This window comes from Miniopterus natalensis, chromosome 9 (assembly GCF_054644295.1).
Source record: "Miniopterus natalensis isolate mMinNat1 chromosome 9, mMinNat1.hap1, whole genome shotgun sequence".
NCBI classification, from domain to species: Eukaryota; Metazoa; Chordata; class Mammalia; order Chiroptera; family Miniopteridae; genus Miniopterus; species Miniopterus natalensis.
This window is the reverse complement of record NC_142089.1, coordinates 26968900-27204416: the sequence shown is the minus strand read 5'-3', so window position 1 is coordinate 27204416 and position 235517 is coordinate 26968900. Positions and strand designations below refer to the sequence as shown.

The 235517-nt window shown below is 48.9% G+C and overlaps 10 protein-coding genes and 1 pseudogene across 17 annotated transcripts; 2 read left to right on the top strand and 9 right to left on the bottom strand.

Annotated features, from left to right (window-relative positions):
- Nucleotides 1-9216: 9216 nt before the first annotated feature.
- DMBX1 (diencephalon/mesencephalon homeobox 1) lies at nucleotides 9217-14137 on the bottom strand. 2 transcript variants are annotated; one of them, XM_016199335.2, is made up of 4 exons: nucleotides 13975-14137; nucleotides 11086-11264; nucleotides 10458-10806; nucleotides 9217-9653 (listed from the first exon to the last, which is right to left on the bottom strand). In XM_016199335.2, exons 1-4 carry the CDS (start codon nucleotides 14126-14128, stop codon nucleotides 9217-9219), a joined length of 1119 nt encoding a protein of 372 aa, XP_016054821.1. In that variant the 5' UTR covers nucleotides 14129-14137. The 2 variants fall into 2 exon arrangements, with proteins under 2 accessions (XP_016054821.1, XP_016054820.1); XM_016199334.2 differs by having other exon boundaries at nucleotides 11086-11281; nucleotides 13977-14128.
- A 55305-nt stretch (nucleotides 14138-69442) lies between these two features.
- LOC107526754 (ribonuclease MRP subunit p24 pseudogene) lies at nucleotides 69443-70914 on the bottom strand (annotated as a pseudogene).
- Nucleotides 70915-71074: 160 nt separating this feature from the next.
- Nucleotides 71075-88788, bottom strand: LOC107526753 (vitamin D3 hydroxylase-associated protein-like). The gene is made up of 15 exons (XM_087820853.1): nucleotides 88591-88788; nucleotides 81362-81475; nucleotides 80916-81065; nucleotides 80440-80573; nucleotides 79414-79620; nucleotides 77846-77886; nucleotides 77282-77406; nucleotides 76476-76601; nucleotides 75654-75751; nucleotides 75252-75351; nucleotides 74740-74783; nucleotides 73968-74007; nucleotides 73461-73569; nucleotides 71780-71925; nucleotides 71075-71203 (listed from the first exon to the last, which is right to left on the bottom strand). Exons 1-15 carry the CDS (start codon nucleotides 88786-88788, stop codon nucleotides 71075-71077), a joined length of 1761 nt encoding a protein of 586 aa, XP_087676979.1.
- Nucleotides 88789-98064: 9276 nt separating this feature from the next.
- FAAH (fatty acid amide hydrolase) lies at nucleotides 98065-117534 on the bottom strand. The gene is made up of 15 exons (XM_087820852.1): nucleotides 117337-117534; nucleotides 108081-108194; nucleotides 106030-106164; nucleotides 105682-105815; nucleotides 105395-105601; nucleotides 105119-105159; nucleotides 104770-104894; nucleotides 103105-103230; nucleotides 102537-102634; nucleotides 101255-101354; nucleotides 100921-100961; nucleotides 99994-100033; nucleotides 99377-99485; nucleotides 98699-98844; nucleotides 98065-98505 (listed from the first exon to the last, which is right to left on the bottom strand). The coding sequence occupies exons 1-15, from the start codon at nucleotides 117529-117531 to the stop codon at nucleotides 98377-98379; spliced, it is 1740 nt and encodes a 579-aa protein (XP_087676978.1). The 5' UTR covers nucleotides 117532-117534; the 3' UTR covers nucleotides 98065-98376.
- Nucleotides 117535-131906: 14372 nt separating this feature from the next.
- On the bottom strand, nucleotides 131907-153785 carry NSUN4 (NOP2/Sun RNA methyltransferase 4). 2 transcript variants are annotated; one of them, XM_016199290.2, is made up of 6 exons: nucleotides 153672-153785; nucleotides 149527-149870; nucleotides 143897-144051; nucleotides 141277-141437; nucleotides 134026-134150; nucleotides 131907-133435 (listed from the first exon to the last, which is right to left on the bottom strand). In XM_016199290.2, the coding sequence occupies exons 1-6, from the start codon at nucleotides 153762-153764 to the stop codon at nucleotides 133159-133161; spliced, it is 1155 nt and encodes a 384-aa protein (XP_016054776.1). In that variant the 5' UTR covers nucleotides 153765-153785; the 3' UTR covers nucleotides 131907-133158. The 2 variants fall into 2 exon arrangements, with proteins under 2 accessions (XP_016054776.1, XP_016054777.1); XM_016199291.2 differs by lacking the exon at nucleotides 153672-153785 and adding an exon at nucleotides 150384-150693.
- Nucleotides 150734-153226, bottom strand: LOC107526735 (sperm head and tail associated protein-like). The gene is given in 1 exon segment (XM_016199288.2): nucleotides 150734-153226. A coding segment is annotated over 1 exon segment (2493 nt).
- Nucleotides 153786-161476: 7691 nt separating the features above from the next.
- Nucleotides 161477-167649, bottom strand: UQCRH (ubiquinol-cytochrome c reductase hinge protein). Of its 2 annotated transcripts, XM_016199286.2 has the most exons (4): nucleotides 167514-167649; nucleotides 164567-164593; nucleotides 163670-163831; nucleotides 161477-161698 (listed from the first exon to the last, which is right to left on the bottom strand). In XM_016199286.2, exons 1-4 carry the CDS (start codon nucleotides 167565-167567, stop codon nucleotides 161666-161668), a joined length of 276 nt encoding a protein of 91 aa, XP_016054772.1. In that variant the 5' UTR covers nucleotides 167568-167649; the 3' UTR covers nucleotides 161477-161665. The 2 variants fall into 2 exon arrangements, with proteins under 2 accessions (XP_016054772.1, XP_016054773.1); XM_016199287.2 differs by lacking the exons at nucleotides 164567-164593; nucleotides 167514-167649 and adding an exon at nucleotides 163929-164545.
- Nucleotides 167650-168009: 360 nt separating this feature from the next.
- Nucleotides 168010-185738, top strand: LRRC41 (leucine rich repeat containing 41). Of its 4 annotated transcripts, none has more exons than XM_016199279.2 (10): nucleotides 168010-168209; nucleotides 171599-171685; nucleotides 172353-172423; nucleotides 178886-180029; nucleotides 182791-183051; nucleotides 183599-183763; nucleotides 183864-183962; nucleotides 184528-184650; nucleotides 184855-184930; nucleotides 185040-185738. In XM_016199279.2, the coding sequence occupies exons 1-10, from the start codon at nucleotides 168011-168013 to the stop codon at nucleotides 185257-185259; spliced, it is 2445 nt and encodes an 814-aa protein (XP_016054765.1). In that variant the 5' UTR covers nucleotide 168010; the 3' UTR covers nucleotides 185260-185738. The 4 variants fall into 4 exon arrangements, with proteins under 4 accessions (XP_016054765.1, XP_016054768.1, XP_016054769.1 ...); XM_016199283.2 differs by lacking the exon at nucleotides 168010-168209 and adding an exon at nucleotides 170235-170532; XM_016199280.2 differs by lacking the exon at nucleotides 168010-168209 and adding an exon at nucleotides 171133-171467.
- On the bottom strand, nucleotides 183011-203951 carry RAD54L (RAD54 like). Of its 2 annotated transcripts, XM_087820407.1 has the most exons (18): nucleotides 203346-203951; nucleotides 203163-203249; nucleotides 201026-201145; nucleotides 197531-197591; nucleotides 196458-196593; nucleotides 195982-196051; nucleotides 195580-195868; nucleotides 195226-195350; nucleotides 194764-194914; nucleotides 192379-192505; nucleotides 191213-191287; nucleotides 190968-191098; nucleotides 190364-190474; nucleotides 190086-190209; nucleotides 189643-189721; nucleotides 189124-189303; nucleotides 186160-186323; nucleotides 183011-186067 (listed from the first exon to the last, which is right to left on the bottom strand). In XM_087820407.1, exons 1-18 carry the CDS (start codon nucleotides 203346-203348, stop codon nucleotides 185857-185859), a joined length of 2244 nt encoding a protein of 747 aa, XP_087676533.1. In that variant the 5' UTR covers nucleotides 203349-203951; the 3' UTR covers nucleotides 183011-185856. The 2 variants fall into 2 exon arrangements, with proteins under 2 accessions (XP_087676533.1, XP_016054771.1); XM_016199285.2 differs by lacking the exon at nucleotides 183011-186067 and having other exon boundaries at nucleotides 186206-186319; nucleotides 203346-203946.
- A 6830-nt stretch (nucleotides 203952-210781) lies between these two features.
- Nucleotides 210782-221611, bottom strand: LURAP1 (leucine rich adaptor protein 1). Its single transcript, XM_016199278.2, has 2 exons — nucleotides 221414-221611; nucleotides 210782-215178 (listed from the first exon to the last, which is right to left on the bottom strand). Exons 1-2 carry the CDS (start codon nucleotides 221609-221611, stop codon nucleotides 214657-214659), a joined length of 720 nt encoding a protein of 239 aa, XP_016054764.1. The 3' UTR covers nucleotides 210782-214656.
- A 2421-nt stretch (nucleotides 221612-224032) lies between these two features.
- Nucleotides 224033-233719, top strand: POMGNT1 (protein O-linked mannose N-acetylglucosaminyltransferase 1 (beta 1,2-)). Its single transcript, XM_087820405.1, has 22 exons — nucleotides 224033-224083; nucleotides 224561-224730; nucleotides 225348-225462; nucleotides 225601-225719; nucleotides 226378-226443; nucleotides 226534-226647; nucleotides 227759-227876; nucleotides 228066-228164; nucleotides 228322-228449; nucleotides 228801-228871; nucleotides 229099-229174; nucleotides 229367-229450; nucleotides 229540-229581; nucleotides 229776-229834; nucleotides 230172-230244; nucleotides 230327-230455; nucleotides 230538-230663; nucleotides 231865-231929; nucleotides 232125-232169; nucleotides 232388-232523; nucleotides 232861-232970; nucleotides 233055-233719. Exons 2-22 carry the CDS (start codon nucleotides 224611-224613, stop codon nucleotides 233140-233142), a joined length of 1983 nt encoding a protein of 660 aa, XP_087676531.1. The 5' UTR covers nucleotides 224033-224083; nucleotides 224561-224610; the 3' UTR covers nucleotides 233143-233719.
- The last annotated feature ends 1798 nt before the right edge of the window (nucleotides 233720-235517 follow it).

The following is a 235517-nucleotide window of genomic DNA, read 5'->3' as shown; positions in this document are numbered from 1 at the left end:
CTCAAGACTGAGAGGAGGGAGCTAAAGCCTGAACCACGACAGAGCCATGTCCTCAGGAAGAGATGGGGCTGTGCCATGGTCTCTGCCTCAGACCTAGCCTCATATCTAAAGGATGCCCAGAATGAGACCCCAAAAAGGGAGAAGCCCTTCATGGCCAAAGGGTGCTCACTCATCCTTCTGTGCCATCCCTGGGGGCCCTTTCATCCCAATTCCTTGGGCCTTTGCTACACGAGTGACTCTAAACCACACCTGCACCCACAGCTGGATGCACCCAGCATGGGAAGAGGTCCTCGATAGAACAATTGAAGAAATTGGGGGGCAAATATCACACAGAATTGAAAACCCAGTAGGACACTCAGAAATCAAGGCTGTCTGAGGCAGGCAGATGGCCATATAGACTACCCTCCAACCCCTGCACAGGAATTAGAGGCCCAGAAAAAGCCAAGGCCATGCAGTAAGGCCAGACAGGATCCAGGTTCCCCAGGTCCTAGAAAGAGTTTGGCCCTCACGCTGCTCCTCCAATTCATTTCAACAAATGTGGTATTGGTTCAACAACTCTGAGCCAGGCTCTGGGCCATGCCAGGTCCTGCTCAGGGAGCTCCATCTGGGTGTGGATAAGAACCGCAGGTAGTAGCCAAGAAGGCTCAAGAGAGGGAGGGGGCCCTTGCCCTCCCGTAGAGTAATCAAAGAAGGCTTCCTGGAGAGGGTGTCAAGTGGATGGGTTCTGAAGAATAAATAGGCTTTTCCCAGAAAGAGGGATCAGCAAGAGCAAAGACAAATGGGAAAGGTCACAGTGAAGATCCAGTTTGGTTGGACACCTCAGAACAGTGTGAAAAAAAAGTTTCCCCTCCCTGTTGGCTGCCCAGCACATCTATGTGGAGGTGAGGGGAAGGGTGGGGTGACTTATGAAGCACCCAGGTTTCCAGGTCTGCCAGCCTGCTCAGGTGGGGATGGCAACAAAGAGCGGCTTTGTGAGCACACGCTCAAGCTTACATGCACCCGCACACGCCCCACACAAGTTCTTTCCAAGAATGGCTCTCCAGGCCTGGTTGCCAAGATAAAGGAGCCACGGAGCGGTCGGCCCCTAGAGGAAATATCGCTCCTGTGGCCTTTGTTGTTGAAAAGGCTTTTCGAAATCTCCAGACTCCTCTTGGAAAGGATCCCGGGCTGAGTGGTGGTTTCCCACAGCTGGAGATGTGGGTGATGAAGGCACAGCCTCCCTGGCCTGGGGGTGGGGACGGAGCCCCAGAGGCCCGGCTTGGAGCATTAGTGGTAGTGCCAGCAGTTTAATCTGTTTCCATCATGCCCGCAAGCCTGGGGGTAGGCAGAGATCTCCCCATTTTACAGATGATAAACAGAGGTTTACACAAGCCTAACAGCTTATTAAACAGCCCCACAGTGAGTTAATGCTGGAAATGAAACTGACTTGGTACCAGCCACAGACTTAGCTCAGCCCAGGCCCATTCTGAGCCCCAACACTGACCTCTAATTGAGCTGTGATTTGCTCTAGACTGAGCCCTGCCCCTGGCCCCAACTGATCCCTGATCCCAGCCACACACAAAGCTTTGGTTCTGGCCTCATTTTGAGCCCCTAACAGAGCTGTGACCTGCCCTAGACTGATCCCTGATCCTAGCCTCAGATCGCCTCTCCTGTTAGCTGTAAGCCCCATGAGGTCAGAAACCTGTGCTTCTCCTGCATCCTGCTACCTTACATTTATGTATGTGTGATTATTCTAATAATCTCTATCTATAGGGCCAGGGGCTGAGTCTATTGCTATTTACCAGCACTAATAATTGTAATTATTAGTGTAATTATAGCAATAATAACAAGCATTTATTGAGCAGTTACTAAATGCCAGGCTTTGTGCTTAGTGTAGTCGAGATGTTATCTCATTTAATTCTCACAGAAAGCCCTGAAGTACATGTTGTCATGAGCCCATTTTACAGATGGGGACACTGAGCTCCAAGGTCACACTAGGAGGAGGTATGTAAAAGTATACCATGCCCTTAGTAGTTCCCTCCACCCGTCACACTCAGCTGCCTAGCGAGGGATGGGTGTGGGTAGGGACAGAGAAGTCTGAGCTATAAGAGGAAGGGGAGGCATTTGGACAGGTAGGAGAAGCCGGGGGCTTTCTGGAGACTCAGTGTCTGAAGCAACAGAAGGGCCGGGTGAGTGGAGGGAGATTGTGATGAAGGAGGGAGACCAGCTACACAGTTTGTGGTGTCCAGTGCAAAATGAGGCTGCAGGACTCCTTGTTAAGAAATTAAGGAATTCAAGATGGAGATATGAGAAGATTATGGGGCTTGAGCCCAGGGTCCTATGTAGCTACACAGGTCACACACCCAGGAAGGTGGCCCCAAGAGGGAGAACAGTGTGTGAGGATGGATGTGTGGATCAAAGAACAGGGCTGTTATGGTGGCAGTTGGGACCGGGTCTGACTTGCATGTGGGTATTTGGGCAACATCTTCAGCAGGCACAGGGCAGCGATGGAGTGTTTGGGCACCAAGCTGGCAGTGTGGCTGGAGAGGCCTATATGTAGAGGGGACTTGGTGCCACCATCTAAGTGTTGGGGTGGGGGTGCTGTCTGGAGAGTAAGTTGGGAAAATGCACATCTTGGGGATGGGGCGAGAGCATGTGGGACATCCAGGTGACAGACCATGGGCTGTGTGTTTGAGGGCTTGAATGGCAGAGGAGTGTATACGAGTAGGAGACAGACACCCTGAGAATGTGTGGTCCAATGCAGAAGTCAGCATGTCCCATGAGCCTGAGAGGATATATGTGTGAGCACGTGTGGTGTGAAGGGGAAGGGTGTGTGTGTAGTGGGGAGTGTGTGGAAGTGTGCGGGAGAATGCAAGCATATCTCCACCCACCCTCCGGGTGCTGGTCTGCGCTGCCTTCCTTGTTGTGAGGAGCTCCCAGGTAAAGCTGTCCTCTAGCCTGCCCTGGCCCAGCCCCAGGCCTTCATGGGGTCAGGTCCCCTCTCAGAGACGTTCTTGCCAGCTGAAGGGTGGTCAGAGCCAGAAGGCTGCCTCCTAGGCTGCCGGGGTGATCCTGGGCCAGCGGTGTCAGGTTCCCCTTGCAGGGCCCGCCCTCTGCAGCCCTCTGAGGGCCTTTGTTGGAAGTTCAGACAAACTTGTCAGGGAGGCGGGCTGGAGGCTGCCTCCTAATCGGCTTTCCCAGAATCAAGAGCAGAATGAGAGATTGAGGGGGTGGGGGAGACTTCCAGCCCTGGGCAGCTCTGTGGGAAAGAGGGGGGAGGGGTGGGCCTGCCCCCCCCCCAGGGGTCCATCTTCCAGGACCTTCTCAGCAGGTGCCCCTTTCTCAGAGCACTGAAGGAACCAGACCCCTGGACTGAAAGAACACTGAGACCGAGGCCTAAGCACAGGAGGATTTGGGGGAAAGTTTCAGGGAGCCCCCTGCCCTTCTCACCTCACCCACCACCCGCCGCCTGAGCACATACAGTGTGCCTGACGCATAGCCCCTCAGCGCTCCACTTCCTCAAGGCCTTTCTCCTATCCCACCCGAGCCTCTAGGAAGCAGGCTGCACACTGCTCGTGATTCCCATTCAACAGAAGAGGAAACCGAGGACCAGAGCAGGGCAGTTATTTGCACATAGCAACTTGTCCCAAATCCATAATAGAATCTTCTTTGCTTCATAGTGTTTCCCCACGGTCCCATCCTCAGCATTTCCCAGTGAGGTCTCATGTAGACGTGGCTTCATTCGCCGTGTCTCTGCTGACAGCCAGCAAGGTGAGAGTGTGGATTCTGAGGTGAGTCAAGTTCATACCGTGGGTCACCCATTACTAGCTGCCTTCTCTTGGCTGGTGTTGAGCATGTTACTAAACTTCCCTGCCTTCCCTCAGCTGGTGTTGGGCATGTTATTAAACTTCTCTGTACCTCAGTTTTCTCATCTATAAAATGGGGATAATAATAGTACCAACCACACAGAGTTGTGTGAGGATTGAGCGACTCTATATTTGTAAAGTGCAAGGCACAGAGAAAGTGCTATGTAAGTATTTGTTAAATAAGTTAAAGCCTAAGCCAGCAGCACTGATCCAGTACATCCCATCTTCCCTTGAAGAAGTTGAAGGCTCCTCCAATGCGGCAGACAAGACCAGCCTGAGCTCAGGCTCATCCCCCACACTCGCCCCAGCCCAAGGGACCCCATCTACCTGCTGCCAAGCCAGAGACTCAGGTGCACCCTTGACCCCTCCCATGCCTGCAGCCACCTCAGTATTTCTACTTCTTAAATCTCTCATCAGTCTGACCCCTTCTCCCCATCCCTCTTTCTCCAGTCCACGTGGATGCCACCTTCCTCTCACCAGGACATAACAATGGCTCCTCTCTGGTCTCTTGGCCTCTTCATGAACCACCACCAAGCCGCAACTGTATGGGACAGGGTGGGGTTTACTAAAATCCACCCCGTTCCCACTGGAAATGGCTTCCAATGTGCTCCTCCCAAGCCCTTGGGCTTGAGTCCAAGCTCTCGGCTTCCCTTTCTATCCTTAGCCCCTGACACTACCCTCACCGTCCTCAAGCCCCACCCAGACAGGCCCCTGCTCCTCCAGGGTTCAGGGCTCACTCAGCCGACTGGGTGCTATAGCTCTGTAGGTGCCCTGCCTCTCCCAGGACGCCCTTCTCTCTTGCCCTTCTGGTAAGCACTGGAGCTGTGGGACTCAGCTCAAAAGTCTCCCCCCTAAGGACCTTACTGGCCTCCCAGTCTGAGCTAGGGACCCCTGCTCTATACTCCCATAGTTCTTTATTTTTTAACCCAAATTGCCCTATGTTTTAACTGTCTTGAGAGCAGGGACCATATTCTTCTTACTTGTTTCTTTGTACCCAGCACAGGGCCAGGCATACAGCAGGTGCTCAGTAAGTGCTGAGAATGTCTAAGATGTTGGAACTGCAGGGTTCCCTGGCTCCCTCTACACCAGGAAAGGTGTGTGCCATGGTGCTGAGGTGTGTAGGAGGCACACAGTGGCACAGATCCCTGAGGGAGCAGTGGGAGATTTGGGCAGACATTTGATCTGCCAAACCCTGCCAGGGAGGTGGGACAGCAAGGTAGAGGGGGTGCTCCCCCCTCTAATCCTCAACCCCACTGGAGAGAGAGGAATGCATCCCCTGGGGTCTGCCACTGCCCCTGGGAAGTCAAGCAGGCAGCTCCCTGCACTCTGTTCAGACTGCTGGGGTTCTACCAGGAAATCCCCAAGGGAGACAGTCACCCCCCGCCCCAAGCCCCGCCTCGAGCTGGCACAGAGGCCTGTGCACACACTCTGGAACCCGGGGGGAAGGGTGATGAGGCTGCCAGAAGAGATGGCCTCCCATCTTTTTCTTGAAATGCAGAAGGTTCTGAGATTTCACAAGAAGAATTTCTTAGTTTTACCCATTTTCTGCAGTTATTGCCTATGTGCAGTCTCATAGCCTCCCTCTCTCTCTCCCTCTCTCTCTCTCTCCGCCCCCCCTCTCTCTTGTGCATAAGCACATACATACACAAACGCAAGCAGACACTTACAAATTCCTGGCACAGGCTCTCACATGTACGTATAGCTGTGTAGGCCATAATCGCACACACACATACACACCCTCACCCCGACCTGGAGTGTCCTTCATAAACCACAAATCCGTGCTGACACTCACAGCAGAAACCCCTTCTCCACCCTCTGCTTGCTCATCCATGAGGACAAAGTGCTCCCTCCGGAGGCCGCCTGTCCCACCGGAGAACAGCTCTGCCTTTAGATCCGGTTGTGCCTTCCTGTCACGCTCCTTTGGCCCTGCCTTACTTGCTGTTTCCCACAGAACCCCCCACCCTCTCCATCCTACAGACCCACCTCCCAGGCTTCCCTGAAACCCCCAGGTGCCCCCGCCCCTGGCCACCCTGCCACATGTATTTGGGTGAGGTCCACGTGGCCCAGAGTCGATAGACCCCACCCCACCCTTTCCCTCTGCTCCCTGGACCACTCCCGAGTGACACGCCAGCCGCAGGTTGGTCAGGGCAGGGAGAGAGCTCCGAGGCCCACGCAGGAGTGGCCAATCCTGAGGCAGGCCTGCCTCCCTCCCCCACCGGGCAGGCAGTGAACAGACCCTGAGACACCAACTGCTCAGTCTACTGCAGGCATCTCTGGGAATGAATCTGGACCGAAGGCCATGCTGCCAGATTCTCTTTTATTAGCCAAGTAGGACAAAGAATAGGTCACAACGTCACAGGAAGTCAGACAGACTGACCGATACACGGGATAGAATCATGCTGCGCTACGCAGGGGGCGGGCAGGGGAGGGGGGATCTGAGTCTTGTTTTTTCAACTAACAGAATAAATAAATACGGTACACAGTGTTTTTGCCACAGGCTGGCACAACCTCTAAGCACAAATGGTCACAAAACAGCTGGTTTGGAAAGCAGTCTGTACAGCCTGCCGGCCGTGGAGTCAGGGTAGGGGCCCAGGCCCCTCTGGACCATGCTCTGGGGAAGTGAGGAAGCGGAGAAATGGAGACCTCAGGTAGAAGGGAGAGGTGAGGAATGCGGCTTTCCTGAAAAGGACAGTCAGGCCCGAGCATCAGGGTGACCCAGCCAATTCAGCTTCAGTCCCCAGGGGCGGTGGGCGACCCCAAGCCCACACCTTCTGATCCTGTAGGAGACCCTTTGTGTTCCCTCCTCTTGCTCTCTAGCTGCTTTCAGTAACTGAGGCTGGTCCCCTAAACTAAGTGGAGATCTGCCCAGGCTCAGGGACCACATACACTCCCCTGCCTTCCCTCCGCTGGTAGAATTGGGTCAGTTGGATGAGGAAGTGTTGACAGAGATCTGAGAGAAGCTAGGCTGGGTCCTAGGTGAGCCTGGATCCAGCTATGACAGAAAATTACTCTGGGATGAACTTGCCCCTTGGGAGATCAGGGGAGGCTACCTGGAGGAGGTGATGTTTAGAGCTACTGGATTCCAAGGCCTAGTGACAATCATCTGTATCCAGGGACAGGCAAAAAGCTTCAGTCCCCATTCCTGGTCCAGATGAGATTTTGTTCAGTTCAAAATCAGACCTCCTGGAGCTGATCCCAGAGAATGAACCAAAAATTCCTTCTGTCTCCTAAATCTCTGCCACCCTCCTGTCCCCCTGCCTCCTGCTCTGGCGCTCCTGTAGCTGTTGGATTTACCTTCCAAATACCAGATCCCAGGTCCTGCTTCATCTGATCGCCTGTTCAGAAACCCTCACCTGCTACGGAGGTGAGGGCTTTAGTCTGGGCCCAAGGCCCTGAGCCCCACCTCTCATGAGCCAGCCACGCCTTCCCTGTTGTCTACTTAGTCTCAGGCCATTGTTTTGTTCACACAGCTTTCCTGGCCCAGGCTACCATCCCCCTCCCTTTTTTATCCCCATTCAAAGACTTTTCCATCTGCCTCAGCCAGACCCCCAAGGACGATGGGCATCAACTGTTCCGCAGACCAACAGACCCCCTCCTCTCCCACTAGGAGAGGAAACAAGCCTGAGGAATTTCAGATGCAACTTTCCTAAGCAAGGGGTGAAGGGTTTAGCGATGAACCATAGAAGGTCGGAGATCATGACCGAGAATCTGTGCAAGCCAGCCAGCCCCTCCTCCTGCCCTAGCCCGAGGCCTTGTGAAGGCATGGAGGTGGGGTGACCACAGAAGCGGGCACTGGAACTCAAGAAAAGCAGGATCAAATCCAGATTGTCTCAACTTGAGGGACCCATATACTTATTGGGAAACTGAGGCCCAGTGACTGTGGCTGTGCCCATGAAGAGGCTTGCGCTGCAACATCCATTTCTCCACAGCAAGGCAACGGTAACTTTCTAATTCGCACATTGTGTTTTTGAGAGCTGTTTTGTGGTTGCTGTGTTTCACTAAAAACGTCTGAGCACAGACATGCAGACTATTAGAGGTGGACAGGACAGCACAGGCCATCTAAGCCAGGTAAGGACATGAGCCCAGAGAAGCTATGGGCTGGGCTCAGGGTCACACCACTTTGAAAGGGAGTTTGCTGAGCTGGATTCCCGGTCATAAACAGGAGCCCATCAAGGACTGGCTGAACGGAAGCCCTTACTTCAACGCTCTGCTCGGGGACAGACTACACGCTGTTGTGTGGTTTGCACTCATTGCCAGAGTTCAACCTTCCCTCCTGGCTCAGACGCACCTCTGCAGTGGACACTAACTGCTGAGCCACCCCTCCTTCCCCTTCCACCTCCTTCCGACCAGGGCAGTCTCACCAAAGAGAGGTCTGAGCAGGGGCAACAGGCCTCTGTGCCAGACTTACACCTGCCCCAGCCTGATTCCTGCCTCCACGTCCCTCTTCCTCAATCCTAGGACTGGAGCCTCAACGCTGAGAAAAAGAGAGGAAAGAGAACAGACTCTCCACCCCTTTTAGATGCCAGGCCCGGGGAAGGGTGGGTGTGGCTATATCACCTCCCGAAAGGGCCCATCACCTCCACTGGGGATGGAAGGAACAGCTGCCCAGAGAGGGTGCCTGTGGGGGAGGAGGCAGGCAGGCAGGGAAGAAGCGAAAGGAGAAGCAACGACACTAAAACTAAAAAGCCACAACCCCAAACAAAAAACTTGGGAATTGAGGACACTAACACAGCCAGCACCAAAGAAAGAAAGAGGGGGTGGGGATAAGAGCCACGGGACGAAGGGTCCAGAGTGGGGAAGACAGAGGCTGAAAGGAAAAGCCTTAGGAAACAGGGCAGAGGCAGTGAGAGGAGGTCGGGGAAGGGGAAGGCGAGAGACAGAGAGAAGGGAAAGCCGGAGTGAGAAACGGGACTGTAGCCACGTGGAGGCAAGGGTGGCCCAGGAGAAAAGACAGAGTGGGCAGGGGGCCTGGGGCAGGCAAGTGCCTGAAAATATAGTATTATATATTTGTATTTATATCTCACATTCCACACATCAACTTACTAGGGGGCGAAGGGATGGAAGGGAGGGGAGGGAGGAGGCAGCACTGAGATGGGGACCTAGCCAGAGAGTCTCTCACTCCCCCAGCAAAGTTGGGGCACCCCAGCCTCTCGCCTCCTCCCACTTAGCCTCCATGGGATCCAAGCAGGGCCATGCAGAGGGTGTGTAGGTGCGGGCTTCACCTGGGACTCTGGGGAAGGGGGCCAGGGAGCAGGATTCAGGCCCAGGACCCCTGGGCTCATTGAGTTAACTCCTTGAGAGCCATCTGAAGATACACATGGGGCTGGGAGGGGGGGCACCCAAGACCCCCGGCTGGGTGGGAGGCCAGCAGTCAGTTGGGCAGAGTATCGAGTCCCAGGGAGGCTGCGTGCTGCTTGGCCCGAAGCCGAAGGTTCTCGATGCTCGTGGTTTTACTGTTCAGGGCAGCTGAGGCAGGTGCCAGGCCTGCCGGGGGCGCGGGGAGCAGCGGCGACCCCCACACACCCTGATGGGCAGCCGCGGCCGCCGACAGGGACTGGTAGTATGACTGGCAGTGCAGCGAGCCCAGGGGGGCCATGTTAACGCCCAGGTAGGGCACGGCGGCGGCGGGGGCCGGGCCCCCTACTTCGAAGGATGAGTAGTGCACCAGGTTGTTGGTGGCCGCCATGTGCTGACGGAATTGCTCCTGCAGACGGAAGAGGCTCAGGGGGGATGAAGAGTAGGAGTGGGAAGGGCCCAGGAGGCTGCCCCCGGGAGCTGCAGGAGCCAGGGCCAGGCTGCCTGGGGAATCTGCAAGCAGAGAACCAGGGACTCAGGACAAGGGCATTGGTCTGCCCGGAGAGGCTCCCCAGCTTTCCCAGCCCCTTGGCGCTGATGACAAAACAGGCTTTGGCTGAAACCATAGTCGCCCACGTCAGCCGAGGCACCCCCTGAAGCATCCCTCAGAACCTGGCAGAGAGGAACCCAGGCTTCCTGCGAGAGCCCCAGGGACCCTGCCAAGGCTCCCATGTGTGACTTCTTGGGATAGACTTTTTCTTTTCAAGGGCTATCACCTCCCTTTCCGGTCTCCTGTCCATGGCTCCCATCCCGCTCTAGCTCTTAGCTCACAGCCCCATCCCTCCCTGCCTGGACTCAGGGTTTGGTCTGCGATATGCCTCCTGCTAGAGCTGTTACTTCAAAAACAGAAAAACGGCTCCGATTTTCTGCTGCATGTGGGAATCTCTGGTACTAATAGGACACTCACCCAATATGCCCCCAATCTATACTGGTTGCTAACGTACAGGAGTATGTCCAGAATGGTTGATAAATAGTTTTGCCCTGAGTTCCCCAAGTACCCCTCCTCTGCCACCCAGCCTCATCCCCCAGACCTCCAAGACCTTCCCAGGATTCAGCAGCTAAAGGGTGGCCACCTGGCATAGGCCTGCTATGGCCGAGATCTCTCAGCATGCTATGGTCATGCCCGAGGCCTTGTGTTAAAGGCTGACTCTACCCCTGCTCTGACCCACCTCACATACCCAGGCCCCTGTCTGGCTGGACCCAGTTGTTCTCCCTGGGCTGGGCCTCAGCCCACTCACAGCACCTGCCCAGCCTCACCTGCCTTGGGGCTGCCCCTCTTGCAGCCCAGCCCCTTGCTGTCGGCCCCAGGGCTCTTCTCAGTTTTGGGATCCTCGGCCCCTGCCCGGGGGTCCTCCTCCCGGTCTGGCTGGTCCTCAGGGGCTGACTCACTGGCCGACTGCTCAGACAGGCTCAGGTGCATATCAGCAGGGGGGTCACCGCTGGGCAGGCTGGGGGGTTGGTCGGTCTCCAGCTGGCTGTCTGGGGTTGGGGCCTCGGCCTTGCCTTCCCCGTGGGAGCCCTCAGCCTCCTTCTGCTTCTGGAGCTGTTCCTTCTGCAGGCTGCGCTGCTTCTTTCGGAACTTGGCCCTGCGGTTCTTGAACCACACCTAGGGACAGGGAGAGGAGCAGTAGGAGGGGGAAGGAAAGAAGCGGAGTTGGGGAGCTGGGTGCTCTAGGAGGAGACGTGCATAACATTGTCTCTGCCACTCTAGGAAATGCACACCTTCAATCCCTTCTAAAACTCCCTGCTGTCACTGTAAGGGTTCACGGAGACAGCAGTTACACTTCGGCACTGAGGGCTGAGCTGCTGGCTCCTAGATAATGGGGAGCCAGGCTGATGGGCTGGTGCTTGTCTGAAAGTTCTAGTTAGAGGAGCGGGGCCCTACCTGCACCCGGGCCTCAGGCAGGTTGGTGCACATGGCCAGCCTCTCACGCATCACCACATCCGGGTAGTGAGTCTTCTGGAAGGTCTTTTCCAGGGCCTCGAGCTGCTGAGCGGTGAACGCCGTGCGACTGCGACGCTGTTTGCGGTGCTGGGAGCCATAACGGGCCTCTAAGATGATGTCTTGAAATGTACAGCCGTTGGAGGGCAAGGAGAGGGGGCCCATTTAATTATGGGAAATAGGTTTTAAATCTTACCCTGCTCTGACCCACTGCGGACACCCAGGCTCCTGCCAGAGCTGAACCCTGGCCCTTTCCCCTTGGAAATCACCCATCCCCTCTCCATAGGGCTAGGTTTTCAAGACTGTACCACCGTCATTCACTACCAGGTCCACCGAGGTCTACCTCATCTCCATGAACAGCTGTCAGCAATGTGATTGGGTGGGGGTCTTTTTTATTTGGTTTGAGTGTTGTTGAGCATTGCCCTAAGATCCCTTAAGTCCCAGGATACTTTGGGTATAATAGTCTGAGTCTACATGATGCCAATAATCTGTAAGTCCATGTCACAAAGGGTCTAATATCCTATGACCCTTAGAGTCTGGATACCAACAGAACTCTGGCCCCTGAGCATGAGCTGGCAGGCTGTGAGCTGGGACTTTTCTGCAAGGTCTAACTGGGAGATGTCTGCTGGGTAAACAGCATTCCTTGGCACTTGACTCTCTCTCTCTGCTGGGTATGAACCTCTTCATCCCACGTGGCCTGTGAGTCTCTGAAGGTAGGACCTGAGGCTCCTGTTCTTATGTCTCATCAACAGAAAGCCTGACCTCGTACAGGGCCCTGAGAGCATCAGAAAGGCTTGGTGCATCCAGCCTTGACCCTTTTGGCTGTTTCCTCAAGGAGGAAAGGAAGGAGACCAGGTTCTAACCACTGCAGGCTTGGAGGGGAGACAGGGTTGGTGCACTGTTGATTTAAGAAAACCGCCCAGGGTAGATGTCTGCCTAGGGCTGGTGTCTAGTCTCCAACCCTTCTGCTTGACTAGTCGCTGGAGGAAGGACAGTAACCTCTCTCCCCAGCCTCCCATCACCTGCAAGTGGGTCCTGAACTGCCTGTGTCAGCCCTGCCCTCCAAGAACTGGAGAGTCACCCACAACACTCTCGATGAGGAAGGAGGCAGCTTGGTGTCCCGGAGGCCTCAGACTTTGGGCTGCTCCTTCTTCAGTTTAAACGGAAGCCCTGAACACCTCACAAACGCCTGGACTGAACCCTGAGCTCACACTAGTCAGCCTGGGGCAGTAAGCCAAACCCTGGTAGGGGAAACGACAACTCAGCATCCTGCTTCTGGCTCCAGGGACTATAAGGGGTAGGTGGTCACAGTCTGGGAGACCAGGCAAAACGTCCTGCTGGAAGGCCAGGCCTCCATACAAAGGCCCGTCTGGATCTCATGTCCCTCTTGCTCAAGAATTAGAGAATTGGGAGGAGTGCTGAATCCTCTAGTTCCTTGGCACCCCCTCCTCCAGTGGAGGTGAGCCTCCGGCCCTGACTCCTCCTTTCTGGGTCCTGGCAAGGTCTAAAAGAGTGGGAGTGACTGCCCTGCCTTACCTTCCAAGCCCAAACCCCTACCCAGGCAGGGTCCTCATATCCCATCCCATTTCTGTGCCTATGCTCATGCTAGTCCTGGCTCCTTGACCTTTTAAGGCCTGGCTCCTGCTCCATGACCTCCAGGAAGCCCTCCCTGACTACAACAGATGATCATATTGCTCTGAACAGCCCCACCATTTGATCCTGGGCCATGTTCCTCCTGCCGTACCCTCTCATGGGTGCCCCCAAATCCTCTGAGGATTGCCTAGCACAGGGCTGGGCCCTCATGTAGTCAACAGCTCCTTAGGGTTTAACCTAGGACAGGAAGGGGGGTTGACATCACCTCCCAGTAAATCACACTCTTCACCTATGCCATCAAATCCTTCCCATGCCCATTGAGAGGCTATCAGGACAGGCAACAATCAGTTTAACCAGGAGTTGGGGTTGCGGTTGGGGCTGGGGTTGGGGTTGGGGTTGGGGTTGGGGTTGGGAGGACTAGCCTGCAGCTCCTTCATGGGCACTTATCTTGGGACTTGGGTAATAATGACCTCTGAGCACCTACCAGTCTCTGCTGAATATTTTGCATAACTTATCTCAGATAATTTCCCAAGCATCCGATGGGTGATCACTGCCATTGCCCTCTGTTTACAAACGGGGAAACTGAGGCTCAGAAAAGACAGGTGAGTGGGCAGACCCTGCAATGACTGCAAATCTGACTTCAAAGCTCATATTTTTCGCTTATGTTCCAACCCTCCACCCCACCTCTGCCTAAATTTAACCTGTATAAGCCTGTTTCCCTGCCCATAAAAATGGAGATAATAACCTCTCCTTATCAGTGTGAAAAGGTTTGATGCAGAAAGAGAGAGAGAGAGCATACCTCACACAGTGCCTGGTACATGGGTATATGAAATATGAGAGCTCTCCTTATTTATATTACTTCCTGTACCTGAAATAGCCTCCCCTGGGCACTCCAGCTACTTCCTAGCTGTAAAATTCTGGGCTAGTCCCCCACCCTCCTACCTAAATCTTCATCTGTGAATAGGCTGATGAATCCCTCACCGGGCATTTGAGGGCACAGGGCTGCTCCAGCGCCCAGCATAGTGCTGGCAACAAGGGGTGCTCTGGGTAGCCACACCAGGATCTTGAATTGACATCCCCTCCTGTTGCTCAGTGACCTGGATCTTCTCGAACCTCCCATAGGAAACTTTCCCGGTGTTCCTTCCCTCCTATCTCTGCCTTCCAGAGCCTCCTCCCCCAGACCGCTCCTCCCACCAACCCTCCCGGTCCAGGCCCCAGGCCCATGCCCACAGCCCTTACCTGCCAGGCGCTCGGCCAGCGTGAGGGCGTGCACCGACGGCCGGTAGTCGGGGGCGTGCTGCGCCTGCTGGGCCGCCTGCTGGTGCAGGTTGTACATGGCGCTGAGCGAGTTCATGGCGTGCAGCGAGTAGCCATTCACCCCGTAGTGCTGCATCGCGGCATGTGCCTGCAGGCAGGAAAGAGGGAGAGGGGACTAAGGCAGGGTGTCACACACTGCTCTGGGGGAGACGCCCCCCCCAGCCCAGACCTTGGACGCCCGCCTCCCCCAAGAGCTTCTGCCTCCCCATTGGGAAGCAGCCCATCTCGCCCACAGTTGAGAGCAGGAGGTTATTTCTTCACCGGCAGCTCATTCATTGATTCCTTCAGCGGGGCTTGCTCAGGGCTTAACGCTCTGGGCTCTGGAATCAGGCTGCCCGGATGGAATCTCACTAAGTCACTTAACTTCTCTGACCCTCAGTTCCTCCATCTGAAAAATGGGGCTAACTATAGCATTTGTCTCGTGGGGTTGTTGCAAAGATTAAGAGAGCTCTTTACAATAGGGCCTGGCACACGGCATGTGCTCAGAGATGTGATTCGTTGTGATCTGTCAATTTGCTTGCTGTTTTATGCAGTCACCTCCCCATTTGCCCACCCAAGCCCTTACTCATTTGAACATTCATAGATTCATTTAACAAACATCCACTGAGGTCCACATGGGGCCAAGTTCAGAGCTGGACTGGGGACATTGAGGCATTTGCTCTGATGGGAAAGTGGATTAAAATCCTAACGTGGACCAGTCAGTGTGGTTCAGTGGTTGAGCATTGACCCATGAACCAGGATGTCACGGTTTGATACTTCGTCAGGGCACATGCCCCGGTTTCGGGCTCTATGTCCAGCAGGGAGCGTTCAGGAAGCAATCAATCGATGAGTCTCTCTCATCATTGATGTTTCTATCTCTCCCTCTCCCTTCCTCTCTGAAATCAATAAAAACATATATTTTTTTAAAACCCTAATGTGCTGCGTAACATAAGAACACTATTGTAATGACATTCCCTACCATTACCTCCCTCCATTCGCACCATATGCCCAGGAAGCAAGCAAACCAAGAACAATGAGCCCCGTTTACAGATGAGTCTACTGAGGCGTAAAGGAAGAGCAGTGACACATCAGAACCATACAGCCAATTCAGGGCCCGCCCCACTCCACAGTGCTTCAGCCTCATTCCTTAGTGGCCAGTTCATCTGAGAACACATCACTCCTACTGAGACCGTTCAGATCTGCCAGAGGCTGCCAAAGTCCCATCAGCCCAGGTCTCCTCTAGACCCTCACAGTCCTCGTCTGAGCACCCACCCTGTGTCAGCCTGAAATGTCATCTTTGGAATATGGTCCAAAGTCTGCAGACTCCCAAAGACACAAAGGTATTTCCTGTTCCCTGGGTGTGGTGGGGGAAGGGAAGGTTGAGGCAATGGAAGGTCCATTTGACAAGAGGAAGAATGGGCCAAGGTGTCCCAGCTCCCCACCCTCACTGAAATAGGCTATCCAGGACCAAACATCTGCAGCACACATGCGCAAACACACATAGGCAAGCACACACGCTTCATGCGCAAACACACATGCAGAGATATTCTTGGCAAGGCATTCACAGAGGCAGTCACTCACACACAAACTCAGCAATAGTCACAAATTCGATGTCATTATTGCCACTGCCACACACAGACGTTCTCACAGATGTCTATCCAAGCAGCAGATATGTCTACACCAAGCATTACACACACACATTCACATATTACACATGTTCATTCAACAAATATGTATTAAGCACCCATCTACTAAGTACCAAACAAAGCCCCTGCCTTTGTGGAATTTGCATTCCAAGGGAGGAGAGCTATGTAACAATAAATAAATATGTATAATAGTGTTAGACGGGAATAGTGCTCTGAAGAAAAATAAGGCAGAGTAGAGAAAAACAAAAAGAAAAGGCAGGCCTTGCCGGTGGCTTGGTGGGTTGGGGGGTCATCCGGTACACCAAAAAGGTTACAACTTCCACTCCCAGTCGGAACACACACCCAGGTTTCAGGTTTGGTCCCCAGTCAGGGTGCATGAGAGAAGCAGCTGACCAATGTTTTTCTCTCACATCGATGTTTCTCTCTCTCTCTCTGTCCTTCTCTCTCTAAAATCAATAAACATATCCTTAGGTGAGGATTAGAAAAAAGAAAAGATTATTTTAGAATATGTGGTCAGGAAAGGGCTCTCTGATGTTTGAAGTAAGCCATGAGCAGCTCTGGGGGAAAGGCTTTCCAGGTGGAAGGAACAGCAAGGACAAAGGCCCTGAGGCATGAACAGCTGGGTATGTGTGTGGCACAGCAAGAAAGCCAGGGGAGCTGGAGCAGAGACAGGGAGGGCGCTAGTGGAGGAGAGGGGCTGGAGGAGAGGAGGGGCCAGATCCCTGAGGGCTCATGGCCCATTGTAAGGAGTTTTAATTTTACCCTGCGTGTGATGGAAGCTCCTGGAGGGTCTTGAATAGGGAGTAACATGATCCGATTTGTTGTTAAAAGCTCGCTGTGGCTGCTGTATGGAGAAAGGACTGCAGAGGGTCAAGAAGAAGAGCAGAGACCAACGCCTGCAGAAGTCCAGGCCAGCAACCGGGGGAGGCAGCTGAAGGGCGGTGGGGGTGGAGGTGGTGAGAAGCGGTCAGATTCATGGCCTATTTTGCAGGCAGAATCGACATGATTGCTGTAGGTTAGTTATAGGAATGTGGGCAAGATGACAAAAAAGGATGACTCGGGCTTTTGGCCTGAGCAGCTGAGTGACGATGGGCCATTTCCTGAATCGGGACTCCTGAGGGAGAAGTGGGGCCGGGAGGGGAAGGAAATCAAGGTTTTGAGGAGACATGGTAGGTGTGAAATATAGATCCATCTTCCAAGTGAGAATATTGAATTTGCAGTTGGACATATGAGTGGGGAGTTGAGGGATAGATTTACAGATTTCTGAGTCAACACTCACATATAGCAGCTACCAAAACATTTACTTACAGAAGCTCACTCTGTGCACCATAAATATAATCCCAAAAGACAGAGATGTAAGAGAAAAGAATGACAAACATGGCAAAATAATGTGTTTAAACATTGTATAACAGACCTGGCCAGGTGGCTTAGTTGGTTGGAGCATCGTCTGATACACCTAAAGGTTGTGGGTTCGATTCCCAGTCAGGGCACATACCTAGGTTTCCGGTTCAATCCCCAGTGGGTGCGCGTGCGGGAGGCAGTCAATTAATGTTTCTCTCTCACATCAATGTTTATCTCCCTCTCTCTCTAAAATCAGCTTTTAAAAATTGCATAATAGAATGTACCATAAACAATAAACCTGGAAAAATATTTACCATATAAATGACATACCAAAATTGATTTTAAAATAATAGCAAAAATAAAAATAAAAGATACTACCTATATAAAGATCTCTTACATAGAAGCAAAAACATGATCACCTTAAATAAAAGATGCCTAAGTAAATAGACAATGTATTAAGCAAGAAACACAAAAGCACAGCCTTCCTTGTAACCAAAGAAATAAAAATAGAAATAATATAATATTTTTCATCAATCGGATTAGTAACTATGAAGGAAAATTCTTACCCAGGGTTATCTAGGGGAGTGGGAAATGGCCCTTCCCCTACCTTGCTGACAAAAGAGCTCTTTAGTTCCTGCATCAAAAGCCTTTAGAGAGAGAGAGCAACATTTGATTCAACAATTCCATTTCCAGAAATTTCTCCTTCAAGTATGCAGAGGGACGTGTGCAGGAATATTTATCACGGCTCTGCTTATGATGGCAAACAATTGGAAACCTCAGTGTCCACTGAGAGAGGGTTGGTTCAGTGGATGAGGGGACAGTCGTGCCAGCAGTGGAACGCGGTGCCACAGCTTAAGACAATGATCTGTATCTGCGTGGGCCGATGCTCACAACACATTGTTGAGTGGAAGAAATAGGTAACCGTATGCATGATGTGATCCCATTTTTGTAATGTATGTATGAAAATGCGTAGGGGGAAGAAGCCTGGAAGGTTATACCCTGAAATGCTAACAGAGGTTATCTCAGGGAGATAGCAGATGGGATTACAGGTGATTTTCACATTTATATCCTTTCTTTCCTTTTTGGAGGGTGGTGAAAGGGAGGGTCATCCTTGCGTTCCAATGGATGTGGGGATGGAGCCAGGCTCCAAAACAGGTGCGGAAGAGGGAACAGAGTTTAGAAGTAATTTTATCCATCCCTTCCCCACCCCTACTGGGCTGCAATGCCCCTCCCCCACCAAATTCTGGGGCTTTGTTGCTTTAAAACTCACTGCTGTTAATGTGGTGACATTTTAATTGACTTAATTATTGCTGATCCCACAGTTTTTGATGCATGACAAGTCTTTATTAACTGAAGCCAAAAGAGGCACCTCTCTGGGCCCCACAACTCCCCTTGCCCGGTGGCCCTAAGAAAGTCTCCAAGACCTTTCCAGTCTGTCCTCTGCCCCCCCTCCAGCCTGACGTCCACCCCTTTCCCAGCCCCCAGCAATACCAGATTACCTGCCACTCCCTCTTGTCACCCCCATGCCTTTGTTCCTGCTAGGCCCCTCACTTGAAACACCATTTCCCTCCCTCCCCCTTCACCAGACCAATTCCTCCCTCTCCATCAAGGCCTAGTTCAGCTGATACCTCCTGGAGCATGGTGCCTTCCCCAACTCAAAGGCATCTTTCCCCTTCCAGGCTCCAGATAACTACTCTCAGATCACAGAAATGATGGTGACAATAATAATAGCTACCATTTACTGAACACAAAGCACCTTCCACGGATTTTCTTAATTCTAGCACCTGAGTTAAGAGTAATGTGGGACACTTCTTTCTCCCTCACGAGACTGAACTCCTTGAGGGCAGAAAGTGTATCTGATGCATTTCTGGACTCCTCACCCCAGCCCAAATCACAGGGTCTGGTACAGAGATGGGATCAGGAGATATGGACTGGATGAATTAATTAAGAATAACAACTGTTTATTAAGATAGATCAGATATCTCCATCAATTCTCCCAATGCCCTAGGAGGTAGGGACTATTAATATCCCCATCTAACAGATGCAGAAATGGAAGGTGAGAAAGATTGTATAATTTTCTAAATTAGGCCACGCTGCTAGGAAGTGGTGGAACATGTTTCTACAGGTGAGGTTCTGCCCACCAGCTAGTGTTTCCTAACCCCAGTCACCCAGGCTCTTACCCCAACATATTTCATTTCCTGATGTCTAACATCTCTGATTTGATCCAAGGCAACAGGACAACAGCAAAGAAAAAGCACATTTCCCCTGGTGTGTATGCCCATGTGTGTGTGTGTGTGTGTGTGTGTGTGTGTGTGTGTGTGTGTGTGTGTGTGTGTGTGTGCCTGTGTGTGTGTTATGAGATGAGGCTATGTGTGTGTGTGAGTCCAGATCTTCCCACCTGAGCTCCTCTCTCTCTAGCCTCACACTCCTCTTCCTCACTCCAGGTGGACATCAGATTCCCAGGTCTCCTCTGAGGCCCCAGAGGGGTCCTTGTCTGTGGATGTTACTTATCACTTGAGCTGGATACATGTGGCACTACACAGTCGCCTGTCTGCAGCTCCTCTCACTGTTAATGTGTGGTCATGTCTGTGCACAGCCTGACTGCGACTGGCCACATAACCATGTGTGCATCTGTGTTTGTGTAGGTACCTGTGGTCATTTATATCTCTGTAGGTGTGTTTGTCTGTGGGCCTGTGTGGGGGGGTGACCACGGGAACGCACGCTAAATGGTAATGTCAGAAATCATGTGGCCCTGAAAAGGGTCTGAGAGAGAACAAGTGAGAAATACAAAGAGAAAGAAAAAACGCAAGGAGACGAAGTTGATGTGGTGAGATAAAAAGACCAACCAACACAGAGCAAACAGATTTACCTCGCCCACTTATTTGCTTCTGCAACACTAGCACAGAGCCTGGTACACAGCCAGTGCTTAGTAAATAATAAATGTTGAATGGATGTGAAAGAACCACAGGCTAAGAGGCGGTGTGGGAGGCAGAGCCACCACAGCCACGTACGGTCCTCGGGGAAGAATTAACACTCAGAGAGCCCTGGTCCCACACCTCCTCTGTCCCCAGGACTATAAGCCTGGGTTTGGGTGAAACCCTGCTTAGTGGGCCCTTTTCCAGCAATTGGGGCAGTCCAGACTGGCCCCTGGGGTCCTCGGCCAGGCCCAGCAGCCGGAGCCCCAGCCATACCCAGTTCTGAGTGCTGTGGGCTCTGCAGGGAGACCGAAAGTTGCCCAGGCTGGAGTCCTGCAGGGCCTGCGAGAGCCTCTAAACAGGACCCTGCACTCCTGGCCCCAGGCCGGGCCCTGCGTGGGCTCAGCCCACTGCACACTCCAAACAGAATCAATTATATATTTAAAAGGTGCCGCCCCGCAATTCCTGGCAAGCCAGGAGAGCCATCCATCATGGTGCGGCCGCGTTTCACAAGCTGTCGAATTGTGCTTACATTGGTTAAAAGAATCTTTATATTTCATTAAGCAAGCAGATCGGCGGATCTCCCGCCACAGGCGCCATATAGATGGCTTTAATTTTCCAAATCTGCAAATGCATCCGTTATGTCCCCACATCGCTGCTGGCTGCGGCCTAATGCCCAGCCAATCGAAGAATCAAGCAGAATTTTATTAGGGGGCATTTTTTATAAATTAACAGCAGCACTGCTAGGAAACCACACACAAGGCGTCTTTGATTAAAAGGAAAGTGGACCCTTCCTTTGGTCACGCAGGGCTCAGCCACCCCACAAGCCTATCCATCTCTCTCACCCCTTCCTCTCCTTTGCTGAACTTTTCATTCCCCTCGGTTCCTTCTCATTCCCACACACAGTGGGGAACAAGGCAGAACAACTCCGTTTAAAGGAAAGGAAAGGAAGCAGGAGGGGAAGGAACCAACGTTCTCCGAGCGACTTGCCACTTCTGTTCTAAGCACGGTCGCGTTATCTCATTAACAATGGCAGCTGCCTTTTACTGAACATCTACCACGAGCCAGGTGTCTTCTACTCACTCAACACAGCCCTACTAGATAGAATTATTGTCCCCATTATATGAATGTGAAAACTGAGACTCAGGGAGGTAAAGTCACCTGCCCCAGGTCCCACAGTGAGTCAGTGGTAGAGGCAGGACAGGAACCCCAGGTCGCTGAGAATCTACCTGGTATTTATTTCCAGAATGTGGCCAAGAGAGGCGGTTGCTATGGACTTCCTTCCCTGAGAAATGCTGCTGACTGTTCAGCTCTGGATGTTCCCCAGGAACCCTCTGGGGAAAGAGACCCCTGCAGCTGTTCCTCCTACCCAGCAGTTTAGGGAGCAAAAGGGCTTTTGCTCAGCAGGTAGAACAAGAATACATGAAGCCAGGAGCACCAGGCCAGAGCTCCCGCCCAACCCCAGACTGTTATGTGACATTCCCAAGGGTCCTACCATCTCTGACTTCTGCTATGACACTGACCCAGTGGCTGCCCCAGGAGGGAGAGAAAGCTCGGTTGTGAGATCGTGAGAGGGTGTTATCCAGGGCTGGCCAGGTTCCTGAGGGAAGCTCAGGAGGAGAAATTCCTTCGTGATGTGCATGTATGTGCGCACGTGTATGTATGTGGGGGGGAGGGTGTAGCTGAACAAGATGACTATAATTCTTCCAGCTCTGATCTATTGGTCCAAGGTTTTGAGAGAAACCTGTTCCTGGCACATGCCAGATATTCAACTATAGTAACCTCATTAATTTCTTACCCCAACTCTACGAAGGAGGCAATATTATTATCTCCACTTTACAGATGAGGAATTGAGGCTTAAGGAAAATCAGTCACCCTTTGCTGTTTGAGAATAAGAAAGGCTGAGTCCCAATCCCAATAAGTACCCCTATTCCCACATCGGTCTTTAGTCCTAAGTTTCCAAGAATCCGCAATGGGAGCATATGATGTAAGGGGGTACTCGGACCCTTGCCTTACCCCCACCAAGGATGCTGCAGGCACAAGGTCTGGGGATGGACTGGAGATGAGGCTCTCCCAGCTGCACCCTCTCAGATGCTGTTTATTTTCCAGGAGCTCCAAGAGCCCCCGATCCATTCTCAGCTCACTTCTGAACCCTCTAACCTCCCTAAAACTCCATCAGTATCAGGCTCTCGAAAGCACAGAAAGCCTTTTCCTCCCCTTGCCAGGGACCAGACTGCTCTCAGCCATGCCCCCACGCCCCCAGGAGGTGGGCAACGGCACCAACAATCCAGTGATTCAATATGGCCAGCAAGGCCACAGAATAAGCAAGGACACATTCTGGACACATATAAGAGCGAACGGTTAGCAATGTGGCATCATTTGCTTCTTGGCTGGGGAGTCTGAGGCACACCCACCTTCCTCAGATCCTTAACCCCTGGGTGGCAAACCTCTGTCCCACTGCCCCATCAGTGAACATTTAAACCTGTTTCCATCTCCCCCACTTAAAACAAATGAACCCATCTCCCAGACGAGTTAGCTTTGGTCTCTTCAAATCCAAATTTCTTGAAAGGCATTTCCAAATTAGTCATCTCCACTTCCTCCCCTCCTGCTCACTCCTAACCCACTACCTTACCACCCTCCCCCACCACCACCACTGACACACAGCTCTCCAGAGCTGTGTTATTGCCTCCTCCTCTGGGAACACTGTCCTCCCATCAGCATTACCTCGAGAACTCCCCATCCCTCACACTACATTTAGGCACCTTCTTCTCCGGGAAGCCTCCCCTGATACCCCAGGCTGTCAGGTGTCTTCTTTGAACTCCTATCACCAAATTGTACTGGCCCATTTGCCTGCCCTTTGCCTAAAATATAATAACTAGTTTTGCCAGCCATCCTGATAGAGACATGACAGGTAGCATCTCATTTATTCCTCACAACAACCTCATAATTCCCATTTGATTGATAACACAGCTGAGACCCAGAAAAGTCAAGTCACTTGCTACACAGCTAAGCGGCTTAGCCAAGGGAATCCAGGGAGTCTAACTCCAAAGTGTGAACTCGGTGCTCACCTCACCTCACCTTCTGCAGGGCAGAGTCTAGCCCCAGAGCCAGGACTTCATATTCAACACAGGAAACATTAGACATTCATTCCAGAAGTAAAGATAGAGCCACTGTTTTTGTCAGGCAATGGATTCTGGGATAGTGTAATGAGTTCCAGCTCCAGGGCTCAGATTCTAGGAGAAATGCAGATAGTGAGGTGCCCTGGATGAGGAGAGGCTGGCTCTGGGAGATGTGCGAATAGCAGCAGAGTCCAGAGCTGAGTGTGCCAGTCTCCTCCTCACCCTTCCTGCCTTGCCTACCCCAGCAGGCAGAGAAGAACCCATGTCCCACCAAAGCCAAGCCACCTCCTGGCCATAGCTGCAGCCCCGACCTTAACACAGACTGAGCCCCAACCCTGTCCCACACTGAGCCCTGGCCACTGCTCTCACCTAAGCCATGCCCTATCAATGTCCCAGTGGCATTTGATACAGGCACCATGACCCCCACATTGCTACCGTTAACTCCACACTGCCTGATCCACGTGGGGAGGGAATGAGCTGTGGTCGGGCCCAGAATCTCTAGCATTCCCCTTCCAGCTCAGCTGAGGGTCCCCAAAGTGGTCCTGGAGTTGGAGCCAAGGACCTCAGACAGGTGGGCTTCAGGGTAAGTGGGTCAGATCAGATGGGGTGCTAGACTCCGGGCCCCTAGAGCTCAATTTCTCAAAGCAGATTCTCACCTCCGGTCTTGGTTCAAGAATGAGGGAGGCGGAGGGGGGGCGCCTGCACCGAGAGCGCCAGGGTCTGGGGTGGGTCTCAAGCAGACCCCGCCCCCACGGCCCTCTAGAGGAGCCCAGGCGCTTAGTTCCCTACACAAACTGTTATCCATTAACATCCAATTATCCCTCGGTCCGAGCCATTAATTATAAATCAGCCGCTAATTGGGGTAATTAGCCCCCCGCAGGCTAATGGACTGAGACTGAGCGAGACCCCTCCGCCTACGTCCTCGGGTTTTCGAGGTCCTTAATTTGGGGGCTGGGAGGTGCAAAGAAATCAGGCGGCTGGAGTTAATTTTTTTTTCTTCAGACAGTGAAATGCGGCAGGGGGAGGGAGAAGATGAGAGAGGCCAGTTTTTGTTGTTTTTCTCGAATCCTGTCCAGCACCGGCTCTTGAAGGAGGCCTGACCATAGGCCCAGAGAGTAGAACTGTCTTGGTAATTAGTTCGCCAGAGACGAAGACGAAGGAGTCCGCCGGAGCCAGGGTGGATGGAGCAGGGGACAGGGCGAGCCACGGGCACGGTCCTGGCTTCACCCGTGTGCAGGAGGCAGCCGCGCTCCCCTGGTTCGCCCCGGCCAGGGACACCCGCAGAAACGAGCCGGGTCGCTCGAGGCTCATCCAGACCCGGGCAGGGCAGGGCCGGGAAACAGGGGCTGCGGAGCCGCTGCTCCAGGCCCAGATGCTGAAGGAGCTCGGGGAGGGGCGTGCGGTGCGGGTCAGATGCCCGCTCCAGCCGTGAGTGTGGATGGATGGATGGATGGATGGATGGATGGATGGATGGATGGATGGATGGGTGGATGGACGATAGATGATAGATAGATAGATAGATAGATAGATAGATAGATAGATAGATAGATAATAGAGATAGATGATAGATGATAGATTGATGATAGATGACAGATGATAGAGACAGACAGGCAGACAGATAGATGATAGATGATGATAGACAGATAGATGAAGATAGATAGATAGATAGATAGATAGATAGATAGATAGATAGATAGATGATAGATAGATAGATGATAGATAGATAGATGATAGATAGATAGATAGATAGATAGATAGATAGATAGATAGATAGATAGATAGATAGATGATAGATAGATAGATGATAGATAGATATAGATGATAGATAGATAGACGCAGGGTCCCCCGGCAACGGGGACTCAGACAAACCCTGGCGGATAGAGCTGTGGAGGCTGGAAGGGGCCGCGGCCCGGTGGGCTGCACTGACCTTGGGGCGCACTGAAGTAGCACCCGCAGCGGCCGCAGACTGGCCGCAAGGAGTGGCGACCCCGCCTGGGAAATGCACTCTGGCCTGGTGACTGCGGATCCAGGGGACTCTGTCCTTGGCCGGTAAGCCGGCTAAAGCTAGACGGACATTTGTGGCCAGAGCTGGGGTCCCGGGTCTGTGGAGCTGGGGCATCCGGCAGCCCTGGGGCCGGGCCAGATAGTTATGGACTAAACGGGAGAGATCGCCGGATGGAGGGAGGAACCAGCTCGGCGCCTTAACTTACCCAAGGGGAAACTGAGGCGAAGGAAGAGCACCGCGCTTACTTACCCAAGGTTAGAGATGAGAGGAGTTAGTACGGGACGGCGTCGGGCGGGACCCCGAGCGGCACTGGCAGCGCGCGAGTCCTCGCAGCGCCCTCCCCACCCCGCCGCCCGCCTGGTAATGGGCTTTCGCGGGCGGCGGCGGCGTCGCCCGGGGCCTTGATTAGATATTTATTGCTGTCATTTACATGGGCACCGCGGGGCGGCCGAGCGGGACAGTAGGGAGGGGCGGGGGAGGGGAGAGGAATGAGGAAGGGGGGTTGTTCCTGGAAGACCCGGGACCCGGCAGGGGGAGTGAGCTGCGAAGCCCGGAGAGAGCTGCGGGGAACGCGGAGCGCAGAGACCGGGGAGCTGCAGACTCTGGCGTTGGGGCTGTGCCCAGCCAGTGCGAGGGACGGGGGGCTGTTAGCCGCCCAGCATTGCCCTGTGTGGGGGGGGAGGGGGTGTCTCGTGTGACGCCTGTGTCTGTGCGTGTTTAACCTGTATCTATCAGGAGGGTTTGTGAGTGTGTGTCCAGCAGACCTGCCTGTGAGCTCTTATGTGTGGGAGACTTTTCACCTGGGTGTGCCTGAGTGAGCCTCCCCTAGTCCAGGTGATTAACCCAGAGTCCGGCTCTGTGTGGTGGCCAGCCCGTGTGTCTGTGTGTGTCCCAGTGTGTTCATCAATCTAGACTGCCTAAAAATGGGTGTGTGCTCAGGGTTAGCTCAAAGAGGAGGGCTGTGCCCCTCCAGGTCCTCCTCTTTGCCCCCAAACCTACCTGGGTTTCAGGTTCTCCACTTGCCAAACCCCATCTGCTGGCTGAGGGCTGTGGAGGATTCCCGGTTGCCGGCCTGACCTGGCCAGAGGACTGTCAGCCCCAGGGTCCTCTAGAAACTTTGTTTTCTGCTCAAGATCTACTAGGCAGCTGTGAATGGGAGTGTGAGAATAAAGTCCCCGGTGCAAGTTATGTTTACATGGGAGCAGAGAAATACCTCAATTTCTCCACCACATGGGATCCCACACATGGCGGGAGGTGGGTTCAGGTATCCCCCAGACACTCACCCATCACCCTTGGAGCTGACTCCAAAACCTGCCATCAGGCGGAGCCCATCCGGAGGCCAGAGTGCTGGCCTTGGTCGTGGCTTTCGCCGGGGGCGGGTTTCCTCTACACCTTTGCCCTTCTGTTCCGATTTCCAAGCGGGGACTCTGCAGCCGCAGCCAGGTTCCCGAGTCCTTGCAGGAGTTGGTGCCCCTTAAGGTCTGTGGGGCTGGGGGAAGGTGTTTGCCCCCTCCTGAGCAGGGATTCACTGGTTCTTGTCCAAAGACCGGTTCTACCCCGGCCACCGAGGAGAGGAATTTGAGCCAATTATCCGGATAATTTGCTCTCACTAGGCAGCAAATTCGATTTTTTTTCCTGACCGCCTACACACCCATTAGTCCAGCTGCTCCGCAGAGAGGGGAGGCAGGGACTACATTCACTAACCCTTAGGTCAGAGTGCCTTCCCCTTTGGGGGACGACTGGGAAAGAAGACAAATGAAACGCAAATTCCCCCAAAACTGAAAACAACTCTTCCTCCACCCTACCGAACACTCATAAGCGACAGGACTTCGTAGGAAGACGCCGGCCCGGCCAACCCGCCTGCAGCGCACAGGATCCTGAACTCGGAGGCGGGGAAGACACCAGCCACCGGCCGCAACCGGGAACCTGCAGTTTCCGCGGCCGCGGCGCGAACGACCTCCGCAGTGCGAGCAGCCTCTGTCCCCCAAGGCCCATGAGTCAGTAAAGCCCTCCTCTCTCCCCCCCGACGCCTTGAAACCGGAGCCACCCAGAAACCAGCACCCGCCCGGCTCGCTCACCCAGGGCCTCTGCAGACTTTTTAAAACGAAAAAGACCGTCCCGTGCCTCGGGGGGAACCGGCTCTGAGGCCCCGCCAGAGGCTCCGCGGTTCCCGGCGGGAGGGGGCGGGGGGAGCTCCAAACGAGGAAAGAGGGCGGTAGGGCCGCGGACCCCAGCCTCCTTCCGCCCCCAACCCCGACTCCCACGTCGGACAAATCACAACACCGAGGAGCCCGCCTCCCCCACCGTAACCCAGGAAAGTTCGGGACCCTGGTTCGTTGCGAATTTGGAGAAGTTCGGCGCAGGCCCCCTGCACGCACCACGGCGGAGGCCGCGGGCCCTGCGCAGAGTCTGGGAACTTGCGACGCGAGAGAAAGTTCAGCCGGCGGTGTCTGGGACACTGCCAGCTCCCGTCCAGGAGCGCGTCACGGCCACCCGGGGTGTGAGGCCCAGCGAAGAGAGACCCCGCAGTTCCTCTAGCCCTTTGACCGCAATACCCGGCGCACCGCGAGAGCGGCTCCGGGGCTGGCCCCCGCCTGCCGCTTCCCGCCGGAGCTCCCCCTACCCACGCCAGCCGAGGCCGCAGGACGCAAAACGAATTCCAGGGGACTAGGTTCCCTGGGCTCCCAACACCCACCTGGGGGACCCTTGTCCGAGGCCGCAATTCCGAGGACAGAGGCTGGCTGAGCGCTGAACCACCCCCAACTGCAGAATTCGTACGCAATCACAAACCGAGAGAAAAGGCGCGTTCGTCGGCGGCAGTTTGAGCGGGAGCCGTGCGTACCAGACCGGTGCCAGATCCCAGGCAATGCCCCGGGCATCGCGGAGTTCGCTGGGCGGTGTGGACGCGGAAGCTGGGGAGGCCTGGGCGGCCCCTGCGCTCCCGGGCGGGGACCTGGGCGGCGGGCCGCGCCCCCTCCCCAGCCCCGGCCCCGGGCTCCGCGACGCCCCGGGCCGCATCTGCTCCGCATTACCCCGGCCACCTCCTCCCTACCCCCTCCAAACCGAGAAGGATTTCTCTCCGCTCAATATCCAAACCTTTTTCGTATTTATTTTTTTTTCAGGGGCGAAGTAATATCTTCCAAATGAGGCAAAACCGTGACGGATCCGAAGCGTCCTCTGCGGGTGCCTGCGTCTCCGCGGGCCCAGCCTGCCGTCTCGGCCGCGGCGCGGCGTCTGCCCGCGGCTCGCTCTCCTGTCTCTCTGCCTCGGAATTTCGAATTCTGCGCTCTTCCTGGCTCGGGGTTGCTGGCTTCCTCGGACTCCGTTTCCTAACCAGGGGGTCGTTCCCTCCGCCTCTCCCTGTTGGTGTCTCCCTGACTCTGCCTCTCTAGGCTTCCCCTCCGCTTCCTCCGTCTTTGCGCAGCCCGTCTGTTTGTCTGTCTTCAAGACCCTGGCCCCAAGCAAACTTTACGGTCCTTCTAGCGCGGGCCCGCAGGGCTACAGGCGAGGAGGCGGTCCCTGAGCTCCGGGCCCGCGGCCTTTCCCGCCCCGCCGCCCTCGGGGTGGGGCCCCGCCCGCTCGCACCTGGTCTCCCCGGGCCGCGCCGCCGCCGCCGCTGCCATCTACGCGCGTCAAGGCCGGGGCTGGAGTTTTAAACGGCGTTTCCCCGGCGCCCGGCGCGGGCCCATGAGCTCCCTAATGGCCCTGGTGGCTGCCAATCACGCGCCGCTCCCGCCCCCGGCCCGCCCCGCCGATGCGGTGAAGCCGCTCTCGGCCTAGGCAGCCTGGGTCCGGCCGTCGGTGGCTCTGTGGGCCCGACCTACGTCTGTCACCTCCTCGGTCTCTCGTTCTCCCAGCCGGATCTCTGCCTCTCTCGGGTTTGCAGAAGCCGCAGGCCGATCCCAGGGGCGTGGAGGGGCCTTGAGAAACCTTCCCCTTTCAAGGCCTCATCCGTGACTGGGGGCTTAGGGCTTAAGCATTAGGGTCCCTACCGATGGCGTGGGGTGGGCGCCGGGACTGACTCCCACCCCACCATCCTCTAAGATAGGTCACGTGCCGCGTCCCTATCAGTCCCACACCACGCGCAGCCCTGCCACCCCCACACCACCAAACCACCCCATAACCCGGAATCAGGGCTCCCAGTCCACACACTCAGTCCACGCACGGGAGGGTGCTCCCAGCGGCTGGTCACCTGCCCGATGGCTGGAAGCCTCTGTGCGTGACACTCAGCTTCTCAGGCAGCACAGGCACCTGTCTCAAGGGGGACAGACACAGGGTGCCTGGCCCAAAAGGGGAAAATCCTGTGCCTGAGGCCCTCCGGTTCCTGCCAGGGCCCTACTCTCTCCAGGCAGGACCGGTCCACACGTTCGCAGGAAGACAACGTTCTGGAGCTGGCTGTGGGGCCATGCAGTGATGGAAGCCACCTCCTGAGAGGTGTCTGAGGTGTATGCCAGAGTGGCAGGTTAGTACCCACACTGAGAGAGGTGTAGAGTGGCAAGTGACTGTATTGAGGCTCGGTGTGCGTAGCTGTGCGGAGGTGACTAGAGAGGGGCTCAGCCAGGCGTGTTGCAGCGTGTATGGTACTGTGGTAGGTGTCCCTGTATGGCTTGAATTCTGTGTGGTCTGCCTTTGGCTACAGTGGCAGCAACTGTGAGTTACATGTGGAGTGTATCCTTGAGACCAGTGCTCCCATGACCACAAGCTCACGTGTACCTGTGCAGCCTCATGTGACCATAAGTCTTTTTTGTATGTATAACTAATCCTTGTGCAATTGTAAATTCAAGTGTGGTTGTGAATCCAGGTGGCTGGGTACTGGATGGACATAGGCACATGGCATTACACTTGGGGCCTGGGCAGCTGGATCCTGGTTCTGACATTCCCTCTGGTCTGTAAGTGAAGTTCCTGTGTCTAGCTCCTGGGAGCTAGGCTGTTTGCTTAGGAATGAAGGCATAGAGAGGTGTGAGGTATTGGCTAGCCCATGTTGCCAGTAGGTTTCAGAGTTCTGGCCTCGGTCAGGAATTTTGGCCTAGGCAAGCAGAAGGGACCATGGACAGAACTGAGAGTCAGTCCCCAGGCAGAATTAGGGGCTGAGCGCCTCAGGGCAGGTGGGGAGTGGTGGGCCTCAGAAGGGAGGGGAGAGGAGGGGGCCGTAAGAGGATTAGGCAGCTTAGACCCTTCTCTCCCACCAGGATCCCCAACCCCCACCCCAAAGCTCCAGAAAAGATTCCTTCTGCCAAAGCAAAACCGTTTAGGCTCCATTTAAAGGGACAAGAAAGATGGGGGGGCGGCCTTTAAATAACCTTTTAATTTCCCTTCAGAGATCTGGCCCTGTGAGGGAGGGGAGCAAAGAGAGGGAAGGGAAGGGAAGGGAAGGGAAGGGAAGGGAAGGGAAGGGAAGGGAAGGGAAGGGAAGGGAAGGGAAGGGAAGGGAAGGGAAGGGAAGGGAAGGGAAGGGAAGGGAAGGGAAGGGAAGGGAAGGGAAGGGAAGGGAAGGGGTCAGCAAAGGCTGTCTCTTTGGCTTAGAGAATCAGGACAGTGGCAGGGAGCTCCAAATGCTGAAGAATGGTGGAAAGGACACCACGCCCCCACCTGGTTGCCCTCCACACACAAACATGTACACAGATCATCCCAGAGAAAATTGTAACCCTCTACACACACACACACACACACAGTCACACACACAGACTCAAATACACATGCACATATGTTGGCTCACATTTAGAGACACACAAATGAAGGGGGGGTCACTGAAGTCCCTTCCATAGTAGCATAGATGTGGAGCCCCTCCCTACCCTTAGCCATCTCTGCTTGGTAGTGCCAGGAGGGTTTGCTGAGGGCACAAGTCGTCCCCCCCCAGTAGGAAACCAGATTCACTTGGAGCTCCCCTTCCAGCAGGTGGGAGCATCACCTTTCTTTGCCCAGGGTCCCAACTCCAACACTTCCCTCCCCAGTTCCTGTCAGTTCCAGGAGAGGGGCTGCTGGGTAAACTGGAGGGGTAGATCCCAACCCATCCTGGGCCTGACATGGGGCCAGGCCTTCCAGGCCCAGACTTGGGGGTGGGGGCAGGACTGTTGAGAATAGTGCAGGTTCTGCTGGTGAGCTAAAAGGTCACTGAGGGCTCCAGGCTGTGGGGCAGAGGACCCAAGTAGGCACCCTCTCTTTGAAGGAACTTGTCTGCCACACATTCTGACCACAGCTGAAGAAATCCTTGCTTGCTTCCTAACCCAGGTTCCTGCCAGTGCCAGCTGTCCCAGTACCAGAAATCTGGAGGTGGTGGCTGGGTGGCCAGTATGCCCCGTACCTCATGGTACATACTGGGCCTCCACAGACTAGAATTCCCAGACACCTGGAGCAGCCCCCACTACCAGCCACACCCACCCTGGCAGGGATGCACAGGCTTCCACACATGGGGACGCCCTCCACACAGAGGGCCACATTCCCATCCTGGTGCATTTCCACAGACATTGCAACACAGTGCCGGGCTCTGGATTGATTGTGGATACTTTTGGAGAGGGAGATGCAAAATCCCTGGCACTGGCTGGGATGGAAAGAGAGGAAAACAGAATAGGAGGGGTAAGGGGAAGGTGTCCTTTAGGGAATTTGGCATGCCACAAGGTGGGTGGGCTTTACTGATTTAGCAAAATGATTCTGATGGTGCCACCGTCTAGACAGGCGCTAAGAAGTGGAAATGATCCAGGGCCTCCCTCCCTAGCCTGCTCCTAGAGCTTCCCCAGCCATAGCCCTGGGGCTGAGGCTGACACCTTCAAAGGGCTTAAAAGGAGGGCGTCCCCAGACTGGCTGGGGACCCGCCCCCAATAGACTTTCCTGGGTTGCTGAGGCCTGGAGCGGAGGCAGCAGTGCATTTCGGGATGTGTTTGTTTGTGCGAATTCATTATTCTGTGAGTTACGTGTATATGAGTAGTTACATGTATATATTATATTTGTGTGTAATGTATGTACACATTTAAATATGCAATATGTGAATGTAGATCGGTGACTATGTAGATTGTGGGGGGGGGGATTGGGGAGACATTTCTAAATTGAACGGAGGTGGTGGGTAGGCAAGGGATGAGTAACTTGGGTACTTGGGGAAACCAGATGTTCTCCGGGCTTCAGGCAGGCATGGAAACTCCGAGACCACCGGCTCCCAGCCGGCTGTGCAGAAAGGCCTGGGAAGTGAGGGTCCGTGGTGCCCCTAGAGTCCCAGGGCAGGCCCCAGCCCTGCCATTTCTGGGCCCTGGACTCGTTTTAGGGTAGTAACACCAAACCCAGCCCTCCCATTACGCCTCCACCCCCCAACCCCCCCCCCCCCCACACACACACACACACACACACACACGCGCGGGGACGGGCCGTACCCGGTGGGACCGCTCCGGCGCCCTCTCGGGGCGGAGACGCCCTGGAGCTGCGGGAGCGCCCGGTGCGACCCGAGAGGCCGGCCCGGGAGGCTTGAGCCCCGCCCTGCGCGCTCCTCCCCGAGGCCCGCTCTCCCGAGTCCTGCTGGGGCGGGGGGCGCGGGTCCGACTCCCCGTGCCCGGCCTGCTGGCGCCCCCGCGGCTGGGCCCCCCCGGGCGCGGCTAGGTGGTGGGCGGCTTAGAACTAATTCGAGAGTTAATGGCCGGGGCCCGGCCCCCCGCGGCCCCCTTCACCCCCACCCCCGGGCAGGGCCGCGGGCCGCCCGCATCTGCGAGGGCCGCGGCGATTCATCATCTTGATCCATGGCGCGCGCTGACGGCGGCCCCGGCCGCGCTGACAAGACTAACAAAGCAATTTGCCACGAGCCATCTCCTGGACAGGTTATTAGCGCCGCCGCCGCTTAAGGAGCCCTCCCCCCGCCCCAGCCCCGCGCCGGGCGGCTACCTGCTCGGCCCCTCCCTCCCTCCGACGGGCTACTGCCCCTCGCCGTTCAGAGACACCCCGAGTATTGCTGGTGCTTCCGGACCACCCCAAATCACCCCGCACATACACCCCATCCCGTGCCCGGAGCGTTCCGTCCTCCCTTAGCTGGGGTCGCTACCTGTTCAGACCCCTCCCCCCAATGCAGCCCTGCACCCGCCACTCCCCAAGTCCCCCAAGTGCTCCCGGCCCCTTCCTCCATCTCAGCCTTTCCCCAGTGCCACTCGACTTACCCCCTCACGGTCACACTCCCAGCGGGTCCCCCAGTTTTACTGTGCAGATTCCTCACACACACACACACACCCCCTTGCTGTTAGGGACTGGAAAACCTTATTTCTTCCCAGCCTTGGAGGAAGGGGTTCTCCGACTGTGCCTTTGAGCAGACAGAGTTTCCTCTGACCACTTTGGCCCCTAGGTGACCTTACTGTGAAAGGGAGGGTGGTCCAAGGTCAGCTGGGTGGTTATAGAGGTGGGAGGACACTCTGGCTTCTCCAAGGGTGAAGTGACATGGTGAATTGGGTGGGCTTTCTCTGAGGGGAGGCTATGAATGCCAGGGGGAAAGGTCCGATCCCATCCAAAGGGGGGTGGAGAGAAATGCAGGGACTTGTTCAGGGCCACACAGCAGGTCAGGGCAGAGGAGGGACTGGAACCAGGTGTGACTTCCCAGACCTGGGCTTCTCTCTGGCTTCACCCCAAGCAGTGAGGGGGTGGAGGGTGGAGAGCTATATGTGCAAGTGTGTGTGTGTTTGGCCAGATCTCCCCCCCCCGCCCCGCCCCTCTCCACATATATATGATGAGGGAGAAGAGAGTGCCACACACTCAGACCCCCAAAAGCAAAGTAACTGGTCATTTCAGACAGAAATCTATTTTTGAGAGAATTCTCTGGGTAGTGTGGATGTGGTCTGGTTCTTTAGATACATGGCAGGTCTGTGTGTGAAGGGCCTAGCTGTGCCTGAGGTGAGCTCCTGAGCGTGTATCTGGGTGCATGCATGAAGTCAAGTGTTGCACGTGTGTGTACTTGCACAGATTGGGGGGGTCAAGTGTTTCTCTCATGTGGGGGTTACTCCGTGTATGTGTGCATCGGGGGCTGTGACCCGGGAGGGGCCAGCATGTGGCACATGTGTGAATGTGTCTGTGCGCATCTAGGGTAACTAGGATTCAGAACAGTAACAAGTTCCCACCCCCTTTTTCACTCTTCCCTTAGATCCAGCCTGAACATTCCCAAACTGTCAGCCTCCAAAGCTGGGTAGTAGGAGAGACACAGCTCTGCTCTGAGATCTTGGGGGATCTTCTTCTGGGGGACCTGGATATAGGAGGGGGCACTCTCTTTGCAGGGCAGGTCTTGAACCTTTACCTGGACCCAGGTTGCTGATAAGAGCCCAGGTGGGGGCAGGGGAATGGACCATGTGCCAGGAACCTGGCTTTTTGCTTGTCCTCCGGCCAAGCAGGCCCTGTCTTCACCCGCGGGGAGGCCCAGCTCTTTTGCTGCCTGTGCCACCACTGCGTCCCTGACGTGAAATATGGGGGGCGCAGGCCGCGCTGGGGAGATTTGTCATCTGTGCTCAGCGGGTGACTCTATCTGCAGACTATTAGAGTATAAAATATATTTTACAAGAGTTTTAGCTACAGGTGACTTGCTCTTTATTACTAGATGTGGGCAAAATCAATACTTCTGTAACTAAAAGATCATTTATTTTGCTTTTTGAAACATTTTTCAACAGGGGCACTGGCTAAGCTTGCAAAGCTATGATTAAGAGTTATGGCGGCGCCTGTTTCCCTTAACTCTTTAAGTACCACAGCCCAGGCCCTCCTAGCACTGCTACCTGCCTGTGGAAAGCCAGACACACATCCCAATCGCAGCAAACACTGACCAAAGTGCACAGGCCCCCGCTCTGATAAAACCGTCATGCCAGTACACAGATTCTCATACATGTATACATACACTGTCCCAGGTACACACTCCTTCCCACACAGAAACCCACAAATCAAATGTACATGGGCACAAGTGCACGCTACATGAAAGCCACCAGCACACACTTCTACACATACACACCTTGACACTGAGATGTGCACAGTCACATTGTGCTAAATTCTGACTCTGGTCAGTGACCAGCCAATGGTGGAGACCCTAAACGGGGTTGGCAGATGCTTCGAGGGTCTCATGAATGTAGCTATGGCCATTACTGGGCAAGGAATGGAGAGAACCAAGAAATGTCAGGGCCCAAAGATGGGATCTGTGGAACCTGGGCCCTACTCCAGTCAGTACCCAGCTCTCCTCAAGCCCTCATCCCCATGACAGCCCTGTCCCTTTTCTAACAACTAAAGCAGGGGATGATCTTGCTAGAAGCCAAACCACCACGTAGGAAAGCTGTGGAGTCATATAATTCTGTCAAGACTGCTCTGGCCTGGGTGAGTTCAGAATGATTAAGTGGCCACATAGCAGTCCCAGAACGGTATTACCTGAGCAGCTTGGAGGTGTCCTCTGACCATTATCTGATTCAGCAAATCAGCATTAGCCAGTTGTTGTTTATCTCAGGGTTGGGGAGAAACATGGAGGAAACTGGGACTTAACCCACCCATAGGTGAAGCTCTAATGGTGAGACTCCAGACAACGAGACTAGCCGAGTATATCAGTTATCAATTGCTGCTTAATAAATTACCCCTAAACTTAAGTGGCTTAAACCAAACTTTATTTTACCACAGTTTCTGAAGGTGAGGAATCCAGGAGCAGCTTAGTTGGTTCTGGCCTGGGGTCTGTCATGGGTTGCAGTTATATTGATTAAGACTACATTATCTATGATGGAGTCTGGAGGGTCCGCTCCCAACAAGGCTCATTGACATGGCTGACAGTTGGTGCTGGATGTCAGCTGGGGTGCCTCAGTTCTCCTCCATGTGGCCTCTTCAGCAGGATGCCTGGACTTCTTTATACAGTGGCTGGGATCCAAGAGAGAGAGGAAAGCCAGAGAGAGAGAAAGGTCAAAATCGAAGCTGTAGTCTTTTATAACCTAACCTCAAAAGTGATATCCCATCACTTCTGCTATGCTCTTGTCATTATAATCAAGTCACTAAGTCCAATCCACACTCAAAGAGACAATTAAGCTCCACCACTCAAAAGGAGAAGTGTCAAAGAATTTGTGGACATACTTTAAAAATATCACAACTAGGCAAAGGGACACTTTCATTCTACTCAGGGTCTGCAAAGTGACAAGAACCTCTTGATGACTCCAAACTCCAAGGGAACCATGGAGCATCTGGAAGTGGGGAGGGTATGGCCAGGTGATGCTGGGGACTCAGGCGACCCTTGCTGAGGACCACAGTGTAGCAGTATAACACGCACAGGAATTAAATTCATGGGCCCTGGAGCTAGACTGCCTGGGTTCAAGTGCAGACTATGCCAATGACTTGCTGTGTGACCTTGAGTAAGTCACTTAGCCTCTTTGCCTCAGTTCTCTTATTTGTTAAAAAGGGGAAACAACCCTCTAGGGTTGTTATAAGAATTAAATAAGTTGACATTTAGCATAGTGCCTGGCATGTAGTAAATGCCAAATAAGTATCAGCTAATAGATACTACCAGTTCCTCTCTCTCATTAGCAGCCCCCTCCTGTGGACACTTTCTCACAAGGGATTTATTGAGCACCTTTGATATTTCTCAAGCTAACACCACATACCCACCACCACCACCACCACCCCAGTTACGCTGGGCGCTGCCCTATCCCCAGCCCCACAGGCTGGGACCAAGCAGACAGGCTGGGCTCCATGAGCTCCATTTGACCCTGACAGCCCAGCGCTGCCTTTTGTGGCCACTCTGGGAATGTTGTGCAATATGTTGGCCACAAACATTTTATGAGCAAGAGGACAGAAAGAAATTTTTCGCTATCGACCCACAGTCAGGCTTGCTCCCTCCCCCTCCTCTTTGTAAGTCTCTTTGGTGGTGAAAGGGACAAGGTGGGGGACCAGGAGAAGATTGCCCTCTCAGCAGAGCCCGTGAGGAGCAGCCCAGTCTCAGGGCCTCTTCCCCCAACCTCCCCAGTGCCAGACCTGAAACAACTGCCCCTGGCAGAGGGGTAGGCAGACCTGGATCTAGGAGACCTGGATGCATAGGACATAAGGCTCTCAGCCCCTTGGGGCAGGCATCCCCAAAGCCACCTGGTCTAGAGTCCCAAGACGTTTCACCCAAACACCAAGTAAAGAGAAAACTACGGTTTTCACAGGATGTTGTTCATAAAGCTACATCTATTAAATTTGAAGTTCCATCCTTTCTATTCTGGGATTATGTCTTTTGAACCTTTTTGATGCTAACATATCCTTGTTTTATGAAATTATGTTGACATCAGTTGGTAGTTTTCCCCCAGTGCCCTTATATGGCAAAATTAGTAGCTAGCAACTTTATGCTGGAACCCACATTTTAAAAAATCTCATTCTCTTCTATGCAGGAAGCACAAAACCATCCCCACCTAATCAATAATACCTGCTGACCGCTGGCCTGGGCTCAGACACAGGGTGAATGGAGGGGGTAGAGGGGCTCACCACATTCTTGCCCCAGCTTTACCAACAACTTGGTGGGACCCAGGATAAGCCTTTTGTGTTCCCCAACCCTGGTTGGTCTCCCCATCTGCTCAATGAGCAGGCTGGACAGATGTTCTTTCTCAGACTATGATCTAGACCTGCTCTAGCCTCTACCCTAGGACCCCTCCCTCCCAGCTCTCCCTGCCCTACTCCCCCATTCATCCCCACCTTGAGATGACCTCAGGTGTGTGTTGATTTGTTGGGGTGGCAGGCTAGGCCTGGGAGTCACCTCTAACTGGCCTGAAATGCCCCCTCAGCAAGCTCCATTAGAGACACAGTCTGAGCTGGGGGCAGGGAGATGGGAGGAGTCTTCGGCTTTTGGCCAGGGGGACCTTCATGATGCACTAAGGAGGGAGAGGAGGATTTGTCTACTCTGAGTTCTTGGGACCCCTCCCTGCCCTGCCCCCAAGGCTTGGCTGGAGCACAAGGGGCCCCTTTGTGGGGCCTAATCTCAAAGCACTGAGGCTTTAGCGACCTTCAGGGATGAAAGCGCCAGGAGCTGGCGGCTGGGAGGTGGTGTGGGGGCAGCCCCACTAATCCCTGTTCTTTTGCCAAACAAAGCTGCCAGGAGGGGCAGGCTCCCAGGAGATGATCCAGAGAACCAATTCCTGGAGCCTAACCCACTCTGACAGCCCGAAAAGGAGAGGCTCACTGCCCTCCCAGTGGCCCCAGTTGAGCCAAAGGGGCTGAAGGAAGCCTGGCCTGAGACTTTGGGCACTTCCTCCTGGACACCCAGGGACACCTCTCCCTGCTTGTGAGGATGTATTTCACTACTTCCTTTCTCTCTATGTTCAGCTCCACTGGCCCCTAGTTCCTCAGCCCCAAACATTTCAGCCCTGATACCCTAGTACCCCAAAACCTTGGTTCTTAACCTGCACCCTTAAATTCCCCAATATCTGAAATTCTCAGACCCCCAATATCCCAATCCTCACTATTCCAGACCCAAATCCTTTAGCTCTCCATCTTCTGTCTCCTAATTTCTCACCCTCAGTCCCAATTCCCAGACTCCCAAATACTCAGCTTCCCAATCTCCACTTTCCAGATTCTCAGCCCCCAGTCCTAACTCTCCAGTCTCCCAGCCCTCCAGCTCTCACCCCCAGCCTCCAGCCTCCAGCCTCCAGCCTCCACAGAACACAAACAACCCCTGTCCTCCCAGTTTGACCTGATACTCCTACTGTTCCACAGGATACATCTGGCTATCGCTGCCCCATTCCATTCCATCTGACCACACTGCCCGGGAACCCTGTCCAGACCTATACTCATCTTGGTTACAGAGAAAACTGGGGAGGAAAATGATTCTGACTTAACCCTGAGTAAAACTGCACCTCCCACCAGATACTCCCTCCATCTGTGATCACCCTGGAATCCTGATGTTTCATCCCAGTCTTACAGGTGAGCTCAACTTCATAGCCACAGAAAGGGCAGGGGAACCTGCTGGGCTCAGTGGTCTGAGAAAAGCACCCGGGGGGAGGGGGGGGAGCAGGGCTGAGGAGACCCCAGATGCAGAAATCTCCACCAGACCCAGAGAGAACCAGATGCCAGGTGGAGTCATCCAGACCAGCAGAGGCCACTGAGGAGCCAGGATGGCTTTGGGGCCCACAGTGGAGGGGTTGGGCAAGGCAAGAGGGTTAGATTCCCAGGAGAGGGGTGGGGGCCAGGCTAGCCCAGAGCATTTTCCCACCATAGCCTCTGCTGTCTCCACTCCACTAATCTGATTACGATATTTACCAACCTCCCATGGCCTGCTTGGGGGAGAGGGGGATGTGACACTGAGGATCTCAGTTCCAGTTCCCAGCATAATGGGAGGCCCAGAAAGGTGTTTATAGGCCCTGAAATGACTGTCCCAGGTCTCAAGGCTATCTGAACGATTCCTCCCCAGCCTTCTTCAGGAAGTCTGTCCTGCCATCTTTTGTCTCCAGGTGCCTGGGTCCTCTCCAAGCCACTTCTGGGCCCCTCGTGCTGTCCCATCCCAGAGCCATAACTATGATATTATTCAAGTCTGGAGTAGTGCCCTCATTCCTAAGGATAAAATCTTTAAGGATGAGGTTTTAGGCACTGAGGACAAAGAGGGTGGTGGCACAGGCCCCATGGAACTACCCCACCTGATTGAGGTCAATGTCATGCACACTTGCTTTGACCTCACACCCAGGATCAGGCTCAAACCCTTCCCTGTGTGTGTATCCTGTGTGTGTGTGTGTGTGTGTGTGTGTGTGTGTGTGTGTGTGTGAGTGTGCATGCCTGTGTGTGTGTGTGTGTGTGTGTGGTGTGTTGGGGGGGGGGCGGTAGCACCTGTTCTTGAGTAAAGAACAAAACAAACCTCTCTCTCTCATATGCACACATGTACACACACTATTTATTAATGTGTTACAGGCACAATCACACTGTCACACAGGGAAGGCCCACCCCACTCAGACTCCTCCCTCTCCTCTGTACCACTGAGCACCAGACAGGTCTGTTGGGGGTGCCATGGGCTTGCTCCCTGGTGTAGGTGTGAGCGTCCAGTGGAGAAAGGACACTGCCTATAGGTGACAGGGGAGCACTCTTAGAGGGGCTGGAGGGAATACTCTTACTTCTCATCTCCCCCAATGGGGCCATTCTAAAAACAGAATACCAGTCTCCCTGAGGGTTGAGGACAGTGGAGGTGGCCCTCCCCAGAGGAATGATAGCACCTCTTTCACCTCCCGTTCCTTCAGAGGCCTACGGTCCCAAGTGCATACATTTCTTGCAAGTTTTTAAATACAGTTGTTCTGAGGAAAAGGTAAGAGTTTTTTTTTAAAAGCTAACAATACAGGGTCAAATTCAGACTGGGACAGAACTCACCCTCTCTTGAGGACCCTCTAGGTTCCCACCCATAGCCTACTCAACCTTCTGTTATTCCAGCTATGGGTCCGGAGAATAGAGAAAGGATCGGGCTCCCCCTGCTGTCTGACCTCCAGAACTGCGCCTCTACCCAGGGTGCCCTGGCCAGGATCCTTATGTACCCCTCAATCACACAGGGCCTCCTCTTCTCAACTCCCACCTCCAGGTGCCCTTGGTTGGGTCAAAGAACCATTCTGCCTTGGGTCCCAATTCCCCACTGGCAGCTGACTATAGAAGGGGATGGCCTGGTTGGGGCAGTTGTAGGCTTGATGGAATTTCATAGGCTGAATCTTGGCTTTTTAGCCTGCAAGGGGCTGAGCAGGAGGAGAGACTAACACAGAAAACTGGCTAAGAGAAAGGAAGACTGTAACTCAGAGGCTGGAGAGGAGGGGCCCGGGGAGAGGAATCTGATGGGGGGGGGGAGAGAAAGGGGACAGGTCAAAGGGGCACATGTAAGAGGACATAGTGAACAGTAAAGGTGAGGTGGACACAGAGGATGGGGAAAGGATAGATGTGCCCAGGGGAGGACAGGTCAACTGAGGAAGAGCAAAGAGGGCAGGGAAGGTGTAGAGTGAACAGAGGACACCAAGGGACTCGTGAGCAGGAGTCAGTGCCCCCTGCCGCCTGCCATCCACTGATGCACATCCAGACCTGAGTGTCCAGCCAGCCCTGTGACTGATGGCCAGGACCCCGCTGGGGCACTGAGGGCAGGCACTCAGCAGAGACAAACAGCTTGGACGTCTGTGTCCCTGGACTATGGGACATGGTGGAAGCAGCGGGCAGAACAGATTGAGTTCAGTGCTGTGGTCAGAGACCCAGACCCGGTGGGGGGCTGTGGTTGTCAGCCAAGCCTTGGGCTCCTCTCCTTTGGACTCCTCAAGTATCTGTCTGGCCCAGGGGTTCTCACTCAGGCAGGCCCAGCCTCTCTTTCCTGTTGTGAAGCCCAGAAGGGAATCTTGTCCTGCTGGGCTGGAGTCCAGAGTTCTCAGGCTCTTAGCCTGCCAGGTGCCATTCAGGGCAGGACAGAGCTCTGTGTCCCAACCCCTCCATGTGTGCCCCAGCACAGCCAGCCAGGCCTAAGGAAAGAGCAAGGGCACTTTCTACTCAGCCTCGCCTTCCTTCACTCTCTTGGTGCTATGTATGCATGGGTAGAGGAGGTGTTAATCAGGCCATACTTAGAGGTTATTCAGGGCCAAATTCATGATTTCTGTCTCCCAAAGCACTTCCCTGCCCAGTCCCCTGAGGGAGAAAAGCCAGCTTCATTATCTTTCTTTCTCAACAAGGGCCTTTTGGGGCAAGTGGGGAGGCAGGCTAGGGTGAGCAGTGTGTAACCCTCCATGGTCACCCAGCAGACAAGCCGCGCTAGGATCAGGGTGTCCTGCATTCATCCAGGGCTCTGCCCACTAACTCCCTTGCCTCTCCAGGGTCCTGTGGGGGTCCATCTACCTGTCCTCCCCCACCCCCTAGCCTCTTAGAACCTTTCCACAGAAATATTATACAAAAGCCAAAAGATCTGTGGCTGTGAGGAGTGAGGTCCTGGGTAAGCAGACTTGAGATGGCCCTTCTGTCTCCAAACCCTGTGAGGCTGTCTTGGTTGTGGGGCAAGAGCCCCTAAGGGGTCTCAGGGCCCTGGTACCAAGAGATGCCAATCAGGACTCCAAATGAGGACACACTAAGCAATGAGACAGGTAGCCTGGGAGGTATTGAGCTTCCTGGGCCTGAGAATGTTCAAGAAGAGGCTGGATGGGACATTCCTGGAGTGTCCTTCCAGACCTATAGTCCCAGGTTGCTCCCAGGCAAGAATGAGAAAACTCTCCCACTCTCAGGCTAACCCCTTGCTCCCCAGACCCACGGTCAAAAGGAAGTGTCTAAGTGGTCTCAGTTCCCCAACTTCCTTTCCTCCACCCCAGGTTTCCCAAGGGAGCCTGGTGTTTGGGTTTAAAGATGGCCCAGCCCCACACCCCCCCACACCCCCTACACCCCCACCCCCGCCCCAGCAGCCCCTCCTCCCAGGCCCCTTACCGGAGCCTAGCTGAGCCGGGACGGGGACGCCTAGGGGCTGGGGAGGGGGCTCATCAGCAGTTGCAACGTTGCTAATAGACCGGCCGCGGCCACATCCTATTACCGCGCAGCCCCTCCTTAGCCCCAGCCTGGCCGGCCCGCGCGTCTCCGCGGCCCCGGGGACCAGGCATCAGATTGGAGTCAAGATTCCAAGAGTGTCATTTGCCGCTGTTGATGGTGCTGATAATAGGGACAGGCTGGCGGGCGGGAAGCAGCGGCGCAGAGGCGGATTCTCTATTAAGGCTTCCCCCTCAGCGCTGGGCAGAGGCGGGCAGGCCGGAGAGTCCGCGGCCTTAGTGCAGGCCGGCTGTGTCAGAGAGCTGGGGGGCGGCAGTGACCGGGTCAGAGGATGCCACATCCCGGGCTGCGGGCTGGAGGACACATGAGAAGTCCCAGCTTGCCGCTTTGCAGAACTGTGCTGTGCCAAGAGCCTGCCTGTTCCCATCCCTCTTCACTGTCCGGGACCCAAAGTCCCCTGCTGCTGACCAGAAAGGGAGGCCTTTGCTCTCCTACCTGCTTTCAGAGCAGAACCCTACGGAGGCCAAAACCCTCACCCCCTACCCAGAGGAACCTGGCAGAGCCTCCCCTCGGTGGGCACAAGCCCTGCTGGAAGCTTGGCCCATGGAAGTTCTTAGAGCAAGACTTCACTGCCCCTGTACCCCCTCCAGGACCACCACCACCACTGCCACCTCTCAGCTCTGTTGTCCCCACCGTCACTGCTCAGGTCCCCTCCAGTACCGGCCTCCACAGCACACAGCACTCACTGTCCCCAGCTCCATCAGCATCACCACTCAGCACTGGTCAAGAGCATAGGCTCTGGAGCACCTCCAACTATTAGCAGTGTTACCTCCAATGGCATATTGCAACCCCTCTGTGCCTGAGTTTCATCACCTTTAAAGTAGGGATAACATTAGGTACCTCATAAGGTTAAAATGATTAAACAAGTGCTTAGAATAGTGCAGGGCATGCAGTTAGTACTCCATAAGTTGTATCCTTGTTATTATAATCCCTACTCTCACTATCAGCTTTATCACCACCAGCTCCAACCTCACCATAACCACCTCCCAGGCCTTCCTTAAGAGTAATAGCCACTATCGCCTACATAGGATTCACCATGTGCCAGGAACCACTCTAAGTGTTTGACATATATTAACTCACTTAATCCTTATGACAACTCTATGAGATAGGCACTATTATTAACCCTATTTTACAGATAAAGAAACCAAAGCACAGAAAAGTTAAATAACTTGCCTAAGGTCATACAGCTAACAAATGTCAGAACCAGAAGTCAAGCAGGGTCCAAATTCTTCTTTGCCTACAGCATTGCCACCTTTTGGCTATTGCTATCATTTCCGCCATCACCTCCACCATTATCAACACCCCAGCTCTCTCCCCACCTCTATTAGCATATCAGCACCACCACCACCTCCATGGCTCTCTCCATCTCCATCATCACCATCCTCATCACTCCAATCTCAACCACCATCAGATTCTCAGCACTGTTACTCTCAGCCCACCTAGAACAGATTCTTTTTTCTGCCCTCCCTAGGCCCTGTGCTCTGAGAGCTGTGAACATTCCCTATGATACAGGCCTGTTAATGTGGCCAGATCTGGAAAGGACAGACAGAGAAATTTAAATTGCTATAAAGCTATTCAGATGCCAGCTAGAATTTAAGGTCGGCTGGAGCCTGCAAGATGTGCTTTTCAGCTGACTTCTCAGTTCCCCCAGGAAGCCCAGTACAGTTTAAACACCCTTTTAGCATTCCAAGAGCTTCTGATGTGGAAAGACACCTTCTACCTCACAAATAGCTGAGGTGAGAACAGATTTGTCAACACAGACACAATCCCCCCATTTGGCTACTAAGAAGGCTGTCTTCTCAACCTACCGAAAGCCCTTGAGGGTGGGGACACAGCTCATTCCTCTTCTTGTCCAACTTTTTCTCTAGTGCACCACCCTCCAGTCCCCCAACACCGATGAATAAATGGACAGGTGAGCTGGGGGGAGGAGAGGGAGGTGGGGCTAGAAGGAGAGGAAGGATCTTGCTGTCCATGGTACTGAGACAGCCTCGCTCTTTATGGACACACAGGCCTCCTTTTGTTCTTTACAGGTAAGCATTCGTCTTCAGTTTTTTCAGTGCCCATCACAACTTGTCACTCTCACCACTGTTTGCAAAGCCCATTACCATTCGCAGAGCCTGTCCCTATTTACAAGACTCATTATTGTTTGCTGAGCCTATCATTGTTTGCAGAGTCTTAAATTATGTGCCAAGCTCATCAGAGTTTGCAGAGCCCATTACCATCTGCAGAGTGCATCCCATCACTAGTTTCTGAGCCTGTCACTGTTACAGATCCCAACATAATGTGCAGAGTATGTTACTACAGTACTTTCAGAGGCCAAAACTTCACAAAGACCATCTCTATTGCAGAGCGAAACCCTATGTTTAGATCTCATCATGGTTTACAGAGCCTGTCACCATTTGCAGATCCAGGATCAAGGCTGAGTACATTGAGGGTGTTCAAGCAGCTCCTATTATGCACCTTTTCCAAGCATAGGCATGGAGAAAGGCAGAAGGGAATGGAGCCAGAGAGAGAGAGAGAGAGAAGAAAGAAAGAAAAGAAAGGAGGAAGGGAGGGAAGGAAAGGAACAACAGAGAAATCTGTATTCATTCAATAAAACCCTTATGGGCCTAGGCCTGTGTTGGGTTTCATAAACAAATAAATGGGGAAATGCAATAGAAATGACTTCCAGGGCTTGGGTCAGGCTCTGTGTTAAGTGTTTTACAGTTACAGTCTCGTGTTAGCTTCGCCACAATCCAGAGAGAGAGGACTGATTCTATTCCCATTTTACAGATGGAGGAGGGAGGGTGCCCCCGGCTGGGAGAGATTTAAGAAAACTTACCAATTATCATAGAGCTTGTTAGAGGAGGTCCACAACTTGAACCTGGGTTCGTTTTGCTCCAAACCCATCTCTATTGCTTCTCATGGGATAAAAAATGCAGGAAAGGGGTGGTGGGAACATGAAGACAGATTGACTGCCTGCTTAAGTAGAGAGGAAACAATCCGCAGCCTCCGAAGGCCCTCCAGGTGCCGCTGGCCTGGCTCAGACTCGGCTCTGGAAGATAAAGCTCACCAGAGGGGGCACTGGGCACCCAGCACACCCAGTCTCAGCCTCAGGGCAGGCCAGCTTCCCCTCTGCATTCGGCCCTGTGCTACCGGGGCCCTCGAACCTGAGCATAAAGACTTCACACAGCCACATAGACGCTTGTCCAGAGTGAATGCCAAGCCTGGGGACAGACAGAGAGATGGACTGAGCAATACTAGGATCAGAGACAGAGAATCAGAGACAAAGAGAGACAAGCAAGAGCCAAAGATACAGTCACAGAGACAAATAGAGATACAGTCAGAGACATGGACTCACAGGCCTACAGAGAGACAGAGTCAGACATGGGGAGAGAGCAAGATAGAAACAGAGATACAGAGAGGCCAAGAGCAGGGAACAGGAGCCTGAAGGGTATGACCTGGAAGAGGGCTCACCGGCATCGGTCAGGGGGAGCACCTGTTCAGGCCCAGCTCAAAGGGTCCCCAGCACCTGGGGAGGTGGGGAGGCTCTTACTGAAGAAAGAAAAGCAGCCCTTCCCAGGATGCCCTGGGTGCCAGCTGTTAAAAGAGCCTGCTGGGCACGCCTCCTTTCCAGGGTAAGAATATGCACAGAGCCAGAGCCCAGGGGTCCCTTGGGGGTGACTCAAGAGATCATCACCTTGAGTTCATGTGGGTCCTGGGACTGGGACTTGGTAGAGCCTGAATACCTTCCCTCCGCGTGACGCTTCAGCCCTCTCCTCAATCATCGACTTCCCCTAGCCACCCTAAATGGGCAGGCAACTTTCCTAAAACAGCATGCTTGCTGTGCAAACCTGGCAGGGTCTCCAGCCCCACTTCCCTCCTGCCAGCCACCCCTGCACCCTCCCCCTATGGAAATCCTGATTCCCACCTCCATGTCTTGTCCCCGAGGCTAGAAAACTGGATGACTTTCTTGAAAAGATCCCTGCTGGTTTCCAGCTGTGTCGATAGTACAAAGTAAATAGGAGATGCTTGGGGGCTCAGCACACAGTAGGTGCCATCAATTATGGAGCTACTGTGGGCAGGGACCCCTTACTCTTTGTTGGTACCCCCACCCCCACCCCAAGGGCCAGTGCAGATTATGTTCAAACTAGAGAAGAGTGGGTTGGACTTTGTCTCTTCACCTGATCAGAGAAGAAGAGAAAGGGAAGCAAGGAGGCCCAGGCAGACCTGCAGCCTCGCTTCAGTCTGGACCCTGCTTGCCGCTGCCCCCAGCCTCAGATGGGCCATGGGCTTCTCTCTCCGGGAAGGTAATGGCTTCTGGCCTAAAACAACTGAGCCACTTCAGACTGGCCTCTCCTCTCCCCACCCACTCCTCATACACTGGTTCTTGGGGGCTGAAGGATTGAGTTCAGGCTCCCCTCCCCTCAGGGCAGGCTGCCCAGATTGACTCCCCAGCCCCTCTGTGCTCTCCTTGGTAATAAGCCTGAATGGGGGAGGGGGAAATTATAGGGGTTCCCAAGGGTCTCCCTTCTCCCCAGCCTCCCTCCTTTTGGGGATGGGCTGTCAAAATATCATTAGCTATTGGATTCTTTCTGTGGTCTGCCTTTTCTGGACTAATAATAATAGTAACAAAAATAGAAGTTCCCAAAGCTTGAGTGGCTACTATCTGCTAGCCACTCTGCTACATGCTTCATTTCCTTTGTATAGATCCTATGAGGAAGGTATTATTTTATCCCCATTTTAAAGATGAGGCCTGAGGCATACCAAAGCTAAGGATACACATCTATTGAGTGGGGCAGCAGGATTTGGAGGAGGGCAGGCTTCGAGGAAGAAGGGCCCAGCCCAGCTAAAGACCACTGAGATGCCTCTGAGCCCCCATGTGGAGGCCCCCTGGGTGTGTGTAGGGTTGTGCTTTTTCCCATTCTCATTCCCTCTAGCCCTGCAGGCCTCCCCCTGTACCCCCCTGAGGGGGTCTCCTGCCTAGGGGGCCCTTCCTCACAGCCTGGCTGCTGATTGTGACCAAGCCCTCCCTGCAGCCAGCTAATCACATCTGCCCCGCTGGTGGCCAGAGAATCCTCCCTGAGTGTGAAATCAGGCCTGACTGCTCTGCGGCGGCCAGGCACCTTCATGGGGACAGGTGAGCTGCCAGGCCAACTGGTATGTTCTGTCCAGTGGGTCAGAGGTACCCAGGATAATTTTTTCTTGAGGGTCTGACTCCTTCAGTTTCTTCTCCAAGGGATTCAGGACCAGAAAAGCTGGAGCAGGAAAGCCAATGAGGGAACCAGGCTCAGGCAGGGTCACAGCTTGGCCATGGTTACACAGGGAAGAGATCTCCCCCTACCATCCCCAGCGCCTGTACCAGAACACGCCTTCACCGTACCATAAAACCCCACTCCCCACATTGACCAAGGTCCAGGAGTCAGTCCAGTCCACCTCAAGGTGGATCCCAGATTCTGAAGATAACTCTCTCATACACACACTCTTCCCAGTGATAATAATGGTGGGTGTGGTGGACACACAGCCCACATGTACACACAGCACGGGGGCTGGGAGCAGCAGCCAGGGCCCTGCTTGCTAAAGACTCATTAACTCTGACCCCTCTTCCCCATTGATTGAGTCAGCCATGGGTCACTCTATCACTGCCCAAGGCATGGGGTGGGGTGCTCTCCATGCCCTAACAATTGCCCTCTGCCACCCTGGCAGCAGCTGTGGGGACTGAGGAGGTGATTCCATTTAGTGTCCACTGTCTGTCCATGCAAATGATTGGTCTCTCTCAAAGGCTTGGCCTGCATGTGTGTGTGTGTGTGTGTGTGTGTGTGTGCGTGTGTGTGTGAAGAGTGTGTGTCCATGGTCACTCTGTGTCCAGGATGAGTGCCTGTGAGTGGTCAGTGTGTGTCCACAGTCACTGGGTAGCTGTGATGTTTGTGTGAGGCTAGGGATATACATACCAATGACCACAAACAAGCACGGTCCAAAAGCAGACATGTTACCATGGACATACACAAATACCATGGATGTGCACTGAGCACGAAAGCATGTATGTTCCCTGGACACACACTGATCACACACACTGAGCAGTTTATAGAGGAAAAGAGGCTGAGAGGCTTTCCTGACACCCTGCCTTGGGCTGACTGGTAGCTGGGTTCTGTGCCCTTTCCCTGGTTAGGTAAGGGGAAGCTACCATTCTCTCTCCCCAACCTCCTCCCTGACTTCCACTCAGGGAAGCAGCTGGCCCAGAGGACCTGGTGAAGAAAGTCTTAGACCCCCAGCCCCAGCCAGAGTCACCATGGGGACTCAGCCTATTTCCTAGCCCAGTGCCATACCTTAGTTCCTCCCACCTGCCCTGAGAAGGTCCCTGATGCAGAAGCCCAAGTGTGGGCCCAGACTCCAGAGACCTGTGCCATCCTGGCAGGCTCACACTCAAAAACACATACATGCTTACAGGCACCACACACACTTGTCTTCAGGGTCGTTCCTGGGGAGGGCAGGGAGGCCTGCAAGAGAGCACCGGTCAGGGCTGTGCCCCCGGCCGTGTCTGCATGGGCCAGTGTGTGGCTCACATCTCGTGCTGTGTCTGGGGGTTTCTGCTGGGGTGGCAGGGGCACCACATCTGAACACATTGTGCGTCCGTGTGTCTGTGCATGCTCCTGATGCTCCTGTCGCCGTGAGCCCGTGTTTTGTGAGTGTGTGAGCAGCTGTGGGCTGGTTTACACGTGATGCTGCGCCTGCCTGCATGTGCGCGCGCCTCCCTATGTATCCCTAGTGTTTTGTGGCTTGGGAGGGAGATGAAGAGCCAGTGCGGGTGGTCTGTGGGCTCGCCTACCTGGCTTATTGTGGGCCGGGCGTGTAACACTGGTCCGGGGGGACCGTGTGCCTAGACAAGTGTGGCCGCGACGTCTCCGTGGGCCCGTGCCCTGCCCTAGGCTTCCCTCCTGGCCGGACAGACCGGCCTCCCTTCACCCAGCTGCGCGCCACGCGGGCCGCCCGGGGAGCCCCCGCCCCTCCCCCTCCGCCCGAGTAAACTTTTCCCAAATCCCCGAGCCGCTTAGGGCGAAGCGGCCCCCGCGCCCTAATCCGCGCCCCCGCGGATCTGCATAATCGGGTTAGCGGCCGCGCTCCCTCCCGCCGCCGCCGCCGCCGCGCGCGATTCTCTCGCTGTCACTTAGGGAGGCTCAGCGCGATTTGCGGCCTAATCCCCCGGGATCGCTCGGCCGCCGCTCCCCGAGGGGCCGCCAGATTGTTCCCTTCATAATTGATTGACTCTATTTGCCGGATTGGGACTTCAAAGCGCCGGCGGCGCTCGGGCGCCTGGGAAGGAGCGGGGCCCGCGGCGGGTCGGCGGGCGCCTTCCGTCCCGCAGCCCCGTCCGCGGCCCGGGAGGTTGGGCATGAAATTCGCCACTGACGGTGCTGGTGACGACCTGGAGGATGCTGACGGTGTTGATCATGTCATGACCGCCGCTGCCGGCGAGGTCTAGGCCGGGCAGGGCGCTCAGCGCTTCCTGAGTCCATGCCCGAAACCCCCTCACAACCTTAGGGCCTGCAGAGTATTAATGTCCCCATTAATGTCCCCCTGGATTTCTTCCCTCTCAGAGACACCTTCTATGGGCTCAGTGCTGTCTTGGGTTCTGGGGATCCAGCCGTGAGCCGCACTCACCCTGTCTGTGCCTCCACTTGGAACTTTGTTCTAGTGAAGGAGGCAGGTGGGCACACAAGAAACAAAGAAACACAAGAAGAGAAAATAAGGTGAAGTCATGTAGCAGTGACTAGGGGCTGGAGAGGTAAGTTCAACTGAGTGGTTCTTCTTAAGTGGGGGGGGGGGGGTAGCTGAATTTTGAATGCTGTGAAGGAACCTGCTCCTTGAAGAGCTGGGAGTCGGGCACAGGGGCAGAGGCAAAGGCAGTGGGGTCGGGGGAAGGCTTGTGGGCAAGGGCACACGGCTGACAAGTAGTAAAGCTGAGAGTGAAACGCAGGGCTGCCTGATTTCAGAGCCCAGAGGCACACTTCCTCTGCCACCTGCCAGCCTAGACTGAGCCCCAACCTCAACATGGGCCGAGCCGTTAACAAAAATGTCCAGACAGGCCCACGGGCACAGGCATCTGTCCAGCTCCACACAGCCCACTCCACTGCTGGCTCCTGGACTGGCCTGTCAGTGCTAGTCCCCGTGTGGTTCCATATCCCACTGATCAGGGGCTTCCTTACTGGGCAGCCCTGCACCCAGAGCCTTCCTGGGGCTAGGGCCTGCTGCCTCTCCCACTCCTGCGGAGGCAGGAGCAGGGACAGGGCAGGGGGAAAGCTGGCGGGGCCCCGCATCTCACCCAGCCATAGCCAAGCTCCCGGAATCCCTGGCCCCGACTCTGGAATCCCCAGAAACGCTTAATTAATTCTTGATTACTCACTGTCTCTGCAGCTGCCATTAACCACCTCCCCAGCCTGGGCCCAGTTAGGCCACATAATTAAATTAGCACAGGGAGAACACTTCCAGGCAGGAGCATGCTACTCCTGCTGGGCCTCTTAGAAGTTCTGGGGCTGAGGAGGAAAGGCTCAGAGACACCACGGGGAGCATCCAGGGTCACACAGTGGGGCTAGAACTGCAGCTCAAGGATAACTCCCTGAAACTTGTTCTGGCCCCCCTCCTTCCACTTCTCTTGAGACCTCTACTCTTCTCAGCACATATTTTAAATGTTAAATGTCTTTAAAGTGACAAGAGATTTGCTGCTGTCCTTAATTAAACTTACGCCGATTCAACTGAGCTCTTGAAAGGATGAATTTGGGACAGGGGAGGAGAGACCAGGATTTCCGTGAGGTAGGAAACAGGAGACCAGGGTTCTACAGCAGTGGAAGCATTTCCTACCTTCAGAATCAAAGGGGTGGGGCCGAGGGAGATGGGGCAACAGGGTGGTGGCAGGGAAGGAAGAAGGGGAGGCAATAGAGTACTGAGCCTCTGCCCATAGGAGTTCCCTTGGGGAAAGAGGGAGTTATTTTCCCTTCAGAAAAGAAACTAGAGAAAATAGCCTAAAAGACAGTCTGAGGTGGAAGTATATTCACCTTAAGCCAAAGCAGAAGGTGCTGGAGAATTCGGGTCTATACCGAGTGAGGAGGGCCCCACTGAAGTCTCCACATCCCATGAGCCCAGCCTCCCTCCCTGCATCCTTCCCCCGCTCAATCCTAGGAGATGCTGGCTGACAGCCCTCCCTCCCCACAAACCCAGTTCCTTGTCACTTCAGAAAATCAGAAATAAGCCTTAGTGATTAGAGGGAGAGGAGAGTGAGATGGGGCTTAGAGGCCCGGGCTCAGGGAGGTGTTAAGAGGCAAGTGGGACTCAGAGTATTAGGGGGGCAGAGCTAATAGCTTCTCTGGGTGCCCCTCCCCCCAAGGACTGTAGTACTCAGGGGAGGAGGGAGAAGGAGAGGGGGAAGGAGAGGGATGAGATGTGGGGAAGAGAGCAGAAGGATGGTGTGGAAGGGGGGAAGGAAGCCAGAATGAAAGGAGAGCTGAAGGAGAGAGAGAGAGAAGGGAGTCGAGGAAGAGGCGGAACTAAGACGTGGAAGTGGATGAGAAGGGAAGGGAGAAGGGAAGGGAGGGAAGAAAACTACAAATTAAATAGCACGGCGTCAGCTTCCCTCTTTGGTTGAAAAAAAATAATTTTAGAAGTTAATACCCAGTGTTGATGAGAGTAGGGGAAATGGGGACTTGGGAGCCCAAATTGGCACAACCTTGGAGGTTCTGGAGGTGACGGGCATTTTGACAAATATTATCAAAAATTTAACTATGCATTCCCAAATAATCCCACTTCTAGGCATCTGTCTACAGCAACACTTGCCTCTGTGCACAGCAGTGTAAGGAGAGGCGGTCGCCCCGATAACGCTTGTCATTGCCAAACATTGGGAACAACTCAGCGTCTGTCAAGAAAAGACTAAGTTCAGTGTGCCACAGCCACGCCCTGGAACGCTGGGCCTGGAGGGAGGAGATGGGGCTGCGCGCTGACAGGGAAAGATGCAGCTGATCCAGTGTTCAGTGAATAGAGTAGGTCATTGAGCAGTTTGAATAGTAGGGTCCCTATTTGAAATGTTTTTTCAAAAAACACTTAAAACTATGTGGGTGGGTGTAAATGTACAGAATAAAATGTTTGCAAGGAAGGAGAAGCCCTAGTTACTGGCAAGGGGAACTAAGCGGTGGCAGGGATTTAGTTTTTTGCTTTGTATTTTTCTGCATTATGAGAAACATCGATCGGGTGCCTCTTGCACGCCCCCTACTGGGGATCCAGCCCACAACCGGGGCATGGGCCCTGACAGAAATGGAACCAGCCATCTCCTGGTGCATGGGCCGATGCTCAACCAACTGAGCCACACCAGCTAGGCTGCGTTATGTTTTTATGATAAGTTTTTTTCAAACCATGTATTAGTTACATGCATTTAAGAATAATAATCTTTTAAGAGGGATGAGGAAGGAATGGAGAGCAGCAGGAGAGTAAGAAAGAAGGAAAGAAGGTGGTGTAGGGCAGGAGGGAGATCGGTGGGGAGCAGACTGGCTGGGACAGGAGGAGTGGTGCATGGTGTGGGGGCTCACCCATAGGAAGGAGGGGGCTACCACGCAGACAGTGCCCCAAAGTGCCCAAACACATTCCTTACCGTGTCCCCATCACAGAAAATGTGGCTGAGGCCTGAGTAATTGAAGGCTAATTGGGTTTTAGGCTTGTTAATGCTCCTGTGAATGTTTGCTCTGAGAAGAGCCAGTCGATCTGGATAAATGACTCCCTATGGGTCTCCAGGGGAGGGAAGAGACACCAGGAGGAAGAGCCTTATGGATGATGAACAGGACTGGAGTTTTTTAGCCCACTCCAAGGGGCGGGGGTAGTGTGCATGAAAAAGCTGAGGAGTCCTTGGACTTAGTGTGGGGGTGCGGGGTGAAAGGTAGAGGCTGGTTCAGGGAAGTTCTGGGGCCAAGCTCTAGAGTGGGCAGGGTTCTGGCAGGTATCAGGGAGATCAGGAGGGGGGGTCAGGACTGGGGACCCCAGCCTAAACCCTACAGGCTGCAGGTGGGGGGTCTGGTCTCCAAAAGGAGTGAGGAGATAAGTCTGGCTACCAGGGATAGGCAATGGGGGGGAGTGCATCAGGGCCTCTGTCCACACTCAGGAGCAGCTTATTTGGTTCACACAGGGATGGGGTCCCTTTCAGAACTATTTGCTGGGCTAGGCTGAAGTGGGTTCTATGGCCCAGGCCCTTCATACCCACTGGAGCAGCCCAGGTCTCAGCCCTCCCTCCCAAATTCCCCACCACTGAGTCCAGCTAGGAGCCATCCAGCAAGGAGGTGGCCTGCCCGCTGGGCTCGGGTCCCTGAGCTTGCCCATTCCCTAACCAGTGGGCCTTGTTAGCTTCTGACTGTCGAACGTCACGGAGGCTCCATGACTCTGGCGTAAATGCGTTGGCAGCAGGAGTGGTCAAACAGGAATGGTCTCTAGAGTCCTACCTGAAGAGACCAGATGATGCCCAAGAGGTGCCATGAAGGGGAGTCAGGCGCAGGCAGCTAAAGAAGCGAGAGGTCGGCCCTTGGAGAACATAAAAAGGTCTCGCTTTGCAGAGCTGCTGCTGGGGGAGCTCAGCGCGGCTGGAGCTGGAAATTCTGAGAGCCCAGGGCACGGCCCTTCCTCGGGCGCACCCCACCCTTCAGAATCCCCTCCCCTCTCCCGGGTCAGAAATGCAGGATGTGCTTTTAAAGGATCAGCTGCACATTTGGTTTTTTCTTCTCCTCCTCCTCAGGCCTGACTCGGGGACTCGGGCCCCTGTGACAAGGCAGGGAAACATTTAATGAGTTTGTATTCCCTGAGAGCACAGTGACTGACAGCCGCCCCGGGGGTCACCACTCTTCTTGTCCTAGAGAGGATGCAGCAGCTGCTGGGCTCTGTGTGCGTGTGAGTGCACGCCTGTGCCCCCCAAGTAAGCACAACTGGGGCTGCGCTGGAGCAGGCCTGGCCAGGAGTGCCCGTCCTGTGCACAGAAGCCACTGCAAGTGGTTGGGGAACGGGGGAGGGCTTGGGGGACCGCTGTCCTTTCTGGAGGTACCTCTAGCTACACACCTCATCCCTCCACCTGCCCTCCTCAAGTCACCCTCCATACACTCAGCTTGGGCCAGGTTGGCGGGAGGGAGGCCTGAGGCTGCCCACAGTGGGGTTTGAAGGAATCGGGGGGCTTGGTCGATGTGGAGGCCTGAGTCTGCATGGGTAATGAGGCCAGGGACTGGCTTGTCAATAGCATTTAAGTACTTTTCTCCCATTTTCAGGCCAAACTGAATTATTTATTCGCTTCTGGTCAATCGCTGGTAATGTCATTAGCATTTGTCTATCAAAGGGAACAGAGTGGAGGTGGTCCCCTTCAACTGACCCCCGCATCCCAAACCAACACTCAGAGGTCAAGCTGTCCAGTTGCCCACCCCTGCCCTCAAGTTACCCTCAGACCAGAATTTCTCAGAGGCCCTGCATCCAGAATGTCTGCTGTTCCCATGCGCCACAGCTTTAAGCTTAATGGATCTGAGCCAGGTAGTGGGGTCCTTTCTAATCTTCTCACACACCCCAGTCATTAACTTGGAAACCCAGTCCTCCCACATTTGGGCACCACACTGGCTGGCTGACCCCTTGGAGAGTGAGCCAAGCCTGGCAAGGGAAGGCCTGGATGGACGGAGCGGAGGCCCCGCAGAGCAGGCAGTCTTCTGCCTCTTCTCCTGGTCCGGAGCCCAGTCCGCTTCCTCAGACTCGGCTCCTGATGTGGGGCTTTTCTCCCTCAGACTGGGCTCCCAAAGCAGAGCTCTACTTCTCCTCTAAGACCAGGCCCCCAGGAAGTGACCGCCTCCCCCGCCACCCAGAATAAGCTCTCTGACCACAGTCCTTCTCTTTCTTCAGTCTGCCTCCTCTTTCCAACCAGGATCCCAGACTGGGTCCCTAGGGCAGGTCCTCTCTCCCCACCCAGTCCACAGGACTGCCTATGCCACTGAAGCCAGAGGAGCCTGAGGACTGATCCCCAGGGAAGGAACTGCAGGTCGTCGCCGGGCTGAGCTGGGCATCTAGGTCAGGAGCTCCCACATGCAGGCCCTTCACTGATCAACCTAATCTTCCATCCTCGACCTTGGGACTTAAAAGAGAAAGTAAAGGGTGAGAATTCTTGCAGAGACCAGGGAGGAGGTATGCAGGGGGTTTGTAGGGAGCGGTCTGAGGAGCAGGGCCCAGGAAGCAGTGGGGGAGCAGGATTGGGCACAACAGAGAGTTTGAAGGTGGTGCTGTGGCAACAGAGGCCTCAGCCAAGCCCACAGGAAGCTCTGCTGCTGGGATGGACGGCCTTTCAGACTTGTCCCAGACCGAATTAAGGGGGCCAGACCTTTGTCCTCCTACACTGACCAGTCATCCTGTGGACTGCCCTAGGGACAGGGCATAAACCTTGGAGAGGCAGCTGAGGACAGTTCCCCAGAGGGAGGAACATGACGGTGAGTCACCAACAGCCAACATGCCAGCAGCTGCGGGAACAAGTGCCTCGGCCCTCCAGGAGGATCTGGGCAGCACCACGGCATCTGCGATGGACGATCTGGACGGCGTGGATGGATGGGGCACTAGGAGTCTCGGTGGGCTGGCTCAGTTCATGGAGGTGTGGGTAGCTATAAAACTTGGGGGGAGTGTGCCTAGACAGAGCAGTTTGTATGGGAACAGCAGGACAAGAAGGCTGGGGTCACATGGAGGGCTGGGGCAGTGTGGGGAACAAGGCACAGATGGGTTGGGGGAACACCAGTGGAACAAAAGTTTGGAGGACAGAGGGAGTGGATGGGTCTTCTTAATGCTGTGGCTGCCTGGGCTGGAGCCTGGTGGGCTGGGGTCCGGTGGGCCGGGCAGGTCTGAGCAGCCTGAGTGGATGGGAAGAAGGCCCCCCTCCCAGCACTGCTGGCTCCTGAGTCGCTAAGCAGGATTAGCCTCCTCTTCCTCAGGAGGAGGGGCTCTGCTCCCGCATCAGCCACCAGCTCTGGCCCTAATCCCCCTCGATTTCTAATCCACCCACGACTTTCTTAGGCATTAACGTTGGGCTCTCAGCTCCCTAAGCGCCACCCTGAAGATGGGAGCGGGGCTCTGAAGGGAATTAGGCCAGCCTCGGAGGATGGCTCTGCAGACAACTGGAGGGAGTCCAAGAACAGCCCCCAGACTCTTCTTCCCTGCAGCCCCCAGTTCCCAGACAGGGTCCAGAGTCTCACAGAGGGCTCTTCCAGCTCACTGCTAGAGCCAGGCGAGGATGGGGGTGGGCAGAGAGGGGCTGAAGAAGAAGAGGATTTCCCAGGGTGGGTGTGGAGTCTCGAGGTGATGCCAGATAAGGCTACGAGGGTGATTCACAGCCTGGCAAAGGCAGAGAGACAGGAGAGTTCAGGACACTCTGCACCATGAGAGACTGGAAGGGTAAACTGAGACCAGATTGTATAGTGCCTTGAATGCCAGCTGAGGAATTTGGACTTGGGGGAAGTAAGGAGACATGATGGAAAGGTGGTGGGATTCAGAGCAATTTCATTGACGCCTGTGAAGGACTGGTGGGGGTGGGGCCAAGACGGGGTGAAAAGGTTCTTGCTATAATGCCAGCAACAGGCCAGGTGATGAGACCCAAGAGGATACCTGCCCAAGGTCACCCAGCACCTGCTCCCAGTGCACTGGGCAGCACAGCGTCCCATGTGGTGGCAGGGGCTCCACTGCACCTGTGAGGGGCTGAGCTGGGGGTGCCCTGGGGAAGCGAGGTGTAGTGACAGTGCATTGGCTATCGGCAGCTTCTTAAGTATCAGTTATTCCAACTATTAGAAACTGGTAGTGGCAGCCTGGCTGTAGCACAGAACAGCAGTGGCCAGGTGGACAGAACCTTCACCTGCCCCAGGACACAGCTAGTGACGGCATTGAAACCAGAGAAGCGGAGGGGCAGGGTAACCATTTACAATCCAGGAAGGCAAAGTAGTGCGGTGGTTACAAGTGGGACCTGAGGGATTGGGGTTCAAATCCAAGTTCTGCCTGCCTATTTCTAGCTGGGCAACCTCCTTGAGTCCCAAGTTTCTCATTTATAAATGAGTTAATAATGCCAACTCACAGGACCCCTACAGTGAGGGCCATGGAGGAGAGTATACATGCAGTGTCCCAGTGGAAACCCAGGGCGAGGGTTGGGGAACACAGCTATTGTTGCTGTCCAAGGCCACTGAGTGGGCTGTCAGGGGCAGAGCTTGGTTCCCAGCTCTGTGTGCTTCCAAAGCTCTCAGATGCACCTTCCCAGAGGTGGTAGTAGGCAGCTGGGGTCTCCAGACTCCTTGAGGGAGGTGGGCAGCAGGGCAGGTGAGGCAGGATATTGAGCAGGTGGTGGGATGTTGAAAGGCTGGGAGGTTCATCACTGCAGGTTCGTTAGGCCATCCCAACAGGCCTCTCTCATTGGGCCCTGCTAATGAGCTTCCACTGGATTATCCGCTCCCACCTCCGCTCAGTTTACTCTGTCAAATCGAGTTTGCATTTTAAATGGGAATTTGACAAGACGGGCAATTTGTCTGCTGACGAGGTTAATGGGTGTTAGCCCTGCGGACTGAGGAGGGAAAACCCATGCCCCAGAATAGCCTGGCCTCTGCCCAGATCAATGACACCGGCTGCTGCTCCTCCCTTCACTGTAGCTACTCTGGGTCTCCCAGTGTCCAGAGGCTGTCCCTGTGTCTGGTCCACCACCTCCAAGCAGTCTTCCCAAAGGCCATCATCTACTGCTCAAGCTGGGTGACATCCTCCTCTACCTGGATGGGCTCAGACAGGGCTCCTGAGGACTCGGCCATGTCACCCTTCTCAGACCAAGGTTCCCAGGGCAGGGCCAGGTTTTCCCTCCCAGTGCTCTGGGCAGCTCAAGAGCTGGACACTGTCTCCTCCCTCCTGTCCTCCCCACTTCCCTCTCACATATGGGACTTAAAATGAAGCCAGAAGGGCTGGTATTGCCACATCCTGAGCTTTAGTGCTGGGATATAGACTGATAGGCAAGAAAAGATTTCAAAGCCATCACCTCCAAGCTTGGGGCCCCACTAGACCAAGGCCTAATGTTGGGGCTCACAGGGGAGCTGAGGAACCCTTTTGAGGCTTCCTGTTGGGACCCAAGTTAGCCTCCCCTACATGGGGTCCTTCCTTGAACCACCCGCTCCAAGGCTGAGCAAGAAGCCAGGTTTCTGGGGCCCCAGCCCGAGTCCAGGAGCAGCACTAGGCCAGGATGGGCTTGGGCTGTGGGAAAGGATGCCTTGGCCTCCCCTCCTCCCAGGGGCCCAGCGCCCTTCCCCACCCCAGCTAATGTGCCACAATTACCTCCTAAGTGCCCAAACAAATGTGGCTGCTGGGGGAAGTGACACGGGCTCCAGGTGATGGATTCGTGCCATCGGGGAGCCGGGCGGAGCGGCCCCGAGCGGGGGGGCGGGGGGGCAACACTAATATTGTATCAGCGTCGGCGCGGGCGCCACGAGCCCGTGATGAATATGTGTCACTTTACACGGCGCACACTCGGGGGCCTGGCTGCGCAGGCATGGAAAATAGAGTGTCTGGGATTAATGATATTGAAAATGATAGAGAGCAGATTGGAAATGGCTTCGCCCGCCCGACCCGCGGAGATGGAAACGTACCTCACAGCTATCTGCCCAGCCCGGTCCCCCACCTGCCCCCCCACCCTACACTGCTGCAGAGGCCCATGCACGGTGAAGACCCAGACTTTCATTCCACAGGCAGCTCCTTGGGATGGCACATATAGGAGGTATACCTGTGAGCAGAGGCAAGGGGCATCAACAAAAATCTCAGTCCCTATCTGAACTTTGACCTTGGTTCCAGATGAGTCTGACCCCCGTCACCCAGTGAACCTTGACCTTGGCCACAGACCAAGCCTTGACTCCAGTTTCACCTGAGCCACAGATTGAGTCTCCTGAAGCCTGAGCCCCTCACAAGACCAGGAGGGTTGGAGTAGTGGAGCAAGGGAGATGTAGGGATGAGGCAGGAGAGTGTGGACCACTCAGCAGCATTATGCATCCCCTGTGGAGGGCAGCTCAGAGCCCAGGCTGTCACTCCATAGTGTGGACTCCTGGGTCAGTGAGCAAGTGAACAGGTGTCTTCTCCATTGATGTTTTTAGTGTTCAGTTATGTTGGTTTTTATGACTGTGTCTGCACACATAGGTACACATTTATAGGGGTGTGTATGCGTATATCCATCCAACCATAAACTTGTAGGGTTGTGTCCAGTGTGTGTAGGAATGTGGGTAACTGGGCTTGTCCTGTGTGCCTTGGTGTGTATACATCTCTGGGGAATTCTGTCTATGTGTGTGAGTGTGGCTTATTTTAGGCTGTTCTGTGCATGGGTATGAGTGTGCCTGTGGTGAGTGTGAATGTGTGTGTGTCTACCCATAGATAGAGGAACTTCGTATATGGGTTTTGGTTGAGTAAAATTCTTTTATGAGGACCGACCCTGGTCACAGGCTAAATTCCCAACATCAGAATAAGATGCCTCTCCCCACTGAAATGGAATCTGTCCCACTGGGATTTCAACAAATTTGCCAGACAGACAGCAACCTGGAACCATCAGACCACCCTCAACATCCATCCCCACACCAGTTCCAATCTAAACCAAGGTCAGCAGGGTGTGCCTACACCAACATCCATTCATCCATCCATTGAACAGATACTTTTTGAGGGCTCATGACATGGCAGATACTGTCTTTGATGAGCAGGAAAAACATGGCTCCTGACTTCATGGAAGGCACAGTCCATCAGAGAAGACAGACATTGAACAAGTAAACAGGTAATAAACCAATAACAACAGAGCGTAAAAGTGCCACAAAATAAATATTCGGAAGGCCATGATAGTTAGTGGGGTGACCAATCATTACATGGGGTAGTCAGGGTTGGCTCCTCCATATAGGTCAGCCATGTGGAAAGAGGAGAATTGTGAGTGCAAATGCCCTGGGCAGGTTGGAGGCCATGCCCGGAGAGGAGGGGTGGGGGAGAAGCTGGAGGGAGAGGTGGGGTCAGAACAGCGGGGCCTCCTAAACCAGGATAAAGTGTTCAGGTTTCTTTTCAAGTGGCGTGAGGAGCCACTGAAAGGTTGAACTAAGAGAGTTTCATGTTCATATCTATGTTTTTAGAAAGAAATTGAGAATACAGCCAGAAATCTTTAGGAGGTTCTGGTATTAGGCCCAGGCCCGCGGTCCATGTCCTCCCAGCACCACCAGCAGTACCCACACACACCACCATCAGCAGCAACAGCAGCAGGGGCTGGTGCTTCATTGAGTTCCTCCTGGCAGCATCTTAGGGACCTTTGGTTCCTTGTCCACACTGTCCCCAGTCCTGCCACTCTACCTCCACCTGGATCTTCCTTCTGCCTCACTTTCCAACCACAGGGTCTCCTGAAAATGCTTTTTCTCCAAGACCATTCTACTCTTCCCAGGGCCCTGCTACCATCTGAGGAACCAGTGCTGAGAAAGCCTAGAGTTCCCATGAAGACAGGAGTGGAAGCCCTGGCCAGTTTGGCTCATCCTGTGCACTGAAATGTTGCTGGTTTAATTCCTAGTCAGGGTACATACCCAGGTTGCAGGCTCAATCCCGGGTAGGGGACATGGAGGAAACAGGAGGCAGCAGGCAACTGATGTCTCACTCTCACATCTATGTTTCTCTCTCTCTCCCCCTCTTCCTCCCTCTCCCCCTAAAAATCAATAAAAACTATATATACTTTTTTTTATTTTTTTTTTTTAAAGATAGGAGTGGAGGAGGGAGCTTCAGACTGGTGGTGAGAAGGCCCTGCGTAGACGAGAGCTCTGTGCAGGAGCCAGAGGCACAGCTCCCAGGGCAGCCACTTTCAATCCTGAGAACTCTGAAATCACACCCCCACCCCCACCCCACAAGTGTCCCCGAGTGTCCTAGCACATTGTAAGCAGGGGGCTCATCTCCCTATCTGTATGCCTCCTAGGCTTAGCCTAAGGAGAGAGGAATACCAGGTGTCTGGTTCACCACTAGCACAGCACTGGCACATGGAGAGGCCTTCAGGAACATGAGTGGGGGAAGGACTTGCAGCAAGTCCCACAGAGAAGCAGGTGCTGGGTGACCCGACTCCACCCCCAGACTCAGCGCCACCCTGCCCTCCTGCCCTGATGCAGGCAGTCTCCCTAGTGGCAGCGACTTTTATATGTGGAGGAAGCAGGAAGAGAGGGCTGAGGGCTATCTGGGCTGCTTCTCTCCTGCTTTCTGCTTCAGTCTCTTGTCTTCTGCTCGCTGGCTTTTTCTCTCAATCTCTCTCAATCTCTCCCCATCTCTTTCTGCTCCTTTCTCTCCCTCCTTCCCTGCCTCTCTCTCCCTGAGTCATTTGCAAAGCGGAGATGGCCTAGCCCATCTGGGAGCGAGAGCAGGGCTGGTGACGGAGGCGCAGGTAATAGCCGAGTAGAGGAGAGAGACGTGGAAATTTATGACATTGAAAATGACTAAGAGAGAGAGTGTGTGTGTGAGTGTGGGAGGAGAGAGCAGGAGGGGGCAGAAAGGGAGAGGGAGGGAGCTCTTGCGCACTCTCTTATACACACACTCCCTGCTCTACCCCTCCCTCCAACCTTGCAAAGAGGAGAGGGCATGGGGGAGGGGCTGCCGGCACAGAGAGGGAAAGACAGACAGACAGTTGGTAGGACAGAGAGAGCAAAAGGAAGGAGAAGAGCAGGTGAGACCAGGAGAGGGAACAAGCTGTGAACCACTGTGGGAGAGATGAGCAGTGTCTGGCTGTGATGCCTGCTTGTCTCTGCCCTCGTGGCCACTTCAGAAGCTCTCTCTGAGGGGAGGGGTGTCCCTGTGGCATATGGCAGCATGGAGCCTGGTGTCTAAGCTGGAGATTTTCTAAGGGATGAGGCTCAGAAAGGGCCAGAACATGCTCCAGGCTGCACAGCAGGTCTCCTTCCTCCCAGCGTGGCTGTTTCCCCACAGGTGCTGTGGTATGGAGAGCCAGGAAGTATCTTATAACCAACAGCAACTCCCTCTGAACCATGGGAGGCAGGGGAATGGCCAGAATGACCTGCCAGATCTTCTTGAAGTCAGAGGAGAATCTGTTTCCTTGACATGTTAGCCCATAATCCCCCCTGCCCTAGCCTCCCCTAGAGACCACCCAGGATGGCATGGCATTGTTGGAAACAGGAGAAATTAAACATCCTTCAGAGAGCCGAGCACACCACCCCTGACCTAGGGCCAACCCAGACCCAGCTGACTACACTCCACCCCCTCCTCAGCCCCACTCTGCTACCTCTTGGCTCAAACACATCTGAGTCCCCTCCCAGTCACTGTATCAACCCAGGGTTCAGTTCTTTGCTGAGATTCCTTCCTTCTCTGGGCCTAAGTTTCCTCCTCCTTGAAATGAGGTGAGTAACATTCACCTGTGTGCATCCTCCTTGGGCCAGAGAAGCAATGCCAGGGCCCAGGGGAACTTCAGTCTGCCTAAGTCTGGAAATTGCTCTCCATGAGAGAGTGTGAGTCACCTCTACTCCAGAGGAGCTCTCACCATTCTGGCTGATGTTGTGGGTGAAGGGAGAGAAAATAAGGCTCCCAGGCATCCCACATACACACAGCCATCTCTCAAGGAAGCCGATATGTCAGGTACTCAAAGGGCAGAACACTCCAGGCCCAAGTGCAGGCAGAGGCTGAGGCCTAGAGAAAGGCGGGGCCTCCCCAGTCACACAACTGGCAAGATCTGAGTAAGGCCTTGATCTGAGAGCCCCTTAGCCCGCCAGATGTGGGCAGAACAGGTGCTTTGGGGCTCTTAGAGACTTTGTCCCCCACCCCCAGCAGCTTTGGGCCTGACTCTGAGCAGGTATCCAAGTTTCCCCAACTGTGGAAGTCATTCCCCACTCCACAGCCCTGCCCCCTTTTCCCTGCCAGCCTTCCACTGAGGCCCCATCCCCTCCCTGCTCTTCTCCCTCTTCCCCTGCTCTGTAGCCCTCTCCACAGGTAGGCTTTCCTGGATTAACCCCTTCTAGCCCAGGGCATCTGAAGAGGTGGCAGAGTACAGTGGTTGAAAGTATAAGCTTTAGGGCCAGAAAAACTCCAAATCACAGCTCTGCCCCTTGGCTGAGTGATGGGCTCTTCATTTAATGTCTCTGAGCCTTATCTCCTCACCTGGTCAATGGAACTATAAATGTCTGGCTCCAAGATTTGGGGAGGATCACATGAAATCATAGATGTAAAGTGACTGACACAGAGGAGGTGCCTAGCAAATGCCAACTGACATCTGGGCCCCTGTTACCAAATCTCACTGTGTCTTAGCTTTCTGCGGCACTTAGGGGGGTGAGGGTGAGAGCTGAGGGTGGGTAGAGGGAGAAGAGCAGTGGCAGCAGCTACAGGAGACACCTGCTCACTTAGAAGAGCTAAAGCCAGAGCTACAGTGGGAGAGACTCAGGTTAGCTCTGAGAGGGACTTGCTCATTGTGAGACCCAGAAGGAAAGGCCCGCCAGGTCCAGTCTGTTCCGAGGCCTCATTCTAGAGGCAGCTCCAAGGCAGCAGTGGCTGCTCTGTCTGGGGAGCAGTGGGGGAGGTGAAGAGTTCACTGGGCCCAGGGCTTCGGGCAGTGGGCCTCCCACCCAGCCCCACTGCCCTGGCCCAGCCCATCATGGCTGCATAAAAGGTGACGGATGGTTAATGGGGGAGATAACAGGATTCATAAGGGAAATTTATCGGTCACTCTGGTGGTATAAATATGTTTATAGAGGACCAAGGGGAAATGAAGAAGTCCCAATAAATCACTATGAAGCCACCAGCCACTAATAGGCAAGCGGCCCCGGGAACCCCAGCATTGGTGCTTGCAGACACCCCCTCTGGCTGCCCACTAATGGCAGGGCAGGGCTGCAGACTTGTCAGGCAGGCGGCCCAGACCACGCCATGGCGGGAACAAGACCCCAGGGGCCACCTCCACTGGATCTGAGCTGTCCTGCCCTGTTCAGCTACCCCTCCAGTAGATCTGGGCTCAGTCAGACTGGAAGGGCTGAGGGAACAGAGCAGGGGGGTCCGGGGCCAGGTCTGGGGGAGGCTCCATGGTGTAGGGCTCTGGAGTCAGACATGGCTTCAAAACTTGAAGCTGTCACTTCCCAATCCCTGACCCTCTTTGGGCTTCCTTGTCCCCAAAGTGACTTCACAACCTCAGAAAGCTGTTAGGAGGAAGAGGGTGATAATCCACTAATCACAGTGCTTAGCACCTTGTAAGCCTCAACAGATAGTAGCTACTCTTCTTACTTTAGGCATGGTCTTTCCCTCTTGAGGAAAGTGCCATGCAGATGTGAGAGTATCCATCTAAAAGTGGATAGCATTGTCCTCATTTTATAGATAAGTAACCTGAGGCTCGGGAATTAAGAAAGAGTCCTGCCTGAGGTCTCACAGCTAGAAGAGAAAGGCTCTATTTGATTCCCAAGCCCATATACTCTTCCATCTGCCCCAGTTTAGACCCAGTCCTTCGTCAGAGCTCCTGCAGTTCCCTGTCCCCAGCCTCTCCAGAAGAGGCCTAGGATTCCAGGGGCCCTGAAGCACTAAGGTCAAAGCCCTGGGGGCTCTGGCAGCAATTTGCTGGTGCTAGTGAGCTAGGCCTCAGCTCTCCACTGGCCCCCACCTTCCCTGCCCCTGCTCTTCCACTCATCTCCCCCACCCCTGCACAGCCAGAGCCTGACTCAGTTACCGACCTCACCCCAGCACTGAGGTTGCTTGAAGCCTTCCACACGATCTGCACAGAGTGCTTTACCCTCTGCCTTTCCCTCCAGACTCTGGACCTTGGTCATGGCCTCAGTCCAAGCAAAGGTCCCCTCTAGCCCAGCTCATTCCTTCATTCATACATTCAGCAAATGCTTATGCGCTGCCTCCGGATACTAATGTGGGTGGGCCAGGGCCTGCAGGTGTGATACTCACTGTCTGGTGAAGTCAGGCCTGGATCATGGAATAGAAGGGGGGAGGGGGGTGCTGAGGCTAAGGCAGGTGCAGGAGCTGGGGAGGCCCACAAAGAGTGAGCAGCAGCGGGCAGGACAAGCATTTCCAGAGACGGAAACAGCTTGGGTGAGAGCCTAGGGCCGGACAGGACTTCCTGAGCCCACTGGGGTTGGTTTCACCACTTCCCTCTCAATGCTGAGGAGCCACACAGACACCCCCACATCAGGCCCCATCCTTGCCGCCCTTGTTCCTAACGCCCCCTCCCTCTTCCCACGGTGGCGCCGTTCAGCTCACCTCACACTGGACGACGCCGCAGCCCGCTCCCCAGCGCCCTGCTAGGACAGGCCTCTGCAAACGGCGCTCCCCACGTTATCACTTCCTGAGCCCCACCCAGGTCTGTCCCCCAACTCGGGTGCCCCAGACGGCGGAGCAACCTCCGTCAGCCGGGAGGGTCAGGGTCCCCGCACCAACACGGGGGAGGGGAACGCGGCCTTGGAAGGCCGGGAGGCTCACCTCCCCCAGCGGCCCCGAGAAGAGGCACCCAAGCTGCCGTGGCCTCGCCTGAGTCTCGGCGCGTGGCTCTGATCTCTGCCTGTTCCCGCTCCCGTTCCTCTCCCCCCGTCTCCGCGGGCCCCTGGCTCTGTCTCCCCCAGTTTCTCTCTCTCCCGCGCTCTCCCTCCCGGTCTCGGGCTCCTCTCTCCCCGTCCTCTCCCTCCCGAGGCCGGGCGGGGGAATCGCTCCGTAAATAGGCGGATGGCCTGGGGCGCTCCCGGCGCAGACACTCGTTTTTAGAGCCGGTAATTGACTCCTTTCAGTTGATAATTCATGGCTTGCATATGCGCTTTAATGCGGGCGCCCGGGGAGGCGCGGCGGGCGGGGCGGCCCTCGCGCGGAGCCAGCGGCCCGGCGGCCCGGAGCGAGCCCGACTCCGGGCGGGTTCCGGTCGGGCCGTCTGTCCGTCCGTGCACGGGAGAGGAGGGGGCGCCACCGCTAGGGTCGGTCTGTCCCGCTCCCGGTGACCCGGCTCGGAGATGAAATGGGAGCGCGGTGGGTGGGGTGGAGAAGCCGGTAAGTCACCCGGGCCAGCCTCTAAGAGTGTGGGGGGCTAGGGGCGAGTTGAAGCGGACTGGTGGGCCCTCCGAAATGAAGGGGGGGGCAAGATACGCTGACACCCCTTCCCCCTGTAGTCAAAGGGGAAACCGAGGCCCAAAAAGGGGCTAGGTCTTACCCATATCCCCCAGAGCAGAAACAAGACCAGAATTCAGTGCCCCCTTCCCAAGGGTCCTAGTCTGGGGCCTCAGCTCCAGCCTTGGTAGAACTACCTGGCCCTGGAAATTTTCCTGTTTCAGAACTAAATTCCTACTCCATTGCTCTTAAACAGACTTTCCCAGGAGGAGCTGGCTCTTCCGAGTGAATGCTGGACACAGACACCCAGACCTGTGCCTGCCTCTCACCCCACAGCAACTCCCAGGCTGGGGAGGGGGGCCCAGTCCTTTCCCACTTGACCTTCACCTTCTGTGGATCTGTCTCATCCTGAGGTTGTGGTAGATGTCATTATTATTTCCATTTTACAGAAGAAACTGAGGTTTAGACAAGCTGGGAGACTTGCCACTGCTGCAGAGAAGGCAGAGTCTGGATGTATGCTCACCCAGATCAAGCCCTCCACAGTGGGAATACTGGGAGTGAGACTGAGAGAAGCAGGAGATATCATGTCCCCAGAGGTCACATGTGCACCCACACATGGGCCTCATAGAGGCCCCTACAGCAAGGGACTTTGAGGAAGCCAATGACCTACCTACAGTCACACAGACTAGGCTAATTTCAGCCAAAAATAGAATTCTGCCTCCAGCTCCTAACTAAAATATGCAAATGTTTTACCCAAAGTCAAAGCACCGGGCTTATTCCTGTGTTCCCCTATGTTTATTTCTTCAGCCTCTAGTGTTCCCATCTTCGCAATGGAGTTTGGACAAGAATCTGACTGAGAAAGTCCTGGTAACAGTGGATGTGATTAAAGCCGAGAGTGCGTAATGTCTGGGCTGTATGAAGCTCAATGCTGCCCCCTGGTGTCCAGACTGTTACAGCCAGCAAGCCTCAGGGAGAGGAGGCAGGAGTCACTTCAGGTAAAAAAACCACCACCGCCTCTCTGCCCCGCCCTCCCCCTACCCACCCACCTTCTCTGAAGGTTTTAGACCTCCCTCTAAAGGGGGAGGAAGAACACAGCAGGAGCCTACTGAGCGTGGGTCAACCGTGAGGCTCCTCCAGCAGAAGTCCCAGACTCGGGTAGGGCCTGGAGAGGGGTGGAGGTCATAGTGACATCAGCAATAGCCCTGTCTAGCCTGCACCTGGACACCCCAAATGGTTTCTTATATTTTAGGTAGAGTCAGGGCTGCCCTTCTGGTGTGACTCCTGGGATCTTCACCTTAGTTAAACTCAGGCCTTTTTCTGTATGAAATTCCATCATTTGTGTTCAGAGGAGGTACTTAAATGTAGGATGGATGGATGGATGGATGGATGGGTGAATTCCATCCCTTTGTCCTGGGATATTATCTCCAGAAGGTTTTTGCTATTAAGTGCAGGAAGGGATGAGTTCATTGGTTTTCCTAGTTGACTGGAAGTAGGGCTACTCAGAGGAATGGGATAGGGGAAGTTGTGTGTGTGTGTTTGGGTTTTAGTTTTTGTTTTACCCATATATATCTTTACTACTTACAAGGACCTTTCATATATTTTTTAATTGAATTTATTGGGGTGATACAGTTCACAAAGTTTTGTAGGTTTCAGGTATACAGTTCTATAGTACATCATCTGTACTTACATATATTTTTGATTCTCAGAACCACCCTGTGAGTTAGGCAGGTTTCAGTTGTTCATTCTAATGAGATATTTTCTCCATAAATACTGAAGAATGCCAAGAAACGTTTGCCTTTGGATGCTAGTTTTCATGTATTTAGAAAATAAAAGGTTTCTAAAAGCTGTATCTCTGACTAACTTTAGTTTCAGAAATTGCATTAAACACTTCTTATTTTCATAGTCCATCCTTTACAAAGAATATAAGAAACTTCTTGCCTGGCCGGGCGTGGCTCAGCGGTTGAGCATCCACCTAGGATCCAGGTGATAGGGGGGAGGGAGGATTCGATTTCCAGTCAGGGCACATGCCTGGGTTGCGGGCTCCATCCCCAGTTGGGGGCTTGCAGGAGGCAGCCAATCAGTGACTCTCTCACCATTGATGTTTTTTTGTTTGTTTGTTGTTGGTTTTTAAAATATATCTTTATTGATTTCAGAGAGAGGAAAGGAGGGGAAGAGGGAGAGATAGAAACATCAATGATGAGAGAGTCATTGATCGGCTGCAGGCCACAACCCGGGCATGTGCCCTGACTGGGAATCGAACCCCAATCGCCTGGATCCTAAGTCGATGCTCAACTGCTGAGCCACGCCCGGCTGGGCTCACCATTGATGTTTCTATCTCTCTCTCTGCCTCTCCTTTCCTCTCTCTGGAATCAATAAAGATTTAAAAAAAAAAAAAAAAAAAAAACTTCTTGAAAGAATTTATATGCATATATGCGCAACCCAAGGACAAGGACAATGGTGGGGAGAGGGACTGGGGAGGAGGATGGGACTGGGTGGAATGGGTCATTGGGGAGAAAAAGGGACATCTGTAATATTTTAAACAAAAATAAAATTTAAAAATTAAATATAAAAAAAAAGAAACTTTTTTTTTAAATCTTCACTTGAGGATATGTTTTTATTGATTTTAGAGAGAGAGGAGGAAAGAGAGAAGCATTGATGTGAGAGATAAACATCAATCTGTTGTCTCCCGTACATGCCCCAACCATGGATTGAACCTTCAACCTAGTATGTGCCCTGACCAGGAATCAAACCTGCTCAGTGGGTTGGATGATGCTTCAACCCACTGCGCTACGCTGGACATGGCAAGAAATATCTTAAGTCCACCTTTGAAGCCTTTTGGGGTTCACTCTAAGCAACATTTTTAATTGAGAGGAGTGTTCATTTTTTTCACATTTTTTTTGAGAAGCAAGTGGGTGTTGACTATCCAGATGTAGGTGTTATGAAAATCGATGCTCGGCTCTTGCCTTTGGAACCAGACATATCACGATTTAGGTTTGCAAAAATTTGCAAAACTTAGAGTCTTTCTCTCTGGTGTCTGCAGGCTAAGTTGACTTGTGGGAGTGGTAGGATTGCTTTTCAATGCTGATAGAAAAAAAGCTTCTGCTTTTACCATGATGTTTACCATGATGTTTTGTTGCATGTTTTACAAGTAATCAACAATACACTTTTGGAGCCTGTACTTTTCCACAATTTTTGCTTTTTAAAAACTGAGTGTATAATTTCTTTCTTCTCAATTGAGAAGTTTTTGTATTTTGGGTGTCAGTTTGGGCTTGGGTTTGAGGCACACCTGAGAATTATCCAGACCCAGCAACTGGAAAAAGAATGGACATGTTCCTTCAACAGTGCTTTTTGCATTGTGTGACAAACTATAGGCCCAGAGGAGATAGCAGGCCTGGCCCAGGCAGCTATCTTGTGGTTTCCATGTCACAGCCTCAAGGTAGCACTTCTGCCTTATCACCACTGCTGTCCCCACACCGGTAAGACCCAGTGACAAAAGGAGCAGGAAGGATAGGTTTTGGTGTATTGGGACGACGCTCTAACCAACCAAACTACCCGGCCAGGAGAAAGGCTACGTTTTGAAGCAGGAGGGTCTCAAAGGAGTTCAGATGAAAGGAAGGTCTTGAGGGAGTTGAAGGGATCAAAGAAGGCTTCCTGGAGGAATTGGCATTTGATAAAGGGCTTGAAGGACAGAAAGGACAGTGATGATGTTCATGTAAAAGGAATAGTATGAACAGAGGCAGAAGTACATTGTGCTGGCAAGAAGGCTCCAGTTTGAGGGAATGAGGGAAGCTGTGCTAAAGTAGAACCAAGGCAGAGGACACTGGAGGATCTCAGGAGATGCTGTGTCAGGCCAAGAAAATTAGCACTTTGTGGGCAAAGCACTAGACCATGAGCTGAAGTCTGGGTCCCAACCCAGGGTCTGCTCTGAGTAGGTTTCACTCCCTTGGTCTTACTCTCTGGAACTTTCTCTAGACAGCAGTGGGAGCTATGACAAGCTCTTGATCAGGGAAATACCTAGGAATCACAGCTCACAGAATAGTCAAGTCATCAAATCTAACTCCCTCAATTTGTAGGTGAAAAAACCAATCCAGAGAGGGCAAGTAATTTGCCCAACATTGGACAGCAAGCCAGTAGCAGAGCCAACACTTGATCCCAGGTCTCCAGCCTCTGGGTGGGGCTCGTTCCCCTCTGTTGCAACCTAGGATAGCATCTGGGGGACTGAGCTAGAGATTAGCTGGAGGCAGAAGGCCACCAGGAGGCTATGGGGCCACCTAGATCAGAAACCACAAGGCCGGCCAGTCAAAACTGTTTATTCAGCCCTTCACCCTGATCCCCATCATGAGTGGACCTGAGTCCATGGGTTAAGCACCCACAAGGACAGACTACAAGGAAAAGGAATATGGTGGGCTTCCAGGAGGAGGAGATAGAAGGTAGCTATGGCATTCATGAGAAGGCAGGGGCACTGGGAACAGACTTCGATGAGGCTGTAGGAAGGTCTCCAGGAGAAGAAATGGCCCATCACTCGGGCTCTCTCTGGTTCTTGGTCAAGGTCTCCACCTCCTTCATTAACCGAAGACACAGCTCCTCTTCCCATGGCAAACCGATGCACTGCACAGCCACTGGAAGTCCAACGGATCCTCTCACCGCCTGCCCAGAGAGAGTGTCTGAAAATCAGAGCCTGCTTCTTGCTCACAAGCCCCTTGCCCAGCCTTCCTCACCACCCGGAGGTGTGCATTAACCCAAATATCTCATCCCCGATCTATATTAAGGGAGAGATTTCCTGGGTCTCAGAGTTCCAGGCTTCCTCAGCTCTTGGTAAAACTGGAAGAACTGTTCTGACTTTGTCTATAATTCTCCAGGGTAAAACTTGCTCCTTGTGCAGAGAGCTGACTGCAACAATGAAATGGGAAACTGGGTATCCACCCAGCGCCCTTAGCAGAGGAAAGGACGCGCAGATCCCTGAACCAGGGGCCTTTGCCCTGTCCGCCCTCCTGCCTCTGGAATGGACTTCTCACAGTGTCAAGTAGACCCCTGTTTTTGTAAATTACTCTCCCATGGCAAGGACAGAGGCTGACTTGGGGTGACACCGTAGCAGAAGTGATAAAGGGAAACCCGGGAATGCCCAGGCCCCCCGCCCCCCGCCCCCACCCGTCCACAGAGATTGAGGCAAGAGTCAGTCCTGGTCTGTGCTCCTGGGGAGGAGGTAAGGAGAGGTAAACTGACCTCCTTGAAATTTTTGTCATTACTATCTCCATAGTATCCCTTGTAGAAGGCCAGCTCCTCCTCGTCCTGTGGTGTCACGGTGGTGACGGGCACCACGCCAACAGGGAAGTCCAGCACGTTGTACAGGGTGGTGTAAGAGGTGCTTTCTGTGGGAAGATCCAGGTTAGCCCAGGAAATCCAAGTCCCAAAGACCCAGGTGGGAAAATTGTGAGTAAGCACCCCTCGGGGTTCTTCTGGAACTGCATCCCTGTGGGCTCCCCACAGCCGGTGCAGTGCCAGGAGCCTCCTGACAACGCCCCCCCCCCGCCCCCCCCCCCCCCCCCCCCCCCCCCCCGCTCTTCCCGCAGGGTGGAGGGAAGGAGAAGGCATTGCCCAGGCCTTACTCAGCGCCAGGCTCTATGCTGGCCTCTCTACATTGCTGAGTCTCTGAATCCCCTCCACTCCCATGAGGCAGGGTTACTATTCCCTGTGTACAGACGAGGAAGCCCAGGTGCCAGACAGGTTAGGTGGCTTTTCCCAGGCTACACAGCTGGTGAGCAGCAGAGGATTCAGCCCATGCCCCCTAGTACACGAGGCTCCAAGATGTCTGGGGTGTGCAGTGCAGCCCCGAGCTGAAAAGGTGTCCCCATTGCAACAGCCACCTGTGTGCCTGGAGTGAGCATCACAAAAGTGGCAGGGAGGTCTACGGAGCCAGGTGTGGGATGTGCCTTTGGGCACCCACTGTGGGGGGACCCAGGGGAGAGGACTTCGGGCTTGAGGTGGGTGTTCATTCTGCATTGACATCACCTCTGAGACTTGCATCTGTTCTGGGCATGAGCCCCAGCAATGCCTCAGACACCAAGGCCTGTTTCAGGGGTGCTGGGCTAAAGACACCTCTAAAAATGGGGCAGTAGAAAGCATGCTAAGAGTGAATGAATATGCTCAGTGAAAGAAGCCAGACACAAAAGCCTCATATTTTATGATTCTATTTATATGAAATCCTAGAAAAGGCACAACTGCAGTGAGAGAAGGCAGGTTAGTGGTTGTGGGGGGTAAGATTAGGATAAGTTGCAAAGGGACGTGAGAGAAATTTGGTCGGTGATGGAAATATTCTATATTTTGATTATGGTGGTGGTTATACAACTATATACATTTGTTAAAATTCATCAAATTGCATTCTCTGTGAATTTTATTGCATGTAGGTTCTACAGGTGTTCCCCAACTTATGATGGTTTGACTTACAGTTTTTTTACTTTCTGAGTGCAGAAGAGATACACGTTCAGCAGAAACTGGCTAGATTAAGCTATGATGTTCATTAGGTTAAATGCATTTTCAACTTAGATATTTTCAACTTACAACTATCCGTTGGTACATAACCCCGTGTTAAGTTGAGGAGCATCTGTACTTCAATAAAGTTCATTTTAAAAGTGAATGGAAATTGAGAGTGTCTGCTAACAGGTACAATATTTCTTTTCAGGGTCATGGAAATGTTCTAGAATTAGATGGTGGTGGTGGTTGCATGACATTCTGAATATACTAAAACCATTACATTTTACACTTTAAAATGATAAATTTATGTTATCTGAATTTTATCTCGATTTAAGAAGAAAAAAAATTTTTAAGTGAATGAAAACAAAGGTCGAGGTTACTCAGAAGTCCTGGACTTCCTATCTCAACTCTGCCAGGACCAGTGCCCTCTTACCTGGGGCTTTTTCAGGATAGCCTATGTACAAGGCAGGGTCCACAGCTGGCACCAGCAGCACATCCAGGTCCAGGGACCTCCACATGGCTATGAACTCTTGCTGGTATTCCTACAGGGACAATAGGGGCACGAGGGATATGACCAGCATGTCACTGTTTGCAGGACAAGGTCAGGTGCTGCCAGACTGAGCTGGGTTAGGCACCAGAAAGAATTCCCAAACTCTGAGATGCAGACTGAGATGCCTGGGGATGGTTGTGGTCTTACCAGGGGCCAAGATAAAGGGGAGTCTCAGGCTGTAGTGATTTGGGGACAACATATCACCCCAGCCCCAGAGAGGTGGACTAGATTAACCTTGTAGTTCACTAAGCCTTCCCATCCAGGTCCAGCCAGGCCTCCCCTGCAGGCCAGGACAGAGCTCTGCTCTCTGTCTGGCCACTCCTGTCACCACTCAGGTTTCTGCTGCCCCTGCTCCAGCAGCCCCCTGAGGTCTCGCGAGGCACACATCACCTGCACTGCTGTGTACTGCTCCCACAGTTTCTTGGGGGTCCTGGGGAAATGAAAAAGACTCTGAAAAGTCCAAAGGTCAGCATGGGAAGACCCTCTTTTATACAAATGGGACGTGATACCCAGGAGGCAGGACCTGGCCTCAGTACAGGCTGCACATCTGCTTAGGGCCTGGGAATAACTCTATGTCTTGTCCTCTGGCCAAGACACCTTGCTTGTCCAATGTTCCCAAGAGTACATATCCTCTGGTCATTACTCCACCACCACCATCAGCCACAAGGACTCACAAGCTTCTCCCAAAACTACAGGTTTCTTCCTTCACCTGTGAGGCCCCAGGTCAGCCCTCAGGTTACTCCGCCCTAATTCCAACCAGCACCTCAACTCCAAGCCCCACCAGGCTAAGCCTAACAGCAAACCCAGGTCCAAATCAGAATCCTATTCCACCCCAGTTCCAACCTTAACCCCAACCCCAACTCAAACCAACTTCAACCCCAGCCCAAACCTAACCTCAACTCAGGCGCAACCTCTACCACAACCTAACCCAATTCTAGCCTGAACTCAGAGCTTAAATCAAACCCTAGCCTCAAACCAGCCCCAATCCCAAACCCACTCAAAAGTCTAAATTTAACCCAGTGCCAGTCATGACCCTAAAACCCTAATTAGATCCCAAAGTCTAAATAGCCCTAGCCTCCGGTGAACACCAACTCTAACCACATGCCCCTCACTCAGTTATCACCACCCTTGTGAGCTGAACCTGAAGAGACTAACCACTCACCCGACTCCACGAATCATTTCCATAAGCAGGCTAGCTCGGAAGTCCTAGAGACGAAGAGAGAGGGGGACACCCACTTCAGAAACACAGTGGGCCAACCTGCCCTGGGTGGGGGTCCAGCAAGAGCAACCCTGCTCATTACACTGACATAGAGCCCTCAAGTCCTCCACAAGCCACTACCAGCTCACCCAGCCCTGAGCTTCCTTTAGGTCCTCACCTCTCTCTAAATTTCTTCCCTTTCTGTGAAACCCCTTCTTCCCTCTAAGATGCCCTCCCCCTCTCAGAGCCTCTCTGAAGCCTTCTCCCCTCTCTGAGAACACTCCTCTGCCCTAGCTCCCATTCCCCTCTTTCAGTTCCTCTTCCTCTTGAACCAGCTCTAAGCCACCAGCATTCTCTGGATCTCAGGCTCCTCCCTGACCTTACCCCACTCCTTGAGTCAACCCCCCCTTCTGAGCTTCTTCCTCTCTAGATCTCACCCCCCTCTGAATCCCTCCCCATCCTGGGACCACACTCACTATGGGTCTCAGGATCCAGGCTAAGAAACTCTTCACGGGGCCCGGCAGGCGGAGACTGCTGACCAACCCCTTAATGCTGGGGTCTACAATGTCCCCCTTACTGAGGAACCAAGACACATATCTGGTCAGTTACAGCTTTTCAGTCATGGACTGACTTCCACACCCACCCAACTCCCCCTCCATAGATAAGTCACAGAGGGAGGTCAGACCCAAAGAAACACTTCTGTTCCCACCACCACCACCACTGCTGGAACATGTGCATCTTGAAGACGAGGTCTGAGTAGATGACTTGCTTCTGAAACTCACATAATTAGTCATTGGCATCCCACCAGCCCAGGTCCACAGGCCCCCTCCCCTACCCCATTTCCACCATGCCCCACGCTTGAGTCCCAAGGAACGTACAGCTTCTCGAGAAGGGTGGCCCCTCCATCGGCAAAGAGACTCCCTTTGTACAGTTGGTTTACGGCGTATTCTATCCGGGGGATGGAAAAGGAGATGATCTGTGGAGACAGAGGCTGAGTCAGGGCCTGAAGCTTCTCCCCCCCAACCCCGTTTTCTCTATGCATCCCTCAGGACCTAAGGAGAGGATACCACATCACTCCTCCTCTCCTTCAACCTCAGCTCCTCAGGAGGGCATCGGAGGCCTGTGGGTGGGTGCCATGCCCACTCCCTCACAGAGATGTGACGAGAATTCGAGCAGCCCCTATTTCCTGCCTGCTCCACTGTGATCCAGCCCCATACCAAGTGCTTTACGTATGTGAGCTCATTTAATCTTCACAGCTGTCCCATGTGGTAGAGAGGGGCCCGAGATCACATAGTATCTGTGTGGCCAACCACGAGTTCTCAAAGGGGGAGGCAGGGCCAGGACAAGCCTCTGGGGCATGAGAGGCAAGGGAGGGGGGCGGATTTTGAAGACAAGAGGCTCTTTATAGCCATTTGATGGAGGCAACAGAAACTGAGGCTGTAGGAATTTTAGGAGTGAGTCCCTGAATCCCTGAGTCCCTACCACTGAAGGGAGAAGGAACAAAATCTTAATGCCTTTCTCACAGGGTGGGGCCCCCTTGTCCCCACATCCATCCAATCCATCTTCTCCGCGAAGCTTAGGAGAAACACAATGATCTCAGCAGCCCAAACTCAGATATAATTCCTCTCTCTTGGAGAATGGTCCAGTGTGGCCTCCTCCCCAGACCCCACCCCCTCTTCCCCAGGGCTAAGGAAGCCTACCTCGTGTCCTGCATCCTGGAGCAGCCCGGATGTAAGCCTCATGGCCCTGGCCATGCTAGGAGTTGGTTGAGTGTAGCCATCTGATTCACAGTAGCCAATTCGAAGGGGCCGGGTACTGGAGTAGACCTGGGGGCAAGAGGGGCTGAGTGGGGCTCTGAGGGGAGAGCTGGCTGAGCACAAGGTGATCTTACTCTCTCCAGCAGTCTGACTTGTAGACTGAGGCCTTGGGCCACAGCTGGCCTTAACAAAGGAGATCCAAGGGGCTTCCCAAGAGCCCCTTGGAGCTTCCCTATATACTTTTCAAGCTCGAGGTCCTCTGGAGAAATGCCTGGAATAACAATAAATGGATGAGGAAGTGAATGATAGGGCGGATGGAGCAGGTAGGTAGACAGATTCATGAATGAGTTGAGCGGGTGGATGTATAGGCTGAATGGGTGGGTGGACGGAAAGTTGAATGGATAGAGGAGTGAGTGGATGAATGGATAGTTGGAATTGAATGGGTGGGCAAGTAAGTAAGTAGATGAATAGACACAAATATTTTTAAGCTAAAGAACTGTCGGGAGAGTACGATGATGGATAGATCAATAAAGGCAAAGAATGGATGACAGACAGCGGTCATAGGTTGATTGTACCAGGATGTGTGTAGGGAGTTGAACATGGCCGAGCATGTGGGCATCTTGCTTATTGCACCTTGGGCTAGGAAAGGAGGTCTTCAGTGGGGTTGGTCAGATGGCAGACAGGTCAATGAGGGATGATGGGAGGGGGGATGAAGGAGCCCTCCAGGTCTACTACCCCACCCAGCTCACCTCCTCCCTGAAGGGCATGGGAGGCACAGTGGGGTCCAGCCGGTGCATGTCTTCATTCATCAGGGCTCGCAGGCACAACGCCAGGCTGTCCACATCCCGGGCCAAGGGGCCAGCCACTGTGCTCACTGCACAGCAGAGGGGAGGGAGGCAGACACCTTTCATCCTTTCTGCTCTGGGAACCCCCACCGCCTGGCCTCAGAGGGTGGGGCCCAGAGCCATGATCAGGGCCAAAGGAAGAGTTCCTGGGCCATTCTGGGTCAGGGGTTGAGGACAGGTGGAGTTCATAAACCCACCAAACCAGCTCGGGTGCCTGGAGGGAGAATCTCATCTGGGACAGAACATCAGGAGACCAGTAGGAAAGATTAAAGCTAGACAACAGGAAGCACTTCTCAGCGGGACAAGAATCACTGGACTAGAGGAGGCCAGGTGGAAGCCATGAAGTCCCTTCTCTCAGATACCTTTGTCACCAGTGGGGCTGATCTGTCTGAGATAGGGGCTGAGTGAAATGTCCTTGGGAGGGAGGCTGGCAGGTTTGTCTTTGAACAGGCACAGACAGGAGTTTACCTGATTTCTTGCCCTTCACAGCAGAGGCAATTCCGTTGTAGCTGCAAAACCCCACCCACCCAGAGTCTAGCTCAGCACCTGAAGGGAAGGGCCTGGGTGCCAAGGAGGCTTGAGCACCCAGCCAATGCCCTCCCCCAGGGCTCAGCACACAGGAATGGAATAAGAGCTGCTTCAACACCCCCAGAACTCGTTATCACCCATAGCATAAAGGCTCTAAAGTATCAACTCCCATAGCTTCCTCTTCTAGCTCTTCCATGAACACATATTGCTCCAAGCAGCTAGCTGCTTACAGTTACAGCCCTCTAGACTCCATACCATCTCTCATGTCCATCCTTCAAATCCAAACTCAAATGCTACCTCCTCCAGGAAGCCCTCCCTTTCCCTGGCCTGTCTCTGAAAGTTCAAAGTCTTGGCTTTTAATAAATCTCTGGTGAAGAAAATGTTGGCTTGCCCAGCTGGGCGTGGCTCAGCAGTTGAGTGTCGACCTAGGATTCAGGTGATCGGGGTTCGATTCCTGGTCAGGGCATATGCCTGGGTTGCGGGTTTGATCCCCAGTTGGGGGTGTGCAGGAGGCAGCCGATCAATGACTCTCTCCTCATTGATGTTTCTGTCTCTCTCCCTCTCCTTTCCTCTCTCTGAAATCAATAAAGATATATTTTTTAAAAAAGAAAAAAAGAAAATATTGGCTCCATCCTGTGAGTTCCCACAAGCTTTCACCCTCTTTTAGAGCCCCAGTGACTTCCTGACTAAGCCATTGGATGTCTAACAGCTGCAGGGGCTGGGCCTGAGAGTGCTCTGTGTCCCCAGCACAGGTCACCACAAGGTAGATACTCAGAGCAGGGTTGGAAGATGAGTGGATGGATGGATAGATGCATGGATGAATACAGGATAGATGGAAAGATGATTGGAAATATGAACGGATACATGGGTGAATGAGTGAATAAAGGCAAATATGGACTGATGGATGGGTAGGTGAGTGGATGGATGGACAAGATGAATGGAAAGAAGAATGTATGTAAGTTTTTCAAGGGCTGGGACATTTGTCCCTTTTGTTCATTGATGTATCCCAAGTACCTAGCATACAGTTCTGGCACAGAGCAAACACTCAATATTTGTTAAATAACTTAAATGGTAGATGAATGATGAAATTAATGGATAGACTGGGATGATGCCTGCATGGGTGGATAAATGGATGAAGGAGGAATAAATGGATAAATGGGTGGATTGATGAATGAATAAAAGAAAGGGTAGATAAATGGATAAATGTACAGATGAATGAATTAGTGAACTAATGATAATGAGTTAATGAATGAGTGGAAGGTCTATTTCACTGCCACCTGTAACAAACATGGTGTGTTTAGCTGTGGCTGAGGCGGGAGGTATTTGAAGCTCCCCTACCTTCACTCACTTTCCCTAGTACTAAACTGAGTTCATGAGAGGTAATGTGTGGAGCAGGCCCCTCTGCTCTCCCAGACCCCTAGTTCCTCCAGGCTAGGCTGAGCTTTCCCCCACCACCACCCCACTACTACCCCGCCCCCCCCACACACACCAGTACCACCACTGAGTACCTGATGCGGTTTCCTGTGGTCCGGAGGCCATAGACACCACAAAAGCTGGATGGGAGGCGGATGCTGCCCCCTGTGTCAGTACCCATGCCCAGGATGGAACCCCGTTTGCTTAGCAGAGCTGCTTCACCTCCCGAGGACCCTCCAGGGGTCTTCTTTAAGTTCAAAGGGTTCAGAGTCTGTCCATAGATGGGGTTGCTGCAGTCAAAGCTAGGAGAAGCAGAAAAAAGGGGTTGGGGGGGGAAGGTTTAACTGGGGAAGATTGCTCCTTCCCCACATAGAGTCCGACCACCCTCAGGAGTCAGCCCAAAGGCTGCTTCAACCCATGGGCTCCTCCCAGAGACTGAGGCCTCCTGCTCCCCTTTTGGCTGAGGTGAGAAGCCACTGCTGCAGGAAAGACTCATAGCAGATACCAATCATACCTCCTAAATTAAGGAGCAAGGAGCCCACAGCTCTGCTGTCAGAACTGGGAACAGGGACCTCACAAAAATGTACATGTTAGCCCCAGCTAATGTGGCTCAGTTGGTTGAGTGTAGTCCCACTCACCAAGAGGTCGCTGGTTCAATTCCTGGTCAGGGCACATACCCAGGTTTCAGGTTTGATCCCTAATCAGGGTGTATACAGGAGGCAACTGACCTATGCTTCTCTCTCACATCGGTGTTTCTCTTTCTCTCTCTCAAACTGATTTTTTTAAATGGATATACTAAAGGTTGAATGGGGAGGAGAGAGGATAGGGGACAAGAAGAACAATTAAGGACAGATGACTGGAGAGAAACAGAGATGAAACTTTTCAGAACCTCCGAGCCCTTAGAGATCATGAAAGCCACACACGAAGAGGAAACTGAGGCTCAGAGGACACAAAGACTTGCCCAAGAACCTCAGTCCTTGAGATCTGCATGACTGGCTCCCACCTCACCCTCTGCTCTGAATCAAGACGTTAAGTTGCTGTTTCAGTCCTGGGCCCAGCCCCAGCCGGGCCCCAGCCCTGGCCCCTTCCCGGCCCCAATCCAACCTGCCCACTTCAGAGACCTGAGCAGTGTCTGGGGGATGTTGGTCTTAGCAAAGGGAATAGCTCCCTGGGCCTTCAGCACTTTCACAGCAACCCCATCCTTGGCCGCTGGCTTCTCCAGGAACTGCACCAAGCCACACGTAGAGTCATGACCCTGCAGGAAAGTGACATTAACTCCAGTCCTTGGGGTCAGGGTAGAATCACCCAGTGAACAGACTCATCCCCACTCAACCCCCACTCACATTCACTCCCACATCCCCTGAGACACAAGTGCTGCACCTTAGGGGGATTCACAGGTGGCAGAAGAACATGGTTAAGAGTTTGGGTTTGGGTTTGAACCCAACTGCTGGGTTCAGTCCCAGTTGGCCACTTTCTAGCTGTGCATCCTGGATTGAGTAACTTGCCCCATGTCACATATTCAGATGCTCACAGGCTCAGTGGCACATGTGCACCCACACATATACGTACACCTGTGCAAGTACACCCCAGGGCTCACCTTGCAGTCATAAACGTCCTTGAGACTCATGGGGACCCCATACAGAAGGCCCCTCTCACTCTTCTTGAGCTTCTTCAATGCCTTCAGTTGCTCCTCACATTCCCCCAGGAAATCTGTCAGGCAGTTCACATCCTGGTGCACCTTCAGCGCCTGAGCAATGCCAAGGGAAATCAGATAAGGGCTCAAGGTGAGGCCAGGGATAGGACATTCAGTCACCCAGCACCTCCCTCCAGCCTGACTCAGCAGAATGGAAGTGACAGATGACTATACCATGAGAACCTTCCCAAGCTACCTGCAGCACCAAAGTTACATCTGCCCCCCAACTCCTCTAAGTAGAACAATAACAGGTGGCATCCCCCACTCCAGCCCAGAGGCAGGTTTGAGTCCCGCCCCCTGCCCCCTGCCCCCTGCCCCCTGCCTCCTGCCCCCTGCCCCCTGCCCCTCACCTCTTCTAAGTAGCTACAGAGAACACTCTCCAGACTCAGCTCGTCTGCCTGCAACTTCTGGGCCAGCTGCACCAGGGGCAGCTCCAGGATGGGCTTGGGGTCCAGGCCTGGTTCCTGTGGAGATGGGATAGGGAGGACAGATATCAAAGGCTGATCCATTCAGGCCCACTCCCACACACTCAACATCACACACACATACACACCCCACTCCATTGTACACACTTTCATGTGTTCAGTATATAACTATCCCTGTGCTCACCCTTAGCATTAAAAACATTTCTTGGTCTGTCTCCAGGTTGGCATGAGAGCCCTACAGGGAACAAATATTCCCTTCTGTCTCTGCCTCCTCAATGCCCAGTCCAGGGCCTAGCACAGAAAAGAGCCTGTCCCTTAGTGTTGCTCTTCAGAAAGGGCACAATTAGAGTGGGAGTGACATTATATGCATATCTTGGAACTCAGGTTATGGAAATGAGGTTCAGCTCTGTGCAGTTTGCCTTCAGGGGAGAAATCTGGCATCCCACGTTTCCTGGAAGTTGCCTTCCAGTCCATACCCTGAGGCACCAAGAGAGCGTGCTATTTGCCCAAGGACACACAGCTAGTAAGTGGCAGAGCCTGGATCCACACCTTTGCTGAGCCATCCCCCTCAGAGGCAGTAGGACTTCAGTGACCACTCCTTTAGCCACACAAACTGCCAACAGGTGGTTTTGCCTCCTTATCTCCCACCTCTGACTCCCTGGCTTCCTTTCTGCCTAGAACCTTCTCTGTTTCTGTTTTCTCAACAACCTCCTCACTGGACCCCCTGTCTCTTCCCCTCCAGCTCAACCTCTTTACTACAACCTGGGTGATCCTTTTAAGATCTTATATAACCTGTATCTGACCATAGGTCCCAACTGCCCTCAGAGTACAGTTGCAACAACTCTCCTCAGTGTGGTTTATAAGGCTTTCATTATAAGCATATAACATGTGTTCATCTTCAGATACACCAATGCATGTCAAGCACTTTGCCTGCATCAATTCATTAAATCCTCACAAAAACCCTTGGATAGCTATTCTGATTATCAGTTCCATTTCACCAATGAAGGCAACTGACTCACAGAGAGGTTAACTCCCTTGAGCAAGGTAGCGGAGCCTGGACTTAACCCCAGGTCATCTATACCTTCACCATTACCCTCTACTGGCTCTTGGGGAGGGAAGTGTTTGTAACGAAGCACTTACTGGGTACCAAGCACTATACTAAGCCCTTTCCCTGCCTAAGTCTTGGTGGGTCCATCTCACCAGCCTCCTCCTTCTCTGCCCCCCTCCCACATACTGCTGCTCTAGCCACACTGCCCAATCCCTCTACTCCCTGTGCCATTTTACCATCTTGAAGTCTCGGCTCAGAATTCCCCAGCCTGGCAAATAAGGAGGAACTGAGTTGTCTGGCTTTAGAGTGGGGGCTGGAAGGGCAGCTTTCTCCCAGACAGAAGTGCTGCCAGAGGCCACTGTTTCTTTGCTGAGCCATACCCCCCCCCCCCACTTACATACACACACAGACACACACACACACACACAAAGCCACAGGCAGGCGCCACATCTGAATCTCCGTCACCCTGGCTAACACAAGTTGCTTGGCCTTCGTGATTCCCTGAGACTCTGTCCCACCCAACTTGTGGGCCCACCCAAGCCATGTTCAGTGGCTTTTCCATACAAAAGGTCTGTCTTTGCTTATGCTGTAAACTTTCCTAAAATCTCTCAAAGGTTCACAAACCCCAAACAAGCAGCATCTGGCCTTGGAGCGCCCCGTATCTACTGCTAAGTAGCCCCATGCCCAGTTCTAGCGGCAGGCAGCCTCGGTTCACAGCTTGGCCTCTCTTGGGCACCTCCAATACCAGCACAAGTAGCAGCCATCTGCATATTGTTCCAAAGCTCCCCCACCAGGTAGCCCCAAACAAGGCACAGAGGTGGCTTATCTTGACCTGCATCTTCTAGGAGGCCCCAGAACCTCCTACATAAAGCCACTCTACCAAGACTGGGAAACATATTGGCCAAAGTGAGGAGACAAAGAAACATGTCCCATATGAAAGAACAGAACAAAATTCCAGGGGGGAAAAAATCTAAACAAAATGGAGACAAGTAATCTACTAGATGCAGAGTTCAAAACACTGGTTGTAAGGATACTCAATGAACTTAGGGAAAGAGTAGATGAATTTAGTGAGAACTTCATTTTATTTAGAACCTTCTGTGTTTCCTGGACCTGTATGTCTATTTCCTTCACCAGGTTAAGAAATTTTTCTGTGATTATTTTTTTAAATAGGTTTTCAATTTCTTGCTCTCTCTCTTCTCCTTCCATTACCCTCATGATGTGAAAATTGGTATGCTTGAAGTTGTCCCAGAAGCTCCTTACACTATCCTCATATTTTTGGATTCTTTTTTCTTTTTGCTGTTCTGATTGGGTTTGGGGGTTTTTTGTGTGTGTTTTTTGCTTCCTTGTACTCCAAATCACTGATTTGATTCTTGGTTTCATCTACTTTACTGTTGATTCCCTATAAATTATCTTTCATTTCAGTTAGTGTATCCTTCATTTCTAACTTGTCCTCTTTCATGCTGTTGAGGCTCTCACTAAGTTCACTGAGCATCCTTATAGCCAATGTGTTGAACTTTTCATCTAGTAGATTGTTTGTCTCCATTTTGTTTAGTTTCTTTTCTGAAGTTTTGCTTTTTCCTTTCATTTGGGACATGTTTCTTTGTCTCCTCATTTTGGCAGCCTCCCTGTGATTGTTTCTATGTATTAGGTAGAGCTGCTACATCTCCCAGGCTTGATAAAGTAGCCTAATATAGTAGGTGTTCTGTGGCACAGCCTCTCTGATCAACCAAGCTGGGCACTCAAAGTGTGTCCCCCATGTGGGCAGTGTACACCCTCCTCTTATAGTTGAGCCTTCATTGTTGTTGGCATATCAATGGGCGGGATTTACCCCCCCAGGTCAATCAGCTGCAAAGACTGGCTGTGACCACTGACCAATGACCTCTAACCATAGTGGAGGATCAGCTGTGCAGGGGCCTACTCAACAGAGCAAGACTTACTTCATCAGTGCTCTGGTGCCTGCTGAGTCTTCCCCACCACTACTGGAAGAGCAGGGGGCTCTGAGGAGGTACTTGAGGGTCCAGCAGGTTCACTGGCACCCTGACCGCTTCCTACAGCAATTCCGGAGCCAGATTGAGACCTGGGAGCTGGGCCGCGTGATGGGAACTATGACAGCCCTTTCTCAGGCCCTGAATCGACATGCGGAGCCCCTCAAGTGACCTCAGGAAAACAAGAAAAAACTGCTGGGAACACAGCCTTAAGGGCAGGGAGGCTGGAAGGGCACCATCTGAGATGGGGATGACGAGGACAGGCTGGTGTTGCACAGCAGAGGATGTGGGGTGGAAGTGGAACTTGTAAGGGGCAGGGGTGGGGACGACAGGCCACCACCACTGCTCTCTTGACTCTACCACTTCCTAGTGAGACCTGGTTCCACATCTCACTCCCGGTGTCTCCTCTTCCTTTTCCCACTGCTGTGGTTTTCATCACCCATGGCATCTCCTTTCCTGCCCTGCCTGCCAAAACCCACAGGTCCTACACACCTGTGATGCCCACAGACACACTAAACATGCCCCGTGCTGGAGGCAAGACGCCCCCTGCTAGCCCACGCTCAAGGTTGGTCCTGAGAAGGCCCAGTTTGTCCTTCAGTCTCACTCCACTCCCTAATGAGGAGAAATGAATGTGAACAGATTTAAAAAATAATAATAAAAAATTTCAAAACCAGTTTCTCTCCGCTCCCCAGGTCTCCATTCAGAACCACATCTGCCTCCCCACTCACTCCCCTCCCCCAACACAGACAGGGCTTTCCCTTTGTTGAGTCACTGAATGGTCTGAGTTAGAAGCAGCTGGAGCTAGGGGACCATAAGGAGGTTGTGGGAAGTCAAGAGATAGAAGCAGAATGGATGGAGGAAGAGCCCTATGGGGGAGTGGAATTTTGGTTGCTAAAATTAGGAGCAGGGGAAGTAGGCAGAAAGAGCCAAAGTACGTAACCTGGGTTATTTGTTCTTGGGCAACCAAGGATCCACACCCAATGCCATCTCTCCCCTCCAGCTTCTCTGTCCTATCTCTCCTCCAGGCTCTGAGGAAAGAGTGAAGAGGTAAAATGGACTCAGTGTAGTCAAGCTGCTAAATTACTAAAGTCAAGAAAGTTGAGGCCTGGTAAAGAGATTCTATTCTTATTTTAACTAGCCTGGGAACTTAAACCTCTCAATTTTCCAGTCTTGCGTCAATGCCTGGACATATATCAGACCTCCAGATAACCCCCTGATTATCCCTGCAGGACTCACGTATACATTAACCTGACACCCATTATCCAGACCATTGGCTATAACCAGACCTCTTGGTGCGCATCTTCCAGACCACCTGGAATCTGTCATCCAGACCACTTGACCTCTGACTGATAACTGTCCTGGACCAATAATAGGGCTAAGAACGCAGGAGTGATAATTCTCAAGAATGCACTTTTTACTATAAGAACTCTTAACTTTACATTCTTCGGAAACACTTCTGGGTTTTTGCCCAGTTATGTTTCTAGTTTGCAAACCCTTAAATAAATCTTTATCATTTATTTCTGAAAAAGAAAGTCTCTGTTTAATGTGATTGTCAGTCACCTAATGACTCTTAGTTTATTGGGAGAGCTTTGAAAGAGAGGGACATCTTCAAAAGATGATAACCACACCAATAGATCCCCACAAGTTCTCTAAAAAATCAACAAATTATTTGGAAATTGTTAGAATCATTTGATGAAAGAATTGAACCTCAACTTATATCCCTTTTAAGCTGTTTTAATATATAGTTTAGTTTAGAACAGATCACCCCCTCCTGCCAAGTCCCACAGCCCCATAGACATCTGCCTTCTCCACACTCACCTGGTGCTGCCTTCCGATTGTGGTTTGAAAATCAAAGAAAACATATTCTAAAGTTTTTAGCATATTGACTTATCATTAATATTTCCAAAGTGGTGGTTAAATATGTTTAATACCGTGAAAACCCTCAACCCTCAGGGCAGCCAGTGTCCTCCTGAGGTGACCAGAACCTCCTGGTAAGCAGCCTTCAGCCATGAGCAGCTTGTCTGTTTACCCCAGTGGACCCTACAGATATTTTCTCTGTGTTATATAGAAACACTGCCTTATCTCAGGTTTTTCTCTGTCTGGTGTCACCTATCCTGTTCTTTCCTCCTTTTGAAAAACCCCTACACATCTTGCAAGGCTCAGCAATTGGAAGCCTTCCCCATATGACCTGCCCCAGACAGAGCAAATCACCCCTCCTGCCAAGTCCCACAGCTCCATGGGCATCTGGCTTTCGCCACATTCAGTTGAGTTGCCCCCATCAAGATTGGCACAGCTTTGTTTCCACTACACTCCACCCAGAGTGAGAACATCTTTAAGACAAATCTGAGTCAGATGTCAGATTCATCTTTATGATGAGTCTGTCCCCAGGCTTCAGCCAAAGGGAAGACCACAGGAGCTCTCTGGGAAATTTTGCTAAACGAACTGAATTGGATTTGTTTGAACCCTACGAGGGCTTGATGTATGTCTCAGCCTCCCAACTCCCTGGGACCTAAAGCTGGACACCTGAGGCCTTGAGAGTATGTGTCCCCAGGGGAGGAGTGACCCTAGTGGGAAGGTGCCCAGGGCAGACCTGTATAGCTTTGTTGGGGAGAGAATAGAGAGCCAACAGGCCTATAGCCTTGAGGGGAGGCTGGAGACAATGGGGACCTCACCCCAAACCCTTTCCACTCTCCCAGCCAATCAGACACACACAGCCCCACCAGGTACACAGCCCAATAGCTACATATTCCAAATGCCCGCATGTATACAATCCAGATGTCCAGATACATACAGAACCAGATGTCCTTACACATCAGACACATGACCACACACAAACACACTCAACCAAACATTCAGACCCATCATATCTAGACGTATACACTTTAACCAGTAATATGACACATACACATCCAGTCAGGCACACACCACAAACATGGAACCAAACCCAACCAGCACACAATAACACCAGCAGGAGGCACTCAGAGGCAGGCCCTGGTGTTGGCAGTAAAGGAATCTCAACCCACCACTGCAGCCACCACATGCTTACCAGGGTCCTCTCCATCACGCTGACTTGCCACTGCAACCCCATTAGCCCAGATTTCCTCCCCATCAGCCAAGGAGGGGCAGCTGTTCTCTGGGGGCAGATTGATTCATCCAACTAATTAGCCCCAATTAATATTAATACACATTCTCAGGAACTGCAGCAGCTTGGGCAGAGAAGCTGCCCATTGGGGCCATCAATCACCGTCTAGGGGACTGCAGAGGACACTCAGGAACTCCCAATCACTGGGACAGCACCTCAGGCACTCTCTCCAACCCCCAATTCCGAGGATCCAGAGGAAGACCAGCACCATCAACCAAAGTTGGGAACCCTAAGATACCGCAAGCCTACCCTTCCTTGAGCAGCCAGGGAGCCCAAGGCCCAGAAGGGGGCTGTCGTGTCCTCAGGCCATACAGCAAACCCAAAGCACCGGTGTGAACTTGTCTCCATGCCCCTCCTTCCCACCCTCCTGTCTGCCACTCTACACTGGCTTTGCTGACACGCCAATGACTCAGTCACTTCATCTGCAAATCCCAACCCAGCCATAATGGTTGTCTTAGTGCCTTGAAATATCCCTATCCAAGCTGTCAAATCCCTCTTTTAAGTCACATAGCTCCCTGGGAGTACCCAATTTACAGTGACCCTCTGTGCTTTGCACCTGTCAGGTGCTCAGCAAACATTTGGAGAACCCAGTGGGATGGGAGATGGGAGGGAGAATATGTAGGCCAGGGTTCCTGTCTCAGTGGAGTTTGGGGGTGGTCCAGAGAGGAAAGAGGCCTGGCCTCCTACCTCCAGTTCCTCCATCAGTTTATTTTATTTCAACAAATAGCCCAAGTGAATACACCATGTTACTGAGCCATGTGCCAGGCACTGGGAGAACAGAGAAAACACACTGCCCCTGACTAAAGGGGTCAAAGGACAGAAATGGGGAGGAACTGACAACAGAAAGATCTAGCATAGAGAGCTGGGATGGGGCTCCCTGTCTTTTGAAAGTGATGAGGCAATGGGAGGGATATGTCCTTAGGTAGGATCCACCTGTTGGGATTGAGGCTGGGGGCTTCATGGATTGATGTCCACTCACCTGCTGCCGGAGACGCTGTGCCAGGGCTGCCATCTGCTGCAGTGCCACCTCCCTACGCCTCTGTGCCCTGGGTATCTTGTTCCTTGCTGGAGCATGCTGCCGGTAAGACAGGGCGGCCGCCAACAGGGCAGCTCCCAGCAAGATCAGCAGCAGTAGCCCCAGCAGGGGGTAAGACAGCAAATCCATCTCAGGTATCATGGGGCCCACGTGGATGTATCAACTGCTTCCTCAAGATGACTTCCTATTTATTTGTCAGCTATGCTGCTGGAGCACCCTCCCACTTCTGGGGCTTCAAAGGGCAGGAGCCTGGCTCTGGGTGCGGCAGAAAACAAAGATCTCTCCCAGCTGGTTCTTACCTCCACCCAGGCTTCCTGAGGACAAAGACCCCTGTCCCTCAGGCCATTCGGTGCAAGAAGCTTTGGCAGAGTCAAGCCTGTAGGTGGACAGGTGCTGATTGCATCTCTTTCTTCTTCCTCCCTAATCTCACCCATCAGACCCCAGCACCTTGCTCTGACCGCTGCCAGTTCCTGGTAGGGTTGCTCCCAATGCTTTCTATCGTTTTCAGGATACTTGACTACCCTCTTAATACAGCTCACAGGCCAGGCGGACTGAACAAGCCATGAGTGCCCAGAGTTAGCAGCTTACTCTGGGAGGCATCTGGGGCCCAGGCAGAGAATAAAGGAAGGACATCTGAGGGATCAGGCAGAGTTCACAAGCCATCCACCCCAGGGGAGATGATGCAAGAAAGTGAGGACTGCAGAGCCCTCACCCCTGCCCCTGCCATCGCAGGTGAGCTTTCATTTCCAAGTCCCAAAGCAAGGCCATACTTCTGATACTGGGATTCCAGCCTCCCAGTCTATTGGTTCTCTCTTCCAGACTCATCCATTTTCTCCTTGGACCAGGAGCTTCCTATGCGCATGGAGGGCAGTGAAGAGGAGTCTGGGGCGGGGGGAGTGAAGGAGTGGAGGTGACTTGCTGGAGGAAGGGCAGGAAATGGGGAAGCTGTGAAGCAGTAGGGCAGGAGAGACTTGGTGTGTGAGCCTTCCCACTCTTTTTGTATGTTTCAGCTCAGTCCCATTCTTTTTGGGTGTCTCAGAGGGGAAGAGAGGAGCAAGCTGTCACAGCTAAGGCTGCCAGTCATGGTGACTGGGAGGACAGAGACTCCACTCTCAAGGCTGGTAAGTCAGAAGCAGTAGATTTGGAGGATGGAGATGGGTTTGTGGTTGGTAATGTTGAGGCTGAGTACCCGAGGGTCGTCAGGGCCAGTTGACCTGTTGGTCATGACTAAAGGGTAACCCCAAGATCATCCCTCTGACACTCTGACTTTGTCACCTCCAAGGGGTCTCTAGAACTAGCCCTCCTGTTAACACGCTCCCCATGTACTTACTCTTTTCTGACATTTCCCCCCCCCCCACTCCCACCTCCCTCACTGAACCCTGGCACTCCCCTGGTGACTCATCTCCCCTGGATCATCTTGATCTGCATCACACAGAAAGCGCCCCAGGCCATGTTACATCACCTTTTCTTGAGTTGTATCTTATCATTACCACATCACTTCATTTAATCTCTTTATTGCACTATTTGAAGCTTAAATCATCTTATGTTTACTTATTTCCTGCCTTTCTCTTTAGAAAATAAGTTGTCACTCTAGCTGGTTTGGCTCAGTGGTTAGAGCGTCAGCCCTTGGACTGAAGGGTCTAGGGTTCTATTCTGGCCAAGGGCAGGTACCTTGGTTGCAGGCTGGATCCCCAGCCCCCGTCGGGGCACATAAAGGAGGCAACCAATAGACGTGTCTCTCTCACATGGATGTTTCTCTCTCTTTCTCTCCCTTCCACTCTCTCTGAAAAGCAATGGAAAAAATGTCCTTGGGTGAGAATTTAAAAAAAGAAGAAAAAGAAAGTAAGTTGCCAAAAAGCAAGGGATTTGTCAGCCTTTTTCAAAGTGACTGACACATGGCAGGTGCTCAATGATATTTCTTTTTTTTTTTTACTATATCTTTATTGACTTCAGAGAGAAGAAAGGAGAGGGAGAGAGATAGAAACATCAATGATGAGAGAGTCATTGATCAGCTGCCTCCTGCACGTCCCCCACTGGGGATCGAGCCCGAAACCCAGGCATGGGCCCTGACCGGGAATCGAACCACTATCTCTTGGATCCTAGGTCGATGCTCAACCACTGAGCAACACCGGCCGGGCTCAATGATATTTCTTAAATGGAGGAGCAATACACAGGTTGATCCCTCCATTCCCACCTTTACCTCTATGTATCTCTACTGGCTCCTTACTAGGGGCATTTATCATGCTTAAGTCTCCCCCATCTTAAAAATATATATATATCTCAGCCCTGGCCAGGTGGCTCAGTTGGTTGGGGCATCATCTGGTACCCAAAAAAGGTTGCAGTTTCAATTCCCAGTCAGGGCACATACCTAGGTTGCGGGTTTGATCCCCAGTTGGGGCATGAACGGAACATATGCTCGGGTGAGGGTTAAAATACAAATCTCTCAGATCTACATCCTTCATGGCTATCCTTATATCTTTCCTCCCCCTCCCAGCCAAGCTTCTCAAATTAACTACACTTGCTGCCTTTATTTCCTTGCCTCTCACTCACTCCTCCACCCAACCCAATCTGCTTTATGTCCAAATCACCCCAAGGGCCTCCTTTGAGTTAAATCAGCAGCATTTGAAGCTTCACCTTCACCCTTCTTGAAATACATTTGTTCCTTGGCTCCTGTGACAATGCAGCTCTTGGCTTAAATGACACTTCCTTCAGAAGCATTCCCTGGCACCCTGGGCCAGATCAGGTCCAACAGGGTTTACTCTCTCAAAAGTTTTGTGTGATTATGCACTTGATGTCTGTTTTTCAGAAGAATGAAAGCTCCTTTCAGGCAGGGCCTGTTTCTGATTGCTTACCCTGAGGGCACTGTGTGAGGAATTCAATAGATTTATTGGAGGGATGGAAGGATGGAAGGGGTAGGGACTTGGGGGGAGGGCCTGGATCAGGACTTGCAGACCAGGGGAAAGCCATAGGTTGAACTGGGAGTTACTTGTCCTTATGGGCACTAATCCAGATCACATTAATAAACAGATACATATGAAAAGGACTGGGGGCAGGGACAGACTGGAAAATTCCTGTTGGGAACAAGAGAAGTAAGTAATCAGAATAGGCCAAAATGGGTTCACTAATAACAAGTCACCCATTCCACCATTCAATAAGCCTTTGCTGGGTACCCACTGGGTATCAGGCACTGTGCTGGGTGCTGGATATACAAGGGCAAACCTCACATGGCCCTGACTCCGGGCGTGACATCACCTGCCTAAGGTACCCAGGATCATCACTCCCAATCTTTATGTGGGAAACTTGGGATGACCCAGCCAAGGCTGGTTGGGAGGCTCAGGATTTAATTATATGGCTATCTCTTAAGGTTGCAGCAGGTCAGGCTGCCCTGGTGGGTGACCTGGAAACACCCAGGGCTCTTTTCTTGGCCCTAATCTGATCCACATATTTGTTGGTGACATGGATGAAGTTGGAGAGGTCCAGTGCTCAGATTTGTAGGTGGACAAGCTGGGAGGCAGAGCAGAAAGAGTGGGCAACAGTGCCAGAATCCCAAAAGCTCTCAACAGGCTGGAGCCTTGAGATGACCCTGAAATATGGTGTCTGACAGGGACAATGGCAGGTCACCTGGCTTTGTCCTGAACTCCAATATCACAACCCCAGGGAGAGGAAGGGAGGGTGGACAGGGACATGACAGACATCTCCTATAAGTAGACATCAGCAGAGGGGCACAGTGCATAAACGTAGCTTCTGTCTCTAGTGTCTGTCGTACCTGGCAGAGAACCTGGCACCCAGAGAATGTTTAGTGCGTGTTCTTCGGGTTGTGCAAATGAGGAAAGTTTGGAGTCAGGCATGTGGGTCTTCTCTGTTCAAGTCTTTGCTCTTGGGTACGTCAGCAACCCTCCCTCAACTTGTTTCCGTCTCTATAAAGTGAAAATAATGATGCTCATTGTTTCCAATGAGATAATGAATTATTCATTTCACAGCCTAATAGCTGTTGAATCCTACCATTAAGACACAGTCCCTGCTTTCAAACATGTACAAAAGCACAAATAAGCACTTTCATACCTTGGATAATAAAGTCTTGAAGTGGAGACATAGGAAGAGCACTCGAGGCAGAGAAAGCACAGTGAGCAAAGAGCTTAGAGGTGGGAGGTGTGCAGTGTCCCAAGCACCACCTGAGGGCCATGTGGCCAGGATATGGGCACGTAAGGACAGGAAACGAGAGTGTGCAGTACACAGGTCAAGCGTGGTCTTGTAGGTCATCACCAAGAGTCTGGACTGAGCACAAGTGATACTAAAGGTCTTAGGTGTGATCAGATTTACATATTTACAAAGATCACCCATTCCCTGAATATGGTAGCTTGTCTCTAAGAGGGCCACTATCAATTCCTTCAATGCCTTGTATATATATGCCATTCCCCCATTGAGAGGTAGAGTCCATTCCTTAGTCTCCTTGAAACTGGGCAGGTCTTAATCATTCATTGGCTTTATAGACTATGCTGGAAACGATGTTATGAACTTCTGAAGTTAGGTCACAAGAAGAGTTGCAGCTTCTGGAAAGGCCCCTTAGAATGCTCACTCTTTTTTTTTTTCTTTGATATGCATTTTTATTTCTTTTGAGAGAGAGAAGAAAGAAGAGGGAGAGAATCATCGATGTGAGAGCAAAACATCAAGCGGCTGCCTGCTGCACACCCCCTACTGGGGGTCAAGCCTGAAACCCAGGGCATGTGCCCTGACCAGTAATTGAACCAGCAACCTCTTGGTGCACTGTACAATGCCCAACCAACTGATCTACACAGGCCAGGGCAGAATGCTAACTCTTGGAGCCCTGAGCTGCCAAGCAAAAAGTTTATTGACTACATGGAGAGGGCCTGAGTCTGCATGGAGAGGGGGAAGGGCCCAGCTGAGCCTACCTACCAGCTGTGGCCACCAAAGCATCAGACATGTAAGTGAAATCAGTTTAGTTACTTCAGACTAGGTCATCTGTCAGCTGAATATCATTGAAGAATGATTCCAGTTAATACCACATAGAGCAGAAGAATCAACCATCCAAGTTCTGCCTGAATTCAAGACTTAAGGAATTGTGATTTTTTTCAAGCCACTAAGTTTTAGGCCATGTGTTGTTGTTTTTACACTGCAATAATCGGAGCACCGAATAATAATACGAGATTACAAGATAAACTATTAGAAATTTATTACCACTACGACTTAATTATCTTGTGAATCAGGCAACAGAAATGGAGAATATATGACACAGAAATAAACTGAGCATCATGTCCGATTTTTTTTACTTTAAAAAAAAAAAAGAGCCCTAGCCAGATTGGCGCAGTGGTTAGATCATCCACCTGCAGACTGAAGGGTCCCAGATTGGATTTCGGCCCAGGGCACATACCTCGGTTGCAGGCTCAGCCCGGGTTGGGACGTGTGTGGGAGGCAACCAATCGATGGGTCTTTCTCACATCTCTCTCTCTCTCTTCCCCCCTTCTACTCTCTCTGAAAAAGCAATGAAAAAAAAATCCTCAGGTGAGGATTTAAAAAATTTTTTTTAAAAGAAAGGTCACCCAACTGCCATATGAAGGACAATTGGAGACTAGCCTGAAGTCAGGCAAGACCAGGCAGGAAGCTGTGGCAGTGGACCCAGAGAGGGAGGAAAGGCTAACACAGGCAGTTGCCATGTGACTTTGAGGGTCTTGGCGCCGCTGGACTGGTGGCCCGACAGGGAAGAGGAAGTGGCTGGCTCATGCTGTCACTGCTCCGTGCCTCAGCATCATGGGAGACCAGGAAGAGCTCACTGCACAGGTTCTGACATCGATTGACCCAGTTTTCAATTCTAAAGTCCCCCACTTCCAGCTGTGGGACTTTTGGCAAGGTATGTCACTTTTCTATAAAATGGGACATGGCAAGGGTAGGGCCAAGAAGTCTGTCACAAGTGAGACAAAGAAGCCTACAATTTGGTTTAACAGGTAGATTAAATGACAACTATTAAGAGCCCAAAAGGTAAATGGGGCATAGTCAGTACTTGGTAAATGTCATTCAATACACCCTTCCCCCTTTTACCTGATCAAGAGTCACCTCATCACTCCATGCATTAAATAGTCTTCACCAGCACACCAGCCGCCTCGCTTCTTCCTGTCATTCAACAAATATCCTCCAGAATGTAAGCTCCAAGAGGACAAGAACCCAGTCTGTCCCATTCATCAATGTAGTCCCAGCACCCAGTACAGAGTCTGGTCGCCAGTACCGCTCACTTAAGGTTCACAGAATTGAGCACTTTATAAGCAACATTCCTCATGCCAAGAATACAGCGATAAGCAAAACGAAGCGCAGCTCTCAGGAAGCTTGTCTGAGTTGAGACCAAAAAAATAATATGTTCCAGATACTGATAATGCTAAAAAATACAAAGGGCAACGTATTAGAAAGTGTCAGGGAAGCTGTTTAACCAGTGGATGATCAGGGGAAGGGACACTGGAGCCAAGAGTTCCAACCACAGGGACAGCTAACACCAAGGCTGTGATGCACGGACCACCTTGAGATGATCAAGAAACCAAAAGGGCCTTGGCTGGTGTTGCTCAGTGGTTAGAGCATTGGCCCACACGCCTGGGTTGCAGGTTCAACCCCGCCCCAGGTCAGGTTGCTTGTGGAAGACAACCAGTCGATGTTTCTCTCTCACATCGATGTTTCTCTCTCTTCTCCCCCTCTCCCCTCCCTTTCACTCTCTCTAGAAATCAATGAGGTAAAAAGATCCTCTCCCCTTGGGTGAGGATTTTAAAAAGAAAAGAAACCAAAAGGTGCTTATGTGGCTGGAGCAGTGAATGAGAGAAGAGACACCCAAGGTGAGGTTGGCAAGGGCCACCTCACACAGGCCCTTGTAGGACATGAGGACACTGGATTTTATTCTTGATGGGATGGGAAGTCATTGGAAGGTCTTAAGGAGAGAAGTGACTCAATCTAATACACATTTTTAAGGGATCATTCTGGCTACTATATGGAAAATAGGTTGGGGGACAGGTGATGATGGAAGCAGGGAGCCAAATTAGGTTATTGCAGTATCCAGGAGGCAGGTTATTTGGATTAGAGTGCAGCAGTGACTTGCAGTGGTACTTGCGCAGTGACCACCTCCTCTGCTTTTTGGCAGCATTTGGCCCCTTGTCTGCCCTTTCCCCAGCCCTGATCACCTGGTTAACAGATGTGCTTGTGTCAACGTCTACCACCCCCACAAGCCCAGGAGCCCAAGGATGGAAACCAGACTTGGTTGAGTTCCAGCACCACTCAGCATAGGGTGGGTATGACCATGCTGGGGCTCTAAGGGTGAATCAATGAATCAGTGAAGGAATGAAGGAGAGGCATCCCCCGCTGCAGTCTTGAGTCTGCAGGCACAAGGATATTAGTAACCAAAAAGAGAAATGGGGCCCGGGCCAGTTTGGCTCAGTGGTTAGAGCGTCGGCCCGCGGAGCGAAGGGTCCCAGGTTCAGTTCCTGCCGAGGGCACGGACCTGCGTTGCAGGCTCGATCTACGGCCCTGGTCAGGTCAGGGCACGTGTGGGAGGCAGCCAGATGTCTCTCACATCAGCGTTTCTCTCTCTCTCTCCCCCTCCCACTCTCTCTGAAAAAGCAATGAAAAAAATATCATCGGGTGAGGATTAAAAAGAGAGAAATGGGTCAGGAGGAAACAGGGCAGGTGGCAGGTAGTTTTATGGCATACTATGAGGCAAAATGACACAGGAGTCATGAGGAATCAGGGCGAAGTGTAGCAACTACCAGGTTATCCCAATCTAGATGTCCATGTGGGCTGGGCCCTCTAGTCAGCCCCAAGGTGTGGGGCCTCATGTCTATCCTGAAACTGGTGCCACCAAGGCAGGAACACATTTGGCAGAGAATGCAGGTGCTACTGGTTGTAAAACCTGGAGGAGAAGCACCTTTGGAGAAGCAGAAGAATCAGGATGGAGGTGCAAGCCTTCCTTGACAAGGCAGCTGGCCCTGAAAAGAATTTGAAGTAGGCCAGGTAAGAACCTGGGGTCTACCCAACCAGAAGGCTCAGGCTCAGAAACACCTTCTAGCCCAGGCCGGCGTGGTTCAGGAGTTAGAGCGTTGAACAGCGCGCCGAAAGGTCTCAGGTTCGATTCCTGGTCAAGGGCACATACCTGGGTTGCAGGTTCGATCCCGTCCCAGTCAGGCATGTGCAGGAGGCAACCAACTGTGTCTCTCTCACATTGATCTCTCTCTCCTTACCTCCCTCCCTTCCGCTGTATCTCAAATCAATGGAAAAATATTTATCAGCAACAAAAGAAACCCGTCTTACAGCCAGCAGGGGAGTTAGGGCTGGGTCCGGGGAGGAATGAGGAGCTCTGCTAGTACAGTCAAGAAGTCTGTCACAAGCAAGCCAACCTTCTACCTGTCAGGCAACACAATGCAGTAAGAGGTGACCTGGCAGATGGAGCTAAGACAGCTCACTTGCCTCTCAACTGTCGATTCCCAAACTACCTCTCTCTCTGTCCCTGGCCCACTGCCCTATCTCAGGCCTCAGGCCCCCTTCCCCAGGTTAAGATAATGGAGCAACCTCTGTATCCCTCACTGCACTTGTGTGATCATTCAAGAGTTCCCCATTGCCCTTGAGACAAGATTCAAGCTCTTGAACTGAGCCCCCATGTCCACCTTGATCTGGCCCCACCTACATCTTCGCTCCTTCTCCTGTGCCCATTCAACATGCCTCCATCTACAAACTCACCCTGGTCTCTGGGCATACTGATGTTCCTCCTCCCTGGACGTCCCCATCCCCTACCTCTGCCTCTGGAAACCTTCTAGACTCCACAGGGGTCCTCCTTCAGGAAGCCTTCCTAGAACCATACAGTCCTTGGCTGGCCCTGTGAGCGCTACCAGATCGCTTTCTCTGGTGCTCACCTCCCCAGGCCTGTGGACTCCTCTCCCCAACAGTACCAGCTCAGGGTCAGCCCTCCAGACTCCCTGCTGCCCTGTACTGGCCACTGAGGGCAAAGATATACATATAATAGGGTCCCTGCCATCAAGGACAACCAGTGTGCTAACAGAAGCAGCCCCCCTACACACACACACACAGATGCCCAGCACATGGGACAGACTGAGGAAAACTGCCCACCCACTCCAAGGCTCAGAGGAAGGACGGAAAGCCTTCTGGAGACAGAGGGATCTGAGCTGGGCCTCAAAGTATCTAAAGGTAGAGGAGCAGAAAGGGCATCCTCAGCAGAAGGAAGGACCAAAGGAAGGAAGAAGGGAAAGGGCAATGTCTAGCAAAGCAGGACTTAGTGTAAGGCGGGACGGTAAAGTGCTGGGTCTGCCACACCCACTCTGAGAAGCCTGTGCCCATCCTGTATGTGATGGGAGCCAGGGGAGGTTTGGGAGCAGGAAACTGATATGACTGGAATCAGGCTCTAGAAGGTCAAGTCTCCAACCCCCAGTGCCCTAACAATGACGGCCAGAAAGTACACAGACTAGAAACCATTTGTTGACTATTAGTGGGGCTTTGCCCATGTCATACCCACTGGCTGCCACATGGGGAGGGGGTCAGGGCAGAGTTTGGGGACCAAACGAGGAGCAAGGTCCAGACTCAGGGGGTCTTGGCTTCTTGGAAGGGGCAAGGGGAGGAAGCCTCTGCTCCCAGGTGAACATTTCCTCGCAGGGTGGCAGCTGTGTCCTGACCAGGCTGGGCGCAGATTGAGTGAGTCCTCTGGAGCCAGCTGGGCAGCTGGGCAGACAACAGTCAAAACAGCCGCTTTTCGGGCGTCATCAGTTGCTCCACCTCCCGCATGAACCGCAGACACAACTCTTCCTGCCAGGGCAGAGCCACGCACTGCACGGCCACAGGCAGCCCCACACTCTTCTTCATGGCCTGCAGGGGACACAGGGATCAGGATGCGAGGTAGTGAGGCAGGACCCCACCCCAGGTCCAGGAAGTACCCCAGCTGGAGAGGAGGAGCAGGCAAGGACTATACAGTTTCCTCCGCAGCAGCTAGAGTGAGGGTATAGGTGAGTCCAGGGGAAGGAAGACCCGGAGTTGGCCAGGCCAGCCCCCATGACCTCACCTTCCACAGCACCTTGTCCCACATATCTCCAAAGTAGCCCCTGCAATGTTCCATCTGGGCCTCATCCTCAGGAGTCACTGTGGTGACAGGCACCACCCCCGCTGGGAAGTCCAGGCAGTTGTAGAGCAGAGTGTAGCTGACGGCCCCTAAGACACAGCACAGGTGGCTGGAGCAGGCCGAGTGACCTTCAGTGCCAGCTGTCCTGTCTGCACCTCAGGCTCCCTCCCTGTGAAGTGGCACCTGACCTCCACAAACAGGGACAGGTTCTCTCCCCAGGCTGAGACTTGAGTGAGTGGCAAAGCCCAGGAATCCAGATTGAGGGCAGGCTGGAGAGAGAGCCTGCTGGCATTTGCCCGGGGCCCTTGCCCATGTAGCTTCCTCAACCTGGAATATTGTTCCTATTTTCTTGACTTATCTAAATCCCACCTGGACTTCAAATACCACCTTCCAAAACCATACACTCTGTAACTCAAGATCTCCAACTTGAATAGTGTAGAGGACATGGAGCTCATTCCCTCCCAGGGAATACCACATAACTCCCATCTTTCCAGCCAGCCAGATTGTGAGTCCCCCAAGAGCCAAGTCCTCCCCCAGGGCTCCTCTTCTACTTCCCAGCAGCCCTGCTAGGCACAGGGCTGAACTGAGAAGAGAAGGGATGGGTGGGGAAGTGGGCCTCACCTGAGGCCTTGCCTGGGGCATTCAAGTCCATAGCAGGGCCCAGCATGGGGGTGAGCAGCACATCCAAGTCCAGTGCTCTCCACTGGGCAATCACAGAGTTGCGGTACACCTGGGGGGGTACCAGCACGGCAGGAGACGCACTCAGACCCAGTCCATCACATGAACTCTCCAGTGCAGGCACTGTGTGGCTGGCGTGGCTCTGGCCCCAGCCCCTGCTTGGGGATCTAAGCTGAGCCACAACGGGATAGAGGTCCTCAAGGCATGCAAGCACGGCTGCTTTCAGAGGGAATCAATGTCCCCACCTCCTACAAGAACTATAGACACCGTTCTTCCCGCCAGGGCAGGGCCACATAGTGCCAGGCCACAGGCAGCACCAGAGGGGCAAAGAGGTGTCCAGAATGGGAACCCCGGGCTGATCCAGCCCCCAAGGATATGCATTTGGGTAAATGAGGGCCAGACAGCAGGCCCCAAGCAGGCCAGTCCAGGGATGGGGAGAGGGAATAACAGGCCGCTCCAGGAAACCAGTGGAACACGTGCCCAAGAGACCAGCACTGGCAGGTGCCTGTCCACCCCCACTCCCTCCCCCACCCCACCCTAGTCCAGGGGCTTTGCCTCACCTCAATCTCGTGATGCAATTCCCAGAGCTTTCCAGTGGACCTGGCAGAGGAAGTGAAGTCACATGATGGCCATGATAGTCACAGCCAATGGGGATTAGGGGATTAGCAACACCAGAATCCTACTCTTTAACACCTCCGGGATCTCATTCCTGCAGGGAACCTTTTCAACATCATGCGAGCTCTGAGAGGGAAGTAGTGCAGGGTAGAAGTTCAAATCCCTACCGTCCTGTTGAGAAGATCAGGTCCCAAGAGGGACTTAGACTGGGTTACTTAGTGACTCCGCAGCAGAGCCAGACCAGCCCAGGCCTGATTCCTAGCTACCCTTAGGAGAGGACAGAGCTGTCAAAGGTCCTGAATGCCTGGTGGTGGAAGCAGGAGCACGTCCATATCAAGGTCTCAAAATGGAGCAGCTTATGCCCTGCTTTTCCCACTCGAGCCACTAAAGGGCAGGTAAGACCCAGTGCAGCTCAGTTCAGTTCAAATCTCTAAGAGCAGCATCTCTCACAGAGTTCCCAGTATCCCCCCACCCCCACCCCCCAGCAACTCCTTCTGGTCCTTTCCACCCATGCCTCAGCCAGGTCAATCTTCTTTCTACCACTCCCATCCTGTCATCGCCCTCAGGCCCTTGCTCTCCAGCCAGACCTGGATCTTGCTAAGACAACTTCAAGGTCCCATCTAAAGGCCACAGAGGGACTGTGCAACAGACTCTAACTCAAGGTCTCCAACTTGCATAGTGTTGGGGACAAGGAGTTCCCATCGTCAGTACTAGTCAAGCCAGAAATCTTGAGTAACAGAGTTGTCATCCTGTCTGGGCCACTTCAGCCTCTTTCTCAGAAGCTACTTCCCACCTCTTTTTCTGTCAGAAACCACTCACGCTCAGGTCTGGGGAAGAGAGAGTCAGGCATCTGGGCATGGAAATATTCTTACCGAGACCTCATGTTGCTGAGAAAGGCTGCCAGCCTTGGAAGCTGCAGAAGTACAGACACGGAGTCAGTGGCTCAGCTTTGGGCCAGGTGCTGACAATAATCTTCTTCAGGCCAAGCCACCATGCCTCTTCCCTCTGTCCCTCCCCCCAGGCCCCAGGTTGGCACCCCTTCAGCATGCAGGCTGACTAAAGATTATAGGGCATGGGAGGAAAGGAGTGTGAGTGGGGACTGGAAAGAAGAGGCCATGCCTGCCCAGGAGAGGCTAAAGAGAAGGGGGAAGAGCCCCAGAAGCTCCCTCTCACTCACCCTACCCCTTCCACTCCTTGTACCCTTACCAGAGGCTTCAGCAGGAAAGCCAACAGTCCTTTAAGCCAACTGGGCAGCTTCAGAATCAATATCAGGTCCCCCAAGCAGGGGTCCACGAAATCACCTTTGCTGGGAGACAAAGGTTCCAGTCCAGGCACTCCCACCCCAGACATCCCTCCTGGCTTACCCCCAATTCACTGGGTCCCCCATTTTCTACTCAGCAACCGTTGTCCATCTCCCTCCTCGACAGACTCTGGTAACTACTGGTCTCCAATCCCTTCATCTGCCTCCTTTCAAATGTGTAACTTGTTTCTGCTAATCCTTTAGTATGCCTGGGTGCTACCCCACCCCCACTGGAGCTCCGCATGGCTGGACTCCACGTCGCACTCCCTGGCAAACTCAGCTCAGAGGAATAGGACTGAGGGCAACATCTCACTGGCCAGGGCTTGATACTGAGCCCCCCAGCCCCCCATTGACGACACCAGCCTGGAGGCACAAATGGGACTGTCCAAAGTGGGCAACCCATGACATTTGTCTCTGAGGCTGTCCCTGGTTCTAGATATCAAGGAAAGGTCTCAGGCAGCTGACCCTGGGCCTCATTCCCAGAGCCAGAGTGAGGGGTAGCACCTTCCACTGAGCCTAAACCATCTTCGGCCACTGGGGCAAGTCTAGTGAGCCCAGGCACATCACTACAAGACACCTTCACAGGCCTGTTCTCTCCCTCTGTCAGTCTTTAAGATCTGAAAACACTCAAGTGGAACCAGCTTCTCTAAACATGAGCTCTGCAGAGTCCCTTAAAGTGTGTCTGGTCCAACCCACCGACTACAGAAGAGAAAACTGAGGTCCTGCTCGAAAGGGAAAGATGTGGTTCAAGTCAGAAAAGGCTGTCTGGGTGCCCCCTCCAAAGAGGAAAAAAAAGAAAAGCCTGGAGTCACAGCATGATGTCTAGACCCCTGCCCTCCTGCTTGATCCTGCCCTTGTCTCTCAATCTTTCCCAACAGACAGGTAGCTCTCTGCCTATCTGCTACCTCCCAGAACGCTCGGCTCAGGGCCAGGCCACAGATCCAGCCTCCCCTTGTGCTGGCACCTTTCCAAAGTCTCCCTGGGAAGGTATCTCCAGGCTCAGCCTGCAGTTGGAGATATAGCATGGCCCCTGCCCAGAATGCTTAGTCCTTCTTTGTGTTCAGCTGAGGCCTGTCTCCCATTTTCCCCCAGGTGCCCCTCCTTGGGGGTCAAAGCATCCCACTGCTCTCCCTGGGTCCACCCATGTCCTGATCCCACCTCAGACCCCCAAAGCCCATCATGACTCACAAGTTCTGTATGAAGCTGCTGCCACCATCACTAAACAGCCCACCTGTCGACAGTGTCTCCAGAGCATAGGGTATGTTGCTTGGCAGGAAGGGAACCAGCTGTAGGGATTGAAAGGTATAAGCCCCCCATCCCTAGAAACCCTTGGGTCCCACCACCCCCATGCTGCCCAAGTGGCCTTGAGGATGGACTGGACCAACTCTATCTCACTGGAGCCACTAAGGTAGCCTTACTGGCCCATGAAAACTCCCCTGAGCCACACATGAACTTGTCTGAAATAAGCAGACCAAAACCCACTGGCCCACCAGCTCAGGGCCCCAGGAACCTATGGGCAGCTGTGCACCACTGTGGTTGATGAGGCCCACCCAGTGCCAAGATCACACATCCCTAGCACAGGGCTGAGTTCACCATCAATCACTTATTCCAACATTCCTGATTAGCCCTCTCTATACTGGGTGCCAAAGGGACACAGTTCCACCCCCAACCACAGAACAATCAGGGTGCAAGGATGCCAGGAAGGCTTCCCTGATGGAAGGGTCAAGCCAGGACTTCTGGGCTCCTGTAGCCATACCGTGTGGCCAGCAGCCTCAAGTCTCTGCTTGGTCTCCAGAAGGGCTCGCTTCATGGCTGGGGTTGGCATGGTATAGTTATCTGTCTCATGATACCCCACACGCAGAGGCCGAGAGCTTGTATAGACCTGGAGACAGAGTCAGAGTCAGATCAGGAGAGGGTGGCCCGAGGCAGGGCTCCCATAGCTCAGAAGCCACTCAACCTGACACCGCTGCTAGGCTGCAGCCTGGATCCCCTGAAATGGATTGGCAGCACGGCCAGCCTCTTTCACAGAATAACTTCACAATGACTCTGCAGGTGGGGAGAGTAAGCATGAAGATTCCCCTTGGACATATGAGGAAATGAAGGCTTCAGATCTAGATAGGGAGATAGACCCAGAGTGGGGCTGAAAGTGCTCCAAGGCTACCCAAGGCAGAGTGACAATACTAGGTCTGGAACCCAGGTATCCTGTCTCATGAGCCAAGGCTCTACATTCACTGTTTCATGAATGCAAGCCCCAATTCCCATGATAAACTGTTCTAGACCTCAGGATGAGGACCTCATTTCCTCCTCTCCTCACTCTGGTGGGGATCATGAACTACTGGGTTCAGTTAAAACATCCTCTTCTGGGGAGCTCACCCCATCCAGCCCAGATTTCCCACCTGCCAAGAAACACCAAGGCCCACTCTCCTTTCCAAGGACCCTCAGCCTTTCCAAGGCAGCCTGGGAAAGGGTGAGGGAGAAATGGAGCTTACATCACACAGTTGACTGTCTATTTTAACATTACTTTACTATTCCACTGTCTGCATCCATCTCACTTGACTACTCCTGAATGCTTTGCACATAAAGTACAAATAACTTTATTTTTCATTCTTGAAAGACACATCAACTCTTCAATAGAAGCACCAAATGCGTTTATACCCCAAGACTCCTTAAATCCCTCACCTCAAAATCCTTACCTTGCTGTGTCCACCAAACCTAAACTATTATTACATCATGATCTTTACAAACCCCCAGGTTGAAATACCGGCCTTAAACTAGATTTCAAAATCTCAACTAATATCCCTGTTTTGCACTCCCCTCCACCTCCACCCCTCCCCTCCCTGGTACTACGCAGGTTCTGATGAGGAAGCATTCTCCCTTACCACAGAAATTGGTAAACTCAGCTTTGTCTGATCAACAGGTTATTTTGGTGGTATTTTGGGGAGCCAGCATCCAACACTGGTCAAAGATCCCAGCTTTCTCCGCCTTTAACTGTCCTTAACTCACTCAGCCTACATGCCAAGCATCACAGTGGAGGCTGGGGATACAGACACAAATACTGAAGAAAGGCTCCTATTTGTTGAGAGTCAAACACAGAAGAGGTACAGGAGTTCTCCCTCATGTTGTTCTCTGTGCTGGGAAGTGGCTTCTCAGTGACAGCAGCAGAGGCGCCCGCTAGAAGGCAGAAGGCGGAGCCTGCCCTCAGCAAGGTTCCCAGCAGCCAATTTGGAAGAGTGAGGTTTCTAAATGCAGGCAAGGGCTCCATCTGGTGGCTATCTGTGGAGCAGCACAGACCCTGGTCTCAGGCCCCTAGGGGCTGGTTTTCAGGAGAGAAGGCCTCCAAGACCTGCCCACACTGCCGGGGGGCTGCTCTCTGGGCTCAGGAGCACCAGTGACAACTGAACCCACCCCCATCCCCACTCACCTCCTCCTTGAAGGGCAGGGGGGGCACAGTGGGATCCAAGCGGAACATGTCCTCACACAGCAGTGCTCGCAGGCACAGCGCCAGGCTCTCCACGTCCCGGGCCAAGGGGCCGACTGAGAGCTGTACTGTCGGGTGGGGAGGGGAGGGAAGAGAGATCACTTGGCCCCAATGGGGTTGGGTCCAAGCAAGGACTGGGCAATGGCCCCGGAGTGGGGGCAGAGACAAGGGAGTAGGAACTCAGACCTAGAGTGGCCTGGGGGCCAAACTCTGCCCCCAGGCAGGGGCAGAGGTGGATCAGGCAGACACCCCCCCCATCCTTCCAGGGCACTAATGGAACCGCAAACTTTACCTGCCACCTGTCCATAGACACAGCCCTTCAGACCAATCTTGCTGGATAAGAAACACAAGATATTGGAAACAGGAAATAGCCAACCACTGCCCCACTCCGCACCCATACAGCAGCTCAGCATGCTTACCACTTGGAAACTAGAAACCAGGGCCAGTGGTGCCGCGACATTCCCTCCCAGAAAAATCCCAGTGAGGGAACCCAGAGAGGTGGGAAGCTAGGCCAAGGTCACACCACGAGGGAACTAGAAGCTTCCTCCACACACCTCCTACACCATACCTGAGGCGGTTTCCTGTGGGCTTGAGGCCGCAGATACCACAGAAGGAGGAGGGAAAGCGAATGCTGCCCCCAATGTCAGTGCCTAAGCCCAGGAGGGAGCCTCCAGCTCCAATGAGGGCCCCTTCACCCCCAGAGGAGCCACCTGGGCTCTTAGAAGATTTCCATGGGTTCGTGGTCTGGCCAAAGAGGGGGTTACTGCAGTCATAGCTGGAGGAAGCAGGTATGGGTCAGCTGTGTCACACAGGCATAGGTGACCCTACCTCTACCCCACAGCCCTGAGAGCCAACCTGAACATGGACTGGGGGACGTTGGTGTGCACGAAGGGCACAGCGCCCTGCAGCTTCAGCACCTGCACCACCACGCTGTCGCACTCTGCTGGCACCCCCTCATTCAGGTGCAAGCCCAGGGTCGAGTCCTGGCCCTACGAGGAAGAATGGGCACCGAGAGGGAGATGGCTGATGAGTCAGGGGCCCTTCAGCAGCACAGGGTCCACTCCCACCACCCTCTCACAGGCCAAGGCAAGGCACACCGTGGTGCCCCCTCAAGGCCTCTGGACCTCATCCTTCCTGAGGGCCCAGGGTAACCCAGGATACAGAGCTGGCTGGCAGGGATGGGGGGAACGTGAGCCCTGATACCTTGTAGCTGAAGCACTCCTTAAGGCTCACAGGGACGCCGTAGAGCAGGCCCTGCCTTGGGGCCTGGGACAGCTGAGTCTCACAGTCTTCAAGGTAGGTGGTCAGACAGTTGGTCCCTTTGTTCACTTCCCAGGCCTAGGGGAGGGAGAAATGGACACAAGGCAGAATGAGGCTGGCCTTAAAAAAAAATTGTGGCAAAATATACACAACATAAAACTGGCCTTTTGAAGTAAACTCAGGGACAAAAAATAAAATGAAGTATACTCAGGGAAAAATAGAAAATAAAGTATACTCAGGGAAAGGGTAGCCAGCACCATGGCCCAGAGCCAGGAGCACAGAGGATAATCTAGTTGCCCAACACCCACCCCACTGGGGACATCTGGCCCCAACCTCACCCTGGCTGTCTCTGGTCTTCAACCCCCCAAGTCGAAAAAAGAGTATAGTCCCAGGGGCAAGGAACAATCAGGATACTCAAAGGAGCAAGATGCTGGCATTGGAAGCCCCCCAGAGGGAATGAGTTGAGAAGAGAATGACCCTTGGCCATTGCCCTCCTCAAGCCACATCTCTTGCCCAGTGAGGCAGACAGGGCAGATCCCCATCTCAGACCACACTGGGAGTCAGCACAGAACAGGGACAGACCCAGGCTCCAGCCTCCCAGAGCCCAGCACACTCTCCTCTGCCCCAGGCCTGGCCCACACCCGCCCCAGCTAAACCTCCCCTGTCCCAGGAACTCTTGAATCTGAAAAATAAGTCACATGGAGGAGTGACTGACTCAGTAAATGGAGTGGGCACTTGACTGCAAGTGAGGACACACTCAGTGTGGCTGGCTGTCATTAGGCCTTGCTAAAGCCACACTCAACAGGGCCCTGCAGGAGGGAAAGGCCAGGGAAGAATGAAGTACAGTTTCAGTAAATGCTCTCATTCCTGTGAAACACCTGAGAAAATGGGTGTAGGTCCTGTTGTCACACTCAGGCTCATGAAATCTGTCTTCAGGCTACCTAAGGCAGGAAGGTAGGAGGCCAGTCTGTACCAGAATGCTTTCCTGTGATCTCTTTCAAGAAATCATACACAAGTCACACTCATAGAACACAAGCACATTTCAAACATTTCTTGAGCACTTACTATATAAAAGACATAGGGTCTGGCACTAAGGTGCAAAGACAGGTAAGGCAAGCTTTGTTGCAAAAAAGCTAAAAAAGCTCACATTTTACATGGGAAAGAGAAAGACAAGGCAGGCCCATTTATAATGAAATAAGAAATGCTCTATTAGAAAGTGAACACTGAAAAGGAAACCCTAACTCGGGCTGGGAGGGGAAGAGAGTCAGGGGAGGCTTCATGGAAGAGGGGACTCCTTCTCCAAGCCCGAAGGCTCAGCCAGGGGAGCCTGTTGCACCAAGCAGGGCAAGGAAGAGGGAGAAGAGCCTTCCAGGTAAAAGGTATACCACATAAGCTAGCAACCCGGAGCACGGCAGGCCCTGGGTGTCATGGAACCGCCAGCAGCTGAGCTACCACTGATGCCCCAAGCTCCAGAAGGTTTTGGCCAAAGAGAATGCTGGAGACAGAGATGAAACTGAAGAACTGGAGACCTGAAAGGGATCTGGCCAGGAGGCTGGTGCTTGATCCTGGAGGGAAATGAGGGTGGCTGAAGGAAGGTGGGAACAAGGGGATGGACTAGAGAGAGCCATAGAAAAGGAACAGACTGGACTTGGTGACCAATGGGATGGAGGCAGGAAGGAGAGGGAAGTCTGGGCTGAAAGCCAGGTTTCTAGCTAAGACAACATGCTCAGTGTTCCCATACACAGAGTCACACCCCCCCCCCACACACACACACACTCTCTCTCTCTCTCTCTCTCTCTCTCTCTCTCACACACACACACACACACACACACTCACTCCTCTGGCTCCTTCCCTCCCTGGCAGACCCTAGCACCGTGGTCCCACCATGGCCCTCAGCAGGATGAACTCCAGGCCAGGTTTTCCCCACAGCCTGTGCACAGCCGGCCTAGAGGAAGGAGCGGGAAAGATCACTGGCTGGCTTTGGCTGGCCTTACCTTTCCCACGTAGGTGAAGAGCGCAGCCTGGGGAGACAGCTCCCCGCTGTGTAACTTCTGCACCAGTTGAGGCAGGGTCAGGGCCAGCAGCGCCTTTGAGTCCAGGTCAGGGTTCTGGGGAGACACCTCAGATCAGTCCCCTACTCCCTGCAGGCCCTCTATACCTGTCCCAGGTACCCATGGCCCATGTCCTTAAGTCCCCACACCTACTAAGCAGATGATCACTGCCACATGCCAATCCATGACAGACAAGCCCACCCACAAATCTGACAATGTGACCCAGCCAGGGCAAGCCCCTGCCACCTCGAACAGTGCAGATTATCTCTTCAAGAAGCTTCCTGGCAGCCTGGCTGGGCGTGGCTTAGCAGTTGAGCATTGACCTAGGATCCAGGAGGTCAGGTTCGATTCCAGTCAGGGCACATGTCCCTGTTGCAAGCTCCATGCCCGTTGGGGGTCATGCAGGAGGCAGCTGATCAATAATTCTCTTATCATTGATGTTTCAACTCTCTCTCTCCCTCTCTCCCTTCCTCTCTCTAAAATCAATAAAGATATATATTTTTTAAAAAGAAGAAGAAGAACCTTCCTGGCAGGGACACCCAGGGAGAAGCTATAGCCAGGCTGATTTTTTTAAATAAATTAGAATTTATTAAAATAAAAAAACCTAGGCTCTGGGGAAGATGAAATGACAAAGTGTACACTGGAGGGAAATACTGCAAACCACATGTCCATCCAAGTGGTAGTATGCAAATATACAAAAAAAAAAACCTCAAAATGCAACTCTGAAAGCAAACAATCCAATTACAAAGTAGGCAAAAGACATGGCCAGGCATTTCATTGAAGAGGATATACAGATGGCAAATAAGCAGATGAAAAAATCAAAATCATCGTGAGATATTATGACACATACATCAGAACAACTTAAACTAAATGTAAGAACAGCCCCAAGTGCTGATGAGGGTGTGGAGAAATCAGTCACTCATGTATCAATGGTGCTGATAAAAATGGTAGGACCACTCTAGAAAACAGCATGGTAATTTCAAAAAACAAGCAAACAAACAACTATAACAAAAACATGCAATTATTACACATCCCAGCAACTCAACCCCAGAGTATCTATCCCAGAGAAATGAGAGCATGTGCCTTAAAGGTTGACTCAGCAGGTCTGGGGTACTCAGAACTTGAACATTACAAAGGAAGATCTGACTGGCCTGGCTCCAAGAGAAAACCTCTGAGACCTTGGAATGTCCTGCCCCAGGCTGCTTACTGTGTGTGTTCCAGGCATCACGCTGGTGTGCTCTATGTTTTTATTAAATCTACTACCATTCCGCTTGCACAGTGAAGAAACTGAGACTCAGAGAGGGGAAGTGCCTTGCTTAGGCCATACAGGCAAACTAGAGTCTCTGCCCACTCAGCACGGGCTGCCCACTGGCTGTCCACCTGCCCGACCACCCGACCAGCAGCAGGGGAGCGTGAGAACAAGACTGCTTCCTGGGTTGTTAGGCTGCAGCTGGAGGCCACATACAGAAGAGGATTTTTTTCATTCATTCCACAGATAAGGTGCCTACTCTGGATCAGGTGCCACACTAAGCATGGGGTTATAGCAGTGAACAAAGATGGCATACCCAACCCCTAGCCGGTTTTGCTCAGTGGTTAGAGTGTTGGTCCTTGGACTGGAGGGTCTGGGATTCGATTCCGGCCAAGGGCATATATCTCAGTTGCAGGCTCATCCCTGGCCCGGATGGGGCACATGCAGGAGGCAACCAATCAATGTGTCTCTCTCACATCGATGTTTCTCTCTCTCCCTTTCTCTCCCTTCCACTCTCTCTGAAAAGGGACGGAAAAAATATCCTCAGGTGAGGGTTAAAAAAAAAAGGCATATCCATGCTCTGGGGGTTTACACAAGGTACAGGTTGGGAGTGAGCAGATAATAAGTTAACAAGTAAGAATAGTGAGAAATAACTTAAAGAAAATAAAACTGAGTATGGGAAATGGGCAGCATATAGGTAAAGGGTGGTCAGAGCTCTCTGAAGGAGATATCTGATCAGACCCCTCACTGCCAGGCCTCAAAGGCTCCCCAGAGTCCTTGGGATCAGCCCCTACCTTTAAACAGTCAGTTGCTTCCTCCTCAAGGGTACTGACTAATTAGTAAACAGGAGCTACAGGAAATCTGAGTCACAGCCACCAATTCTCACCTCTATGGTCTCCTGTTCTTGTCAAAGTCTTCAGGGGCCTCCTTGTTGCCAAATCCAACAGAAACTTGACTCTTTTGCTCCCTGTCTCATTGACCACTTGTCAGTTTTCTTCAATTTTCTCCTGGGCCTAGAGATACCACCCTCTCTGATTTTCCTCCTGCCTTTCAGCTACTTCTGTCATCCACTTATTCAGTCAATCAACAAACATTTTCTGAGCATCCACTATGTGTCAAGGACTATGTTAGGGGCTATGAATTTAGAAGTAACCAAGACAGGCAAGTCCCGGCTTTCAGAGAGCTGACATTCAAGAAAATAAATGAATTATGTATTTGTGAGAAAGCAAATAGAGTGCTGTGATGGAAATGACAGAGAACTGACCCAGATGGCATGGGCAGGAGTCCCCTAGGAGGTGAAATTTCAGCTGTGATTTGAAGGATAAAAAGGAGCCAGACAGTAGGGGAAGACAGAGAATCTTTGAGATTCTGTCTGGGCACATCTTTTTCCCTCTCTGATGCTGGGAAAAGTCATTCCTTCTGCTGGCTTCCTCTCCAGGCTCTCCACCTACCCCATAGCCTGCTGATCCTCCACCCAGCCTGACCCAACTAAGCTCAAATCTGGTCACTGGGCTTCTCCCAGTGGTGCCCACCCCTCTGTGTCCTTCCCCCTGAGCTTGCTCCCCTGCTTTCCACCAGCTCCTTCTCACCCTCCCCTGTGTATATCCTCACTCAGGGAAGGGTGCTGCATTCATCCAGGTGTTCAAGTAAGAAAACAGGAGTCATCCTGTACTCCTCCCTCTCCCTCCCACCGGTATCCAATCATTCACCAAGCCCCCTAAATAGCTCTGAAAAATGGTCACCTCTCCATCTCCTCCACCAAGATCCTCGCTGGTGCTCATCCTTTCTTTCCCAGGTCACCAAGGGGCCACTAGCTGGCCGCCCTGCCCAAGCCTTGTCACTCCCATCCACCCTTGCTTCCTGCTAGCCCAGACAGTGCAAAGCCCAACCAGGGCTTGCCTCTCCCCTTAAAACCACTTTACACCACAAGCTCCAGAGCATGTTCCAGGAGGTGCTTCCAGGCGTGGCCCTGTCAGACTCCTCTGCAACCCCTCAATGCAAAACCACCCCCTCACACACACCACACCCCAAGAGCTGAGCACCCTCTACACACACCAATTACACAGCCTGTGTAACCCTTCCCTTAATTTGTTGAATGGATACAATACTTATTTGGGATTTTTTATTTTTTTTTAATATAATACAGCTCAGTTGGTTAGCGCGTCAATCTGATACGTCAAGGTTGTGGGTTCGATCCCGGGTCAAAGCAATATAAGAATCAACCAATGAATACATAAAAAAGAGGAACAACAAATCAATATTCCTCTCTCTCTCTCTCTCTAAAAATCAGTAAATTTAAAAAGAGAAGCTATCAGCAAGCTCCCCTCCATTCTCAGCACAAATTTTTAATTATTTCCTATGTTTTTAAATGTTAAAGACTTTTTTATATATATATATATATTTTTATTGATTTCAGAAAGAGGAAAGGAGAGGGAGAGAGAGAGATAGAAACATCAATGATGAGAGAGTCATTGATCAAGCCCACAACCTGGGCATGTGCCCTGACCGGGAATCAAACCCTGATCGCCTGGATCCCAGGTCCACGCTTAACCGCTGAGCCACGCCTGGCCAGGCAAATGTTAAAGACTTTAAAGGCATAGGAAAGAATTTTAAAGCCTTCAACTAATTATCAGGAAGCTGAGACATTTTCTCTTTACAAGAAACCAAAAGTAAGTCTACCCCTCAGGGAGACCAATCTGTGAAAAGGGGGGAAATTAACTTTTGTATGGAGAATGCAGGAAAGTGTACAGATAACTTCAAACTGAGCTTGTGGCCAGTCTGCATGCATACCTTTTCAAGGAAAGGATACTATAGCTACCATTGAATCTGCGGACCAAAAAAAGGGTTATGTGGAACATGTCCTCATAGGGCCGATCATAAATTCTTAACAGCACATGTCATGTGGGTAGTCATTCCCCAGGCCTATAACTTCTTTAGTGAAAGGTTTTAACCCAGCCCTGTCTATTGTTCTTATGCATCTAGGTTAACACACCTTTGAAATACCAGGAGTAATACTCCTGGAAGGGAGTATTAACCCTCAAGAAAGCACATAATCTTATTAACTGTCCTGCAATCCAATCCCTGCCTTGCTTTCTCTAAACTTCCTTACGCTCCCCCGGCCCCTGCCAAATTTCAAATGCACAAAAGAAGCTGCAAAACAGTTATTCTCTGGAGCAGCAATTTTCAATCGGTGTGCCTCAAGAATTTTTTAAACATGCGATATCTGACTATTTAGTCAGGGGCACTGACCTTTTTTCCCTGATTGTCAAATAAAACATTGACAACAGCCAACATAATAGTCGTCTGGTGTGAATGCCTGTCTTAAACCATAAATATGCAGGTCATATAATAGAGTTGCATCTTATTGGTCACATCACATAATAAGGTTGCATTTGACTGGTTAATTCTTGGTTTCAGAAATCCTTATATACAAGTATAGGCACCAGATTTGTTAAAAAGTCACTTAGGAGCAAAAAATGTAGGTAATCTTTTTTTTTCCTTTTTATAAGTCAATCAAAATTATACCTATTTTTTGTCAGATCGGCAAAAAATATATTTTTTGTTGTGCTGCAGAATTTTAGTAATTAGTTTATGTGTGCCATGAGATGAAAAAGGTTGAAAACTGCAGCACTGGAGCATTTGAGATCTTGCTCCCCAGCACATGCTTGCCTCAAGTAAACTCATAAAAATTCTCTACAGGTCTGGACATTTGTATGCCGACAAATCTTTGCCACTCCTCCATCTGTTTTCCTCCTTTTGAACCACCTATGGTCCTAATTTCAGGTATCCTGGATTGTCCTTCATGTCTTTATCTTCCCTCATGGTTTTTTAAAAATCACTTTTGTTCTATTTCAGGATATCTCTTCCATTTCATCATGTATACCACTGATACTGGTCTCAACAAAAACTATACTGTCCTTCAATTTGAAGCAGGTAGTGCCCTGGCCAGTGTGGCACAGTGGTTAGAGTGTCAGCCTGCACACCATGGGGGAGGCAACTGATTGACGTGTCTCTCTCATATTGATATTCCACCCTCTCTCTCCTTTCCCATTTCCCTCTCTCCCTCCCTCTCTTCCTTCCACTCTCCCTAAAAATCAATGGAAAAAATATCCTCAGGTGAGGATTAACAACAAAAAAGAAATAGGTAGGATAAAATGTTCCCAAAAATTGTTCCGAGTTAAGCCCTCCCAGAACTATGGCAGTTATCAACAGGCAGTTATGAAACAATAGTTCAGGAACTACCCTGACTTCTTTTAAGTTTGTTTTTCAGATCTAAAGCCAAGCCATCAATCACAAGGACCAACTCAATACTTGGTTGGGAAAGTGCCTTCCTGCATCCCATAAGTGCTGCACAATCCCAGAATGTTTCACTTCACTGACATATGCGCCAACACCAGTGTTCCAAAAAAGAAAAAACCTAACCTACTCCCTAATTGGTTAACCCCAACGACCTCCATGTTCCCAAGCCATAAACACCCCAAAGCCCCACATTTAGGGCACAGAATCTGGGAACCTATCAGTGTTCTTGCCCTCTGCAGAGACTCAATAAATCTGCCTTTGCTCTTATCAGCACCCCTGGTCTGAATTATTTTATATCAGGAGACAAGAACCCAAACTCAACAGTAACAAATTCATCTACTGACTCATTTTGTTTTAAAATCAGGTTCAAGCCTGGCCCATGTGGCTCAGTGGTTGAGCATCAACCTATGAACCAGGAGGTTATGGTTTGATTCCCGGTCAGGGCACATGCCTGAGTTTCAGGCTCGATTCCCAGTAGGGAGCGTACAGGAGGTGGCTCATGGATGATTTCTCTCTCATCATCGATGTTTCTCTCTCTTCCTTTCCCTTCCTCTCTCTGAAATCAATAAAAATATATTTTAAAAACTAAAATCAGATTCAGGGTGGGCTTTGGAGAAGGCCAGGAGATAGAACTACAGGTCAGATCCATTTGAAGGAAGTGACATTTGTAAGACCAGTGGGATTGTGACAAACGGGGTTGTAACAAATGTGGGGGAAAGGCATTTGAGGTAAAACTACAAATGCAAAGGCACAGAGAGGCATGAGTGGTTGTTCTGTGGTATTTCTCCCTGCCATAATATTCTATTAATAGTGCTTCCTCTTATAGAATGGAAACAATGGAATCAACTAGATGTTGATTCCACCAAAAAAGAATTTATTCAGGGGGAAAAAAAAGGACTGCAATTCAGTGTGTGCCGAAATGGCAAACCATATGCACACACTGAACCAAACAAAGATGGAGGAGAGACTTTATAAAGAGGAAGTGGAAGTTAAAGGTAGGGGTAGTTGCCACCATATAACTCTGTTATAAACATAAGGTTCGTCCTTGAAGGGCTATCCAATGACTTAAAGTGCCAGAACTCCTCCTATAGCCCCAGCTCCTCCCACAGACTCTCCCAATTATGTCCAGGTTAAAGTCTCTGTCATAATTTTATCACTCTCTTCCGTCTAAAAAGGTTCAAAACTCATTTGGGGGGGGGGGGGGGTGGGTAAAGAGTTGTTACAGGTTGTTAAGCCTCACATGATCAACAGAGAGTTACCAAAACAGGCCTTACTCTAGAGTTGCTCTAGATCTACAGAGAGATAACCATTTTGTGGTAATTCAGGAAATGCTTATGATCCCCCCACCCCCTTCTAGCACCACCTTGTAATAACGTGGCGTCTGGGCTCCCAACAAGCTCTGTCTGGAGTCTAACAGGCGGGAGTTGTACTACAAGCTGCTGTATTCTCCCAAGGCCTGCTCAGGGTCCTGCTTACCTCAGTGCCCCTTACTATTCAAGGCTTGGGAGGGAAAACCCCAGAAGAAAAGCTGCTGAGACAGCCTCAAAACCACTCCAGGGCCAAGCAGAGGGCGCCTTAGGGTCAGGGAGGCTCAGTCTGGGGCTGACTTCAGCTCACCTCCTACCTACCTGAAGGCCTACAAAGCTATTGTCATCAAGATCCCACGCCTTTGCTCATAGCTCAAAACAATGAGACTCCTGAGGTAGCTCTCCCTTTCTTCTCTTCTTTGCAAAACCAAAGGGTAATTTCCTGGCTTCCCCTCCAGGAAGAGCCAAGTTTTGGGGTTCTGAGGCCAAGCTCTCTTACCCCACGGAGGGTGTGTCAACAGCTCTTTGTAGTTCAGAGCCAAAACTTCTGCCCTGGAAAATTTCTTAGAATTAATGCATCTCCAGAGGGAAACTACATACTCATGCTTGGAGTTGAGATGAGGGAAGACCCACCCTTCTACCACCCTACACTCCTGCCAGCCAGTGGGTTCCTTGAGACTGGGAGTGGAGTTCTGTAGGCAGAAACTGTGGGCAGATTCCTGCAGCTGTCCCACACAACATTTGGAGCTAGCAGAACTCAGCTGGCTGCACAGGACTTGATGCCTCAGGAGCAGCTGAGTGGATCCCCGAGTGGGGCACCTAGGAGCTCAGGCAGAGGAGGATTAGATGATGAAGAACCTCTGCTCAAGTAGGGGAAGTAGCCAGTTTGGATTAAACATGAGGGCCTCCCAATCTGGGTGGAGGGAACCGTGAAAATTGATGGTAGGTTTTTCAGCCAGCTTGATGAATGGAGACTAGAGCCAGACACATTTTTATTTCAATAAATAAACAAACATGGCATGCTGGCCCAGGAATAGTATGGAGTAAATTCATCATCTAGCCAAAACCTCACCACAATCAAGGCCACACCCTGGGCCTGGCTGTCATCCAAGGCCCAGTCTCCTTTCCTAACATCTCTCCATTGCTCCTTTCTTTTTTTTCTTTTTTTAAATATATCTTTATTGATTTCAGAGAGAGGGAAGGAGAGGGAGAGAGAGATAGAAACATCAATGATGAGAGAGTCATTGATTGGCTGCAGCCCGCAACCCGGGCATGTGCCCTGACCAGGAATCCAACCCCGATCGCCTGGATCCCAGGTCCATGCTCAACCACTGAGCCACGCCCGGCCGGGCCATTGCTCCTTTCTACTGGAATTAGGCTGGATAGTCCCACTGGGCATCTAGGTTCTAATTCCAGCTTAACCCCACCTCAAAAATCACTTGCTGCATCTGAGCATCTGCTACATGGAATTTTCTGTGACTCCTTCCCAGTCTCCCACCTAGGCACACCCTCCTGCCTCCTGTTGTCCCCAATCACCTAGACCACCTTCCTGCCTGTCAAATGGAATCCTATCAAAACACAAACATTCATGGCAAGTATTTTCTCCCTCAGCATGAAGGACAACTACCACAGTTCAGCATTTTGATTTCAAACTGGGTCCCGTGTCTCAAATACTGGGAGGGAAAGCACCCTCTTCTAGGCCCCTCCTTCACCTCCATACACACACTGAGCTGATCTAGAGGGAGAACAGCTTGTTGACAGATCACCAGGGAAGGGCTGGAACTAAACCTGCTCATGGAAGGGGCTTGTCAGGAGCTGGCAACGACAACCTGGGCAGTAGGAGATGGGGAGACTTCCATTCCAGCCCAGCTCTGCCAATAACCCACTGTGCATTTGGGCAAGCCCCTCTCGGGCCGCCTTAGGCTCCCCACACCTAAATCGATGCGTTTGAACTCCGGATTCACCTGGCCATCCCTCAGCGATTCCAAAGTCCTAACCCTAGCGTCCCATTGGTTCTCATGCCTGCGTTTTAGTGTTCTAATCGCCAAGTGATCTTGAGATTCTCTGGTACGGAGCAAAGCTCCTCTTTTGACCCAGTGCAGCGATGGCCTTCAAAAACTACCCTTTCTCTTGTTTCCCTTCCTCCCCTTGGCCCCACCTGGCTCCGAAAGAGCACCGAATGCACTGGGGCAATAAGGGGGTCCGAGAGTTACAAACCTGCACTGCCCACGCACCTGCGCCGCCCGCCACCTGCCCTTCTGCGCGCGCCCGGGAAGCTGAAAGTGCAGCTGGGGGCACTCCCCCCCCCCCCCGGTGACCCCCGGATCCTGACCCCGACAGTCACCTGGCGCCGGAAGCGCTGCGCAGCCTTGTCCATGCTTTCCAGGGCCGCTTTCTGCTTCTGTCGCGCCCGGGCCGCCGCACCGCGAGCTGTCTGGCGACCCGACCAGCGCAGGGCCACGGCCGCCGCCACGAAGCAGCAGGCCAGGGCAGCGCCGCGGGCTCCGGAGAGCGCGGCCCACAGCTCGCCCAGCACCATAATCTCCCACCTCGCGGAGCTCCCGAGAGCCGCGGAAAATCAGCACGCGAGGGCTCCGCCGCAAAACCCGGCCTGGATCCGCCGGGGATCCGCGCACCCTGAGGGGGAGGCCCCGGCGGAGAGCTGCGCGGCCGCGGGCTCGTCGGGAGCGCGCCGTTGCCAGGCAGCGGCCCCGAGGCCGGCGGCGCGCAACTGTCAAGATCTGGTTTGGCTGCGGGGTAGCTCCCCGCGTCCTTGCGCACTGGGTCAGGCTCAGCTGGGGGAGCGGGAGGGGCACCCGCTTCCCGTGGGCGTCCTCAGAAGCACGGGCGTAGCGGTTCGGCCCGGCCCGGCCCTTGTCACAGCCCCGCGCACCCCAGAGCCGCAACTCCTTAGAGACGCGGAGCGGCCCGCGGAGCCCCTGCGGGAACAGAGGCAGACTGGGCTCGCGGACCTGAGATCGCCGCAGCAGTTTAGCGGCACCTGTCCTGGAGAAGCCTGCGGGAAACCGCCACCGCAGGACGCCCACCTACCCCCGGCGCGAGGCTTCCGGGGGGGGGGGGGGCAGCCCCGGGACCCGCACAGGAAGCTCCTCTGGGGCGCCCACCTGCTGCCCCCTCCTCTTTCTCCAACCTGGGGACCCCGTGTCTGTCGCCCCGGGCTCTTCTTCGTGGCCAAATCGCCCATTCCTGGTTTTTCTGCTCAACCCCCCCGCAGACTAATCTTCCCAGGTCCTCTTTTTCCAGTCCTGGGCGCTCCTGGCGTTCACGCCCAGCAAGCAGAGAGAAAGCTTGACCAGGAGGAGTCTGGGCATGGGGTGCCCTTCTTTAGGGAGGTGGGGGATCACACACACTTGCGCACAAACACACAGTTCTTCCCCATCTAGGCTCTCTCACAGGACTTTATGTGCTTTATCTCACTTGTCCTCCCAACAGACCTATGAGGAAGGCATTTTTATTATCAATTTATAGATAAGGTACCTGAGGACAAAAGAGGTTAAACGACTTCTGTGGGTCACACAGGTGGCTGGGTGAGGATTCCATCTCAGGTCTGATCCTAAACCATTGCTCTTACCCATGAAGCAGTACCACCATTACTGCCCCTAGAAGTGAGACCTGTAGGATGGGGTATAGTGCCTAGAGACTGGAAACACTATTTTCTGGAACACTGAAGAAGTTCCAGTTCTGTCTTTACCTCTCTGAATCTGTGCCTTTATCTTTAAAAGAGGAGTGGTTATAACGCCTACCTTGCAGGATTGTTAGGAGTCTGTAAGTTCCTTTACAAGTGGTGCCTGGCCCACAGTAAGCCCTCCATAAATGTTTAGTGACTGAATGAAAGGCCCACTGTGGACAGCCTTAAATGTTATTGGAAAAATCCGGACCTGAGGGCCTTTAGAGTCACCGTCAGGCTGTTGAGCAAATTCTGGAGGAGTCCAAGGCCTTGTGTTTCTAAGTCTTCAATCCTGTTGAGTTCTGCTGAGTTCCAACTCAGCACTGATGACCCTTTCTAAGTTTCAAATCCCTGGACCTCATTTTCCCTCAGAAAGCTGACGGGGGCAGTGTGACAGAAACTCTAATCTGAAGGTCTTGCAAGGTCACCTCACCCCGTCTCCCGATGGAATAAAGGGATTCTGACTCTTGATTCACTCATCACTTGAAGGTGACCTTGAGTAATTCAATTTTCCCTTTTGTAAATGACCCCTTCTCCCTTTCAAGATGGAGAAAATAAGATTATAGTTATGGGAAAACTGGCCATTCCTGAGGCTTAATCACCAACCTGTCATGAGCTGGGCCAAAATTTGTTAATTTAGGGACTCCATTAACAAAATATTCACTTCTGTTTGTTTCTTGTGATAATGGTTTCTGTAAGTAGTAGCTTCCTGGGAACATATTAAACAGGCTTTAATTTAAGAAAAGGATCTGGAGGATCTGGATGGGATCTTGAGGCCAAGGCAGCAAGTCCTGGGCTTGTAATGGAATGAAATGCTCACTCTCTCTGATTCTATCTTAATTTTGATCTGCATTTCTCCCAGGATCTTCAGATGAATAGCTCCTGCCATAGACAGGCTAATTATTAGAAAATATCTACTTGAGGCTTGAGCTTTTGGCAAAGATTTGCAGGAGCCTCAAGACAGGATTCAGATCAGCAGGGATCAGGACCAGGGAACAAATAGATTTAGACATTTCTCACTTTTCATTGGATCCATGTTGGCACCTTGATGTCACACACCTCTTGCCACACCCCCTTTTTTTTTTTTTCTTTTTTCATTTCAGGGAGAGGAAGGGGGAGAGAGATAGAAACATCAGTGATGAAAGAGAGTCATTGATCTGCTGCCTCCTGCACACCCCCTACTGGGGATGGAGCCCGAAACCTGGCCGTGTGCCCTGACTGGGAATCGAACCACCACCTCCTGGATCATAGGTCAATGCTCAACCTTTGAGCCACAATGATTGGGCTTTTTTTTGCCACACTCTTTTTTTTTTCCTGTTCTCAATATGTTTTTATTTTTTGTTGTTGTTTTATTTTTGTTTAAAATATTACAGATGTCCCTTTTTCTCCTCAATGACCCGTTCCACCCCATCCCACCCCCCTCCCCATTCCCTCTCCACACCATTGTCCGTGTCCTTGGATTGTACATATATGTGTGTGAATTCTTTTGTTAATCTCTCCCCCTCCACCCACCCGCCCTCCTCCGCCCCCTGAGATTCGTCAGTCTGATCCATGCTTCCATGTCATTGAATCTATTCTGTTCATCAGTTGATTAAGTTCTTTAGATTCTACATATCAGTGAGATCATATGGTCCTTGTCTTTCTCTGCCTGGCTTACTTCACCCGGCATAATAATCTCCAGGTCCATCCGTGCTGTCACAAAAGGTAAGAGTTCCTTCTTCTTTACAGCTGCATAGTATTCCATGGTGTTTATGTCCCATGGCTTTTTTATCCACTCATCTACTGATGGGCACTTGGGCTGTTTCCAGATCTTAGCTATTGTAAATTGCAGCACCCATTCTTAATATGGGTTTGCAGAAGCTTTAAGACCCCCCATCTTCTTGAGTTGGCACCTTCTCCATCAATAAACCTTTCCTTACTCCGAACTCTGTCTTGAATATTGGCCTGTTGAAACATCAGGCACACAAACCTTGAATGGGAAGCAGACTGAGTCTAATGTTCAGGTCACAGTGGGTGGTCTCTCCATTCCTCTTGTTACTGGAAAGGGGATCTGGCCCTGAGCGGGTCTACCTAGGCTCAGCCAGTAGTGTGTGGGTTCTTGACTTTGTGCAGGAAAATTTTCACAACAGGATTCCTGGCGAATTTTAGAGGACATTTATTAAAGCTTGGGACATGAAACAAGGAAGGGCTGGGGGAATGAGCCTAGGCTGGGCTGTTTTGGCTCACTAAGAAGTCAGAGGAAAGGGGGGCTTGGGGACAGGTTCAGGGGGTTTGCCCAGGATGAACTGCCACTTCTCATTGCTGCCCTGGTTGTAAGCCTCATGGGGTCCCTTACAGTTTAGAAGGTGCATGCTTGTGGGGAAGAAGGGGGGGGAGGTGTGGTTGTGCTCCTGGGAAGGAGAGCACACTCTGGGTCTTTTGTCATGAGGCTTTTATCTCTCTCTTGCACACAGGAATCCTAGGGGAGGTTTCAGGGGAGGGTTTCAACAGAATATTCATCAGTTTTCTGGGGCTGCTCCTTCAGGTCATGGTCTTCACTGATTGGTCAGTGTCAGGGCAGGGGGTCATTAGTCACTGCAGCTGGTCCTGGTGTCACCCACCTAGTTTTGCTGATTTTCTGGGTCTGGAGCTGAAATACAACTGAGGCCTAGATGTTATTTCTAGGGAGGTGACCTTCTGTATCTGCTGTAAATTACTGTCAGCTTGTTCAACTGTTTGTCTCAGTTTCCCTATTCCACTTGTCCTGGCTTACTGCCTGTCTCACTCAGAGGGGGTCCCAAGACAGTTCACCTCTGGCATTCTGTAGTTCTGTTCAGCAAATTATCTATTGACTCCTGCTGTGAGGTGGAAAAACTGAGATTTGTACCAGATCTCAAATCTGGCCTTATGGAGGTTAAGGTCTGGTTGGGAAGGAAAAAAACATGCAGAGACCGAGAAACAAAAGGCATGCTTTGCTGGAAATTGAGAGATCATGCTGCATGAAACCAAAGAGACTTGGATGCTGGGACGTTGTCCTGGACAGCCTTGGGGAAGCCAGATATCACAGTTCAAAGCTTGGCTCTGAAGCTGGAGTGTCTGGTAAACCATCTTTATTATATGACTGTGCCCCAATTTCCTTACCTGTAAAATGAGGACAATTATATATTAATAATATTACACCCAATTCTCTAGTTCTGTTGTAAGAATCAAATGACTTAACACATGTAACACAGCCAGAACAGGGCCTAGCATACAGTAAGCAATCCACGCATATTAATCATTTTATTATTTGAAAAACAGAAATCTATAGAGAGGCTTTCTGGCCTGAGAAGCCTATCTCAGGAGCCAGGCTGCCTGAGTTCAAATACTAACTTTGCCACTTAATTACTGTGTAACCTTGAATGAGTCACTTTAACCTCTTGTGCCTCAGTTTCTTCATCTGCAAAATGAGGGATAATAATAGTGTCTACCTCATAGAATTGTGAAGATTAAAAAGACCTTAGAATAGCACCTGGCCCATAATAAGGGCTCAGTAAACATTAGCATATTATTTTAAGCAGAGATGTGATACAATCCTGCTGGCGTTTTGGGAAGGCAATGGGGAGGAGGATTTGGGGAGAGGCAAGCCGGAGGCAGAGGCTAATGCAATGGTAGAGCAGGATGATGCAAGGATCCTGCGGGGATGAGTTTCCAGGACTCCGCCTGTGTTATTAGGAAAACATCTGTGACTCAGGATCACACCATACCATGAGCCTGATCAGCATATACCTGCATTCTGGTGGTGCATGTAACGGAGAGTTACTCTTACCTGAAGTCCCTCAAGCAGGTCTGTGGGTTCCTTGAGCAGGATAGGGTTCTCCCCCATGACTCTGAGTAAGTCAGCCTAATGTGCCCTCAGCTATCAAATGGAAAGACAGGAACTACCTTGCCAGGTTCCCATAGATGTGGCGGCAGGGCTGCAAGTAGTTACTGAGGACAGAGGCACACACACATCATAGTTAAAATTTAAAACAAAGAGAGAAAAAGGCAGCAAGAGAAAAAGCCATCTGTTACTTACAAGGAGCTCCCATAGGGCTGTCAGCTGATTTCTCATCAGAAACTCTATAGGCCAGAAGGGAATGGCATGAAGTATTCAAGGCAACAAAAAGCAAGGATCTGAAACCAAGAATACTCCATCCAGCAAAGCTATCATTCAAAATAGATGGTAAAATAAAGAGCTTCCAGGACAAAAAGAGGCTAAAGGAGTTTATCACTACCAAACCAGCATTGCAAGAAATGTTAAAGGGACTGCTGTAATAAGTAGTAGAAATAGAGAGAGAGAAACATAGGCATAAAGAATTAAAAAGGCAATAGATAAGTACCTATCAATAATAACCTTAAATGTAAATGGATTAAATGCTCCAATCATAAGGCATAGTGTAGCTGAATTGATAGGAAAACATGCTGTCTAGAAGAGACCCACCTCAGAACAAAAGACTCACACAGGCTGAAAAAATAACTTCTAGAGGACTTTAAGGGAGAGATTGACAGCAATACAGTCATAGTAGGGGACTTTAATACCCCACTAACTTTACTGGATAGGTCTTCCAGACAAAAAAGCAACAAGGAAATAGTGACTCTAAATGACACACTAGATCAGATGGGTTTAACTGACATTTACAGAACATTTCATCCCAAAGTGCAGAATATACATTCTCTCAAGTGCATGTGGGACATTCTCAAAGATAGACCACATGCTAGGACACAAAACAAGTCTCTACAAGTTCAAGAAAATTGAAATCATATCAAGCATCTTCTTTGACATTTACACCTTTGAATACTATGCAGCTGTGAAAAAAAAAAGAAGGATCCCTTGCCCTTTGAGAAGCATGGTGAGACCTGGAGAGTACTATGCTAAGTGAAATAAGCCAGTCAGAGAAAGACAAGTATCACATGACCTTACTCATGGAATCTAATGAAAAAAATAAACCAATGAACAAAATAGATCCAGAGACATATAAGCATGGAACAGTCTGATAAATCTCAGATGGAAAGCAGCGGTGGGGATATGGGTGGGGAGAGATTAACCTAAGAATTTATATACATATATGCATAACCCATGGACACAGACAATAGTGTGGTGAAGGCCTGGGGGGGGGGGTGCAGGGTGGAGGGGATCAGTGGAGGAAAAAAGGGACATCTGTAATACTTGCAACAATAAAGATAAAATTTAAAAACACACAATAAAGACAAATTTTAAAAAGAGAGTTGATTTCCCCACCCCTTGAATTGGGGCTGACCTTATGATTTCCTTTTACCAATTAAAAGTTCCTAGTTATTAGCTTGGATACACACCAATCACACCTCACTTTATTTTTTTTAAGGAAAGAGCATCTGTTAATGTTTTATTTTTCACTTCTGAAAATATATACGATATATATTTCATGTACAGAGTCCCACAGCGTGAATCAGAGAAAGCTAACAAAAAGGCACAAACAGGGGGCAGATTTTTTTCATACATTTTTCAGTTAAACCAACATTCAGGGACACCTCACTTTAAATATGCTTTCTTCAACCTCTTTTCCATGCCCTCTTTGGATATATACAAAATGCTAGCCTTTCTCTGTCCTAAATTTATTTGAAACTGTGGGTTAAGCTCACCATTCTGCACTTGAGTTTGCTCATCTGTAAAATGGGGATATTGTACTACCTCATTGTTTATCATAATTAAATGAGTTTATGTTAGTAAAGTGTTAGAACAGTACCTGACATATAGCATGGGCAATATAAGATAAAATAATAAAATAATGTGACTAAAAATGAGTCATAGTAATAGCAGTTTTATTAGGGAAACATTTTTATTTTGATCCTGAGAAGTACTTATTTTTCACTTGGATCTGGTGGCATTAGTATGAGTATGGAGTCAGCTTGTATACCATAAGCTCTTCTATCCAAAAAGGTGTGGGAGACATCTCATGGTGGCAAACCAGTTTTTGAAAACTGACATGCAGAAAAGCACATGCTTCCCTTCTTGAGAAGCACTGGTAGGTTATTATTGCACATTTGCCTCATATTTCACAGAGAGTACATTCTTGGTAAGTTGTGTGTAAATTAAATCCTATAATATATCTGTGTTATTTAAAGAACTCATCTGGGGAATCATTCTGCGAAGTGAAGATGGCTTTTGTAGAGCAAATCAGTATCCCTGAGAGATATTCAAGTTTTGACTAGAGATGAACTGAATTTTTTGTGTCTAAATCTACCTGTGCCCTGGGTAGATTTCCCATGGGGGACTCTGGTCCTCTCCAGTTATATTTGGTGTGACTAATGTTGTGCAAATTCTAACCTTATGCCTCAAGAGGCCTTGCAGCTTCTACTCTCACCTTGGAACTCTTCATTTATTATTCTCTAAGTTTACAGTTTGGCTGGTGGTTCTGCTGAGATAAGCTGGGCTTGGCTAGGCTCACTCAAGTACGTGCAAGCAGGTGAAAATAAGGCCTGATCTAAGATACAAGAGCTGTTTAGATGAAAAAGATATTTCAAGAAAGAAATTTCAGATTTTAATTTTTAAAGTTACTTAAGTGCTAAGCTTATCTCCTTATCTATAAAATGGAACTAAAAAGAGTACCAATCTCTCAGCGGTTTTGTGAGGATAAGAAACAATGCCTGTAAGACAATGCTTAACATGGGCCTGGCTCAGGAGTGTTCAATATACAACAGTGATTACTGTCACTGCTACTATTAATTAGGCATCAAGGGTAACTGCAGTTTCTGGCTTGGGCAGCAGGGTGGATGTTGGCGCTGTGTTTGGAGATGAGGAATGCAGAAGGGAAAAAGAGCAGGTTGGCAGGGGGAGAGAGGGCATTATTTGAGTTGGTCATGGGGGCTCTGCTTGCCCCCCCCCGTTGCCTTCCACTGAAGACCCTCAAATTCTGAGACCTTCTAATACAAAGGTTTGAGTTTTTAAAAATTTATTTATACTGTTGAAAGTATTACAGATATCACCCCTTCTTCCCCCACTGATTCCCTCCACCACCACCCGCCCCACCCCAGGCCTTCACCATACTATTGTCTGTGTCCATGGGTTATGCATATATGCATGTAAGTTCTTTGATTAACTTCTCCCCACTCACTCCCCCACCTCTGCCTTCCCACTGAGATTCATCAGTCTGTTCCATGTTTCTGTGTCTCTGGATTTCTTTTGTTCCTGTCTATTTTGTTTATTAGATTCCACATGAGTGAGGTCATGTAAAACTGAATCAGGAAGAATCGGAAAACCTGAATAGACTAATAACACCTGATGAAATTGAAGCAGTGATAAAAAAGAAAAAAACCTCCCAGTGAAGAAAAGTCCTGGTCAGGATGGCTTCACAGGGGAGCTCTCTAATTCTTTAAGTTGTAGGGTTAGGTAGTTTACTAAAAATTTTTCTTGCTTTTTGAGGTAGGCCTGCAGTGCTATGAACTTCCCACTTTGGACTGCTTTCCCTGTTCCATAGATTTTGGGTTGTTGTGTGTTCATTTGTTTCCAGGAAGTTTTTTGTTTCTTTCTTGATCTTATGGGCAACCCATTCATTGTTTAATAATATGTTACTTAGCCTCCATGTGTTTGAATGTTTTTGAGTGTTTTTATTGTAGTCGATTTCTAATTTCATGCTCTTGTGATCTGAGATGCTTGATATTATTTCAATCTTCTTGTAGAGTCTGGTTTTGTGTACTAACATGTGATCTATCTTTTGAGAATGACCCATGTGCACTTGAGAGGAATGTATATTCTGCACCTTTGGGGTGAAATGTTCTGTAAGTATCAATTAAATCTATCTGATCTAGTATGCCCTTTAGTCACTGTTTCTGTGTTGACTTTTTGTCTGGAAGATCTATCCAGTGAAGTCAGTGGGGTGTTAAAGTCCATGACTATGACTGTGTTGCTGCTGATGTCTCCCTTAAAGTCCTTAAGGTTATTATTGATAGGTCCTTATTTATTGCCATTTTAATTCTTTATGTCTATGTTTATCTCTTTATTTCTTACTATTATTACAGCAGTCCCTTTAACATTTCCTTCAATGCTGGTTTGGTGATGATAAACTCCATTAGCCTTTTTTGTCTGGGAAGCTCTTTATTTCACCATCTATTTTGAATGATAGCCTTGCTGGATAGAGTAGTCTTGGTTTCAGATCCTTGGTTTGCATTACCCTGAATACTTCATGCCATTCCCTTCTGGCCTGTGGAGTTTCTCATGAGAAATCAGCTGACAGCCTTATGGGAGCTCCTAAATAACAGATTGCTTTTCTCTAGCTGCCTTTAAGATTCTGTCTTGAATTTTTGGCATTTTAATTATTATGTGTCTGGGCGTGGGCCTCTTTGGATTCTTCTTGCTTGGGACTCTGTGCCTCCTGAACTTGTTACTTTTTTCTTTACCAGGTTAGGGAAATTTTCTGCCATTATTTCTTCAAATAGGCTCTCTAACCCTTGCTTACTTTTGACCTCCTCTGGCACTCCTATGGTGTGAATATTGTTATGTTTCATGTAGTCCCACAGCTCCCTTAGACTGTCTTCCTATTTTTTAATTTTTTCTTTTTGGATCTCTGATTCGTTTTTTTTCTACCCTGTCTTCTAATACACTGATCCAATGCTCAGCTTCCTCTAACCTGCTGTTTATTCTTTCCAATGTATTCATTATTTATGCTATGTCATTCTTCATTTCCTTCATAGTTTCCAAATCTTTTTTTATGTTGTTAAGCATCCTTATGATCAGTATTCTGAACTCTATATCTGATAGATTGCTTATCTCCATTTCATTTAGCTCTTTTTCTGGAGACTTCTCTTGTTCTTTCATTTGGGGCTTTTTTGTCTCCCCATTTTGGCTGCCTATTTGGGTTTGTTTCTATGTATTAGATAGGCTTGCTAAGACTCTAAGTCTTTTCGGACTGTCTTTGGTGCAGGCCAATGTCAGACACTGTTTGTGACTGGCCTTGAGTACCCTGTTTGGAGCTATCAACCCACAGCTTGAGGTCCCCTCTGTTGGGGCTGGATGTGTTTGGACAGACCAAGATGGACACCAGAGTCTGCTTTTCCAAGGCCAGGGTCCAGAAGCAGATCAGGCAGACTCAAAGCACTCTGAAGTCTGCCTCTGCCTGCAGGCTAACCTGATTCTCTTAATGAACCTCAGGCTGTAGAAACTCCTTGGGGTAGGGCCAGAGGTTTATCAGCAGGGTGGGGCAATTGCTTCCCCCTCAGGCAAAAGCTGCTTGGAAGGTAAGTCGGCCTCTGCAGTATGGGGGATTCAGCACAGAAATCCAGAGGGATGCCCTCTGAGTTCTGTCTCCAGAGCCCACAACGCTAGATTCTCCTCACATAGCTCCAGTCCACTCTGCCCTCCCTCTGCTGGAGCCCAAGGTGAGCGGCTGCACACGAAACTTTGTGCATTGGCTCTTTAAGAGAGTGCCTGCTTTTCCAGCTTTCGCTCCCTGGTAGAGAGAAACCCTGCTGCCTTTCACAGCCAGATGTTATGTGAGCACCTTTCTCAGTTCTGGTGCTCTTGGCTGGAAAGCCCAGCCTAGGGTTTAAGGCCCAGAGTGCTCAGTGGGAAACCCCCACAGCTGAGATATCCCTCCGGACCTTCAGCTGCTGCTTGTGGGAGCCCAGCCTGCCCTCTCGTGCCTCCGTACTTCCTACCAGTCTTTATGTGGTCTCCACTTTTCCTCCTTGGTTACGAGGATGCTCTCCAGTTTGTCTTCAGTTGCAGTTGATTATTCAGGATGGTTTTTCTATATTTTAGTTATAATTCCAGTTTGGTCCTGGAAGAGTGTCAGTGTAGCTTCCACTCAGTCCACCACCATCTTTAATCTCCTAACCCAAAGGTTTTTAACTTGGGGTTTACAGATGGGCTTTAGGGAGTGCCCAAACCCCTGAGGTTATGTGTAAAATGTGGTGTTTTCTGTGTGTATGTACTTCCCCAAGGACCAAAGCTTTTACCAGTCTGTCAAACATATTTGTGACTCCTCAAAAATGAAAACCACAGGTCTAAGCTATTTCTCTACTGTGACCCATGGCTGGTCTTTTGCTAAGGGTGGGACATTGTATGTCACAATGAAAGAGGAACTCACAAGCAGACTGAGGCAAATTTATTAAGCTTCCAGGTCTCTGGATATGGTCCCTCCCACATTTGACACTTACACTCTGCAGACTTGGTTCTCCACCACCTCCTCTTTTTGGATGTCAGGTGCACAAAACTGGATTAAGCTTAATCTTTGTTCGCATATTTTTTTTATCACCTTTATCATGCACAATACTTTTATACATAGGTTTTTTACTATTTTAGTTGTTTTGCTAATGTAATAAGCACCAAACATGAAAGCAGAACCCCAAGAATAACCTAATCTAACTGTTCTCTCCAGCCCGTCCTATCTCCCTTGCCTGAGGGAACCATTATCCTGAATCCCACGATGAGATCAATTTTTTTCGTTTTACAGTTTAACTGAATATATGTTCTTTAAAATGTTTTTCAGTCCTTGCTGGTGTGGCTCAGTTGGTTGGAGCATCATCCCGTGCATCAAAAGGTGGCAGGTTCAATTTCTGGTCCGGCTTCAATCCCTAGTCGGAGCATGTGCGGGAGGCAACAGATCACATCGATGTCTCTCTCTCTCTCCCTTCTTCTCTCTGAAAAACAGTTTTTTAATCTTAGTTGTATTTAACTTGATAATATCACTAGCCATCAGAGAAATATAAATTAAACCCACAGTGAGCCCTGGCCAGGTGGCAGGATTGGTTGGAGTGTCATCCTATACACCAGAAGGTAATGGGTTCTATCCTGGGGCAGAGTACTTGTGGGAGGCAACATCAATATTTCTCTTACATTGATGTTTCTCTCTCTCTCTCTTCCATTCCCTCTCTCAAAATCTATAAAAATATATCCTCAGTTGAGGATTTAATAAATAAATAAAACCACAATAGGACACCAAGATACACCCTCTAGAATAAAGTTTAAATATATCTTTATTGATTTCAGAGAGAGGAAGGGAGAGGGAGAGAGATAGAAACATCAATGATGAGGGAGTCATTGATCCGCTGCCTCCTGCATGCCCCCGACTTGGGATCAAGCCTGCAACCTGGGCATGTGCCCTGACTGGCAATCGAACCCCAATCACCTGGATTCTAGGTCGATGCTCAACCACTGAGCCACGCCTGGCTGGGCCAGAATAAAGTTTAAAACTTACAATGCCAAGTTTTAGGCAAAGATATGAAGTACTCTGTCTTTGGACTGAATCACCATAATCCGTGGTTGTTGGCTTTGGGAGAGCTCAAGTTAGAAGTTCCCAGCAGGGCTTTTATGCTACTCTGACCATGTAATCAAGCCAGACACATATAACCAGTTAGGCCAGTGCCCCTACCTTGGCTAAGAGTGAAGAACCAGATACTCAGATAAAGACAAGAGTTTTGCAATCCAGCTGTAAATCAACTCTATCTTCCACAATATTAAATTCCAGAATAGGTATAACCATGCAGGAACCTTATTTTCTTTAATCTGCCCTTTAATTTTTTTATTTTTCCTTTTATTGAAACTGGCCTCAACTAGTGCCCTGACTCACCCACCTTCCTTCTCCCTTGCTTAATCATTAAGCACTCAGAACAATGAGGTTCTGGCCAGCACCCAATAGTCTTAGAAACAAAGCCTCAGATCTATTGACCACAAAGAAAGCATTTCAGTCAAACAAGAACATGTAGGCCTCAGTTGTGTTTCAGCTCCAGAATGACATCACCAACCGCATCCTCGAAAAACCAGATGAAGCAACCCTGACATCAGGGCCAGATGCAATGATCAACGACCCCCTACCCTAGTGCTTACCAATCAGTAGAGACCACGAGCCTGACCATGATCCTAACTCCCTTAGTCACCATGATTAATGATTTCCCCCCTATATATAAATCCATCCCTTAGAAGCCATCAGGGAGCCAGGTCTTTTTTTCAATCCTCACCCAAGGATAATTTTTTTTCCATTGCTTTTCAGAGTGGAAGGGGGAGGGGGGGGAGGGAGGTGAGTGATTATCTGGGACCAGGGATGGGGGGAAGGTGATTCAGTGCAAAAGAGTGCAAGGTAACTTTTTAGGAGATGAAATTATTTTCCATATTTTTATAGTGATGGTGGTTACACTATTATATACAATAACCAAAAGTCATTAAGCAGTACATTTAAAATTAATAAATTATATTTTATGTAAATAACTAAAATAAGGGTGTGTTACTTTTTTTTTAAGGGCATCATGTTACATTTAATCTTTTGGGACTACACTTTTTAATATTTTATTGCTAAGATTCATCCATACTACCACACTATGTGTCACTGTAGTTCATTTGTTTCGACAGCTGTATAATATTTCATTGTGTGAATATTCTAGTTTATTTAATACTCTTGTTCATGGGCATTTGGGTTTGCCTCTGAGGCCAGGGCTGCTATGAACATTCCTGTACATGTCTCCCAGTCTACATTTATGAATTTCTCTTGGATTTATCCCAGGTACTGCAATAACTGGGTGGTAGAGTAGGTTAATATTCAATTACAGGAGACAAACTGTTTTTCAAAGTACTTCTCTGCTTTTCTTACCTGGGTCTCTCTGTCTCCAATTAGTCTGGGCCCACAGGGGCAAAAGAACCTCTCCTCTTGGATTATCACTGCTTAGCATTCAACTAGCACCAGCCTGCATACCCAGGAGGCCAAGGGCAGAAGTCCAAGCACCTACGTAAACAACAGGGAGGGAGCACATCCCACACAAGAAGCTAATTATGATTCTACTTCCTATATATCCATCTTCCTAGGTTCCCTAGGATTTTGAGTCTGGAAGGTGTCCCAGGGACATGAGTTACAATGCAAATCCCAAGAAAGGAAAAAACTTAATCTAAAATCTTTCTCAATAGCCCTAGCCAGCTTGGCTCAGTGGTTAGACCGTCGGCCAGTGGACCAAAGGGTCCCAGGTTCAATTCTGGCCAAGGGCAAGTACCTTGGTTGCAGGCTTGGTCCCAGTGGGGGCTCGAGCAGGAGGCAACCATTCAATGTGTCTCTCTCACATCTATCTTTCTTTATCTCCCTTCCACTCTCTCTGAAAAAATAAAATAAAGTAAAACCTTTCTCAGCTGACACCTCTAATACCTAAATAAAGATTAGCAGGAAAGGAATAAAGAAAAAAGGAAGTGACAGAAGAGGAAAAGAAAGGATAAAGTGTGAAGAACTAAGAATACCAGTGTTCTAAAATTATGTGCCCTTTTCTGCACAAGGTCCAGTTTTTCAGGAAGAAAAAATTTAATAAAAAAAGCAATATCTACAAGTGACCACAAGCAATTTTTAATATCCCTGTCATTAAGTTTTGCTTTATTTGTGCTAAAGTTACAAAAACAACATAACTAGCATGCAAATAGTAAAATGATGTAATGTTGCTCCCAAAACACACTGTGTGAGGTGAGGCCCTATGATGCTGGAGGAAGAACTCTGAGTGATTTGAGGTGTGCCAAACAACTGGCACCAGAGCTCAGCCACAGACCAGGAACAAGGAAAAACAAAACAAAAGAAAAAAAGAACAGAATATAATAATACATTAGGAAATTCCTAGGTGCTCAAAAAGCAAAGGAGGAGCACTGCCATTCCCAAGGATGAGCATCATTATCCCCCACAATCCCAACTGCTACATCTCCAGCAGCCCCCTGGCTACCTGCCATACATGAGTTCAAGGAATACTTGCTAGAGGATTAAACAAAAGAAGAGACACACACAGGAGTTACACAGCCCTGTGGGAGAGCAGCTTCCCCAGCCACAATTGGGCAGCAGTGCTGTTGGCAGGAGGAGGAATAGCTGGAATTATTCAGTTCAGGAGAGCTTTCTCATTGTAAATAAGGAGACTGTATTGGCTTAACATTTTCAGTTATTTGTTTCTTATATTAGATCATAGGCCATATGGAAAAACTAAGGTAGACTTGTTTGGGCCCACCGACTGCTCAAGACTGATCATGCAAAACCACTTCAAGTGTAAGAGGGGCTCTGTAACCAGAAGCCTTTAACCAGACTGAGGTCCTGGGCATTGGGCACCTAGGAGCTAGTGCTCAGTAGCAGCAGCTGGTACAAGTAGAACTAACAGTACTTGGAGTAACATAAGGCCCCCAACCACAGCCTTAGCTCTATGGAGCTTCAACAGTTTTATTGGCTAAATGCTTCTTTCCAAGTTTACAGTTTAAAGTATGGGCCTGCTCACTGGCTCCTCCTCCTAAGCCCCCAATGGGACAGGAACCTTTAGTACAGGCTTAGAGATGGGAAGTGAGGGGTGGGATATAATAAGTGAGCTAGAAACCTGATGCTCCACAATTGGACAGCAGGATAGAAAAACTCCTACTTCCTGTTGCTAAAAACTATCTATAGAAAGACTTGAACAGGATGGAGACAGGACCCAGAGTGCATCTTTGCCAATTGTCTCAGTTTCTGGTGCCTCCATGGGAGTACACCCTTTGTCTTCACACAGGGCTCCAGGAACAGGGTGATGCTATGTCAGTCTACACATTTTGCAAAAGTACATAGGCCCAAAATTGGCCATGAGATTCGGGATTACCAGCTCCCCAACCTGGCAGGATAGGAAAAAAGAGAATGTGTCCATGAAAAGCTTTCGGAAGTGAGTTAGGTCTTCCACCTGAACTTCGATGTTATATTGATTGGCCAGGAGCTCGATAGTGCCTTGAACCACATACTCATTCTGTAAGTGTGAGAGTGAGCAGGTGGAATAGACAACGTGGCCTCCTGGTTTGGTGGCAAGGAGTCCAGCCCTGAAATCAGAAAAAGACAAAACAGTAACTAGTGAGCTTCCCAGAATTAAGAGGGCAACAGGAGCTGGAAGCATGGATAGAAGTGTCTACTATGGGATAGATAGCTATGTTAGACAGCCTCTGCAGTCTCTCCCAAAATGAAAACTCATTCTCAAGGCAAACAGCAACCCAAACTTACACCATGGGCTCTCCTCTAGAAACATTCTTGCAATGATCCCCTGAGCTCTGGCTCTAGTTATGAACCAAACTCTGATGCTGGATGGATTGAGTCCTTACCCCAGCCCTACAGAATCTTGACCCCAGCAACTATTTTTCAAACTTGAGCTACTTATTGGTACTGGGACTAGCATGGAGGTAAGTGAACGTAAGTGAAGCTGTGCAGCCCACCCTGCTATGCATGTCCTACCACATAGAGTTTTTATGTTCTCGAGAAGGACCATCCCATGATGTTCGTATCCTCAAGGCAGGTCCTCAGTCAGAAGACCCTTCTATTGGTGATGGTCTTGGCAAAAGCTTCCAGTCCCCCAGGTGACCAGACACCCAGAGCACTCTGGCACAAAGTTTTGAGTTTTTGTAAATCTATCACTCACGCAAGAAGCTGCACCTGCAGCATAGGTAACATCTGCCGCTCCTTCTTTCTCGACCGCTGAAAAATGTTGTTCTCCTCCTCATGAAGGGAGTGGCGATCTGTGGTGCAGGGCACATCCACCAGCACCTGCCCAGAAGGATTAAAGGGTAAAGTATTAGAGCTCCTTAAGGCCAGGGCTGTTTTAGGCCCCTAATTTGGAGGTTTTGCAGAGAGCTCCCTCTGCCCATGCTTCCATTGCAGAGTACCTAACAAAGCTTCTCATTTGAAACTGGTAGACGACTGTGAAATAATGAGTGGGAAAACAGTATGTTTAGGTATACTCAATGGCTGGTGAAAAAAATAAAACCAACACACAAATAGCTATTATTAAATAACTGATATCAACCTACGAGAAATCTTTAGTGTTTCAGAGCTCTGTCCCTGATTTGGTCCGTAGCTATTTGAATAAAAACATCCAATTTACAGATCATATAATGCCCAGAAGGTAGCTAATAGACTCAATAACAGGATCAGGATTTAAAATACCTTATGTTACCCTGGTCAGGTAGCTCAGTTGGTTAGAGTGTCGTCCCAATATGCCAAGGTTGAGAGTTTGATCCCCAGTCAGGGCACACACAAGAATCAGCCAATGAATGCATAAATAAGTGGAAAAACAAATCCATATTTCTCTCTCCCTCTCTCCCCCTCCTACTCTCTCTCTAAAATCAATCACATTTTTAAAATACCTTTTTAAAAAAATTTATCTTTATTGTTGAAAGTATTACAGATGTTCCCTATTTTTCCCCATTGACTCCCTCCACCCGATACCCACCAAAAATAAAATATCTTATGCTAAAACAATGTCATGTCATATCCAATATGAAAAGTATTAAAGTGAGAAATGTAAAGTCATTCATTTACTAAGAGCCTACTCTGTGCTAGGCACTAAAAACAAAAACAACAAAAAAATCTTTTTTTAAAAAAATACCCCAGGATATTTTTTCCATTGCTTTTCAGAGACAGTCGAAAGGAGAGAGAGAGAGAGAAACATTGATGTGAGAGAGACACACTGATTGGTTGCCTCTGGCATGGGCCCCGACCAGGGCCAGGGATTAAGCCTGCAACTGAGGTAGTGCCCTTGGCTGGAATCAACCCAGATTCCTTCAGTCCACAGGCTGACACTCTAACCACTGAGCAAAACCAGCGAGGGCCAAAAAAACCTGTTTTTAATTGTCCTATATTTATATTTCAAAAAAGTAAAATCATCTGGGAAAAGATCTGTTCGTTTTTAGTTAAACAGAAACTCCAAGTAAATTAATAATGACCCATTGTTCAATATTCTGATGTATTCATAGGCTGTATGAATTGACATAGTACATACAGAGTAGAGAAATAATGATTACCTTGTATTCTGGTCAGGTCCCATATCTCAAGAACTGTGATGGGGCTGGCCTTCACAGGAAAAAGAAACATCAAATGGGGATGCCCAGAGAAGGGCCACTGGGATGTTTAGAAAACACATCACAGAAGTAAGTAATACTTCTGTTTCCAGCAATGCAGTGAACTAGATGTCCTGAGAACCCTTGTAATACAAAATACCTAAAGATTGGATAAAATAAATCTTAAAAATACTTTTAACACATAGTTCATAGAAAATTAGAGAAATTCTCAAAAGCCAAAGAAAAAGCAGGAGCACAACCCCGGTAAGGTGGCTTCGTTGGTTGGAGTGTCATCTCGTACACCAAAAAGGTTTCTGGTTTGATTTCTGGTTGGGGCGCACACCAAGGTTGCAGTTTTGATCCCGGGTCGGGGTGTGTATAGGAGGCAACCGATTGATGTTTTTCTTTCTCTCCCTTCCCCCCTCTCTAAAATCAATAAACATAGCCTCAGGTGAAGACTAAAAATAAAAGCAGGAGCACAAATCTAGGAAGGCATGCTGGAGCTGACGCCAATGGCTTCTATCTTTTACCAAATCCCCAGTAACCCACACACACACCCCCAAAAAAAGACAGAAAATAGGGCCCATCTGAGGTAGGAAATTGGAATGGAAATCCATAGCAAAGGCAAAATCATCAAAGGGCTACACTATCAAAGAATGAACTAGATAAAAAATCAGCCCATAATAGACAAGAGAACTCGTCTGTTTTGGCTTTAACTCTGAGCAAAAAGAAAAAAAGAATCTCTCTGAAAATTTGTAACCACTAAGGTAGAAGGTGCAAATTCATAATGCCTGCATGATCCAGACAACCACATATAAAGCAATTAATGGTCCTGGGTTGACAGATCCTCCAAACACCTGGAAAAAGCAAATGCAGGTCCCGTTCTGGAGGAATGCAAATCCTCTAATTAACTAGGGCTCTATAATTAACTAGGCAATGATCATAAACTGATAATAAACAAAATCAGGTTTTCTCAATCCTAGTAAAGGCAGAATAGCTTGTTGCAAAACCAAGCTGGAACAACTGGAAATACTTAACAAAATGTTTAAAATATCTACCTGAAGTCATTAAAGACCTACTAAGGAAGCAAGAATTTGAGGGACTATAGGTAGGAATGTAGGCTGGCACAATCATTTGGAAAACTGTTTGATAGTATTGACTGAAGTTGAACATATACATAGTCTATGACCCAACAATTCAACAGAAATGGGTACATAAGTGCACTAAAAAAAATTTACAAGACTGTTCATAGCAATGCTGTTTGTAATTGCCCAAAACTGGAAATAACCCAATTGTCTATTATGAATAGAATGGACAAATAAATTGGTTTGTTTTGTCTTAAGCTTTGTGTGTTTTTTTCTTTTTTAATCCTCTCCTGAGGATATTTTTCCCATTGCTTTTTAAATTATATATGCATACTATGGGACATAATCCAGCAACGACAATGAACAAGCCACTGCTACAGGCAACAACATGGATGAAACTCACAAACATAATGTTGAGAGAAAAAACTCAGACAAGAGTACTTACTATATGATTACATTATATAAAGTTAAAAAATCTATGCTTTTCGAAGCCAGAATTGTGATTACCTCCAGAAGGGTAGAAAGGGGCATAAGGGTTTCTAGAATGTTGGTAATATAGTTCTTGAAAGGGTAGTAGTAAAACTGTATAAGTGTATTTCATAAAAGAATTTTTTTTTTTAATTGATTTCAGAAGGGAGTGGGAGAGAGAGAAACATCAATGATGAGAGAGTCATTGATCGGCTGCCTCCTGCATGCCCCCTACTGTGGATCAAGCCCAAAACCCAAGGATGTGCCCTGACCAAACCAAGATGTTGTTCATGGATTGACGCTCAACCACTGAGGCATGCCAGCTGGGCATAAAAGATAATTCTTAAGCAGTTACATTTATGATTTGATCACTTCTGTGTTAAACTCCAATAGGCAAGTTATTAGAAAATTATGGCAAGTAACAAAAATAACCACAAAACTTAAAAAGAAGCAAGCCTCCTTGAACAGAGTTTTAGCAGAAACTACAACCAATATAATTAAACCCCCAAACAGTTTTGATATTGAAATGATCTAATGTAGAACTAGAATATAAACCTTCCTAAATAGCAAAAGAAATGAAAACAAAAAGAGTAAAGAAAAGGGATCACATAGTGAAAGAAACAGTGAATAAAATAAACACAGTAAAATAATTTAGCAGAGCCTGGCCAGTGTGGCTCAGTTGGTTGAGCATTGTTCCCTGCACCAAGAGGTCGCTGGTTCAATTCCTGGTCAGGGTACACGCCAGGGTTTGGAGCTCTATCCCCAGTACGGGGTGTTCAGGAGGCAGCTGATCAATGTATCTCATTGATGTTTCTATCTCTCTCTTCCTCTCAAATCAATAAAAACATATATTGAAAATAAATAAAGTAATTTGACAGAGCTGAGACAAATTTATTAGTGACATCAACTGTTTTAAAGTAATAAAATTCACATGTTCATTTACAAAGCAAAATACAATTCTATACAGTATAGAAGAGACACACCTAAAAGGAAGTGATTCAACAAGGCTAAATATAAAGGGATGGGCAAAGGTATAACTGCAATGCATATAAAAAGAAAACTGTGAATCTGCACACAACTATTTGTTCAACAAATAACAAAGACATCTTCAGATATTAAAACTGTTTTCAAATGTCCTGCACGAGCCCCAACTGGGGCTGGGGATGGAGCCTGCAACTGAGGTACATGCCCTTGGCCGGAACTGAATCGGAAACCCTTTAGTTCACAGGCTGATGCTCTAACCACTGAGTCAAACTGACTAGGGCTCATTATTTTTATTTTTACTTTTTATTTTTAAAATATGTTTTTATTGATTTTGAAAAGAGGAAGGGAGAGGGAGAGAGAAATAGAAACATCAATGATGAGAGTCATTGATTGGCTGCCTCCTCCATGTCCCCTACTGGGGACTGAGCCCACAACCTGGGCATGTGTCCTGACCGGGAATCGAACCGTGACCTCCTGGTTTATAGGTTGACACTCAACCACTGAGCCATGCCGGGTAGGCTCATCATTTTTATTATTTCCATTCATTGATCCTAGCTATGCCTTCTGGAACAATAAAGAATGAGCTGCCTTTCCCTTCTGGCCTGTACAGTTTCTGATGAGAAATCAACTGACAGGCTTATGGGAGCTCCTTGTAAGTAACAGATTGCTTTTCTCTAGCTGCCTTTAAGATTCTGTCTTGAATTTTTTGCATTTTAATTATGATGTGTCTGGGCGTGGGCCTCTTTAGGTTCTTCTTGCTTGGAACTTTCTGTGTGTACTGAACTTGTGTGACTTTTTCCTTCAGCAGGTTAGGGAAGTTTTCTGCCATTATTTCTTCAAACAGGTTCTCTAACCCTTGCTTACTTTCTACATCTTCTGGCAGTCCTATAATGTGAATATTGTTGTTTCATGTACCACAGCTCTCTCAAACTATTCTCCTGTTTTTAATTGTTTTTTCTTTTTGGTTCTCTGATTTTCTACCCTGTCTCTAATTCACTGATCTGATCCTCAGCTTCCCCTAATCTGTTGTTTATTCCTTCCAATGTTTGTTTGGGGGTTTTTATTTCTACTATGTCATTGTTAATTTCCTTCATAGTTTCCATTTCTTTTCTCATGCTGTTGAGCATCCTTATGATAAGTATTCTGAACGCTATATCTGATAGTTTGCTTATCTCCATTTCATTTAGCTCTTCTTCTAGAGGATTTTTTTGTTCTTTCATTTGGGGCTTTTTTGTCTCATCATTTTGGCTGCCTGTTTGGATTTGTTTCTATTAGGTAGATGTGCTAGGAATCCCAGTTTTTTGGATGGTCTCTGGTGCAGGCCAATGTCAGATGCTGTTTGTGACTGGTCTTTACTACCTTGTTTGAAGGGAGTCATAAGTCCACAGCTTGTGACTCCCTCTGCTGGGGCTGGGTGCGTTTGGAAAGGACTAAGATGGGCACCAAGGTCTGCTTTCCCAAGCCCTGGGTCCAGGAGCAAATCAGGCAAAGACACAAAGCACCCAGAGGTTGATTGTTATTCAGTCTCTTAATGAGCCTCAGGCTGTAGAAACTCCACAGGGTGGGGCAAGAGGTTTTCCAATGGATGGGACAATTGCTTCCCCCCTCAGGCAAAAGCTGCTTGGATTGTAAATGTCTGCCTGAGAAAATTTCCTCTGCCATATGGGGGAATGACTCAGCACAGGAATTCAGAGGGATGCCCTCTGAGCTCTATCCCCAGAGCCAGCACCCTTGGACTCTTCTCACACAGCTCTAGTCCACTCTGCCCTCCTTCCGCCAGTGGAGCTCAAGGTGAGTGGCTGCACGTGAAACTTTGTGCATTGGCCCTTTAAGAAGGTGCCTGCGTTCCCAGACATCTCTCCCTGGCAGACAGAAACCCTGCCTCTTTTCACAGTCAGATGTTATGTGGGCACGTTTCTCAGTTCTGGTGTTCTGGGCTAGAGTGCCCAACTTGGGGTTTAGACCCAGAGTTCTCAGTGGGAACACCCCACAGCTGAAATATCCCTCTGGAACTTCAGCTGCTGCCTGTGGGAGCCCAGCCAGCCCTCGTGCTTCCCCACTTCCTACCAGTCTCTAGGCAGTCTCCGTTTTACATCCTTGCTTATGAGGGTGCTCTCCAGATAGTCTTCAGTTGATTATTCAGGATGGTTTTTCTATATTTTAGTTGTAATTACAGCTTGGTCCTGGTAGAGTGTCAGTGTAGCTTCCACTCAATCTGCCGCCATCTTGGAGTCCCCCCATTCCTTTTTTTTAAATGTTTTTATTGATTTCAGAGAGAGGGAGGGAGAGGTAGAGAACTAGAAACATCAATGATGAAAGAGTCATTGATCAGCTGCCTCCTGCATGCCCCCCACTGAGAATTGAGCCCACAACCCGGCATGTGCCCGGACTGGGAATCAAACCATTATTTCCTGGTTCATGGGTTAATGCTCAACCACTGAACCACACCAGCCAGATGACCATTCCTTTTTTTTTTTTAAATACACACACATTTATATTTATATAAACACAAACAGTACGTTTTCAAGGATACAGAAGAAAATATAAACAATGGTCATCTGTAGGGAGAGGAGTAGATGGCTGTAAGACAGGAGTAAGAGGGAAATGTACTTTTCACTGGATACCCTTTTGTGCCTTCTGATTTTTGCACCATGTGCTGTATTAATACTCAAAAATAAAATGAGCTTATTCATACTTAAAAAACATTTTTTTTAAATCCTCACCTGAGGATGTGTTTTTATTGATTTCAGAGAGAGAGGAAGGGGGAGGGAGGGAGGGGGAGGGGGAGAGAGAGAGAGAGAGAAAACATCGATGTGAGAGAGAAACATCAATCTCATTGATCAGTTGCCTCTCGTATGCAACCTGACCGGGGATCAAACCTGCAACACAGGCATGTGTCCTGGCCAGGAATCAAAGCAGCAACTCTTTTGGTGTATGGGATGATGCTCCAACCGAATGTGCCACCCAGCCAGGGCTCATACTTATTTTAATGAGGGTTTCTGAGCAACCAAGTGAGTTGAGAAATAAAATAAGCCTAATAATTTTTTTTACACTCAGTCAGATTTAAACTCTTTTTTGCTGCTGTCTCTAATGAAGATAGTAGTAGCCAGTCATCTAAGCTGAACTGACAATTCTTCAGATGACTGTTTTCTCCAAATCCCCATGGAGAGCTGACCAGGTCCAGAAACAGCCCTACATGCCCAAACATGTAGGGCTCAATCCTACTGCCCAGAGCCTGTAGTCAGGATGAGGAGGTCAGATTTAGCTGGCTGATGTCCCAGGTCAGGAATCACTCACCCGGTCATAGGTGTCCCCCTCCAGTTCTCCCCACTTCCTGCCATCCCATGAGGTGACTCGAACTCGACTCTTATCCCTAATATCTTGTGGTACATAGCTGTGAAGGACCTTCTGAAGTCTGCCTGTTCGGGAAGTGGAGAGATCATTGGCAGCAAGATTGCCTGTGGGAATATAAATTTTAGGATTGTTTCTTTACTTCTGTAAAAAATGCCATTGGAATCTCAATAGGGATTGCACTGAATCTATAGATGGCTTTGGGTAGTACAGACATTTTATGCCTGTGGGAATTAAGAAACTTCAGAGGCCATGGCCCAACAAAACAGCCCACAAGCAACGGTGCTAAAGCCAACAATAAAACAGGTTGCAAAAAGAAAGAAGGCACCCAAGTCCCTGATGATTGTGGAGCCTCCATACCAGCCCTGGACTGTTTATATCCCTTCTCTCATGTAAGAGGGAAATGAACTTTTCTACTTTAATCCAGTTAGTTGAGTTTCCTATTGAATATGACGAAACTAAATCCTAATTGATTCACCATCTATCTTCCATTTTCCCTTTTGTAACAGACACAAGTTCAAGAAATATTTCACTTTGCTCTTGGTGCTACAATAAGAAAAAATATTACTGCAAGCTTGATGATCAACAGCAGTTGATACCTGGCCTCAGAGTCAAGGAGTGAAATAGAGGTGGGAAGTGTGGTCAGAACTAGAGAGTGAATGTATGGTAACAGAAGAAAACTAGACTTTGAGTGGTGAGCATACAATAGAGTATACAGATATAGAATTATAATGTACACCTAAAATTTATATGTTATTAACCAAGGTTATCTCAATAAATTTCATTTTTGACAAAAGAAATAAAAAGAACTAGAGAGTGCATACCTTATCTAGTGGGAGTGGTCACTACTATAAAACAATTTAGTGTTCCCACAAAGAAATATGGTCCCAGTTTTTGAGGACATCAAGGAAGTAAAAATTGGATTCTCTGTTCAAGGGAATTTGCAGTTGAATATGACATGAACTGAGAACAGAAAAGCTGGGTCCTGTTCTCACTCTACCTTCAACTTATGTAAAAGGTTTAAATGATTTAATCTTTCCATGGCTCAATTTCCCCTTCCATAAAAATATGAGGGCTGGACTAGGTAAACTCTAAGCTCCCTTCAGGCACTGCAATTCCTGTCTCTCTGGGATCAAGGAATCACTGGGATGAGGGTGAGTTGCTGGTAATTCAGCACACCTTAGAAGAGCAGCTCTTAAGTATGTCTCCTTGGCCCTTCTAGCTCCTCTTAGTTCAAGTTCCTCCTCTTCCAAGTAACCCTACTTATATCATCCCTCTTCTGCTGGATTCCCACATCATTCAGTAAGATCAGCACAGCTCAGCACCCAGGCTGGGCTCTCTTGCATTGTATGGTAACAGAAGATATTGTGCCATATCAATATCTTTTCTCCTTTCCCTCTGGACTTCCAGAAGACTGAGATCAAATGTGGTACCTCTCGGGTGGTAAAGGCCTGCAGCGGGGCAGGATCGGGTGGAGGGGGGCAATGGTGGGGAGGGAAAGGGGGAGACATCTGCAGCACTCTTAACAATAAAGAGTTAAATTTTTAAAAAGAAAGTAATTTAATTCAGGGGGGAAAAATGTGGTACCTCTCTAGAATTATCCATGGGGCCTGCCATGAGGCTGGAAGCTAACTCAAAGTTGTCTGATGAGAACTAGAAAAGAAGGGTCCAGGCCCAACCAAAAGGATAGGACATATTGCAAGAGAAGCCTGTCTGAGGGCCAGGATGAGTGTGAAAATCATCGCCCCCTTGTGGACATCTGTTAGGTCCTCACCGAGAAAACACTGCCTATTTTAAGGCAGGACGTAGGCCAGTGGATGGCTGAAGTGAACACTTAAAGTGCACAAGGCCCAGGATAGGTTATACTACTGAAATGATATGACTTGGGCCTGTCCCCAAGGAAGAGGGAGAAGATGCATACCCAGGAAAGCTCTAATGCAAGGCTAATAATGTGCTAACAGTTAGTTGCAAGGGTCATGCCCATGATTGGGCGCAAAAGAGAGAGAAGCATCACTTCTCAGCTGGCCAGTAGAGGTCATGAGGAAAAACTTCCAGAGGTGGCACAGGTGAGCTGAGGCTTAAAAGTTAAAAGGATGTAGAGAGGCCAGCTGGGATCGGGTAGAGTATTCTAGAGAGAAAACAACAGGAACAAAGGGAGGGGGGCTAATTTGGGCAACAGAGTGTAGCAGGATATGACCTGCATATAAAGCCTAGGGAAGAATAACATAAAATTATAAAGGGTAGCTGCAGCCAGATCTTATACTTTAGCTGGCAGACTAAGGAAATGGAACTTAATCTTGGAGACAAAGGAAACAGGAATGAACGTATCATGTGGTAGACTGACCAGGGCACTACTTTAATCTGCTTTCAGAGACATTGCTCTGCTCAGCAATCTTCCTTGGAAAACTGACAGAGAAATAGAGGAAATAATCACCAACAGAAAATATACCAGCCAGCACTATCTCCTTGCTGACCTTAGGACCAGAGAGCCCATCATATTTAGTGTGTCCTTGACTGGGTGAGGTAGGGAGTCCTCCCTGCCCAAGACACCAGCCCTCTTACTTACGGCAACAGCCAGTCTGAAGCAATGCTAGTGTCTTTCCCCCAGGGGCTGCACATAAGTCAAGCACCGTGTCACCAGGCTGCAGGCCAAGGGCCAGGACAGGCAGCAAAGAGGCAGCATCCATCAGGTAGTAGTCCATGACACCCAGGCTGCAAAGCCTAGAAGAGAGAAGAGCACAGTATTGTCAAATTCCAAGTCAGAAGACCCACTGGGAGTCAAAGTCACCAGGTCCAGGTCCTCAGGGGCTACTGAGCTCTATTCAACAAAAACTCATTTCTCAAGTCCACACTCATTTATTTACTCACTCACCCATTCATCTACACAGCAGCCAGAGTAATCCTTTTAAAATACATATCAATCTACTCTAATGTAGCCCCAATAGCCATCTTGCTATTCCTTAATTAAGTCATGCCTGCTCCTGTCTCTCGGGCTTTTTTTGTTGCTGTACCTTCTGCCTGCAACACTCTTGCCCCAAATATCCCTCATTTGTTTCCTCACTTCTTCAGGTCTCTCCTCACAATTTACTTCATCAAAAGGCACTGGCATTCCCTGACCTATCTAAAAATAGAAGCCACCTACTCCAATCACCTTCTATCTCTCTATCTTGCATTATTTTTCTTTTTTCTTTAAAGCACTTATTATTCATTTTATACATATAGGGGTGCGTGTGTGTGTGTGTTTCCCCTCTATCTCTCCCTATTAGAACGAGGACAGGAATTTTGCCTGCTTTGTTCATCATAATATCCCCAACACCTGAAATAGTTCCTGGCATATAGTAGAAACCCAGTTTTATTGGGTTACATACTGAGATACAAAGTACTTTGTGGGTTCAGAGAAGAGTGCCATCAGTTGTGCTTGTCAGAGACCTGAGTTAGGCCAGATGAAGGAATAGGCCTTCATCGGGTAAAAAAGAAAATAAAGAAAAAAGGACAAAAGGAGACTGGACTTGGGGTGGCAAACACACACTACTATATACAGATTATGTATTATAGAACTTCACACCTGTAACCTATATAATTTTATTAACCAGTGTCACCCCAATAAATTCAAATAAAAATAATCATAATATTAAAAAAAGAAAAGAAGCATTCCAAGCAGAAGAAAAAAGAAGCAAAGGAACAGAAGCGTGCAAACTCATAGCTTCTTTCAGAAGCAGTGGTAATCTGGTAATCTGGTGTGGTAGAAATACAAGGTACATGAGATTAAGGTTGGGAAGAAGATAGAGGCCAGGTTGGAAAAGGTCTTAAACCCTTTGCTAAGGAGTTTGGACTATAACCGGTAGGCAGATACTAAAAGTTTAAGGAAAATTACGTGATCTGATCATCTAGATCAGGAGTGGGGAACATCTGGCCTGCAGGCCAAAATCATTTGGTCTGGCCCTTCCAAGGCAACCGCAGGTGAGACTGGAAATTCAATAAATCTAGGAGCCTTTTTCATAGCTAATTTTTAAGTTGATAATTTTGTATGGCCCATGAATGACGTTATAATATCCAAATGGCCCTTGGCAGAAAAAAGGTTCCTCAACCCTGATCTAAATAGTTTTAGAAAGCTAGGTGGGCTAGAAAGAATAAATTAGAGATAGTAGTGAGAAGGCTGTTACAAGAGTCTAAATGACAGCCAACAAGGCATAAAGAGAGGCAGTAATGGTGTGGGGAGAGAGAGGGGGGCAACAGACAACAACCTAATGGTCACAGAAGGATGCCTTACTCCTAGGCCAGTGGTCATAAGGACAACTGGTGGTACAGCCATTCCCCATTCCCCTGCCTGAGACACAGCTCGGCATGGAAGGCCACTGGGGACAGACTCAAGGAGACAGAAACCTGGTCCTTGTTGCCCTGCCCTGACAGGAAGGCTCTGGGAGAAAGATATGACAAGACATAAGGCATACATAGCACCACTGAGAGTCAGCTACAAGAGCTACAATCCCCAGTCATGAAACTGTGACACCTCCCGCATTCAGAAATGGGCTCAGGCTATGATGGGATATATATATTTTTTTTAAATCCTCATCTGAGGATATTTTTTCCATTGCTTTTCAGAGAGAGTGGAAAAAAGAGGGGGGGGGGAGAAAGAGAGAGAGAGAGAAACATCGATGGGAGAGAGACACATTAATTGGTTGCCTCCTGCACGCACTCCGACTGGGACCAGGGACTGAGCCTGCAACCGAGGTATGTGCCCTTGGCTGGAATCAAACTCGGACCCTTCAGTCCATGAGTGGGTGCTCTAACCACTCAACCAAACCAGCTAGGGCTATGATCGGACATTTTCAAAGTCAAATCATGCTTGGCCTGTCTGTGAAACTGTGTGCCTCATGCATCACAAAGGAGAATGAGAAGAAAATGGAGATATCTGAGAAAAGCATAGAATTGCCATCACACCAGCACTGGCCCACAAAACCCATTCTCCTCAAGTTCCTTCCTTTGGAAGCATCACTCCTTAACCTTTTTTATGTTCACAGACAGTTCTAAGAACCTGCTAAAAGCTACAGTGGCTTTTCCAAAAAAAAGCACAACTTTTCAGACAATTTCAGGAGGTTCCTGGGCTCCCTGAATACATCCTTGAACTCCTGAGAGGTTAAGATCTCCTTGATTTACAGGGAGCCTATCAAGACAAGGAAAATAAATCCCAAGCATATAAGGGTTGCTTCCCTAACTACTCTCAAGGTGTCCTCCCTGAGTAGCAGCCAAGTGCCTCAGACAACTTAGGAAATTACATAGTTCTTATTCACTCCATGGTTCTGCCTAAAGTCAATGCTTCCAAATTGGTCTCCAAACCTGCTCCAATCTATCCCCCCATCTCCACAGTGATTAAAATAATCTTCCTGAAGTATAGCTTTGATGAGAATAATGTCAAAAGTAAGATACTGTATTTATGAGTGCTATATTGAAGGTATTATACTAGGTGTTTAACGTGCACCATTTCACTTAATCCTCACCACAACCCTATGAGGCAGGAGAACCCGAACTCCAGGGCCAGTCTGACCGGATCTCAGATCCAACCTGATGGCTCATTAGTTGTGTGACCTTCAGCAAAGTACTCAACTTCTCTGTGCCTCAGTATCCTCATCTGTAAAAACAGTCCTCACCAGATAAAATTATTGTAAGGGGTAAAGAAATTAATATAAGTCAAATACTTAGAACAGTAGCTGACACAGTGAGCTATAGCTATCCAATACCACATATCTAATAAGTGATGAAGGCAGGGTCCAATCTCACTTTTTTGACTCCAAAGCCCATGCTTATAACCACTGTGTATTACTGCCTTTCCCTTACTCAGAAGCCCTTTCCAGTAGTTCTCTAAAACAGATCTCGGTAATTTAGAGCAGTATGAACTAAAGGGCACATGGTATGAAGCTACCCAGTCCTGGCAATTCCAGCTATTTTTAAGCAACCCTGGCCCACCAGAAAAAAAAAATCCACTTTCCCCAACCTACAAGCTCCTGGCATTCAAGATTCCCACATATGGTCTCCATATACTTTTCCAGCCTCATCTATTACTACTCTTAAGCATAAAGCCTTCCTTCAAGCCAGTTACTAGGACTATTACAAAAGCCTCCTAATTTATATCCCCATTTCTAGCCTTGCCCCTCTCCAATCTGTTTTCCACAAAGCAGCCAAATGATTCTTTTAAAATACATTTTTATTGATTTTTAGAGAGGAAGGGAGAGAGAAACATCGATGAGAGAGAAACATCACTGATCAGCTGCCTCCTGCATGCCACCCCCTACTGGAAATTGAGCCTGCACTCCGGGCATGTGCCCTGACTGAGAATCGAACTATGACCTCTTGGTTCCTGAGTTGATGCTCAACCACTGAGCCACACAGGCTGGGCCAAAATGATATTTTAAAAATTCAAATCTGGTCATATCATTCCCCAACTTAAAACCTTTCGAGATTCCCTCTTACCCTTAGAGAAAAAGTCCAAAATCCCATATGGTCTATAATACCTTTATGATCTGGTTCCTGTCTGCTTCTGTGGCCTCATATTTAGCTTCTTATCCCCATCCTACCCCCATGCCACCAGCTTTAATTCCCACTCAGTTTTCAGATCTTAGCTTAAATTTCACATCCTCAGAAAAGACTAGGTTATATCTCCTAATTATAACATCTTGCACTTTTCCTTTGTAGTACTTATCAAAATCATAAATAGGTGTGTTTTTTTGGTTTTTTTAAAATATATTCTTATTGATTTCAGAGAGAGGAAGGGAGAGGGAGAGAGAGATAGAAACATCAATGATGAGAGAGTCGTCATTAATCGGCTGCCTCCTGCATGCCCCCGACTGGGGATCGAGCCCGCAACCCAGGCATGTGCCCTGATCAGGAATCAAACCTCGGTCTCCTGGATCACAAGTTGATGCTCAACCACTGAGCCACGCCGGCTGGGCAAAATGATAAATAGATTTGTTTTGTTTTATTTCTTAGAATAAATATTTATTGATTTCAGAGAGAGGAAGGAAGAGGGAGAGAGAGAGAAACATCAGCGATGAGAGTCATTAACCAGCTGCCTCCTGCATGCCCCCGACTAGGGATTGAGTCCCCCACACCTGGCCGGGCAATATAAGTAGTTTTTTAATAGCTGTTTTTCTCACTAGACTGTAAGCTTCATGAGGGTTTGTGCATCCATAACCTAGGCACTTAAGAATGCCTGGCATTTGGTATACAATAAAAGTTTGTTGAATCAATCCTTCAAAGATCAATTCCACATTCTATAACTAATACTGATCTCTCCTTTTCTCAATTTATAAAGCACTATTTAGCATTTGATTACAGAGTCTTTTTTCATTCAACTTCATATACAACTGAGCATTGGATCAGAAAACCAGAAGTTTTCCTTTCTTTTTCCTGGTCTTATACTAACTCTGTGCCCCTAGGCAAGCCCCATTTCCCAGGCAAGTCCTTCTTCTTTGGTACCATGAGGTTACTTGTTCTACTCACTCTGATGGGTGGTTATGAGGGAAAAATGATAGTGGTTGTAAATAACACACATTTTACTGGACAGGGTACAGTAAATGCTCAAGTCAGAGGTGGTTGTTTTCTGTAGGAGGCAGCAGATCAGAGTAGTTCAAAGTCTAGGTTCTGATGTCAGACCACCTGAATCTAAATACTTGCGGTACCACTTACTATCTAAGGGACCTAAAGCAAATACGGACCTTAACTTCTCTGCACCTCAGTTTCCTCAAATGTAGAGGAACATTATTACCTCTGAGGGCTGTTAACAGAACAAAAGGAGATAACATACATATAGCACTTAGAGAAATGACTAACAGATATAAGCACTCAGCAAGCATTAGCAATATTATGATACCTATTAAAGAAGGCAAGAGCTGGGCCCAGCGGATGTGGCTCAGTGATTGAGAGCACTGACCTATAATCCAGGAGATTATGGTTTGATTCCAGGTCAGGGCACGTGTCCGGGTTGAGGGCTCGATCCCCAGCAGGAGGCATGCAGGAGGCAGTAGCTCAATGACTCTCTCTCCTCACTGATGTTTCTATCTCTCTCTCTCCCTCTCCCTTCCTCTCTCTAAAATCAATAAAAACATATTTTTTTAAAAAAAGGAAGGCAAGAGCTGGGTCTCTTCCTGTTTATTTCCAGTAGACACTCAGGACAGCCCCAGCCATGGCTCCAGATCCTACCTGGCAGGGGGGAAACGGCTGACATCCCCTCTGGTGAAAGTGAAGCATCGAAGGTTTGGACTGCAGGCCCAGGAAGCTGGGGATGGAACTGCCATTTGACCACTCTCAGGCCCCAGTTCCCCATGGGAGTGGGCTTTATTCACAAAATCCCTGGCATGCAGCTGCTCCAGTTCAGCACTCACATGATCGCAGGCAGCAAAGTTATTAACCAGTGCACCATACTTCTGCTCTGAGAGAAGACTGACCCGGATGGATGGCCAAAGATCCCCAAACTGCACTCCATAGGTCATGTCAAAATACTGCAAAGCCAGTCGAGTAGCAGGAAATTTGGGTTCTGTGGCAGCCTGAAAGGGAAAGAACAGGCTTGTTTTCCAGTCTTGCCTCTATCCCCTACTGCCCAATCCCACCAATATCTCAGATCTCTAGAGCTAATGTGGATCCAATTAGTGCCCACTCCTGCCTTTGGACCCTGCCTCTGCCTGCCAGAGAAGTGTGGAAGAGAAAGGTAGTGAGGAGCTGGTCTATCTCAGTGGTGTGAGAGAAAGGAAGTTCTAGTTCTCATAATAGCATGTGGGGGCCACCAAGAAAGGGGGCACTCCTTGAGAGTGAGAAGAACTTAACAGAATGGGAGCTCAGAAGAGGACCCTTGAGGAAAATCTACAGAAGACTGGAAGTAACTGTGGAGGCCTTGGGGGAAGCTTCAGGCTTAAAAACAAAAGACCCTTCCTCTCTGAACAGTCCTTCCATTTTCTAAAGCACTTTCATGTCTCCTAGCTTATGTGAGCACCACAACAGACAGTTCAGTGGGATACAAAAATATCAACCTTCCACATTTGATGGAGATGAGGGTAACTTACCTAAGGTCAGACAGTGGCAAAATCCATAACGCAATCACAGGGTGGAGGATCATTTTGGGAGTGTTTCCAGACCCCAAGAAAGTAGGCAAAGGAGAGCTCACAGAAACGTGAGGTATAAACCAAATGGGAACTTCTAGGATGACTGCTATGGGGGTAGCAGAGAGGGACATCAGTCAGCTTGAAGAGCATAAAAGTAGATTAAAAGGAAAATGAAGAGCTCAGCTGAGGAGTCCATCAGTTGGTCCTGATTGCCACAGCTGGATGCTTATTATGGCTGGCAGTCCTGTTCCTGTTTGTGAATTTTGCTTTGGACTGGATTTCTGGTTTTGTCAGAACTCTTGCTCTGGCTCTCATTTCTCATTATGGTGGCGATTTTTGCTCCGGCTCTTGCTGTGATGGGTGCTTTTGCTCTTTCCCTGCCTTTTGCCATGGTGGGAACTCTTGTTTTTGCTCAAACTTTTGCTATGAGGGGCACTCTTGCTCAGGCCCTGGCCTTTTGTATACTGGGGACTCTCACTCTGACCCTAAAATATGTCATGTTGAAGATTCTCACTCTGATATTCATTTATGTTTTGATGGGAGCCATTGCACTGGCCCTTATTTCTGTTTTGATCAGGACTCCTGAACTGGCTCTGACTTCTGCTAGGATGGAAACCCTTGTTTCTACTCCAGCATCTGCTAGAATGGTTGGGACTCTCACACCGGCTCCGACTTCTGCTTTGGTGGATATTCTTGTTCTGGCTGTCACTATTCTGGCATTCACTAGCAGTAACAGTCGAACTACAGCTGGGATTACTGCTACAGCTGGAATTCATGGATGAAGGCAATGGACAGCTGTAGGGTATCTGGCGGGGTTCTTTGCGAGAGCCTTGAGAAGCCACAGAATAGATGTGGAGGCCACAGGGCACAGTATTAGGGTAGCCCCGGGGTTGGGGGGCAATGGGTAAACTTCGAGAGTCAAAAGGTGTTCTTAAAGGAATAAAAGAATAGATGTGGGTAGAACATGCAGGTTCTGCAGGCTGACGAGGGGGTTTAGATGGACCCCTGGGAGTGCCATAGGTGCTACAAGGGGGCACCATGGGTCGATTATGACACTGAAGGGGACCAGTGGAACCAGATAGTGGGCAGGGATCAGGGGTGGGAGGAACCACAGAATATATATGGGTACAGCATGGGGCTCCTTGGGGGAGTCCATGGGAATGGCTCTGAACATAAATATTGGGTAAGGTAGGATCACAAGGAAGACAGAGGGGAAGGGAAGTGGGGTTAACAGTTTTGAGGGCTCGAGGGGCCAGAGTAGGTAAGACAGTCCCTTTGGGAAGTTTTTTGGGGCTGGAATTTGAACAAGTTGTGATGGGTGTCACCATACAAGGACCAGAGAGACCAGAAGGGCAGGAGGGAGGTGGAGTAGGGGTGCTGACCTTAGGGGGCTTGGGTTGGTCAGGAGGAGTATCCTGGGCAGAGTTGACTGGGGAGCAATGTCTGTGGGAAGCACATGGCTGTTTTAACTCTGGGGACTTGGTGGACTTCACTTGGGGGCAAACTGGGATAAGGAGAGGGGGTTCATTACAGCTTCTATGGGGAGTTGACTGAGGTGGAGATATAAACTGGTTGCCCAGGGGTGAAGGTAAAGAGAAGGCAGAATTAGGACAGTGAGAGGACAGGGGAAGAGGTGGTTCCTGGGAAGAGGAAGAACAAGAAATTGGGGTGCCAGAAAAGAGGTAAGGGCTCCCACCAGTCTCCTGGGAGAAAACAGGCTCAAAGCAAGTCTTCCTGGGAGCCGGGGACTGGGGTGAGCAAGAAGAATCAATAATTCTAGGGGGTAAACAGATGACACGATAAGGGCTCCCAGGGGCAGATATGTGGGTCTCTGAGAAAGGATGGGAATAGTGACATAAGCCCTCCTGAGGTGAGCTAGGACAGCCAGGTGCATTTGCCTGAGAAGAAAATGGGGAGCCACAATAGCTGTTCCCAAGGGGTGGGTCAAGCTGTGATTTCGGTTCACAAGAGTCTGGAGGCTTAAGACAGCCAGTGGGTGGGGAAGATGCTGAAGGAAGGGGATCATTATAACTTTTCCCTGAGGACCAGGGAGGGTACAGAGGGGAGATCTGTGAGCCCTCCAAAACCCTGTGAGAAAGGGGTGGGGAAATTATAGGTTTATATTCCATGGGTCGGTGACCAAGGAGAGGTGATGTAATGGAGCCAGTTTCCAAAGGAACACGAATGCGGGGAAGGTAGGTCTCGGGGCTTATCAGGGCTGAAGGGTGTTGAACAGAGTAACAGAGGTAAGTGTTCTGGTCAATGTAAGGGCTTCTGGGACAGGGACAAGGTGTTCTCCTAAAGCTGCAATAAGGGCTCTGCGTAGGGAGAGGGGTTGACCCCTTAAGTCTGAACCGGGGCGAATCCGAGTGGATAGGCTCGCAGTATTGCCTTCCGAGGAGTGGAGAAGAGGGTTCAAAAGAACATCTCGCCAGGCTCAGGGGAGGTTGTGGGGGTGGGGAGGGAATCGGTTCGGGTAGGGAGTCGGGCCTGGCGGTTTTGGAAGAAGTTCCAGGACTACAGGTGAGGCCAGTGAAACGGTCTCTGGAGAACTGGGGACAACCCAGATGAGTCGAGTCGGTGCCCCTTTTGCCCGGGTTTGGGGAAGGGCCGGAGGTATGGGCAGGGTGACTGCTGTAACCTTTCCTGGGCGCCAGAGGCGGCTCGACAGCGAGGAAGGGGTTGAATCCTTTCCCGGAGGGCGGCGGAGGTCCAGAAAGAAAGGGGAGGTCGCTCTGGCCTTTTTCGCCTGGTGAGGGCGTCTGGGCTGGAAGTTCTACCGGGAAAGGAGTAGAAGAGGTCATGCGGGAGGGGGTTAGGGGAAGAGGTAGGGGAAGAAAGAGGGGGAGGGAGGGGGAAAGGGGGGAAGGAAAGTGGAATGGGTAGTGGGTGTCAAGGGGAAGACGACCAAGGGCTGGGAACAAGAGGCGGTGACGTGACTGGCAGAATGAGAACGCAGGTGATGACGTAACTTAGGCGGCGACAGAAGGCTGCAGACGTAACAAAACTTGTCAAGATTTGCGGCGAAATGAAAGAGCTGACAGAGGCGGCAACCAAACCGATGTGATAGGGAGGAGCTTAGTGACACCCCCTGAGGGGCGGGGAAAAGAAGCCAAAGGCTTCCAGAGGGGCGGGAGTAGCAAACCAAACTGAGCGAAGCGCGGAGTGGGAGGGCCGGAGAAGTTTCCCGAGGGGCGGCTGTCAGAGGCGGCTGTTACTGTTCCCTCCAGGCCTCCGGCTGGACCTTACCCATTTCTTCTTATGTCGTTGTCTCCGCAGGACCTTCGCGAAGTCCGCTCGCTTCAGCAGGTCCCGAACACCGCTCACTACCAGCGCAGCCATGTCGGCAGCGTGCGCCGCCGGGTCATTCCGACCGGAACAGCAACGCGAGACTCCTGGGTTCCCGGGGGCGGTGCGGAAAGGGGGAGGGGCTTACGGCTGGCTGTTCCCCGGGCTCCGTTTACCTTTACTTCTCAGGTGCAAACCCAGCCCCTCCAACGTTGAGGATGCTGGAGAAGAGCTACCATTCGCACGGAATGGGGGCTCCGCCTGGGTGCTTGGAACGCTGGGAGAGACTACGTAAAGGTCCCTACCCCACTGGAGGAATCAGGAGGATCGGGAGCTGGCAGATGAGTACCGAAAGTGTTAGCTAAGCAGAAAGGGGCACATACCTGGGTTTTCCTTTGCCTTCCGTTGCCTTGTCCTACTCGTTATGATTCACTGTTGAATCCAAGTAGTGGTAGTATAAACATCCTTGCCTAGTTCCCATTCTTAGGGAAAAATCAATCAATACTTCACATTATATTAGGTGTAGTGTTGTTTTTAAGAAGTTTCCTCCTATTTCTAGTTTGATGAGATTTTTTTAGCAGCAAAGCCTTTTTATGAGGTTTTTATTTTTTAAAAAAACATGTTTTTTATTGATTTCAGAGAGAGGAAGGGAAAGGGAGGGAGAGACACATCAATGATGAGAGTCATTGATCGGCCGCCTTCTGCACGCCCCCTACTGGGGACCAGCCTGAAATCCAGGGCATGTGCCCTGACCAAATGGAACCATGACGTCCTGGTTCATAGGGTGACCCTCAACCATTGAGCCATACCGACCTTGGCTGAGATTTTTTTTTTTAATCATGAATGGTTGTTGATTTTTTTCAAATGCTTTTTCTGCATCTATTGAGATGGTTGTATGGTTTTTCTTCTTTATTCTTTTAATATGATGAATTATACTGATTTTCAAACGATGAACCAACTTTGCATCCCTGAAAAAACACTAGTTTATGATGTATTATTATTTTAATACATTGTTGTATTCTTTCGTCTGTGTTCATGAGGGATATTGGGCTGCAATTTTCTCTTTTTGTAATGCCTTTGATTCTGATATCAGGGTAATGCAGGCCTCATAAAATTAGCTTGGGAAGTATCTGTTCATTTCTATTTTCTGAATTTTTATTCAATTGGTATTATTTCTTCCTTAAATTATTGATAGAGCCCTAGCTGGTTTTGCTCAGTGATTAGAGCATCAGACTGGGAACTGAAGGGTCCTGTGTTCAATTCTGGCCAAGGGCACGTACCTCGGTTGCAGGCTCAGCCCTGGTCAGGGTGTGCTGGAGGCAACCAACCCATGTGTCTCTCTCACATTGATGTTTCTCTCTCTCTCTCTCCCTTCTACTCTCTGAAAAGCAATGGGAAAAATATCCTCAGGTGAAGATTTAAAAAAATTGACAGAATTCAACAGTGAAGCCATCTGAGCCCTTAGAGTTGGTTGTGTCTTTTTTCTTGGGAATGCAGGGTGAGGAGAGGAAATGAAGGTTTTTTTCATAATGAATTAAATTTCTTTCCTTGGTACAGTGATTTTGCCACTCCTCTAGGGGATAGTTGGTAATATCTGGAGATACTTTGGGTTGTTGCAACTGGGTGGTATTTCTCTCAGTGGGTAGATACTGCTGAAAACCCTACAATACACAGGATAGAGAATTATCCCCCACACGCAAAGAATTATCCAGACCAAAATGTCAGTAGTGCTGAGGTTGAGAAACCCTGATTTAGGGCTATTTCAATTTTTTAAAAATCCTCACTCCAGGATATGTTTTTATTGATTTTTAGAGAGAGCACTGGGGGGTGGGGGGTGGGGAGAGAGAGAAACATCAATTGGTTGCCTCCCCTACACACCCCAACCAGAGAGTGAAATTGCAACCTAAGTATGTGCCCTGACTGGGAATTGAACCCACCACCTTTTGGTGTACAGGATGATGCTCCAACCAACTGAGCCACCTGGCCAGGGCAGGGCTATTTGAATTTTCTAATTCTTCTTGTACTAGTTTTGACAATTTGAGTCTTTAAAATAATTTGTTCTAACCCAGCCAGGCATGGCTCAGCGGTTGAGCATTGACCTAGGATCCAGGAGATAGCAGTTCAATTCCTGGGCAGGGCACATGGCCGGGTTGCGGGCCTGATCCCCATTTGGGGCGTGCAGGAGGCAGGTGATCAGCGACAACTCTCATCATTGATGTTTCTATCTTCTCTTTCCCTCTCCCTTCTCTCTAAAAATCAATAAAGACATATTTAAAAATAATAATAATTTGTTCTCCTCTAAACTGTCAAATTTCTTTGCATAAAGTTGTTCAGAATATTTTATTATTTAGTGTCTGTAGCATGGGGCATCAAACTACAGCCACAAGCCAAGTTCAGCCTGCAGCCTATTTTTTGAAAAACTTTTAACACAACCACACCTTTCATTTACTGTGGCTCCTTTATTGCTACAAAAACAGAGTTGAATTGTTGTTCTAGAGATATGGACAACCCCAAAAATATTTATTTTCTGAATCTTTACAGAAAAAGGTTGCTGCCCCTGATTTGTAGGATCTCTAGTAATGTCCCTGATAATGGTAATTTGTGTCTTCTCTCTTTTGTACTTTCTCAACCTAACTGGAGGTTTATCTATTTTATTGAACTTTTCAAAGAACCACCATTGGTTTTGTTGGTTCTTCCTTTCTCTTCTATTTCATAGATTTCTGCTCCTATCATAATTTCTTTCTACATAACTTGTTCTTTTTAAATAAGTTTTTAAAATACAATAGAATATCTATTATATTTACCTATGTATTTACCATTTCTGGGACTGCTCATTCCTTTGTGTAGATAAAAGTATTGTTTTTTTCTTCCTGAAGAACTTTAATATTTCCTCTAGTCCAGGTCTGCTGACAATGAATTCTCTCAACTTTCATTTGTTTAAAACACCTTTATTTTTGCTTTAAGGATCTTTTTACTAGATATAGAATTCTTGGGTCAAAATTTTCTTTCAGTTGAAAATGAGTTGTTTCTTATGAAAAGTGTGAAGTAATTCTTTGTGCCTCGGTATGTAATACGCCTTTTCTCTTTAAGATTTTCTATCACTGGTTTTCAGCAGTTTGAGGATAAGTGACTTGGTGTGATTTCCTTTGTTTATTCTGTTTGGAGTCTGTTGAGCTTTTGGGAACTGCAAGTTTAGAATTTTCATCAAATTTGGAAATTTTCAGCCATTAACTGCTTCAAATATTTTTTCTCCCTGCTCTGCTTCCCCACTTTCCTTCCCTTCTGGGCCATTTGATATTGTCCCACAGCTTGCTTTTTCCTTGTTCATTTAGTGTTTTTTTTTTACCCTCTTGTGCTTCAGTTTATATAGTTTCTGTTGCTATCTTCAGGAACATTTCAGTACACCGATTTTTTTCCTTCAGCATCTAATTCTTTGTTAATCTTATCCAATGAATTTATTTCAGACATTGTATTTTTATTATTTTTTTAAATCCTCACTCAAGAGGATATGTTATTAATTTTTAAAGGGGGAGGTAGGTAGAGAGACAGACAGACAGACAGACATTGGTTGTCTCTTGTACACCCTCTGACTAGGGATCAAATCCACAGCCTTTTTTCTGCCAAGGGCCATTTTGATATTTATAACATCATTCAAGGGCCATACAAAATTATCAACTTAAAAATTAGCCTGCTATATTTGGTCAAACATTTAATTGACTTACCCCTAATATGATGGCTGGAACTGCTTCTCTTTGGTGAGGTCTTGGCAGGGCCAGACCAAATAATTTACAGCCTGCAGGCCAGACATTCCCCACCCCTGGTGTACAGAATGATGCTCCAACCAATTGAGCCACCCAGCCAGGGCAGATATTGTTTTGGGTTTTTTTCCAGATATTGTATTTTTAAGCTCCAGAAATTCTATTTGATTCATTTTTATATTTTCCACTTCTTTCATTATATATATACATTTAAATACATCTCTATTTCAGAGAGGAGAGGGAGAGAGAGATGAAAACATCAATGATGAGAGTCATTGATCGGCTGCCTCCTGCATGCCCCTGACTGGGGATCCAGCCCGCAACCCTGGGCATGTGCCCTGACCAGGAATCAAACCACGATCTCCTGGATCCTAGGTCGAGGCTCAACTGCTGAGCCACGCCCGGCTGGGCTCTCATTATATTCTTGATTTCCATTAAATCCTTCAGCATATTTATAATGCAATTTCAAAGTCCTTGTCTACTATTTTATCATGTCTGTCATTCTGGGTCTATTTTTATTGACTGTTTTTCTCCTGTCACATTTACCTGCTTCTTTGCATTTCTAGCAATTTTTTAAAATGTTTTGATTTCAGCCCGGCGGGCGTGGCTCAGCAGTTGAGCATCGACCTGGGATCCAGGCGATCGCGGTTCGATTCCCATTCAGGGCACATGCCCAGGTTGCGGGCTCGATCAATGACTCTCTCATAATTGATGTTTCTGTCTGTCTCTCTCCCTCTCCTTTCCTCTCTCTGAAATCAATAAAGATATATTAAAAAAAAAAGTTTTGATTTGAGAGAGAGGGAAGAGAGAAACATCAATGATGAGAGTCATTGATCGGCTGCCTCCTGCACACCCTCTACTAGGGTTCAAGCCCACAACCCCGGCATGTGTCCTGACCAGGAATCAAACCTGGATCTCCTGGATCATAGGTCAGTGTTCAACCACTGAGCCACGCCAGCCAGGCATAGCATAGTACTGTGTAATTTACATTGTTGAATGCTGGATTTTGTCGTCTTCCTTTAAAATGTCTTTGTTCTGGCAGGCAGTTAGGTATTTTTGTGAATTGGCTTGATCCTTTCATGGTTCCTTTTTAAGATTTGTAAGTAGCCTCTCTCTAGGGCTAGTTGTAGCCCTATGCTTAGGTGTCCCCTTCTGGAGTTCAAGTTCAGTGTTCCAGGTGTTCAAAAAATTCAACAGGAACTCCCCACATTAGCTGGTCAAAACTCAAACATCTCCCAGGCCTCTGATACCCAGTAGTTCTTTGCCCAGCTACATGGAGTTTCACCCTACTCACTTGCAGCTTAGTACTCAGCAACAGACTCAAGCATCCACTTAGCAGAATTCTGGAGCTCTTTCTCTGCGTAATTCCCTCCTATGATAAAACTAGTAACATTTTACTAACCACTAAAATCTGAATAATGAATTTAGAAACGTTTACTATAAAATTTCAGCTTTGCTCTGTTCAAAAATTAAGATGTTTGAAAAACATCAGATTACATACAACAAATAGTGCCACCATTTGTGTATTTGTGGGATTATAAATCACTATGAAATGGGTTCCAAGTCAGAAATGGCTGGAAATGCTGGCCATCCCTCTAGCTAAGACAATAGGTTGAAAGAGCATCTAGGCTCAAGTGGCTCTTTGCCCCCCCCCCCTTTTTTTTTTAATCCTCACCGGAGGATATTTCCTCCATTGCTTTTCAGAGAAGGGAGAGAAACATCAATGTGAGAGAGACACGTTGATTGGTTGCCTCCTGTACACGTCCTGACTGCAGCCGGGGATCGAGCCTGCAACCAAGGTATGTGCCTGCCGTCGGCCAGAATCGAACCCAGGACCCCTTCAGTCCACAGGTCGACCCGCTAACCACTAGTTGCAAACTAGTGAGCCAAAGCCAGTCCATACATGTGTATTATTTAGCCTAAAGCTTTCGAAAAGTTCACATTTAAAAATCAGATTTCACATAAAACTTGGATTTTTGGCTCCTTAACAAGTGATCAAGAAACACTGGATGTGCATTCTCACAGCAATAGCTGATTAAAGTGCAGAAGCAGTTTCCCTGTTACCACTCAGGTGGTTGAGTTTGTAATTGCTAGACCTTCGCTGTCTAATATGGTAACCACTAGCCACACGATTATTTGAATATAAATTCAAATCTTAATTATAATGAAAACTTAAAACTCAGTACCTTAGTCACATTAGCAACATTTCAAGTGCTCAAAAGCCACATATGGCTAGTGGCTAGCACACTGGATAATGCACAGTGGAACTTTGCTATTATTGCAGAATATTCTGCTGGACAGTGCTTACTTAGCCTGTCTCCCCAACTGGAACAAGGAACATTTTCCCTATCCCTTGAGCAACATACATTACTAGCAGTACTGCAGAGCCTCATCACTATTTACTGTTTTTATGGGAAAATGTCAAGGTCCAACACTAAACATGGGATTGTGATGGCTAACAGCACTAGCTATTAACTTTAAGTCTGGAGTCAGCCTCTGTTCTACACATTTGGGATTTACTAGGGTTTTTGGTTTTTAATAATTTCAAACCTTAACACTGATACATCACTGCCATCAAATATTTAGATTCTGTTTAAGTTTACCAATTGTCCCAATAAGGCCCCAAAAAGGATCCAGTTTAGAATCATGTATTGCATTCTTGCCTCTGTAGTCTATCTGGAACAGTTCTTCAGTATCACAACCTTGACATAGTGAGGGTTATTCTGCACAATGTCAAATTATATAGAATGTCCCTCAATTTATCTGGTTAGATTCAGCTTATCTATTTTTTGCAAGCATTAGTGATGCTTTTTTCCCTCATTGCTGTGGTAGTTATTTGTCCCATTGTTGATGTCAGCTTTAATCCAAGTTACTGCCTGCCAAGTTTCTCCAGTATACTTTCTCCTTTTGTAACTAACACGTATCCCTTTCTTCACCAAACTTTCAACTGATTCGCTTATTTGCATTAGCATGGACTCATGAAGTCCTATTTTATTCAATGGACTATCATCTAATGCTGTCATCAACATATATATGTATTTTTTTAATCCTCACCCAAGGATGTTTTTTAATTGATTTGAGAGAGGGAAAGATCAGTTGGATACCATATGCGCCCCAACTGGGGATCGGACCCCACAACCTTTTCGTGTACAAAACAGCACTCCAACCAACCGAGCTGTCTGGCCAGGGCTGTCATATTTTGATTCTCAAATTGTCCCAGATTTGACTAGTGGTTCTGTGTACTTCTGACATGTTCCTGTTGTTCTTTGAGAGCTTCCTTCTTTCTGGAATAAAATGTTCCAAACTTCTCTTGTATTTTCCCTGCCTAGCCCTGGAATCACTTATTTCTCCAAGGGGCCCTGGTTCCTTTTATTGGAGAATGAAGCCCTCTTTGTGGGCTGAGCTAGGGAATATATATATATATATTCCCTGCATATACACATATTGGCGTCTACATTTACTTACATTGAAATCTATATTTAGTTTATACCAATACCTTAACACTGCAAGGTTCATTCCGGTTTTTTCCTTTTCTGTATTTGTAACTTCAATCTCTGCTAGTTCCCATTATCTTCAATATGTTTATTTACCGGCTCAATCCTACCTGTATGTATGTAACCAATCTCTCATTGCCAGCACCACCCTCTCAGGTGCCCTTTTCTCACCCTGCTTAGACTCCAATATCTTCCCCTTCACAAACCTACACCCTCCTCACTCCTTTTTTAAAAAAATGTATTTTTAAAGAAAAGCAACTTTGTTGGACACTAAGACCAAAAACTGTCAAAAGACACTTCTGAAATAAGCTTTCGTATGAACTGGGTATTTAATAATGATATTAAGCAATTACTGTTCATTTTAAATGTGATAATGGCATCAAGGTAAATTGAAAAAATAAAAGTCCTTATCATTAAAAAGATACATGCTAGGTGAAGGGTACACGGGTTGATTATTCTATCCTTATGCTTGAAAATTTTAAATTAAAAAAAATTTCCAATTAAAATAAAGGTCTGCAGATCACTGGAATTTTATTAAGATGGAATCACTATTAATTATGTAGAAGCTACTTGCCTAACCAAAATCCATGAGGTGTTCACATGAACTTACAGTCACACAAATAAGAAACAAATGGCATATTCAAAACCATGAGGAAATATCCTGATGCCCAGGTGATGCCCAAGGGTGAATGAGTCAGCACATTTATTTCAAGCTGTTGAAGAGTTTGTGGGCCACCTAGATGAAGGAAAGAAAATTGTTAATTGGCAGCTTTAATGTCATGGCTTACAAGGTTCTTCATGACCTGGAACTGTACTGCCCTTTCTCTAACCACTCCCCTTCTCTCACACCTCCAGAGCCATAGTGAACTCCTGTCAGTTACCTGAATCTCCTTTCTCCTCTTTTCCAGTTTTTTAATCTTTTCCCTTAGAACTTATGTTAACATGAAAGCCTTCTCTAAATAAGCCCTATCCCCACACAAATCTGTCCCTCCTGTCTTCCCCACAGAAACTTATACCTCCCATATCACAGTGCTTATTAATTCCACAAATATTTATACATCTAAATACCAGGTACTGTTCTAGGTGCCCAGTGAGTTACTTCAGTAAACACATCTCTGCTGTTTATGGAACTTAACAAAGTAACAGAGAAATATACACAAGGTCACTTCTGAAAGTGATTAATATTGAGGAAAATAAAAAGATGCATAGCATCTTTAAATATGGGATCAGTGAAAGCCATCCTGAGACTGTTATACCCAAGAGACTTACCAATTTACTAACTGTTCTCTGGCTCATAAAGGACATACCATCATGCCTATCCCACTCCCAGATCTTAACTTGGTACTCTGCTCATAAAAATATTTAAATAACATGAAACTTACCATTTTACCATTTTTAATAATACATTTCTGAGGCATTAAGTACATTCACACTGTCCTACAATCATTAATCTCCAGAACTTTTTCACCTTTATAAACTGACTCTGTACCCATTAAATAATAAATCCCCATTTCCCCCATCCCCTCAGCCCTTGGCAACCAGCATTCTACTTTCTGTCTCTAGGAATTTGACTATTTAAGGTATCTCATATAAGTGGAACGATATGTCCTTCTGTGACTGGTTTATCTCACTTAGGATGTCATCATGTTTCATCCACGTTGTAGCATGTGCAATTTCCTTCCTTTTTAAGGCTGAATAATATCTCATTTTATATATAGCTGATGCATATCTTTTCATATGTTATCAGCCACCCCATCAGTTTTTTGTTTTTGTTGTTAATCCTCACCCAAGGATATTTTTTCCATTGACTTTTAGAGAGTAGAAGGGAGAAGAAGGGAGGGGAGAGGAGGAGGAGGAAAGGAGGGAGGGAGGGAGGGGAGGAGGAAAGGAGAGAGGGGGGAGAGAGGGGGAGGGGGGAGAGAGAGAGAAAAACATCAATGAGACACTGCACGAACCCTGACGGGCTGGGTATTGAACCTGCAACCCAGGTATGTGCCCCTGACCGGAATTTGAACCCGAGACCCTTCGGTGCAAAGGCCAACACACTAACCACTGAACAATGCTGGCCAGGGCCTGATCAGCTTTAACATAAGCAACCATATCTAATTTTGCCTACCCTATAATTTAAAATACTTTACTATTATATGTAAGAGAGTCAAACACAAGTTTACTTAAAAAAAAAACTGCTATGGACAAACTGCTATGTAAAAGATACATTGGAGGATATAAATTATTTTAAAGAATAGCCTGTTACTGCCCAGTCAGCATGGCTCAGTGGTTGAGCATTGACCTACGAACCAGAAGGTCACAGTTCAATTCCTGGTCAGGGCACATGTTCAGGTTTCAGGCTCGATCCCAGTTGGGGGTGTGCAAGAGGCATCCGATCAATGAATCTCATCATTGATGTTTGTAACACCCTCCCTCTCCCTCTGAAATCAATAAAAACATAATAAAAGTACAAAATCCAGCTTCCCCACTGTTAAGCAGTACAAGTTGGGATATCATTTCTCTTCTCTGAGCCTCAGTTTCTTATCTGCAAAATGGGGATAATGATACCTGCCTCCAGTGAAAGTAGTAAGATTTACTTATGTAAAGTGCTCATGCTGTACCTGACATCCATTGTGCCACAATAAATGCTAGGGTGGAAAGGTTGTGTCTTCCCTGGCCACTGTAAGCTTTCCCCCTTCCTGAATTTAGGCTGACTTACACAGTGGTCCCTCGCATGCAAGAAGTCAAAGAGCTCCTCCGTGCAATCCTCTTCTGTTTGTGACCTGGAGGACACACGCTGATCACAGAGTTCTAGCCGCTCCCGAGCCTTCACACATTTCTCCAACTGCTCGCACTGCTCTCTCACTGTTGTTAGGGGATCCTGATGGAGAAACAAACAAAAAAACAAAAAAATAGGAGTTTTAGGCATATGCCTTGATTAATACAACCACCAAACCAAGGTGCTGTCTCTGAATTACCGTGCAGAAGGCCAGCTGGCAGAACCATACTGCCGCCAGAAATAGCAGAATGGGGTCTCCCATTCAATTCTGATGCTAAGTAGTAGGGAAAAGTTTCACATTTCTGCCTTCCAAGGTTGCCAGTATGCACTGAAAGCCTCAGTCCTATCTGAAAAACAAGGTGGTAAAGGAAACCTGGCCAAACCTGAAGCAGATCTATAGGAGGCCTTACTTGTTAACACAGCATTCTGGGATATGTAATGTCTATGAATTTCAAGTTCCCTCATCTGATAGCAAGGCCTATGCACCCCAGCTGCCCAGCTACAAAGCCAATGTTAACACAGAGAAGGGCCATCCAAGAAAAGGTCCTTCCAGAATTCTTTATTAAACCACAAACAGCAGATGACTGAGTGCCAGGCCCTTAAGATGCTGCTCTGCTCCCTGACACAACTGGAGAAGCCCAAAACCCAGGAAGACTCAGCTTCCCAGGCCCACCACCCCCAAACGCTCCACTGCAAAGGAAAGGAGTATTAAAGGCCTTTTGCACTCCCATTCTTTCCAAGGTGTCAAATATAAAGACTCCTTAAAATGGCTCCACAGTTTTATGAAGCTCAGACTTCCTTTTATTGTGATGGTTCCAAACCTGAGAAAGTTCTTACCACTAATTCCTCCTCCTCCTCTTCCTCCTACAAAAGGAAAACAAAATTAATGTCAGCAGCAATTTTATGACATATGTATTCCCAATCATATTGATCTTGTATTTACTGATAGACATATTAATCATCTTTTTAAATTTCTGTATTTTATGATTCTTTAATATTTTAGGGGCCCTGACAATACTAGAGACAGTACCTTCCAGGGCTGGCTAATTTCTAGAGATGGCAAACAACATGCCTGGGGCATGCCCCTCATATGCAAAACAACTAATCCAAATCCCTTACCAATAACCACTTCCATTATCTAACTCTCCAACACTAAGCCAATTATTGTCCCTGCCCTAATCATGACAGGGCCAAGTACCAAACAACTAGGGACCACCCTTGTAGCCCAGAGCCCACTGAAATGATTTAAACTATCCAATCCTAAACTTGCTAAAGCTTACCTATCCTGCCACGCCCATTCCTTCCCTTGGAAACCAAAGCTCTGGTTTCCCTAGTTCCTTCGCTCCTGACTGGTCCAGGTACTTCTCTAAATGGCCCTAGGTGGTGTGGTCTTATTTACTGTAAGTTCTTTTAGGAACTATAAGTAATAAACACTTTCAAAAACAGTTGTCTCAATGTCTATAATCCTACCATATACGTGGTTAAAACAAATCCTGGGTACATTTCAATAAGGACATACTATTTCACTTTCATTAGCAACAATCTAAAGCATATACAACACTATAAAGTACATAAAGCACTTTCATATCATATCTATAATGATTTAATTACAAGAGCTTAAGGGTCTCCCAGTTGAGAGAGAACACTAATTAGACATTTTCTAATATGGATTCAAGCTGCCAGATGTTCATATGGAACCTTAAAAAAATATTTTGTTCTAAGTTCTGGTGGGTCCCATTATTACCAGAAATAGCTAAACTTAGTCCTTACATCCCACATCAAGTTAGGAGGAAAACTAATATTTTTTTCTAGATTCTGAACTTGAATTGGGAATATGAAAATGGCCAAACCTAAACTTTTTTTAGCCAGAGCCTAACTAAAGATGGTCACAGTCACTTCTTTTTGGCTTGCCAAAGTCCCAGGACTCTAAGTAGACTATCAATATAAGATGTCTACATGTCTCCATTCACAAGCTTGGAAACACCAGGCCCTTCCTATTTATTTCTAATTCTGGTGACAATCTCAAATTTAATTTCCTTTCTTCCAAAGGGAACAATGTAAAAAAACAAAACACCTCCCTGTGGTAGTATCAGCATAGGCCTACATCTGGGGCATAGCAGAGTATATCTGATCAGTATTTCAGCCTGTCATGCACATGTCCACATTTGGGAGAAGGGAAAGAAAAGGTATAGAGGGAAATAAAAAGAACCAGTTTAGCAATCCCTCATTGTTTTCAAATTCCAACACAACCTGGCTCATTCTCTACCATCCCCTTCCCTTCAGGGAAGGGACCAAAACAAAGCCCATGAAAGCTGGGAAGGGTAGGGCAAATTCATATGTACTCCAAGCTATTTATTCCCACAATTGGCAAAGGTCTCATAAACATAAAGATGTTATTTAGGATGTAAAATTCTAGTTTTTCATTAAATGCGGTTTCTTGACCTTGCTCTTTAAAAAAAAAAAAAAATCATACTAAAGAAGTTTTCCAAAACCAAACCACATTCTGCCTGAGTTAGAAACTAGAAATTAGTTATCTTAGGAGCAAGATCTTTATATCCTTTCCCTACTGGCAATACTACATTAATCATTTTGTGTCTTTGATAATTTTGTGTCAAAAGTATCATGGCTTGTTTTGGAAAAACAAATCCAAATACAAGTCTGATTATGGACTACTTTATGTAAAATTTCCAGGCAATGAGAAAAACCAATGTCACATTAAATAAGATTTAATCTCCAAGAAGTATGGGTTTTTCGTAAAAGACCTCTGTTTCCTTAATTTTAAAATTAACTACTTACTTTCTTTTTCTCATCTACCACTGTGGTGTGCCCTACAGAAGCTTCTAGTATACTCCTTGAACTTCCTAAGAGTGGCTCCGTATCTTTCTGAAAATAAGACTAGGAAAAATTATGGGATAAACTAGTTTCTAACTATTCTGAACCCATAAGAACAACAAACTAGCTTCCCCAAAGTGACAGAGAATAGATAGGAAATGTGTTTGGAAACAAAAGCTAGCTGGCTTCTGTAAAGCTGTATAGCACTGTGGCTATGTCTTAGCTGCTTGGTTCAGATCCTGGCTCCATGATTTACTACCTGTGTCCTTGGACAAGATATTTAATCTCTCTACGCTTGTTTCCTCATCTGTAAAATGGCAATACTAGTATCTAATACCTCATAGGACAATTGTGTGGCTTAAACGAATTAGCACATGTAAAGCACTTGAAATAGTAACCAGTCAATAAATAACTATTACTATATTGGCATTCTTACTCTGGAAAGGAACTCCCTCTTTCATCACAGAATTATACCGCACATTCCTACACTGTCACCAAAGAAAGCTACCTCCCCTAAACCCCTCAAAGAGAAAGAAACCACTTTTTCACAGAAACTGGTGTAAAGCCAGATCTCCAGAACCTCCACAAAAGATGTGGCAGGGATTCCTGACCTGAGCTGAGGTCAGGGCTAGGATTGGTCGCTTGGTCCCCAAACATGTCAAATCAGAGACACCTAATTGACTAAAAATATAGATACTATTTTTTACTAAAGTAGTAAACACAGCATTTTCGCTATCGTTAAACCTTAACCACATTTATAGAATAGAGAGGTCCAGGCCCAAAGGCTAGTTATCTACTTGCCCAAGGTCACTCGACGAATTCTGGGGGTCAAGGGAACTAGCCCTCCCTACCCTGCAAACTCCGGGGGGGGGGGGGAAGCAGGGCCACGAGCGCCCCGGGCGTGTTAGGTCCTGACCCTCCACAAAGGATCGAGCAGACCATCTTGCCTTACCTGCTTGGGATCTCCGGACCCGGTCAGCATCTTTCGCTCGTCCTCCAGCCCCATGTCCAGCTACGGTTCTGAATTCAACACGAGCAGCAACAGCGGCACCTACTCCACTTCAGAATCAAGAAGGACTTGCAAGGGTCACTCAGCGGATATCCGGCGACCTGGCCGGAAGTGCGGCAGACTTGTCGCAGTCGCGAACACACACTCGGATTGGCATGTACTACCGTCCAAAGGCAGGGGTTAGGGGTAGCTGGTATTTGCACCAAAGAAAGATTTACTAAGAAATGCCCCCTTAGTCACGCCAGACCCAAATACGTTTATCTAGAGATTTATTTGAAATGTTATCTCCTAAGAGACTTTGTAAGTATGCAGATTTATTCGCTGTTCCTTTAGTGAAGTTCCCATTCTTACCCACAACGCTGATGAAACCTTCCTAACTGCTGACCTTTTCAAGATGGCGGTCCGCGACTGCCACTCTCGGGCTCGCGCACCTCCCCAAGATGGCGGCGCCCGAGGCCTGGCGCGCCCGGAGTTGCTGGTTCTGTGAGGTAGCGGCGGCAACGACCATGGAGGCCACGTCCCGGGAGGCGGCGCCAGCGAAGAGCTCGGCCTCGGGCCCCAGCGCTCCCCCCGCCCTGTTCGAGCTGTGCGGGCGGGCGGTGAGCGCCCATATGGGGGTTCTGGAGAGCGGGGTGTGGGGTAAGTCGCGGGGTGAGGGGCTACCTCTGGCAACGAGCGGAGGCGGCCCAGCGGCCGGGGGGCGCGGGGGGCGAGGCCGGGAGGCCCCGGGCAAGGCCCAGCCTGGGGCACTGGAAGCCAGACCGTCTGGTCGGAGCATGAATTCCGAGACTGACTAGGCTGGGCAGAATAAAGACGGGGACCGAACCGGCAGGTGGACCCGCACCGCGGCCTGGTTGGGGGGCGCAGGGGGCGAGGCCAGGAGGCCCAGGCTGGGGCGAAGCCGGCAGGGCTCGGGCTTCAAAGGCTGGATTGACGGACCGGGTTGGGGGCACCGAACTGACAGTCGAGCTGAACCGGGCTGGGGAGGCTTGGATGTCGAGCCGACGGGCAGGGATGGCCCTGCTGTTTGGGGGCGGGGGCGGAGGTTGGGAGGCCCGGCCTAAGGCAAGGAGGCCAGGCCCCGGGCCACCCAACCTGATTGATGGCGCGGGGCCTCGGGTATCTGCCTGACACCCATAGGTGCCGAGACTCCGGAGGCCAAGCCGATGGGAGAGGGTAACCCATTGGATTGGGGAGCGAGGGCCGGGTTGGGGGAGAGACCGAAAGGCTTGGGGTGCCGAGGCCTGTCTAACGGCCCGGGGCTGAGGGAAGCGAACTGAAGACTGGGGCCTCGGGTGCCAAGCTGATTGAGCGACGGGCTGACGGGCAAGGCAGGGAGCGCCGGAGGCCGCTCGGATTGGCTTGAGCAGCAAGGAAGGGCCGGAGAGCGGTGAAGGGAGGCCCGGAGCGGGTCAGCGATCCTGGGAGGCTATAATGACGGACAGGCGGGAAGGGCCAAGGAGGCCCCGGGCAGGGCCACGGCCCGGGTATCCCGAACTGGGAGGGGGCGCATCGCCGCTAGGAGGCCCTAATCCGAGTGAGAGTGAGGAGGCCCCGGGCCTGAGAGCGGCGGGGATCCACGGGCCCGGCTTGGGTGGAGGACGCCCAGGCTGAGCAGCGAAGGCTGGCGGCCTGGGGCGCTGGGATGAGGAGCCTGGGAGGACGAAACGAACAGCCTAGCTGGTGGGCCGGGTAACCGAAGAGAGGAGGCCTGGCTGTGGTGTGGGCACCTCTGGTCGTGGGCCGGCCGCTGATGAGTAAAACTCGGGGCGGCATCGTGAGGACTAATAGAGTGAAAGAGAGGAAAGTGAAGGCCTCTGGAGGATAGGCCTACCTACACAGGGGACAAGGGAGGCCTTGGGCCTGACAGACTGCTGGTGTGAAGGGGTGGGGTCCAGAAGTTGGGTGAGGATATCACAGGCCAGGCCCAGGGCCTAGAGAAGGGGGAGGGGTGGTAAGAGAGGAGGCCCTAGGCCTTGAAGGGGGGAGGGAGGAAGGGATAGTGTTCTAGAGCAGACCTCAGGAGTGGTGGTGGTGTCTTTGCCAGGAGGGAGGCCCGGGTAGAATCAGGAGTAATGGCTTGAAGTCCTGAGATGAGGGTTTGGGTAGTACCATGAGGAGGAATGTAAAGAAAAGGCCCAGGAGTTTGGGGGGGGGGGGGGGGAAGGGCCTCTGGGAATAGGCCCCAAGGCTGTGGAGAGTGGTTAAGGAGGCCCAGGGATGTGGGAAGGCCCTTGGTGTGGTGGGGATGGGGCACTGATCCTGAAGAGGCCTATGTCTTTATGTACTGGGGAAAGACTGTTAGAATGTCTCAGGCCTGGTGGGGGGAGGGGATTGTGGAGCCTCTGTCCCAAAAGCTGAGAAGAGAAGGGTCAGGGTGACCCATGAGGAATAGAAGAAAAGTCTCAGTGGAGATGGGCAGGGGGCTCAGAAAAGTCCTGGGGAATGTGCAAGACAGACAGGATCTGGCTGTGTCAGCCTGGAGCTTCTAGGATACTAAATCTGGCTGAGAGGAAAGAGGACTGGGTGTGGAGGCCCCACGTTGGGAAGAGGAATGATTAAAGGTGTAGGCTGGAGAGAAGCAAGGAAGAGCCTGACTTAAGAAGAATGGAGAAAGGGAGAGAGGAGTTTGTGGATAATAGGGGATGAGAATTCCTGTGGCTGTGAGAAGGGATAGCTAAACAGAAGAGAGCAGATTGGAGGGACAGAGGAGGAAGAGCTCCCATGGGCCCAACCCAGGTAAATAGTCACACAGGAAAAGCTGGATCAAGTTAGGCCTCTTAGAAGAGCCAAGTAAGAGGCCTACTAAGCAGTGCTATTTTGGAGGAAGGCCTCAATGTGGCCTAGCAGCCAGGAAAGTCTTCCTGGAGGTAGTGGACTGATTTTGCTTTGCGTAGGGAGAGGAGGAGAAAGTGATAGAGGTAGCAGGAAAGGATACAATGAAGAAACACAAGTAAAATAGGTATGTCATACCTTGAATGCCAATATATGGAGTTGGACTTTATCTTAAATGCAATAGAGAGCCTTCATTAGTGTAATAGCATAGGGAATTAGTGCTTTCATTCAGCAAGTACATTGAGTACCCACTATGTACGAAGAATTGTACTAGACTCTTAAACAACAAGATTCAGTCATTACACAAATAAATACAAAAGGAGATCCTAGAATGGAAGTTTTTAAAGATTTTCCTTAATTATAGTGTACTCTAAGATCTTAAACTTATTCTTGGCTGGACAGAGATGCTATTGACAGAATAAGAATAGTAATCACTAACACTTAGTGAGCTTATGGCCAAGCATAGTCTTAAAAAGATTACAAGCATGATATCCTTTAATTTTCACAACAGTGTTATGGGGTAGTTATTATTATCTCTATTTTTCATAGGAAAGTACTAGTTTTGCGTGTAGTGGGTGCCCAAAGGGTGGAAGTAGCCAACCTGGAAGAGTGGGAAGGGAATTCAGGAAAGGCTTAATAAAGGGCATGTGATACTTGAAAGATGAGTAGTAGTTATTTGGAAAGTGGCAAGGATATTCCTGATGGAGAGAACAGCATAACAAAATGAATCTCATGCCCAGAGGCAGAAAGCAGGGTAACACATTAGATAAATGAAAAAAGTAGTTTAGTATGGCTGAAGTGTAGGAGGCAAAGCAGGGAACTGGAGAAGTTAGTAGGGCCCAGATTATGAAGGACTTTTTAAAATCAAGCACATTCAATAGGACTTTTTAAATGTAGAATGGTTCATTATGCTTGGGCAGAAATGAACTGACCAGCTCCTAAAAGAGCACATCAGCTTGCTTTGTGGGATTATCTCACCCTTGTAGATGTGTATGGCCCCGGAATTCCAGCTGCCAACTAAGTGGCTGAAGATAAGTGGACCAGAGTTTGAATTAGACTTAGGTTAGCTTCTACATGTTCCATTTGTCAAACTAGAAGTTTGCTCTTCTTCTCCTTCCCCCCGCCCCCCGTAGGATAAATAATGCTTAGAACCCTGGAAGAAAAAAGTAAATTTTGTGTTTTGGTTTTTGTAGCCCTCCCAGGCCCAATACTTCAAAGCATCTTACCTCTGCTCAATATATATTACTTGGAGAGGATTGAGGAAACTGCCCTCAAGAAAGGTGAGTGCCTTTCTCTCTCTTTCTCAGTCAGTGATTATAAGCAAGGCATCACAATGTTCTTCAGGTAAATATTACACCTGATATCTACGTAAAACTTCATATTTTTCAAAAAGTACCCTGACACCTACTTTCTTACCTGATTCCTCAGTATCCTGTAAAATACAAAACAAATATGTGATTCCCAGTATACTAATAATAATGTGATCACAGTCACATCACAGTTAGTAGCAAAGACAGACTAGAACCCAAATCTTCTGAATCTTTGTTTTTCTGTTTTACCAAGTTGCCTCCCAAACCCCCTATTGGACACATCTGTTAAGAACTAACATTTATCTAATTAACCCTGATGTGCCAAGCACTATCCTAGGCACTTTACCTGTAGAAACTTATTTAATCTTTTCAACAATTCTGTGAAATAGCTATTATTAACTACATTTTATAGATAAGGACACTAAGGCACAGAAAAATTAAGTGACTTGCCCAAAGTCACACAGCTACAGTATAGTTTACTGATATTTAAACCCAGGCAGTCTGTCTTTAGAACCAGTGCTTTTTACCACTTTGCTATATTGCTCTTGTGAACCCAGAGTAGGACATTAAAAGGCTGATATACTTCACTCATGGTAGTCAAGGAGCAGCCAAGTAAATGTGATATTTCTCCCTATAGGCCTCTCCACTCAGGCTATCTGGCGCCGACTATGGGATGAGCTGATGAAGACAAGGCCTTCCGGTCTAGAAGTAAGTTAAGGCACCAGGTAGAACTCTGACCTGACTTTGCAGAGTGAAAGCAGGAATAGCACACAGACCTAAGCTGGGTACGGGCAAAGTGCAGGGATGAGGACAGAGTGAATTTGGGAGGAGGGCTCTGATGGCTTATCATAAGAAACTTGACCATTTGGCATTTGTCACTGACTTACTTGCTCACCATGTTTAAAGGTGACACAAAACAGGGAAAGGTAGTGATCACAATGATGGCAGAACACGGATTCATAGAGGTCTTGACAGGGCTGGAGCAATGGTCAAACTTAACAAGATGAAATTTAACAGGATAATCCAACTCTTCATTTGAGTCTAAAAAATTCCAATTGCATGACCTCATGGTAAGGGGTGGAGGGGTCTGGCTTAGCAGCAGCTTGTATTAAAAAAATTAAGGGGTTTAGTCAACAATGTGCTAAAGCCAAAGCCACTCATCTTAAGACTGTACCCTGAGCTGTGTGAACTAATGTAACTATAATATAGGCCGAAGGACAAGGGGGATGATAGACCTGCCTGGCTCTGCAGTGGTCAGGCTACTCCTGGAGTATGGAGAAAGAAGTCAAAGCCACATCATGTGAGTCACATTTGGAAGACTGGAGATGTTTTTCCTGAAAAAAAAAGAGAAGACTCTGAGGAACATGAACTGTTTTGAAATATTTGAATGGTTGACTCATGAAAGAGGGATTAATAGACTTGTTCTGTGTGGAAGCTAAAGGAAGATAAATTTTTGCTAAACTGAATGTAGAACTTTTAAACTCTGAGCTTATTGGTGATGAAACAAGCTAATTCCAGAGGTAATAAGCTTCCCATCTCTAAGTGTTCAAATAGATCCTGGATAACTACTTGACACAAGTGTATTGCAGAGGAAATTCAGCATGGTAAGAGGTTGAACAAGATGAGTTTTAGGGCTCCTTTTAACCCTGAGATTCTATTCATTGGTTCAAATATAACTCACTGGAGCTCTCATTTAAGCAGAACTTTTGCCGCTCAATAATTAGGTGACAGGACAGATTGAGTTCAGTAAGCATTTACTAAAACTTACCACATACCAGGTCTTATGCTAGATATTGGAAGTACAGACACAATTCCTGATCTTGAGGAACTATCAGTTTAGTGGGGAAATACATCATGTATGGTAGGGTAAGTGGTGTAATAGAGAGTAGCAAGGAGGCTGAGGGAAAAGTGAGCAAGAAAATATTTCCTAGAAAGGAGTATTTGAACTGGGATTTATATGGTGAATGAGGGCAAATGACAAGAACATAAGCTCTTATCAGGAATTGGAGATTGCATTTCTGGGATGCACTGGGTTCAGTAACATTCAGCTCTGTATCCTTCAGCTTTTTTACTTCCAGATCTGGACACAACTCCTGGAGTTCAGTGTGATGACACTAAGGCCCAACAAAATCCTCAGGCACTATGTATAGGAGTTAGGCCTTATTAGGAAGAGAACTGAACACAAGAATATTAGAAACAGCAATGGCTTCCGGCAACCTTTCAAGAAACATAAGATTCTCTCTGTCCCAGTGTTTCCCAAGCATTATGGTTGACTAGTTGGTGATGGAGATTGTCATATCTTTCTCTTGGGGAAGGCCTTTTTCCCAACATTAACTTGAGTTTCCTGAAAAAGAATGTCTATTTGTTATCTTGTTTTCTTGTCTCAGAGCTTTTCAGAAATTTAGGAAACCCCAGGCTTGGTGACCTAACAGTCACCTAGACAGAGGTCCTGACTTGGAGCATTCATTTATTCCAGAGGGTGTCTTCTTCTGCTTCCCAGTTTTGCCTGACAGTAACTTTCACTTCATTCATGATTCAAAAACACTTACTGAATGCCTGCTCAGTTCCAGGCACTACGCTAGGTTCTAGGGATACAATAGTGTACAAGTTAGGCATAGCCCCTGACTGCTTATAAAGCAATAGTATTTCTAACTGTATAGTACCAGTGTGTGTGTCTGTTAAGAGATCTGTAGCCTGACTGGCATGGCTCAGGGGTTGAGCATCAACCTATGATCCAGGAGATCACAGTTCAGTTCCCGGTCAGGGCACATGCCTGGGTTGCAGGCTCAGTCCCTAGAAGGGGGGTGTGCAGGAGGCAGCCGATCAGTGACTCTCATCATTGATGTTTCTATCTCTCCCTTCTCCCTTCCTCTCTCTGAAATCAATAAAAATATTTTTTAAAAAGAGAGAGATCTGTAGACTACTATAGATATTCTGGAGATAAAACAATATGGAAATGAAGGCTTATTCAATAAATGGTTCTCTAGTAATTGGTTAACCATTTGGAAAGTAAAGTTAGAGTCTCACTTTACAATACACTAAAATAATTTCTATCTGGATTATAGATTAAATTGTAAAAAGTAAAAACACTAAACAACTAAAAAAATAATAAAGGTTACTGGTTATCTAATTTCGGAATGGAGAGTGCTAATTATTAAATGGGCAGGACCAAATAAAATATGGACATATTTAACCATATAAAAATGCCAAAACTATGAATACAATTTAAAAGGTACATAAACTGGGAAAGAATGGTTGCAATGACATTTGCAAAACAAAGGGATACAGAGAATAAGACAAAGGCCCCAGTGGAATAAAATAAGTAAAGATTTGGATACGTCGCAAAATATATAAAAATCTTCAATCTCAATAATAAAAAATGGGAAAGTAAAATTGTATCTCTTACATTGTAAAGTCTTGTTTTGATTTGGTTTTGTTTTAAAAGGTAATTCCAGGGGTGGGTAAAATTTGTATTTTAATATGCTATTGGTGGGAGCAGAACTGTTAAAACTTTCTTGGTGGGCAATCTGGTGATAATTGTCAAGAATCTTTAAAATATTCAAATTATTTGACTAGAAATTCTACTTAGAATTTATAGTATATAAAAATTGAGATACTCATGAAAATTTATTTCTAGATGTTCATTACAGCAAAGTTTAATATCAAAAAGCTAGAAACAATTTAAATACTCAATAATACAGGAATTATTAAATATAGTACATCCATATTTTCAAAATATTCTAAAAGTACTTTAAATTCATGGTGGTAAAAATATTTAATGAAATGGTGCTATAATGTTAAAAAAAACACCACAGCCTTTGAAACTTCTGAATTGTCTCAATGTTGTAAAAACAAGCATCTAAATCTATTCACATATAAATATATGTACACTCCAAAGAGTTGGTTTACACATGATTTTTTATTTGCTTCTTTATAATTCTACAAACAGTATTTCTATTATCAGAAAAGCAATAGTAGACCATAGTTTATAAACATTCCCTGGCTGTAATAGTAGAAGAAAATATTTCGCCCTCCCTAGCTTGTACACACATTCTTCCTCCCCCCCCCCCCCCAAGGCCTGAGCTGCCAGCCCATTGTGGCTAGGCCAAGGACTATGTTGGAGGCAAATACCATTTCACCTCTTTTGGTGGTTCCTCATTTCCCCTACTGTCACTAAAAAGTATTTAAATCACTTTGCATTGTCCGAGTTATAGTATACAAGTCCATAAAATGAGTGACTTGGACTAGATCTCTCAGGTATTTTCCAGCTTTGAAGTTTTAGCATGATTTTTCTAAAAAGTAGTGATGGAATAAAATACATTGAACTGCTGTCTGCTTATGCATTAATTCATGAGAAAAAAAAGCCACTGAGATAGTTTTCATAACTTTATTACTCATTTAATCCTCACAACTCTATGATGTAGGTATAGTTATCTTCCTCACTTGACAGAGGATGAAATTGAGGCAGAAAGAGGTGAAGTGACTTGCCTAAGGTTAGTGTGTGAACAGCAGACCCAGGATTCAAGTTGAGGCAGTCTGGCTCAGGAGCCCATGCTTCTAATCGCTATGTCATGCTGCTCTCCCTGCAGTTATCATGGCTGAGGTGGTTCCATTTCAGATACTCTCTTCTGTTGTCTTCATCAACCAATAAAATGATAAAGCCCAATATTTAGTTATCTAAACTACATATTCCACATGCCTCATTCAGAAACAGCCACAATATCTTCTTTCACATTTTTGTCCGTGTTTTAGGCCCAGATCTACAATAACCATCTGACTAATTTGTGAAGGTGAAGCCTCACTAGAGTTACTTACCAGTGTTTTCCAAAGGTGTTAACGTGGGCCAGCAAATGTGTAGGAAAAGTGTTAGAGGTAGGATTTAGCTTCAGGAATAACCCCCTCTGCTTCTGTTCAAGGCTGAGTAGAAATTTGGTTGCCAGGTATTTTTTTCCTGCTCCCTGCTGCTGCTGGTAAGAGGTCCTTCTCTTGTTGCCATGCAGTGACCTCAAGCATGAAGTCATTCCTAGTTAATACTACAGCAAGCAACCTTGGGGAATAGTGAGAGCAAAGGGAATGACACTTTTGCCTCAGAATAATAAGGGCCCAGTTCCTGCCCAGAACCTCAGATGCAGATTGAGGGTCACTCTGGTATAGGGAATGCATGGAGGCAGGGCAAGTACCAAAGTGTCTTTCTTTTAGTTTTGGGAAACACTCAGGCCCCCACTATCTTTGCTACAGGCTAAGTACCTTGCTTAACAGGCTCTGCCTCCATCAAGTCCATTTCACATTGCCCCGTCTGGGCTAATTAGCAGCAGCAAAAGTAACATCTTCTATTTTACAGTTTACAAAGTACTTTAACTTTCATTGCCTCATTTGATCTTCACAACAAACCTGTGAAGCAGGTTTTACAGATGAAGAGAGGTTCAGAAAGGTCCCTAGTATAGTAGCAGAGCTGGCACCTGTATCAAGGTCAGCCAACTTTCTATGCACCTTAGGAGAGAATGGTGACTTAGGGAAGTCCTTGTCTCAGTGTGTCCTTTTGGGGTAGGTAGCAGTAATTCCTAGCCTCTGGTATCAGAATCATTTAAGGAGGTTTAAAAATAAACAGATGCATGGACCTTACCTCAGATGTAACATAGTAGAATCTTCAAGTCTGGGTACCTGGTATATATATTTTGGGGGAAAAAGTCCCACAGTAAATACTGATGTGCACAAAAGGTTCAAAATCACTTGCACTTAAGTTCTCCTAAATGTATCAGAATAATCTGATGAAGTCTCATATCCATTAAAGCAAATAACTGTTGCCTTGGAGAAAACAAATTCCTTCCCTCCAGGAATTTCTAATCTGTTTGGGATAAGACCTGCACAGGCAAAGAGACTCAACACCATGAGGCAAAGTCTAAGACCTCGGTAGTCCCAACAAGAGAGGCAGGGGGAGGGCTAAGAGGTGGCTGGGTACAGAAAGACAAATACTAACGATCTCAGAGAGTGAAATGTAGGTCCTTTCAGGAAATTATTTGGTTTGGCAATGGAGAGCATTTCTGGCAGATGGAGGAAAGGACACAAGGCTGGCTGGGTCAGTGAGATGGTCAGTTTGGCCAGAGCAAAGCATTCATGAAATAAGATATGTGGGAAATAAAGCTTCTGAGGTAGGCAGAAGTTATATTGTGGAGGGGTTTCCCTGCCAAGGTGAGGAGCTTCAAATTAACCCTAGGTAGTGGGAAGACATTGGGGGTTTTAAAGCAGAATATACAAAAACAAAAAGCAGAATGTAATCAGAGTGCAAGTTTGGAATGGGGGAAGGGGGACAGGGAGAGCAGTCAGGAAGCTAATGAAGTCAGGTGTGAGGTGATAAGGTTTCTGAACAAAGGTGGGTAGTTTAAGAATGGAAAGTTGGGATCATGTTCTAGAAACAAACATTGAAGAATTTACAGGATTGAGTGACTTTCACTTGAGAACCACTTTAGCAAACTGGTCTCTGGAACCAAATTTCTTGGGCTCAAATAGTTTTTTGTTTTACATTTTTTTAATTTACTGATTTTTTTTAGAGAACCGTCAATTTGTTGTTGTTCCACTTATTTATGCATTCATTGGTTAATGCTTGTATGTGCCCTGACCAGGGGATGAACGCACAACCTTGGCGTATCTAGAGGATGCTTTAACCAGCTGAGCTATCCTGCCAGGGCCTGGGCTCAAGTTTTGATTCTTCCATTTACCTGTGTAATCACAGGCAATAACCACCTTTGTGCCTTGGTTTTCTTACCTGTAAAATGAGGCTTATAGTAATACATGCCCCAAAGATGTGATTAAATGAATTTGTATAAATTATTTAGAATGATCCAGCTGGTGTGGCTCAGCAGCTGAGCATTGACTTATGATCCATGAGATCAAGGTTCAATTCCCAGTCAGGGCACATGCCCAGGTTTGGGCTCGATCCCTAGTAGGGGGCATGCAGGAGGCAGCCAATCAGTGATTCTCTCATCATTGATGTTTCTCTCTCTCCCCCCTCGTCTTTTTGAAATCAATAAAGATTTTTTTTTTAAAGTTATTTTAAAAAAATTAGAATGTTGCCTGGCACAATAAATAGGTATTGGGAGGAAGCTGGTATGATGACGGTTCCATGAGTAGCACTCTAGTGTCACAGCTGTCTGGCATGTTCTCTGCTTTCAGAGTGTGACGTGTTGGCGAGCCAAGTTTATGGAGGCCTTTTTTTCCCATGTTCTACGTGGAACCATTGATGTGTCTTCTGACAGGCGTCTTTGTGACCAGCGCTTCTCACCTCTTCTGCATAGCTCCCGCCATGTCCGGCAGCTCACCATCTGCAACATGCTGCAGGGTGCAACTGAGCTGGTGGCTGAGCCCAACCGCAGGGTTCTGGAGACCCTGGCCAGTTCCCTGCATACCCTCAAGTTCCGCCACCTGCTATTCTCTGATGTGGCTGCTCAGCAGTCACTTCGGCAGCTGTTACATCAGCTTATTCACCACGGGGCTGTCAGCCAGGTGTCGCTGTACTCCTGGCCTGTGCCTGAGTCAGCCCTTTTCATCCTTATCCTCACCATGAGTGCTGGCTTCTGGCAGCCAGGCCCTGGTGGCCCTTCCTGCCGCCTCTGTGGAGAGGCCTCCCGAGGCCGGGCTCCATCCCGAGATGAAGGGTCTCTCCTGCTGGGCTCACGCAGGCCACGCAGGGATGCTGCTGAGCGATGTGCTGCAGCCCTGATGGCTTCCCGTCGGAAGAGTGAAGCCAAGCAGACGGCCAGAGCCACACCTGCCACTCGAGTTACACGCCGGAGCACACAGGAGAGCCTAAGAGCAGGCGGGATAGACCCTAAGAGGGAGCTGCACCCTCCAGCCACCTCCCATGAGGCTCCTGGCACCAAGCGGCCACCCTCTGCTCCAGCCACCAGCTCCTCTGTCTCTCCCTCTCCTTCCACATCTGCACCCAAAAGGGCTCCAGCCAGCTCAGCCCCACAGCCTAAGTCCCTAAAGCGTTTTAAGCGAGCCACAGGGAAAAAGGGTGCTCGCACTCGTCAGGGGTCTGGTGCAGAGTCTGAAGACCTGTATGACTTTGTTTTCATTGTGGCTGGTGAGAAGGAAGATGGGGAAGAGATGGAGATTGGGGAAGTGGCTTGTGGAGCTTTGGATGGGTCAGATCCCAGCTGCCTGGGGCTTCCAGCACTGGAGGCCTCCCAACGATTCCGCAGCATTTCCACCTTGGAGCTATTCACAGTTCCACTCTCCACAGAGGCAGCTCTGACACTGTGCCACCTGCTGAGCTCCTGGGTGTCCCTGGAGAGTCTCACACTATCCTATAATGGTGAGTGCCCTAGAGGGGCAGGGATTGGGTTTCCCAGCAGCACCACATGTATGCCCAATCCCGTGGAGGGGTATGATCTGGAGATGTGGCCCTGCCTGCCTCACAGGGAGGCAGACAGCACATAGTGTGGCAGGCTGTTAGTGCTAGGGAAGAGGAACACGAGGTCTGCAGGCTTGCTTTGTAGTTGGAAGCAAGAGTTCCTGAGGGGCAATGAGAACCTAAAAAACGAGTACATTTTAGATATGGTAGGCAAGCCAGGGCTGAAGCTGGATCCCACCAGGTGTATAAAAGCAGATGTAAAGACAAGGAAGTGTGGGATATTTTATCAGACCAGCAACCTGCAAAGCAGTTTTTTCCTACCTGGTTGTGCCCTGCTAGCCAAATTTAACTGGCTAAATCCAGCAGTCTGCTTAGGTTGCAGAGCACTGCTAGAGAAAATCACACAACTGTAGATTGGTGCTACTATACATTCATAGTTATTAACCTTAGACAACTGTGTTTGCAACATCAGCTCCCATTCCTATTCTACCACTTCCAAACCCTTATCCCTCTTCCTCAGCAGATGACCTCACTTCCTACTTCACAAAGAAAATAGATGCCATCACACACAACTTCAACTTATTAACCAGCCTACAAACTTTCCTACATCTGCTTTCATCCTTTCCTCCTCCACTACAGTGGAAGGCTAACTCTTCTATCTGTGCACTGGACCCATACCCTCTCACCTTCTTAGGAAAGCTTCTTAAATGTCTTAGTATTAAGAGCTCTTATATACTGCTTAGTATATGTCAGGCATATTTTTATTCTCATTAACTAATTTAATCCCTACAACAAACCTCTGAGGTCAAGTGACTTGCCCAGGGTATCTAGGTAATAAATTGCCAAGCCAGGATTCAAACACACAAAACCTGGCTCCAGAGTCCATGCTTTTAAATCACTAAATGTTGCTTCCTTTCTCTCCACTGTCCTTCCCCCAACATTTAAACATTGAATTGGGTGTCCACCAAAATCTACCATCCCTTATTAACTAGTCCTATTTTCTCCTGCCCTTCACAACCTTAAGAATCACCTGTTTTCTCTCACAGCCCACTCGTCTTGTTTACATACCCACTACTGCATTGAAGATCTGTCACCAAGGTCCTTCTTATTGCTAAGTTCAATATATACCTTTCAGTCCTCACATTAGTTCTTGGCAGCATTTGCTATTAAGCAGTCTTCCTCATGAAATACTCTCATTTCCACTTCCTCAAAACTTTTTTTTCTTCTTTCTCAGACATTACTTCTCTCTTAATAGTCAGAATTCCTCAGAGCTCTCCCACTTTACACACTTCCTGAACAATTCTGTCCATTCCTTTGGCTTCAAAGGCTAACTATGCTGAAGATCCCCCATTCTATGACATTAGCCCAGATCTTTCTCCTAAACTCCAGACCTGTTTATCCAGCTGATTACTAGATATCACTTCATAAACCACAAGCTTCCCAACCTGAATGTCTCTTCTTCCCTCTATATGATGCTCCTCTTAATGACACTGCAGGTGACTCAGTTGCCCAAAAAGAAACCTCCATTATTTCTTACTCCAAATATATTTGGTTACCAGGTCCTATCTTTACACTCTCTCAAATCCATTTATTCCTCTCCACATCCTTGATTCAGGCTACTATTGCTTCTCACCTGGATTCATCACTTCAACAGTTCCTCCTGAGTCCATCCATACTCACCATACAATCCACTGAAGCCCAAGCATTTTTTCTCAAAAATGTACATCTGTCATTTGTTCATTTAAAAATCATTCAGTGGTTTCCTGTCACCATACATCTTAATTTTACTTAACAGGGTCATGTTCTCACCCATGCTTACCTGTATAGTCCTATCTTGAACATTTTACCCTCATACTTTAAACACAAGCCACTTTGATTTTTCAGTTCTTAGAACCTGCTACTCTTTCTCCTTCAGGCCTTATATATGCCAGGTTCTCTCTGCCACAATCACTCTTTTCCCTCCATTTAGCCTATCTTCTTTATGTTCTTTAGGACTCAACTGGAAGCTTTTATTGATGTAAGCTGAGCTGAGTCTGAAGTACCCATCATTTGTACTTCCACAGTACTCTACTTACACAGTTCCCATCATGCTTTTTGTTATCAGGCTGTAGAGGCAGGAGCAAGATCTGTTGCTCACTAGAGTCTAGCAAAAAAAACCAGAATAACCACACCCTTACAAAGTGCTGGGTAAGGTTTAGTTGAATGAATGAATCAACTGGAGCCTACTCAGTCCAAGGGGAAATAAAGGAGCAAATTCCAAGGAATTGCTTTATGGCATTAAGCAACTTTTCTAACCTGGATCCTATTCCTTTCTGTGGGATATGGTTATCCTTTTTTGCCCCATTCCCACCCAATAAATGTCTTAAAGTAGTCCCTATTGGATCATTGTCCTTAGTTTTCAGATGTTTCCCCATGATCTATGGAAAAAATCCAGACCTCTGCTGCTGTCTGGGTCTAAGCAGCTGGCAGCTACAAGCTGCCCCAACACATCCTGTCTTTAGTGACTCTGCCCTGACTGATGCTTGAAGGCATAACCCAGTACAGTAGACATCAATTTGCTGGTTACCTGAGGAAAAAAACAAGACAATGGATGAACAGTTGAAACATGATTTTAAATTATCTGATCCAAAGCTCAAGATTTAATAGTTATCAATAGAAATATTTGGAGTTGTCTGAGTGCTACCCTTGCTGATACTCCCATGTGACTCTTTCCTGCCAATAGGCCTGGGATCTAACATCTTCCGCCTGCTAGACAGCCTGCGGGCCCTGTCAGGCCAGGCTGGATGTCGCCTCCGTGCCCTGCATCTCAGTGACCTGTTCTCACCACTGCCCATCCTGGAGCTGACACGTGCCATTGTGCGAGCCCTGCCCCTACTGCGGGTCCTCTCTATTCGTGTCGACCACCCCAGCCAAAGGGACAACCCTGCTGTGCCAGGGAATGCAGGGGCCCCTAGCCACATAATTGGGGATGAAGAGATACCAGGTGAAGCACTGTGTGTGTGTGTCGTTTTTCTCTACACAAATGTGCAGGTGCATTTGTGTGAGGAAGGCAGGAAGATTTCTAATTCAGCCCTGCCACTACATATTCCTGGCTTATCTGGAACCTGTTCCCACTGTATCCTATTCTTAAAGGCCCAGACTACAAGCCTAGTAAGGAGTGACCATGGCAGATCAGCCTCCAGAAAAGGGGTCTAAACCAAGAACAAATGTTAGACTAGATTAGATCCCCCTGCTGTATTTGTTCCCTGAATTCCTGTATGTCTCCTATCCCACCACTTTGCATACTTTACTATATTTGCTTGTTTAAGTAGTCTAATCTTCCTGGACTAAAAGCTCCATAAAGGTAAGAACTAAATTTCATATTTAGTGCTCTATTCCCAGAACCTAGCACAGTGCCTAGCATATATGTATGTCTACTCAAGGACAAGTAGACATATATTTTTAGTGAATCCCTTAAGGACAGAATAGGACCTGCTATGGGGGTGAAGTAGAGATGGCCAGCTGGAATCTCCTTTCCTTACCATACCCAGAAAACTGCCTGGAACAGCTGGAGATGGGATTTCCAAGGGGAGCCCAGCCAGCCCCACTGCTCTGCTCTGTACTGAAGGCCTCAGGTTCTCTGCAGCAGTTGTCCCTGGATAGCACCACCTTTGCCTCTCCCCAGGATTTTGGGCTTGTGTTGCAGACACTCAAAGGTAAGACCCAGCTAGAGTGGTAAAGGGAGGAGGGGAGGAGGGAACCTTGCATTGATCTCTGGAAAAGCTAATAAGGCCCATGGCCTCTACCCCCACCCAGAGTACAACCTAGCCCTGAAGAGGCTGAGCTTCCACGACATGAATCTGGCAGACTGTCAGAGCGAGGTGCTCTTTTTGCTACAGAATCTGACTCTTCAAGGTAAGTTTTTCATCCAGAACCTGGGGCATTCCTGAGTCTTACTGTGGCTCTGCCACTGTCTCACTGAGTGAGCCAGTTTTTTTCTTGGCCTTATGTCAACTATAAAATGGCTATAGAGCCTGCATGACCTTCTTTCCAAAAGATCCCAAACTCAACTCTTCCTGTACTACACATGGGAAATTATTTTTAGAGCACCCTCACTCAAAAGTTTTTACCTCTCAGTTGCTGACAGAAACAATGATAGTGGAGAGGGATAAATGTGCTGTCAGGTTCCCCTCAGAGACTTGTCTCTAATGACCAGCCCTGCAAAGAGGGCAGTCAATGGATGAGTAAGAGTGAGTGGAGAATTGTCCATGCAGAGAACCTCCCTAGAGCAAACATCTAGGCTTAATCTGTGGTTTGAATCCTAATTTAATTCTAGCCTTACTTGGGGTCTTGGATAAATTCCTTTCTCTTTTTGGGCCTCTATAAAATGTACACACCCCTTGCTAAGGCAAACTGGGGCAGGAGGGGCAGCACCAGTCCTAATGCAGCCATCAGAACTTATTCTGATTTCTCTTGACAGAGATTACCTTCTCCTTCTGCCGTCTGTTTGAGAAGCGCCCGGCCCAATTTCTGCCTGAGATGGTTGCTGCTATGAAGGGCAACTCCACATTGAAGGGCCTCCGGCTGCCAGGGAACCGCCTGGGTGGGGGCAAGGCCCTGGGAATGGAGAGGGAGAGGGGGAAGGAGCCAGTCTTTTGACCTAGAAACTCAGTGGGAACATGGGGGTTAGGATCTAGTCGTGTGCTGGGACTTCAGAAGGCTGGGCTTCTGCCCAGCCAGAAATAGGCTGGGAAACCCTTATTCCCTACTCTTGAGTAGTTACGAGCATTTCTCCCCTTCTCCCTAGGGAATGCTGGCCTCCTGGCCCTAGCAGATGTTTTCTCAGAGGATTCATCCTCCTCTCTGTGTCAGCTGGACATCAGGTACACATTGGGGGCTGGCGGGAGGAGGGCAGGGAACAAGGGGAGCTGTAGGAGCACAGACCAGAGATTAGTTGCTTCCTGGGTATCTAATCCATCTCACCCCTACCAGTTCCAACTGTATCAAGCCAGATGGGCTTCTGGAGTTCGCAAAGCGGTTGGAGCGCTGGGGTCGTGGAGCCTTTGGTCACCTGCGCCTCTTCCAGAACTGGCTGGACCAGGATGCAGTCACAGCCAGAGAAGCTATCCGGCGGCTCCGGGCCACCTGCCACGTGGTTAGCGACTCGTGGGACTCATCCCAGGCTTTCGCAGATTATGTCAGCACCATGTGATGGGGCTCCATGCCTCACAGGTCCATGCTCAGTACCATCAGCTTGTAGGGGCTGAGGCATGGGCTGCCCAGAACTCCCAAACAATTCTGTCTTTCTCTTTCTGCCACCTTTCTTTCTCTATTTTCCTTCTTCCCTTGCACTGAGGTTCTGGAGGCCTTGATGGGGCCCAGCAAAGGCATTCCCAGAACTGGGTTTAGAGGCTTTGGGCCTCTTACTCAGTAATCTGAGAACCCTGGGCCAGGAGGTTACAGTGGTGATCAGCCACTGAGGACAGTCCCCCTTCCCCTGCTCCAGAGTTCCTGCTTTCCCACCTCAAGCAGGTACCCAAGCTTTAGAGAAATATAGGAGTGCCCACTACCAGGCCTCTTCTCTGCTGGGCTCGCCATGATGCTCCCAGGCCTCAGTCCCTTTCATACCTTTATTCGTTTTTTTTTAACCAAAAAAGTTTTTCTTATAAAATAAATTTTGGGCAAACATCATGCAGCCCTTCTTGATGATTTTTCTCCCAGAGAACAAAATCCAGCAGGGCCCTATAGGGCAGGGAGCCCCTTTCCCTGTCTCCTCCCTCTTAACAGCTACACCCAGACTAGTTGGTTATCAGCGGAGGCCCCGCTGCTCCTCATGGGAACGCTGGTGGAAGACGAAGGTGATGGCAGCGGAGGCAGCATCCCAGGCAGCCTGGAGTACCTCATCCCTGAGCCCCCGCCTATCAGTGCTATGGTTCCACTGAGCCAGGTCTGAGGTGCAGTCAGAACCATCAGGGGGTGGCCTGATCTGGTGGTTGTTGACACAGCGGCGGCAGCGCAACCTGGGGGCAGAGGACAAAGCTGTGGTCACTCTACGTTCCACCTCCATACTGTGCGGAGAATTCAGTAATGGCTAGTGAGGGCACTCCCTCACCTCTCATGGGTGTCGCTGAGGCTGGCCTCGTCCAGGGTGAACAGCTCCTTCAGCTCGCCCAGAGAGAAGTGCCGCTCCACATCCTGCTCCTCGTCCACCACACAGCTGCTCAGCGCCTTCTTGTGGCTCTGCCGCTGAAAGATCTTCTCCTCAATGGTTCCTGCCTGGGGGAAGGTGGGGGAGGCAGGGAAGCGGGGCTGTCATCTGCATACATAGGGGGCGGGAAAAACCAAGGATTGAAACTATTGCCACCCAAGAGAAGGGGAGATAAATGAAAAGTAAGAGTCTTGCAGCGATACCTCTGCTCAGCTGAGCCCATTGCCCAGTCTGTCTCCGGAATATAACTTGTGCATGTCTGTCCACCCAGGTTATTTTTTGTACCAACGGAGGGTTTCAGGGCCTGGCTAAATTCCTTCAGGGTAAGCTGAGGTTTGTCTGTAGCAGCTTCACCAGGCTTCCACACCAAGCCCAAGTCTCACTCAGTAACTATCACCTGGGTATCACATGCCAGACCCTATGCTAACACGAGGATATAAAGAAGAATCAAGTATGATCCTTATTCTTGAACTCACAGACTAGTGGAACAGACAGACATGTAAGTTACTTGGCAAAATAATAATAGATTTCTGTATAGCATACACAATAGCTCACAAGAGGGATGGTAGAATGGAATAGTGTTGAAAAGCTTGAAGTAAAGATGATCCTTAAGCTGAATCATAAAAAGTAGATAATTTAGAAGGGAAGAGAGGGGGGAAGGCATTCCCTGCATAGGAACAAAGGAATAAGCCTGGCCTTCTGGAGGACTGTGAGGAGTTCAGCCTATCTAGAGGATGGTAGAGGTATATAGTAAGAGTTGGGACCAAGAAAGTCAGCAGAGGCCCTATTGGAGAAGCTTGGATGCCAGGCTGAAGAGCTTGACTTTGTCCTGAAGTGATTAAAAGCAAAAGCAGAATTTTTGGAAAGCTCATTCTGGAAGCAGTATGTGAAGAATGGGTTAGGATAAGACCAAAGCTAAAGAATTAGGAAGCTGCTGCAATATCCAAGTGAGAGATTACTGTGACTTTAGCCTGAGATGGGGAGGAAGGTTAGATTAAAGAAATTTCAAGAGGTTAAAATCAATGGTAATTGGAATATGGTTGTTAGGAGACAAGATGGTCCAATAGGATGATGCCCAAATTTGAGTTGGGTGCATAATGGAGCCATTAAATGACAAAATTCAGAAGGAGAGCATGTTTCATCATGATGTATATAAAGTGCTCATAAGATATTCAGGTGAAAATGTATAGTAGATGATAGATACATGGGTCTAGAACTCAAGACCCATGAGATAAGAGATCTGGGCTAAAAATTATGTTAAAGACTTTTCAATATAATGAGCATATAAAATCAGAAGTAGGAAAACCAGAGTGGAGTTTCCAAAAGGAAAAAAAATTTAAGATTAGTAGTCAACAGTATCAGATATACAAAGCAGAAAAAAATCAAAAGTCTCTTGTTTTGGCAATTAGGAATCCAATAATAGTACATTCAAAAGCAGGGTCAGTGGCATAAATGGTCTGATGAGTGAGACAAGGTAAAGTTTATCTGTAGAATTTGGAAAAATGTGACAGTCAATGAATGGGAAGTAACCCAAGGTAGTAGCTACAATAAGGTTGAGAAATTTTGTTTTTAAAGTGAGAGTTACTTGAGTATGTTTATAGACTTCAGGGAATAAAGTAGAATTCAATCAACTAAGAAAGGAAAGGATGGGAAGGGTTCTAGAACAGAGCTGGAATGCTGAGCCTCAAGAAGAGAGGAAGGGCATGATCTTCTTCTGAGGCAGGAACGGAAGAGCAGGTGGAGAGATTTATGGGACAGGGAAGGGGATGAGAGAATTCAAGCCTGATAGCCTCCACAGTTTTTTTCTGTGAGGTAGAAGGAAAAGGTCTCTGGAGAAGAATGAGAGACAGGGTTAGGAAGGACACTTGAGGGCAGTGGTGAAGGCTTGAAGTGCCTGTTTAAGGAAATGAGATATGGCCCAGCCAAAATGGTGAATGTTAATTAGTGGTAGTGCCCATCTGTTTAAGTGCAAATTTATCTGGTGTAGAGGCTAACAGCTGTAATGATCCAAGTGAAGTAGGTATTAGGGAAGGACTACATGAAAGAATGCACAGTAAGGATCAGGCTGAACAGAAAAGGAAGTCAAGCTAGATTTGGGGTCTGGGGACAGGGTACTAGGGATGTTAGGTTGGAGCAGATGTAGGAGGTATAAGAAAGCTGAAGAACAGGAAGTGATAGCTATTACTAATGACAGCTATTCAAGTTTTGGGTACTATGTAAAGTTTTGGTACTGTTAAAGTTCCACCATGTAGCCTTGGGAGTAATTAAAATAGGGGGAGGTCAAGGAAACATGAAGGCCAAAGTGCTGGATAACTGCATGGTCCTTGAAGCCCACCAGGATGATAGTTGCATCTGGGGAAGAAATGAAGACTGAGCTGGTGTCCAAAGTCATTAATAAATTATGAAAATAGCAGGAGGCAGATGACTATAGCAAGGAAAAGAGGATATCAAGCCAGATAACATGAGCTTCAAAAGAGGAACTATAGGATGGATGGTCTGAGTGCTCGCTGAGAACTTGGAGAATGCTAATACCACTTCTTAGCACCATGGGACATGGAGTATAAGACTACAGGGCCAAGTGGGAAAGTATAAATCAGGGATGAGGGAAATTAAGTGTCCTGTGAAAAGGATGGGGGCCACAGGGGAGTTTGTTAACTATTAAACAGGCATCCAGAGGGCATTGTAAGAAAGGTTTGAAGGAATTGGGTGGAGAGAACAGAAGAATAAAAGGCTCCGGGCTAAGCACATAGCTAAGGCTACTGCTAGAGACAGAGGGGCCAAAGAGGCACTGAAAAACAACCCAAGATGGTCCCGAAGATCTTACTCCATGACCCACCCCTACTATGACCATCACACTATCCTCCTTACAGACAGTAGGCGATAAATATAGCAGGTCTTCTTTTGACCGTCACGCCAGACACGAGCCATGGCTTGTTCATCATTAGCTGGATTCCAGTCAGGGTCAAACATGACCAGTCGGTTAGCCCCAATGAGATTAAGGCCACAGCCCCCAGCTTTGCTGCTCAGCATGAAGACAAATTCAGGGCTCTAGAAAGAGAGGAAGCAGAAGAAAAAGAATCTCTTGCAGCCTGAACTAGAATCCTACTCAGCCCAGCCAACTGTTCTCTTTCACATATCCGTATTCTTATGCTCAGACCAACTGTGAGGACCACCAGCTTGTGTGCCTACCATCCAACTTCCCAGTCCACAAAGACAGTTCCCAGCCTAGCTATCACCAACCAATTACCAACCAGCCTACCCCTACCACACCCACCAGAAAAAAAAATCCCGAAAGACCCTAGAGCAGAGCCCCCTTATAAGTTCTCTATCACCCTTAATTCTGATGTTACTACATTGGTGGTATGGGGACAAGGGCTGTGCATTTACCAATGGACTGTTGAAGCGCTCTACAACCTTGGCTCGCTTCTTAATGGACATCGTGCCATCCAAGCGGACATATAAATACCTAAAGGAAAATCCAAAGATCAAAACCCAAGAAGGGAGAAGAGTTCCTTGAAGCCAGAGCTACTGAAAAGACTAAACTAATCATGCTTGAGGCTGTTTCATGCATAGCCTTAGGCCCCACACTCCCAAAGGCAGGGGTAGGAACTGGGAGCCAGGATTCTGTCCTGTGGGAGCACCTGAAAGACCATGGGCTATTCTGCTTGGTGATGAAACTAGGACCATCGCAGCAATAAGGAAACAGATATTTTCTGGGAAGTCCCTCCTACACCCACATCTTGGCCAATATCCACCAATCAACACCTATTCTTCCTAGGGGGACAGCAGGGGAGGCACCCCTTTGGCAGCCTAGTTAGGCTCTTCCCTACCTTCGGGCCCGGCAGAGCTTCTCAAAAAGGTCCAATGTCTGGGTGTAATTGGACACCAGCACTACCTTGTCACTGCTGTGGCTTCGGGTCACCGCCAGAATGTAATCAAGGACCAGCATTTTACCTGGAGAGATCAACAGCCCCCAATGGGTCATCCCAATGGCCCAGAATTCTTACTCTTGATATCCTGCCTTGAGACAAGATAGGTCTAGAACAAAGAAACAATCTCCCTCCCCTCCTCCCAGAGAAACCCAAAAACCTTGTAGAAAAGGGCTCACCTGACAGCTGGGGTTCTAGAACCTTGGAGCTATAACCAGGGGGGAATATGTCCAAAGCACCTTCGAAGCCATCCTCCTCTTCTACACACTTGTCATAAATTAGAGCTGGATCTGGAAAAAAACCCAAAATGCCAGTGCTCATTAGAGCCTCCTCTTGAAGCCTACCCAACGACGTTCTTCACCAGATTTGCTTGGTCCCAAATTCCAGTGTGCAGTCAGTGCCATCCGGGACCATGAAGGGATAATCTGGCTCACTAGTGTGTTCTCCCAACAAGAAGGGAGCTATACCAGAGATAGTAGGTTCATTATTTTTTTTCTCCTGACATTTTACATACACATGTATGCATGAACACACATACACACAGTCCTATATACCCCAAGCATCAAACATGGGCTGGGCAGAGGATAAGCTCAATTTTTCAAAGCAAAAGGTCTGGTTTACAGAGTAAACAATGCAGGGCTCATGCCTTGGGGCGGGGAGGAATCATACGTGGCCTCTATGAGGACTCTGGACAAGTATTAGTGAAGGTGTCTGGATCACCTATGGGAGCCTACCCCTCCTTGCTCTCTCCATAGAGGACCTCAGATCACGGACGCAACTCACGATTACAAAGCTTCTTTAGTGAGGTGATGGAAGAAAGGGAAGACACACTCATCTTGCCCTCACGCAACTCCTCTGCTGGCTTGGCCTGTCTCAGAAACCTCTGGTATAATTCAGTCTGAAGGGGTGTCAGCCTGAAAAAAAGGCAGCTGGGTCAGTAAGAAAGACTGAACCACACTTTGGCCCTCTGAGGACAGCTTGAGAGCTGGGCTTTTACTCACTCCACACCCGTAAGCTGAGTTCAGTACCTACAACAAACCACCTGCTCAATCTTCACAGGCAGGTATTTAGACAGGATATCAGATGTCCTCCGTATCAGACACCTGGAGAAAACAGGATAAGGAGGTAAGGGGCTGATAAAACCACCATGCAAACTACTATAATAAAAATTACACCCAAAGGACCAAGACTGACTCTTTTGTAGTATCAAATGTCAGAGACCCATCAGCCCTATGGCAAAGGTATCTACTTTGGGGTCTCAGTCATGGAAATGGAGGCCCTTTCTAAGAGTCTAGCTTTGACCGACAACTCTCTTTCCCTTCAAAAGGTTAGTTGGTCTTCGAGAGGCCAAGGTCTCCCAGTGAGTCTGATGCTCTGACAGAGAAAGCAAGCTACAAACCACTAAGTCCTTAGGGAAGTTTCTGCATTTGCCCAAATGCCTATTGTCAAATGGCCCAAGGCTCAATAAAACTAAGCCCACACCTCCTAGCAGACCAGGAAGAACAGGGATCAGGCATCTGAGTAGCAGCTCCTAACATACTGACTCTCCTTCCTGCCACCTAAAATTGGGAGGGCCCAGACCAGGAAGAAAGCAGGGACCTGGCCTACAAGACCCCTTCATTTATTCAGTAGAGGTGGCAACTGGGAAGGGCAGGGCTCTTCAAACGTAAATCAAGTGTATATACGTATCACAGAGGAGTCCAGAGTGTACTTGCCCTCCTGGGCTACGTGGCCCCCACAGAAAAAGCCCTCTCAGCCTGGAAGCCACAGCCATCCGTCAGATCTACTCCTACCTGTCAAAGAAGGCTGTGAGGCCTGGGAAGGGAAGCCTGATTCTTTAGGTTTGAAACCAAATGACAGAAAGCTTCTGCAATACTAACAGTGTTCCAAAGGATATTTTGCTCAGGAAGTCCAACAGCATCAGAAAAGAGCTTCCTCAGCAGATTGCTAAGCAACCCAAAACCAGACCATAGGGCCCAGGCCAGGAAGAAAGCAGGGACTTGGCCTACAAGACCCCTTCATTTATTCAGTAGCTATAGTCAGGGCACAGATCCCACTCCCTTCCTAGAATCCCAGCCCTCATAGACCAAGGTCCCAAAAGATCAGCCTTAGATGGCTTAGGAGGCAATTCTGATGACCTCAGTTGGGAGAACCCAAAGAAAGGTGCTGCCTTCTAGCCCCACCCTGCCATTACCTATTCACAATGCTGGTGAGCTCCCGCAGGCGCTCCTCTCCTAGCTTCCTATCTGCCTCACTGGCAGCTGCATCTCTACCCTTCAAAATTGGCAACTCAAAATGTTTCTTGAACTCATGGGCAGTTCCTAAACACAAGAGAGAGGGGAAAATTAAAGAATGCAGAAAAACAATGATTTTCCCACTGCCAATAATGGCAGACTACTTTGTTACAGACCAATCTTCTTGCCAAGACCAACAAAGCTGAACAAATTACAGGCAATTTGTTTGAATGAATCCAAGAGCTACCAAAGCATAGAAGACTTGAAAGGCCAAATAGTTAGATAGTAGATTAAAATCCAATTATATAACTAATCACATCAACTATAAATGAACAAAATAATCCAATAAAAACACAATCCAATTGTCAGACTGGATTTTTTTTTTAGAGCCCACCTATGTATATGCTATTTGTAAGAGACAAAGTAGCTTGTTTCAGTACAATGAAGTTCATGTCACAGTGTGGATGAACCTTGAAAACATTATGCTAAATTAAAAAAGCCAAAGGCAAAAGGTCACATATTATAGGATTCCATTGATATGAAATATCCAGAACAGGCAAATCCATAGAGACAGAAAGCACACTGGTGGTTGCCAGAGGTTGGAGATGAAGAGGAAAGAGGAAGGGACTGCTTAATGGGTATACGGTTTTCTTTGGCCAGAAATTAAAAAAAAATCAGATACCTCACAAAAGAGCATCTCCAGCCCTAGCCAGCTTTACTCAGTGGTTAGAGCAACAGCCTACACACCAAAGGTCACAGGTTCGATTCCCGGTCAAAGGCACATATCTGGGTTGCAGGTTCGATCTGGCCCCGGTCACGGTGCATGAATGAAGTAACCAATCTATGTCTCTCTCACACAGATGTCTCTCTCTTTCTCTATCTCTAGCCCCACCCCTTCCTCGGGTAAGGATTAAAAAAACAAAACGGAAAAAAAATTATACAAAAAAAGTGGTGGTACATATATACAATGGACTATTACTCAGCCATAAAAAGAAAGAAAGAAAAAAGAAAGAAGAAAGAAAAGAAAGAAGAAAGAAAGAAAGAAAGAAAGAAAGAAAGAAAGAAAGAAAGAAAGAAAGAAAGAAAGAAAGAAAGAAAGAAGAAAGAAAGAAAGAAAGAAAGAAAGAGAAAGAAGAGAGGAGGGAGGGAGGGAGGGAGGGAGGGAGGGAGGGAGGGAGGGAGGGAGGGAGGGAGGGAGGGAGGAAGGAAGGAAGGAAGGAAGGAAGGAAGGAAGGAAGGAAGGAAGGAAGGAAGGAAGAAGGAAGGAAGGAAGAAAGGAAGGAAGAAAGGAAGGAAGGAAGAAATCTTGCCCTGGCTGGTGTGGCTCAGTTGCTTGGAGCGTTGTCCTGTACACAGAAAGGCTATGGATTTGATTCCCAGTCAGGGCATATACCTAGGTTGCAAGTTCGATCTCCGATAGGGGTGCATAAGGGAGGCAGCCAATTGATGTTTCTTTCTCCCTCCCTCCCTTTCCCTTCCTTTCTAAAATAATAAAAAGAAAAAAGAATGAAATCTTATCATTTTCAACAACATGGATGGACCTAGAGGGTATTATGCTAAGTGAAATAAGTCAGACATAGAAAGGCAAATCCAAATGATTTCACTTATACGTGGAATCTAAAGAACAGAATAAATGAACAAACAAAACAGAGACAGACTCATAGAGACAGAGAACAAACTGATGGTTACCAGAGGGGAGATGAAGGACTGGATGAAAAAGTGAAGGGATTAAGAAGTACAAATTAATAGTTACAAAACAGTCATGGGGATGTAAAGTTCAGCATAGGGGATAGAGTCAATAATATTGTACTAACTACGTATGGTACCAGGTGGGTACTTGAATTATTGAGGGGAAATCACTTTGTAAATTACGTAATTATTTAACCACTATGCTGTACAGATGAAACTAACATAAAATAATATTGAATGTCAACTATAATTGAAAAATAAAACTTTTTAAAAATAACGGCCAGTAACCTGGCCTGTGTGGCTCAGTGGGTTGAGCACTGTCCCATGCACCTAGAGGTCACCAGTTTGATTCCTTGTTGGGGCACATCCTGGGTTGCGGACTCGATCCCCAGTAGGGGGCATGCAGGAGACAGCCTATTGATGGTTCTCTCATTTATGGTTCTCTTCCCCCCATCTCTAAAATCAATAAAAACATATTAAAAATAAGTAAATAGCCAGAGTGGGCCTTGCTGAGTTGCTTGGCAGAGACAAGGGTCTCCCAATGGCTCTCCCTCACAAGAGAAGTCTTCCTACAAGTACAACTAGCATTCTCTTTCCTCAGCTAGAGTTACAGGTAAGGCTCCTCTCCAATGTAGCAGACAAGGCTGGATTCTTACCCAGGATGCCAGAATTAACAAAATGGACCAAGCTGAAATACTCAAGGAGATCATTCTGGATGGGAGTCCCAGAGATGAGCACCCGCCGGCTGGTGTTTAAGCTGTCCAGGGCCTGGTAAGTCTGATTCTCAGAGTTCTTGAGCCTGTGTCCCTGAAAGGAAATTAATTCTCACTTAGGCCTGGGCACAATGTGGCATCCCTAATGGTAGCAATGTTTTGTGTAGAGGATCCAACCTCTGGTCATCAGCCTACAGTACGTCACCTCCTTGGAGTTCCAAACAGTGCTTACTCCCTCTTTTGGCAGGTTGATATCATGAGCTCTCCTCTCACCTGCCTCCTCCAAAGCAGCATGCTCTATACTCAGCATTCCCCAGTGATTGGCGTAGCCCTTAGATGGCAGTTCTCAGTGAGGAGACTCTGACAGACTTTCTCCTACCACCCAGATTGCTGAAAGTCAAGTACCTCGTCACATATGACCAGTCCAACACTCCCTTTCTGGAGGACTCCAACATGAAGGCGGAATGTCTCATAGGAAATGATAAGGATGGGAGAAGGCACTCTGGCTCCACGCTGGTTCATGAATCCTTCTACAACAGAAAAGGTGTCAAGGGAACAAATCTGAGACTATCTTAAAGGGGGGAAAAAAGTTTGATAGTTGTTTAATTTAACCCGGAAATAACTATTTCAACTGTTTCCCAAGGAATTCTCTTCTCTGTCACCCCTCACTACCCTCAACCCTGCCCATCAGTGAGCACGCACATAAGAAAGGAGCAGGTTGTGTAGAAATGTACAGTCATCTTTGTTAAGGCTCCATACCCAGCTTTTGATCTATCTCGTCCTTAGAGCCTCCATCAATGGCCAGAGGTTGAATCCTCCCTCCAAGCCACTTTCCAACTTCATTGTACCAGTTCTTCACCAGGCTGGAGGGCGACACCACCACTGCCTTGTCAATTTCTGGCTTGCACTCTGGACTCTGGCGCAAAAGCGTCCACATCAACGTGATGCATTGCAGCGTCTTGCCCAGGCCCATCTCATCAGCCATAATGCAGCCGTGGCTGCCCGGGATGCGCCGACTGGTGACACACTCCCACAGGAACTTCACTCCCTGGGGAAGAACAGCACTCAGCCCACTTTGGCATCCACGCTGCTGCTGCCCTAGAGATTGCAGCCTCCCAGGCTCAGACCCTAGCCCATACCTCACCCCCCACCACCACTTACCTCTCTCTGATGAGGCCGTAAGACCTTACTGAGAATAGGATCAACAACCACATGGACAGGGAGATTTTCCCTGAGAAAATACAGCAAAGAAAACACGGATCTCAGGCATGGGCAAGGACATGCCCTCAGGAAGTTGTGTCCTGCTGATCCAAACGCCACAGAGGCAGCTGCCTAAGAAAGGACCTTCTTTGGCCTGGTAATCAAACCATAGTAAATTCTTGCTCCGGGGAAATTTAGGAGAGGGGTGATAGCATAAAATTTATGTTGTCACCTCAACCCCTCCTGCTCCTGAGTGAGCCTACCCACTCTCCACCTACCTTCCCCACCTACCCACTCTCTGGATGGTGCGGCAGTCATGACAGCACTCTGAAAATATGTGCCAGTCTCAAGGATAAATCACACCAAAATGCCCTCTGCCCTCCCAGGTATGTGCACTTAGAGGTCCAGAACTGCTCAAGAAATACCAACGCACATACTTGTCAAGCTTCAGCTGGTCATGGGCGCTCAGCGGGGGAGGCTCATACAGAACCAAGGCACCTTCTTCCAGGGGGTCATGGAGGGCCCGGCGGACCCCAGTCCTTTTGAGGCCCAATGCCCGAGAGCCCAGAGGACCTAGAAACCAACAACCTGTTACCTAAGCCTTTAGGTTGAAGAGCTCCAGCAGGCCCAGCTCAAATGCCCAACCTTCACATAACTTCTCCTAAGCTTCCATATGACCCTCTCTCCCCTAGAACCTCTGCAAACCTAGTTTGGGCACCTCTACCTGGCCATTATCCCAATCTGCCTCATTTTACTTCCCCATTCAACTACGAACTTCTGAAGGGCCAGGTCTTGTTCATCTCAAGTGAATCCTGGAAAAGTCTAAAACTCTAAAAGGGCCTTTCAAGACTTAGAGCTCGGCCCGGCTGGGTGTGGCTCAGTGGTTGAGCACCGACCTAGGATCCAGGAGATCGAGGTTCGATTCCCAGTCAGGGCACATGCCTGGGTTGCGGGCTTGATCCCCAGTCAGGGGCATGCAGGAGGCGGCCGATCAATGACTCTCTCATCATTGATGTTTCTATCTCTCCCTCTCTCTCTCTGAAATCAATAAAGATATATTTTAAAAAAACAAAAAAGACTTAGAGCTCTTGAGAGTTGTCCTCCCCCCTCCCAGCCCGTTTTAGCACAATGCTATGCTTTATATAAGACGGGGGGGGAAACTGTATAGAACCTAGACCTCTAACAGAGTCAACCTCATAAAGGAGATGCCACAGAAGTCACTTGGACTAAACGAAACCTGGGCCCACAAGTCACCCTGGACCACCGGAGCTTCCTGAGCACTGGCACATCCCCACCAAGAAGATGAGGGCAGTCACTCTTGGCAGCCCTTGCTGAAGCTATCAAACACAGCTTTCATGCAGGCATCAGGGGAGTCATCCCATACAGAGTCACCACCAATCTGGGATCTTCAATTCCAAGGTACTCTTGTATGTACAAAAACTGAGGTTTTCATCTATTCAGGCACATTTACACATGACTGAGTCAAAAAGAGAAAAGTCTCCATTTTTACCTTGATAATTTGGAATGGGGATTTTGAAAGGCTTTGACAAAATGCTTCGAATAAATGCTTCCTAAAAAGAGAGAGAGGAAACAGGGATTCAGGACTGTTTGGAGATGTTAGGCAATACTATTTCTACAAATGCAGCTTAAGATGCCTATTTAAGCATTGTAATACAGCTAGTACATTGTATTTTGACTACATCTCGTTCAGATGCATCTAGAACATAAAGAAATGTTTTCCATATTAGGTTTGTACAACAGCTTTCGTCGTTGAGTCTTTACATAAGGTTCTACAAATGCGCAGGAACAGCAGAGGGCCACTGGCCAGTGCCTAGCTTGTCAACCACGAGGCTCATATCCATTAGCTCACAAAAGACCATGCCATTGTGGACACCTAACTATTCCCCAGGGTGCAACACCTTAAGAAGAAAGCACCACAGCCCTGGCCGGGTGGCTCAATTGGTTGGAGCGTTGTCCCAGACACCAGAAGGTTACGGGTTCGATCCCCGGTCAGGGAGCATACGAAAGACAACCGATCAATGTTTCCCTCTCATGGATGTTTCTAACTCTCTATCCCTCTCCCTTCCCCTCTTTAAAAGCAATAAAAACATTTATTTTATTTTTTTTAAAAAAGGAACATATCCTTAGATGAGGATTAATAAAAAAAAGAAACTTTTTTTTTTTTTTTTGTAAAAAAAAGAACAAAGCACCACAAACTTACCCAACCCCAATGCTAATAAGGAACTCCAATGTCTGGATTCAACCACTGTCCTATAGGGCTACATCTTCCCAAGAACACCTCACATTTCTTTTTCTGTCATATCAATTCTGCCTACTGCATCTAATTCCCACATCAGCCTCCATGAGAACTAAACAGCCCTGCAAAGAGTAATGGTAGCAGAGGTAGCAGGAGTAGTATTAGTAAAGTAATAATATTAACAATAGCAAAAATGACAATGATGACGACTAACAATGTATGCCAGATTCGGTGCTAAACCCCCTGAATTCATGTTACTATTTCATCCTAACAGCTCTATGAGGTCCATATATTACTGACATCCCCAGTCTACAGATGAACAAAGTTAGGCTGAGTAGTTGTCGCTTTTCCAAGTCACACAGCCATGACAGATGCAGGACTTTCCTGATTCCAAGGTCCTTCTTTGTAACCAGGAGACAGGCAATGTAGCCTCCTAACCTAACCTGTTTGAATACAGCCATGTGGATCAGCCCAGTCAGGAGCTTCTTGCCATAGGAAAGCACAAGAGAGGGAAGAACGTGAGAAAGGGGACATGAGAGAGGGCAAGCCAATCACTAAAAAAAGCAAGTGGGGAAAGGGTCATGGGAAGCAGACATACGTAAGTCCTAGAGAAGGGTGGCCTTGGTGCTTCCACCTCAGCGCCTGCAGGAAGCCCTGTGCCATCACTCTGGCCTGGAATCAGCACTGGGCTATGGGGCTGGGGCAGAAGAGGAGGCAGGGGAGTACACAGCACCAGCTCCTGAGCTGACTTACAACTCCCATCGAAGTTCTGGTCTACACACATCTGAGCCCTCTGGGGAATTATAATAGTCTGTGAACCTCAACAAAACAAGAGCTGGAACCCAAGAAAGCAAAGAGAAATGAGCAGAAACCCTAAAGGTAGTTTTAATGAAAACACATTAGTGAAAAATGAAGTAATGAAAAATACTCCCCTCTAGCAAAAAGGTAGTTTAATAGAAAAAAAAGCAAGCCTATCTTGCCCTGAAATTTTTACCTTTTTATTCTGAACCATTTCTATACAGATCATTATAATTTCTACAAACTCAATGTACTTTAAATAGAAAAAATGTAATGAGTATATTGGGCAATCTATTGGAAGACAGAAATGTGGGAGAACTGAACTTCATTATCACTCTAAATAACGTGAGCCAAACCAGCTAGGGCTGTTTTTACTGATTTTTAGAGAGAGAGGAAAGGGGGGGAGGAAGAGGGGGGAGGGGGAAGGCAGGGGAGGGGGAAGGGGAGAAGCATAGATGTGAGATAGAAACATTGATTGGTTCCTCCCATACCCGTTCCCACTGGGGATCAAACCCACAACCTAGGTATGTGCCCTGACTGGGACTAGAACCCAAAACTTTTTGGTGTATGGGACCCCTCTTCAACCAACTGAGCCACCCAACCAGGGCTGGGTGTCCTAAAATATAATTCAATTCTGACATTATCTATAGGGAGAAAGTATCAGATCCTACAGATTAAGGCTTCACAAGACTGTCTCCCCCGCAACCACTTAAGATGCCAATCCCGCCCGGCCAGGCGTGGCTCAGCGGTTGAGCGTCGACCTGGGATCCAGGAGATTGGGGTTCAATTCCCGGTCAGGGCACATGCCCGGGTTGCGGGCTCGATCAATGACTCTCTCATCATTGATGTTTCTCTCTCTCTCTCCTTTCCTCTCTCTGAAATCAATAAAGATATATTTAAAAATAAATAAATAAATAAAGATGCCAATCCCAAATCCGGGTTGCTATCTGTGGTTCTTTCTGACAGGCTGTACACGTTGGAGGTTCCCACAACCCACTCCTTGGGTTTGATTACTCAGAAAAAGCTTACTTACTAGATTACCAGTTTATCTCAAAGGATATGAATTAACAGTCAGATGAAGAAATACAGCGAGGTCTGAAGGGTCCCAAGCATAGGAGCTTCTGTGCCTATGTGGTTTGGGGTGTGCCACTTCCAGGCAAATGGAGGAGGTTCCCGTACACCCACTCAGAAGCTCTCCAAACCCTACCCTTTTGTATTTTTATGGAGGTTTAATTACAAAGGAATGATTAAGCATTGGCCAGTCATTGGTGGATTGGTTCTCCTGGCAACCAGCCCCAAAGTTAGGTGCTTTACAAAAGTTATCTCACTAACATAAACTCAGGTGTGATTGAAAGGGGTGGTTATAAACATCATCATTTAAATTCCAAGAGCTCAACATCACTGTCCCACGAAAAGCTTGGTGAAAATAGCTTTGGATGGAACTAGGCAGATCTGACTATGTTAATCTGTAACTTTGGACAAGTAAACCCCTCCCAAGACTCAACTTCCTCATCTAAAAAAAAATGAGTTACTTGACATAATGCACAGAACCAGCCATTGTGCTGATTATGTTTTATTTTACTAGAGGAAACATGTGAAAGCTGTAGGACTCTGCTACTTCTCAAAGCCATATGCGGAGTCAGAGACTGAGTGGATCCTGGTTCCAATACCCTGCCATGGCCTTCACTCTCCTATACCCTCATGTCCGCAGGAATCTGAGTCACCTGAGATCTGGTGCCCAAGTACTTATAAAAGAAGGTGACTCCAAATCAGCACACATCTCTAGAGAAAGAGGCCAGGCCTCTTCCAGGCCCCGGGAACTGTGAGCAGGCCCAAAGTCCCCACCAAAGTCTGTCTGCTGGCTACTCTGTAGAGTCTTCAGGGGTGAGAGCCTCCCTAGGCAAAGCAAGAGGGAAGCAAATACATCAGCAGGTTGAGGTACTGACTTACATGCTGACTACTGTCCAGACAGGGTGGTCGATTTGTGAGTTGGGTCAAAGCTTTCCGAAAAGGGGACAAGAAACACTCCCAGCTCTGGGTCTCACTGCTGGACTTCCGTTTCTTAGGAGTCTAGAAGAGAGTAATGGTAAAGGTGAAGTCTAGAAGACCACAATGGCAACTAGCACTTAAAATGCTTATTAAGCCCTGGCTGGGTAGCTCAGTTAGTTAGAGCATCATCCCGACATACCAAGGTGGTGGGTTTAATCCCAGGTCAGGGGACACACAAGAATCAACCAATGAGCCCTGGCCAGTGTGGCTCAGTTGGTTGGGCATCGTCTTATGCACCCAGAGGGTGCCGGTTCAATTCCTGGTCAGGGCACATGCCCAAGTTGCAGGCTCAGTCCCCAGTAGGGGGCATACAGGAGGCATCCAATTGATGCTTCTCTCTCATCAATGTTTCTCTCTCTCCCTTCCTCTCTAAAATCAATAAAAACATATATTTTTTAAAAAAGAATCAACCAATGAATGTATAAATAAGTGAAACAAATTAATGTTTCTCTCTCCCTTCCTCTCTAAAAATAATAAAATTATTTTTTAAAATAAATAAATACACTTATTAGTGCCAGGCACTGTTAAAAACTCTTCATACTTATTACCATGTATCATTTTCACAGCGATCCTATGTTAAGTGTTTATTATCCTTATTTAACAGGTGAAAATTGGAGCTTAATGAGTTTCAACAACTTGCCTAATCTGAAATAGGGTACTGGATGAGGTGAATGAAAAGGGCCTGTGAAGGGCAAGTCCACCAGTAGCAAGGAGTCATGCGACCCCAAATCTTTACTCCAAAAGCCCCAAGGAATAATTGAACAATTGTTTGCTTCCCTCCCTGAGTTTCCCAAAGGAGGGAAAAGAGTACAGCTGTCCCCAACTCCCAGAACACTGAGGCCACTCTCCAGTCAGTTCACACCATGGCAGTGAGGACCCCAGTACCAAAAATATTTTCAAGGGCAACTAGCAGCAGACAAGCACCATTTATGACCCAGCTACACCAAGTGCTGCCCAAGTTCTAGTCTGAGACCTATATAAGTGGCAAGGGGCAGCCAATGTGCATCCCTCATCGGTAGAGGAGCACCCTGTACACCAGCGGTGCAACTACAGAACAAGCCCCATTGAGCCATCAGGCAAGAAGAAGCCACTTGTACCAGCTTGCCAAGGTATTTAAAGCTTCAATGATCCTATATGACACACCTGAAACAGAAACACCAGGCCCCTTCCCTCCCTTCTCTTTACATGCTTTTACTCACAAACTACCCCTGCCCAAAATTCCCTTCTAGACCTTCTTTATTTTTTTTTTGTTAATCCTCACGGAGGATATTTTTTCCATTGATTTTTAGAGGGAGTGGAAGGGAAGGAGGGAGGGAAAGGGAGAGAACATTGATGTGAGAGAGGCACAATTAGTTGCCTCCCACTGAGCCACACCAGCCAGAGCTAGACCTTCTTTAACTAATCTCTTCCTCGAAAGGTCCAATGGTCAAGCCCTTGCTTCTTGAACTGCTCTCTCTGAAGTAAATGCTGCACTGTCCTATTGATTTTGGTTTACACAGATCCTGCCTACAGCCAGCCCCAGGAAACTTCGAAGGAGGGAGCAGACCACAGGGCCCAGCTCAAAGCTGAACATACCATACTTGAGTATTAGCAGACACTGGAGGGGAACCACCCCTCCAATCTAGGTCCAAGTGAGCTCAAAACTCTCAGGTAGGCCCAGTCAGTACATTCTACTATTCTGTGACACTGGGTTAAGGGACAAAAAGCAAAAGAACAGGCTGCTAGTTGCTGTTGGGGAGCACTTTTTTTTCGAGGCAGCCAAAGGACCCAACCCAAGTGCTCTTTTGCTTTGGAATACCCCTTCCTACCAGGAAAACTGAGTCTATATTAGCTTCTAGTGAGCACTTGAGGACAAATATTTTATTTATCTTGTTCAATGCCTTACACACAGTAAGCACTCATTAAGTTTACTGCAAGAGGCTTCTGGAGGTGACCAGGTTCACTCCATGTAACCCCAGAAACTAAATCCAGGATTCCTTTCTGTCCAAACACTCCTGCATTCCCACCTTCCCTATCCCCTTGAGGGCAGAGTACTCACCACTGCCCCAGGCTGCCAGTCTTCATCATCAGAGGATCTGCCTTCCGGTTTTCTCTTGGCCAGCTGGCTGGGAGCCAAGCTCCTCCTCTGAAAGAAAATGGAAACAGCACCCGCAGGAATCCTGCAGCCTGAGCCCATCAGATCCAGGCACAGACTACCCAGTCTCCCCTAGGCCACACTTACCATCCTAGACCCAGGAACAGAAAATATCAAGTACCCATCAGCCAAGTGAAAGGTACCCAGCAGCTGAAAATGCAGATCCGGGGCCAGGTAAGGAGAGGGCTGCTACATTAGCGAGAACATGGCTAATTAAAGAGGGAGCATGGATGGAGGGAATTCAGCCAGTGGCTGGGGGTTGGGCCCAAATGTGAGAGTTGCTAGTTAGCTGAGGCCAGAGAGCAGATGAAGAGGAAGTATCCAGGCAGAGATGAGCCGAGATCTGGGACGGGGTGCGATGGGTGGAGTGCCAGGCTGGGCACAGTGGAATCGCTCTAATGGTCTCAGGTGGGCGTGAAGGAAGCGGGTAGTTACGGGGGCAAATGGTAATCACAGGCCGGGAGAGAGAGGCTGGGGTGAAAATACGAGGCCTGGCGAGGCGCCGGAGCCGGGAGAAGGGATTTCCCAGGTCCGTAGTTGCAGATGCGAAGCCCGGACTGAGGGTGGTCGAGTAGGGATCCAGGCAGGACAAGTAAAAAGACCCGGGCTTGGGAGGGGTACCCCAGACGAAGCAGGAAAAAACCGCCGAGATGAATTTGCTCCCAGCACTACGGCTTAATCTTCGTCTTCCGAAAGCGCGCGTTAACAGCCGCCGCGGCTCTCCGGTCCCGCCAGGCCGGGGCAATCGAACCTCCCGCGGTGCTGCTACCGCACCACCCATTGGCTGCGTTCGATGCGTTCGGCGCTCGCGACCCAAGGAAGGGGCGGGCCTAGTGATGCTACCTCCGAGCTCTGGAGCCGGAGAGGCCAACGGAGCAGCTGGGAGGTGGGACTTAGGCGGAAAGGCGGGGCCAACAGCGGCCCGAGCCGTTGAGCGAGGTGGGCGGGGCGAGCAGGCGGGGCAGGGCCTGCAGCTCGAGCTCTAGTACCCAGACGTTTTTTCCGGAGGCGGGTGGGCTGTGTCCGCAGCGACTCAAGTGGCGGTTTGCCCAAGGCTGGACCGCGAAGGAGTTGCCACCTGTCTGCAGAAGGCTAAGGATTATAGAAAGTACAGGTCTGCTTCTCCCCTGAGCTGGACCTGGGGCAGAAGTCTGGTGTTGGGGTCAGACATTGCCTCCCCGAGGGTGGGGTTGCCGTTTTCTGCGCCCGCAGAGAGACCCTTCAGGAGACAGATCTGTTCTTTCTGGCCCCGGGTGTTTTGGATGAAGCTGCCTTCTTTTGCTAGGCAAAATCGATTTTTGGAGTTTTTTGGAGACTTAATGGCTCTGGCAATATAAGAAATGTCCAAACCTGTAAGAATATTTATTAAAATTTTTTATTTATTTATTTATTTTTTTAGAGAAACAAACATTGGCTTGTTCCACTTATGTATGCACTCATTGGTTCATTCTGAGTGTGCCCTGAAGAATTGTAATGAACGTATTTGAGCCAAACTGACGACAACTGCCAGGAAGCAAAACTTCAATGGACTAAGAAAATGCTCTGGAAAAGGGCAATTTTGCACCTTATTTTATACATTACAATCAAAAGAGGACGTCTCAGTGGGTTACATGAAATCCACTGGTGATAGATTAGGGAGGCGGGAGAAAGCAAAGCGGGAAACCTCTGGGATTGGATAAAAAGTAAAATAATAGACACACTTCTTTCACAAAGATGGGTACAGGATGGTTAAGTCAACAATTAACACGATAATAACAATGAGGGGGTTTGTGGTCTCCACTCTAGTGCAGTGGCTGTTTTGAGGGGTCCTTAAAAAAAGGAATTACTTTTATTGCAAAGGCATGTGTATCAGGTAGATGCAAAAAGACAACCAGCAGGTTCAGTTAAGGTGAAGACTGACCTTTGTTAGGGAAAAGTACAGCCCTAGGACATGACTACCCTCCATGAGCTGCTTTTAGTTAAAAAGTTTTAATTTCAATGTGGCTAATTTTAATACCATGTGGCTACTTTAGGTCTCTGAGTTTGTAAGGACACCAGGCAGGCCTCCCCTGAATTTGTCAGGTTTAGTATGTGGCCCCTTTTTGTCCACAACTCAATCCCTCAAACCTTCAGTTTCTTCATATCTAAAGTGTGCACTGTATGCCCAGTGGGCGTGGCTCAGCAGTTGAGCATCAACCTACGATCCAGGAGATCACAGTTCGATTCCTGGTCAGAGCACATGCCTGGGTTGGGGCTCCATCCCCAGTAGGGGCATGCAGGAAGCAGCCAATCAATGACTCATCACTGATGTTTCTACCTCTCTCTCCCTTTCCCTTCCTCGCTCTGAAATCAATAAAGATATATTTTTTAAAATAAATAAATAATAAAATGTGCATTATAACCCTGGCTGGGTGACTTAGTTAGTTAGAGTGTCATTCCACACACCAAAAGGTTGTGGGTTCGACCCTGACCATTGTGGCACAGTGGTTAGAGTGTCAGCCCTTGGACTGAAGGGTCCTGGTTCAATTCCCAGTCAAGGACACATACCTCAGTTGCAGGCTCAATCCCCGACCCTGGTGGGAGACTATATGTGTGTGTGTGTGTGTGTATACACACACACACACACACGATAAAACACCTAATGAGTACATATTGATAACTTTCAAATTCAAGATTAAAGAGTTTTTACTTAATCTCTTCTCTAGTTCATATATATATATATATATATATATATATATATATATATATATATATATATAAAATCTCCTAGCTCTGTTCACTGATTAGGCATAGCCACAGTCTTGAAATATAATTTCTCATTTAAAAAACCCAAGGCTTCTTGGAGAATGGCTGATTCCAGTCTGGGACAAGAAATGTATAAGATGACCCAGGAAAATTTTGTCCTACCAAATAGCAACAAAAATTACAAGAGTCATATCAAAAGGAGCCAACTGAATGAAACTCTATTGGCCAAAGTTAGGGTACTTGGAACTTGGATAATTATGATAATTCCAATTAATTGAAACCCATCAAATATAAATCCATAATCCATAATGATATTTTAAAAAATAATCACCTTTTTCAGGATGATAGCAATACAATATGTTATCTTGAAAACTGATGGAAAAAGAAAGATTCAAGCACTTATTCTGCTTTTCCTATGTGAACTATACACTCAGAAACCAAATTGTGCCCTGGCCGGGTGGCTCAGTTGATTGGAGTGTCATCCCATACACAAAATGGTTTTGGGTTTGATCCTCAGTCAGGGTACATACCTAGGTTGCAGATTCCATCCCCAGTCAGAGCGTGTACAGGAGGCAACCAACTGATGTTTCTCTCTCCCTCTCTCTTTCCCTTCCTCTCTAAGTATCAATAAAAACATACCCTTGGGTGAGCATTAAAAAAAAAGAAACCAAATAGTAGATAAGAGGATGCTTCTCTTTATAAAATAATTTCAACTAATAAATTAAAAAATTATAGAATTCCTGGCACCATTTTGCAGTCCTCAATGGATTAATGGATACAGGCAATAAACATCAACACTTGAAAAAAAATCACAAGCATAGAGACAACTAGATTTATATCCTTCTTATAGTTTTGCCAAAGTGATCAAATCTGAGCCTGATCCAGCCTCTGGATCCAGCCACCAATTTGCAGGAAATACTGACGACACAGGAATATTTAGAACTGCATCATGAATATGTAATCAGCAAAATCCAGACTGTAGTAAACTCTACCAGCCAAATGGCCCAGGTCCTTCCACAAATAAATTATAAGGAATTAAGAAAGTGATGAAGGGGGACTTTATAGATTAAGAGGCTTACAGTTATATCAATTGTTTTTAAATGGACAAGACTAAGCTAGTATCTGTGGATATACATTTGGATATAAAACTATTAAAAAGATGTAAAGAAGCAAATACTCTAGTCAGGAAATGGTTACTGATGGCAGAGGAAAGGGATTATATTTGGGATGGGGCCATGGACAGGACTTCTGGGCAGGTTTTAGTTCTTGACATGGCAGTGGTAACAGAAGTGTTGGCCTTAGAATCACTCATTAAGCCTTACATTTTTCTGCATTCTCTACATTTGTGCTTTATTTTGCAAGTCAAGTTTTTAAAAGACTAACAAGTGTTATGAACAACTTTATGCTAATAGCTTCAACAACTTAGATGCAATGGACAAATTCTTTGAGAAACATAACTTATCAAAACTATTTCAAATTGAAATTACAAGTATGAATAGCCTATGTATCAAAGAAATTGAATTTGTTATAAAAACAAAACAAAACAAAATCTCCCCATAAGAAAACCCCACGCTCAGATTATTTCACTGATGAATTCTATTAAATACTGAACAATACTGCCAATCTTACACAAATGCTTTTAGAAAAGAGGAGGAAACACTTCCTAACTCTTTTTAGGAGGCCAGCATAACCCTGATACTAAAACTTTTAAGTTTATCATAAAATTAGGGGAAATTGAACACCAAATATATTTTATTATATTGAGAAGTTATTAATTTTTAGGTGCAATAATGGTAATAAAAGTCCTTATCTTTTAGAGATACATTTGCAGATGAATTGGAATCATATCTAGTTTTGCTTCAAAATAATCTCAGGGGGAGAGTAGTTGCAGAAACAAATAAACCAAGATTGGCCATGAGATGATAATAATTGAAGCTGAGTGATGGGTACATGGAAATTCATTATATTTTCTTTATTTTTGTATATGCTTGAAATTTTATATAATATAAAACAAAAATAACTGCAAATGATTAAGACATTAGATAAATAAAAACTATGAGTTCAGAATAATTTAAAGAGAGAGCAAAACAGCCCTGGCCTGGTAAGCTCAGTTAGTTAGAACATTGTCCCAATATGCCAAGGCTGCAGGTGGGTCAGGGCACATACAAGAAGCAACCAATGAATTCATAAAGTGGAACAACAAATTGATGTTTCTTTCTCTAAAATCTTTTTTTTTTTTAAGGAGAGAAAAAAACAAATAAAATCAACATCAAGTTGCTAGGACACCAACTTACTACTTTGAAATAGATAAATAAGGAAAGAGATTTAAGCATTTATTTTAAAAAATAACTTTTAATATGTCTTTATTGATTTCAGAGAGAAGGAAAGAGATAGAAACATCATTGATGAGACAGAGTCATTGATCAGCTGCCTCCTGCATGCTCCCCACTGGGGATCAAGCCTGAAACCCGGGCATGTGCTCTGAGAACTGAACCGTGACCTCCTGGTTCATAGGTCGAGGCTCAATCACTGAGCCACGCGGGCTGGGCAGATTTAAGCATTTACCTTGACATTCTTGTATGAACTTTATTTCAGGATAACCATATGGTCCTAGAGGATGTGAAAAAGTTTTTCTGTACAGAATTAGAACTAATAAAAGAAGAAAAAATAATAGCATTAGAAAATTATTATTTTGTAATCCCTGGTGAAATAACCGATTCATAAAATGGTCATTAATGGATAGTAAAACTATTTGGTGAAAAGTTGACAGGGAGCCTTATGCTGCAGGATCAGTCTATCTCCATCTGAAAATGGAAGGAGCCTGGGACCTGAAATGCGCAGTAGAGGAGAGTTGTCCAGCCAGACCTGCGCTCCTGTATAAGTGAAAATCTTTATTGTGTTAAATCACTGAAATATGGGGCAATTCATTATAGAAGGTAGCTCATTATAAAAGTATACCATTTATATACATTAAAGCACATAAGCACATAATTACATGTACATATTTAAAGACCCATACATGTACAGAGACATACTGAACACATTAGAGTGTATGCCTAGGTCAGGGAAAGGAGTAAGAATAAGGATCAGGGATCAAAAGCAAATAAAACAAGAAAGAGACCTAGTATGAACTGATGGTGAGAGTTTATTAAGAAATAAAAAATAATTTTAAAAGGATAAAATTGCCCTGGCCAGGCAGCTTAGTTGGTTAGAGTCTTGTCACGATCTGCCAAGGTTGCAGGTTTGATTCCTGGTCAGGGTACCAACAAGAATCAACCAATGAATGCATAAATAAGTAGAGCAACGAATCAATGTTTCTCTCTCCCTCTCTCTCTCCCTCAAATCAATAAAAAAAAGGGGGAAAATCTACCCTTTCCAGAGAGAGTCCAGGCTAGTTTGCTGGTAAGTATCTTCTGCCTTGAGGAGTACAGAATAGTTCCGGAGAGGAGGCAATGTTGAAGACAGAGAGTGGACAACTCTCTGGCCTGAAAATCTCAGGCCTGAAAAGTTCCCTAAACTAAGAATTTCTCTCAAGTCTGACCTTCACTCACCTCTTCCTGGTAGTGATGATACAGGAGGCACTTGCCATTCTCCAGATACGGGGCCTAGACCTGGCCACCTCCCCCTTGGCACCAGGCTGAGGGAGGCTGGACAAAGCATAGAGGCTCATTCTGAGCCGGGGTGCATCTTCCTGCCTACCTTCCATCTCTGCCTGTGGCTGAATAATGGCCCCTCCTCTGAAGATGTCCATGTCCTAATTCCCGGAACCTGTTAGTATCTTACCTTATATGGCAAAAGGGACTTTGAAGATATGGTTAAATTAAGGATCTTGGGATGGGGAGGTGATCCTAGATTGTCTCAGTGAACCTAATGTAATTATAAAGACATGTAATCACAATGTAAGTCTCCTAAGAGGAAACAGGAGAATGAGAGAAAGAAGATGGAAGGATGGAAGCAGAGGTCAGAGGAATGAAGGTGCTATGCTGCTGGCTTGATGATGCAGGAAGGGGCCGTGAACCAAGGAATGCAAGCCGCCTCTAGAACCTGGAAAAGGCAAATAAATGGATTCTCTCCTAGAGACTCCAGAAGGAATGCAAGCTTGTAACACCTTGACTTCTAATTTAGCCTAGTGAAACTGGCTTTGGACCTGTGACCTCCAGAGTTATAAAGATAATACATTTGTAGTGTTTTAAGCAATTAAGTTTGTGGTTATTCATTACAGCAGCAACAGGAAACTAGTATGCTGGCCCTGCTGCTGGGCAGCCCTAATCTGTTCTCCTAAGAAAGTAAAGGTTTACAAGAGTGGGAAGTGCAGAATCAGAGAAGACTTCCTAGAAGCCTCTACAGTCAAATTGAACTAGGTTCAGGTTACTGTTCATTTATTACCGATATGACCTTGAGCAAATGTCTAAGCAACAATATTGTTAATAATGCATTGTTTATAGGGTTGCTAACAAATAATGTTTTAAATTACCTATTATCTAATTACCCACTTTAAAAAAAAAGTCACATCTCCTGTAGGTTTACACACATTCATTCCTCTAGTCAACAGGTGTCACTGAACACCCAGTACGTTCCTGGCACCATGCACACAGTGAGCTTGTGTCCACTATAAGCCCTAAGCATTTCTCACCTAAGCTGCCACTGAGCTCCCAGTCAGTTCAGTGCTCAACCTCAATGCCCCGTCCTAAATGCATGCCCTTACTTGCCCACTCACATGGTCTCATGTCTCCCTGATGTACCCATCCCAGCCAGCACCACCCTTTATCCTCCCAGGCACTGTCTCTGCAGCTGCCAAGAGCAATCTCATCTCTGCCTCTACCAGGAGCCCTGACAAAACCCCCTGGCCCACTTGGAGGACAATATGCTCCCTCTGATCACTTTCAGCACTCCATTTTCATCTCATTCTCTCTTACCTCTCTGCATCTCTCCCCCTTTTCCTTCCTTTTTTTTTTTCTTTTTTCTTTAATATGTCTTTATTGATTTCAGAGAGAGGAAGGGAGAGGGAGAGAAAGATAGAAACATCAATGGTGAGAGAGTCATCGATCGGCTGCCTCCCACACGGCCCCGACTGGGGATCAAGCCCACAAGCTGGGCATGTGCCCTGACCAGACCAGAATTGAACTGCGATCTCCTGTATTCTAGGTCGATGCTCAACTGCTGAGCCACGCCCTTCTCTTTCTTTGAACTAGCAAATGGGTCCTCCTTGTAACCCTAGGAAGGTCTAAGTTAACAGGAGAACTAGGCCTCAAGCAGCCAGTCCAGAGGCAGGTAGGGGGGACCAAAGATGTGTGTTTACTGGGTTCCTGAACTTCTCTGGTAGTGAAATAGGATCTAAGGTATTAAGACAAGGTGCCCAGACCTACCTGAAGTGTCCAGGCATCCCAACTCACCCCACCGCTCCAGCTTCTCAACATCCTCAGATGTCTATCCAACTGAGCTGTAATCCCCCGATTTATGGAGCCCTCCCCACTCCACAGGACCAACCTGGATTTCCTAATCTCTAACCTCTCCACCCCAGCCCCTGCTAACTTCCAGGTTTGAAATGCCGAATTCTGACCCCATGATCTCTGGGCCTATTTGCTCTCTCTTCCCAGAAAAATGGTCCACGGTTGATTTTCCTTATATCTGCAGTCCAGATTCGTGTACCCTTTACCCAATCCAGGTCCAAGGTTTTCTTTCCTTAGAGCCTATAGCTCTTCTCTAAACATTGAGCTGCCTCTTTACAGTAGAGTGAAAACCCAAATATTAAAATGGGAAAATTGCTTTCAGTCCCTTTGGACTTGGGTGGTGGTGACTGGGTGAGGTGGGGGAACAGTCTGGACAAGCAATGGAACTGTGGGCAGGCAGGCAGGTGATCTGGGTTCTCTAACCTGGGCATTGCCATGGATTTAACATGGATGACACTGAGCTAGTCTCTGACCTCTCTGGGCCTGTCTCCCCGGCCTGTCTGTGCACTGAGGGGGCTGGTTATCTGTATAACTATTTGAATTTGGAGGTTCCACCCAGCTACCCATGGCAATAGTGCACAATGGCCACAAGATGGCAGGCAACTTCTTCAGCTCAGGAGTTTGTAGACTAAACAAATGAGATTAAATAAGGAATACAAGGTAGTTCCCCAAGGGCACACTACAGAATGGCAACAGAGGAGGAATTGGAAAAGGCTATTTGAATTTCCAGCCTGGGGGTGGGGAGATCAGGAGTCTGGATGAAAAGAGGCCACATGCTAACCTGAGGAGCTCAGGGAAGGCCTGAATGGCCGCCTTGCAAACTCAGAGACCTAAAGTAACCACACAAGATGGTCTGAAATGAAAACTTTCCAACTAAAAACAGTCTATGGTGGGTAGTCACGTCTTAAGGCAGTATTTTTCCTTCACAGAGGTTAATTTTCACCTTAAGCCTGTTGGTTGTCTTTTTTGCATCTAAGATAAGCATACCTGATTAACATGCCTTTGCAAAACAGAGTAATTTCCCACTTTCGGCACCTGGGCAGAGACATGAATTCTCTCATTGTTATTGTTATCTTGTTAACTGTTGACTGTTAACTATCCTGTACCCACCTATGTAAAAGTGTGTCTATCATTTTACTTTTTATCCAATCCCAGAGGTTTCCCCACTTTGCTTTCTCCCACCTCCCTAATCTACCACCAATGGATTTCATGTAACCCACTGAGGCCTCCTCCTCTGACTGTGATCTACAAAGCAAGGTGTAAAACTGCCATTCTCTGGAGCATTCTCTCAATCCATTGAGATTTTGCTTCCTTAGATTAACAAACCCAAAACCTGGAGGGGTGGTAAGGAGAGGGCTGGTGGGCAGCAGAGGAGAGGCTAAGAATATATTTTAGTGACATCAATCACATTGAGGAGATGGGAGGAGAGAGGGTCTTTAGGGGACACCATGGGCTGGATGTATAGCCCCAAAATGATTGGGGTGGGAGTGCAGAATAAGACTTGAGGGGTTTAGGGGAAGTGGAGATGATCATCTTGGCTTCCCTCCCTTCCCCAGCATAGAATGAAAAGTAGAGAAATTACAGCAGTTATTCTAGGATTTGGGGATGACTCCTACAACTCAGGAGGGCACAGCAAATAGGCAAGGATCACCTGATGTCCTTTTCTCTCCTTTCAGGGCCCAGGAAAAATAGGGATCAACATATGGGCAGTTACCTGGTTTCAAAGGGTTAATCTCCAAGAATTCATTCTTTGACATCAGCCATAGCCCCTGTCTCCTTGTCCCCACCCTAAGCCTCAGGTTGGCAGCTTCCCTGAATTCCCTCTCTGGTGTAATTCACTAGGGCCTTGGGACCCAGGCCCAGAACCAGTCCCCTGCTCCGTCCTCAGGTCCTACGAGTCTAGGGCTTGCTCTAAGGGAGGAAGGAAAGTGGCCTTTTCCTCGCTCTCTCCCTCCTCCCAGGATGTGGGCGCTAGGACTAAAGAGCCTCTGTCTTTCACTGCCACACCACACCCCCCATTGTAACTCAAACAGGGGATTCCTTGTGTCCCAGTCTATGAGCAGGTCCTTATGACCAAATGGTGGAGGGTCTGGGGCAGCGTGGGGGAGGGGGATCACAAGATTAGAAAAGAAGACACCTCCTCACTTTGGAGATTCTGGTACACCTCCAGAGCTCTGAGACCTCAAGCTTGTCCTCCCTCTGGCTCCTATAAGCAATGGGGACTCATCTGCATATAAAAGGCCTGAGGCCTGAAGTGGAAGTGGAAACCGAGAAGGCGTGGAGACACAAAGGCTGAACCTCCTGGCATACAGATTTGGAGCCAGAGTACAATAGGGGCAACCCAGGGACAGGGTAAAACGGGACTGTGGCAGGGCAGGCCAAACAGACTTTTGAGAGCAGTAGGTAGAGGCTCTTGCCAGTTTCCCTCCCTAAAAGCACAGATATCGGAGTGCTGCACCAGACAGGGATGTGGTCACAAAGGAAGCAAGACTCCCTAGATAAAATGAGAACACCCTGTTTAAAAAGTATGAACCTTTCTGAAAAGAAGCGCAAACATCTGACAGTGAGAAACTTTCTTGCCAGGAGGGCTGGTATGTTCTCCTTCACAAGGAGTAATGGTATGGAGAATAAATGGGATGGTCTCACTTAGCAGCAGGGTTCAGATGCCGCTATACTAACCTATCACCACCAAAGAACGGGTACGGCTAATCCATCCTGGTAGGAAATGACATCACTCCCCAAACGAAACAGTGGTTCTACCAACCCCAAAGTTTCCTGGAAAGGCCAATCCATGGAGGGTTGGTCCTGAGTGTCCATGTCCCTCTACAATCATCCATCTTGGCCAAGACGGGGGCCCAGGCTCTTAGACATTGGGTGAGGTAATTATACCCCCATCTCTTCATCAGTGATCTCCTAAGGGTCCTTAAATCCCTCAAATCCTTAGTAGTTATAGGAGAAAGGGGAAGAGAGACCATCACACCAAGAGCCACAGGTCAAGCCTCTAGAGTTAATATATCTATGAAAATAGCTCTAGGGACCCAATAATGGAGGGACAGAGGCATAGCCTCCCTAGAGAACAAAGGGATGGTGAGAGGCCAGGTTTCCATGCTAACTGATTTCAATGCAGCTTCTTCCTAATCCCAGATTAAAGGAGAATAAATTTCAAGGGAGACCAGGGCCTAGTGAAGAAAGAGTCACAGCAGAACAAAAGGGTGGAAGTGTTGTTACAGGAAGGTCACATCATCCTGGCACTGCCCCCAGTACCAGTGGACCTCAAAGCCCAGCTTGGCATTTTCATCCTCTGGTGACTCAGAAGGTCCACCTTGGAGCCCCTCCTCTGGGGGCTTCCACACAGCCCTCAAACCCCCTAACTTGGTGGCTGTCAGGTCCACCTCGGTCCTGGCCCTGTCCCCACCAGGTATAACCTTTGCCCAGTCCATCTCAGGATGGGAAACCCTGAGGGGGCCCTGTTCATCCAGCTCGGTGGGGGCCACAGTGTCCAGGAAGCTGCCAATGGAGACACTGTCCAGCCGGTCAGTGGAGCTGATATCTGGCAGGCTGTCCCAGCTGCCTCGCCTCGAGCAGCCTGGGCTCCCACCTGTCAGGCTATATTGACTGCTGGCAAGGCTGCTGCAGTGGCTGGTCAATGTCCCCCGCTCTTCCAACAACCAGCGCACCGCCTCAATGCCCTCGTTCAAAGTCACCAGCTGCTGTAGGATCTTCACGTCAATGGCTCGCAGGTAAGCCTGGGGGAGTGGGAGAAGGAATCAGTCTCAGGTTCTGGGCCATGCATTTCCCAAATGTTTCCAGGGGTCCCTACCTTGTGGTCCAACCAACTTTGTTTCACTTTCAGGAAGCAGGGAGCCCTGGCCTGTGCGGATCAGTTGGTTGGGCATCACTCCATTCACTGAAAGATTGCTGGTTCGATTCCTGGTCAGGGCACATGCCCGGTTTCGGGCTCAACCCCTGGTGGGGGAGTATGCAGGAAGCAGCCAATTAATGTTTCGCTCTCACATTGACGTTTCTCTCTCTCCCTCTCCCTTCTTCTCTCAAAATCAATTTTTAAAAAAATCTTTAAAAAAAAGCATGGAAATAGAAGGGTTTGTAGTGTGGACTTAGAAGCAGGCACATTACTATTTAAAAATCTCACCTCTACCACTATGGCCAACTTTATCTTCTTTGAGCTTCAGTTTCCTTGTTTGTAAAATAGGGTTAAATCACTCACCTCACAGGTGGCTGTGAGAATTTTGAGATGCTGTCTATGAAATACTCAGCACAATGCCTAGCACAGAGTAAGGTCTCGGTAAATGTTAAATATTAAAATCTGATCCTACTGAGCTCTAAACTTCATAGGATATTACTATTAACTATTGAATGAGTCCAGATTCACCAGTAAGACTTAGAAACAGCCAAATAATAGTCTGGTAGGATGCCAGCTATTAATTGGGAAGTAGACTGAACCAAAAGAAGACAGGAGCTGGGGGATAAAGAGGGAGCTAACCTGGTCCCCTAGTTCCTTCAGGGCACTGGTAGCAGTTGTTAAGGGAGGAAAGAGTGGGCTAGAGCTTCATAGGGTAAGAATCCCTCTCACCGGGAATTCAGGACTTCCCGTCACCACACACTAGTCTCCCTGTTTGTGCTGGGAGTAAGTCTGACTTACTGGGTAATCTCTAGGGTCTCTTCCAACTCAGATGCACTGAATTACCTTCCCCAAGCACAAGTCTGAACCTGTCCCTCCCTTGCTCAAAAGACTTTATGGGCTTTGTGCTGCTCTTAAAGAATAAAAATCTAAACACTTTAGCAGCTGGCATTCAAAGGCTGTCATAATATGGCTCTTGCCCATCTCTCTAGCTTCACTTCTAGCATAGCTCCCTGGGAACCCCAGGTTCTGCCAGACATGACTTAAAGTTCCTTTTATTTAGTGTTACTTTTAATTAAAGTTATAGATAGACAGAGATTAAAGAGGCAAACAATTCTGCAAGATTTATTATGAAAAGTAACAGTTCCTCATCATTGTCCTAAATCCCACTTCCCAGAGACAACTATTAATTTTCTAGCTGTTTATTTTGGTACTTACCTTCTAATTTCCAAATAACATGCTACTTACTGATTTTTAAGTCTTAGTTATTTTCTATAGACTTCCCACATGATAGGTTAAGGATTTAACTCTTTCAACTTACTTCCCATTCCTCTGCCATACAGGCACCCTTCCCATGTCCCCATATTCCCAATATATGCAATAAAATTAATTATTCAGTGTTCATCTTATTAAAATTCAGAAATGCTATTATTAGTATGTTATAATGTTACATTTATTATTATTATTATTATTACTACTACTACTACTGTTTTGCTTAGTTTGCTGTATAGTTATCAATAAGTCATTTCCAAACTCCAAATTCTCTGAATTTCCCTCTCAAGGTTATTAAACACATCACATATTATATCTATTCCATCTTAAAGGCAACCATTTAGAGCCTTCTTCTAAAGGCTCATATGCTCCATTCTGTCCCTACTGCACAACTGTCCTCCAGGAAGCTTTCTTCACTATCTTATTGCAGATTTCCTTAGCCTCTTTCCTGAGTCAGATCCCCTGTTTCCAGGAGCCCATGTCTTCTTCTTTCTTGATTTACTCCTTCATTTGAGTGTGTGATGCTTTTCCTCCAATAGCTTCCTGAGAGAGTCTGCACAGGCGATACATTTGTTGAAGCCTCACGTATTGTATTTTAAAATGTTATTGTCCCCTCATACTGTTGGTGATTTAGCTGGGTATAGAATTCTAGGTTGAAAATAATTTTTCCTTAAGATATAAGGCACTGTTCCATTTTCCTCTAACTTTCAGTGTTACACTTAAAAAATCTGATGCTCTTCTGATTCCTGATGTGATCATCTTCCCACTCCTTATGGAAGTTGTTAGGGTCTTCTCTTTGTTCCCATTGTTCTAAATTATCACAGTAATTTGCCATAGTGTGAGTCTATTTTCATCCATTGAATTGGCCACTTGTTGGGCCCCTTTAATCAGGAAACTCATATTCTTCTTTTATTATGTCTTTAATAATTATTGTGCCTTCAATATTTTTCTGCTCTTTCTGGAAATCCTATTATTTGAATAGAGGGCATCTTTTTGTTTCCCTCTTTCATCTCTTTTTATATTTGTTCTAGTTTCTGAAATATTTTTACATTATTAACCCTTCTATTGAGTTTTTCATTTTTTCCTGTCATGTGTTTACTTCCCAAAATTGTTTCTAGTGTTCTGAATGTTTTCCTTTTTTATAGCTTCGTGTTTTTATTCATGGTGCAATGTTATCTTTTATCTCTTCAAGGACATAAGGATCTTTATAAGTTCTCATCTTCCTATATTATCTCCATTTTATTCAAGTTGCTTTTTTTGTTTTGTTTAGGTCTATATGGTTAGAGGGTCTCATCAGCTATCTTAGGATTGTTAGCTACTGCTCACACTTCAGAGTGGTCTTTAAAAAGCTGATTGGAAGCTCTGCATGTGTGAGGCTTGCCAAATCTGAATCTCACTAAGGGTTCTCTGGCTGGACTGTATGGGTAAGGCCTGAAGTCAGTATTTTTTTTCCCTTGGGTTCATCATAGTCACCATATTGTACCCATCTAGAGAGTATAATGTAAGCAAAGCTACCAATATTCTGGAGGCCAAGTAGGGAGAAAATCTGGGAGGAGTATTTCATGTAAATATAAATATACTACATTTCATTTAGTATCATGCAACAATATTTATTAAGTGTTTCTTATAGGCATGGCACTGTATTAGATAAAGGAAGAAAAGACACCATTTCTTGCCCCAGAGTCAACAGTCTAGTAGGTAAGTTAAGACAATGATGCAAACACTTAAAATTCAGTGTAGCAAATGCTAGGGGCTGTTGGTACCTCAAGGGCCATAACTCAACCAGGGAAATAAGGAAATGCTTCGAGAATAAGGGACATAAAGTGAGACTTGAAAATTAAGTAGAACTTAGCAAGAAAAAGGGGTAGAGAGAGGCATTCCAACCAAAGAAAAGAGCATGTGTCTCTTCCTTGCCAGAGCACATATCTGACCATGTCACTCTATAATGAAGACTCCTCCAGAAAGCTCTCCCTGGGTTCCAATAGCACTTACCATCCTGTACTAGAGTTATTAATCTGTCTCTCTCCTTTCCTAACCTGCACTGTGAGCTCCCTGACAGCTGGTCCTGCCCAGCTCATTTATGGTGCTTAGCCCAAGATTGGGTAGGTGAGATCCAGTTCTGTGATTTCGGTGTCTTTACTATCTTCAGCCTCCTCTGCTGGTCCCAAGGTTCAGGGGGTTGGGTTTAACCATGTTGATGGGAAATGAATCTGAGGACCAGATTCTATAGTCCTGTGATGGTGGATTCCCTGACTATGACAGCATCGCTCCACAGAACAAAAAAAAGTAAGGCTTTCTTACCAGAAAAAGAAACACTCATTTCACACCATCTCTTTGGAAACGGAAAGGGGATAAACAACTCAGAAGAGATGCAGCCTCAGAGGCCACTCCAACCAAATTCTCTTCCCAGGGGGATTCAGGTTCCCCACTCCTCCCCTTAATATATAGCCCAGCCCTGCGGCCACAGTTGCTCCCTCATCACTCAATTCAAATCAGGCCCTGGGGTAAAAACCCAGAGATCCCAGTCCTAAATCCCTGGTCATGAATTGAGATTCTCTGACTATTATTACTAGGAAGGCTCTCAGAAATCATCTGGTTCCACAAAATTTGCCCCCACCCTCTGGGAAGAGTCAGAAAAACAGGCTGAGAGAGAGGCCCTGCTCAAGATCACAAGATGATTCAGGAGCAGAGCTAGGACTTGAGCCTATGCCTCCCCCCTTCTTGCCCAAAGCTTTTTTCACTGTTCTGTGGGGGTGGTTGTCATAGCAACAGTTATTTGGGTGGTAGTATTAAGTAGAGGTTACCATTTCTCCTTCCCACATATCCGAGAGTCTGGCTGGGCAGGAGGGAAGAGGCCTAGAGGCAGGGATGACCTTGGCCTCAAGGGCAAAACTGTCCCCTCCCTGCAGGAGAGCTGGGAGAAAGACAGCTGAAGGACAGTACTTAGAGGGCTTAGACTAGTTCTGTCCCAAGTGGCTCCAGGGGAACCCCCTTGTCCTGCCCCTTCTCCTCCCTGGGTACAACCCAGTGAGCAGGGCAGAGTACAAAAGAGATTAATGACATCCTGGCCTGAGGAGGGAGAAGGGAATGGAGTAATGATCCATGGGGCACACAGGGAGTCTCTCCCTGTTCTGGCCCTCAGAAGGCTCCCTCCCTCCTGCCCTTCATGGGCAGCCCAGGGCCCCAGGCCAGGCTGGATCAAGAGAGATCTAATCAGAAGTTAAATGTACCTTCTTAAAGTTTATAAACATAATATCCACCAAAGGCAGAAGAGTTAGAGCCAGAGAGACTAGGCATGGCTTCTCCCTGTGTGAGCTCAGGCAAATCCCTCAGCACCTACAAGCATGTTTGTCTGTGAGATAGGGAAGATGATGATTGCTTTCCTCACTTGAATGACATAAAATATATTTAAAGTGTCTGGCACAAAACAGGTCTCAATGGTAGATGCAAAGTGTAGGCAGGTCATCTGGGTTCAAAGCCTGGTTCTGCTTTTTCACTTTTCATATGACCTGGGGCAATTACTTAACCTCTTTGTGCCTGTTTCTTCATTGACAAAATATCACTTACCTAATAGGGTTGCCATGAGGATTAAGAGACTATTTTGTAAAGTGCTCGGCATGATGCTTGGCACATGCACTTGGTGAAAGTTCCAAAGCAGGGCACTCTAGGTAGGCTCCTTCTAGGCCTTGAGCTAAAGTTTGTACAATGAGGCAAAGCCAGGCCCCTCCCTTAGGGGGGCACCACTTTGGAGAATTTGGCTCACCTCCAACCTTCAAGGCCAAGTGCACACATGGCATTCAAATCCTCCCTGCAGGGAGCCTTTCCTGATTGCTCTCCCCACAAGACTCTCCTCCCAGCCTCTCAGTCGGTCTGGAAGCCCCCATGACCTCCTCCCCCTCTCCCTCACAGTTCAGCCTGGCACAGAGCTGGGCACACAGTGGGGCTCCGGGAAGACTTATTAACTCACACCCTCACTGTGGCCTCCTGGTTCTGGGCCAGAGAGCAGCTGGCAATTCCTCAGTTCCCCAGAACTGGCTGGAAAGTGATGGCAGGTGTAAATCACCCCTTTCACCGGAATCAGGGCCCTGGGGAGCCTGGGGAGCCCCAGCTGCCCTTTTGGCTCTGAATCTAGACCAGCAGCAACAGGGAAGGGGGATGGTGCCTGTTTCCTTCTCTTCTCCCCAAGGAGATACAGACGAGATCCAAATATCCAGAGCACCTTGGGGGTTGGTGAGGAGAGACTGAGTCAGAGGTGATGAAACCAATACTGATAGTGCTGCTACTCATGTCTGCTAAGGTTCTAGGACATTTCAAATATTTTAAGGGGATTGGAAGAATGTTAGGAAAAGGAAAGATGTTTTTAATGGCCCTAGTCCAGGCAGTTTTCACTCAAATCTCTCTGTGCTAAATCCTGTCATGAACAGTGGGGCCTCAGAACAAACATTGGGACCAGTTTGCAGAAGAAAAAATTGGTTGCCCTATAATGGCACCTGGGGGATGGTCCTGTGGGTGAGGGTGGGGGATTTCTGCTGTGCTAGGTTCTCAGTGCTTCCCATTCTTCACCTCTCGCCTCCCAATTATTTGGCAGGAAAAACTTCCAAAAGCCTGTGCTTCCCACCCCAAGTCCTCAGGACCCACCTACACTCCACTCACCCTCGGGGAGACAACTAATGGACCCAAGGGTGTAAGGACTGACCAGGGAGAGATCCTAATGAGTTAGTTAGGTGGGGAGTTTTAACTCCCTCGTCTTCAGTCCAACTCTGAGTCGTTCCTTCAGGCCCTGCGCCGCCGGGGGACTCGGAGACTGGGGCCCCCCCTCCTCCGCCCGGGCCGGTGAAGCCCACACTCACCAGCTCCATCTTCAGCGCCACGATCTTGTCCCCCAGGCCATGGCCCGTGCTCGGCGCCCCAGGGAGCGGCAGGGCGCTAGAGGTTGCCGGCTCCCACTCGCCTCGAAGCCCGCGGAGCAACCCTTCAGGGGTCTTCCTGCCCACCTTGCTCTCCACGTCTCGCAGATCAGGCGTCTGGGACTCCGCAGTCCCCTCCATGCGGACCTAGAGCCTGAACAGAGCTGGGCGGCCGGACGCTGGGGTCCCGCTCCCGGGGGTCCTGTCTCCGCTGCTAGTGCGGAGCGGAACCGGTGGGTCCCCGCCCGCGGCGCGCGGGGGCGGGAGGAGCGCGCCGTAACGCTCAGAAAAGCCGCGCAGCGCCGAGTGTGTGCGTGCCTGTGTGTGTGTGTGTGTGTGTGTGTATTCGAGTGTCGTGCTCACAGCCTCTGGGTGTGTGTGTGTATTTGTATTCGAGTGCTGCGCGCACAGCCTCTGTGTGTGCGTGTGTGTGTGTGTGTGTGTGTATTCGAGTGCTGCGCGCACAGCCTCTGGCCCTGGAATGCTCAGGGCTGGGCGATTCTGGGTTTGTACCTGGAGCATTCGGAGAGCTCAGCGCCTTCTCCCTAACCCGACACGAATCCAGCCAGGCGCACAGCAGGCGCCCAATAAATGTTTGCTGAATGAAGGCTAAGTGTGCTCAGTCATGGATGTGGGAGTTTAAGAAACAGTGGTAACAGAGAGCTGCTGAGAGTGAGTAGAGGAGCTGGGTCTAAAGCTGTGGTTAGAATTTAGCTAGCCACCGACACACACACAAACACCCCTGTGTAGCCCCTGCATTTAGACTAATGGACAGTAAAGTTTGGCCAATGAGGAGCAAACAGTATTGAGATCAAAGAGGTCCACATGGGCCAAATCGTGTTTGATCTTGTAAACTGATACTTCTTATGTTTTACCATGGGTATAAATTACTGTGTCTTCGAGTCTTGTCAAAAAGCGAATTATGATTCTGTAAATCTGGACTGGGCCTGAGATTCTACAGCAATCACTCTTTGAGTAACAAGGTTATAGGAGATAATTCTAAGGTGCTTGGATTTTATTCTACAGGCAATGAGGAGCTATGAAAACTTAGGCTTTGGCTTGATTTTAGTTTTTAATCCAAGTAATTTCAGCCCATGGTTACAGAAAGATAAAAGATAGTTACTACTCTTGCCCTATCCTTTCCCACCTCTAGTCCCACTCCCCAGAGATAACTTTTAACTATATTTTTCTGGTATTTATACTCATAACCCCACAATAGGTTTATACCACTATTTCTTAATTTTAAACATTGTCTATTGACTTCCTATTAAGATAAATGCAGATTTACCTCACACTCTGTACTTCCCTTCTTCCATTGGCCTGAATATTTTTATCATTATTTTTAGTTCATCTACTGGTTGGCCACCTTTGTAGTTTTAAGTAATATATTTTTCCTTAGTATCTCTTGATCCATGGATAAGTGTTAACATTTTGAGGGATATCATCTCACCATTTAGGAAGCGGAAGAATGTAGAGAGTTCAAAAATATATAACTGATCTTCTGGCTTCCTCTGTCTCCTTTTAATCCACAAACAGTAAATATTCTCTTAAACTGGGTTGTATCGCTTCCTTGCCTAAAATTGTTCCATGGCTACCCAACTTCAAATAAGCATCACCATCACCTGGGAACTTAAAAATGCAGTATTCTGCTCTGCCCCAGCCTGCTGAATCAAAAACTCTAAGAATGGGGCCCAGCCATTTGTGTTTTAACAAGCCCTCCAAATGATTCTTTTTGTTATTGATTTGAGAGAGATAGAAGATGAATTTGTGGTTCCACTGTGGTAAGCAAACTGCTGTGTATACTATTATCTCATTTAATCTTCGCAACTCTGTAAGTATTATTTTTGTCAGTATATAGTGCAGGCATTAAGAGTGAAATCTGGAACCAGGCGGTTGGAGTTTGAATTCTAGCTTTCCCAGCTTTGTAACACTGGGCCTCATTTTCTTTCTCTATAACACCGGGATAGTAATAGTACCTACCTCTGGGATTGTTGTGGAATTAAATGAGTTAATATAAAGTGCTTAGAATAGTGACCGGCATAGAGTCAGCATCATGTACGGGCATTCCCATTTCACAAAGAAGGGAGCCTAGGCAGAGATGTTAAGTGACTTGCCCAAGGTCTGGGTGAATGGCAGCACCAGGTTTCTAATTCCCCTTAGCCTTCGGCGCCGCGCGTGCCTTCGACCCGGTGCAGCCTTGCCCAAGCAAGGGGAGTGGGTAGCGGCGTCCAGGCTGGGGGCCTCCCTCTGACTCTGGGGTGCCGTGTGATCTAGTCCAAGGTTCTAGAACTCCGACCGGAATCGGGTTGGGCACCTGGCGGTGCTGGAGGCGAGGAAGCCACTCCTCCCCAGCGCCCACCCAGTCGGACCCCCGCGAGGCAGCGGGGGGGACGAGGACGCGCGGTGCCGCAGCCTGCACCCCACGCCGTCGCCGCTCTAAGCGCCGCCCGCCGCCCTCTCACCCCGCGGCGGCGGCGGCGGCGGAAGCGGGGAGGCGGGCCGGCCGGCCAGGGCGGGGCCACGAGCGGCATGGAGGAGGCGGAGGCCGCGGCGGGCCGGGCGGAGCGGAGCGGGCCCCAGCGGGGCCCGAGCGGGGCCCGAGGCCCCTGAGCCGTGAGTGCTCCTGGGCAGAGGTCCGGGAGGGGTGGCCCGGAGGGGGCAGGTCTCCCGAGGCCTCGGGCTATCCCGACTCCTGGGAGGAGAAGAGCAGGACCAGATAGGAGGGGGCGAAGGTGGAAGGGTGTGGAGAATTGGGGGGGGGGGGGGGGAGCCGCTGCCCTTGCCTGCCCCAGGCCTAGGAAGGCCTGGGGCTTAGTCCTTTTGGGAGCTGATGAGCCTTGAAAGCCGATTATTTGGCCCTTCCTCCAGGTTCCTGGGCAGCCCTGTCAATTTCCCCAGCCCCAGGGGAGTTTCCAGGTGATCTGACCCCTCTGAAGGTTTCCTTCGCAGAAAAGTTTAGCCACTTTTCCCAGGTCACCCAGTATGGATGGCTGCGGGCAAGAGTTACTGGGAGGTTCTCCCTCATCTCCCCAGAAGGCATCAGACTTTAGGAGGAACACCTTACTCCATGTGATCCTCTGGTCCCCTCAGTTTCCTGAAGGCATGGGTTGTCTGGGACAGTGGTGACCCTCCTATCCGGCATGGACGACTGGAAGCCCAGCCCCCTCATCAAGCCCTTTGGGGCTCGGAAGAAGAGGAGCTGGTATCTTACCTGGAAGTATAAACTGACCAACCAGCGGGCCCTGCGGAGATTCTGTCAGGTATAAGGATGTCCCAGAACTCCTAGGGGCTTCCTCCTTGCCTTACCCCAGCCTAGACTATGAGCACCGGGACCCACCTTGGCTGCCCTCACCCTAGAAAGGGGAGGGGCAACAGGTTCCTAGAGGGGAAACCTCTTTGTGTCATGTCCCTGCCAGATAGTGGTTTGGACCCAGAACAGCCTCCTAGGTTTCCAACAGAAGCCTGAAGTCAGATCAGAAGCCTTTGCCTGGGATCCCACACCAGTCAGGCAATCAGGGCTAGGACCTAAGTCTTCTGATACCCAGTTGGTTCTCTGGGGCTAGTTCTCTGGGACTGGCTCCATCTCTAGGAACTAGTCGTGGAAGGAACCAAGGAAATCAAGGCCTCACATGGAAGAATACAGGAGTTCTGGGTAGGGAGAGCCCTAATGAAGGAGGAAGGGTCAGGAGGGTGTCCCTGGAGAAGGTGGTCATGAAACGACTGTAGTTGGGGGAGTAGAGCTGGGCAGAGAGAGGGAAGAGAGACAGACACCAGGTTCCCCCTGTGGCATCACTCCAGCCGGGGCCCTCCTTTCAGGAAGACCCTCAATGATCTGGAGGGGGTACCCCTCTTTAGTCATCCCCACCTCTCCCCTTAGACAGGGGCTGTGCTTTTCCTACTGGTGACCGTCATTGTCAACATCAAATTGATCCTGGACACACGACGAGCTATCAGCGAGGCCAATGAAGACCGGGAGCCGGAGCAAGACTATGGTAGGGCCAGGCTAAGGATGAGATTGGTATGTGTGTGTGAGGGGAGTCCCCTGGGATCTCACAGCTGAAACAGCAGGCAGATCCCAAAGGATGAAACTGCTGGAGAGACTACCTCCATGATCTGTCGTATCCCCACAGATGAGGCCCTGGGCCGATTGGAGCCCCCACGGCGCAGAGGCAGTGGTCCCCGAAGGGTCCTGGATGTGGAAGTATATTCAAGCCGCAGCAAAGTGTATGTGGCAGTGGATGGCACTACGGTGAGTGGGCTGGTGTCTGGTGTACACTCCTTTCTACTCAGAGTGTGGTGCATTGTCTCTGGGGTCCACTGCCTGAGTAGGATCTGTACCCCTGCCAGTTTCTAAATGAGTGACTTTGGGAGCCTCAGTTGCTCATCTGTATCCTGGGACTAGTGATTTCTACTTGTCAGGATTAAATGAAAAGTATATGAAATGTATTTTATGTAGTGGGATTTTATCAGAAGGAACCATTAGTATTAGTAGACAGTTAATTCATTGTTATTTACATCATAATTACTTCCTAGTCCCTTCATTAGCCTTAGCCTTATCTCTCTCAGGCACTGGGGACCTGAAAGTAATCTGATCTGGCCCTACTTTGAGGGGCTCAATCTGATAGATCATGATATTTCCAGCATGAGGCAAAGATAGGTGTTCTAAGAGCCATGAAAGCTGTGGAGGGGAAGGTTGTAGAAAGATGTGATCTCTTTTGATGAAGGTGCTATGGCGACTTCCTGGAAGAGGTGGCCTTCAAGCTGGGTTGGAAAAGAATTGTATAAGAGGCATAGATAGGCAGTAGGGAGGTTTCATTTCATACAGTTGGGTTTTTTTAAGCACCGATAAGACAGATAGACCTTAATGCCTGAGTGAAGAGTTGGACTTTGTCTCTGCCACCCTGTAGGTACTGGAGGATGAGGCCCGGGAGCAGGGCCGGGGCATCCATGTCATCGTCCTCAACCAAGCCACGGTGAGGTTCTAGGCATAGGGGACCCGGAGGGCCAAAGTTGAGTCTACCTTGCTGGTGACCCTAACTCACGAGTGGTTTGTGCCCTGCTAGGGCCATGTGATGGCAAAGCGTGTGTTTGACACATACTCACCTCATGAGGATGAGGCCATGGTTCTGTTCCTCAACATGGTGGCACCCGGCCGAGTGCTCATCTGTACCGTCAAGGTCAGTGACTCTACCCTGGCACCATCCCCTAAGCCCCAGCTCCAACCCTGCCCATGGTCCTGGGTTCTGTGCCCCTAATATGGCACACTGGGAAGGGACTCCGGGAAGAGACTCTGGAGGAAGGTAACTCAGGTTCCAATACTAGCCTTGTCATTTTTATTAATTTATCATAGTTACTGAGCATGTACTGTGTGCCAGGCACTGCCTTGGGTGTAGGGGCTACAATGGGACGCAAGACAGAGTTCCTACCCTTAAGGAGTTTGCTCCAGCAGGGAAAAATTTTTAAAAAAGCAGTCAAATAGCCCAGCTGGCATGGCTCAATGGTAGAGCATCAACCTAGGATCCAGCAGATCGAGGTTCGATTTCCAGTCAGGGCACATGCCCGGGTTTCGGGCCTCATCCCCAGTTGGGCTTCGGGCATGCAGGAGGCAGCAGATCAACGACTCAATCATCATTTATGTTTCTATCTCTCTCTCTCCCTCTCCCTTCCTTTGTCTAAAATCAATTAAGATATATTTTTTTAGAAAGCAACCAAATAAATGTTGACTGTCAGGAAATGATAACTTATATGAGGAAGAAATAAGGCAAGGGAGACAGAGTAATGGGGGATGTATTTTAGAAAGGAAAGGCCTCTGTAAGGAAATGACATGTGAGCAGAAAGCTGGAGGAAGTGTGGAGTGACCCAGGTAAATATCTGGAGGAAGAGCATTCTAGATATAAAGAATGGCAAGTGCAAAGGCCCTGAAATGGGAAGGTACTTGGAATGCTTGAGGAATAGCAAGGATGCCAGCAGAGCTGGAGCAGAATAAGGGAGGGGAAAAGAGTTGTGGGAAAAGGGCAGAGAGGTAGCAGGGGACAGAGGTGCAGATTGTGTGGGATTATGGTAAGGATTTATTAGCCTGGTGACTATGGATGATTCTCAGATTTCTCCCTAAGCCTTCAGTTTTCTTATCTGTGAAACGGTAGTATTCACAGAGGGTTGTTGTGATAATTTAGTGAGGTAATTTAAGTAAAAGGTTTGACATGGCACTTAACACATAGTTAGTGCTCCATGAGACCAGGTCTCCTGGAAGTGTGCTGTTCAGACTGACTACCTTCTCTGGTCTCCCAGGACGAGGGCTCCTTCCACCTCAAGGACACAGCCAAGGCTCTACTGAGGAGCTTAGGCAGCCAGGCTGGCCCTGCTCTGGGCTGGAGGGACACCTGGGCCTTCGTGGGACGAAAAGGAGGTGCTGGCACCATAGTCCATCCACCCTATAGTATTAAGGGCCTGGGGGAGCAGAACCCCAGATGGGGTGGGGAGGGAAGCAAATAGGTGCCAGTGGTGGTGAGTTGGATAAAAATGGGTAGGGAGATGGGAAGAAGCTCCAAAACTGGAGCCTGGGCCCCCATTATCCCTCGTTCCTGCCCCTTGCCAGGTCCTGTCCTTGGGGAGAAGCATTCGAAGTCACCTGCCCTCTCCTCCTGGGGGGACCCAGTCCTACTGAAGACAGATGTGCCGCTGAGTTCAGCTGAAGGTGGGATTAGTGGGGGCTGGGCTCTGGGGCAGTGCCTGCGCTGGGCTAGGCATTTGGCTCCCCTTCATGGGGCTTTATTCTCTTGACTGGATGCCTGGAGTTCTTCAGACCATACTGGCCTCATGCCCCCATCCTATTGACTCTATCTCTCCCTCAGAGGCAGAGTGTCATTGGGCAGACACAGAGCTGAACCGTCGCCGCCGGCGCTTCTGCAGCAAAGTTGAGGGCTATGGGAGTGTGTGCAGCTGCAAGGACCCCACACCCATCGAGTTCAGCCCTGACCCAGTGAGTGGGGCCTTAGGCAGTAAGGCTTGGACTCCTTCCCAGCTTGGCAAGGGGCCCTAGGACAGATCCAGGTTGGGTTTTCTCTACCATAGCCTGTGAGGGAACCAGGAGCTGAGGATTTACACTGAGCCCTGAAAGACAGGGCATCCTGGGTGGAGAGAGGAGGGAGGGCAAGCTATGTGAGCAAACGCCCGGAGTCAGAGTTGAGCTGAGTGCGTGGAGGATCCAGGACAGGGAAGACTCTCTACCTTTTCCCTGAAGTCCCCCTCACCCCCCAAGAACTCTTCCCTTGGTAGGGATCCCAGTTTGAAGAGTGAGTAAGGCAAGAGTTAAAAGCTGTTTTTCACTCAGCTCCCAGACAACAAGGTCCTCAATGTTCCTGTGGCTGTCATTGCAGGGAACCGGCCCAATTACCTATACAGGTGAGCTTGGCACTGGGCTGCAACCGGCACTGAACAGGAGGGTGCTCAGTGGGTGGGAACCCCAGGCTCATCTGTCTGCAGGAGGAACTCTCGAGGTGGGCAGAAAGACAACAGATTCTAGGTCCATTTACATATGTGGGCCAACATGGGGAATGTGGGCCCATCTATAAACAGGGGAGCCCTGAGTTGGGGGACAAAGAGGTCTAACCCATCCCTGGGCTCCCCAGGATGCTGCGCTCTCTGCTCTCAGCCCAGGGGGTGTCTCCCCAGATGATAACAGTTTTCATCGATGGCTACTATGAGGTGAGTGGGACTTGGGGGCCTTGGGTGGAGCAGAGCAGTGTTTCGGGTGCTGAGTAGCAGTAATCACTGAGTACTGGCAAGGGAGACAGCCCAGGCAAGGGCTGTGAAATGTAGAGGGTTGGCATGTCAGAGCCTACAGAGGTGGGCAGGGGGAAGGTGGCTCATTGGATGACCAGTGGCCATGCTCCCCAGGAGCCTATGGACGTGGTGGCGTTGTTTGGTTTGAGAGGCATCCAGCACACTCCCATCAGCATCAAGAATGCCCGCGTGTCCCAGGTACTGCCTCAGCAGGGATGGAAGGGGCAGACGCCTGGCAGCACCGTCCACCCTAAAGCTCATGTGCCCTGTTTCTGTTCCCTACACAGCACTACAAGGCCAGCCTCACTGCCACTTTCAACCTGTTTCCAGTGAGTAGTAAGGACAAAACTCTTGGGCCTAGGGAAGGGAAACATGAGCATAAAGTCTGGCCTTATATAGCAAGCTCTTCCTCCTCCTTATCTGGAAAATGGGGATAGTGCTACCTGAGAAGTGGGATAAGGGTGGAGGAGATGTAAGATTGGAAAGGTCCCCTTGGGATTATGTTGTCCCCCTCCCCCTGCAGGAAGCCAAGTTTGCTGTGGTTTTGGAAGAGGACCTAGACATTGCTGTGGATTTTTTCAGGTGAGGGGAGTGCCCTTCTATGCAGCTTCTATAAGCTGCATGGGGCCTCTGCTTGACTGGGTCTCCAAGGAAGAAGGCAGTGAGGTGTCTTGGAGAGCTTTCTGGAGGAAGTAAGCTCAAAAGTGGGGAAAAAGTCTGAGCAAATGTAGGATGGTAGGTGTTGGGCTGGAATAGAGAGTTGAAAGGATGAATGGAGACGGTGGAGATTTAGGGGGAGGGGGAAGGGGGCATGACTTTTGAGTCCCATCTCCAGCCCTTCCCACATCACTATGTGACTGGTGTTGTCCTTGCCCCACCCCCCCCACCCCCCACCGAACCCCTGGACCCTGCCTCTCAGTTTCCTGAGCCAGTCCATCCACCTGCTGGAGGAGGATGACAGCCTATACTGTATCTCTGCCTGGAATGACCAGGTAAGCTGAGCGGCCCGGGGTCAGCTGGGGAGTTTGTAGAGGCCCTGAGCTCATACTTCCCACCATGGCCCCCTATCCCCAGGGGTATGAACACACGGCTGAGGACCCAGCATTGCTGTACCGTGTGGAGACCATGCCTGGGCTGGGCTGGGTGCTCAGGAAGTCTTTGTACAAGGAGGAGCTTGAGCCCAAGTGGCCCACACCAGAAAAGGTGTCCTGGCAGGTAGGGTGAGTGGGCTGGGGATCCCCTAGCAGCTCGGAATCTTTAACCTTCATAATCTTCCTGCCCCCAGCTCTGGGACTGGGACATGTGGATGCGGATGCCTGAACAGCGCCGAGGCCGAGAGTGCATCATCCCTGACGTTTCCCGATCCTACCACTTTGGCATCGTGGGCCTCAACATGAACGGCTACTTCCATGTGAGTGGGCGGCAGGGATGCTGGGGAGGGGAGCAGTATGGTAGATGGTGCAAAGAACGCGGACTCTGGAGCAACCCCAGCTGTGCCGCTCCCTAGCCATGTAACCTTGGGGAAATTACTGATCCTCCTTTTTTTTAAATCCTCACTCAAGGATATGTTTTTCATTGATTTTTAGGGAGAGAGAAAGAGAGAAACATTGCTTGGTTGCCTCCCGTACATGCTATGCCTCAGTTGGGGATCAAACCCACAACCTAGTTATGTACCCTAACTGGGAATCGAACTCACAACCTTTAGGTGTAAGGAACGATGCTCCAACCAGCTGAGCCACCCGGCCAGGGCCACTAATCCTCTTTACCTCAGTACTTTTATTTGTGAAATGATAATTAAAATACTGTTGACCTCATAGAGTTCTGAGGTTATGAGGTTTAAATGAGTTAATATATGCAAAATACTTTGAACTATAAGCATTATATAAGGGTTAGCTGGCATTATTTTTATTATTACTATTGTTAGCACTAGACTGTGGGTATGGGGAGAGCATTTCTGCTGCCAAGCACTTATCCAGCCCTGCAAGTTCTGCCCTCTCCTGTCCTTGCAAGTGCTGTGGCCTGAACAGCGAGGTCCCCAGCCCCTACGTGGCTGTGTCCAAAGGGCCACTCCCCAATTACAGCAAGGGAGGCCTTGAGACAGCCCAGCCCGAAGGAATGGACAGCTTCCAGCTTGGAACCTCCTAGAAGCTAGAAGGGCCCTCAGAGGCCAACAAATACAAGACCTCCAGTCATTTCCTCAAGAGGGGCAGACTTTTACTTCAGATCACTCTCAGCACCTTAGTGACAGCAGTTTCCTCTCCCAGTCCAGCCTATCCCTTTGCCCACCATCCCCTGCAGGACCTGTTCCTCGCTCCTGTGCCTCTAGAACAGCAGGTCCAGGGAGAACCACTGGGGACAGGGACCAGCTCGTGGGTCAGTAGCATGAGCTGCTGGTGTGGACATGAGCTCTCTGGCAATGCTTAAGCCCAAGTTAAAGCTAGTAAGAACCTGTCAAGTATACTGCAGAGAGGACGGGGAAGAGAGCAGGAAGTTAGAGGGACCTTTACAGGTCCAGGACTTCATCTGTGGGCCTGTGGATATGTGGTGGGTCAGTGGGCAGGTGTGGGCCAGACAATGGAAGGCCCTGATTTGCACCCTCACACCCACTCCAGGAGGCCTACTTCAAGAAGCACAAGTTCAACACTGTTCCAGGTGTCCAGCTCAGGAACGTGGACAGGTGGGGGCTGGGGACAGGGCAAAGGGGAGGATATCTAGGAGCCTTGATGACCAGTATTTGACAGTCCCTCCCAACCCTGGGGCCTGTATGTTTACCCCAGCCCTGCTGCCCCCCAGTTCCCATGTGACCCCCAGCCTTGCTACTGGGACCTTAGGGAATACCCCGTCCCTTGACCCATTTCTCCCTCTCCTTCAGTCTGAAGAAGGAAGCTTATGAAGTAGAAGTTCACCGGCTACTCAGGTATGGCCTAGGGCAGCAGGGGTATGTGGCAGGGAGTGAGAAAGAGTCAAATACTGAGGGTCTTGGCCTCGTAATTTGTGGGGCCCACTGCAAAATGAAGCTCAGGGTTCCTTGTTCAAAATTATTAAGAATTTCAAGACGGCAGCATCTAAGCAAGGGGATTTGTGTGATGCACTCATGAGTGGGGGCCTGTCTTGTCCCCCCCGCCCCTGCTGCAGTGAAGCCGAGGTTTTGGACCATAGCAAGAACCCTTGTGAAGACTCTTTCCTGCCAGACACAGAGGGCCATACCTACGTGGCCTTTATCCGAATGGAGAAAGATGATGACTTCACCACCTGGACCCAGCTTGCCAAGGTACCCCAATACCGTACCTACCCAGGAATATCCCTTCCCCCAAGATACAAGGAGTCTTTGTTCTAGACTCTTCTACCTCAGAACCTTCTCTTCACACTCTCAGAACCCCTCTTCCTACTCTCTTGTCCAGATTCATATTTTAAAAGATGCTACCTTTTATTAGAAATACTTTAAGAATAAAATTAATTTGAGAGATTGTAAAAAGAAAACAAAAGATACCATCTCTTGCAAATTGAAAAGGCTGCTGAGGAGGGGTGGGGGCTGGACCATGGGTCCTTAGGGGTCCCTCCCCACAGCTCTCTGACCCATGCCTTTCCCTGTACTCCACCCCAACCAGTGCCTCCATATCTGGGATCTGGATGTGCGTGGCAACCACCGGGGCCTGTGGAGATTGTTTCGGAAGAAGAACCACTTCCTGGTAGTGGGAGTCCCAGCCTCCCCCTACTCGTGAGTGACTCTTTTCTGCCCTTGGAAATGGGAGACTGGCTGGATGGGACATAGCTAATGACCTCTTCCCTATTCTTTTCCCAGGGTGAAGAAGCCACCATCAATCACCCCAATTTTCCTGGAGCCACCCCCGAAGGAGGAGGGAGCCCCAGGAGCTGCAGAACAGACATGAGACCTCCTCCAGGACCCTGCAGGGCTGGGTACTGTGTACCCCCAAGCAGGCTAGCCCTTCACCCCATCATGTAGGATTTTGTAGACACTGGCAGGGGCTGGGGCTGGTTTGTTTTTAACATGAGACTTAATTACTAACTTCAAGGGGAGGGGTCCCCTGTTCCAACGCCCCTATTTCTGAGTTGGAGGTCTATTTATTTACTTCCTTGTTGGGAAAGGGCAGGATAGTACCTGGGATCCCTGGGCAGCTGATCCTGCCCTTTGTATACTCCCTCCTCCCAGGCCTGGCTCAGAATTTAACCTATTTATTTACTGTCCTGAGGGCCTTGGAAACAGGGTGAAGCCTGAAGGATCTTGATTCCTTTATGTACTGGGGTGCTGCCCTGAGGGTGGGGCTGGCTCTTACTCAGGAAACTGTTATGTCCAACTCCTGGAGAGGCCCAGCAGGGGCCCACCCACTGATGCAGACTCACTCAGAGACCCTCACACTGAACCAGGCCTCTTCTCAGCCTCATCTTTGTCCAGGTTTCCAAAGCTGGATAAGATGGTCATTGATTAAAAAAGGAGAAAACCTCTAAGGATGTGTCTTATGATTTGTGTGTGTGTGTGTGTGTGTGTGAATGTGTGAGAGAGAGAGAGAAAATGGTCATGATGGATGGTGAGTTTTCCTTACTGCCCTCCCCAGGGTTTTATCTTCCGTTTGGGGCCATTTGGCCACCAGGGGTTGCCCAAGTCTCAAACTTCAAGGTTTTTCTTTAGGCTCCACCCTAGAGCCTGACCTGTTGGGGCTGAACTTGGAGTAGCCACCCCACACCCTTTTCCCACTGTTAAACCACCACCCTATTTCCTGCCTAGCTTGTCAGGGCCAGGCACTTGTCCCCAGAGATGGAGCAAAAGAGAGCGAAAAGAGGGGTGGGAAGGCAATGGGAGCACAGGTGAGTATAGTGAGGCATGGGTGAGAAGGAAGTGGGTGAGACAGAACGGGGTTGGCATCATTCAGGAGGCTAGGTCTGGGCTGCAGGTGGAGATATAAGAACAAGGATTTCTGTGGCCCTTAGGGCACTGTATGCAGATTTCATAGCTGGACATTTTTTTCTGGAGTAAAGCCATTCTTTTCATCAGATTCTCACCCAATCAGTGATCCAGGGGGGTTAAGAAGATCTAAATCATAGAGGCACCAGAAAATGAATGGGATTATCTATAGGGAATGGATGAGATAGCCCAAAGCAGGTGAGGTGTGACATTTAAGGAATCTGTAAAGGACTTGGGATCAAGAGAGTAAGTATAGAACACCTCTTGAGAAAAGGTCTGCCTGCAAAGCCCTTGTGAGGCGAGCCTGGTGAGCTCCTATAGAGCCTTGGCCAGCAAGGCAGGAACTCCCGCCCATTTGCCAGCTCTCTGCCCTTGCCTCCCCCATCGGTGCCTGGAGCTCAGCTCCGCGATGGCACGGGTGGTGTGTAGCTTGGACGTTTCTTGCCACCCTGCTGCCTCCAATGTTTGCTGGAGCTAGAGATAGTGCTCGAGGTGCCATAACAGCCAGATTGAGGAGCAATTAGCTCACAATGAGGTGGAGGCCCGCCCTGGGCAAACAAATCTGCAAACTTGGTTATCAGGCCCTAAACAAGGCCTGCTCCACCCAGGCTGAGCACTTCCTGACTTTGCTGGTAGTGCCCACCATCAAGAAAGACCTTACCCATCTCTGAAGGGTTGTGTGTGCGAGGCATAGTGAAGTGGGGCAGGGGGCTCATTGCTCTCCCTGCCTGCCCTCTATCAGGCTCCTAATTTTGGCCTCAAACCTAGCTCTCAGGCACTGTATGGCTCCGGCCAGGTCACTGTTCCTTTCTGGGCTCAGCAAGGGGTGATAGTTCCTGGCTGCCTTAGAAAAACCTGAAAGAGGGACCCAGGGGTCAAAGGGAAACAAGGATGAGGACTGATTGCCAGGCTGGGCTTTGCTAGGTAGCAGACACCATGTTCTCCAGCCATAGCCTTCTCCTTAGTGCTCCTGGTTCAGCAGCAATCAGATCTGTGGGGGGACACTCTGGCCTTCTGGTAAATCTGTTGCCACATCAGATGGTGTGGGCCTGGAACTAGTCACATGGCTTTTCTAGGTCCAGTTTCTGGAGCATGGGGGCGGTTAAGACAAAACGGAGATCTATAGCGCACCAGGCAGGCCAACACCAAGAATAAATGAAGTTCTTTCTGAAGAACTTCAGAAAGCAGGGATAGGTGTGGAGCTTTGACTGAGCAGAAAGGGTAGGCAGCTTGGATCCACCAATGGGGCTTCCAGAAGGGCTTCTCAGAGCCTAAGGAGTGACTGTTTCCCATTGCCCCGGCAATATTTCTGGTATCCCCAGCCCCCACATGGGCACAAGCTTG

Excerpts from the sequence above, each read along its gene's own strand:
- LRRC41 (XM_016199279.2), top strand. The coding sequence starts at position 168,011 with ATGGCGGCGCCCGAGGCCTGGCGCGCCCGGAGTTGCTGGTTCTGTGAG. Across the intron at positions 180,030-182,790 it reads TCTCACACTATCCTATAATG|GCCTGGGATCTAACATCTTC; the intron begins GTGAGTGCCCTA and ends TCCTGCCAATAG. Across the intron at positions 184,931-185,039 it reads CTGTGTCAGCTGGACATCAG|TTCCAACTGTATCAAGCCAG; the intron begins GTACACATTGGG and ends CACCCCTACCAG.
- NSUN4 (XM_016199290.2), bottom strand. The coding sequence starts at position 153,764 with ATGGCTGCGCTGGTAGTGAGCGGTGTTCGGGACCTGCTGAAGCGAGCG. Across the intron at positions 149,871-153,671 it reads AACGACATAAGAAGAAATGG|GCTGCCACAGAACCCAAATT; the intron begins GTAAGGTCCAGC and ends TTTCCCTTTCAG. Across the intron at positions 133,436-134,025 it reads CTGCAGGTGCAGCTTCTTGC|GGCTGGACTCCTTGCCACCA; the intron begins GTGAGTGATAGA and ends TTCTGATTTCAG.
- RAD54L (XM_087820407.1), bottom strand. Across the intron at positions 191,099-191,212 it reads GAGCAGGTGGTTTGTTGTAG|GCTGACACCCCTTCAGACTG; the intron begins GTACTGAACTCA and ends CCTTTTTTTCAG. Across the intron at positions 186,324-189,123 it reads ATATTTATCGCCTACTGTCT|GCAGGAACCATTGAGGAGAA; the intron begins GTAAGGAGGATA and ends ACCTTCCCCCAG.
- UQCRH (XM_016199286.2), bottom strand. The coding sequence starts at position 167,567 with ATGGGGCTGGAGGACGAGCGAAAGATGCTGACCGGGTCCGGAGATCCC. Across the intron at positions 164,594-167,513 it reads GGTCCGGAGATCCCAAGCAG|GAGGAAGAGGAGGAGGAGGA; the intron begins GTAAGGCAAGAT and ends TTCCTTTTGTAG. Across the intron at positions 161,699-163,669 it reads TGCATGCGAGGGACCACTGT|GTGGCCCACAAACTCTTCAA; the intron begins GTAAGTCAGCCT and ends TCCTTCATCTAG.
- FAAH (XM_087820852.1), bottom strand. The coding sequence starts at position 117,531 with ATGGTGCTGGGCGAGCTGTGGGCCGCGCTCTCCGGAGCCCGCGGCGCT. Across the intron at positions 104,895-105,118 it reads TGTCTATGGACAGGTGGCAG|TACAGCTCTCAGTCGGCCCC; the intron begins GTAAAGTTTGCG and ends CCCACCCGACAG. Across the intron at positions 98,845-99,376 it reads TGCCCCAGGCAAGGCCTCAG|GGGCCGTCAGCTACACTCTG; the intron begins GTGAGGCCCACT and ends GCTGTGTCTTAG.
- DMBX1 (XM_016199334.2), bottom strand. The coding sequence starts at position 14,128 with ATGCAGCACTACGGGGTGAATGGCTACTCGCTGCACGCCATGAACTCG. Across the intron at positions 10,807-11,085 it reads TGCCTGAGGCCCGGGTGCAG|GTGTGGTTCAAGAACCGCAG; the intron begins GTAGGGCCCCGC and ends CCCTGTCCCTAG. Across the intron at positions 9,654-10,457 it reads GAGGGGCAGCCCCAAGGCAG|ATTCCCCAGGCAGCCTGGCC; the intron begins GTGAGGCTGGGC and ends CTCTGCTTGCAG.
- LURAP1 (XM_016199278.2), bottom strand. The coding sequence starts at position 221,611 with ATGGAGGGGACTGCGGAGTCCCAGACGCCTGATCTGCGAGACGTGGAG. Across the intron at positions 215,179-221,413 it reads TGGCGCTGAAGATGGAGCTG|GCTTACCTGCGAGCCATTGA; the intron begins GTGAGTGTGGGC and ends CCACTCCCCCAG.
- POMGNT1 (XM_087820405.1), top strand. The coding sequence starts at position 224,611 with ATGGACGACTGGAAGCCCAGCCCCCTCATCAAGCCCTTTGGGGCTCGG. Across the intron at positions 229,835-230,171 it reads ATTGCTGTGGATTTTTTCAG|TTTCCTGAGCCAGTCCATCC; the intron begins GTGAGGGGAGTG and ends CCTGCCTCTCAG. Across the intron at positions 230,456-230,537 it reads AGTGGCCCACACCAGAAAAG|CTCTGGGACTGGGACATGTG; the intron begins GTGTCCTGGCAG and ends TCCTGCCCCCAG.
- LOC107526753 (XM_087820853.1), bottom strand. The coding sequence starts at position 88,788 with ATGATACCTGAGATGGATTTGCTGTCTTACCCCCTGCTGGGGCTACTG. Across the intron at positions 79,621-80,439 it reads ATCCCCCAGACACTGCTCAG|CTTTGACTGCAGCAACCCCA; the intron begins GTCTCTGAAGTG and ends TGCTTCTCCTAG. Across the intron at positions 77,407-77,845 it reads TGTGAAGGGCAAGAAATCAG|TGAGCACAGTGGCTGGCCCC; the intron begins GTAAACTCCTGT and ends TCTGCTGTGCAG.